Below are 288,358 nucleotides of genomic sequence, written 5' to 3'. Positions count from 1 at the left end.
GTGGGGTGGATTTATTTAGAGTCGGGGAGAGGGTCCACGGGAAGTCCTGACAGATCCCCATTTGAACAGAACGACCCTGTTGGCCAGTAGGGCCTCAAATGAGAGAGGGAGGAGATAAAAAAAATGAGGATGGAGAGGGAGACAGGCAGAGGAGACAGCCAGAAAATACCAAGGGACCAGGAGAAAGGGAAAATGGAATAAAGATGGAATAAAGGAGAAGTAGAGAAGTCTAGGACAAGAGGTCATCATTTCTGCTTTCAGTATGGGTGGGCATCTCTTATGATCTGGGAGTCTCTGTTCCCTTACTCACTGCTTCCAAAGGTGCTGGCCTCCAGATAAGTGGGCACCTTCCTAGGGCACCCCCAACTTTGTGTTAGGTGCTCCAGGTGCACAGAGTCCGAATGAATATCAGAGACCTTTCACCTGGGTATTGTGCTTCACAAAACACTTCACACTTGCCTGCTAGATTGCGGACCAGCTTTGGCTAGGCCTCTCCAAAGAGGTGGCCTGGGGGAGAGGGTGCCACAGACTGAATCGTGGTCACCCAGGGCCACTTCTCTTGGCTGGGAATTGGTGGATGCAGAAGAGGGTCTCCACAGGTGTTCCAGTCTTTGCCTTTAGACTTCAAGCTCTTTACACAAATGACACCCACTACTCCTGGAGAGAGTTCGAGGATGGCTATAACCAAGGTTTCCTAGAATATGTCCCTGGGAGCACTAATGGTGCTTGAACTATTTTGGGGGCTCTGCAGTTAAATAAATTTGGAAGGTTCTGGGCTAGCAAAGTTAAAAAATGTCATTTCCTCTGTTTTACTTTTGCTTTTTTTCTCTTCTCTACTCTGGATAATTTTTCTCCATTTCTTTCTGTTTTTTCCTCTTGCCCTCTATATTACAAAGCACTGATTGTGCGTTTGATGCATTCCCAGGGAAATTATAAGTACTAACTTATTTTAGTTTCATGCTTTCCTTTTTAACACAGATGATTAAGTTCTGCATATATATTTTTTCAATTGACAATTATTATTCTAAAAGAGAAACAAATTAGTGACTCTGACCCTAGGGTCCTGAAAGCTCGGAGGTAATATCATTCCATTTTCATTTACTAATTTTAATAAAAATCACTGCAACATAAACTGTAAAGTAATGATATGTAAATTATTTAGAGAAACCAACAAAGCACTTAATTTTTATCCCCTTAAATGTCGTAATTAATGCTGAATGAACATCTAAGGTTTGGAGAGTTAGTTTTAATAGGTGTAAGTTTGGGTGATAAAATGAAATTTTTTACTTATTCTGTTTCTAAGAGTCCCAAAGTGCCTCAACCAATTAACTTATTACTGTCTAAAGAGGTAGATTTTGTGCCTTTTTAGTAGGGAAAACTGTTTCCTCGTTCTGGCACTGTATTTTCATAAAGTGACAAACCCAAATCGGTCCTCCACATACTGTCCAAAGATCATGGCTGTATTTTTTTTTTTTTTAATTGGCAAAGCCCCACATTAGACATCCTTAGAAGGTACAGGAAAAGGGGAGAATTCTACTCTTGTCCTTAAAAAGATAACAGTGTAAGAAAACATGTCCCTCCTAAAGATGTCATTAAGAACTTCACAAACAAAGCCAGCTGGTGAAGGAAAAAAAATAAAAATAAAAAGGTGAAGTGAAAGAGCACTGGAGAATGAAGAACTGGGTTTTGTATGTGTCACGTCTCATGTTTGCTTACAATATCCCCTTTGCCTAGACTGCCTCTCCCACACTCTGTATACCTGCTTAAGTCCATTCCTGGCATCTCCTTCCCTCCACTAACTTGGTAGAATTGATTCCTCCTCTTTTGGGCCTTCACTGTATGTGGTCCATACTTCTATTAACATTTTATTGAATTTTAATTTTATTCCATGTTGGCAGATTCAAGAGTCAAGAAGCTTAATAAACTCTAAATAGGCTAAACTCAAAGAAAACCACACCTAGACTCATCATAATAAAAATGGTGAAAATTAAAGCAAAGAAAAACCTTTGAAAGCATTTAGAGGAAAAACAACACTTTACATATAGGGGAACAAAAGTTCCAATGATTTGAGATTTCTCATTAGAAACCCTGAAGGTCAGAAGACAGTAGTACCTCATCTTTCAAGGGCTGAAAGAAAAGAATTGTCAACACAGAATTCTATATCCAGTAAAAATATACTTCAGGGATGAAGTCAAAATTAAGCTATTCTCAGATGAAGGAAAATAAAAGAGAATTTGTCACTAGATTACCTGTTCTGTGAGAAGTGTTAAAGAAAATTTATCAGGTTGCAGAAAAATGATAACAAAAGAATATTTGGTCTTGAGGAATGAAGGGAACAAAACATAAATGGTAAATATCTGGGTAAATATAAGAGACCATATTTCCTCCTAGTTCTTTAAAACACATGTGACTATAGTAAGCAGAGGTTATGACACTATCTGGTGGAATTTTCAGTGTATAAGAATATAATACAAAAGACAATGATAACATAAAGGTTAGTTGAGGAGAATAGTAAAGGGGTTGATATGATTGCAAAGCTTCTACATTTTACTTAAATATGAAAGTATATGTATTGCAATCTCTACAGCAAACACTACAAAATAATACAAAGAGATTTATACAAAAAACCAATGCAAAATAAAAATAGAATATTAAAAATGATTTAAGTAATCCCAAAGAAGGCTGGAAAGGGGGATATAGGTACAAATATAGAGGGGAAAAATAGAAAACAAATTGTAAGATGGTAGAACTAAATTCAACAATATTAATAATTACATTAAATGCTAATGGTCTAAACCCTAAATTAAGACCTAGAGTTTGGCAAAGTGGATAAAAAAACAAGTTCCTACTTTGTTTCCTTCAACTGACAAACTTTAAATACAAAAACACAGATAGTTTTAAAACAAATAGATACCATTCAAATAATAATCAGAAGAAGCCTAGAATGGCTATTTTTAAATCAGATAAAATAGGCTTCAACATAAAGAGTATCCCTTTTTCACTTTTCAAGATAAAGGTGGACAATTCAAATGATGAAAGGGACAATTCATCGGGAAGACATAACAATTATAAACTTATATGAACCCAATAACAGAGCCATTCCAATTTTAGGAATAAAAACAACAAAAAGGAATACACAACATTGATGAATCTCAAATTATTACACTTAGTGAAAGAAGCCAGGCAAAAAAAATACATACCATATACTCCTACTTATGTAAAATTCCAGAAATTACACGCTAATCTATAATGACAGGAAAGAGATGGAGGATGGAGGCAGAAGGAGGGATGGATGTTAAGAGCAGAAAGAAACTTCTGGGAATGATGGAAATGTTTATCATCTTTATTGTAGTGATGGTTTTATTTGTGCACACATTTGTCAAAACTGAACAAATTGCATACTTTATATATGTGTGGCTTCATGTCCTTCAGTTATATCTCAATAAGATTGGAGAAAAGTGAATGCTTAAAAAAATCATGTATTAACACCTCTAATTCTAATCCAATACTACAGGATTCTTCCTCTCTTTTTCCCATTCTTTATTTGTATCTCATTCCTCCACAGTGATTCTCTCAAATAGGTTCTTAACCTCCCTGGTTCTCAACAACATCAATATATTTACTCATTTGCTCATTGCCATAACACATGCAAATAATTTTGAAGTTGCTGTACCCATACCACTACCAAAACAATACTATTAGAAAAGGTTAAAATTCCTTTACAGTTCTAATTTTTAGAATATGTCTCAACAAGGATGTACAGTCCAAATACTAACCAAAAGTTAGTTGGATTAAAGTTTTCCCTTTCTATATAGTTATCTTACCAATTTAATATGTAGATAGGTTCATTTGTTTCTATTTACATTCAGTTTTAGGGTCTTCCCCCACGTTTGATGATTTAATTTTATTTTTTGTATGGTAAAATATTTACATGGGTCAAAAAATCAAAACTATACAAATAGTACATTTGAGAGACATTTGTGTCTCTTTCTTAGCATTTCTTCCTTATTTCAACTCATTCCCTGCGGATGACCAATTTCATTGGCTTCTTTTGTTTGTTTGTTTGTTTGTTTGTTTTTTCCACTGGCTTCTGATTTATCCTTCCTATGTTTCTTTTGCAAAAATGGGTATATCTTCTTTTTTTAAAATAAATTTATTTACTTTATTTATTTATTTTTGGCTGCTCTGGGTCTTTGTTGCTGTGTGCAGGCTTTCTCTAGTTGGGGCAAGTGGGGGCTACTCTTCATTGGAGTGCGTGGGCTTCTCATTGTGGTGGCTTCTCTTGTTGCAGAGCACGGGCTCTAGGCACTCAGGCTTCAGTAGTTGTGGCACACGGGCTTAGCTGCTCCGCGGCATGCAGGATCTTCCCAGACTAGGGCTCGAACCCGTGTCCCCTGCATTGGCAGGTGGATTCTTAACCACTGCGCCACCAGGGAAGTCCCCTGGGTATATATTCTTATTTCACCTTCTTTCTTACAAAAATATAGCATAGTATCTGTGTCTTCTACTTAAAAATATCCTGGAAATCACTTCATACCAATATATAGAGCTATTTCTCATTTTTATAGATCCATATTATGCCATTGTATGGATATAAAATGACTTATTCTAGCAATCTGCTCTGCATATATGCATGTAGATTTTTCTCAGTATTTTGCTATTATAAATAATACTACAGTGAATAACCTCGTGCATATTTTATTTCATATTTTTGAAGATGGATCTTCAAAGTAAATTAATATAAATAGGATTATTGGGTGAAAAGTTATATGCATATGCAATTGTGTGAGATATTGCCAAATCCCTCTTGTGGGGTTGTACCATGTTGCATTTTCACCAGAATTGATTTTGAGTGCCTATTTCCCCATATCCTTGTCAACAGAATGCCTTATGAAGCTTCTGAAATTTTGCCTATTTTGTAGTTGCAAAATGGTATCAGTGCAGTTTTAATTGGCATTTCTCTTATTCTGATTATCTTTTTAATATCTCTCTCCCTCTGCTTTTTTTCCATTAATCTCTGTTTTGGTTTTTTCCTCTTGATTTTTGTGAGCTGTTTACATACTGGGAATATTAGCCCTTTATCTGTGATATGCATTGCAAATATTTTCCCAGTATATAATGTGCCTTTTGACTTTGTTTATGGTGATTTTAGCCATGCAAAAGATTTTTTCATGTAGTTAAATTATCTTTTATTGATTTTGGATTTTGAGTCATAATGAGAAAGCCTTTACCAATTCCAAATTATCAGGTACATCACCTGTTTTCCTCTAACACTTGTGTGGTTTCCTTGTTGTATCATATGTCTCTGATGCATTTGCAGTTTATTCTTGGGTAGGCTGAGAGGTATGATTCCAATTTTATCTTTTTCCAAATGGTTATTCAGTAGTCTCAACGTCATTTATTTCAAATTCTATTTTTTTGTCAGTGATTTGAGATGTTGCCTTTATCACATAAAAAATTTCCTTACGCACTTGGGCCTGTTTCTGTACCTACTAATTTATTTTAATTGTCTGTCTACTAGTACAGCAATGCCACACTGTTTTAATTTTAGAGTGAGTCTCAGTGTTTTAATTGGTGAGCTAAATCACCTTATGTCTTGTAATACTACTAAATAAGGAGTTATTTCTGCCATATTATTTCATATTTTCCATTTACTGTACATTCCTTTTGTTTTTATTTTGTCTTATTTTCATTGCATAGATAAATTGTCTTATGCTTATTCAAAAGTTATATCTTCTATTTTTTATTATTATGGTGGTTGCCTATGCTTATGTTTATTTGCTTGAGAGTATGTAAAATCTTAGCTTTGAGAGCTATAAATATGTTTTTTCTTTTTAAATCTTTTGTTTGATCCTTACTTTTTTTAGAGAACAGCAAGCTTTATTAGGGTATTTGATCATTCTTCCATTGAATTTCTCTTGAAGCGCTTTCCTGGATTTATTTCTCTTTATTTGAGTGCTCTTCCAAGAGTTATCAAAATGGGATTTTGTGATGTAAACCTCATATGTCTGGAAATATCTTACTGACACTCTTGCATATAAATGACAATTTGTCTATATGTAAAATTCTAGGTTCAGTGTTCTTTTCTTTTAATACTTTAAAAATATTTATCTGTGTTTTCCTATACCCAATGTACTGTTAAGAAATCTGATAAAATCAGTCTTTACCTCTTTAGATGACTTATTTTTCTTTTTTTTTTTTTAAGGCAATTTGACTAATTTTTTTAAAATTAATTAATTTATTTTTTTTATGGCTGTGTTGGGTCTTCATTTCTGTGCAAGGGCTTTCTCTAGTTGTGGCAAGCAGGGGCCGCTCTTCATCGCGGTGCGCAGGCCTCTCACTATCGCGGCCTCTCTTGTTGCAGAGCACAGGCTCCAGACACGCAGGCTCAGTAATTGTGGCTCACGGGCCTAGCTGCTCCGCGGCATGTGGGATCTTCCCAGACCAAGGCTCGAACCCGTGTCCCCTGCACTGGCAGGCAGATTCTCAACCACTGCGCCACCAGGGAAGCACAACTTGTTTTTCTTTCTGGAAACTTTTAGAATTTTTTTGCATCTTTGATTTCTGAATTTCACTAAAATATTTCTAGATGTGGGTTTCTCTTTATCATCCTACTTGGCACTCTATAAATCCTGTCGATCTGAGGTCTTTCATCTTTTAATTTCTTCAAATATTTCCTTCCCTCTGTTGTTTCCTTTCTTTCTTGTAATTCCATTATTTGAATATTAGTATCTTTATTTACTTACAGCATGTCTTAGTCTTTCTTTAATTTCTTTCTTTTTACCTTCTTTCGCTGACTTCCAGGAGAATTCCTCAACATGATCTTCTTGTTTATATATTCTGTCTTCAGGGTTATCCATCCAGCCATTCATCTCTTTTATTTATTTCAATTATTATTCAAATACAAGATTTCTATTTGTTTATTTTTTAGAACTTATTTCATATTTCAATACTTTTGTTGAGACTATTTATTATGCTTCTATAAGTCTAATAAGACTATCTTATTATGCTTCTTTAAAAATCTTGGTGCAGCTGTCCCAATTATCTTGCTTCATGGGATGCATGATGTTAAGTTTGTTATCTTTCTTTTAAAGTGGTTTTATTTCTCAAGGTCAAATTATTTTGACCTGTAAACATACTTTCCCTTGGGAATACAGTTATGCTGTCTGTAATGTGTAGTGGGAGAGGTTCTAAAATCCTAGTTTGTTACCTCTTGGTGGATTTAAAGAAGAGAGGTGAGGATGAGCTCCAAGGCAGAGAACCTTTGGCTCTGCAGAAACCCTCTTGATTTGACCCAGTAAACTGCTGCCCCTTCCCAATTTAGGATCCCTTTTAGATACTGTTCCCTTACTGTGCAACTCCTCTCTGTCTGGCATTCTCCTTTGAAAGAAGCTGAACTTGAGAGGTAGCTATATCCTTAGTAGATACACCAACCTTGACTGTTGGGGGATGGGGAGGAGTGTTGGGTGGATGCGTGAACATCCAAGGGCAGCTGGAAGCACACTTCTGGCCCCATTAGCTCTCATCTCAGCAGAGTTTTATGATTTCTCTAATACTCTTGTAATTCTGAAGGTCTGGGTTGTGATGCTGCTTATTCTGCGTAGACAATGGTCATCTCAGGGTAGCTCTGTGTGTGTGCACGTGTATGTGTGTTGGGGGAGAGGAGAGTGGTACAAGATCAGACCTTCAGAGCCAACCTAGTCTCCCACTAGGGCTTCTCTCCCCTCTATTCCCATTCACCCACCACCCATCCCCTTCACAAACACAACTGTTCTCAGTTTTGGGGAGCCTTCTCTCTCCCAGGGGTTTCTCGTAGTTTTATATTTAGATCCTCAGATCCATGACTTATTTCCTCGTCTGTAGTTTCTCCAAAATTAATTTTGGGGGAAGGTGCTAGCAGCTTATGCTAGCTTGCCATCTTGTCAGGAACTGGTGTTTCATTCTTTTTGGGTAAATGCTCAGTCTTAGGTATGTCTTCTCCCTTTCTCTGGCCCCCTTCATTGTGGTAGAGGGTTTAAAAGACGTTGTGCTGCTGTGGGGAGAAGGATGTCTTGGATTCACATGACATCATTTCAAGTTGCCTGGTCTCTCCTGCAGAATGGCTGATCTGGGCTGGTGCCTAACCTGGCGACCCCTGAGGTCCTGTCTGGCTGTTTGGAGCATTCACGCTGGCACCCACCTTTAGTGTCTACGGTCCAGTTCTGGGACTCTGATTGGAAAGGACCTGCAGCTTTTTCATCAAACCTCGAGCCTCTGCTGGTCCACTGGCCACCAGGCCATTCTGAGTTTCTTCACGAGGGCACAAGGAGGTCCTACGTCATCCCTACAAGCCATTAGCAGACAGAGCAGGGACTCAAGGGCATTGCCTCAGGCTCATTGATGAAGCGAGCTCCCTCCCCAGTGGCTGCTCTTATGCTCTGTGCCATGTTGGTTGCCTGTGTGCTGAGCATCTCCTCGACTGAGGCTTCCAGCCTTCTTAAACCTACTCCCTGAGAGGGTACTGCTGTCCTTCTAATGGTCTTGATCTCCCCTCATCTAGCTAGATGTTTTCATAGTGCTTCCCTTAACCAAACTATAGAATTTTGTGTAAAATTCTGTTATGACCTCTTTCCCTTTGCATCATAAGTATTTATGTTTCTGTCTCTCCAGCGAGAGCATGAGCTCCCCCCGGGCAGGTACAGTCTAATATTTTTCCTTGCACTGCTCAGTGTCTGGCTTAGGGCTTGGCATAAAAAAAGCACTGGGTAAACATGTGTTGAATCAAATTGAATAATACAAGTTAAAATGAGATAAGTGCTTGAAAAGAGGTGTTTGGGTGAGAAAGATATTATTTATTGTTGGGGAATATGGGAAGGTTTCTTAAGAAGGTGACATCTGAGGGTTTTGACTGATGGAAGGAGAAGAATGCTTGGGTTGCAGGTAACATCAGGAGGAAAGGCACAAAGATGGGAAAGCACAGGGTGTTTGTTCCTTTTCTTGAGATTCTTTGTGAATCCCTTGCGCAGTGCCTTGGACGTAAGTGGTGCTGAGAATAAACTGCATTGAGTGGAATTAAATCTCTGTCTCCTCCTGCCTCACTAGGAGGGGGAGCGAGGAGCTGGGGATGCCCTGTGGTCATAGAAGACTTTAGGTTAGAAAGAAAAGGACTTTTCTTTGGTGCAGACACATCCAAATTTACAGTGTTTCACATACTGTATCAATCAAGGTCCCTGCAGAAACTAAATGGCATACCCAGACAATGTGACTGAGGAGAATTTAAAGGAGGAGCTATTCACAGAGGTGTGGGCTGTTAAAGGAAACCAACAAGGGGGGTGTCAGGCACCTTGGGGCCAAAAAAGATCATTCCGAGGCCTGAGGGGGTGTCCAACAGCAGCTCTGTCTCCTCTAGAGGCACTGCCAAACTCTGGGGTGTACACGTGTGTGCCTGTCAGAGGGTGACGAGCCTTCCAACCTCTTTCTCCTCCTGCCCTCTGGAGTCCCCCACCAGTGCCTCCCATTGGGCCAACTGGAAGCCTCCCGGGCCACAGAGCAGGGTGGGGGAAGGTGAGGGTGGGTCTGCAGATGGAGAATATCTAGTATCACCCGTTGTCTCATTCGATTCTCACAACAGCCCCATTAGGATGGTTGTAGCTATTGACGTCTGTGTATTGTTGTTGAGGAAAATAAAGCCTGAGAGTTTGACTTTTCCAGGATCAAAAAGTTACTCCAAGGAGGACTTGGGTCTTTACTGTCTATAGTAATTGTTGTGTGTGTGTGTGTGTGTGTGTGTGTGTGTGTGTTGTGTGTGTGAGCAGATATAGGTGCTGAGGACAGGGGACACATGGCAGGCTGGAGCCCTCATAGACCACCCTGAAATGGAATCCCTGGAAGGATCTGGAGAGGCATTATGGATCTGGGGTTGATGTTCTGAATTAGAAACTGGACCCTGGGGCTTGGATGCAGGAGGAGCACCAGGGCCCCAGGTCCAAAGAGAGGTGTTATGGCGATGGAGACAGCGAGCTAGAGAGGGATTCTCAAACGTTTTGGTCTCAGGAGTCCTTTACACTCTTAATTATTAGGACTCCAAAGAGCATTTGTTCATGTGGGTTGTATTTCTAATACAATAGTTCCTGTATTAGACATTAAAACGGAAATTCAAAAAAACTTATTTTCAATTTATTTAAAAATAACGGTAGAACATAGAAATAATAGTAATAGAGCTATTCCAGGTTAATATAAATAACATATTTTTATGAAAAATATTTTCCAAAACAAAAAAAAATTTGTGAGAAGAGTGGCATTGTTTTGCATTAAAAAAAATCTTTTTCATGTTTGACTGGATCCCATCGGCTTCTGCATCAATCTGTTGGGATTTGTTGTTTTGGTTGAAAATGTGAAGAAAATCCAGCCTCATCCAAATATGTAGTTAGAAAAGGTAGGAGTTTTTCGTAATTTCTTTAGATAATTGTGGCTAATCATCTTTGATCCTACACTAAAACTCAAAATATGACATTTTCTTAAAGGTTATTTGCAATTGAGAATCTGAAACCATATCAATGAACATTTTATACCCTGTTGTATGTATTGTATAAAAATACATGGGTGATTCTTCTACTTCCAATGGCTCTTTTATCCAGGCATGGTCTTGTAGACTCATGCCTTGGGCATTTGGAAAATATTATTTCACTGAGTTATGTAGATTTCCAAAAGTTAACACACTTCATTATATAAGATTAAAAAAAAAAAAAACCCAAAACAAAAAATAGATTGTTACTATCATCACTGACCTCATCAAGAAAGATTTTAAGTATTGGGAAGCTATCACTTCATGGTGGTGAATACAAATTTTCCAAAATTTCCACACGAAAGTCAAATTTTATCATTGGCCACATATCTGTCAATTGTTTTCCTTAAAGTGACAGGTTCACTTTGTTCATTTTCGAGAAAATTCTACCCAAAACATAAGTCTAAATTACCATAGCTTGTTAGTTGTTCTTTCAAATAAAAATGGTGTTCTGTGAAAGGAGTAACTTGTTTAGTTCACAGCTCAGCCGCTTGAGTGCTTTTCACCCGGGACTGGGTTTCATTGTCTGCAGAGATGCTCTATGTGCACTTCTCATTTACTCACACAGAAATTTAAAAGATGTGACTCAAGGGTTGAGATTTAATATAATTAATGATTTCTGCTGCTTCATGAAGAACATTCATAAAACTGTGAGTATGAGATGAGGAAAACATAAAATGACTATTAGTTCAATCTGGTGCCATTACTGTGGTTCATGTGGGTGTCGACAGTTTTACCCACCGATGCCTTTGCACCATTGTGCAAATGTCAACATAGAGAAAAAAGATAAATAATGTCTTAATATTATTATAAAATATTTTGACTTTGTGGACCCCTGAAAGTGTCTTGGGGAACCCCAGGGCTCTGTGGACCATACTTTAAGAAGTGCTGAGCTAGAGAACCAGGCATAGGTGGTACTGAGGACGGGGAAGGCACGGCCCCACCTGTTGGAGGAGCAGCTTCTAGCCACTTCTGCACTACCTTCACAGGGGCTGGGCCTTTGCCACCCACACAGACTGTGGCAGCCACGGATGGGGGAAATGTCTGGGGTGGGGAGGTGTATATGCCAGGGGTTGAGCCACTCCAATCTGAAGCTTAAGTAGCTTTTCCGGGTTAGACAATGCAGCCTTCAAGAGTGGATGCTGAAAATTAAGCAGAGACTGTGTGGGCAGCAGCTGCTAAAACAGGAAGACCCATAAGGGCCATTGGGTGGGCTCTCCATTTAGGACACCCTCCAAGGAGACAGCTGGCTAGAGGTGCTGAGATGGCTCTGGGCTCCGGTGCTGGTCCTTGCCTGCCCGATCCCACACCCCACGGCCTCTTGTAGCCTTTTAAGCTCAAAGTTTTTTCTCCTTTATGTGCATAGAAGGAGACAGTCTCCAAATGGAGGAAAAAAATCTCCCAATCTAGGCTCACAGATCTGAAGAGGAGTCAGGAATTTGTTTTGAGGATCTGGACTTAGTTCTATTTTAATTTAAAATCCTACATATGTCTTACTCGTATATTAGGCAGAATCCTCCTGTGTGCAACCCTAACTGATTCTTAAGTCCGGTGACTCACAGTTCCCACCTCCAAACTGATGCCTGGTCCAGGCCTTTCTGCCTCCCACCAGAAACCCCTGACGCCCTCCTTCTCCATCCCCATGTCAATCCACTTCCCTCTTCTGCTTTAAACTTGGCTCGAAATTCACCTCCTCCAGAAGTCTTTCTCCATTACTCCTGCCCTCCTCTGTAGAAACGTCACTTGGATTCAGTTATTCTAGTTCCCTCAGTGCTCAGAATCCGTAAAGCGCCAGTGTGTGCTAGGCACTCTGCCAAGTATCTGGTTGTTTCTAACTCTTATTACAGGAGTCACTCTCTTCTCCCCTATCTTTCTTCTGGTTCTACCACCTAACCTATCAGCAAGTCCTGTTAATTTTACCTCTAGCACTTAACTTGCATCCATTCTCTTCTCTCTGCCTCCACACCACCGCCCAATCCAAGTTTCTGTTGTCCCCTGGCTGCGCTACAGCAGAGCTTCTTTCTGGTCTCCATCCCAGACCCCACACCACCAGAACATAAGCTCCTTGAGGGCAGACGCTGTGTGTCCTGTTCAGCATTCTATCTCCAGTGCCTAGCACAATGCCTGACTCAGACTATCTGTTCAACATTTACTTTTGAATAAATGGATGTAGGAGTGAATAAATGAAGAAATGGTAGCCCTTGACTAACGAAGATATTGAGGCTTTTTAAGTAATGCACCCATGAGTTCATGATCTCACGATCTCACCAAGGGAAGAAGAGATTCCAGCCATATGTCTGGGTCCCTAACGTTCGTGCTCTCTCTACTCCCCCACCTGCCTTGCTATAAACTCATTTCACACTAGCGTCAGATATATGCTATCCTTTTTACCTACATGCGTTTTTTTTAAAAATTAATTAATTATTTATTTATTTTTGGCTGTGTTGGGTCTTCATTTCTGTGCAAGGGCTTTCTCCAGTTGCGGCAAGCGGGGCCACTCTTCATCGCGGTGCGCGGGCCTCTCACTATCATGGCCTCTCCTGTTGCGGAGCACAGGCTCCAGATGCGCAGGCTCAGTAGTTGTGGCTCACGGGCCTAGTTGCTCCGTGGCATGTGGGATCTTCCTAGACCAGAGCTCGAACCTGTGTCCCCTGCATCGGCAGGCAGATTCTCAACCACTGCGCCACCAAGGAAGCCCCTACATGCGTTTTTGATGAGCTTAAATTGATTGTAAACTTCTCGGGAGAAGGGAATGATGGCAAACGATCTCATAAGTCTCTGCACCCAAGAGTTGCTCCAATTTTGAGTTAGGAGACCCAGGTTCCTGAATAGGATCTATCAATATAAGTTTTGCAGTTCTTTTAACAAGTAATTCCACCATACAGAATCTAGTTTCCTAATCGGTATATTGGGGTCAATATTATTTCTATGACTTAGCGAAGGAAAGCAGAGGGTCATGCCTTGGACTGGGGTGGTGGCAAAAAAAAAATGTTGGAGAGAAGCAAGGATCTAGATTTGTATTGGAGGCAGAATAGGCAAGGCTGGTAGCACCAGGGATGAGTATTACCATTCCTGAGTAGGGACCGCACTGCAGGCCAGGATGAACCGCACCTTCCGTCATTTACTCTCCTTCCCACGTGGGCTGTGCTCCTCCTTGCAAGGCGTTAGGGTCCCTGATGCTGCCACACTCCTGTTTCTCCATCAGTAAAGCCAGAGGTCACCTTTCATCCACGTGTTTGTTCTCTCATGCGGTGCATTCCCCAAGGGCAGTGGCTTCTTCCTGGGTGAGGCTCTGTCTTCTCTCATTCGCTGGTTCTTAACTGTGTTTCTGACTATCTTCACCTTCATCTCTGTCTGAATAATCTCTTCAAGCCCCAGGGTCCCCCTGCCATGCCCCACTCAGCCCTCCCAAGGCTCCCCATTGTCTGGTGGACATTCAAACTCCTCTGCTCGGCCTCAGGCCCCTTGTCCGAGTCTCCTATCTGGTCCTAGTGGCCTCTTACCTCCTCAGGCTCCTACACTTCAGCCAGACTCATCTCCCACTTCCTTCTTCAATGGGGGCTTTGTTGTCCTTGGAAAGTTTAAAATCTTCACTCTGGAATCCAGAGTGCAGAATGACATCCAATCCAACTGGCCGCTCAGGTATCCCTTCTAGAGTCATCTCTAATAAAATGGTTTCCTCTGCATTGAAATGGTCTCCGCAGGTCCCCTCCTTCACGGAGGCACCAATTTCTCATGTGCATTTTGTTTGGTATTTTGCCAACTTTCACACCCTAACCCCTGCCATTCGAGTCCTCGCCTCCTTTCAAGGCCCCATTCAAATCTCACTCCTCCACACACTTGCTCTGGCCACCAAGCCCACAGTGATCTTCCTTCTCTACTCCCTTGGCATGGTATTTAACAATGCCAGTTGGTTTTGTTTTGTTTTTTTAAATTGTGGTTAAAACATATAACATAAAATTTACCATCACAGCCATCTTTAAATTTACGATTCAGTGGTGTTAAGTACTTTCACATTGTTGTACAACCATCACTACCATCCGTCTCCAGAATGTTTTCATCCTCCCCAACTGAAACTCTGTACTCAGTAATCACTAATTCCCCATTCCCCCCTCTCCCAGCCCCTGACAACCACCATTCTATTTTCTGTCTCTACGAATTTGACTACTCTAGGTCACTCATATAAGAATCATACAGTAGTTTTTTGTGAATGGCTTATTTCACTCAGCCTAATGTCCTCGAGGCTCGTCCATATTGTAGCGTGTGTCAGAATCTCCCTTTTTAAGGCCTAATATATTCCATTGTATATATATATATTCCATAACGTTTATCCATTTATCCGTGGACCGACACTTGGGTGGCTTCGACCTTTCGGCTACTGCGAATAGGTCACATGAGTTTGGCATCAGACAGAAGAGCTTAAATCTCAGCTTGGGTAAAATGCCTAACCCCCAGGAGTCTCAGATTTCTTGTATGTAAAATGCAGTGGTGTTCTGTGTCTTTTATGATTTTTATAGGCAGTGAATGAGAGAAGGGATGTGAAGCGGTTGGTGAGCGTACCTGACGACTAGCAAGTGCTCAGAGCAGGCTAGGATGCCACTCATATCTCGCAAGTATTACTTACCAGTCATGGCTTTGTAGTGTACGTCCTTTTTTTGTTTTTAAATCCACAATAGTTCTGTCTCCATAACTCATGCTAGAATCTCAAGGGGCAGGAACTTGAACATAATAAATGGTCACTAACTCTTTGCTGATTGTTTGACTTGGGAATGGTTGTGTGTGTATGTAAAAGCATGAGTGTGAGTGTGTGTGTGTACACGTGTATGGGCTCCCTGGGGAGCACCAGAGAGGATGTGAGGATGCGTGTCTGTGGTGGGCAGGGTTGGCATATGAATAATGCCCCTGAGAGCAGCATATGAATCTGTGGGACCCGGGGTGGGTGGGCACAGGTGAATGTTTTGTGCCCACTTCTGTATTTGTCCCCTCCCCACCTGTCATGCCACCCTTTCCGTGGGGAGGGAATGTGTGTGGAGTGAGCCAGGAGATGGGTACCAGAGTAGGACGGCAGCTAAAGAGTAGATGCAACTGGCGGATTCTTTGTTCTGTCCAATGCTCCCCCTAAACCCCCGCCCCTCCATACACACCCGAAAGAGTTGTTTTCTGTGCCAGCTTGGCCTGCCCATTCCCGCAGCCCGACAGAAGGACTATCCCCACTTGGCTTTTGCACACCCTGGACTTGTGACAATACGGTCGCCTTCCCAGCCTCTCCCCCTCCCCTGGCCACGGCGCTTTGGCAGGTGTGAAATATTAATTGCCTCGCTGGAGACTGGGCTCTTTCTGTCTGTCGTGTCTGACCAGAATATCATTCTCTCCCGCAGATATAATTACCGGGGTTGGGGAGGGGGTCGGCAAGGTAGGGAGGGAGAGCGAGTGGGGGAGGGGTGTGGAGAGGGGCTGCGGCTTTTTTTCTTAATCGCCTCTCGCCTGTCTGTTAATTAGGAGCCGTGCTTTGCTACATGCTGAGATATTTTGGTTAATTATGAAAGAGAAAAGGACAAATTTGTCACGTCTCTTGTTTTCGTTCCACCACGTCTGGTGGTGACAGCGGTGTGAAGGCTGATGGACTGTTCAGGCGGTGGCGCCAGATGCTCTCCCCGCCCCCCCCCCTCTGGGGGCGGGGCCCGGTGGGAGGCGGGCAGGGGGCGACCTGGCAGACCTGGGCATGGGGCCTGGCTGGGTTGTATCCTCGGGGGCGTCAAATGGAGAGATTCACATTCTTGGATGTGAGCGCGAAGCAGATGCCAGGAGCGAGTGTTTCTGCAGGAGCCCGGCGCCTCCTGGAGGAGGGGGAGGGGAGACACTCATTCCTGAGCCGGCCAGTCTGGGTTATTGGCCTTAGGTTATTGGTTATTGGCCTTAGGTTATTGGCCTTAGGTTATTGGCCTTAGGTTATTGGCCCTTGGCAACCCGAGCAGACAGAAGGCTGGCCGCCCCTCCTAGGGTGTTGAGGAAGTGCGGGCATGTGCATGTTGGAGGGTAGGGGTGCGCAGAAGGCAGTGTAATACTCTTGAGTCCGTCATGGAATAGACCACCCAGGGGGTGTGGAGGATTGTGTTGCTTCTCTCTGCCAAATGTTCACCTGGCTAAGCCCTGTTTCAGGTCTCAGCTTGTACCTCCTTCCCTTAGACTCAGATAGATAGGAGCAGCACCTTTGGGCTGTACGGCTCCCTGAGCTTTTACAGTGTGATGGTTCATTCTGTGTGTCAACTCAGCGAGGCTATGGTGGCCAGTTGTTTGCTCAAACACCAGTCTAGATGTTGCTGCAAAGATATATTTTAGATGTTCTCAACACTGACAACCAAACTTTGAATGAAGCAGATTGCCTGCCATAATTGGGGGCGTGGGGCTCATCCGATCCCCTGAAGGTCTTAAGAGTAAAGACAGGTTTCCTGAATGAGAAGAAATTCGACCACAAGTCTGCAACATAGAACTCTCCCTTGAGTTTCTTGCCTTCTAGCTGCCCTACAAATTTCAGAGTCAAGACTACCAACTTTTACCTGAATTTCCAGGCTGCCAGCCTGCCCTACAGATTTCAGACTTCCCAGCCCCCATAATAACATGAGCCAATTCCTTAAAATAAATCTCTCTCTTTATGTGTATATGTATATGTATGTATGTGTGTGTATATATATATATATATATATATATATATGTATGTATGTATAAAATCTCCTATTGGCTCCGTTTCTCTGGTGAACCCCAATTAGTACATACCCCCATTGCAGCCCTTACCACCTGGCCTTGGACTTTCCTGCTTCCCTGTCTGTCTCCTTCTGTGAGGGCAGAAACTAAACTGGGTCCTGTAGCATCCCCTGGGCCTGGCGTAGGGCTCGCCTGTGATAGGCCTTAATATGTATTTGTTGCATATTGAATGAGTTCATTTGGGAAACAAGAAAGAAAGACCTATATCCCCCAAACCAATCAAATAACCATCCACGGCAGCCCAGGCAGTTCCTGACTTATAAATGGGTTGAGTTCCAAAAATTCCTTTGAGTTAGTTGTCTGAAGTTTTTTCCCACAACAACAAGGGTGTCAGTGCTGGCGAGGCTCCCGGGCTGGCTGCCAAAAACCTATTTAACCCATAGTACAGATTAAGTGCTGTGCATTTGCCATGAAAAATAGCAGAAAGCAATACTCTTGCAAAGCTAGTAATTAAAAGAGAAATATGATAGCATCGAATAAAATAGGTAAACATTTTTTATTTTGAATATTGGAGTCTGAGGAAAAATGATTAGAAAAGGATGAGAAAGTAGAGAGAGACTTATGGAAAAACCTAAATGGACTTTTGGAGTATTTTCAAGGGTTTTAGAAGTCGATGGGACTGAATCTTTATTTCATCTAATTTCTGTGCAAAACTCAGGGCTGTCCCTCCCCCTCCCTGATTGCTATATAATGAGGCTAGCTCTTTTACTGGTCTCAATTAAGGTCATTAGTTTGTTCACAAATGTAACAAAAAGAGGGAGGAATCCTGGGGCGCTTCAGCAAGAGTTAGAGAGAGAAAGGGGAAAAAATCCAGCATAGAACCGGAAAAGGGTGTGTGCCTACGCGGGAACAAGATTGCTTGTGCTGAAATGCACTGAGCCTTGAGAGGTGGTGAAAGAGAAAGAAGGCAGGATGCAGCAGTGGGTGCCCAGGCTCTGAAGAGCTGTAGGGATGTGGGGAAGTGGTGTGGAGTCAGCAGTTCCTCGTACCAGTCCCCAGGAGGCACTGTTGTCCTGTTCTCGAAAGGGCTGAGGGTCTGAGCCTTAAAGAGTCGTTGGGGAAAGTAGGGGCTGGGGAGGTGGCATTTCCGAGTTGGGTGTTACTCCTGGAAAGCCACTCTCTGCTTATAAGGAGCGAAACGAGTGATGTGGACAGCAAATGCCCTAAGATCCAAAAGAGGGAGTGTGCCAGCGGGAGAGCCACAGAGAAGGTGAGCTTGGGACTGACCCTTTAAGCTGGTGTGGTGGGACCAGCAGGAAGGCAGGGGGCAGGCCAGTGTGAGCAAAGCTCATGAGGCAAGAGGGAGCTTCGTGTGTTCAGGGTAGTGAAATAACCCCAAGGTACTGACTTTGTGACATAAAGCAACACAAGTGGACTTTTTTTTTTTTTTAAAGGGAACGCTATTTATTTATTTATTTTGGCTGTTTTGGGTCTTCGTTTCTGTGCGAGGGCTTTCTCTAGTTGCGGCAAGTGGGGGCCACTCTTTTTTTTTTTTTTAATATTTATTTATTTATTTATGGCTGTGTTGGGTCTTTGTTTCTGTGCGAGGGCTTTCTCTAGTTGCGGCAAGTGGGGGCCACTTTTTTTTTTTTTAATATTTATTTATTTATTTATGGCGGTGTTGGGTCTTTGTTTCTGTGCGAGGGCTTTCTCTAGTTGTGGCAAGCGGGGGCCACTCTTCATCGTGGTGCGCGGGCCTCTCACTAGCGCGGCCTCTCTCTGCTCCAGACGCGCAGGCTCAGTAGTTGTGGCTCACGGGCCTAGTTGCTCCGCGGCATGTGGGATCTTCCCAGACCAGGGCTCGAACCCATGTCCCCTGCATTGGCAGGCGGATTCTCAACCACTGTGCCACCAGGGAAGCCCACACAAGTGGACTTTTAGGAATAATAACACCGAGGTGGAGTGCCTGTCTCATCCAGCGATATCACAAGGTTCACAATCTTAACACGTCTTAAACTGGGGAAGTAAGCCCTTCTAAGCGCTCTCCAAAAGGGTAGTGTCAGCCTGGTTTTCCAGAATAATCTAGCATTCCTGCCTATGTGTTCCTTATTATCCAGATGAACTAGAAAAGGCTTCCTGCTCTGGAGAAGCTGCACACTTTACCCCCTCTGGATAATTGCTCATCAGCATTCTCTACTGAAAAATCACTATTTTTCCCTTCCCGTACTCTATTTGTTAGAAGGAACTCACTAAGTCCATCCCACAGTCAAGGGGATGTAAATTAAGCTGCACCTTCTGGAGGACAGTAACAAAGAATTTATGGAGAGGTGCTAAAACCACCAGGTAGACAGTACATGTTTTGGGGAGATGCTTTGAAGCTATGCGGATAGCCTGTTTCTGTGAGTTCATTAGTGGGTTAGTTGATTTTGCCAAAGCTATAGTGCAGAGGACATAGGAGGGAGATAGAGACACAAGACGAGAAATCGGAGGTTCCCTAGGACTCGGGATTTGTGTGAGAGAACCAGAGAGATTCATTCTTTTGCCTGTGGTCAGTCACCTAGCAACTTGCTGCCAGAACCGGGGCTAGTTGAGTGTTGAGAACCAGGCCAGGACCTCTGCAGACATGGTCATGGTGGTGGAGGAAGTGATGGGGGTGAGGTGTGGGAGGAGAAAGTGCAATTAGCATGGGTTCCTAGTAATGAATTCTTGGCCATCTTTTGCAGGAGAGGGCTCAGGGACTGAGCTGTAAGAATTCAGTCTGTTTTGTCTCCCTGCTTGGCCCTGGGACTGACAGGAGTGGAGGAGATGCCCTTCAGCTTCTTTGAGGATCTTACTTCTGAGCTGTGATAGCAGCCTGCTTCTCAGCCCACTAGGAACTGTCGGCAACCTCCTTCGTAGGGCTGCAGCCTGACACAGACCAGCTTGCTGGCCCACTGATTGGTGGTCTATTCTTGATCAACTTTGTCTACCTCTCCTCCTCCCCAGATTCGGGGAGTCAGTCTACAGTGGCTCACTAGCTCTGCTGGTGTGTAAGTAACACTGATGCACCATTATAGGAGCTCATGTCCCAGCATCAGGACCCTTGAGGTTTTGCCCCTTCTGTTTTCCCCTCCACATCTCAGTTTTATAGAGAGTTGCCTGAGTTGGGAGCTGTCTGTTTCTGCAGAGGTTTGTATTGGCTGCAGGGCTTCTTAGGACCTCCTTCCTCTACTCAGAGTTACCTCTGCCACTGTCCAGCCTTTGAAAGACAGACTGACTTGGTGGGATGCAAAGGGCGTTATCCCAAAATATCTCCTAGGGTTGACCAAGCCTGGTTCCTGATGTCCTGGCTTGAATCACAGCTGGTGCTTACTGTGTGCATGAGAGGACACAGAGAGAGAGAGAGAGAGAGAAGTGCATTAAATACACTGTGCATTGTCTCTTTCAGCATCCTCAGCCTGTCTTTGATTTATTTGATTCCATCGATCTGTGACTTGGCTCCGTCTCACTTCTTCCAAAAAGCCTTCCTGATTTACTTCATGTCAACTGAATTTTACTTTAGCTGATTTAACCTCAGCTCTATGCTGTCTGTGTTACTGAGTAGTTTCAAATGTGAACATTCAGGCTCCCCATCCAGAGTGTAAGCTTCTTGAAGGGATCTCCTGCCTCCCTAAGTCTGTATTAATTGACAGGCAAACTGAAGGATGGAAACTGAAGGATTTTTATCTTATATGGTCCCTAGTGACCTATAACTCAATTCGTCCTTTGGAGTGGTTCAAAATCTGGATCAAACTTCTAAGAATCTAGGGATGTCCTCCCTATGTATGTGTGTGTGGGAGTTGGGGGTGGGTGGGGAAAAGTGCTTCTTATTCTAACCCGATGGTCAGACCTCTGTACTACAGCTTCTCCATTTCTCAAAAGAAATTAGCAGGAGGCAGAATTACTTTTCCTCAAAGGGGTTCAAAATTCCTCCCTTCCCTGAGGCTACACTCCCCTGCTCCCCAGTGCCTGCAGAGAGAAAGCCGGGTGCGTAGACTAATGATACCCCGGACAGACATCTTCCATCTGTCAGGAAGGGGGAAAAGTGCACTGGTTCTACCAAGGGCTTTAATTTTTTTTCCTTGCCTCCTTATTTGCATTCAGTAAGGAGGTGACATATTCTCGAACATAACCTCCCTTTTCCATTACAGGAATCTAATTGTTATTTCTGTGTTTGTGAAAGATAAAGGATTAGCAAGAATGCTTTGCATTAAGGTGCCATTTGTAAATGCTTTGTAATTATTTATGAAATTATCCTGCATTTTATAGCATGGGAGATAATAACTTAAATTGATGTATTAAACATGCATAATCATTATTTTAACAATATTAAATGCACCTCTGTAGAATAATCATTTCATAAATACGAAGAAAGCATTCAAAAGTGGCAGCTTAATTTAAGACATTACAGGATTCGTGACACCCAAACCCACGACCCTTTTTCTTGAAGACAGATGGAATTTCTTATCAGGCTGCCGTGTTCCTCTTTCTTGAAGTGAAAATGAATTCTTAAATTAAAAAAATATATCATCGAGGTAATTTTGGCAATGTGATGAAGCAATGGGAGGGGAGATGAGAAGCAGAATTTCCAGGGACCCGAACAAATTGGGCACACTTTATCTTTGCTCGTCTCCATCCTTCCCACACCCAGGGTACTCGGAGAGTCATCTGGTCTCCTTCAGGGTTCTGGGGAGGAGGTAAGAACTGACTGATGGTGGAGGTCGGTACATTATTCTCCTCTAATGCCAGGGCTTTGGGGCTGTTCTGAGCAAGGGGAACCCGAAAATAGAAGATCCATTTCACACAGCAGTGGTTTTCTGTAATGAGGGGGAGAATCCGGGGAAATGTAAAATTTGGCAAAAAGGTGTAGGGAGAAAGAGGAGAGAGGAAAAACATAATCCCAATGTATTATTTATGCGGAGCTAGTTTGTTTGCTTATTTATTTACTTTTAGTTTATTTTTTCACCAGATTAGTGGACCCAAGGCAGGTATGCCAGTCTCCCTAGCAGCACAGCCCCATCGTCTCCTGCTGGTGATGCCCTCTGCTGGTCACTGTCAGAATTTCAACACCGTTCAAAGAGTGTTAAACATCTCTACCAGTAAAGAAGCACTTTCCAGGGTCTAGGCCCTGTGTTACGTATTTTATGAACATAATCTTACTCAATTCTCACAATAATCATTGTGATGAGAAAATCGCTGGATGAGAAAACTTACCTCAGAGAGTTTAAGCGCAAATCTAACCTCTTAACCGCTGGACTATACTGAGTCAGCCAGTAGGCTAGAGAGCTGACCTTGGGTAGGTGGCCCTGTTATTCAGCCCCAGGCCCCGGGATGAATGCAATTCTATTACGCATTAAAGACCATACTCCAGAGTCTTAATGATTCTATTTGGAAGTGCATCTTAGTCTCTAACTTAAATCCAGCAATATCTCAAGTGCATGTTTTTGGGAGTAGAATGTCTTTGAAATATGTATTATTTATTCTATGATCTAATGATGGCCCCTGTGCATTTAAATACTGGAGGTCATGCTGATTCTTTTGCTTTCACATCTCATGCCCAATCTCCATCAGGAAACTCTATCAACTTCACCTTCAAAAGAATCCAGCTCCTTTTTACCAAGTCCACTATTACCATCTTGGTCTAAGGCACAGTCATTGTTTGTTCATGTTACTGTGACAGCCTCCTAACTTGTCTTCCATGATCTTCCACAGCAGTCAGAGCGAGTCCATGAAAACATAAATCGAACTGTGTCCTTTCCTCCACCTCCTCCAGGTAAAAGCCAAATGGTCTCATCATGATCTATAGAACCCTACCAAGTCTGGGCTCTCTGGTCACATTTGCCACTTCTCTCTCCTTCCCTTTCCCTTTGCTCACTCTGCTCCAGCCCCAAGGGCCTCCATGGAATTCCTTGAACACGGAAGTCAAGCTCTGCCTCTGATCCTCTGCACTGGCTTATCCCTCTGTCTGGAATGCCCTTCCCTCAGATATCGTTGTAACTTTCTCCCTCACCTCCTTCAAACTTTTGCTCAAATGACACCTTCTTAATGAGTCCTACCCCAATCACCCTACTTAAAATTACAACCCTCCACCCCTCATTGTCAATCTTCCTTTCCTGTTTTATTATTCTCCATGGCATTTTCTAGTACATTATGTCATGCACTTATTTATCATGTTTATTGTTTGTCTCCTTGACTAGGATGTAAACTCCCTGAGGGCAAGTTTTCATGGGCTTTGTACACTGCTTGCTTCCCAGCAATCTGGAAAAGTGGCTGGCACATTGTAGGTACTTAACAAATACTTGTGAAATGCACAGTGCTGCTTCCTTGTCCCCTGGTGGTGGCAGGTAGGGTGACCAGCTGTCCTGATTTGCCCAGTACCGACCTGGTTTTGGTGCTGAAAGTCCAGCATCTTGGAAAACCCTTTAATCCCGGCAAATTGGGATAGGCAGTCATCTGAGTGATGGGCAAGAAGGGCATGGTGAAGTGGGGACAGCCATTCTAAGGAGCTGCTGAGACCTTTGCCCCAGCCTGGGAGTTTGGAGCGGGCACCTGTCTTTATATCACCGGAGGACGGAGAATGGCTCCATCTCAGAAAAAGCCTTTTGGGTTATTGAAATTGCGGTTTATTATGAAGAAGAAAGTGAGTTTCTATTTCCCCATAAGTGGCACAGGAGTAGGAAAATGATAGTGTAATGATGTTCCAGTGGAACAATTATTTTCCTCAGATGGACCAACATGAAGTATCACTTTGATTACACTCTGCCTTCTTTTTCCACCCCCTCTGGCTGAGTTTAGTGGCCAATAAATCTTCCTTGAGCCTCCCTGACCTGCGGCTGCTGCCTCCGCAGGTACTCACTGGCTGGCTGATCCCTGCTCCCCCTAACTGCCCTTCAGATGATTCGTCGGGGGCAGAGGTGAAAGGAGATGGAGGCAGAGGGAGAGAGGGCCGCTTGGAGGCTCAGGGTATGACCTTGAACCAGAGATGAAGGCCTGCACTGGGGCTGGGCAGGGGCTGTTAGTGGACGGATGGAGGAGGAGGAGGGATCAGGAAGAGACTTTAAAGGCAGTTCCATAGGGTTGTTTGGGAATGAAGGCAAAGGAGAAGGATCACTCAGAAGGTGAGGATGGGTCTGAAACTGCAGAAGACCATAGACGGGGTTCATCTGTGCTGCCAGCTGAGGGGGATACATGGAACGCTTTCTTTCACTCTCTTTGATTAAATCTGCTGATATACTCAGGTTGTTTGGTGCCTGAGTCTGCCTTAAACTGCTTAGGCTGCCATAACAAACCACCACAGGTTGGGTGGCTTAAACAATAGAAATTTGTTTCTCACAGTTCTGGAGGCTGGAGGTCTAAGATCAAGGTGCTGGCTGATATGGTTTCTGGTAAGACCTCTCTTCCTGGCTTCTAGATGGCCTTCTTGGTGTGTCCTCACAAAGAAGAGAGAGAGAAAGAGCTCTGGTGTCTGTTCCTCTTCTTATAAAGGTACCAGCTCTCTCAGATTTAAGGCCCCCCTCTGACCTCATTTAACCTTTATTACTTCCTTATAGGCCCAATTTCCAAATACACTGGGCTTCAACATATGAACTTGGAAGGGGGAACACAAACATTCAGCCCATCACATTGCCTAATTGGGACTGGTGCTTCCTCTTGGGCCCTGGGATTGCCCCAGAGATACAGTCTGGGTAAAGCTCACTTGCAGCCGGAGGATTATATCCTGTCCCAAGGTATTTAAATCAGTGGTTCTCAAAGGGTGGTCCCTGGACCAGCAGCAACAGCCATCACCTATGAACTAGTCAGAAATGCAAATTCTCAGGCCCCGCCCCATCCCCCTGAGTCAGGGACTCCAGCAATCTGTGTTTTAACCAACCTTCTAGGCAATTCCGATATAAGGTAGAGTTTGAGAACAACTGTGAACAAATGAATGTCTTCCCTGAGAACCTTGCTTAGAGATTTTCAACCTTTAGAATCAGAATCACCGGGAGAGCCTATAAAAATAGAGATTGTCCAGCCCCACCGGCAGAGTTTTTGATGCCGGGGACTGAGGTGAGGCTAGAGAGTCTGCAGTTCTAACGGGTTCCCAGGGAGGCTGCTGCTCGTGGAACCACTGCCTTCAGTGAGCTCTTCGGGGCACTTTCCTGGGAAGTTGCTCACTGTGAGCCGAGTTCCAAAGTGTTCTCTGCCCCTTCCCTCCAGACCTGACTGGCCCCTGCTTCCCAAGGTCACATTCCCCCAGGCTGCTGCTCAGTCCCCCACTGTGTGGTGTTGGGGGTTGGGTGCCAGCCACTCACAGGCCAGAGCTCCACCAAAGCACCTGCTGCCTCTCAATTCAGGCTCAAACTGGAGGTGGGGAATAGGGCCACCTAACTGATGTCAGCGAGCTGGCTCTCTGCCCCTGACCAGACCTCTTTTGCCACCTCTATTTCAGGACCTAAGTGGGACCCTGGTCAGGGTGTCCGAGCCCAGCATCTGATCTGGATCCCGTTTCCCCACTGCTGGTGGAGCCTGGCCTTAACTGTGCTTTGCTCTCCTTCCATAACACCCAGCTCTGGTACATCACTGCATCCCTGTTTTAATTTCTGTTCCTGAACCTGGATGCCGGAGCCAGGGTCCCCCTACTGACTGCCAGACTTTACTGATCCCTTCCCCCTGCCTCCCCAGTTTTCTGAATTTGGCCTGCTGGGAGGTGATTCCCAGCCACTGGGTTGTCCACTTGTGCATCCTGAGGCTCCAGGCCACCAACTGCTGCCATTCCCCCCACACGCCCCTGTGTCCACGCCACCGCCAGCATCAGCAGCAGTCCTCACAGGTCTGGTCCACCGCCGTGTACAGTTGTGGCCCCGCGTCCTCCCACCTCTTAGCCTGTCCACCCAGCTGCAGTCCTTCCAGGCTGGACCATGTCCGGGGATATGACAGATCCCAGTTGTCATATGCCAGGACATGGCCCAGCCTGGAAGAAGTGATGCTGGCACTTGGAGATGCAGTATCGTTAAGTCCCATGTTGCTGTGGCCATAGAGGGCTGGGCTGTGCTGTTGGCTGGGCTCCCAAGTCCTTAGGATTAAGGACAGGTGGTGGGTTTTTATTTCATTGTTATCAATTATAGGGGTGCTTCAGCAATTGCTGGCTGGGAATGAGAGGAATGAAGAAGGCTATGGTTTTTGTCCTAATTTGTTTGGTTTGGGGCTGGACCCCAAGCTCGGGAACCACAGTAATTAGCCCAGCTGCGGAATTGGGCAAACATAGCACATGATGGCTGTCATTGCTCCAAGGGGCTGGGCTGGCACCAGAGCCACTGGATCTAATGAGGCCTTTTGTCAGCTGGGGGGGTGGGTGTGATTGCAGCAGCAGATGTGGAGGGGGCCAGGGTTTTCAGTTCCCAGCCTCCCCTCACCATTCCGTCTCCCTCCCCTTTTGGCTTTTTCAGCTGCCCCATTGCTGAGTCCGGGGGTGGGAGGATTAGGGAGGCAGGGAGCCCTGGGATTAGGAGGGCAAAGTAGAGGGAATGGCACAGTGTCTGACCCGCATGGAGGCTCGTTTGATGGAGAAGTTGGGGTCTGGCGCTCACTGAGCAGGGGAGAGCAGAGAGGAGCATTGCAGCTACATGCAAATGGAAGTTGTACATAGGCCCAGAGCTCTGGGGACAGAGCAGCTGCAATTTGCTAAACCAACCAGAAAATTAAAAAGATGGCTCAACATGCATGCTGGAGCTCTGGGTGAGAGAAGGGTAGGCAAGAGTCAGAGAAGTGAGGGGGCACTGGGCTACTGAGAAGGCCTATGTGTCAACCACTGACAGGGACCAGGCTGGGGGGCATCTTCCCACGTGGGGCTTGTCAGTTTCACCTAGAAGTGCATCCCAAGGCCCGTCACTGGAGCTACAAGCTGTGCCAGAGGTGGGCACTGGTGTACATCCCACAGCTTTCAGGGGGCTCCACGGCCTCTGGGGGAGGCTTCCCCACCCTGGCTTTCCTTCCGTCCTTCTCAAGCCCTATTTGAGATGCCCCGTCCTCAGCTTACCTGTGTGAACAGTTAAGCGCCTTCAAGCACTTGACTTCTGTGTGCTGCAGAGTGTCCAGAATCTATGGCATTTTGCTGACTCTAATTCTTTGCTTTTAACTGTAGAAGGAAATACTAACAGGAGAGATACAGGGCAGACATCAGGAAGAAATTCATACTCATAAAAGAGGTGAGGAGTGGGAGAAAAAGGACTGAGGGTTATCTCAACAGTTCATTTCAGAACTCTGACTAGAAAGTCAAATGGGGTCGAGCTGACTGCTGACCCCTGGAGGCTGGGGAGGAATCCACCAACCAGAGACTTTTAGGGTTCTCTGAGTAGACTGAGGCTGGTTACATACCTTGGAGCTAACATCTCACCACCTACCATTTTATTCCTTAGTTGAATTGTCTTCCTTGTAGTGTGCCCAGAGGGTCAGCCATCTTGGTACCACAAGGGACACAGTGCCATTCAGAGAGGGATGCTGGGCCTCTGCCCCTTTACCTCTGCCATGTGGAGTCTGTCAGCAAGACTGGAGGACGTGCTCCTTCCCAAACCCATGGCCAACGGCAGCCACTGGCTTTTCTTCTTGCCCTCGCCATTCCCAACGAGTCTGAATGGACAGAGGAAGAGGCAGGGAAAGGATAAAACCCCCAGATCCCGAGAGATGGTCAAAGCCATGAGAGACCAAGAGAGAAGGGGGAGTGAGAGTTAAACACTGGACTCTTGGGCTGAGGTTTGGGGAGAAGAAGGTTGGAAGGGTCATTTCCCTCAGGCTGGGTCCAAGCCAGAAGGGTGCAGACTCTGCTGTGCTGGGGGGGCGGGGGTGTGGGTTCACAACATCTGTGGACATAACAGTTTCATCCTCATGACCTGCCATCTCCCTCGTGAGCCTCATTGCACTGACCCATTTCTGTCCCCCCCTCTGATTGAATAGCAGTGATGTCTGTTTTGTTCATCCTCGTGTCCTCTGGGTCTAGAACTTAGTAGAAACTCACTAAAATTGGTGAAATGAATTTACCCAAGAGGGAGATATGGCTGCCGGTCCCAGAGCTGGGCATGGGAGCCTCCTGCTGTTTCTACTGTGGGCTCTTCCATCTAGTTTCTTTCTCTTCTCATATCCCCTCCTTTCTCCATATGCTACTGCTGTCATTTTTTCTTTCCTCATTTTCCCCATTTCCTCTTCATAGACCTGGCCTGGTCCCTGGTTGTTCTGAAGCATACAGGCAGATGCATTTGTAGCGTGCTTTCTCAACAGGGTCCTCCCCAAACCCCCGGTCCCAGTATGAAAATATGCAGCTGGGGTCCCACTGTGCACTCCCTTCGTGGACCTTCCTGGACTCCACCTGCTCACATCTCTCTCCAGACATCTGAAAAGACCAAGCCAGCCTGCATCCAGGCAGGTGAAGCTGGCCCCAGGTGCGACTTGATCATATCACTCTGACCACACATCACCCTGTGTTCTCACTCCACCTGCTGATGCTTGACACTCCTTTAAAAAAAATAGAGGCCTTGGGACTTCCCTGGTGGCGCAGTGGTTAAGACTCTGTGCTCCCAATGCAGGGGGCCTGGGTTCGATCCCTGCTCAGGGAACTAGATCCCACATACATGCCACAACTAAGAGTTCGCATGCCGCAACTAAGGAGCCCACGAGCTGCAGCTAAGACCAGGCACAACCAAAAAAAAAAAAGAGAAAAAGAAAAAATAGTAGAGGCCTGTCTTACACCATCACAAGAAAGAAATCGTATTTTCCTAATGTGACAGACTAGATATTGGAGCTCTGTTCCCAGAAGATTTTTCAATCAAGGTAGCATTGTGAGAAAGTACAGACAGAGCTTGGTGCCTTTTATTTAAGAGACTAATTTGTAACACAGAAAATAATTTTAGAGGAATTTTTGAGAAGGAGGGATCAGCGGGATGGAGGGAACAAATGTTAGGATGTCATCAGTGATTTGGTCAAAAAGTCAGCTTGTAGAAAATATTGGAAAATCAGTACATAGTTACTTGAGCTGTCTAAGCCTTTTATTTCAACATCTGCTGCCATGGAAAATAATAACCAATGAAGACAACGAATGAGCCAGAAATTCTGCAAGATTCTCATCTGCCAAAGAACTTGTTTATCCCTCATGCTGGTTTCCAGCCTGTAATGGCCCTTTAAATGAACTTGGCTTGCCCACACACGCAGTCCCACCTTTGGAACTGAAAAAGCAACCGCAATGTGGTAGGTAGCCTTTAAGATGGCTTCCAGTGATCCCTGCTTCTTGGTATTCACTCACTTGTGTAGTCCCTTCCCCTTTAATGTGGGCTGGATTCACTGATTTGCTTCTAATGAATAGAATATGATAGAAGCGATGATATGTCACTTCCAAGATGGGGTTATAAAAAGACTGTGGTTTCCATCTTGGGTGTTACTCTCTCTCAATTTCTCCCTCACTTTCTGTTCTTGTCTCTTTCTTTGTCCAATTACCAGCTGCCATGTGATGAGGACCTTTAGATAGACTGTGGAGAGGCCCATGAGATGCCAGCAACCACATGAGTAAACTTAGAAGTGGATCCTTCCTCCTGCCTCACCCCTGAGTCAAGCCTTCAGAGGAGGCCTCAGCTCTGGCCTTCAGCTTGACTTCAGCCTCACGAGAGACTGAACCAGAGGCATTTGTCTAAGACATGCTCAGATTCTTGATCCACAGACACTGTGAGATAGTAAATATTTGTTTTAGGCCATTAAGTTTTGGGATAATTTGTTACACAGCCATAGATAACTAATATACTCAGATACCACCAATTCCTAACCTCTGGGACTCCTTCAGAACCCTTCCATTCACCACTGTCCCTACTTACTGTTCTCCAGCTTCCCAATTCTATCTCCCAACCCCTAACCTTTGACTCCATCTTTATCTCCTTCTCCAGCTGCTTGGGTTGATGGTCAGGTCTTGGCCTTATCATGTGGCTTTGACCTTGGTACCTTTCCAGACACAATGTTTGGAGTCTTCCTTCTGATTTCACACTTTATAATCTTGTGTAAGAAACTGCTACCTCTGGAACTCTACACTGGTCAGGATTGCCTCCCACCTGCCCCAGGTCTACACAAAAGCAGGATCAGAAAATCAGCTGACATACTAGAGCAGGAAAGCTTAACCAGACCCCTGGAAAGATTTTCAATGAAAGCTGAAACAACCTCCTTATTATGAGAAAATTCATTGCTTCGTAGCCCTTCACCATTCTCTTAGCGTTCCTATCAATCTGAACTTCCCTGCATTTGTTAGCTGATGGATGGCAAATGGTTAGCCCATTACTTTGTAAAAACAAAGATGCTGTTTTCAGATATTTTTCTTCTTCCCTCTTCCCCCCACTCCTGCCTCACTTAAAAGCTTTCATTTTTTAAGTTTAGTCAGTATTTCATTCTTTATTATCATTATTTTTGGAATTTAGACATTAAAATGATTGGGTCTGGGTTCCATTATGGGGCTCTGGTGACTTAGGACAAATATTCTCTGAGACTGAGAGAGTGTTTGTCTACTTTTTCTCAGTCGTCCTGGTCTCATGATAGTTCTGGCCTCAGAGTGAATCAGAGGCCAACCTAAGGGGGGCATAGAATTAGAATTTGATTCATGGTCACCGGATTGCCAACAGATTCTGATGACTCAAATAAAATCTAATGTTTCTGTGTGGGTCTGGGGGAAATTGCACATGACATTCCTCATCTCTTGTCACCAAGGAAACAATATCCTAATAGAAGAAATGCTTGGTAACAAGAGATGAGTGCCCTGCCTGTAGGAGATGCATGCTAAGTGTTTGCTGCAAAGATGAATAAAATTGTGGAGGTCCACTGAGGACCTCTCTGGCCACCCACCTGCCCTTGACCTCATCTGTGATCACACTGAAGTCATTGTCTATGACCTGGTCATTCCTAAAACATTATCTCCAGGCCATTATCTCTCTTGAGCTCCAGACCCCTGTACCTAGCAGCTCACTAGACAACGGCCCTTGAATATCCCTCAAGAACTGAAAGCTCTTCATAGCCCAAATTGAACTTTTTTCTTTTTACTTAAGTAGAGTTGATTTACAATGTTGTGTTAGTTTCTGGTGTACAGCAAAGTGATTCAGTTATGCATATATATATTCATATATATTCTTTTTCAGATTCTTTTCCATTATAGGTTTTTACAAGGTATTGAATATAGTTCCTTTTTCTATACAGTAGGTCCTTGTTGTTTATGTACTTTATATATAGTAGTGTGTATGTATCTGTTAATCCCAAACTCCTAGTTAATCTCCCCCCCCCCCCCGCCATATCTCCTTTGGTAACCATAAGTTTGTTTTCTATGTCGGTGAGTCTATTTCTGCTTTGTAAATAAGTTAATTTGCATCTTTTGTTTTGAGTCCATGTATAGGTAATATCCTATGATATTTGTCTTTCTCTGTCTGACTTCACTTAGTATGATAATCTCTAGGTCCATCCATGTTGCTACAAATGGTATTATTTCATTTTAATGGCTGAGTAATATTTCATTGTATATATGTACCACATCTTCTTTATCCATGCATCTGTCGATGGACATTTAGGTTGCTTCCATGTCTTGGCTATTGTAAATAGTGCTGCTATGAACATTGGGGTGCATGTATCTTTTGAAATTAGAGTTTTCTCCAGATATATGCCCAGGAGTGGGATTGTAGGATCGTATGGGAGCTCTATTTTTAGTTTTTAAAGGAAACTCCATACTGTTCTCTATAGTGACTACACCAATTCACATCCCCACCAACAGTGTGGGAGGGTTCCCTTTTCTCCACACCCTCTCCAGCATTTATTATTTGTAGCCCAAACTGAACTTCTTATCTTTCACCCAAAGCTGCTCTTCATCCATTCTCTCTTTCCCGTGTTCTGAAATCCCTTCATTTTGTTCAAGCTAGAAACCTGGGATCAGATGTGACTCCTGTTTCTCTCTCACATGTGCTTGTTGCCAGTCACTGAGTTGGGTGGATTCTATGTTTTCTATGTCTCTTGAATGGGGCCACTTCTCTCCACCTCCACTGTTACCCTCATGTCTCTCCTGCATTACTCCTAACTGGCCCCCTGCTTCCAGTGGCCAGTTCATCCCCACATTTCTGCCAGAGAGACAAGAACTTTAAAATCATTCAAAGATTCTTTATCACCCTTGGGTAAGCTGCCCAAGCTGTGAGTGTAGGCAGCAAGGCCCCACCTGATGTGATCTGGCCCTGCTTCCTTCTGCAGCCTTATCATTTTTTCCTAATACACCTTGAATTTTATGTTTCAGGCACAGTGAACACTGCCCAGCTACTCTCTCAGGCCTTTGCACGCAGGGTTTCCTTGCCTGGGAATCTCCTCCCCACCATCTTGGCCCACCATAGTGCCTCGGTTTCTTCTCTTTGTCCTTCCAAACTCAGCTTAGCTGCCACCTCCACTGAGAAGTCTTCCCCATCCCCAGGTCTGTGTTGGCTATTTCCCAGTGGGCTCCGATGGTGCCCTGTGCTTGCCCTGCCGTTGTAAATACCTGCTTGCCCCTTGAGAGTGGGGATGGCCATGTGTCCAGTGTCTCAGACAGCGCCTGGCCCACAGAAGGAGATTTGTAAATAAGTCACCGGGAACAAAGGAATGTGCCAAATCCACTGAGGGGGAGTTTTCCACCTTCTAGGAACTGATACATAGTAAAACCAGCACCTGCCCCACTCACCCAGTGAGGAAGCCTTAGCTGGTATAATGTGATAAGTCCTAGACTCAGGGTCTTGAGGCTGCATGTTTGAACCCCACTTTCCCTCTTATTAGGGAACATGGAAGCCTCAGCTTGCTGAACCGCGAAGCAGGAACCGTAACACATCCCAGACAGGGTTAGTGTGAGGAACAGGCAAGGCAGCATAGGCAAAGGTGTCCATCCATCTCTGTAAACGCCTGGCTAGGAGGGAGTCATTCCCTCTGCTCCCATAGAACCCTGTACCCAGGGCAATGAACTTGTGCTTTCAAGAGCAAAGCTGACAGAGCAGACTTGATAAGGGCCCTGGTTGTCGGATATGATAATAATAGTCTCATTTATTAATATAAAGGCCCGCTAATAGAGGCGGCACTTTTAATTAGCCAACACGGCCACGATATTAATTTTTATCCAGAGTTATTTAAGCCCGAGAGCTTTCCTCCTCTCTTCTGTTAGCACTTAGCTGGAGGGCGATTGAGAACATCTGTAATTGGATTTCTGTGCAGGACTTAATTATAAGGAGACAATAAAGCCCCTGAAATGCGGCAGGTTCTACCCTGCTAACTATTATTTTCCAGAGACACGTGCAGGCCAATGAATGCACAGATTTATCTAAATTATAATTTTTAAACTTAACAAAGCTTTCCTTCCCCCACCCCCCAGAACTGAGAGGAATCTGCGGAGAGGGCGGCTTTGCAGGGAGGAGGGCACAGAGGCGGAATGCTTCATTCCTGTAATCAAGTCTTTCGATCCACGGGCCACCAGGCAGCTTCCCCAGGCCCCTCAGGATCTCGGAAGAATATTTTCTTCCCTTGGCCAAATGGCTTATTAATAGAATCGGCTTATTTATATCTCACCCAGAAAATCCCAAAGTGATACAGCAACAGGGAGGTATTGAGCCAATTAGTTGTTGGGCTTGTTGTCATGGGGGGAAATCTAGTTATTAATTTCCTGCCCTTCACCAGTGGCAGAATCAATTCAGAGGAAACCAAAAGGAAAAGAAGAAGAAGAAGAAAGCCACATGTTTCAGACCATCTGGGAAAACTCAGAGACAAAGCTAAACCATTTATACCTTCAGCGAAGCTGCCTAACCGTAGGAGAGCAGGGAGGTAAAGGCCTCGTCGGTGGTCAGCTAGGTGTGGAGTGGGCACCAGCATTCACTGAGCATCTACAATGGGCCTGTTTGCATACATTATTGCATTTGGTTCTCACAACCACTCTGTCAAGTGGGCTTATTTCACCCACTTCATGGAAGAAATGTTCATTCATTCGTTCAATATTTATTGAAACCCTTTGGGGAGACAATGGTGGCCATGACAGAGTCTGATCTCCTGCAGCATACTTGGCTCAGATGGAGAGCTTCCCAAGGTCATTAGCCAGCATGCATACTTACTCGAGCAGGACTAAGATATAAACCCAGGTAGGGTGTGCCAACACCAAAGCCTGGGGAATCACTTTTCCTTCTTCCGGGGTGCTGGGTCCTGTGGGTGGTGTGGCCTTGACAAAGCATACTATGTGAGGGCCCACCTACTTCCCAACTGGGCAACCTCAGAGGAGTAAAAGAGGTCACCAATGAGGACAGTTTAGTTTAGGACTGGGAAGAAGAGGGTCCACTGAGACAAGAGCATGGGAGAGTATTTTGGCTCTACCACAAGAGTGATTGTGGAAGAGAAGTTCAGGGGTACAAGTATTTTTTTAAAATTACAATCATTATTACACTTGTAGAAATTGGGGGCTGGGGTGGGAAACAGAATAAGTACGAAATAAAATAAAATTCACCCATGATCCCACTGTCTTGTTCAGATCATGCTGTAACACATTATGAACAGTTTTCCAAATCGTGAAAGATTCGATGTGGGCATAATTTTAAATGATAGTATAATAGTCCATCTTGTGGATATACTACAATTTATTTAACTTTCCAAAACTTGGTGGATATTCAAAAACTTGGTGGATACTTATTTCTACTTATCATTATAAATAAAAGAGATGAATGTATGCTTGTCCTTATTTTTACTTGCTTGAAATCGAAGTGGGATTACTGCAACAAAGAGAATGAATATTTTAAAGACTCTGGAGGCTTGCTGCAGCATTGTATTCTAGAAATACTGCACAAATTTTATCATGCTAGCAGTGTGTGAGAAGCCCATCATTGCATCATACCTTCATCAATACTCTACATTGGGGGCTTCCCTGGTGGCGCAGTGGTTGGGAATCTGCCTGCCAATGCAGGGGACACGGGTTCGAGCCCTGGTCTGGGAAGATCCCACATGCCGCGGAGCAACTGGGCCCGTGAGCCACAACTGCTGAGCCTGCGCGTCTGGAGCCTGTGCTCCGCAGCAAGAGAGGCTGCGATGGTGAGAGGTCCGCGCATGGCGATGAAGAGTGGCCCCCCGTCGCCACAGTTGGAGAAAGCCCTCACACAGAAACAAAGACCCAACACAGCCAAAAATAAATAATAAATAAATAATAATAAATAAATTAAAAAAAATACTCTACATTGACTTTTACAAGTATTTGCTAATTTGATAGGCAAAAAATGTATTTCATTACTGTGTTTTGTTCACAGATATTGATTGCTAGTGGGGTTTAACAGTCTTTTGCATGTTTAAACTGTTATTTGTATTTCTTCTGCAAATAGCCTATTCTTGTTCTTTGCACATTTTTCTTTTGGGTTTAGTGGTTTCTGTTATGCCTAAATGCCATTTTATATTTTAAGAACATTAATTTTTTTGATGTTTTTGTTGCAGATATTTTGCTGTTTATTTTTACTTTCAATGATGTTTTTTTATAGAGATGGTTTGCTTTTTATGCAGCCAAATATATCTATTTTTTCTTTGTGATTTCTCCAGTTGCTTTTATGCTTAGAAATTCCATTTCCACACTGAGATAGAAATAATCTATATTTTATTATAAGTATTTTGTGATTTCTTTTTTTACATTTAACTCTTTAATTCATCTGAAATTTATTGTGTTCTCTGCTGTGTGGTAAGTATTTAAATAGATTTTCCCCCTAAATAGTTAACATTTATCCCAGCATCATTTTTTTAAAGAATGTTTTTTCCCGCATTGGCTTGAACGCCACCTTTATCACATGCTAACATTTTTTTAATATACGGTAGTCTATTCTGAGCTGTCTTATTCTGTTCAGTTAGTTCTCCTATTATCATCACACTGTTTTAATTATTGTATCTTTATACATTCACATATTTTAAAATGTGACATATTTGTGTATGAAATGTAGCATTTTGTTTTCTGGTAGAACAAATCTCCCACAATTACCCAGTTTTACAAAAAAAAATTGGCTATTCCTGCTCATTTTCCAGATGAATTTTAGAATCATGCTGTTTAGCTCCAGAAAAAAACAATCCCATTTGGGACTTTGAAAGGGACTGGATTCAACATATATCTTAATTCATGAGCCATTTGCATCTTTATACTGTTCAGTTTTACCATTTGGGAAAAATGACATGTTCTGTTTTTACCCCCTCTTCCTTTGTTTTTACAGGTTTAACCCTTTAAGTAAAATTTTAGTGTAGACTGTGAGATGAGGACCAGAGTCGATTCCTTTTCGAATAGCCAGTTTTCCCTGATTCCAGTTTTTGCGTAACTCACACCTTCTCCAATAATTGATGATGCTTCTTTTATCATTTATTAAGTCCTTAAGTATATATCAGGGTCTGTTTTTAAGCTGTCTAGTCCCACTGATCTGTTTATTCTTGTGCTATCGCCACACTGCTCTGATCATTGTCTGGTCTTCCCCAGTACCAGTTGGAAACGCCACCCCTTCCAGATGGCTCTTGGCATCACTGCCTGCTTTCTCCCAAACCGGGGTTCATTTCCTGAATAGAGTCAACCTTTTGGCCAGAGCTTTTCAGTGACCCAAGAGATGATCCAAATGATCCAAGAGATGAAGCAGCTTGATGCCAGGTTTCAATTTTCAGTTAAGAAAACACCAAGGTGGGTGGAGACTGAGACCTGTCCTGGTTCCTTCCCCTTCCCTCAACATCTCAGCACAACCAGGTGCTGAGGGAGGTGGTGCAAGATAGTTAACGCTAGACTAGAAAGCTCCTCACTTCTGAAGTGCCTGCTAGGTACCTGCTACGCCTGGGCTAAGGACATTACATTACGTTCGTCTAATTTTCCCCAGAACCATCTAAGCCAATACCACATTTTACACATTAGAAGACCCGCTCAGAGGGAGTAAGAAACACCTAATATCGCCCAGCTACTAAGAGGCAGAACCTGTTTTCCACCCCAGTTGCCTCTGATTCCAAATCCCATGCTTACCACTTCTGTGCCTGGGTGACTCAGAACAGGAACTGCAGCCCCTCCCCCAAGGGCTCTTGTGACGGGGAATTTGTCATCTGGAGAAAATGCTTTCACCTCCTTGAGCTTTGAGGGGTCTCTCACTCCAGCCCCTATCCACCTAGGCTAGTGGGGTCACCGTAGGGTCCACAACATCCTCAGCCGTGGTGGAAGCTCTGCCTGCAGGTCCATCTCCCTCCCCCTCTCCCCAGCCTGCAGCTGCCCTGTCTTTCCAGCCTGCCAGGTAAGTTGGCCTTTTAGCTGCTGACTCTCAAGGTTGGGTGTATGTGTGGTGGAGCATGTGTGCCTGGTGAGGGTGGGAGCAAAGGTGAGGGACCTACAGGGAGAAGGAGGAGGAGGAAACCCATTGCTTGAAAAAGGATTCTGTGGACCTGGTCACATTCTGTCCCAAACAGTGGCTGAGATGGCTAAGACAGCCAGAATTTAAAAATAATAAGCATACATTTATTTAATCTGGGCATATATCTGGAGAAAACTCTAATTCAAGAAGATACATGCACCCCAATGTTCATAGCAGCACTATTCACAATAGCTAAGACATGGAAGTAACCTAAGTGTCCATTGACAGATGAATAAAGAAGATGTGGTACATATATACGATGGAATATTACTCAGCCATAAAAGAATGAAATATTGCCATTTGCAGCAACAAGGATGGACCTAGAGATTATCATGCTAAGTGAAGTAAGTCAGACAGAGAAAGACGAATATCATATGATATCACTTATATGTGGAATCTAACATGTGATACAAATGAATCTATATACAAAACAGAAATAAACTCACCAACATAGAAAACAAATTTATAGTTACCAAAGGGGAAAGGGGGTGGGGGAGGGATAAATTAGGAGTTTGGGATTAACAGATACAAACTACTATGTATAAAATAGATAAACAACAGGGTCCTACTGCATAGCACAGGGAACTACATTCAATATCCTGCAGTAAGTCATGATGGAAAAGAATACGAAAAAGAATATATATATACATATATATATAACTGAATCCCTTTGCTGTACACCAGCAACTAACACAACATTGTAAATCAACTATACTTAAATAAAATAAGTTCAAAAAAAGGACACAATCTAAATTTGCATCTAATCTTGGTCATTAAACAAAGGATGAGCACATGGTCGCTTTCCCACCCATGTAATCAGTGTGTACTTGTCCCCGCAGTATGCACTGTCCTCCTTTCCATGTGAAGTTAGTCCATATTCACACATCCACGTATTGACGTAGTTCCCACGTTTAGTTATTCATGATCTATAGCATTCCATCCTGTCAATAATCCATAATTAAAGAAAATATATTTTGAATGCTGTCTGGAAGGGGCAATGCATGGACAGACTGATAACAAAGGATCTGGTCATGGGAAGATAAAAGCTCATTTGCTTGGTGGGGGGGATTTTACTTTTGGGAGGAGGAGGCATAGAAAATGTAATAGTGCCAGTTGTTATTCTGAAGATATTCCTTTGATGCAGGTAGAGCCCTAGGCTAGGAATCTAGGCACCTGGGTTTTGAGCTTGGCTTTTTCTTTTATTTACTTGGTGTGTCTTTATAAGACACTTTCTTCCCCTGGTTCTCAGGTTTTTCTTGTTTTGTTCTGATAGTCATAGAATCCATAACACCACAGGGATGGAGGGACATCATCTAACCCTCTTATTTTATAGATGAGAATAAATGAGACCTGGAGGTCAAATGACTGGCCCAAGGTCACATAGTCAGCCATTATTACCTTTGCAGATGGTTCCCCCACCAGGCTTGTGGTTCTGGGAATCATGTCAGAGATGGAGGGCTTGGCATTCCCTTGAAGAAAGGCGTGGTGAGACCCTTCATTATTATTCATGCCAGCCCAGCTTTGAACCTTTGGAGTGTTTTTCCATCTAAGCCTCCTGGACTCCTGCTTCTCCTTCTGGATTCCCAATAGAGCTGATTTAACTAGGCTCTGTAGAAAGAAAGAAGAAAAGGCCACAAGGTTTCCACCTGAGCCCTGAGGCCATCTTGTTTCTTTCCAGGACGCCTGCCCCACGTCTCTTGTCTTTTCCATCTGTATGAGCCATCTTTCAAGTTGCTCTTGGAACAGACCAAAGCAGCCACAGTGCTGTTATTCTGTGTTGGCAGAGTCTATGCACTGTTTGGCTTGTCATAATTATCTCACCATCTTGCTGTATTTCTGTCTTAGTTTGTAGAAAGCTCAAAGTGAACAAAGACGTAGGCACAGGGGCTAGGATAACAGGCTGGGTGGGGCTTTGCACCCCTGGAGATCTGGTCTGATCAGAGAATCTACAGCTAGGAAGTCCAGTGGAACCTCCCACAGGGAAACTGTCTTGCTGTGTGGTAGGGACTGGAATGAGACCCTGGGAGCAGGTTTTGTCCATTTAACGTTATCATAGAATGATAACAAGTCAGCAATGTCACTGACACAGAGGTGGAGGAGATTCAGAAAGGGATGAGACCAGCTCAAGGGCAAAGAGGAGGGATGTATGGCCATCTGTGGTATGTGGGTCCCTGTCCTTTCTCCTCCCCTACAAGGACCAGGGGAAGGGGCCTTGAAAGGAGAGGTGGGCAGCCTGGGGGGAGTGGGATGGAGCACAGAGGGAAGAGAGAATCACATCACAGTTTTCCAAGTTCAGAATTTTCTAAAGATCAAGATCAGAGAACATCAGAGGAAGGTTTCTCAAAGCTGATGTTTTAGACCAGGGCTCTCTGAGCTGTGTGCTTTGCCCAGTGTCCCCCTGGCTCTTTCTTGTGTCTCTGATAAAATACAACTTTAATTCAGTACAAAGAAGCAGAGAAGAAGGAGGAAAATGGTAATGGAAGTGTAAGGATAAGGAGGGGGCAGGCTGGGCTGGTGGGAAGGGGCTGGCCTCCAGCCTACCTATCATCTGGAGTCTAAGGCCGTGTTCTGAGTCCCTCCTGCCCAGGGCTTCTTGAGACAGTGAAGTGGAATCATTGCCCCTGCAAGTTTCTCCGTGGCCTGCATGGACAGAGAGGGAGAAGGGGTAAAAAGAATAGGAAATGGGCCAAGTTTAGTCCCTTCTGTCCACTTGCCATCCCCCAAAGTTCCTGTATGTCTCTTTCCCTTTCCTTTCTCTCTTCATTTTAGAGCAGGAGGTTGGCCTACTTATCTCTCTTCTCATCAGCTGCCCTGGGTCCAGGTCGCTCTGAAACAGGAGCCTGGTTCTTGAGTCAGCACAATCCCTTTCCATTTTTGAGACCCTCTCAACTCTTCGCCACATGAAAACGGACAGAGTTTACAATATAACCAATCCTGGGGCAGATAAAGGCTAAATAAATCTCAAAACCATAGGTATTGGGTAATCCTGGTCTTCGTTCAAGTATAAAAGGATCGGGTTCCCCAATCCCACATGGCGCTTTTCTCCCTCGTCCTCCTCGGAAGGTGCCTCGGGATCTCTTTCTCTTCACTCTGTCATATTCCACTCTGGGGTCGGGGATCCCCAGCCCTCTCAATCTCTGGACGTGCGGAACCACCTCCAGGCTCTCCCTTGTTCTGTCTCCTCGTCTAGCAGAAGTCTTGTTGGGTCTCTGTAGGTAGAAAAGCAAGGACCTCAAGACTCAGGTGACCTTTGTTATGTTCCTTGGGAATGCTTCAGAAACTCTCTGCCCCCTGCTCTGTAGATCATTTCCTGATCTGAGAACACTAATGGGGAATTTAGAGAAAAGAGCTATGGCTGGGTCTGGGGGAATGGATGTTTGCCCTTGGTGGCCCCTTAGAGGAACCTAGAATGCCCGCTCCTGCTGGGCTGGACCTCTGTAAAAGCAGCTGCATCCTTCACTGTCAATTCTGGAATTGCTCAGGCCCCTTGTACTGTTGCCTCTTTGCTACTCCAACTTTACCCTCTCTGATTTCATTATCCTTATGTTGGCTCCATATTTGGCCCTTGCTTTCTCCATAGTTCCTTGGATTTGAAGCTGAGTTTTTTTTTGTTTTTTGTTTTCTTAAGCAGTGTGGATCCGAGGGCCTCATTAAACCATCCAATGGGTAGTAGTGATGGGTGGTATGTAAAGGGCAGGGACTTAATCACCACAAACTTAGGACCTGCACTCACTGGGAATTTCTTGTTCATGGGCAGTAATTGCAATCCCGGGTCCCCATCACGAATGGTGTTCCATGGGTTACCGGAGCCTGCTGGCGTATGGTAGGCACACACTGAGCCCACCAGTGTATCTTGCGTGCAGCCCCAAACAGCTAAGGGCATCACAGACCTGTTATTGCCCAATCTCGGGTGGCTGAATGCCATTTGTCCTTCTAAGAAGTTGGGGGTGAAGCTGAGTTTTAAACTTGGATTGCAGTTTGACTTTTGGCACTTCTCTCTACCTGGTCTACAACGCAACTGTGGGCTGGAGGCACCCGTCTGATAGGAAGGGTGGCTTCTGGGTGGGACCATAGGGGATCATGGGTATTCCATGGAGCCCTAGGGGTGTACAGAGGTGCTTTAGGGGGCAACACAGAGGAGTGGTAGGGGAAGACCTGGAGTGGGAAGGTGGGGCCAAGTGGGCTGGGGCTTGGCTTCCTGTCTCTGTCTCCACTGGGGCAACTTCACTTGGAGCTGGATTCCGTATGAGCCTTTCTCTGATAAGAAGTTGAAAACTATGGATCTTTTCTAAGCCCCTTCAATTCATAAAGGAGAAAGCTGAAATTGAACAAAGAGAAAAGGTTTGTCAAGGCCACCTAAGTGGTTTAGTGACAGATTAGGGCTTTAGGGAGAGACAGTCTCAATGGCTGGGGCAGATTCCTGAGGACACTGACCCAGTAGCATGACCCACCTCTCCAAGAGTCTTGTGGATTTCTGTATCTTGCCCAAACTCAGGCTGGGAGCGGCCTGAGGGTCCAGGAGTCTTGAGTGCTGCTGTCACAGACTGGCTCTGAGCAATAAGGGCCATCTACCCCTTCTGCTATGAGCATTGTGTCCTTCTTTGAGTCTTAAAGAGCAATGGGCCTTTCTCCATGGCCATTGATGTCACAGCTTGTGACTGTGTGTGATTTGTTATGTAATCTCTCTGAGCCTCAGTTTCCTTATCTCTAAAATGGGAGTAAATAGTATTTGCTTCTTCAGGCTTTTATAGGAGCCAATCAGATCATGTATGTGTAGCCCCCAAAGACAGTAAGTGCACAACGGACACACAGAAATCATTGCTACCAAATGAACATAACAGCCAGGAAAACTCACTAGATTAGGATGTCAGCTGCCAGGTCCTGGGCTTTCCTGGTGCTTAGCACACAGCAGAGCATATAGATGGCTCTCAATAAATACTTGATTAAATAAACAAATGAACAGGGACTGGCTGTCCTAGAGAGGAATCCCTATACAGCTTTCCCATGTCTGTGCGCTCTCCCCACGTCCTACCTTACTCCTCAAGTTTGAAGAAGAACTTGCAGGAGGAGGACGGAAAATGCCTGTTCCTGTTTCCTCGGCATCCTCACACTTCTAACAAGGAAATTGGAGTTGAAATAAAAACTAAGGGCTGCCTTTAACACAGACAGAGGAGGTGGGTTCACTGCGATCACCCAGGACTTCACTCTGAAGACAGTTTTGTGGCTTTTAAATTCACTGAGGGTTGTCAGATGGAGCTGGAGCGAGGCATTGTGAGGACGGATGCGGGGCTCTTCTCCTGGGTGGCTGGGGGCAATTTGCGATGCTACATCAGAATTCCAGGTTGAGATTTTCCAAAATGCGCATCATCAAAGTTGGAAACGGAGCCAAATGAAGATGGGAGAATGAAGGACGGATGAGACTGGGGAGATGGATCAGGAATGTTGGAAATCTGCATGATTCTTGGATATTAAACAACTAAACATGTTTTTGTTTGTTTTGATCAGCTTCTAGTGTATGCTTCTCAGGTGGGGCTTTTATAAATGGGCTACGACAATACAGACATCTATGAGTTCAGGAGAAAAACCAGAGGATGGGACGGTGTCCATTTCTTCCCACTCCCTCTTATTTATGAGGAGTCCAAGAATCAGCCCCTCTTCCCTGATCTGCAGCTGGAACCCTCTCCGTTTCTCTCTCATTTCCAGCATCAAGGGCTCCATACCTTGATATTTGTCTCTTTTCTTCTCTGGTTAGCTAGCAAAGGTTGGGATTTTTCAGAAGCATTTTCTACTAGGAAGCTAAGGGTTTCTTTGTTAGTTTGTGGGGAGGGAAGAAAGGGGAGTTATTATTGTTTAATGGGTATAAAGTTTCAGTTTTACAAGATGAAAAGAGTTATGAGGATGGGTGGTGGTGATGGTTGCACAATGTGAATGGACTGAATACAACTAAACTGTACATTTAAAAATGGATAAGATGGTAAATTTTACGTTATGTGTATTTTACTGCAGTAAAAAAAAAAAAAAACACATAAAAGTGGATGGATTTACAGATCATTTGCCTTGAGTTTAGCTTCAGTGTTTGTTAGTAGGTGACTTGTCTTTTCTTCATTGTGATGGTAAATTTTTTGTGTCAGCTTAGCTAGGCTGTGGTGCCCAGGTGTTTGGTCAAACACCAGTCTGGATGTTGCTGCAAAGGTGTATTTTAGGTGTGGTTAACATTTACAATCGCAGACTTTGAGAAAGCAGATTACCCTCCATGGTATGGGTGGGCCTCATCTAACAGCTGAAGAGCAACTCTGAGGTTTCCCAAAGAAGAAGAAATTCTGCCTCCTGACTGCCTTTGTACCTGAGACTGCACATCAGCTCTTGCTGGAGTTGCTAGCCTGCCAGCCTGCCCTGCAGATTTCAGACTTGGCAGCCTCCACAGTTGTGTGAGCTGATTCCTTAAAATTTCTCTATCATCTACCACCCTATATACACACACACACACACACACTTCCTATCCGTCTTTTGGTTCTGTTTCTCTGGAAAACCTTGAATAATATACTCACCTGAAACGAGTTAGAGCTGGAGGTGCTCGGACTTCCCAGAGGGGAGACAGGAGAAGCCCCTTCCCAGGCCTGGTGCGCACCCTGTTCCCTCTCCTCCTCTGCTTTCCTGGGGACTTGGCCCCTGGAGTCAGTGCCCTCTGCCTCCAGCCTACTTGCCTTTCTCTGTTGCCCCTGCCCTGGGCCTGAGGTCCTGCCCTGCCCCCTGGCTCTCTAAGTGAAGGAGTGTCTTTCCTATGAGGCCCCACCATGTTTTGGACCCAGGTCCTGGTCAGGCCTTCCGGAAGCCATCTCCTGACCTTGCGGCCAACCGGGCTCTGCCTGTGGTTTTAGCACATGCAGATTTGGCTTGATCCACTCCCTTCTGCTCCTTTGCATTTACCTGTACCATATTTACCAGCTGGTTCATAGCTGGTTCTGCCATTGGATAAAGCCTTGATTCACCTCCTATTTTACTTGGCCAGCATCCATGCCTAGTCTCCTAAGGGCTTAACTTTCAGGCACAAACTTTTATTGCTGAAATCTATGGGCATTAATTCAGCTTCTTCCCACAGCCAGCTAGAGATCCTCATCTCCTCCTGCAGGTCCTGCCGGACTGCCTGTAAAAGGAGGATGTATGGTTAATTCCCTCTCTCTCTCATTTACCGATTGTAATATTTAGGGAGTTCATTATATATACTATCTTATTTAACCTCTACAAAACCCCTTATTTAATATATAGTAAACCCATTTTATAGATTTGAAAATTGTTACACAGAGAGGTTATAGAACTTGCCCCAGGCCATACAGTTTGGGAATGGAATTTAACCCCAGGCAATCTGAATCCAAGTCCTTTGCTCTTAGCCAGGGATACATGAAAACTTGCAATTAGAAAAGAGGAGGGAGTGAGGAATAAAAGTAAATGAATTAGAGACATAAAGAGAAACCAGGAATAAGATAAATATTATAAGAGTAGACTGCAGGGGTTTCCCTGGTGGTGCAGTGGTTGAGAATCTGCCTGCCAATGCAGGGGACATGGGTTCGAGCCCTGGTCTGGGAAGATCCCACATGCTGCGGAGCAACTAGGCCCGTGAGCCACAATTGCTGAGCCTGCGCGTCTGGAGCCTGTGCTCCGCACCAAGAGAGGCCGCGATAGTGAGAGGCCCACGCACTGCGATGAAGAGTGGCCCCCACTTGCCACAACTGGAGAACGCCCTCGCACAGAAACGAAGACCCAACACAGCCATAAATAAATAAATAAAATAAAATAAAATATGCAGTTCAATGAATTAAAAAAAAAAAAAAAAAAAAGAGTAGACTGCAGAAAGTCCTGCATATGTGCTACTGGTGGGCCACAGATTTAGCTCCCAGTTCCTAGCAGCCGACACACACCCAGGCAGGGGCCTCCCCTGCCTTTCAGCTCACCTGCTGAGCAGGGAGGTTTGACAGTGCATGGTGTCATCGTGATCGAGCACAGATCACCAGAAGCACCCACTTCCCTAAAATCTCTTGTGTGGCTTATCATGCAGGTTTTCCCTCAAACTGAAGAGCCCAGCTCTCTGAGAATCCTACTGCTGCAGTTTGGCAAAATTATTTTGCACTTGTAGTAAAAATGATATCTCATTCCCACTAAGAAAAAGGATGAGCCTTTCTCTCTTAGAATAATGAATAGTGTTGATATTAGATTGTAAAATCTGAGAAAGCTGCAACTTTAAGACTTAGCTTTTTTTCCCCTTTGTATGTCTAACAGTGCCTAGTCTCGTGTCATTCTCACTGCAAGTAATGGATAGACAGTGATGGTACTGAGCAAATGTGAATAGTAATGGATGCTGAAGAGTGCTCTCATAGCACTTGCTTTTTACAAGAGGAAGGATCACTTCCTGGGAAGACTTTCAAGTATTAAATTGTTCTAGGGCTAATGGAAGGCAGTGTTGTGCAGTGGAAAGAGCAGAGTATCTGTGTGACCTTAAGCAAATCCCTTAACCTCTCTGGTCCTCAGACTATAAAAATGGAACCTGTCTATCACATGAGACTGAGAGGCCTAAAAGAGAGGATGCTCCAGTGTTTGCAGTATGGAGGGTGGTTCACAACATCCATTCATTCAATCATTCTGTCATTCCGAACGTTCTCATTGGCATCTGCTATAGGCCTGCCCAGTGCTCAGTGTGCTCTGTCCTGGGACTACAACAGTGACCAGGATAGACAGACACTTCCTCCCCAATTTCTTCCTTCCCTGAGGATAGTAGTTCCTGCAGCAGATATTTAATAACAGAGGTGCCCCAAGATCAACTTACTGAGGGGAGAGATGGGGGGGCGGGAAGAAGATTGGGGAAACTCTGGGGTACAAGGACTGCATGCAGAGAAATGGCCTCCTCCATGCAGTCCATATGGCCCTGCGTCCCAGCCCAGCTGACCCCAGCGTCCCCAGCAGGCAGTGGCAGAGGCCGGTCTCATCTAACTGCTCCTGCCCCACACTGCCAACCCTCCAGGAGCTTGCCAGGGCCACGTTAGTGCCTCTGCTGAGGAATGATTATACCTTCATCACTGTGGTGGAACGGAGTGCCTCCAGTGCTCAAGGTCTGCATTTATAAGAGAAGCGGAGGATGGTTTAATGTCAGCAAAACAGCCCAGTGCACTCACAACAAAACCTCCGTGCAATCGAAAATGATGTACTAATTACACAGAGGCCTCGGCAACGTGCTCTTCTCCCGGCTCTTCAGGGTGCTGTGTTTGCATTTTTCTCACCCTCAAGACCAGCATTTGCATCTCTCCAGTCTCTCCGCGAACGAGTGTGTGTGTGTGTGTGTGTGTACGCACAAACACCATAAACTCAGAGGCTGCACAATAGGCCCTGAAATATCTTCACAGGAATTATTTCTCTGAATCTACAATAATTCTACAACTCTAGTGTGCACTAGATTTACCAATATGCAGTTGTTCACATGACTGTGGTTTTCAAGTCCCAGGCCCCTTTCTTACATGTGCTGGCTGTCTGTATAAGACATGTAAGACTGGGCTGTCCTTGAGAGCAGGGTCTGTGTCTCCCCTGTCAGGCTAGAGGCACCCTGAAGGCAGGGGCTATCTCTGCCATCAGATTGGAGGCCCTCTGAGGGCGAGGGCTGCACCTCATCCTTAAGGATCCTCCACTTAGCGCTGGGTCTGAGGCTGTGGGCCCAGACACAGTTCTGACGTCATGGAGGTAGATCGGTGGTTTCCTGGCACGCTCCGTTGAGACATCAGATTGACAGGTTATCCTCATCTGCTCCTTTAGCAGCCGAGAGTGGAAGTGTCACCCACACACTTTGGGACATGGGAAAGAAAAATAGAAAAAAGGAGGTACAGCAAGGGGAAGGGGACATGGCATCCTCAGGCCAAACATCAATTCCCTACCTCTAGGATGCGTTGCCTCTGGACTCCATGTCAGCCCTGAACTGCTTTTATCCCCCAGGCCACAGCCCAACCCTTTTCTCTCTCCCCTGGGCTGGATCTAAAAGCACACAGTATCTGGCATATTTCCCTTGACTCACCCTTAATCTCTCAACTGAGAATAAAAGAAAAACAACCAAAAAACCCTTCCATGGCACAGCTGAGACATTCTTTTTTCAGAATCCTTATGATTTTCATACCCTAAAAGGCTGATGAGGGCAAAGATTGTGTCTTTCTCATTTATGATTTCATCCCCCAGCACTTACCACAATGCCATTCCATGGCAGGTGCTTGAAATTTTTAATACAAATAAATCAATGTAATTTTCAGGAAGGACTGCAGGTGGATCTCCTCCTTCTGAGACCTAATTCACCCCTAGGAAAGCACCTCAACCCAAAGTCTGCACTATCAGCCTGTTGTTGGAGAAAAACGATGTTCTGGGTCTTGGGGCCAGGGGGCAGTGTTCACCTATTGGTACAGCCGGAGCACGTGCGTGTGTGTGCACGCACGCATGCGTGTGTGTGTGTGTGTGTGTGCGTGTGTGTGTGTGTGTGTGCTGGTGTGTTGACGCTGATAACTGGACACTAATAAGCTCCGGCTCCAGAGAGAATTCTAGAAGTCCCCCAAAACAACTTATCTCATCTTCCCACGAGTACCCTGCTTCTTAAATATGCCCAGGAAATGTTATTCTGCATATATGCTCCTGAACAACCAGGTTTATTTGAAGATTGAAGGTTTTATTAATCCAGTAAACTTTATTTATATATAACAACAGTACAAATTGTGTCCTTGGCTTGCAAAATAGGAGTGTTTCATATTTACAGCAGGTACACAATAATATATTAGAATGACAAAAAAAACCCCAGTTTATTGGAACATTTTAAATACGTAATTTTCTTACAGTTTTTATTCCACAACACCTGTAAAAACAACAAAACTGGACAGCTATCATTCTATTTTCTTAAAAAAATATATAATACACAGATTCCAGTGTGTCAAGAAGAGTGGGTTTGGGTAGGAGAAGTTGAGGGGAGAGGCAGGTGGGCTCAGGTCCTTAGTCTCGTGGTACAAAGAGCTTGTCCCTCCCTCCCTGACACACTAGGGGACATCTGCTCTGCAGGGTGAACTACGTTCCATTATGTCCTCCACCTGTAATGCCAACGCAGAGCGCACACGAGGCCTGAGTCAGGGCCTTGACTGAAATCCAGACGATGCCTCCCATTTCCTTGAGGTGAGGACAGGAGGCACGGGCTGCACTGCAGAAAGGATAGAGGGGAGAGTCCCTTTAGGGTGAGGGGAATGCGATGGGTATGTCCATGAAAGGCCCAGAATCTCCAATTTGCTGACAGGGCTGAGGCCCTGTCCCCCAGGACCTCCCTAATACCAAGGGTGAAACTTTATCTTTTATCCCTGGCATCACGGAGCCCCCAGATGCTAAAACTTCACTCTTGGGGAAACCAGAAGAAAGGAAAGAGACAGGGAAGAGAGACTGGGGTGATGAAGAGGAGGCCGCCATCTTCTCAAAGCTTGTTCTTGAGACAAGGCACCAGAAGGCCCTGAACTTCACCTCCCAAGCCCCCCCAGAGGACCTGCTCCCACAGCCCTGTGTCCACTAAACTTCTCTGCATTTTCTCACCCACAGAGCCCCCACCCCTGAGGCTCAGTTCTCTCCTGCCCGTGGCCAGGGCCCAGGAACCTCAGGCAGGACAGTGTGGCTGGGAATAGTGGCCTCCCCGGGGGCAGCTGCCCGCTCAGTATCTACTGGCTGCAGGTTAATGGGGGCAGCGTGGCAACTGGGATGCACCTGGAGGCTGATCAGCCAGGGGCTTTCAAACGCTCTCAATCTGTGCTGCCCAGACCATCGGAGTCCAGCTCACCCATCCGTTGCTTCTGCTTCATGCTCAGCAGGGCCCAGGGCCTCCACTGCTATTTCTTGTCCTAGTTTGGTAGAAATAAAGGAAGGCCAGGAGCTCAAGCAGCAGGGGAAGCGCCACCAGAAGAGACAGCGGCAGTGGGAACGAGAAAGGCTCTCATGGCTGTCAGGACTGTCCCCAGAACGAGGTAAGGCAGCTGGGTTGGTCGGCTTTCTTCCTTCTTCTGGCTCCCTTTTCTACAAAACTTGTGCCCTCTGCAGGTCTGGGAGGTGAGCTATGTGGGCTAAGTTGGTGGCAGGAGCCAGCAGCCCGAAGAATGTCAGTTCGCTAGAAGAAGGCCCTTCTTGGCCTCATTCATTGCTGTCTCTCAGCACCTGGAGCAGGGCCTAGCAAACAGTGTTAGCTCAGGAGCGTTCTCTGAATGAATGAATATAGGAAACAGCTCCCTCCTGCGAGTGAGGCTCCCAGTGGATCCGTGCTCCTAATGACTGAACTTTTCAAGGAGGGGGAGCTCTCTGCCAGTAGTGGATCAGGAATGGTTCTGAGAGATGGGCTGTGGAGAGCTGTAGGAGGGCAAGCACAGAAGCACCTGAGCCCCTGCTGGGGGGCAGGCAGCAGCAGGCCAGCTGGAGGGACTCACTCCACCAAGATGGACAGCTTGTCCATCTCCGTCTTGTGTATGAGCACCCTCTGTCTTGCCAAGCACGTTTCTGGGGTGCTTTTCCTTTCCCTTTTCCAGAGGATTGTCTCTTGTGCAGACCAGTGAAACAAAACAGAGCTGGATCAACCTTCGAGAGAGGAGTCCCTCTCTGCCTCCCTCCAAGACGGATGACTTCATGTGGGGGAGGGAACGTGACTTTAATACCTATCCCTTACACAAGGTCAAAATATCTTCCCATCGGATAACAGTGAGGACAGAGGCCAATTAATTCCCTCTCCTCCCATCCCACAGGGCATGGACTCTTGGTGACCCAAAGCCAAGCAAGGCTCTCCATCCTTTCACCCTCACAGCCTGACTTGAGTCCAGTCGAGTTTTCCTTTATCTTAATTCCTTCCTTAGGGGTGCCCCTGTGCCACATCCTTTGCCAGCCCACATTCCCCAGCTCTCTCATGGAATCCTGAGAAATGTGGTCAAGCTTCTCAGGCCAGCTCTGGTGCCTCTCCTCTCCACTGTCCAAGCGGCCATCACCCCATCATTCTCCCACTCCTCCAAAACCTTCAAGGAAGCATCCCCAGGGGTGGTGAATGGTCACCAAAAGTAGCTGCTGGGAGACACCCGGGTAGATGCCTACAGGTGGCAGTTGAGATGTCTAACTTTTACTTCTTGGTGGGGCAAAGCCCAGGATGCCAGTCTGAGCAGTGGTGTGATCAGAAAACCTTCATTCAGAGCTCAGAAGTAAAATGAGGGTGGGCTGCACTTTTCTGTGGGCAGCACAAAGTCCCCTGCTCACATTCCTCTTGCCGTATCTCCTCGCCTTTCATCTCCATAAATCATGGGCTCTGAGCTGAATACGCTTTGGGTATATGAAGGGCAAACACTTTGGCTTAGTGCAGAAGGCCAGTCATTAGTATTTCTTTCAGGCTATTAATAGGGCCCAGAGAAACTTTAACATAAGTGGATTATCAGAAGAAAGTGGCCTTCACATGGCTGGTTGTGAATTATAATGAAAACAGCGAGTTTCCTGAGTATTTTGCTGAATGCTTTTCTCCTCTCATTTGTCGGCTGCATTCAGGCAAGAAACTGGAGCTGAGGCCACCAGGCATTGTCTGCTGTGTGGTTAGCACAGTGATCCAAAGCCACACCCCAGCGATGGAAGCCAGCCCTCAGAGCTACCCCTCCCCCAGCCCTTTCCTGGCAATCCAATGTGGTCAGCAGAGCCTTTGGAAATTGAAAGTGTTTGGAAGTAAATCAGGGCACAGAGAAGCCAGGGCCCAGAGTTAATTACAGAGGAAATGACCCTGGTCTGGTATCGCTGGGGGTGGCTGGTCCTGATTCCCAGCCTCGCAGCCCCTTGTAAAGTAGAAGGTGGGAAGGGTAGGCTGGTCCTCTCCTGCTGCCTCCCTTCCCATCCCTTTGCCTTTCTCTTGTCCTCCTTCCCACTCACTCCGATGCTGCCTGCGGAGAAGTTGGAGCTGGCTGCTTGGATCCTTGCCAGAGTGGAAGGCCCGGAAACTCTGGTGGCTGTCCGGTTACTAGGGTCCTGCACCAGTGGAGGTGTCTTCCTCTGGATGCCTCCCACTGCCTTCCATGGGGCCTCAGGACCAGGGTGTGGAACTTTGGTCTCTTTATTTGGAAACTACACTCAGGACGGAGGGTCATCCATGGATTTAGGTGTCAGCAGGAGAGAGAGAAGCTGCCCACTTGTCCTTCAAACTCATAAGGACATGAGAGGCAGAAAGAGAGGCCGAAGAAGACATAACATGGGGATGCTACAGTCATCTCTACCGAGGCCAGTGTCCAGACGATCAGGAGCTTCCGCATACGAGCGAAGGGTTGTCTCCCCTCTCTAGGCATGAGAGAATAAAAGACAGAAAGCACAACAATAAATACTGCAGCTTCCTGAACCTATGCTCTTCAAGTATTGCTTGCTGTAAACAGTGTTTGATTTTTGTTTTCTTTTTAATTGCAAGAAACCACTGGCGGATTGGAGCAGAATCCAAAGCCAAACACCCATATCCCCAGGTCAGCTCCCAAATGCAATCTCCTGGAGGCCTGGCCCACGCGCCTCCAAGGCCTTTCGCCAGGGTGCCTGGTTTATGACAGTGACGGATGTAAGGCAGAGCTGCCCAGCACCCTCAGGGAGGCCAGGCCTCTGGTCTGGGAGAGGCCCACCTCTCCCCCACTTCTGGTAGTCACTTTAGGGAAACCCAAAGGAAAAGTACCAAAGTCAGCTCCTCATTTGTTGAGGTTTGGGATTAAATAAAACAAAACAACCAAACAGTAGCAAAAAGCATTGGTACTCTACAGACACATATGTCCGCTGGAGATGAGAATACACAGGTGTGCGTATGTAAAGCTGTTTCCAGTCAGCCAGGTGGAGCCGCTCCATGGCTGTGCCATTTGTGCAAAGGCTAGTCCTTCCCCACCTCTCACGGCTGCCGGGATAATTTCAGGTTTCACTGGCCTCTCTTTTTGCGAAGTGTTTGGTGCCAACTTGTGCTCATTCTTCTCCTCCTCACTTTTTAAAAAAAAACATTTCCAAAGGCAAGGAAACAATCATTTTTCCCTCTGCTTTCTCTCAGCATCTCTCTGTAGGCTTTTTCCGGCATTGGGAACCAGGAGTTATACGAGGAAGGAGGGGCAGGGGTAAAAGAAGGAAGGGGGACAGAAATCAGAATTAAACGAAAGTTGGACGGGATGAACAGGGAAGCTTTTTGTTTTGTTTTATTTCTGGTTTTCCTTTTTCTTAAAAAAAATTAAATAAAGTTCTCATTATTTCCCCAATATACATTGAATGAGTTTTCATGCAAAGCAGCAGTCACAGAGGCAGAACCGCGCCCAGTCGTGCCTCTCAGCTTGAAGAGCCACCTTCTCCAGGTCCTGGCGTCCCTCTCGTCCTCGCCGCGGGGGGATGGGGTGGATGACACCCCCGGTCTCTCCCTGCAGGAACAGGCTGTGACGATACTTGGCTGGCGTGGGGAGAGGGGTCCTCCCCTCTCCCCGGGAGGGGGTCTCAGGGGACAGCAAGCGCTGGGGCCTGATCCCCTTCACTTGTCCTTCCTTCTGAGATGCCCAGTGTGACAGCTTTCACGGGTCCCCCTTCCCAGGAACAGGAGGCTCCACCTCTCAGCTCTCAATGGACATGGCGTTTATGAGCTGTTCCACCTTGTATGCCAGCCGCTGTCGCCGGGCCTGCTCGTCCTGCTCGAGGGCCCCAATGAGCTGAGGAACAAAAGCAAAGGGGGGGCAGACTCAGCACTCAGCATGGAAGAGGCCATTTTCCAGAATCCTATATCCTTCTATCTGCCTTTCCATTCTGCCCTAATGAATATTACCTTAAATAATGTAAATGATTAATTGAATATATGTATGACATACATATGTGTGTGTGTATGTATGTGTGTGTATGTGCATATCTAAAGTATTTAAAACGACATTTAGCATATAGCAAGTGCTATGTGTTAGCTATTATTATTACTATGATTACATTCAGGTACAATGCTAATGCATGACTTGTGAATTCTCTGGAGCTGTCCTCTTCAGGATCTAGTTGTGCCCACCTGTCTGTCTGAAATGTAACTGACAGCATCTGCCCAACTGCAAAGAATAGTCTGATTCATTGTTTAAGAATGGATGAAATTAATCGTACACTTTGAACTGAAAAACAATTACATTATTAAATAAAAGTGTTATGTATTGCATGAACAATGAAGGCAAGACAATGGAAGGTGTAAGAAAACACCGAATGAATCAGGAGAGGATAGGCTGCCTTCTAAAAGCATGGTGATGACTTTTTGACTCCGTGAATGTGTTTTCTGAATTACCCTCCGTTGCTGTTATTTAAGGATGGAGCCCTGCTTTTTGTTTAACCTGCTTTTCCCCGAGTGCGTCCTTCCCGGGGCCCTGACTCACCTCTTCGCTGTACTTGCTGACGTAGGAGTAGATCTCATTGAGGGCACTCAGCATGTTGAACTCCACGGCGTGCAGGCGGGATTGCTCGGCGAGGTAGGCGTTCATGTCCTGGTCGCTGATGGCGGGGAGCTTGGCGATGTCTGCGTAGTATCTGCCAGAGAGAGGACAGGATCCTTGGTGGGGACTCAGCAAATACTGCCTATACCTACCCTGGTCCCAGAACCCTTGAGAGCACAGTTGTCCCCATAGTTGCTCCTGCTTCCCTACTTCTCTTCTCACGAAGCTTCCTCTGGCCTCTTCCCTCTAGCTGAGGTTGGGGCCTGGAGGATGGTTTTCCCTAAGGTTGGGACCTGGAGACTGGTTTTCCCTAACTACTAACTCTCCAGGGTAGTTAAAAGCCCAGACTCTGACCAGACTCCTTGTATTCAAATTCCAGCTCTGCTACCTGCTAGCTGTGTGACCTTGGGTAAGTTACTTTGCCTCTCTGTGCTTCAGTTTCCTCATCAGTAAAATGGGGATGATAATAATACCTACTTTACAACTCTGCTGGATATTTTAGTGAGGTGATACATACAACATCTTTATCACAGTGCTGGGTGCTTAGCATGTGCTCAATAAATGGTAATTAGAATGCTAATGATCTGACTTGAAGGGTACAAAGCTTCCCTTTCTTCCCCCAGCAGGAACTTTGGACAAGAGAGAAAAAGGTGAGCACGAGGTCCCGAAGGCACCACAAACATGGTTTTGAGTCCTTGGTCAGTGAAGCCCAGAGGAGGGAACGCAGCAGGCATTCAGGGCCACGGGCGTGTCCTGAGGGTGCTACTGACCTTTCCACCCAGCTCTTGTAGCTGGGGATGTCCTTGGCATAGAGCAGCTTGTTGGAAGGGGAGTCCTTGCCCAGCCGGTGCTCTGATGTTGAGCAAGAGTCCATGAAGGTCTGGGCCACCACAGAGAGGCAGGCGTCCGTGATGCTGCCCTTGTGGATGTCAAATACAAACTGGGGGTTCTTGATCACGTTCACCCAGAAGCGCAGAGGGAGGCTGTAGGAAATAGCAGAGCAGAGTCTGAGGGCTGCACCTTGGCCGTGCCCCATGCTGTCCACTAACATTCCTCCCTCCCCCACAAATGCCAAATTCTCTCTCGAAGGGCAAGAGAATGAAGTCACAGAAAACTGGTCCAGCCAGGGCTGCCAATTTAGGCTAAGCTGTTACTGATGCTGGGAGAAAAGGAGAGGCACTATTGTGCCCTAATGGGGTGCTGACCCTGTTCTCTAACAACTGAGAGGTGGGCGTGGGTGGCTTCATTCCCTCCTGGAGGTCTTTTCCAAAGGCCTCTGTGTCCCCAGGGAAGCCCAAGTAACAGAGGGCTGCACAGTTTTCTCAGAGCTTCAAACAAAGCCCCCAGGCTCCCAGAGTCCCTTCTCAATGCCTGTGGCCATTGTCCAGAAGGATGCAGTGGCAGCCCCAGCACGGGCTCCGAGTGGGCACAAAGGGCGCCACCTGTGCTCCCCACCCAGCCAGGCTGCCCAGCCACTTCCCAGGGCTGGCCCGGCCTGGCTGGGCTGAGGAATGGGCTCCCCTGGGGGCAGCTCTTTCACGACTCTCCCCGGGGCTTTCTCAGATCTGGTCAGGGGCAGAGGAAGAAGAGGAGGCCATGTTGGCACACTGGGAATGACTCACTAGGACTCCGAGTTTTTCCCACCCCAAGAGGAACTGATCAGTCGTTCAGAGAGTTCTTTCTGCAACTTGGGAATTTATAATCGGAGGAGAATGCTTTTTCTCTGCTCCTTAGGCCGTAAGGAGGATAAGCCCATTTACTCCCCTTCAAAACCAGAACAGCTGCTGTTTCTGCCGCCTTTTCCAACTTGGCCCTCTCCTCCAGCTGCCTGCGGGCCCTTAACTCTTTTGGCTCCTCTGTGGAATGAGCCCTGTCCCCGGCTTGTCCTTCGGGCCTGAGATGTTTCAGCCACCCAACCTACCTCCCCTCTCTCCTTCATTTTCTCTTGATTCTCCTGGACCCCAAGCTTTCCCAAATGTCTCAGTTCATGCCAAGTCTTGGGAAAGATCAGCTGTGCCCACTCCAAGTCCTTCCATTATGATTTCTGCTTATCTTTCCAAATGCAACGGGATCACTCACTTTCCTTAACCTGGAGGGAGTGGCCTGGGCTGAGAGGTGACTCCTCTCTTCTACCTACCCTTCCCCCGGCAGCTTTGGAAGCTTCTAATAGTCTTTCCTTGGACATTAGGGACCTGTGGTCTGGCTAAGGGGACTCTCCCCACCACAACTCCAGGGCAGAGCATTTTTATGACTTGGGCCTGGCCAGAAACAGAAGGCACAGAGATGGGGATAATCCAGAACTTTCTCTTGATTTCCTTGAAATTGCCACTCCCAGCGCTGGACTGAGGATCCGCCAAAGCAAAGGGAACAGCCCCGGCCCCGGCCCTGGGAATGCAGGTGGAAGGCCTGTCCCAGTGACGTGCACTGGAGGCTCCTCACGCCACAACCACCAGAGCCTCTTTATTTCACCCCACTGTGATCAAAGCTGCAGAATTTGGAGGGCTTGGCAACCACAACACCCCGGAAAGGAAGGAATACATGGGGTTTGGGGTTGGCTTTTTCCAAAGTGTTTTGCTGGTTGCTAGGACTTTTGATTCCCAAATAACAGCCGGGGCCCATCTGTGCCGGCTCTGTTTTCTGAGGAGATGGCTGACTCCAGACAGCTGTGTGGGCTGCCTGCCCAACCCAGATGCCTGGACCTCCCCTCTCCCCTCTCTGTGCTCTTTCCTGAAGGAAGGTTTTTACTCCAGCTCTTGGCCAGGCCCTTTGTGACCTGAAAGTCAGTCTTCAGTGTGGTCTGTGGTCCAGGTTCAAAACCCAGGAGAGAAAAGTCTTGCGCGAAGAGCCCGCAGGAACTGTTTCTCCCACTGCTGGGTTTGGCTGCAGAGGTTACCTTAGGGGAGACAGTCACGCCTGCAGGACGTCCTGCCTGCTGCTTCCTGAAAGCCATGGCGCCGGGGTAATCGCTTGGCCTTAAGGGATCACGTTTGCAATGACAACCTCGTAGTTGGTGGGCTCAAGTCTACAGCAGGTGCAAGCTCTCTCCCAGCACTGGCCAACTTCCCCAGGGTCTAAGTTTAATTCAGGGCTTCCCCATTTCAGGAAGTGCCTTAGATTCTGCCGTGCTCAGAACGCCCCACAACGCCTGTCTGTGAAGCTCTGCTGCTAGGTCTCAGACGTGGCTCTTTGTGTAGGTTCCTCCAGCTCCCTTTCCTAAGAACCAGGAGTTAGGGAGGAGGAGGCACGTCCTGGAGAAGGGTCTCAGCCTGAAGGGGCAGAGCTCAAGGGTGCGTCTGTCCTGGTGCCAGGCTCTATGCCCGGCAGGGCCCACTTGGCGCCTGGGGACCACGTCTGCTCTGCGGAGCATATGTTTGTCCCAGGAGCCTTGGATTACTCAGCCACAGCAGAGAACAGGCTCCGCCCATCTCCCTGGTCCTCACCCCCCGCAGCTTGCAACCTCGCCCGGCTGCAGCTCTCCCTGGGCTCCCCAGGGGGTTACCAGTTGCTCTTCCAGGTGTGCCGCACATCTGTGTCGTGGATGCTGTGTCTGTCGGCCTGCTCATCCAGGAAATCAAACATGTACTTGATGGCCAGGGGGAGAGCGCTGCCCCGGTGCACGGTGCTGAACAAGGTCTCAAACAAGTCATCCACGAACTTCTGCAGGGTGCCCTGGCGGAGGGGTGGTGGGAAAGTATGAGGTGGGGGAGGGGGACGGGCAGCAGGCGGGCAGACCAGATGGTGCCTTGGACCGATCCTGCCTTGGAAATTTGTCTGCAACGCCAGGCTGTGCAGAGAGTGCGGTGGGAGTGGGGGTGGGGGGGGGATGTTGGGAGGTGGGAAGGACTGAATGGGCTGCAGATTCCTGGCAAGAACCCCCTCCAAACTGCGGCCACATGCCACATTTCTGCTTGTGTCCATGGCAGGTGGGTGTGGGCGTGCGGAGTCTGACTGAAGACAGCAAGTGCTCTGAGCCCAGGCTTCCCACGGGGAATGAAGGGCACAGGCTGGTACTAGAGGGTGTCTAAAGAACAAGACAGAGGGCCGGACCTTTCCAGCGGGAGCAGGGCAGGACTGCAGAGGGTCTCATGGGAAGGTGTGAAGGGCTCACCATGTTAGTGGCCGGGGATAAGTGGTGTCTGGAGTGGGGACTGGGTGAAGGGTCCAGATCCAAGAACACTGAGACACAGCCTTGATCACAGGGCCTTGGAGGGTACCTGGGGCAGGGACAAGGCTGGGCCTGGGGCCCACAGTTTGCACATTCAAAAAACACCTCTGAAGGTCAGGAAAATGTCCAACCTTTTGGTGTCTCTTTGTTGGTCACTTTTTAGCATATTAGGCAAAGCAAAATTTGAGACACGTGGTCTGATGGCGTACTTCTGAGGCACGTCAGGGAGCAAGTCTGAGATGCCACTGTATTAGAATTTCAGCCGCATTTTTGTAGGGTCAGTGGGGGACAGTCCTGGCAAATACGGGCTGTATGATTGCTATGCATATAGGCAAACTTTTCTCTACTAGGGAGGCTAGAAGACAGCTTTAGATCATAGCTTCCAGCACTTCCGCTGCCTCGCTTCCATCAGCATTTGGGGGTAGATGAGATGGGACGGGGAAGGGGAAGCCTTCTCTTGGATACCAGAAGGACCAGGCCTTCACGCTTTTCCTCCCACTGTGGCCAGAAACTAGGTAGAAAAGGCACTGATGGAGGAAGCTGGCATATCTGTCCATCTAATACCAATAAAAAACCCCAATGATTTCCTAAGGGGTGTAGGGGCCCGAGGTGAGAGTGTCGATCCTCTGAGGAGTAATGGCGGTCCTACAGAGTGAGCTAGGAGGAAAGATGTCATTGTGATTTTTGCCAAAGGGTAGAGAGCAGCAGTGGACTGATCTCCTGGGAAGCCTGCCCCAGACCTGGACCTGCTTGTCCAAATGCGTTACCTTGAAGGACAGGCTCCATGATGTCCTTCCGATGTTGTGAGCTGGGCGGGGGGTAGGACACACCTCTGTGAGGAGCCTTCCCTGGGCTGGGCAGGGCAGGGCAGGAATTACCTTGGTGGCCAATAGCCGGGTCAGGTAGATCTCGGACACCATTTTGCTGCCCCGGTCACCTTCCTTCTGGTCCCCATGGTCGTGGTTCTTCACCAGATGCCACACCTTGACGCCACTCTCCAGGTCTGGGGTGATCATGGGGGCCCGAGACCGCAGGCTGTCGGGACTGCCTGTGTACCTGAAGGAGGAGTCTGAGGAGAAGGGGGCAGTGGAGGCCTGTGAGCAACTAATTGCATCATCCTGGCTTGAAGAATCCTTCTAGAATCCCTGCCCACCTGCTGCACTCACTCAGAATAAACCAGTTTCAATTGGAAGGGGACCCTTGGGGTTTCATATTTGGTGGGTTATTTTATCGATCCTTGGTTGGCATGAGAACAGCCTGAAACCTTTTTGTAAAAAGAGGACCTAGAAATTCTGTGAGCTGGAGTGGCCCTTGGGAATTTGGGAGTCCCTCATTCCCTGATGCTTCCAGCAAAGAACAATCAATAGGTAAAATGTCAACCAGATATTCTCATAGGGGCTTTAATAAAAGTCTGGATACGAAGGGCTGTGAGTGGAAATGCTCCCTCTTGGGAGTTGATGGGTTCCTTCTTACTTGGGGCCCAGAATATAGAGTTGCCTGAGCCCCTTTTGGAGCTGCCAGCTTCAGTCCTGAGGTGTCCTTTAGCTGGACAGCCCAAAGCCTAGTGCTATACAGAACCAGAGGAAACACAGTCAGAGAGAGTGAAACACCACAACCTCATTGCCCAGAGGGCACTGGGGGCCCTAGCTCTCCTCAGGGGTGGAAGGGCTAGGATGGCCAATTGATTGCCCAAATTGGGACATGACTGAGAGCTAAAGGGGGCACTGTTAATAATTCAGTCGGGACAATAAGCATAAACTGGGACTGGGTTATGTGAACCTCCCATCCAAGAGCCTCCTTGGGTCTGGGCCCTTCAAACTCCTTCATCAGACCTGGGCTATCAAAGGAAAGGTGCCGGATACCACCTGCTGCCACAGCTCTGCGGAGACAGGCTGCTCCGAGGATGACTGGTCCAGGGAGAAAGGGAAGCCTTTGACTGCAGGCTGGCAGCAGCACGGAGCTCCTGCTGTCAGAAGGGACGGTGAGTAGCCCCCGGGGGTCACAGAAGACTCCACTGGCTGCCCAGGCTACCTTTCTGGTCCTCACCGTATCTGCTGATGGACGTCCGGGTGATGCTGGCAGAGGCAGGGATGTTGTAGGAGGAGGTCTGTTTGGGGACCAGAGCCACCACCGATCTGTCTGATACCTGAGAAAGGTATGAGAGATACAGTTCAGGTGAATGTTGGTATCTTGGGGAATAAAATTGTCAAGTACTTCTAGAGAGTTATGGAATAGGTTTAGGTAGAGCGTAAGGAGATCAGGAATGCTAGAAATAACAATTCCTGCTTTTCAATATGGTAGCTAGTTGCCACCTGTGGCTATTGGGCTCTTGCAATCCAATCAGTCCAAAGGGAGATGCCCTGTAAGTGTCTGAGCTCAGGTACGCTATAAATGTACAATACACACTGGATTTCAATGACTTAGGATGAATAAAAGTATACAAACTGTCTCATTAATAATGTTTATATTGATTACATATTTAAATGACAATTATTTTAGATCAGTTGTGTTAAATAAAACATTAACATGACATTTATCTGCTTATTTTTACTTTTTAAATGTGACTAGTAAAAAATGTAAAGTTATACGTGTGGCTTGCATTGTATTTCTATTAGAGGGAGCATAGCCCAGCCTGCCTTGAGCTTTGTGAGTTACATACAACTATCCCCACTTTAGAGATGAGGAACTGAAGCATTGAGAAGCTAAACAACACCTTCAAGTTCGCACACCTAACACATGATAGAGCCAAAATTTGTCGTCCGGATTGTCAGGCTCCAGAGCACATGCTCTCCTCATTGCATCCTAATTTGGGATTTTATTTCAAGACACACTGGTCTGAAGCCCATTTTCCCTTTTGGTTCTGATTTCTTTCTGGCCTGGGTCCTATAATGGCCCAGTCACCTTGAGAGGCTTCACCAGAAGGCAGCTGCTCTTGGGGAGTCAGCGAGAAAGAAGGTGTCTTGCCTGTCCTCTGTGAGGGTGCCCAGCTCAGCACCCAGCCTGAAGGGAAAGGGCTGACAAACGAGGAGCCATACTGAGGACATTTGGGGGCATTTTGATTTAAGGTTACCTTCCATCCAATAAAAACGGAGAATCCCCAGAATGGTGGCGATCCAATTAAACCCCGAACGCAGAGGGAATAAAACAGCTATAATAATGTTATGGGCCATAAAACATTCCTATTAAACCATTTTTTACTTTAACAATTTTTATGAACTTTATAAGTTTGATTTATGGCTGCACCAGTCATAAAACCATCTTTCTGGGTCTTAAATTGTCAGTCCCTCTCTCCCACCAAAAAAAAAATTAAATGTTGGGAAGTCAAACTATAAGTGAACATTAGTGCTAACGAGATTCCCTGATAGCCAGTTTTAGTAGTGGTGTTTAATTTCACCCTCCCTATAAATCTGCGGGAACCCAGGAAGTTTTTAAAAATCTCTTTGTTAATTAAGATTATGCAGATTTTTCTCCTGTTGGGGCTCCAAAGACCTTTGACTCCTGGGAGGGTAACAAGAGGTCGATGCTTTGACTTGATGGCATAAAGCTGCAGGGTCCAGGACTCTTCACAGTTGTCTGGAAGATGCCAATGCGTAGTTACTTCCCAGCTGGGGCAGCTCCCCAGACTGCAGGCAGCTTGCACCCTCAGCACTAGGTCTGAAAAGGAGGGGGAACTCTCCACCTAGGACTCTCAGGAACTCTCTTTGCAATTGAAATGATACACGAAAGCCTGGCAGGAGCAAGGGTTTATTCTCCCAGGGAGAACAGATTATGTTATCATTTATGGCTTGTTGTCACCTAAAGGGAGATTCACAAGGTGACTGGAATGACCACAGTTCAACTGAATTCCAGGTCTCATCACTAAATCTCCCTTGTCCTTAGTCTCCAGTCTTTCTCTTGACCAACAGGTGATGCAGCCCGTGGTCAAGATGCCTGGCTGGGTCTGACCTTGCCTCTGCACTTACTAGCTACATGATTTCAGGAAAGTCACTTAGCCTCTCTGTGCCTCAGTTGTCTCATTTGTCAAAGGGGATAATAATCGTGTCTAGGTTTGTTGCGAGGATTAAAGGCATTAGGACACGTAGAGGCTGGGAGCAGTGCCTGGTGCCCAGTGACACTCAGTAAATGCTGGTATTACTGTTGCTATTATGGACATCATCATCATCATCATCATTGTCTCCCAAAGGGAAGAATAACCCCTCTTGTCCCCTGTCACTCAGGGCTAGCGTGTGGGAAGAGCCTTGCACAAAGTAAAGCTCGGTAAATATTTGAGGAATGAATGAATACATGAATGATAAATGACATCGGGGAATTCAAAGTGCTTTGTAAGATGAGCACTGTAAGAACAGAATATTCCATTCTCCTGATTGGGAGTCATAGGACAGACGGCCCAGTAACAAGCATTAGGGCACCAAAGACAGAGAAGAGCGGCCCCATTCCTGCCCTGGAGAAACTTACAATTTGGGGGCATAATGCTCATTTCTTTTGCACTTTCTTCTTCGGTTCCAACTGGTTCATTAAAACTGTTCTACGAAGCCCAGTGTGAAGTGGGGTTGGGGGCTGGGGTGGAATCAACAGAGTGATTATAGCTACTATGGAGTGGTATATACATCCTGGTATACCTCACCTGTGGTTTCTAATACTTCCAACCACCTTCACAATTTGGGGTCATAGCTCCATTTACTGATGAGGAGCCCAAGGTTTAGGGAGATTAAAGTCACATCACCAGCGAGTGGGGAAGCAGGGGTTTAAATAGAGCTCACAAATCCTTTTCTCTTCCCACTACACCACACTTACTCCATTTAGGGAGGGGGTCCAGGCAGAGTGTCAGCATGGGAAATGCAGGCCAGTAAGGGGGATGGAGCCTGGAAGGGAGCATTTTGGGTTTTCCCCAGTGCCCCTCTCTTTCGTCTGTGCCCCAAGAGGCTCCCAGGCAGGTCCTGCTGGCTGTTAGGACCCCCAGCCTCCTGGTCGTTGGTAACTCAGTGCTTAAGAACCCAGCCTGGGCTTCCCTGGTGGCTCAGTGGTTAAGAATCCGCCTGCCAATGCAGGGGACACGGGTTCAAGCCCTGGTCCGGGAAGATCCCACATGCCGCAGAGTAACTAAGCCCGTGTGCCACAACTACTTAGCCTGCGCTCTAGAGCCCGCGAGGCACAACTACTGAGCCCACGCGCCACAACTATTGAAGCCCGCGCACCTAGAGCCCGTGCTCCGCAACGAGAGGCCACCGCAATGAGAAGCCCGTGCACCACAACGGAGAGTAGCCCTTGCTCCCTGCAACTAGAGAAAGCCCGCGCGCAGCAACGAAGACCCAACACAGCCAAAAATAAATAAATAAATAAATAAATAAATAAATAAATAAATAAATAAATAAATAAATCTATTTAAAAAAAAAAAAAAAGAATCCAGCCTGCCAGCCCCTCTGCACCCTCCCCGTGTGAGGCAGGGACAGAGGATGATGTTATTAATCAGGCAATCCCACAGGGTCCTGCTGCCCAAGGCGCTTCCTCTGGTTGGTTTAATTTCCCTCACTGTCTCTCATCTCCAGCTTCTATTTTAGTATGTTTTTCGAATCCCAACCAGCCTACCTGTGCTTAATCTTACAGAGACCCCCAGCTGTGGGTGGTTACCATGAGAAGCAAGGGGGGTGAGAGTAGATACCTCTCGGGATCTTTTGTTCTTTTGCTGAGATTTTTTTTTTTTTTGACTGTTCCATTCAATGCGTCTGCCGGTGTGCTAAACACTCTACCTACTATACTCAATCTATTCCTCACAACTTTATGGGGCAGGGATCACCATTAACTCCATTTTACAGATGAGAATGAGAGCTTAAGCAACTTCCCCAGGGACACCAGCTAGTAAGCGGCAGAATATAAGACCCAAGTCCCTGCTTCATTGCAGGTGAGACGTGTTAAGCCTCATTAAGAAAGCAAAGAGAAAGCAGCAGAAGACTATGCAGCTGTCTGTGAAAGATGCCATTTTTCTGAAGGCGAAGAGCTACACTCTGTACAGGATAGGAATGTCCAGCCCAACCCCACACCAGTTCAGTCAGTATCTCAGGGTGAGTCTGGACACTCATGTTTTCGACAGCTTCCCCCAGTAATTCTAATCGGCAGCTGTGGCTGAGAATCACTGCTCTAGACTCAGGGAGGAGGTGGAGAGGGGAGATAAGAAAACCCTTTTAGGCCTTTGAGGGCCTTAGAGCAAACCTTAGAAGGAGGGGGCATTCTGGGAGGGCAGGGATCCCTGACGCAAAGCCCTGCCCTCACCTGATAGTGCATCAGCGTGTTGAGCCGCTTCCAGTCACCCTCGATCTTGGTGGTGATGTCCTCGTCCTGCAGCACGACCCGGGCAATCCGGCCTTGACGCCACTCTGGGTGGAGGGGTGGTGCAGGAGCAGTGTGAGGGGCGGGGGCCGGGACCGCCCAGTCGTGCCGTCCTCTAGGGGCCTGGCAACCCCGGCTCCCTCAAGCTGGTGCAATGACAGTGTTTCAGGTGTCTGGGGCTCCGGGGGGGCCAACACTGGCAAAAGCATGGGCCTCCCCAGAGGTGGCCACATCTGAGTGGGCAGTGTTTCAGGCAAACATTTCACCTGGCCCCTCACCTGGACGGCACCCAGGCCCCGACGAGGGGCTGTCTGCGGGGCAGGGTTTCCCACCCCACCCCCCATAGCCCAAATGCCCTCCTGGAAGTTGCCCTCTCACTCCAAGGCCAGGTTTCCTACCCAAGTCCATGTCAACAGCCCTCGGCCGCTGGGAGTAGGGCACGTTCTTGTAGACAGCATCGAGAATCTTCTCTTTGACCTGCGTGATGGTGTCACAGTTTAACACCTTCACTGGGATCTCCGGACTGTTCTCGTTGTCAGGGTTGACGCAGTTCAGGATCTACAGGTGGCGATAGAAGGGGAGCAGGATGCGAGTTGAAGGAGCCATTTGGGGGAGAGGGAGTGAGGCCCTGGAGCCTTCTCTTACCCAGGCTCCCCCTCCTCACAGGAGAAACGGGTGTCCCTCTGTCTGTGTCTCAGTTTCTCTCACCTTCCAGCCATCTGCCAATGACAGCTTGAGTCCTTCTGCCCACCTCTCTTTCTCAGAGAACCAGGACTCTACTTTCTAGCCCCTGATGGCTTAGGGAAGGCTGTCATCCTGGGTGGAGACGTCCTGGGGGATTCGGGGTGGCTCCAGGTGTTTCAAGGGCTGGCCTCCCACTTCCCCGAAACCTCTATATTAGAAATCAGCAGACTTCTTCCCTGTAATGCTAATTTCCCCATAGCTAATGCTGAGTGATCCAGGGTAAATGCAGGCAATGCAGGCTCTTTAGGCCCACCCAATGAGATAGGGGAGGAGGGGCCCAGGCCTGTGTGTCTGCCCTTGGGACACTTGGCATGCCCCCTGGACTGGCCCCCAGGCCGGCCTCCCAGCCTCTTTATTGACCCCTCAAACTGGCTTTGTGGTGAGAAGGCAGAGCACGGATCAGAGGCAGGAGGTCCGTGCTGTCCCCTGGGCTTCCTGCCTCCTCACCAGGGTCTTGTACTCGATCTGCTGCCGGATGAGCTTGTCCTCGCTCAGGGAGTAGCGGGCCTCGCCTGTGATGGCATCGATGGGGCCCTTCTCCATCTGCTGCTTGATGGCGCAGTACAGCATGAAGAGCGGCTCCCCCGCACACTCCTGTGGGCAGAGGCTGGGCGTGGGTGGCGGGGTACCAGCCTCCTTCCCTCCCTCTCCTGACCCTATTTCTAGGCCCGCTTGGCTTTGGGGCACCCAGCCAGGTAGGTTTCTGTTCCTAAGAGGGGTCCCCATGCAGCCCTGATGGCCAGGCTCAGAGGGGCAGCCCCCCATCTTGCTCTCAACTCCCAGTTCCTGTCTCACTCCCAGTCTCACCTTCAGGAACTTGTGCAGCAGGAAGGCAAACCAATTGGTCAGCATCTTCTCAGCCACGGACTCTGTCCTGGGGAGGCAGAAGGGATGAAGGGCAGTCCTTTATGGAGGGGTCTCGGGGCGGGGGTGTGCCTAGCTTGTTGTGTGGACCAGGGTTCAAGAGAACAAGGGCATGAAAGAACACAGTGCTGGGGGCCAGGACACTGTGTTCTGTCCCAACTCTACCAATAATGAGAAGTGAGACCTTGGGCTAGAGGCTTCTTTCTGGACCTCAATTTCCTGCAAAAATGGAGTGGTACTATGAGTCTGCAGACACAGGGACCAAGAATACCATCCTCTTACCCTCTTCCAGCCTCAGGGTGATGGAGTTTCTCTGTCCCTTTGGGATTTCCTGCATACCTGAATACTTTATTTGCATGTCCAGAAGGTCCCTGGTACCTTCCCCTCCAAACAGAGTCAGACTGCCTGGGTTCAAATCCTGACTCTGCTGCGTACTGGCCTGTGTGATCTTGAGTAAGTCATTTCCTCTCTCTGGGTTCAGTTTCCCCATCTCTAAATGGGGATGATGATAATAATAATAATAATAACCATCATCATCATCATCATCTATCCCACAGGGTTGTTGTCAAGGTTGAATGAGTTAATATATGTAAAGTGCTAAGAATAGTGCATATACCTGCTCGCTGACATCACTGCTGTCCTGCGGGGTCGTGGATCCCAGCCCCTCAGGTAAAGAGCAGTGTGTGCAAGTGTTTAGCTGACAGGGGATCTGCCTCTGTAAGCACCGCCCCTTTGTCCTGCCCCACCCCCATCATCCCAGGCTGCAGATCTGGGGACCTGCGAAGGAACGAAGCGGCTGTGACAGACCCTCAGTGATGGGGATGCCGGAGGGGTATTTTAACTCGCTGCACGTGGTGCAACTTATACCCTCTGGTTGCAGTAAATCCCAGGCATTTGCCAGGGCTGCTCAGCAATGGGGGCCTGGGAGAGAGAGACAATGGCAGAAGAAATTGTGGCTTTCTCCCTGGCCCCTCCCAGCACCTTCTCCCTGCATTGTGCCTGAGATTAGCTCTAATTTAAATACAGCAGTTCTTAATGAGAGTTTCTAATGCTCAGATTGGCAGAATGGGGGCTCTGTACTCATAAAACAAAGCCATTCTTTCTCCCTCCTCACCCCACATGGGGTCTGGAAGCCTGAGACCTTGCAAGGAGAAGGCTACCGAGAAGGCAGTGAAATGGAGGTGGCACATTCCAAGCCCTGCTGCCAGCTGAGCTCCAAAGCTGTGCTGGGCTCCCCAGGGCCCCCAGAGAGGGTAGGCTCGGGGATGGATGCCAAGGTCTCTGACCCTCTTCCCTGCCAGGAAAATGGCAACCGAGGAGGGTGTGGTGGTGGATGCTGGTGATTCAGATCCAGGAAACTGGGCACTGATGGGACAGGCCACACCATATCTCCAGCCAGGTGCTGTCCAACAGAGATCCTGCTGTGATGGGAATGGCCTCTATCTGCGCTTCCAATATGGTGGCCACTGAGCACTTGGGATGCAGTTAGTGCAATAGAGGAACTGAATTTTAAATTTTCATTTTAATTAATGGTCACATGTGCTACTGTGTTGGACAGTGAAACTCAGGATGCATGGGGAGGGAGACTTCAAGACAGGTATTATTAGTGTCATTTTGTTCACGAGGAAACTAAACAGCAGAGAGGCCACATCACTGGCCCAAGATCACACGACTAGCAGGTAGCAGAGCCGGGGTTCAAGCTCAGATGCTCTGGGGCCTGTGCGCCTGCATCACGCTCAGCACCTGCAGACACGGCACAGCCACCCGGACTGAAGGAAGATGAGACTCTGCACTGGGAGCTGCGGGGACACAGGCCTTCCTGGGGAGGGGCGCCTTCTCGTGGGACCCACACTAACCAGCCTTGCCCCCCATCCCCCACCCCCCACACGACGTCCCTGTTCAGATGCCTCCCCGCCCCTGGCGCAGGTCAGACCTCCGGAGAAGCAGCTTGGGGTGGTTCTTGTTCTCCAGGTTCTTATCGATGAGGTCGGAGAGCAGCTGCTTGAGGACGTCGGTGGCGTACTCCAGGCGGCCCTGCAGGCCGGTCATGATGAGCGAGGCCACGTTGCCGCGGTCCCGCATGGAGAAGCTGCGCTGCAGCTCCAGGGTGCGGATGAAGGTCAGCAGGAACACCTTGTTGTTGATGAGCTGGGCAAAGAGCTTCAGGGCCTTCTCCACGTGCTGCTGCCCATTGCCCTGCACCTGGGACGGATGTGATGGGCGTGGCCTCAGAGGACGAGCTTCCGGCTCTCCGTGAGGGTGTTAGCTGATGACGATGCCAGCTATAGGACCCTCTCCATGATGCCTGTAACCACCCTACCCTCGGTGATGTAGGAATAACTGGTCTCTGAGGTCTGCAGTCTGCTCTGACTTCCCCCTGGGTTGAGAGGGTTGGGCTCCAGGTAGAGACCTCAGAGAGGATGCTATTCATCTGATTTTCCCAAGGATGCAACACAATAGGAGATACCACGGCAGACTAGCTTGGTTTACTAGTCTCCCCTTAATCTCCTCTGCCCTGATTTATTATCTTTAGTAAAACAAACTGAGAAATGAACAAACAAGCCTCACAGAATCATAGGTCTTTCCTTAAGCCAGCTTAAATCCATTCGGAAATGAGGCAGAATCTTAGTTAATTAATTCAGTCATTAATTAAAAAATGACAAACAATCAGCCTTCCCCTGGAATCATCCCAAAGAGCCTGGGTGCCCCCCGCCCACGGCTGTGATTTTCCTGGTTGGAAATATCCCCGTTGCGGTGATGCTTCTACAAGCTATTTCTCCTCCTCACTCCTGACCTTCTTCTGAGCACTGGGCCCCATTGGCATTTCCTAGGAAACCCAGGCCCCATGTCCCTGCTGGGCAGCTGGGCAAGGGAGGTGGGTATTACCTCCAGCTCACGCAGGACGGGATGGTCCTCAATGCCGGGGAACAGGACTCGCATAGCATAGGTCCGATAGTCCAGGTAGGGGATTCCTGAGCGGTCCAGGTCACTGGTCAGCTCGTTGATGTCTGTCTGGAGCTCGGCAAAAGCTATGAAAGTGCAGTGGAGACAGGGAAGCTCAGGAGGGGAACGCAGGCAGGGGAGGGGAAAGGCAGGAGAAGTTTGTGGAGGAGGGAAGGGCCAGATGTAGAGACAGGGAGGGTTATAGGGGTGCGTCTCCAGGGGCGGTGAGATATCTCCAGTCTGCCTTTCTTAGGTGGTGGGACTATGGGTGATTTTTATATTATTTCCTCCTTTATGCTTACCTATAATTTTGAATTTTCTTTCTATGTATTATAAGTGTAGTTAAAACAAAGGAAGCACACGACTTGGGTCATGCAGGTGATACAGGTGCTAGAAGCAGGTGAGAGACAGTGGTCGAACAGATCAAACAAAGACCAGAATAGGTAGCTTTGCTCCCCTTTTCCAAGCAAGAGAATAAACCAAGATGTAAAAACCTTGGGGGAAAATGAAAATCAAAACCACCATGAGATACCACTTCATACCCATTAGGATGGCTATTATAAAAAAAGTGGAAAATAACATGTGTTGGCTAGGATGTGGAAAAACTGGAACCTTCATATCTTGCTGGAGGGAATGTAAATTGGTACAGCTGCTCTGGAAACCAATTTGGTGATTCCTCAAAAAATTGAACATAGAATTACCAAATGACCCAGCAATTCCTCTCCTACATATATACCCAAAAGAACTGAAAGCAGGGACTTGAACAGATACTTGTACCCTCACATTCACAGCAGCATTATTCATGATACCAAAAGGTGGAAACAACCCAAATGTCCATTGACAGATAAATTGATAAGTAAAATGTGGTTTATATACCCAATGGACTATTATTTAGCCTTAAAAAGGAATGACGTTCTCTCAAATGCTACAACATGGATGAACCTTAAAGACATGATGCTAAGTGAAATAAACAAAACACAAAGGAACAAATACTGTATGGTGCCATTTATATGAGTTTCCTAGAGTAGTCAAATTCATAGAGACAGAAAGTGGACTAGTGGTTGCCTCTTGGGCCAAGGGGAGAGGAGGATGAGGGATTATTGTTTCATGAGTACAGAGTTTCAGTTGGGGAAAATGTGGAAGTTCTGGAGATGGATGGTGGTGATGGTCACACAATATTGTGAATGTACTTAATGCCTCTGAACTGGAGGAGGGGAGAGCACTAGGGTGCAGAGATAAGAAAGTTAAAATGGTAAATTTTATGTTATATATATTTAAGCTCACACACACACAAACGAAACTGAGAACACCACCAAACCCAGACTTAGGGAGCCCTGACCACCAGGCCCTTGGCCAAACAGGGGCTTCCCCTTGGTGGCAGACCTGTCTTCTGACGCCCTCCTTGCTCCTCCCCAGCCCTGGCACTGGGAGGAGCCGTGGCCCACTTTGCCCCAGCCCAGCTCTTCCCGTTCATCCAGCAGAGGGCTTGTTCTGATCTTGAAGTTTGCAGCAAAAGGAGAAGTGTTTTGATTCCTAATTGAGATGTTTACCCAGAGAGTCTTCCAGGTCCTCAGCCCAAGGGGACACCAGGTAGCTGCGGTTGCTTGGGAGACAGAAGAAACACTGTCTCCACCACCACAGCCTGGGATGCCCTGCAAGTGGCCTTCAGAGGCTTAGCCTGCAGTACTGGCTGAAAACACACCCTGGGGGAGGGGATGGGGTGGAAGGGAGGGCATGTGCTCTCACCTTTCCTGCTGCTCCAAGGCAGCCAGGCAAAAGGAGCTGTCACTCCTACGTGGGGATCTAGAGTCTGAGGCAACAGGGCCCAGGAGGCTCTGACTGTGGGGAGACTGAGGTCCCGGGAAGGAGAGTAGGCTGGGCCAGATTGTGGGATGAGTCAGGGCACAGGGGGACAGAATAATGGGATCAGGTCCGGGGCCTTACTGTGGGCATTTTAAGGGCAAAGGAAGTTTAACAGAAAACGGAGGTCAAAGTGGAGCAGGGTGGCTTGTGGTAGAAGAGATGGGAGCAAAGATGAGAGCTGTTTTAGGGAGGGGGGGGTAACAAGGCTGGTGAGGAAAGAGGGTCCCGGAAGCGAGGGAGTGCCTCCACTTACCTTCCTTACACTCCAGGGCCACACGGGACTCCAGGTTGTCCATCTGCATTTGGAGCCGCTTGAGAGTGAGGTCATTTTCTCGAGACTTGCGCTTGTAGGCGATGAGCACAATGATGACGATGATGAGCAGGAGGCTGCCGCCCGCCGCGATGCTGACGATGGCTGGCAGGGTCAGCAAGCTGTCTGAGATGACACTCACCGAGCCAGGCGAGAATACCATGCCACCCACGTGGACCTGCGCATGGCACACACACAGTTGCTGTAGAGCCCTGGCATCCAATCCTTCTCAATTCAGAAAGGGCATGAGAGACCACAACCACACAGTGCAGTCTGGATACAAAACGACTTCCTGCTTATCATCTGCCTTTCTTTTCTTGTGTTCTTAACTCCTACCCATTTATTTAGGACTTTGTGATGAGGAGATATGGAGGAGGTTGAAGACCCTTTCTTTATGACAGATTATACATGAAAGGTGAGGAGGGGAGGAATAATAAGAGGGTTCACTCACCATGACCTTGTGCTGCCCGGTGAGGTTGGGAGGCTCACAGAGCAGTTGCGTCTCGGACACAGTGACAGCGCATGGGGTCTCTCCAATCAGCACGGTGTAGTTGAGTTTGGCTCCTCCAGAAGCAGGAGGGCAGAGGTTTTTGCCCTGTAGATAAGAGCAATCTTAATAGGAATAACTGACACATGTGCACAGAAGCTAACTGGTTATTTAAAAAGAGATTAAGACCAGTCCCTCCCAGCAGGAAACTTCCACAAGCCTCTTAGATAGCCTCATCCACCAGAGGGCAGACAGGAGAAGCAAGAAGAACTATAATCCTGCAGCCTGTGGAACAAAACCCACATTCGCAGAAAAATAGACAAGATGAAAAGGCAGAGGGCTATGTACCAGATGAAGGAATAAGATAAAACCCCAGAAAAACAACTTAATGAAGTGGAGATAGGCAACCTTCCAGAAAAAGAATTCAGAATAACAATAGTGAAGATGATCCAGGACCTCGGAAAAAGAATGGAGGCAAAGATTGAGAAGATGCAAGAAATGTTTAAAAAAGACCTAGAAGAAGTAAAGAACAAACAAACAGAGATGAACAATACAATAACTGAAATGAAAACTACACTAGAAGGAATCAATAGCAGAATAACTGAGGCAGAACGGATAAGTGACCTAGAAGACAGAATGGTGGAATTCACTGCTGCAGAACAGAATAAAGAAAAAAGAATGAAAAGAAATGAAGACAGCCTAAGAGACCTCTGGGACAACATTAAACACAACAACATTTGCATTATAGGGGTCCCAGAAGGAGAAGAGAAAGAGAAAGGACCCGAGAAAATATTTGAAGAGATTATAGTCGAAAACTTCTCTAACATGGGAAAGGAAATAGCCATCCAAGTCCAGGAAGCGCAGAGAGTCCCATACAGGATAAACCCAAGGAGAAACACGCCGAGACACATAGTAATCAAATTGGCAAAAATTAAAGACAGAGAAAAATTATTGAAAGCAGCAAGGGAAAAATGACAAATAACATACAAGGGAACTCCCATAAGGTTAACAGCTGATTTCTCAGCAGAAACTCTACAAGCCAGAAGGGAGTGGCATGATATACTTAAAGTGATTAAAGGGAAGAACCTACAAACAAGATTACTCTACCCAGCAAGGATCTCATTCAGATTTGATGGAGAAATCAAAAGCTTTACAGACAAGCAAAAGCTAAGAGAATGCAGCACCACCTAACCAACAAACGCTAAAGGAACTTCTCTAAGTGGGAAACACAGGAGAAGAAAAGGACCTACAAAAACAAACCCAAAACAATTAAGAAAATGGTAATAGGAACATACATATTGATAATTATCTTAAACATGAATGTAGGGCTTCCCTGGTGGTGCAGTGGTTGAGAATCTGCCTGCCAATGCAGGGGACACAGGTTCGGGCCCTGGTCTGGGAAGATCCCACATGCCGCGGAGCAACTGGGCCCGTGAGCCACAACTACTGAGCCTGCACGTCTGGAGCCTGTGCTCCGCAATAAGAGAGGCCGCGATAGTGAGAGGCCCGCGCACCGTGATGAAGAGTGGCCCCTGCTTGCCGCAACTAGAGAAAGCCCTCGCACAGAAACGAAGACCCAACACAACCAAAAATAAATAAATTAAAAAAAAAAAAAGACTAGGGGAGGAGGAGTGTAGGAAAATAAAAAGACATGAATGGATTAAATGCTCCAACCAAAAGACACAGGCTTCCTGAATGGATAAAAAAACAAGACCCATATATATGCTGTTTACAAGAGACCCACTGCAGACCTAGGGACACATACAGACTGAAACTGAGGGGATGGAAAAAGATATTCAATGCAAAAGAAATCAAGAGAAAGCTGGAGTGACAATACTCATATCAGATAAAATAGACTTTAAAATAAAGAATGTTACAAGAGACAAGGAAGGACACTGCGTAATGATCAAGAGATCAATCCAAGAAGATATAACAATTATATATGCACCCAACATAAGAGCACCTCAATACATAAGGCAACTGCTAACAGCTCTAAAAGAGGAAATCAACAGTAACACAATAATAGTGGGGGACTTCAACACCTCACTTACACCAATGGACAGATCATCCAAACAGAAAATTAATAAGGAAACACAAGCTTTAAATGACACAATAGACCAGATAGATTTAATTGATATTTATAGGGCATTCCATTCCAAAACAGCAGATTACACTTTCTTCTCAAGTGTGCATGGAACATTCTCCAGGATAGATCACATCTTGGATCACAAATCAAGCCTCAGTAAATTTAAGAAAATTGAAATCATGTCAACCATCTTTTCTGACCACAACACTATGAGATTAGAAATCAATTACAGGGAAAAAAACGTAAAATACACAAACACACGGAGGCTAAACAATACGTTACTAAATAACCAAGAGATCACTGAAGAAATCAAAGAGGAAATCAAAAAATACCTAGAGACAAATGTCAATGAAAACACGACGATCCAAAACCTACGGGATGCAGCAAAAGCAGTTCTAAGAGGGAAGTTTATGGCTATACAAGCCCACCTCAAGAAACAAGAAAAATCTCAAATAAACAATCTAACGTTACACCTAAAGGAACTAGAGAAAGAAGAACAAACAAACCCCAAAGTTAGCAGGAGGAAAGAAATCATCAAGATCAGAGCAGAAATAAATGAAATAGAAACAAAGAAGACAATAGCAAAGATCAATAAAAGTAAAAGCTGGTTCTTAGAGAAGATAAACAAAATTGATAAACCATTAGCCAGACTCATGAAGAAAAAGAAGGAGAGGACTCAAATCAATAAAATTAGAAATGAAAAAGAAGAAATTACCACAGACGCCGCAGAAATACAAAGCATCCTAAGAGACTACTACAAGCAACTCTATGCCAATAAAATGGACAACCTGGAAGAAATGGACAAATTCTTAGAAAGGTATAACCTTCCAAGACTGAACCAGGAAGAAATAAAAAATATGAACAGACCAATCACAAGTAATGAAATTGAAACTGTGATTAAAAATTTTCCAACAAACAAGAGTCCAGGACCAGATGGCTTCACAGATGAATTCTATCAAACATTTAGAGAAGAGCTAACACCCATCCTTCTGAAACTCTTCCAAAAAACTGAAGAGGAAGGAACACTCCCAAACTCATTCTATGAGGCCACCATCACCCTGATACCAAAACCAGACAAAGATACTACAAAAAAAGAAAATTACAGACCAATATCACTGATGAATATAGATGCAAAAATCCTCAACAAAGTACTAGCAAACAGAATCCAACAACACATTAAAAGCATCATAGACCATGATCAAGTGGGATTTATCCCAGGGATGCAAGGATTCTCCAATATACGCAAATCAATCAATGTGATACACCATATTAACAAACTGAAGAATAAAAACCATATGATCACCTCAAAAGATGCAGAAAAAGCTTTTGACAAAATTCAACACCAATTTATGATAAAAACTCTCCAGAAAGTGAGCATAGAGGGAACCTACTTCAACATAATAAAGGCCATATATGAAAAACCCACAGCAAACATCATTCTCAATGGTGAAAAACTGAAAGCATTTCCTCTAAGGTCAGGAATAAGACAAGGATGTCCACTCTCACCACTAGTATTCAACATAGTTTTGGAAGTCCTAGCCACGGCAATCAGAGAAGAAAAAGAAATAAAAGGAATACAAATTGGAAAAGAAGAAGTAAAACTGTCACTGTTTGCAGATGACATGATAATATACATAGAGAATCCTAAAGATGCCACCAGAAAACTACTAGAGCTGGTCAATGAATTTGGTAATGTTGCAGGATACAAAATTAATGCACAGAAATCTCTTGCATTCCTATACACTAATGATGAAAAAACTGAAAGAGAAATTAAGGAAAGTCTCCCATTTACCATAGCAACAAAAAGAATAAAATAGCTAGGAATAAACCTACCTAGGGAGACAAAAGACCTGTATGCAGCAAACTATAAGACACTGATGAAAGAAATTAAAAATGATACCAACAGGTGGAGAGATACACCATGTTCTTGGATTGGAAGAATCAATATTGTGAAAATGACTATACTACCCAAAGCGATCTACAGATTCAGTGCAATCCGTATCAAATTACCAATGGCATTTTTTACAGAACTAGAACAAAATGTCTTAAAATTTGTATGGAGACACAAAAGACCCCAAATAGCCAAAGCAGTCTTGAGAGAAAAAAATGGAGCTGGAGGAATCAGACTCCCTGACTTCAGGCTATACTACAAAGCTACAGTAATCAAGACAATATTGTACTGGCACAAAAACAGAAACATAGATCAATGGAACAGGATAGAAAGCCCAGAGATAAACCCACACGCCTATGGGCAACTAATCTATGACAAAGGAGGCAAGGATATACAATGGAGAAAAGACAGTCTCTTCAATAAGTGGTGCTGGGAAAACTGGACAGCTACATGTAAAGGAATGAAATTAGAACACTCCTTAACAGCATACACAAAAATAAACTCAAAATGGATTACACACCTAAATATAAGACCGGGCACTATAAAACTCTTAGAGGAAAACATAGGAAGAACACTCTTTGACATAAATCACAGCAAGATCTTTTTTGATCCACCTCCTAGAGTAATGGAAATAAAAACAAAAATAAACAAGTGGGACCTACTGAAACTTAGAAGCTTTTGCACAGCAAAGGAAACCATAAACAAGACGAAAAGACAACCCTCAGAATGGGAGAAAATATTTGCAAATGAATCATTGGACAAAGGATTAATCTCCAAAATATATAAACAGCTCATGCAGCTCAATATTAAAAAAACAAACAACCCAATCAAAAAAAGGGCAGAAGACCTAAACAGACATTTCTCCAAAGAAGACACACAGATGGCCAAGAAGCACATGAAAAGCTGCTCAACATCACTAATTATTAGAGAAATGCAAATCAAAACTACAATGAGGTATCACCTCACACCAGTTAGAATGGGCATCATCAGAAAATCTACAAACAATAAATGCCGGAGAGGGTGTGCATAAAAGGGGACCCTCTTGCACTGTTGGTGGGAATGTAAATTGATACAGCCACTATGGAGAACAGTATGGAGGTCCCTTAGAGAACTAAAAATAGAATTACCATATGACCCAGCAATCCCACTACTGGGCATATACCCAGAGAAAACCATAGTTCAAAAAGACACATGCACCCCAATGTTCATTGCAGCACTATTTACAATAGCCAGGTCATGGAAGCAACCTAAATGCCCATCAACAGACAAATAGATAAAGAAGTTGTGGTACATATATACAATGGAATATTACTCCGCTATTAAAAGGAACAAAATTGGGTCATTTGTAGAGACGTGGATGGATCTAGAGACTGTCATACAGAGTGAAGCAAGTCAGAAAGAGAAAAACAAATATCGTATATGAACGCATGTATGTGGAACCTAGAAAGTGGTACAGATGAACTGGTTTGCCAAGCAGAAATTGAGACACAGAAATACAGAAAAAACATATGGACACCAAGGGGGGAAAGCGGCGGGGGTGGAGGTGGTGGTGTGATGAATTGGGAGATTGGGATTGACATTTATTCACTGATGTGTATAAAATGGATGACTAATAAGAAAAAAAAAATTGATAGTGGAATGGACTTGGAATCTTTGATCACCTAAGACAGTTCCTTGAACTTTGTAGGTGTCTAAAATAATATTCAATAATTCTTTGCCTACTGTTGATCTTAATGAACTAAATAAGGCTTTTGTCTTAGCTTTCTTAGTAAGTTATAATATAGAGAAAAGTGCATAAGTCATAAGTTTAACTATAAACTTATGACTTATGTGAGTTATCTGAACTCCCACTAGTATTACCACTATTCAGATCAAGAAACAGAACTTTCCCAGGACCTTGGAAGCCTTCCTCATACCATTTCCCCATCATGACCCCTGCTTTCTGCCCCCAAGGTAACCATTATCTTCACCATACATTTGTTTTGCCCAGTTTTGAATTTTTTAAAAAGAAACCATACAGTGTATATCATTTTATGTCTGCCTTGTTTTGCTGAATATTGCTCATGAGTTTTATTTCTGTTGTTGCTTGTAGCAATGCTCACTTATTTTTATTGTCTTCTATATTTTATTATATAAATGCAAAATATATTCTAATGTTGATGAACAAAATAAATAAATAAATAAATAAAAATAAAAAGAGATTAAAGAGGCGGGGTAAGGGCAGCAATGCAAAAACCAATGAGTGACTCCATGGTAAGTTTTTGGAGAGGACTTCTAACAGCCACAATTTAGACAGAAAAAGAGAAAACAAAGGGAAGAGAGAATGAAAGGGAGGAAGAGAGTGGTAAAGAGAAAGGAAGGGGAGACCAAACAGTAAACAAGTGAAAGTTTGGGGGAGGATGCAGGGGACAGAAGTGAAAGTGGTGGAGTAACGCACACCTGGAAGGATGGTACCAGGGGACCGTGACCTCTTCACATTTGAGGGCAGTTACTGCGGTCACGGATGGGGTCAATAAAGGACATCGTTGCTTCCGGTGCACTGCAGGACTTTTAGGTCCCAAAGCTCACAAGGACACACAGAAATACTCTACGGTTTTCCTTGAGAATCCCAAGTGCAAGGTATGTCACTCAATGGGTCGATATCTATAACCAAGCTCCCTTCACAGGGAGATGACAGCCATGTGAGCCCATGTGCATCAAAGGGAGGCCAGGCCAGGAGAGGGGTGCTCTGGCCACCCCTGCATGTGGCAGGCAGCCATCTCACCCTCCTACCTTCAGAATGATGGGGGATCCCGGCTTTTGATCCAAGACCCCAGTGGGGCTGAGCAGTTCAAAGGTCGGGTTGGGGTAGTAGATGAACTTGGTGTCGTTGTAAATCAGCAAGGACTGGACATTGTTAAAGACGAATCCAAACTCGTCCGGCCGTTCCACGGTGTCCAGGCCGGGCCGGTAGTCCGTGGTCAGGGAGGGTGCCAGGCAGGTCAGGGTGGTGGTGTTCACAACTTTGCACACCTAAAGGGCCCAAGAGCACGGCGTTCAAACACTCAGCAGGTGATGGAGGGGGTCACACTGCCGCCCTCCCACCCTTTGCTTATTTTGGTCGGTCTCCAGTGGGCTACTTGCTTGAGGAAAAGGGCTGTGAAATTGTTTTTTTTTCTTTTTTGTCAGGGAGGGGTGTGTTTTAACTTCATTTATTCATTCACCAACACTGAGTGAGCACCTACTTTGTGCCAGGAACGGTGCCAGTAGTTGGGCCATCCGTGAAACAGTCACAGTCTATGGGGGAGACAAATGATTCGACAAGCATTACAGTGCAGTCCTGGCAGAGGGCCTGGAGCACAGGAGGGGCACCAGCACTGTTAAATGCATGGATAGAGGTGAGAAACGTGCGGGTGTCTGTGTGTGTGCACGAGCCTGTGTTTGTGCACGTGTGTGCATGGCCTGAGGCAGGGTGAGGGTGACTCATGGGAGCTTTCCTTTGGAAGAGATGAATGAAATTTAACCTGAAGAATGTGTAGGACTTACCCAGACAGGGGGGATGGTAAGGGACCAAGTCCCTGGCAGAGAGAACAGCAGCAAAGTCCTGGGGATGAGGGAGCATGGATGTTTGTGGAAAAAGCAGGACAGAAACAGTCTCCTGCTCATGTGTGTGTGTATGTGTGATGGAAAGAAGGAAGTTGTGTGAGAGGAGCACATAGTAGGTGGTCAGTTAATGTTTATTGAAAACACTGATGGATGAAAAGGATCCTTCACCTCCTTAAATATTCTAGTCAGGATCTCTCTCTTCTCCAACCGAGTGCCCCCTAACTCTCCACGGGGGATATAACCTTGGTATTGACACTTGAGTTCATAATGTCCTTTCTTCCTTGGTGGACCCTCATCTCCCAAATAACATCCTAGCTGAGCTGGCCCCACGTGGCATGTGTGGTGCCATTCTCTCCTCTGGTGGTTTAGTTTGTGGGCTTCCCAAGGCAGCAGCCAGATTGAATAAAGCGCTCTAGGACCCACGTGTGGTCTGGGAAGAAAACCTGAACCCCTCCCCACATCTTCCTGTCTTGCCCTGTGCGGCTCAGTTTTGGCTCTGGGACACGGTGTCCCAGCAACAGCCAAGGGCATCTGTGAGAACCCTGCTCAAGTACACGCTGTCCTGGCAGGTCCGCACATGTTGCGTGTCTGGCCAACATACACATACCCAGGCTTCATGTTCGGAAAACAAGACCGTGTGTGAAATTGCAAAAAAAAGCTGACGCTTGCATAGAAATTATGTCAGAGCTCCAAGTCTTAACCCTCCCTTTCCAGAGGGAGTTGAAGAGTTTAAACCAACAGCTCACTGAGGGCTTCGTGCCGTGTTGGAGGTCAGCACCCATCCCCGCCCTTTTCAGCTCACCCTTCAGCAGCCCCTTGTGAACCTAATGTCCCTTTCACGTTCCAGCTGGGGACTGCCTGGCATGAGGAAAATGGTGGTGCGGTCAAACAGGCAGAGTTGAGCTGGGAGTCCCCTCCCTGGGCTCCGCAGGGCAGACCCCCAGCCCAAGCACCGCTTCCCTGCGCCCCCCCCACCCCCAATCTTCCTCCCTGCTCACTCCAGTGCCCCTGGATGGGATTCCTCTGTGAATGAGCAAATCACCCCCAGACAAACAGCCTCCGTTTGCTCTCTGCCCAGCGCTGCATCGGCACTTTGCTAAACATTCCTTTGGGTTTTGCGGCCTTCGCTTCGGCCCTCCTCACTGGGGCTGCTTCCAAACCCAAAGGCAAGGGGTAGCCCCCGGGGACTGAGGATGACGTGGAGCCCAAGCAGGGCTTCAGGGGCAACATGGCTCTTTCTTACCACTCCTGAAAGAGAGGGCATCGGGCGGAGTTTACGGGCCTCCCATGCTGGGGCCCGGCTTGGTGGAAACCTGCACACCCAGGCCTTTCCTCCAGGCTGCCTGCCAGCCTGCAGGCTCCAGGCAGGTCCCTGTTGGAGCTCAGGGCCCCCAACGCTTGAGAGGCAGAAGCTGTTTCTCAACTCCTTGAAGCACTGAGGTCCTGGTGGGTGGGCTGGGAGAACTGCTGGGGAGATTTCTGCCTGGGGCTGCCAACGTGTCCTGGCAGGCGCACAGGATGCCCAGGACCCAAGCCTTCTCAGAAGGCTGCCAGGTGTGGGGAGGCCTGCCCAGCCCAGTCTTCTCTTCAAATAGCGTCCCGGGGACTAATGCTACAGCCTTTGGAGGTTATAATCTTGTCAGTCATGCACTCATCCTCCAAAATTCCCTCTGTACTAGATTAACCATGTCTTTTATTTTCTGTGTTCTGAGGCTTTAACCTCTGGGGTCCTGCTGGTCCTGGAGGGGCTGCCCCTCGCCAGGCTGGCCAACTCCTAGAGACAGCAAACAGATGGAGGCAGCCTGGGAACACTGAGCCTCGGTCTGGAAGTGGGGCGGGGGCACAGCTCTTTTACTCATGGATCGGGCTCTATGTTGGGATCTGGAGTTGCGTGCTCTTCTAGCCCAAAGAGCTGTGACCACAGTGGGTCACTGGAGGTGTGATACAGGTGTCTCCACGTCTCTGGCATGATGGAATGTCAAGCCCGCCATCATCTCACGTGGTCTAGTTACGAAGAGTCAGGTGTTTGGGATCTAGCTTGGTCCTGCCACCAGCCACCTTCATGATTGGGGGCAAGTCATTACTCCTTTCTGGCCTTCGTTTTCTAAGCTATACCGTGAGAAGTTTGGACCAGATCATCCCTGAGACCTTTCCAGATCTAGCCTTCTGGCAGCCTGTCATTTTCTGTATTTCTCTGTTTCCTCGGGAAGCCTCAAGCATGCTGGGAATGTGTCAGGGATAAGAGGGTAGATCCAACACCATCTTGCCCATCTCTGTCTCCATCTCAGCCTCGTCAATCCCCAGAAGGTCAAAGCAGTAATTCATATGAACAATAATGGCCATAATAGCATCTCCTGGACTATAATTATGAATACAATAACGTTTCAGAAAATATTGACTGAAAAGAGTAAGATGGAGCCAGTAGAACGAACTAAAAAATTTATAACAACATAGCAGACATTCTGCTCTTATGATGGAGAACTTTTTAACATCACAAAAATCCATAGTGGAAAAAAATTAAATTACATGGGTCTGCACAGGGAATAAAGTGAAATGTTCAGCTTGATCATCTTAGTAACCAGGATGGAATTATCTGCATGCAGTGACTAACATTTATCAGGTGCCAGCCTAGTGGCAGGTTACAAATCTGCGAGGCAAGTCTTATCATCAGCATTTCTAGCCAGGGAAGGGAGGATCAGAGACGTTAAACGACTTGATCATGGTTGTAGAGCTAATAGATGGCGGTGTTTTGTTTCCAATTCACAGATGTCTGAATCTGGATCCAGAATTTCTTCCCCCTCTCACACTACCTCTTATCAGACCTCAAAGTGAACATGGCAGAAAACAAGAGCCCTTTTGCACCATATCTTAAGCTCAGAAGCCAGTATGTTTATACACTCATGACATCACCTTCTGACAAGAAATGATTATACTGTAATTATAAAAATCATTGTGAGGCCCAGGTGTTTGGAGCCATGATTCTGGACTCTTCTCTGGCGGTCGAATATCCCAGTGCCTAACACAGACCTTATCACACTGCAAAACACAGACACAGCCTTGTTTCCTGCAGATCAGGGGGACCCGTGGTTACTCACATTGACAGATTCTTTGCCATTAAACTTGACTCGGATCCTTGGCTCCTGAATGACATCCAGGTTGAAGCCTGTGATGGTCAGGGGTGTGTGGCCACTGGGAACAAGCAGAGTCTGGGTTAGGTGAAAAACCCTCTCAAACTGCTACCACTTGCCCCCCTAGGATCCTCACAAGAGCTGCACTTGGGCAGAAGGGATTAGGTTGCACGGCGGCTGGGTGTGTCCCCGCCCGCTCTGCCTCACCTGGCGATACTCCACTCAGGCTCAATGCGCTGCACCCGGGGGTCATCTATGTACTCGAACTGCAGGTTGTTGTCCACACGGGCTCGGTCGACACTCACAGAGACAGGGACGGGCCCCAGCCCATTGGACGACGGGGGTGAGACACACACGATCTCATTCATTGATCGCCTACAGGGAGACCGCAGGAGGGTTGTGAGCAAAGGCATGGGCAAGAGGGGCAGCCTCTGGCCTGAGAAGGGGTTTTCCCCGGTTGGGGGGTATGGCCCAGGAATGTTCTTCTGTCCTTTTATACTCTAGACTAGGGAACATCCCTTAGCAGTGTGTATCAGTGCTTCTTTTTACCTGAGATCCCACTCCAGTTGGATTAGGGAGGGAGCCAATTGGAGAAGGGGATTAGAGAAGGTGGGGCAGGGGCAGGGCTCCTTGGGCTTTGGGGGAACTCCTTTTTTCTGGATTTATCTAGACCATGACTATTTAGCCAGTGCTTAGTGTCTGGTCAGTCAGTTAATAAATTGAGCACCTACTATGCAGAGAAGCAAATATCCAGTCCTTGCCCTCAGGCAGTTTATGGTCCAGGGAGGAGATTTACTGGGCAAGTTGGGTTCTCATCCAGGGATCCTTTCAGAATTCTCTCTAGATTCTCTACATCCCCAGGGCTTCATTGGAATATCTGACAAATAGAAGGTGTTCAATTTTTAGCACATAAGAGATGCCCTGAGGATTGCAGAGGACAGAGGCCATGCAATCTCCATGTTTCTCAAGTCACCATGGTGGGGACAAAATGAATGCTTGATCCTGGTGGTGACTGAGAGCTCCTGGGAACCTCCCTCATCAGCAGTTCTTATGGTCCTCACTTCTAAATATTTGTAGAAGTATTTAGCCCCTATGATACTCATGATACAAATTGACTAGTGGTATATATTTCTTACAGTGACTGGAATGGTGTTTGGGCCCAGGACATGACACATAACATGGAGAGGATGGGGCAGGCACATATGTGAACATGCACAGGAACATGTGTGCACAGGCCTCACGTGTAGTCTCCTAGTGCTCCTTCGAGCCCATCTCACCCATAGAACTCGCAGGTCTGGTTGCCCAGGTAAACGGCCACGCTGCTCCCAGCCCCGAGGTAATGGCCCGTGATGGTCACCATGGTGCCTCCGGACTCTGGCCCTCGGATGGGGTTCAGTGACAACACGGAAGGGTTCTTTGGGAGGAAGCAGAGAAATGATCACAGCTCAGGTTTTACCCAAAGGGAGAAACCCAGGCTAGACTTAAAGACAGAAGGAGGGACTGTGTCCACACTCAGAGTGAACCCTTTCTAATCCCAGACACTCTCTGCCTATCCTGGAGCTGAGACCCTTTCCAAGAAGAGGCTCCAGGCATATCCAGGGAAGGCAGAAGGGCCATGTTTTGCAATTAATTAACTCCCCTGGGAGTCTTATGCTCATAACACTGATGGGAAGGCAGAGATGACACTGACTAATCTATCAATTAGTTTGCAAATTGAGAACAATTTGAAAATGCTTCTCTATCTGGAGCGCATACTGATTTTTTTGGCACAAAATCGATAGGGCTGAATAAAGGATCCCTGCCTGGATTGGGCCACCAAGAGGATTCATTAATGGCCCAGGCTTGTGTCCTTCCGTCCCTCCCTAAGCAAGAGAAGGGCACAACAGGGTGCCTGGTGCAGAGACCTGTCAGTAAATGTTAGATGTGTCTTCCCTGACCTTCACCAGGAGGATGGCCCATCGTTGGCTGGGATTTTCTAGTAAGCTCACTAAATTGTAAAATTAAGCCTGAAGCCTAAAAGAAATGTCATCTGGCCTAAAATGCATCAGAAAGAAATTGCTCCTGCCTAGCGAGCAGCGGAGTGGAGTGGAAAGTGCATTTAACTGAGCACCTACACAGGCATGAACTCTAGTCCACATTAGCTACTCACTAGTGATGGGCCCTGAAGCAAGTTTCTGGATCACTCTGGGCTTTTGTTCCCTCCTCTGTCAAGACAGGAGGGTGGGCTACATGATCTCTAAAGCCCTCCCAGCTCTGACACTCTACAGCTCTCTCCATCCAGTCTTTCTGGGTTTGCTTCTCACACAAGAGCCTGTCTGTCCTGCACAGGAGATGGGGTAAGTGGGCTGCAGATATAGGCCATGGTACCCTCCCATCTGAGAGGAGACTGGTACAAGGAAAAGGTGGAGGTGCTGAGATAAGAAGGCAGAGACTGGAAAACCTAAAACAAGCAGTAAAGTGCTTTAGAGAGAAGAGAATTTTGTGGTCAAATAATTTTTCAATACTCTGAGCAAGGCTGGTTTGACCCCCTCCGCTGGTGTTAACATTTTTTAATGAAGAACTTGATATGGCAATGTTGGTTAGGTGTCAGAAAAGGGACTTTGGGGCCCAAGAAGCAGGTTGTTCAGCAAGAGAAAATAAAGCCTTTGTGATTCCACCATCTGTTGCTTGGGTGGGAAGAAGTGTTTCCAGGGCTGAGTGTGTGCATATGTGTGTGTAACCACACCAACACACAGAGCAGCTCACTCGTACATCCCACTCCCATGGTCCCGCACACAGACGTGCATTCCTGCAGGATTTCAAATGGCTCCTCTAAACTCCCACTTACAATATCCTTGGCAGAAAACAAAGTGTGTGGATAAATATAGGCCTTTTTAATTAGGTCCCTCAGATGATCTGTCCTCATTAGGCTGGAATTAGACAGAGATATCACAATGGCGGGACAAAGGGCAGCCCCGCCCCACCCTGCGTCTAGGATTCACTTTCTAAGAAAGGCCTGATTTTGCTTATTTAGAACTCTGACCTGTGGCTCTCTGGGATGCCAAAGTCTCCAAAGTGTTGTTGGTCATGCACTTGACCCACCCAGGAAAGACAGGCTTTCCCTTTTCTGGTCTCCTACTCCATCTGCGAGAAGCCTGGAGGTGCCGGCTTGGGAGAGGGGTGGGTGGGACTTTCCTGGGAGAAGTCTGGAGCAGAAATGTGCCCTTGCTAGAAGCCTGTAGCTCAGCACTAGACCCAATACTCACCACAAACGTGTACTGTTGATGGGATTTGGTCATGAACTCTGGCTTACACTCGCCAATGCACAGGCGCACGGGCCCAGAGGTGGTCCCCACAAGGGCATGGCCCATCTCACAAACGATCCTGAGGAGAGAGCAAACCTTTCCATGAGAGACTTGGGGAGAGCTGCCTCCCTGCCCCAGCTTGCTCACCCCGTCATAGTCACAGTGAATGACTCATCACAGTCTTCAAATAGTGCTGGACCAAGACTCAGCTTGCTCAACCATGTGGCTGTGTGATCTTGGGTAAAGTACTTTCCCTCTCTGGGCTTTAGTCTCTCATCGGTACAGTGAGAGGTTGGATGAGCTCATCTCTAAAGCCCTTGAAACGCGATGCTGCCTATTTCTATGAGCAAGCCTGTAGTCCCCGGTGCCTAGTGCAGGGCTTAGCATTGGGTATCAACCCAATATTTGTGGAATAAACCTAATGTTCAACAGAGAGATCTAGGGGCAGTAATTTAGTGCTCTTTGTGACAAGCCAACACTGCAACACTCCCAAGAAGAGGGAGTGAGGACTGATTTGCCAAGCTGATTCAATTGTGGTTTGTTTCCTGCAGTGAGGGAACAGATAATCTGGTGAGATAGTGAGTTCCCCAAACCGGGAGCTCCCAGCTTAATGGGAGGAGTGACATCCAGTGGCAGCAGGCGAGGGGGTGGGAGGTGGATGAGTTCATTAGGACAGCAATCGAAACTGGACTCCCACTTAATCAAGGGCTGAGCTCACGGAGCTGGTGGGCGAGGCAGTGAACCAGCCCTGGGGTTGGAAGTCATGTCTCACATCAACAGGAGAGCTGGAGAACGGGGCGGGGGTGGGGGGTGGGGAGAAGGGGTGAGGGAGTGAGGCACTGTCTCTCGTGATGTGCAGCTTGATACCCCCAGTGAGGGCTTCCCTGGTGCCTGAGATAAGTTATAACAAGCACTTTTACAGACGGGTTGCCTTAGCCACAGCAGACTCTAGAAAGAGTGGGCAGCTGGAGGATATGGGAGGAACTGAAGAAATCAGATTCTTGGGGGGATCTCTTGCCTGGAATTTTAAGGCATGGGATGGGTGGGAACGGGCTCCACCAGGCTCAGCAAAAAGGAACACAGGGGACAGATGGAAGGCTTTTCTTTTCTTCTCAATGCCATTTAGGAGTTCAGTCTGAGCAGTCTGGTGCCCTTGGAAGGTTGGTTTAGTGGGGAGGCAGAAAAACAGACCTCCCCTCCACTAACCCCCAGCATTACCCAGGCACGGTGGGGAAGATCCGCGTTTAACGGAGGATGCTTATCTCAACAACTTCTCTAGGAAGGAAGGTAACTAAACAGAGATTTCATTTTGATGTAATAAAACTTGCATTAACCAAATACATGGCGTGCTCACACACACGGCATGCCAACGATCTCCAGCTCCTTCATAACAGTTAATCCCAAATAAGTACTTTCACTCCTGGTGAATATTTACTTAACATACAATGACTGTCTTATTACGTTTAGCATATTAGGTTCGACAAGAAAGTACTGAGTGCACGTCAAAGGATGTTCTCCTTTCCCTTTCTCTGTGAATAAATTAATTATGAACCCACAGTAAAGATGATAGTGATGATCAATTAGTATTTTACACGTAACCGTCTCCTTAAACCTCATTAGCGGAGCAGTTGAGCAGCTTAATTTAAGGTACTACGTGGGGTTATTTCCATGCTGCTACCTGCTTGGAGTAACAGCTCTCCCATCCTGCTTCCTGGGCCGCAGCGCCTGCTCCTGTTTGGGGCCCCTGTCATCCTGTCACAGTGCTCCGGGCTCTCAAGGAGCATCAGAGGATTATCGGCCCTCTACTGGGGGTATGGGGAGTGAAGAAGAGGAGGCAGCAGATAAGTCTCTGTCTCTCTCTTCTAATCAGTGCTTTCTTGTCCCTCACTCACCCCCCTTGGCCACTGTGCTGGAGCCATGCTGGAGAGGAAAAGCAGGAGCAAATCATGGCAGGCTTGAAGTCATGGAAAGAGGAAACATGAGAACACGTGAAGGTCATAGGCATATTTGCTCCTCCTGAGGCCTGTCTAGAAGAGGAGAAGGCTAGAATGGCCTGTTCAGCTGTCTGGGGCGTCTTGGCACACTGTCTTTTCTAGAACATTTTCTTGCTCAGGGTTTGTGGCCCAAAAGATGAGCTTTGCATGTCAAGCATGTGGGAGAAGAGGGTGGATGGGAGATGGCACTGCCCAAGCGTCCAAGGCTGAATGCCTGCAGTTGGCTCTCAATGTCCTGCCTGGAAGGGTATGATGCAGGGGCCCAGAAGCTAGGCTGCAGGGAGGACCTAGAGCTGAACCACGGGTTCCCTTCCTTGGCACTGCAGCTGACTCCTTTCCCCGCTGGTGGAATGCGGTTCTACTGCATCCAGTGAGTGGGAGAGGAGCAGGAGTCGGCAGTGGACTGTAGAATGGTCTGGGTTGGTAAGTCTAAGAGCTGGTGAGAGTCCTGAGGACTCAGACCACATCGTGGAAGAACTCTAATGACCTCTAACTCTTCTTCCTTTTTATTCCTGGGACCCAGTGCTCGCAGCGAAGGATGGAGAGGCCTCCTTGAGTGTATCTGTTATTGGCATTTGTTCTCCGAGCTCAAGAAGATAGAGGGTTAAAGGAAGAAGCAAGGGCAGCTATAGGGAGTGGAGAGGGTTATATTGAGAAATGAGGGTCAGGCCAAAGCAGATTCTGTACCTCAACAATAACATGAGCTACAATTTGTTGAGCTGTGTGTGGCAGGCACTGGACCAGAGAGGATCTCGTGTCATCCTCAGGCATCCTACAGGGTGGGTCTTACTGTCTCCATGTTTATAGACAAGGAAGCCAAGGCTCAGAAGCCAAGTGACTCATCTGTGGCCATAGTGCTGGGAAGTGGCAGAGCCATGATTCAAATCCAGGTCAGCCTGGCTCCGAAGCTCATGCCTTTGACCATTACACTCTACTGCCCCTAGAATCAGCGGAATTCTCTCTGTGTCTTTTGTGGAAGGAACAGGATGGACATGGTGGCCGTGCCGGGATGGAGGTGAGGTGGTTGTTGGGGGGCTGGGGCTGGAGGAGGGGGAGGTAGGGTAGACCTGTCTGGGTTCCTAAGGCTCTGAGACATAACCACCTGCGCCCCGTCCCTCCCTGGTTGGAGATGACCACAGGCAGCGGTGTGGGCACCACTTCCTCATTCAGGCCTTACAGGTCAGCAAAGTTCCTGTGGTTTGACTTCTAGGGGCCTCCTGCCTCTTCTCGGTGTCCCTGGTAGCTTTAGGCTCCCTGTGTATTATAAGGAGACAACAGCTGGGGATGCCTAAAGTTTCTCCTTGTAAAATGAGAAGTTAGACTAAATAACTCTCTAATCGTTATTTAGCTTCAACATTGGGAGGCTTGACTCCTCCTGCTGGACAGGAGCTTCTGGATTCACAATAGTGCCAGATAAGCTTTCTAATGGTGGGAGTTGCAGATTCCATAGGGCATAGAAGTTATTGCTCCTGACATCCTAGGGCCATAGAAGTGATTGTAGAGGTCCATTTCTACATACCCATTTCCAGATGAGACATTTGAGGATCAGGGAGCAAAGAGACTTGCCCAAAGTCACATAGCTCATCAATAGCTGAGCTCCTGGCACCCAGCCCGGTGCCCTCGCCTCACACTGCACCACCTCCCATAGATTGGCAAAGATGGTGCCTTTCTCCCCGTGAGTGTGCATCCTTGGGGTGGGGAGCACAAGCATCTAACATCCATCAAGATATGGTTGAGTTTGCAGGTGCAGCAGATGAGAGGGAGGGGGTCTGAGGACCCAGGCTGAGTCCATCTCATACACAGCCCCTGTCCCAGGCAGGGCTGAGCTGCAGCCTCAACCTGCATCTCATCACCCAGGAAACATCCTGTGATGGAATCATCTGGCCCTCCACAGACCTGCGGGGCACTGATTGCAAGACTAAGCGGGGCCCTTTAACCAACATTAACCTAATTGCTGAGTGATAGATGGCACGGCACAAGCATATGGTGAGTCATTACCGTGCCCGCTAATCCTGCCCGTGCCCGGGACTCTGCACTGGGCCCATTTAGCCAAATCCATCTCTCACAGATATCGATAATGATTGTGCCTGCTGCTCACTGCCCAAGATGGAGGCTTTAATGATGTTAACAAACTCTCAGTAATGAGCCTGGCATGGCTGGAAACCAGGGCTGCGTGCAGGCAAGGTGAGGAACGTGCCTGCTGCCTCCTGCCCGCCCCGCGCCTGAGGAGATGACGGGGCTGGTTTTCTAGGGTGACTGCTGGCCTTGGTAGGGACCCCTGGCAACCATTCACCTCCCCGGGCTCCTTTTGTATCCTCACTTCTAGTTTTTCTTGGAACTTTCTTCTCCAGGGCCCTGGGTGAGTGTGATGCATTTGATTTCAAAGATATTGAATAGAACAATATTTCCTTATGTTCCTATGGCACGTTACAGTCTTCACATTTTCATCTTACTGAATTCTCTCCCAAAACCCATGCAGTAGGGATCATGATTTCCATCGGACCAATGAAGATTAGAGAGACCAAACAGTTTGCTAAGGTCTCAGGGCTGGCAGGTAGAGGAGGCAGGATTTAGAAGACCCTTGGATCCCAATTTTCATGCGATTTCCATGTTCAGCTGCCCAAGATTTACATCTCTCAATTCAAAGCCTTACCCTTCAGTCCCCCGTGAACCCTTTCCTTTGGAGTCTTGTGGCATCTCACCAAGTTGGAGACTTGACCTGTGTCCAGTGGCCCAAGGCAGCTCCTTGAGGCCAAGGTGGGTCTGGGGTCAGTGTGACTGAGAGTCTAGCTGGGTCTGGCAGGGTGCTGGGCTCTGTAAAGCCATCTGATCTTGACGAGCCCGACAGCTTTCCCCTCCTCTTCTGTCTCAGAAGCGCTACTTATATCATTTCCCCCTTTCCTCTTCCTCATGTCTTTCCTGTAGACCCAGCCCGTCTTCCCTCTATGATTCACTCCTTGAAGGGCCAAGGCTGTCAGTGAAGGGTCAGGTCTGCAGGATCTGAATGTCTGCAGGATCAGGCAGCTCCTTCTTCTCCCCTGCTGGGTGTCCCCAAAGTCGGGGAACTCACCCCTCTGACTCCGACCCTGCCCTGGCCACACTGGAATCATGGCCCCTGACCCAGAAGGCCACAGGCTGATGGATAATGGAATTTTCAGGCCACTCTTACCCAGGAGTCTTGCCCCATGGCTGTTAGGGAACGGAAAGAGGCCTGAACCAAAAGTTAGGAGACTTGAGTTCCAACTCTGCCATGGCCACTTATGCACTGAGTGAACAGGGGAAGTCATTTCACTTCCCAAGTCTTTTACTCTCTCCTGCTTTGTAAAAGGGTGATAACAGTGTCTACCTCTCAGAGTCCTTACCAATTAAAAGCAAGAGAATGGATGAGAAAGTGTAAGTGCTGATGAAAGATGAAGTGTCATTTTTAAGGTTGGAAATGGAAACATTTCCAACATACGGTTGGAAAAAAAGAAACAACTTTTCTGGTTGTTACTAAAGGCTGGCTCTGGGGAGGCTGTGAGGGGCGGAGCTACAGGAGAGGAACCCTGCTCATGGTCACGTTCCCAGGACCCCCTGCAGAGCTGTGTGCCCAGTGGAACCAGGGTGACTTGACCCAACTTTACAAGATAAATCATGCAGAAGGATCTGGCTGCTCCCCTCCCTTTCTCCATAGGAGGGGAAGCATCACTCCTTCTACCCTCCCACCCCCAGCATCCCCCTAACTTCATGCCCACCTCCTGCCCACCAACTTCACAGCGGCCGCCACTGCCAAATGAACACCCCAAATTGGAACATATGTCACTTCTGGAGCCCCGTTCGCCTGTCCGCCGCTACATGCTTATTTTCTAATTTCCAGCTGACATTTCCCTTAGTGAAATAAATGAATTTGCTCTGGCGGAGGCCCTGCTCAGATTAAGCTGCTGTCAGAGCCCCATGAGCCAAACAAATTGTTGCCTGCAGCCCACCGAGCAGGATGCATTCCAATGGGGGCTATCGGGGGGAGGGGCAGGGGAAAGGGAGGAGGAGGAGAATGGACGGGCTGGGAAAGTGGCTCAGTTAGCCAGTGGGCAGGAGAAGACCAACTGCGGGGAAGCATTGCACCGGGACCCCTGATGCCAGAGGAGCCAGGGAATCGGGAATCAAACAGAATAGGATATTCGAAGAGTGGAGATGGGCTAGGAGAGGGCCCTGGGAAGGCTTCAAGGAGTGGGGTCCATGGGAGGAGGGATATCGGAGATGGATCCTGGAGAAGTCCCAGAAGAGGGAGAGGGGAGACCCCCCCCCAGAAGCTCCGGGGGGGAAGAGGGTGGGCCAGAGCGGACTGGACTCACTGCTCAGCGATGATGTAATCCCCCGGCAGGGGCGTGCAGGGCACCCCAGCCACTTGCACGTGGTGGGCGATCTCGGAGAAGTCCAGGCCCAGGTTCACGCCATGGATGGTCACTCGGGTCCCTCCTTCAGGGGGTCCAGACACCGTCAAAATCTGCGGGAGGGAAATGGGATGAGAAAAGCTGGTCGGTCACAGGAGTAGGGGCAGTGGCACCCATTTCCCTCCCCACGGGAAGGCTTTGGGACACCTGGAATCTGGGGGAACTGGGTGTGTTTTCTCCACTTTTCAACTTATCTAGGATCCCGACATTGTCATGTTGTACCTACTTCATCGGTTCTTAGGACATCCATTCAATGATTCATTCATTCATCCACTTATGAAAAAGAAATTATCAGAGAGTACTGGCTCAAGGCAGTACTTTAATTCGCTTATTGCCTGATTGTGATCAGATCAAGTCACAGAATCTCTCTGAACCTCAGTTCTTCTTAGTTGGTAAGAAGGATAATCATCTCTAACCAACCTCTCCCTGGAAGCTCCCGAACGGAGGGTGTCTGGGAGCATTCTGTAAACTTGAAAGGGCTTTGTCATTGTGACTGTGCTATGATTTGCCACTCCTGGGTGCTAGCCTCTGTAGAGTTTACAATGATGAATAGAACAGGAAATCTGCCCTCAAGGAACTTAGTGGTCAAGGAGGAGGAGGTAAGGGAGCCATAAATAATGCTGATGCAGGGTACACAGTGATAAGGTAGATTTGAAGGAAAAGCTGTGGGAGCTCAGAGGAGTCCCAGATTAGGGACTGCTGTGGAGGATGACCAAAGATGGAAAGTATATTTGACATTGTTCTGCAAAAAAAAATCCTGTGACACGTGCTAGTACCGAAGAGAAATAGCTTTCTGATTTTCCAAATTTTGCTGGCTTCCCAGCAGCAAGGATCGTTTATTTATTCATTTCTTAATTCAGTCACCAAATGCTGACTGCCTGATTTTGTTTTGACCCACCAGGAAAAGGAACTGCAGAATCAGGCGGCTTTAAGGTGTAAATTTCTGTCTGGGAATGGATCAGGCTCCAGGAAAAATGCAGCTCTTCAGGATCCAACAGATCCCAGGGAATAAGCTCCTACTTCGAGGCCCATAGTTATCCAAAGTAGGAGGAAATTAGATATGAACCCAACTGTAGGCAGGAGCATGGAATTTCAGAACTGGAAGGAGATGCGGGGGGTCTTATTCTAATATCATCATACAACATGTATACATGGTTTTAAAAAAGTCCAGGACTCTTTTCATTACACCATTAGAAAGGCAAGACAGGAAGGGAGGGAGAGAGGCAAGGAGGGCTGGTCAAGGCCAAGAGTCCACCAGAATCTTCCAGATGCGGCCTCTGGGCAGAGATTAGAGGTGAGTACAGGCGAAAATGCTATAGAAGGCTCTGGAGACTCTTCCCCGCTCCTGTCTCCACCAAAGGGGCACTTCTCTCTTCCAGTAATGTAAGCACCATGAATGCGGCCGCCAACTTGGCCACGAATAGGTGATAGCAGACACAGAAGAGATGATGCTGGGGATGAGGCCCCGGGACAGGCCTCCTCCCTCACTGCCCGCTGACTCCTGGGCTCTTGTGCATTGGCTGCACAGCCAGGTCAACTCCCACTCAGACCTCCTGATCTCCCACCCTCTTCTGCAGACCTTAGACGGTGCAGCCTCCTTCCCTCCTTCCGGCCCAGGCTGGGAACTCTCTTATCCGGGGGCCCACTTCACCCAAGTCACCTTGTCTGTGGCTCTGACTCCCTTCTCTGGGAATAAAATATCCCACCTTATGAATAAAAATAAACAAGATTTGTGAGATGAATCAAGGGAGGGAACGGCGGTGCTCAGAGGCAACTTTGTGCACTGGGCCTTGGCGGGTGGGGGGAGGCAGGACAATTTGGAGAGAAAGGAGCTGGCATGAGGAACCGGTAGCCCCATAGCTTTTCTGTCCCTGAGGATTCTAAAAACAACCGACACTAGATCTTGGCTGTTCCACTCTCCCCTGGTGCCACTTCCTCAGGTCCCCAGGCCTCCTGGGCTCTGGGAGGTGGCTATTCATAACGAGGAACAGGAAAGGGGTGGCCTCCATGCCCCTGCAGGAGAGATTCGGGAGGAAGGAAGTAGCATCACTGGTCCCCCTCCCCTCCTCCAGCCACCTGGATGCCAGGAACCCACCTACTGGAAACCCTTACAGAACTGTGGTGATCAGCTTGCTCTCTTTCCTCCACTTTTATTTTTTTATTTTTATTTTTTAAATTTTATTTATTTATTTATTTATGGCTGTCTTGGGTCTTCGTTTCTGTGTGAGGGCTTTCTCCAGTTGTGGCAAGTGGGGGCCACTCTTCATCGCAGTGCGTGGGCCTCTCACTATCGCGGCCTCTCTTGGTGCGGAGCACAGGCTCCAGACGCGCAGGCTCAGTAGTTGTGGCGCACGGGCCCAGCTGCTCCGCGGCATGTGGGATCCTCCGGGACCAGGACTCGAACCCGTGTCCCCTGCATCGGCAGGCAGACTCTCAACCACTGCGCCACCACGGAAGCCTCCACTTTTATTTTTAAAAATACATTCTCTCGCTCGCTGCGGTTAATTACAAGCTTTAAGAAAAACTGACTTGGATAACTGTGGTAATTCTAGAGCTAATACATGCCGACGGGCGCTGACCCCCTTCGCGGGGGGGGGGGGGGGGGGATGCGTGCATTTATCAGATCAAGACCAACCCGGTCAGCCTCCCTCCGGCCCCGGCCGGGGGGGTGGGCGCCGGCGGCTTTGGTGACTCTAGATAACCTCGGGCCGATCGCACGCCCCCCGTACCACAGAAGTCCACCCACTGGAGTGAAGGTTCTGAGCCCCACGTCAGGCTTCCCAACCTGGGGGTCCGGCTACGGGAGGAGGAATTCCTAGAGAATCAGACTTTGAAGCCTAGTGGGAATTGATTGCAGGACTTTGACAGGACTGGGGGAAACAGAGACCCCACTCTTGGAGGGCACACACAAAGTAATGTGTGCATCGGGACCCAGGGGAAGGAGCAGTGACCCTGGGGGAGACTGAACCAGACCTACCTGCTGGTGTTGGGGGGTCTCCTGCAGAGGCGAGTGGTGGCTCTGTTTCACCGTGGGGATAAGGACACTGGCAGCAGAGGTTCTGGGAAGTGCTCCTTGGCGTGAGCCCTCCCAGAGTCTGCCATTAACCCCACCAAAGAGCACGGGTAGCCTCCAGTGTTGGGTTGCCTCAGGCAAAACAACCAACAGGGAGGGAACCCAGCCCCACCCATCAACAGTCAAGTGGATTAAGGTTTTACTGAGCTCTGACCGCCACAGCAACAGGGAGGGAACCCAGCCCCACCCATCAACAGTCAAGTGGATTAATGTTTTACTGAGCTCTGACCGCCACAGCAACAGTCAGCTCTACCCACCACCAGAGCCTCCCATCAAGCCTCTTAGCCTCAACCACCAGAGGGCAGACAACAGAAGCAAGAAAAACTACAATCCTGCAGCCTGTGGACCAAAAACCACAGTTACAGAAAGACAGAGAAGATGAAAAGGCAGAGGGCTATGTACCAGATGAAGGAACAAGAAAAAACCCCAGAAAAACAACTAAATGAAGTGGAGATAGGCAACCTTCCAGAAAAAGAATTCAGAATAATGATAGCGAAGATGATCCAGGACCTCGGAATAAGAATGGAGGCAAAGATTGAGAAGATGCAAGAAATGATTAACAAAGACCTAGAAGAATTAAAGAACAAACAAACAGAGATGACCAATACAATAACTGAAATGAAAACTACACTAGAAGGAATCAATAGCAGAATAACTGAGGCAGAAGAACGGATAAGTGACCTGGAAGACAGAATGGTGGAATTCACTGCTGTGGAACAGCCTAAAGAAAAAAGAATGAAAAGAAATGAAGACAGCCTAAGAGACCTCTGGGACAACATTAAACGCAACAACATTCACATTATAGGGGTCCCAGAAGGAGAAGAGAGAGAGAAAGGACCCGAGAAAATATTTGAAGAAATTATAGTCAAAAACTTCCCTAACATGGGAAAGGAAATAGCCACCCAAGTCCAGGAAGCGCAGAGAGTCCCATACAGAATAAACCCAAGGAGAAACACGCCGAGACACGTAGTAATCAAAGTGGCAAAAATTAAAGACAAAGAAAAATTATTGAAAGCAGCAAGGGAAAAACGACAAATAACATACAAGGGAACTCCCATAAGGTTAACAGCTGATTTCTCAGCAGAAACTCTACAAGCCAGAAGGGAGTGGCATGATATACTTAAAGTGATGAAAGGGAAGAACCTACAACCAAGATTACTCTACCCGGCAAGGATCTCATTTAGATTTGATGGAGAAATCAAAAGCTTTACAGACAAGCAAAAGCTAAGAGAATTCAGCACCACCAAACCAGCTCTACAACAAATGCTAAAGGAACTTCTCTAAGTGGGAAACACAAGAGAAGAAAAGGACCTACAAAAACAAACCCAAAACAATTAAGAAAATGGTCATAGGAACATACATATCGATAATTACCTTAAACGTGAATGGATTAAATGCCCCAACCAAAAGACATAGACTGGCTGAATGGATACAAAAACAAGACCCATATATATGCTGTCTACAAGAGACCCACTTTAGACCTAGGGACACATACAGACTGGAAGTGAGGGGATGGAAAAAGATATTCCATGCAAATGGAAATCAAAAGAAAGCTGGAGTAGCTATACTCATATCAGATAAAATCGACTTTAAAATAAAGAATGTTACAAGAGACAAGGAAGGACACTACATAATGATCCAGGGATCAATCCAAGAAGAAGATATAACAATTATAAATATATATGCACCCAACATAGGAGCACCTCAATACATAAGGCAACTGCTAACAGCTATAAAAGAGGGAATCGACAGTAACACAATAATAGTGGGGGACTTTAACACTTCACTTACACCAATGGACAGATCATCCAAAATGAAAATAAATAAGGAAACAGAAGCTTTAAATGACACAATAGACCAGATAGATTTAATTGATATATATAGGACATTCCATCCAAAAACAGCAGATTACACGTTCTTTTCAAGTGCGCACGGAACATTCTCCAGGACAGATCACATCTTGGGTCACAAATCAAGCCTCAGTAAATTTAAGAAAATTGAAATCATATCAAGCATCTTTTCTGACCACAACACTATGAGATTAGAAATGAATTACAGGGAAAAAAACGTAAAAAAGACAAACACATGGAGGCTAAACAATACGTTACTAAATAACCAAGAGATCACTGAAGAAATCAAAGAGGAAATAAAAAAATACCTAGAGACAAATGACAATGAAAACACGACGACCCAAAACCTATGGGATGCAGCAAAAGCGGTTCTAAGAGGGAAGTTTATAGCTATACAAGCCTACCTAAAGAAACAAGAAAAATCTCAAGTAAACAATCTAACCTTACACCTAAAGAAACTAGAGAAAGAAGAACAAACAAAACCCAAAGTTAGCAGAAGGAAAGGAATCATAAAGATCAGAGCAGAAATAAATGAAATAGAAACAAAGAAAACAATAGCAAAGATCAATAAAACTAAAAGTTGGTTCTTTGAGAAGATAAACAAAAGTGATAAGCCATTAGCCAGACTCATCAAGAAAAAGAGGGAGAGGACTCAAATCAATAAAATCAGAAATGAAAAAGGAGAAGTTACAACAGACACCGCAGAAATACAAAGCATCCTAAGAGACTACTACAAGCAACTTTATGCCAATAAAATGGACAACCTGGAAGAAATGGACAAATTCTTAGAAAGGTATAACCTTCCAAGACTGAATCAGGAAGAAATAGAAAGTATGAACAGACCAATCACAAGTAATGAAATTGAAACTGTGATTAAAAATCTTCCAACAAACAAAAGTCCAGGACCAGATGGCTTCACAGGTGAATTCTATCAAACATTTAGAGAAGAGCTAACACCCATCCTTCTCAAACTCTTCCAAAAATTTGCAGAGGAAGGAACACTCCCAAACTCATTCTATGAGGCCACCATCACCCTGATACCAAAACCAGACAAAGACACTACAAAAAAAGAAAATTACAGACCAATATCACTGATGAATATAGATGCAAAAATCCTCAACAAAGTACTAGCAAACAGAATCCAACAACACATTAAAAGGATCATACACCACGATCAAGTGGGATTTATCCCAGGGATGCAAGGATTCTTCAATATACGTAAATCAATCAATGTGATACACCATATTAACAAACTGAAGAATAAAAACCATATGATCATCTCAATAGATGCAGAAAAAGCTTTTGACAATATTCAACACCCATTTCTGATAAAAACTCTCCAGAAAGTGGGCATAGAGGGAACCTACCTCAACATAATAAAGGCCATATATGACAAACCCACAGCAAACATCATTCTCAATGGTGAAAAACTGAGAGCATTTCCTCTAAGATCAGGAACGAGACAAGGATGTCCACTCTCACCACTATTATTCAACATAGTTCTGGAAGTCCTAGCCACGGCAATCAGAGAAGAAAAAGAAATAAAAGGAATACAAATTGGAAAAGAAGAAGTAAAACTGTCACTGTTTGCGGATGACATGATACTATACATAGAGAATCCTAAAACTGCCACCAGAAAACTGCTAGAGCTAATGAATGAATATGGTAAAGTTGCAGGATACAAAATGAATGCACAGAAATCTCTTGCATTCCTATACACTAATGATGAAAAATCTGAAAGAGAAATTATGGAAACACTCCCATTTACCACTGCAACAAAAAGAATAAAATACCTAGGAATAAACCTACCTAGGCAGACAAAAGACCTGTATGCAGAAAACTATAAGACACCAATGAAAGAAATTAAAGATGATACCAACAGATGGAGAGATATACCATGTTCTTGGATTGGAAGAATCAACATTGTGAAAATGAGTATACTACCCAAAGCAATCTACAGATTCAATGCAATCCCTATCAAATTACCAATGGCATTTTTTATGGAGCTAGAACAAATCATCTTAAAATTTGTATGGAGACACAAAAGACCCCGAATAGCCAAAGCAGTCTTGAGGCAAAAAAATGGAGCTGAAGGAATCAGACTCCCTGACTTCAGACTATACTACAAAGCTACAGTAATCAAGACAATATGGTACTGGCACAAAAACAGAAACATAGATCAATGGAACAAGATAGAAAGCCCAGAGATTAACCCACCCACCTATGGTCAACTAATCTATGACAAAGGAGGCAAAGATATACAATGGAGAAAAGACAGTCTCTTCAATAAGTGGTGCTGGGAAAACTGGACAGCTACATGTAAAAGAATGAAATCAGAATACTCCCTAACACCATACACAAAAATAAACTCAAAATGGATTAGAGACCTAAATCTAAGACTGGACACTATAAAACTCTTAGAGGAAAACATAGGAAGAACACTCTTTGACATAAATCACTGCAAGATCTTTTTTGATCCACCTCCTAGAGTAATGGAAATAAAAACAAAAATAAACAAGTGGGACCTAATGAAACTTCAAAGCTTTTGCACAGCAAAGGAAACCATAAACAAGACGAAAAGACAACCCTCAGAATGGGAGAAAATATTTGCAAATGAATCAACGGACAAAGGATTAATCGCCAAAATATATAAACAGCTCATTCAGCTCAATATTAAAGAAACAAACACCCCAATCCAAAAATGGTCAGAAGACCTAAATAGACATTTCTCCAAAGAAGACATACAGACGGCCACGAAACACATGAAAAGATGCTCAACATCACTAATATTAGAGAAATGCAAATCAAAACTACAATGAGGTATCACCTCACTCCTGTTAGAATGGGCATCATCAGAAAATCTACAAACAACAAATGCTGGAGAGGGTGTGGAGAAAAGGGAAACCTCTTGCACTGTTGGTGGGAATGTAAATTGATACAGCCACTATGGAGAACAATATGGAGGTTCCTTAAAAAACTAAAAATAGAATTACCATATGACCCAGCAATCCCACTACTGGGCATATACCCAGAGAAAACCGTAATTCAAAAAGACACATGCACCCGAATGTTCATTGCAGCACTATTTACAATAGCTAGGTCATGGAAGCAACCTAAATGCCCATCAGCAGACGAATGGATAAAGAAGAGGTGGTACATATATACAATGGAATATTACTCAGCCATAAAAAGGAACGAAATTGAGTCATTTGTTGAGACGTGGATGGATCTAGAGACTGTCATACAGAGTGAAGTAAGTCAGAAAGAGAAAAACAAATATCGTATATTAATGCATGTATGTGGAACCTAGAAAAATGGTACAGATGATCCAGTTTGCAGGGCAGAAGTTGAGACACAGATGTAGAGAATGGACATATGGACACCAAGGGGGGAAAACTGCGGTGGGGTGGGGATGGTGGTGTGCTGAATTGGGCGATTGGGATTGACATGTATACACTGATGTGTATAAAATTGATGCCTAATAAGAACCTGCAGTATAAAAAAACAAACAAAACAATAATACTAAAATTTCATTGGGTTATTTGTATGGAAATATGTTAATATAAATGTTTCAGACATTACATGAAATTTCTAAAAATCTTAAAAAAAAAAAAAGAAAAACTGAAATGAGATCTTTCTGGAAAGCCTAAAAATATTTCCGTCTTGCAGGTAGCATGCGGGGATTGTACTGGGGATATTCAGTGGAGTTGGCAGGCCCTTAGGGCAGCCTCCTCCTGCTGTGAAGACTCTGCAGTGTCCTCTTCTGACATTCGAGGGTCTGTGGCAGAGACACGGTCATGGCACTTGGGGGGCTGTAGGGTTCATTTGTTAGCACAGAGCTGCCCAGAAGCATAAACCAGCTTATACTGTTTAGAGAAGGAAGACTTACAAAAATATTAATATGTGCAAGCATTATAATCTTGGCATGAAGACACATGTCAAAGAGATGGGTCCAGCTAACAGCTGGGAGAATTAGCATCCTCATGGGTCACTGGAAAGTGCCTGGGTAATACTGGGTCCATGTGGCTCTTCCCCATACAGCACACACTATGTGCTGTGCCACCAGCACCTGGGGAGGTGGTGAAGGAGTTTGGGGGTCAAAGCACTCAGCAGCCACCATGCCCTGGGGCTTACATGGGATGTAGTTTCCTCTTTCTTGCTTAAGACAAAACTGATGTATAAAAGTCTGGATTTCCAAAACATAGATGAGGTGGTGAGCACTTGATTTGCAAGAGGATTCCCAAGGTCTCCATTACTGATGCCTTCTAAATCTATATTGCTGGCTCAGACCTCTCTCCTGAGCTCCATATCCATATATCTAATTGCTACCGGACATCTCGACTTCCACACGTATGTCCCTCAGGCACCTCAAATTTCACCATGTCTAAAAATGAACTCTTAATTTTCCCTCCTTCCACCCCCAACCTGATTATCCTCCCAGATCCTTTCTCAAGGTTAATGGAACCACTGTGCACCCAGCCAGGAATTTTGCAAGCATCTTCGACTGCCTCCTTTCCCTCCCCTCCCATGTATAATAAATATAGGGACCATTGGTTCTTACTCCCAGGTGTCTTTTTTTTTTTTTTAAGATTTAACTTAATTTTTTTTTTTTTTTTTGGTTGCATTGGGTCTTTGTTGCTGTGTGTGGGCTTTCTCTAGTTGTGGTGAACAGGGGCTACTCTTCATTGCGGTGCGTGGGCTTTTCATTGTGGTGGCTTCTCTTGTTGTGGAGCATGGGCTCTAGGTGCGTGGGCTTCAGTAGTTGTGGCACGCGGGCTCAGTAGTCGTGGCTCGCGGGCTCTTGAGCGCAGGCTCAGTAGGTGAGGCGCATGGGCTTAGTTGCTCCACAGCATATGGGATCGAACCCGTGTCCCCTGCTTTGGCAGGCGTATTCTTATCCACTGTGACACAAGGGAAGTCTCCCAGGTGTCTTTTGAATCTGTGCCCTGCTCTGGTTCCAGCGTAGGCGATAAGCAGGGCTGCATCACCTCTCACCCACACTAACTGCAAGGGCCTTTGTCTTCCTCCATGAGATCTGACTTCTTCACATGGCCAGGTGGCCTTCATGAACACATACCTGCTCTGGTTACTAGTCACTTGCTCTAAAGGCCTTCAATGGCTCTGACCACTGTGCAGGCTTAGTCCCTAATTCCTGGCCTGGTCCTCCACATTCTGATGTTTGTTACTTCTTCAGCCACATCTGCCGTCTTATACTGTATCCACCATGTGCTACCCAGATCCCAGCAGTTCCCATATACACAACACACTATAAAGATCTGTGCCTTTGCCCGTGTCATTAGTTCTCCCCCATCTTAAAAATCAGAGAGAGTCAAGGTGGAGGTCTGGGCTCAGCGTGCAAAGGAACGGAGGGAGGAGTCCTGTGAGACACACCCTCTGCCACCTGAGGGCTTCCAGGTGACTGTGAGAATGAGTATCAGGGTCTACCAAAGCCCTGTCTGTGTGGTGGTGAAATCCAAGGCACCCTGCTTTCCTCATTTCTCCCCAGGACCAAGAATTGAGGAGAGGCTCTAGAGGGGAGGCTTGAAGGAAAAGAATTTATCCTCCAGAGAGGGAGTGAATAGGATTCTTCAGATACCGCTTCATACCAGGCAGTGCTCTACCCTGGAGACAGCCTCCAAGGCTCTCTCTTCAAAGCAGTGTTAGGTTGCAGGACACCCAGCGTGGCACCCAGAAAACTTGGTTCTCTTGGGGGCCAAGTCTGGCCTCTCCACGTGGGTCTATAAGGAGGCAAGTCGGTGGAGTCCCATATTACTGCTTGCAGAACTCCCAGGAAGGTCTTTCAGCTCTGGAAGGAGTTGGGGGGCCATAGGGGAGGGGAGAGCTAACCTCCCACAGAGATGGGGGTGAAAGGGCAGGCTGCAGTTATAGACATTCCCCCACAGACAGAGGGGAAACCAAGATATGGCCAGGATGGCAGCCAGATCCTCACGTCTCTGCTTCTAGTTTTAGATGGCCCTCGGGCTGCTGGCTACTCTGTGGTGTGGAAGGGAGACCTTCTGATGCTTGGGCAGTGTCTGTAGCAGGAAGAGAGTAAGCTCTCGAGTGAGACAGACTTGAATTTGAATTCCAGCTCTGATACTTATGAGCTAGGTGACCTTCAGTCTCAGTGTCCTTATCAGAAAACAGATAACAATGCTTGCCTCACAGGGATGTTGTGAACGTGAAATGAGACAACATTTGGAAAGTCCCTAATATGATGGTGGTTTCGAAAGTAGGTCTTGATAATTGGCAGTTTCCTTCCTTGCGTCCCCCCTCCACCTGTTCCTTCCTAGATCACAAAAACATGGGATGGTGGTGTTGGCGGGAGCTTAGAGGTGATGGGAATCTTCCTATTTATCCGGAAGGAGGACACCTGGTCCAGGGAACTCATAACATAGATGGTGGATGGTGGGGTGACCCAGGGCAGAGAGAGTCACTCGTGGGTTGATTGGAGAAAACCTGAGCTTGGACGGGGAGTGGCCGTGCTGCCCAGGGCAGGGTCTCAGCGTTGGTGGCTTCTGGGCTCCGCACAGAAGCATATTCTGAACCAGACATCACCCTTTCACCCAGAATAAATTTGGGAGGACACTGGCCGTATCTAAAATCGTCTTCATTCTTCCCTCCCTCCCTTCTTGCCGCTTCTTTGCCCCCAGCTATTAGCCATTCTGGGGTAAGGCACAGCATTTCCCAGTGAACTCAATGGATTCTTTCAGGAAAGTAATTCTGAATAAGACGCCCACGCAAACAAATGGTTTGACAGTTTGGGGTGTGTGTGAGTGTGTGTGTGAGTGTGTAGTGGGGGTGTGGAGAGAGGGGAAAGGGAGCTGAAAACCTGTGAAATCATCTGGGAAGATCTTTCGATATGGCCGAATTTCAGCCCCATGTTTTTCAGCACATACTGTGGACCTGAGATCTATTTACATTCTCCTCTGTGGACCTCAGAAGGGAGAGCCAGAAGTAGGGGAGGAGGGAGAGAAGAGCCCAGAAGCAGCTGCTGAGTCAGGGTGCAGGGGGTGTCTGAGGGTCTCCCCTAGGCTCTGTGCTGACTCTCTCTGTGTGCTCCCCCTTGCCCCCTCCTAGACCTCCAGTTCCCCTCTCTTATGTACTATGCAGGCTCCCAGGGGGAGCTGGGGGTCCCCATGGCTATAGGGGGTAAAGCCCATGTGCATTTGACCTGTGGTTCCCTCTGCCGGTCAAGCATGACACTGACAAATGCTTACCCCTCTTGCAAGGCTCTGCTAATGACACGTCCTCAGAAAGTCTTTCTCTAGCCTCCTCAGGAAGATTTAGTAGCCCCTTTGCCTACACCCCAAGACGCAACAGCCACCGGACTGTAATTGCGTCTTTTCTCAAGAAGGCAATAACTATCTGGGGACAGGGACCTTGCTTTCTCTTAGTAACCTGATACATAGCACACTGCCTGGGACACAGCAGCTGTCAAGAAATATCTCCAGTTCTCTATTCCTGGGAAAAGGTGGTCTCAAGAGGATTCTAGTACAAACTGTGTTCTTGAATGACCACTGTAAGAATGGAGATGCCTACGTGTCGCTTGGGAGTGATGCAGTATTTTCACATCAGAAGCATTAAGAAGTTCTTCCTGCAATCTCTCTTAGTTTAATTTAAGCCAATTTCTGCTGTGATTCCTCATCGAATGGAGGACTCAACAGTTGCCTCCTCATCAAATCTCTTTCAGATACTGAAGACAGCAATCAAGTCGCCTCTGGTCTGCGCTTCTGCAATTCTGTTAGCCTTTTGTTGGAAGCTCTTGTTTTCCAGGTCCTTTGATCATTTCAGAGGCTTTTCTCTGGACCCTTGGATATCCATGCATCCTCTGAGAGTGTAGGGACTCCAAGCAGGCTTGTGGCTTGAGCAAAGGTCTGCGGATTTGCAGCAAACGAGGTCTGAGCCAACCATTTCCATTAGCGCGTCCCACACGCCATCAGCCAGGCTGACCCTGGGCAAATCCCAGAGGGAGGGTAAGCCTTTATTTTTCCCAAGTGCTTTTTTTCACTACCTGGAGTTCCTTCCCCCATTTTAGTCAACTTACACTCTACTATTGTCTCTTTCCTAATGAACCCTTTATTTGAATCTTAATGGGACATTAAGTTGTTATTACCTTAAGCGTATTGGCTTTTTAACTGGTTGTAGAATTAAAAGTTTGTCTATTTGCAGGATTCAGAAGGAAAACGTGGGAAACACATTAGCGCAGAGGGCTCAGTCCAGCAGCCCCTAAGCCCTGTCCCAGAAGCAGTCACAGACCACGCCCAGGTAGAGGTGGCTGGTCCCAGTCCAGGCCATGTCCCTGATCTGGTCACCTTAAGTTCAGGTGAATAGGCCAGTAGGATGTGGGATGAGGCTGGCATGTGCTGATGGGAGGGGACTAACCAGGAGACTCCTATCTCCTGCTGGGTCCTCTCAAAGATGCCTGGAGCCCCTGATTTGGGAAGCCGCTTCCCCATCTCCTCAGACCTCACCTGTCAGCAGCACAGCCCAACTGAGCCTGCCGCACACCTGAGCATTCCAACCAAACCTGTATTCCTGCCAGACTGTGTCAGGTTTGTTTTCCACTGTGGGTGCCTTGACCTGGAAAACAGCCACTGTGATGGTGCACTCGCCCTGATTCTTGCAGCCGCTAATTGAACAGTTCGGAGGGAACTGTGCCACAAAGCCGTCCAAGGGCAAGAGTAGATGCAGCGATTAATTACAGCTGGGGAGCTCCGAAGGGCTGCACCAGGGAGCAGAGTGGGAGGTGCTGGAGGCCCAGGGGCTTGGCAGCCTGGGGAGTGCCGGGTGGGCCATTCCTGAGCTCAGGCAGAACCTTGGAGAGATGGAGTTGGGGCCTCCTACAGGGTAGATTTTTTTTATTATTATTTATTTATTTATGGCTGTGTTGGGTCTTTGTTTCTGTGCGAGGGCTTTCTCTAGTTGTGGCAAGTGGGGGCCACTCTTCATCGCGGTGCACGAGCCTCTCACTATCGCGGCCTCTCTTGTTGCGGAGCACAGGCTCCAGACGCGCAGGCTCAGTAATTGTGCCTCACGGGCCTAGTTGCTCCGCGGCATGTGGGATCTTCCCAGACCAGGGCTCGAACCCGTGTCCCCTGCATTGGCAGGCAGATTCTCAACCACTGCGCCACCACGGAAGCCCCAGGGTAGATGTTTAAGGGCTCAAAGGAGAACCCCTTCATGGTGGGAGCCTCATGAAGCCCGGCTCCTGTCCTAGAGACCCTGTCTTCCTCTGCTTATATCTCCTGCCTCATAGATGTGATGGCAGAGAAGACAGAAACGGGCATCAGCTCCAGGTTACTGAAGAGTCTGATAATGATGCCTACCATTTTCTTTTCATTTATTTATTTATTTATTTATTTATTTTTAAATTTTTATGTATTTATTTATTTTTGCTTGTGTTGGGTCTTCGTTTCTGTGCGAGGGCTTTCTCTAGTTGCGGCAAGCGGGGGCCACTCTTCATCGCTGTGTGCAGGCCTCTCACTATCGCGGCCTCTCTTGTTGCGGAGCACAGGCTCCAGACGCGCAGGCTCAGTAATTGTGGCTCACGGGCCTAGTTGCTCCGCGGCATGTGGGATCTTCCCAGACCAGGGCTCGAACCTGTGTCCCCTGCATTGGCAGGCAGATTCTCAACCACTGCGCCACCAGGGAAGCCCCATTTATTAAGTACTTATCATGAGCCAGGTATTGTGCCAAGGGCCTTATATATTTTATCTCATTTAGGGCTCACAACAAACTATGAAGGAAGCACTAGTAGTATTCTCATTTTACAGATGGGGAACTGTGTCCCAGAGAGGTTAAGTAATTTGCTCAAGGTTACACTGTGAGTGGTCTATCTAACCTGTGCCTCAAGCCTCCACACCACAATGCCTGAGTTACTATCCTTCTGCCTGGGACTGCCCCGAGATCATCAGCCATGAGAACCCATGACCCAGCCTGCCTGTGGGCCCCTCTGCGTAGGTCCCCCAGCCCCCCTCCCATGGTTAAGGCCATGCTTGCTGCTTTCCAAGGAGCTCTGGAGATGGCTTTGCTGGGACCACCATCTCTCCGAACTTCTCAGCTTCCACCCTCCCTCCTCTCTGGCCCTGCCCCTGTGAATGCCCACACTCCCCTCGGCCTTGCCGCTGGGTCATCTCTCCCTGTGCATTCCAGTCTCCTTAAATGATGCTTGGGGTGGGGACTACGGCTTGCTTCCCATCTCTGCAGCAGGCTTGATGAAGAGCTTGATGCCCGCACCATTTCCTCTTCCAGCCCTGTGGATTGAGTGTTCTATTTGTCTAAGTGAGCCCAGGAAAGAGATGAAGGATGCTATATGGGTCAAACATGGGAGTTCTAGAGTCAAGTAGCTGAAGGTTAACTCCTAGTTCTAAAACTCACTAGCAGTGTGACATTAAGAAAGGTATCACACTTCAAACTGCCTTGGTTTCCTTGTCTGTAAAGTGGGACTAATGATAATAGCTTCCATCTCATAAAAGTTGTTGTAAAGTCTAAACGAGATAATATACATGAGGTGCTAAGTTAGCAGTGCTACGTGCCAGGTAAGCATTCGGTGAATGTTATCTATCATTTTTCTCATTATTATTTTATGATTAAGAAATTTGGACAGGCGCCAGGTCTGTTGAGGTCCAGAGGAAAAGTGGCTTCATTTTTATAAGCATCCCAGGCGGGTGGAACCTCTGGGTATTGTTCTTGGTGGGGCTCAGGGGAGGGGCAGAGAGCCGACCTGCGGAGGGGAAGTGCCGGCTGCGGAGGTTGCCCAGCACGGTTTTGGCTGCCTCTCTGACGGGCCTGTGCAGCTCTTGCCATGTCTCCAGCAGGCTGTCAGCACCCTAGACTGTGTTCTTAAGAGGAGATGGGAGAGACTGACGTCAGATCCTCCCAGAGCAGCCAAGGGAGGCGGTCCCAGAGTAGTCGCCCCAGGGTGGAGTATCCCCAACTGATGGCCACGCTTTGTCTGAAAAGCTCCTGTGTCTGAGATTGGGATCAGGAGGGTTCTGCCCTGAGCAGCCCCCTAATCAGGACAGGCCAGTGAGGACAATTGTGGGTATGTAGACAGCTAATCCTCTCCTGACTAATCCAGTTACTCCTTTCCTGTTGCTTAGAGTTTTCCTGACTTTAGAGCAGTGATGCCAACTTTGTGCCTGCAAATTTTGAGCTCAGCCTGGCTCCCAAAGGCACCTGGATGCTGGATCCAAGATGGCAAACTGTCACACTCTTTTCCAACTTGGTGTGTGTGTGTGTGTGTGTGTGTGTGTGTGTGTGAGCACGCAAGCACGTGTGCATGAGAGCAAGTATGTGCACACTCTTCACGGCAGGCTAGAGCCCAGCTGATGAGCCCTGCAGGAATCTACAGCATCGGCGACACCAGCTCTCCTACCTTGCTGAATCCTTGCTGGCTCTGTCTTAGCTGATAGTACATTCAAAAACCTAATTGTTATCTCAGCAGAGTAACTCCATTATTCATCCTGACACCATCCCCCATTAGCTGTTTGTTGCAGTGATGTTATATTAATGAGCCCTGCAAATAAATGAACGGGAGATCAGAGGGCTGACTTGTTTCTCAGGAAAGCTGGCTGACTTATTTATTTATTTGTTGGGAACTTTGCAGTGAGTCGCTCTGGGCCTGGGCAGGTGGCTCCCGGCTTTTCCTGCCGAGATTCGGTACAGTCTTATGGATAAATACTTGTAAGTGTCCAGCTTTCCAAACAGTTTCACAAATCCATTTGCATCTGAGAGAATCCAGGAAAAAAATCTACTTTAAAATATTTGGTATACACACTACTATATATAAAATAGATAACTAATAAAGACCTACTGCATAGCACAGGGAACTCTACTCAATACTCTGTAATGGCCTATATGGGAAAAGAATCTAAAAAAAAGAGTGGATATATGTATACGTATAACTGATTCACTTTGCTGTACACCTGAAATTAACACAATGTTGTAAATCAACTCTATCCCAGTAAAAATTAAAAAAAAAAAAATTTGGGCAAATGGAGAGCAGGAAGAAGCAAGAACAATGGATCATCTCAAACTACCATCGCATCAACAGTAATTTATGCTTGGTTTTGAGGGCAGTGTTGGCGGTTTTCTACAATTGGTTTTCTTTCCCGGTTACATGTAATTAAGATAATGTTAAACAGAATCAATATCCCCTAAACATGGACAAGTGAGGTGTGGGGGAAGTTACTGAAGTTAACAAATTTATACAGTAAAAGCTACAAGGTGGTCCTAGGTCCCAGTACTCCTAGGACCTGGCATCAGTGTGGTCTTACTGCGCATTGTGTTAGGGGACGTCAGAAACACACAGGAGCATTTCTTGGTAGCCAAAGGGTGTAGGTTCCTGGTCACTCCCTGAGGACCCCTACAATGGGGATTCGTCCCTTGCATCCCAAGCCTGCTTTGCCTTTATTTCATCCTGATCTCCGCTCTTACCTGCAGGCATGAACCACCTGGGCCTCATCCTCTGGGCATTCCCATCAGGCTGAGATGATTGTGAGAGTAACTTTCACCGTAACCATTGTCCCATTGATAGACACACCCAGAAACCAACCAAACCGAGTCTGATAGCTTTAAGAAACACATGTAATTAAAGTAACGCATCCCCTGGACAGGCAAGAAGTGATTGCCTTAAGCTTAAAAGTGCCCCCAAATGCTCTTCCATTTTTCTCCCCCACTCATAGGAATAAGTGTGGACTTAATTATCTTTAGGAAGACAGGTGACGGTTATTTTCAGACTTAAAAGAATAGCCAATGTTCTCAGTTTGTCTGGCATCTCCTGAGACCTTCCAAGGGGATTCAGATCCTGGGCACAGATGTTTTGGGGGCGGGGTGAGGTGGGAAAGCGTATAGCCAGGGAGTACTTCTCCAGCCCTCTGACCAAGAGAAGTAGCATCAAGTGGTGGAGCAAGTCTGCATTCTGGAGTCAGAAGGGCCTGGTTCTGAATTTGTTTTGTCACTAACCAGATGTGCGACTTTGGGCAAATTACTTACTCCCCTAAGCACTGTTTCCCCAGCTCTTACAGCTATCTTGCAGGATTGCAGGGAGGAGTAGGTATGTGGAATACATGGGTTCTGGCACAGAGTAGTGTCTTGTTAAAGAAAAGCTATTATTATTAAGGCTCCCAGAACTAAGAATATGGCTTGTCTGTTCATGTTCTTGGCCTGAGGTTGGTGTCCTTATCAGGTGTGGAGGCCTTGGTCCCTGTTATAATTCTCTTTCCTAATAAAAGACAGCTGCAAAGGGTGTAGATTAGAAATCTCTGTCCAAGGCCCTTTGGAAGAGACAGAGCAGCCTGCAGGGCAATCAAGTTCCAGCCTCTTCCAGGTGGCCAATGTTCAGGGATAGGCTGGCTGCATCCCCCTGCCTCCCCACCCAGGACTAATTTATCCATGTGATACTTCCAATCTTAGCACAGTGCAGGGCATACAGCAGTCACTCATTACGTGAATATTTAATGGGTGAATCAATTCCTTAGAACCATGGCTTCTCCTCCTTTTGCTCAGAATGTTCTGTTGTAGGTTGAATTTTATCCCCCACAAATTCATATATTGAATCCCTAACTCCCATTACCTCAGAATATGACCTTATTTGTAGATAGGGTCCTTATAGAGATAATCAAGTCAAAATGAGGTCATTAGTGTGGGCCCTAATCAAATACGACTGGCATTCTTATTTACAAAAAAAAATTGGAGGGCTTCCTTGGTGGCGCAGTGGTTAAGAATCTGCCTGCCAATGCAGGGGGCGTGGGTTCGAGCCCCGGTCTGGGAAGATCTCACATGCCGCGGAGCAACTAGGCCCGTGAGTCACAACTACTGAGCCTGCGTGTCTGAGAGCCTGTGCTCCACAACGGGAGAGGTCGCAACAGTGAGAGGCCCGTGCACTGCGATGAAGAGTGGCCCCTGCTCGCCACAATTGGAGAAAGCCCTCGCACAGAAACGAAGACCCAACACAGCCATAAATAAATAAATAAATAAATAAATAAATAAATAAATAAATAAATAAATAAATAAATTATAAAAAAAAATTGGAAACAGACATGCACACAGGGAGAATACCATGTGGACACAAAGGCTTAGACTGGGGAGTTGCTTCCACAAGCCAAGGAACACCAAAGATTGCCCCAAACCACCAGAAGCCAAGAGAAAGGCATGGAACAGATTCTCCTCACAGCCCTCAGAATGAACCAACCCTCTGATACTTGGATGTCAGACTTCTGGCCCCCAGAACTGTGAGAAAGTAAATTTCTGTTGTTTAAGCCCCCCAGTGGTGCTTTGTAACTGCAACCCTAGCAGACCAATACACTCACTTTGAGTGGAGACTTTCTTTCACGTGAGTTCCAAAGCCCCTTGGTCCTTTCTAAATTTCTTTTCCCAAGAACATGTTCAATCTCTTTCCCCTTTCTGTTGGATGCTGCCCACTCACAGTTTCTTGGGAAATGTTTTCTCTGGGTTTTCCTTTCTCTCTAGGGGATGGCTCCTAACATCCCCCACTTTGATGTCGCAGCACGTCCTGAAGCACACGCTGGGAAGAACAGAAACATGGCTGCCTGGCGTCTCACAGGCTTTCCAAACCTCTGCACATCGTCTCCTGTACTGGGGGTTGAACAGGTGACAAGTGCACAGACACCCGGAATGACAGCTGGAATGGGAGCAGCCTGGGATGCCTCCCACAGGGGACAGCGTCATTATCACACCAAGGGCTGGCTGAGAAGGAGCAGACGGTGAGTCCTGATGGGGTCCTAACCTGGAGTTGTTGAAAACTGCGAAATTCAATCGGCTGTAAGACTTGTCCTACATGGAGCTGCCATAAGAGATGGGTCTCCAGGGGAGGACTTGGTTGCCATGGAGACAGTTGGGTTAGGAGGGGTTAAGGAAGAACACAGCTGTTAATCCAGCTGAGCTTGAGCTCATTCCTTTTCCTAAAGTAGAATTCCTTTGAGGTCATCTCATTGATTTCCCTGCCCCCGGGCAGGACAGCACCATTCCAGTCCCTACTGGTTTCCAGCACTGGACATTCTGCTGCCCCCAGTAGCTGTCATGGGCCATCAGAGAATCCTTCTCTTCTCCCTCAGGCAAGATCTTTGTAGTCAATGGCTTCTGTTTGCACGTGGGCATGAACTGAGGGGGCTACACATTTTGAAGATAAGGAAGGGCCAGAGACAAGAGGGAGGTATGTATAAAAGGGCACAGAGCTCATAGAATTCCCTGCCCCCAGGCAGGACAGCACCATTCCAGAAAAATAAGATCTATGCCAACATCAAGGAATTAGCCAAGAAAGCTGAGGTAAAGAAAATGAGTTGATCCTTCTTAAAAGTTACTTTTAACAAATTATACATTTTTGGTAACAAATGCCATAGAAATGAGGTTGTGTTCTTCTCAGCGCATCCTACAGAGAGGTGCCTGAGGTTGATTCTTCCCATAACTGGTGGTTAACTTTGATCACTTGGTTAAGGAACCTTAACCCTTTAACCACTGTTTACCAGGTTTCTTCACTGTAAAGGGTATACGAAAGTACACTGAACTATTTTTCTTGTTGTAATTAATACATATCTTGTGGGGAGATAGCTTGAGGCTATGTAAATATCCTATTTCTCATCATACTTTCACTTGCTAATTTTAGCATTCATTGGCCATTCTTGCCGGAAACAATTATTACTGTGAATTTTGCCAAATGGTGATTTTCTATTTCCCTAAGTCCTTCTACACTTATGAGTTGGAATTCTAGTATAAAGAGGAGCTTCCTCTCTCCCACATTAATTATTAATTTATTATATCAATAAGGACCAAAGATTCTTATATTATTCTCTTGAGTATAGTACATTAGCATTATAATTTATTTTCTTGCTTACATTGCCCCAGATTTGGCCACTAGGGCCAAATCAAGTTGGCTCCTGTGCCCTTTGCACATGCACCCTACAGTTTTTTTTAGTGTTCCTTGACAAAACTATATAACCTGAATTTAATCATGAGGAAACATCAGACAAATCCCAGCTGAGGGACATTCTACAAAGTAATGGTCCCGTGCTCTTCCACAGTATCAAGGTCATGAAAGACAAAGATTGAGGATTATAGCACTGAGGAGCCATGACAATGGAATGCCACATGTGATCCTGGATTGGAGCCTGGACCAGAAAAAGGACATCAGCGGGATGACTGGCAAATGTGAATAAGACATGTATATTAGATGGCTTTATTCTATCACTGTTAATTTCCTGATTTTGATAATTGTGCTGTGGTTATGTAACATGTTAATTTTGGAGAATCTGGGTGAAGGGTATATGAAAGTTCTTTGTACTATTTTTGTACCTTTTTGTAAGTCTGAAATTATTTCAAACATGAAAAGTTAAAAAAGTGAAAAATGACTTTTATAAGGAGAGGAGGATAGATTGGGGGTGGGAGGTGCAGGATGAAAGTGAATAAAACATTCCAGCCCTGTCTCCTCCAGCTCACATGTGCTGCCCAGAATGCTGTCCCCCGAGTGTCTGGAGACACGGTGTGGGTCTGTCTCTCTCCCAAGATGGCTCTTTCTTTCTCCACACCCTCTACTTGAAAAACACCAAGAGGAGACCCAACTGCTCAGGGCCTCCAACTCCTGCTGCTATGTTCACTGGGAAAATCAATTACAGCCTAATTACCTCAGGGGGTTAATTAGCATCATGTAGCCTGGGTGTCCTCTGGGAACAGAGCAGCCTGTCACTCCTCGGTCAGCGAGCAGGGGTGGCAGAGGCAGAGGTTTCTCAGGGAGAAGCCTGCCTTCTGGCTGGGCTGGGGCCCCTGCCAGTCAGAGAGGAGACAGGGTTGGGGCAGCAGCTGGTTGTTGGAAGTGAAAGGGGCTGATGGAAGCAAGTCCCTGCCTAAGCTCCCCTGTACCACAGGTGCAGAGGCAGAGAGATGTACAACTGCAGCAGCAAGAAGAATTACAGAACAGAGCAAGTTCTCAAGGCAGCCGTTGCTGGAAATCACTAGAATCAGGGAGAAGGCATGGAGCCCTGAGCTGCTCAGGGAGCTAGCTGTCTGAGGGCAGAGGTTGGGGCACCTCCAGCAGTCCCAGAAAACACTTTCCCGGTGAGATAAAGACACAGGACAGTCGGTAGGCACCACCACTGGCCAGGGCCAAAAGAAAAATGGGATTGAAGAAGCTCAGTCTTTGAGGGGGCAGTGTCTGCACCCTCATAACATCTTCCTACCAGAATGAATGAGGACCTGGATGGCGGGAGATGCTCTTCTATAGCACTGCGCTATTCCTGGGATACACCGCCATTTGGATGGATGGCATCTGTCTGGTCCATATCCGCTAGGAAGGCTGGATGTAAAGGAAGGGGAAGCTCACTTCTTGTTTTATATTACTTGGGCAAATCACAGAGACTCTTAAAATGTTTTTATAATTAAATATATCTGAGTTGAAACACTGGCCCTGCCACTTAATAGCTGTGTGAACTTGGACAACTCCATTTTTCGGAGTCTTGTTCTCTTTATCTGTAAAATGGAGGTGAGAATATTTACTTCTCATGGTGGTTGTAAGGATTAAATGAGACAGTGCCAAGCACACCAAACAAATATTTGCTCCCTCTTCAAATAACTCATCTGTAGGTTAACAACACTTGTTTGATCTTGAGGCTTTTTTATTTTTTAACTGATCTGAAGCTTGAAAATGATCATACGGATGCTCCAGAAGCTTCCCAATACTCTGCGACATGGATGAGAGCCAGACTTGGCTTTCTTTGGCCAGTAAGGAAAATGAGGCAGGGAAAGGGACAGTGCATCTGCTCAGGGAAGAGGTAGAAAAGGAGCAGGCCCTTCTGCTTTTTTTTTTTTTTTTTTAATTTTTTGGCCAAACTGCACAGCTTGTGGGGTCTTAGTTCCCTGACCAGGGATGGAACCCAGTCCACAGCAGTGAAAGCCCGAGTCTTAACCACTGGACCACCAGGGAATTCCCCTCTCCTACTTTCTTAAACGTGCAAATCACACTGGTACTTGCTCTGGCCGATATTCCTAGTCACCATAAGGAACATGCAATTAGTTTCAAAGCACAAGCGACAGTCGGTGAATAGGGAGCAGCAAAGAGTGATGAGCACATATTGCAACCGAAGTTAAATACAACTATTCCTCTCCCCGGCCATTCAAACCCCAAGCAGCTGCATGTTCATTCACATTACCTATTCATCTTCCTTTGCAATTGACTATTCAGGAAACATCAGTTTTTTCCAGGATAACTAATTACCTATTTCTTTCCATTAAAATGCACAAACAAATTGGGACAGAGAGTAAACCCGGGGAAATGGCACGGTGGCTAATGCAGTGTCTGTCTTCACTTTCTTCCTCCGTTTTCAGCTTTGCAACTCTGAGCTAACTGCAGCTCCTGAAAGCGCATTTCTGCTGAGAAAAGCTAAACCTGTTTTCTGAAACGTTCACCCGCCATGCAGCCGATGTCTCGTCCCCACCTGGCTCAGCCAGCCTGGCAGGGAGGCTGGGCTGGCTCTGCCTCCTCGGTGCACACAGACATGCACGCACATTCGTGCACGGGCGTGAGGACACACTTCCATACGCTTGGCATTTACGCCTGGACACAGGCCATCGAGACACCCGTGAGAGGGTTTACACACCCTTACATTAAACTCACTCTATGCCAAGAATTCTTCCATAAAGGCTCAACTCCCACTGCCCTGGGGTCAGCTCCCGGCCATCCATCCCTTCCCACTCTGGGAAACTGGGGGACTCACCTCGGTGATTTGGGGGTTGGAGCACTTAACATTGTGGCTGGACCAGTCAAGCCAGGGGCTGGAGGGGCTGCTACAGTGCTGCTGGAGGGTGCACCTGCGCTCACCGCTGCACCAGCCACACTCGAACTTCTGGTCGGCCTTGAGGCAGAGGCCACAGCTCTCTCGCTGGGCTGCACACTTGTAGAGGTGGACTGCAGAGAGAGGGGAGGCAGTCACAGATGGGGTTGGAGAGGACGCCCCACGATCTACCCCCTTCTTGCAGGCGTGATAGAAACCGCCCCCATCCATGGATAACACCAATGATCATCATTATCCTTGCAAGAATAATTGATGGGGAATTAATAATAAATTGAGCCTCTTAGCAGTCGTTTAAAGGCACTACAAGAAAATATTATTTAAGAGTTCTGGTTCTAGATTAAATTGGATCAGGGCTTTAATTGTGGCTTCACCACTTCCTAGCAATGTGACAAAGAAGTTAACTTCTTTGAACGTTCAGTACCTACTCTATAACATGGTGATAATCATTGTTTTTTGTGAGGTTTGAATGAGATGTTGTATATTCAGTGCTTAGCACAGTGCCTGTAACATAGCTGATGTTCTGTACATGCTTATTATCTTTTCTTTGAACTCAAACTACATTCTTACGCTGCTGCTTCTCTGTCACATATGGCCCTCGCTGAAAGAGGTAAGGACTGATTTCCGCATTTCAGGCAAAAAAGAAGCTCAAAGAGAGATGTAATGACTCTTGCAGTTTACTAAGGTTAGTGCCCCAAGCTGGGATTCTGCAGATCCAACTCGCTGTGCTGCTAGCAGGCAGGTCCTGAGAGGAGAGAGGCACACAGCGGACTGGGTGGGTCTGGGAGAGGCGTCAGCTGGGGCTTCGAGAAAGGCCACATGCCTGGCAGAGTGGAGGCAGAGCTGATAAGGAAAGATGGCTGACGCCATCTTGTTCATGGCCCTGAATATGGAGCAGATATCCCCAGGGAGGGCAAACTGGCTACTTAACAGGTCACTTTTGGAGTCTGCAAATGCTTTTGCTTTTGTCTCTTACCCACTTAGAAGCCCTAGACAGGCCAGTCGGCAGAACCGTTTTGTGAGCCCAAGGCTTGGTAGTTGTCTGCTGGAGTTTTGAATTCAGAGTCCCAAGTAGAACTCTTCAGAAGCAGAATACTTAGGAAGTCATTTTTCAACGCTTCTGGTCAAGCAGACATAAGCTCTCAGGCCTGGGTGGCATGCTTCTGGAGGTCAGGTACATGCCCCAGGGTAGAGGTATTTTTTTTTCTTCCATGCATCCCCATTCTACTCCTCTGCTCTGCCAAGCATTCCTCAGTCTCAGCTGCAGGGGCTCTACTGAGACACCCTCATGCCTATGGCTTCTTACGGTAGAGGGCAGGAAATGGGAATCTTAAAATGAACAAATCCGCATTCTGCATTTATTAATATGCACATGGTCCACATCTAATTTCTTATTTTACCCTCATGATGACCCTGAGAGGCGGGCCTCCTTTCCCCCATTTCCCAGATAATGAACTTGGGACATTGAGAGGAGCAGTAATTAGTCTGAGTTCACATAGCTATTGGTGAAAGAGCCAGGATTCGAATCCCAGTTTGTTGGATTCTAGAATCCGAGTCCTTAAGCACTGTGGCCTCCTCCACCCAACACAGTGCATAACCTCCAGGAACAGCTGGGCTCTGGGTGGGAGGTGAATGTGAGATCGCCATGGCCTGCGCATTCAAGGAGCTGCTTAAAAGTTGTCAGGCGCCACAAGGGAGGGTTCCGATGCGATAGCTTGGATGTGGCTGTTTTTTCTCTAAGCTCCAGGTGCAAAGGCAAAACCTCTGGGAACTAAGCCCAGATCCTCAGCCGGGGAAATGCCTATCTCTTAGCACTGAGAAAATCGGACCTGGGTATGAGGGGAAACAGAAAAAAATCTCCCAGCCTAAGTAGCACCGATTTTCATGGCAGCATCCGGGACAGGGACCGTAGCATCTGGAAGAGATGCTGAAGCACTTTCAGGTCTCCTCCTGTGGCCTCAGTCCCTCTTTCTGTGCCCATGGGGTGACCCTCGGGCTGAAGGACAGGCTTGTGACAACCATAGCTACTTGAAATGTGGTGAAGTGTGGCTCATGGTGGGGGGCGGTGATAGGGTCCTAGGGGAGGAGGTTTCACATCCCACAACAGCCGGAGCCACTGGGAGGAAGGGCAGTGATGTGGCTAAGCATGTGGCTCCAGAATTAGACTGTTTTGGTTCAAATCCTGACTCTTACTATTTGACTCTTGGTCCATTTTTTTTCTTTTTTCAACTTCATTGAGATGTAACTGACAAAAAAAGTGTACAATATTTGAAGTGTATACTGTGATGATTTGACATACATACAAAGAGTGAAAAGATTCCTCCCTTCTAGTTAATTAACACATCCATCACCCCCATATCTATATCTATATATGTGTGTGTGTGTATATGTATATATATGTGTTAAGAACATTTAAGTTCTACTCTCTTAGCAAATTTCAATTATGCAATACAGTATTACCAACTATAGCCACCATGTTATACATTAGATCCTCAGACCTTATTCATCTTATAGCTTGAAGTTTGTACCCTGTTACCAACCTCTCCTTATTTCTCCAACCCCCTCAAACCCCTGGCAACCACTTTTCTACTCTGTTTCTGTGAGTTGGACATTTTTTTTTTCAGGTTCCACATATAAGTTATACTACACAGTCTTTGTCTTAAAAACATGGAATGCTTTGTGAGTTTGCAGCATCTTTGTGCAGGGGTCATGCTGATCTCTGCATAGTTCCAATTTTAGTGTATATGTTGCCAAAGTGAACAGTCTTGGTCCATCTCTTAACTTCTTTGGGTCTCAGTTTCCTCATCAATAAAATGAGGATAATACTGGTACATACCCCTCAGAGTTGTTGGGATGATTAGGAAAATAATCTCAGATAAACCACTTAGTGAGTGACTAGCCAGAGTGCTCATCAAACTGGAGTCCCTTTTGTCATTCTTGAGATCTGGGAGGAATGCTGTACTGGGGGCAGCCTACCTGCACCCAGGAGGACCTCCACATGGGTGTGCAGGACATGAATGAGGTGGCCTCATGGAACACCCCCTCCTGCATCAGCCCAGCTCCTTCCTGAGCTTCCTTGCAACAGCTGTGCCCTCAAGTCAGCAAGCTGGTCCCTCCCGTCCACCTCAGGACCAGGGGAGCCGCCTTACAAACCTTCTTTGTGCAGTGACTGGGGCCAAGGACAGGGGAGCCAGAACCCGATTGGAAATAATATCTCCATTTCCAGGGAAACTGGCAGGACATTCCTGCCTGCTGCTCTCCTGGTCAGGTTCACACTTCAAAGTCTCCGGGAGCCAAAGGAAAACGTGATGAACTGGCAGCCACCCGGCGGATGCTCTGGTTGTAATAAAACAGGGTTCCCAACAGGACTCCTTTGATGGCGCCAAATGTTGCTTTAGGATCCTCTGAAGAATTACGCTGACAGAGGGAGTATATTATTCATGGCACAGCAGCTGGCTGGCTCTGATCCTTCCACCCCAGTCTTTCCCAGGGTCACGGAAAGATCAAAACTCTACCTGGAAGTAGCTGCTTACCTTTCAGGTCCTGAGGGTTGTCGATGATGAAATTGCCATTCCACACCACGGCAAAGTCCACGGCCAGGTTGCTGATGTCCATCCCGTCGTACTGGTACTGTGGGGAGAGGGGCAGAGGGACATGAGGCTTTCCATCACGGGGGGGCGGGGATGCTGCTGCTACCTCAGGGGACCAGGAAGGAAACCAGGGACTCTGGTTCCCTCTGGGCTGAGAGAGGAGCAGAGGGAGAAACAGGAACCCCATGCACCGTTCACATTATCCCTGTGGTGTCTTCCCCCGACTGCTAGTCACTAATGCCAACAGATCCAGCTCAAACCCCTTAGCTGGCATTCAATACCCCCTATCATCCCATCCAAGCTTAGTTCTCCAACCTTCTCTTCGACGTCTCCTCCAGAATCTTTGAAGCACCTGTCTCCAAGCACACCCGCCCAAGCCCGTCTCTGCATGTGTTCAGTTCACGTCTCCTAAGAATTCCTCCCTCTCCCGACAGCCTCCACCCTTCACCACCTTTACTCTCCTAGTCTAGCTCAGACTCACCTTCCCCAGGTGTCTTCTCTGCCATCCCTCCCAGCCCTCCCCATCCTCTCCGTCCCCTGGTGTTTCTGTCTTTAACCAGGCACTTCCCGGGAGCTGCTTTGCATCTTTTCACATGAAAGTCTAGTCTCTTTAGAAAGTCCACATGCCGCTCTGTAAATCCCACAGAGCCCTGAGCACAGCACGTGTGTAACACACAGCGGTGCCTCGGTTGGTTGGCCAAGCCCTGTGGTGGCCCTTTCTTTCTGTACGTGAGCTTTACTTTGGTCAACAGTTCACTAGGGAAAGTGCCCAGAGCTTTCTGGGCACAGATCTGATCAGCTCTGCCATTTAAGGCCCCCAAGCTGTGGCTGGGAGTGGCCTTTCTCCCATGCTGATCCCACCGAGGACGCTCAAGCCCTCAGACACATCTGAAACAGCCCCTCTGGTGGCCCAGCCCCTGCGCCTCTGTGGGAATCCCCTCTGTGGGGACTGCCCAGCCCGGCCACTTAGCTCCCAGGGCCTGTCCCTCCGCCCATTCCTGCCACCTTCCTCCCTTTGTTGTGCTCCATTGCCTTCTCATCTCCCACCTTCCCCGGGTGCTTGGCGGCCTTCTACCGATTACAAATTCCATCAAGTGCCCGTGACCCGGGAGTCTGACAGCTCCCTGATAAGAGGCCCAGATTCTCTTTATCTCTCCCGGGCGAATTACCTTCCCTCAGCACCTCTGTCACCTTTGTCACATCCCCCCCATCTCCCAGCTGACCCCCCAGAGCTGGTGGGAGACAGGGAGTTGTTGGCAGATGAAAAGATCCTCTCTGGGCTAGTAGTATAATTAAACACCTCGTGCTTTCTGTCTGGCATTCGGGATTGGTTTAACCCTTGCTGCTCTTGGAGTTCACGGCTTCCTCCTCTTCCTCCCTTCCCCCCTCCCCTCGTGCCACTCTACTTCCACTTCCGCTGATCTCTCTGCAGCTCTCCTCCCGCGTGGTGCCCTGCCCTCCAGTGGATCCACTCCCTGAATGCGGACAGGGTTTGGGGTCAAGTTGATTGGCATTGGCTGAAGTTTCACCAAAGGCCAAGAAGTACTCTTTCAACTCAGAAAGGGCACAAAGCTCTCAGCTTATGCCAGGAGGGTCCTCACAGCCCTCCACCACCTCCGTCACCATCAACCTGCTTTGCTCTGTTGAGGGACCCTGGGGCCTGCACACTCCTCTGTCCCTGGAGACGTGGGTCAGCCTGTGGACCCGGAGGGTTCTGGAAGCCGGGGCAGGCCAGGCTGAGGCCCTGGCTCAGGTGTGAGACAAAGCCCTGCCCTGGTGCTCTTACCGAGCTGTTCTGGCACTGGACGCTGGAGCTGTTGAAGCGCAGGGCGGGGACCCGGTGGACGGCCCCCTGTATGTTGAGGACGCACTCATAGCCTCGCTGGCCGGACTGAGGCTGGGGCAGGTTTCGAGCCTTGAGGGTGATTGGTTTTACTTCCCCGACGGGTATCAGGATCTCCTCCGTGGGCACCAGCTGGGGACAGTCCTGGGGAGCAAGCAGAGAGCCTCCGTCTGGTCTGTCCTGGCTCATACCTCCCTACTCCCCAAGCCCGGGAGGTGGACAGGCCTTCCATGCCAGGCCATACCCTCTTGCATCCAGGCAGGCTGCCCACAAGGATGTACCTCATTTAAGGGGCACATGGAGTCAGCAGGGAATGTGAAATCTATCTCTTAGCTCCCGGGCCTTGATATCGTCATCCCCATCCCACAAGTTGTCCTGTATCTGGTGTGCGTGTTACAATTTAGGAATTAATTTTCAAGCCCCGGCGTGGCAGGTTGTGGATTTTATCTCCTGAGACACGGGATAAAAGATGCTCCACGCGTCCCTGTCCCCAGGCTGGACCCCCCACCTCTGGGTTTCATCTGTCTCCCAGCTCCTGCTCCCCACCCCTCTTGCACTGTCCGTGCCCAAGGTGATCTGTTATCGGCAGCCTCAGCTTCCCAGCGCCAATTGAGTGGCCTTTCCAGGAGGTGGATCAAGCCCTCTCAGCAATGCTCTCAACACTTGCTCTGGCTTTTTATCTCACTTCATTACCAAGCCTTGCATGAAGACCATATTGCTTTGTAAAAGAAAACAGAAAAAATAAAGTCTTGGTGTGGAGGGGTTGTGGGAAGGACCCTGAGAGAGGGAGGAAGTGAGAAGGAGAGTGATGGTCCTTGGTTCTCCTTCTAGAGGCTGCTTCTCCACCAGAGGTCAAATGACCACCTCCTCACAGTTCCAGCCCCTGCCCATTTTCTCCCTCTCCAGGAAGACGTTGCCCAGTGGCCTCTGGCGATGAGAACACACAGCCTCCTCCATGTGCAATCATTTCCTGTCTCCGGGGATCAACTGGGCAACGTCTTGAAGGCACCTCTTTCCCTGTCCCCTTCCCCTCTGGGTGGTGGTGGTGGTTCTCAGAGGGAGCCTTTGGGAAGGTGGGGGGAGGGGTTGGTATGTTGCTACCCTGCAGAGGGCGCTACTGGCACTTAGTGCCGAGTGTGGGGCAGGATGCTGAACTTCCTCAAGGTGTGGGACAGTCTGGAACAATAAATGGTCCCTCTCCTAATGCCAGAGGCATCCCTGGTAAGAAGCCTTTGGTGCCACAGGAATGTGAAACAATGGACTGCCTTAGCCGTGGGCTTCTCGCTCAGTGTGGGCTTAGGCAGTGGCCTCAGGAGCAAGCCCTTCATGATTTGGCCCCTGCCTCCTTCTTACCCTGTGATTCTTGGGCATCATGGTCCAGCCATACCACGGAGGAATTTAAGGTTAGTCCTGAGGGACCACCTCCCTCACTTATCAACCTCTGATCCTTTGAAGATGCTTTTCTCTCCACCAGAAACATTCCCCTTCCACCCCCCTAATCTTCCTCCTGGCCCCTGACTCAGCCCTCTTTAGCTGATTACCTCTTAATTAGCCTTCAAACTCAACCCTGCAGCTCCTTTGTAAAGCCATCCTTGACCCTTTCCCTGCACTGGCCCTCAGGATGGGTTACAGATACTCTCCCCGATCGCATTTAGCCCTCAGAATTGCAGTTTCTCATTAACTTGTCTTCCTTATTGGTCTGTGAGCCTTGAGGATTAGGCTGCATCTTATTTGCCTCCGTATCCCCAGGCTTTATCCAAGTTCCTGACATGTAGTGGACACTTGGTCATTGCTTGTGGGAGGGTAAATGGTAAATAAGAAAATAAAGCAACAGACAAAACGATCTCAAACTTTCTATTTGGCTCCAACTTCCTAGATTTTTTAGAGATGAGGTAAAGTCCTGCCTTCTGGACATCTAGAGACTTGAGCAGGAGTTTGATGCCTGAGGCTGGGGTTGGAGATGGTCATTGTTTCTGGAGTCACAGGATTACTCAATTGGTACATCTATATCTATTAAGGAATCCTGAGGATTTATGAAAAGCTGGGTCCAGCAGAAATTTCCCACAGAAACCTATTCCCACAGAAACCTATCTAGGAGGGTCAGGTGGAACCTCAGGGGTCCCGGTGCCATCCCTCAGTGACTGCATGGGAGTATATCAAGCAGGCAAGTTTTCCACAGGAGACAGGAGCATAAGGCAACCCCAGAACAGATGGGTCCCTGTTTAGAAGTCAGTCACTCAAGCTGCCAACTCATAAACTTGTTCTTTACTGCACTTTTACTTTCATTCCCCACGGGCACTCTTGACAGTCTTTCATATATTTATAGCCAAGAAAAAAAAATGAACACCACTTTAGGGAAACCCAGGCATCCCATTGAAAAGGAGATACTATTTCCTGTTAGTGGCTAAAAAACTCCCATTGAGTCTAATAAATTAGATTTTAAATTTAGACTAGAAATAAGGCTGAGGTATAATGAGGATGTGTGTGTGTGTGTGTGTGTGTGTGTGCATGTGTGTGTGTATACCTGTAAGAGAGAGAGGGAGAGAATAGATATTCAGAATCAGAACTAGTTGATATATTGTAAAGGATGACCAGTTGTTTTTTCATCTCTAATGAGCTCAGAGAACAAATTCAAATTTCATGAGCGGAGTCTTAAAGATGTACTTTTGGGAGTACAGTGTCTTAGGTTAGTAAACAAGATTGTAGAAGCCTTTTAGCTATGACAAAAAATGTATGTATGCATGTGTATATACACGAACACACAAGTACACACCCCACACACACCCTCATCTTTTGGGCTGGGCTGTCTGGAAGTTGGAGAATCATAAGGAGACTTTATGAGTACTTTTATGAGTTTTTTAAAGAGGTTCTAAATTTTCGAAAAAATTCCCGTGGTCAGACTTTCAGACTTTTTGGGACTAAATTGAAGGATGATGATTAGGGGCTTTCCAAACGCCTAAACAGGGTTCCAAGATTGCCCCAAGAGAAAAGAATGTCTTAGGCTTCGCTTGTTTTTTGTCTGTTTCTCTCAGGTCAGATGGAATAGCATCCTTCCTTCCCTTCTCTAGGGCAAAGGGAAGACATGGCTGGTGCCCAGGTACACTCTCTTCTTCCTAGGAAATACAGGGATATACAGACTCTTTGGGTTATGAGATGGTTCTGGTGAATATCTTGAGGGAGCAGCGCGTCTTAGGTGGAAATGGCAGTGGTGAGGGCTGAAGGCAGGTGCAGGAGAGCCGGCAGCCTGAACATTGCCAAGTTGTTGGAACTTCAATACCTCTGGGGCTTTAGGAAGGTGATGGGTTTCATTAGATACAATGAGGCCACTTCCAACCTGTTTGCTTCTGTGAGTACACACACGTGCATGCACACAGTTCCTGTCCTAAGAAGAAGGGAGCAAATAATCATGGCAGGCTTTTTCTGCAGAATGTGAAGACTGTTGTGAGCATTGTTAAAACACCCATTGCTCCTGCAGATCCCCCCAGTCTCCTGAATGACCTCTGTAGGTCATCTTACTCCGTCTTCTGCCTCTAGGCTAACTGGCAGCAGGATATCCCTCCATAGCAGCAACCTGAGTTTCTATCAAGATGAGCAGACGTCCTGTTGGGGAACATCCCAGGGGAGGGGTGAGCTGGGGAGGAGGAGACACGACCAGAGGGAGGGCAGGACCCTGGTACAGCAGCCCTATGTACGAACCTTTGGGCCGCATGATCCACCCTGTTTAGCTGTGCTTCTCCAGCTTTCAGCGCTGGGGACCCTTCAGCCCTCAGAAATGACTTCTCCCATGTGGAAATGACATTATCTTCACCCTCTGGACTTCAAAGAGAGAGAGCAGCCAGAATCCTGGGAAGCTAATCGGATTTATTTGGTTCTATCTTTCCTCCGGGACAGGGCGTAAAGAAGATATATGTATCTACATCTCACTAGGCCTGGTTTAGCCATGGAGTGAGATGAGTTTTTAAAGCTGAAAGCCATACATACTCCTGCGCACACCCACTTGCAAACACCATGTCACAGCTTGATCCGGTCCAGGGAGGCCCAGATTTCTGGGACCCCATCAGAGATCTGCTGTGCTCTGAGTGGGGGAAATGTTTGGCTCGTTACCTTAAAAGAGCTCAAGGGACGGTTCAATTGAAATTCAGCTTCCTCATCTGTAAAATGGGGCCTGTGATACCGACAACCCTAGACTGCAGGCAAGAGGGACGTGAAGGTCTGTTGTAAGTGGTGATAAACCGGGTTAACCATGTTAACATCATTACTGCATATTTCTCGCATGTGTACGTGAACACAGGATCGGAGGACTTCAACAACCTTAGAACCAGCTTGGGAACACTGAATCATGACTTCTGCATTTATGTGAGGATCATAGGAAAATTGTTTAAACTTATCAACTTATTCATCTATAATAGAATCCACTTCATAGAGTAGTTAAAATTAAATGAGATAAAAATGTACATGTATAATATTGTATATATAATAAGAACTCAATAAATGTTAACTACTAATATTTTTATTTTGAATTGCATTCACTCTAGCACAGTGGTTCTTGGTTATCGGGACTAAGTGTGGGATTGGTCCATCAGCCCTCTGGAAAGAAGTAGGCAGATTCATCTCATGTCCTGGTTGCCTTTGTATCTGGAAGTAGCACTACTGACCTGTCTTCCATGGGCAATTTCTCCATCTGTGGGGATGGATTTGTGAGGGTCCCTCATGACCAACGGTGCAGGACTAGGTTGAGGTTAGGTCCGCAAGTGTGGCTGCGACCGTGGAAATAGACAAGCGGACCAGTTCTGATTTTCTGGAGAAAGCATCCTGTACTCTGCCTTTTTGGATGCCTGAGTTCTCTGTAGCCTTGGGCAAAACCCCAAATTTTTAGCATCTTGGTTACTACATCTGTCAAATATGAATTATATGAAACTGCAGGTCTGTTGTGAGAATCAACTGAGATGCCATATGTCAGTGGTTTTCAATCTTCAGCCTAATCTGGGATGAAGCCCAAGAATTTGAATTTCTAACAAGTTCCCAAGTGATGCTATGCCACTGGTCCCCCCATCCCCCGCCCTCCTGTCACATGTGAGAGAAATGCAAATGTGTGATACATTAATGTTACTATACACATCAATGGAGCTAATCAGTTATACATTGTTTCTAGGAAGAAGACAGATGTAGAATTTTGATTCAAAGTTGGGGGGCCCTTACTGGAAGTGTAAAAGAGATATTCTAGGAACCCCAAAGAGGCACCTAAGGGATTTCCAGTCCCCAGAAGAACCTGAGGACATAGGCAGGACTCTTAACTGAGTAAGGGGAACCTCACTCGAGCTGGCCTCGTGCACCTTTGCTGTTCCCCACATTTTTAGGAACGGGGCTCCCCCCAAAGCAGAGCTTTGGACAGGACAGAGCAGGGTCTGGGAGCTGTTTGCTGAGAAAGGACATGGGAGTGGCTGTGGCCCTGGCAACCTCCTCGGAACCTGCGTCCTATTTCCTTTCCTGAGTAAAGTCAGGAGCACCAGGGCACCCTCACCCACACCCAGTCTCTGGGGCCCTGCTGGCTAGTGCCTGTCAGCAGGGCGAGGGGGAGGTGACGGAGACAAGGGCATGTCTCCCACCTCAAGGAACAGACATTAAGGAGAGGAAATGAAAAAGGAGATGGGAAGCCTCTGGCTTTCCCCCCAGGGCTCTTTCGGTATTAATTTAATCCTGACTTGGGATGGCAACAGCTTCTCCCAGGCCCAGTTCTCTGGAATTCTTGAGTCACCCGTGGCTGAGAAGGAGCTGTGTTCCAGTGACTTCTAAAGGGCGAGAGGGAGGTGGCATGATTTCAATTAGCCTCTGGGCCTCAGCCCTTCGGCCTCCACACGGGGCAGAGTTACTGGTCTCGCTCTGTCTGACGCCTCTCCTGCCCTCACTCCAGCTGCCCGTTGGGTCCTGTCAAGCTTGGCTTTGGGTTTCTCTTTGCCTGAGGGGAGCCCGGCAGCCAGATGAAAATGAAGCAGCTGCTCCTTTTTGTCTGGACCTGCGCGTCACCCTCTCTCTCTGCATTCTGCGGTCCTCCTCGATTTATCTTATTAACAAACTTCGGAGGTTAGAAGTGGCCAGCGTGAAGGTCAGTTTCTGAGACTGTTTACCATGACCTTTCACTGCCCACCCTTCGTCTCTGCACAGCCCTGCCCTGGCCTCCTTGCCTCCCTAGGCCGTTCTTCTATTGACACCCAAGCTGGGCTCACGCCCTCTCCCCCCATACCCTCGGCTCATGGGTCCTTTCCTGTGGGTGAGAAGATTGGCCTGAAAGTAGTCTCATCCTCTTGCAGAATCCCAGGGCTGGGATTAATTTCCGGTGTCCACTAAGACCAGGGTGGTGCTTTCTGGTCAGCTACATCAAAGCATACAGACTGGCCAGAGGAAAAGCCTTCTTTGAAAGGTTTTCAGGGCACTAGGTAACTGGTTCCATCCTGCTGAGGCACCTGTGGCTGGGTCTGCCTTAAATACCACCTGTGGGCACCATCTGTGTGTCTCTCTTTCAAGACAGGCAGACTCCATTTTTTCTGGCTGAATATAACACATATTGTTTCAGAAGCTCAAAAGAATTCATGGTCACGTGTGTGTGTGTGTGTGTGTGTGTGTGTGTGTGTCTGGGAAACCTTTCAAGGCCTACTTTCTTCTTAAATTAAAAATTTAGGGCTTCCCTGGTGGCTCAGTGGTTGAGAATCTGCCTGCCAATGCAGCAGACACGGGTTCGAGCCCTGGTCTGGGAAGATCCCACATGCCGCGGAGCAACTAGGCCCGTGAGCCACAACTACTGAGCCTACGCATCTGGAGCCTGTGCTCTGCAACAAGAGAGGCCGCGATAGTGAGAGGCCCGTGCACCGCGATTGAGTGGCCCCCGCTTGCCGTAACTAGAGAAAGCCCTCGCGCAGAAACGAAGACCCAACACAGCCAAAAATAAATAAATAATAAATAAATAAATTTTTAAAAAACTATTAAAAAAATTTTAAAAAATGTAGCTTTACTGAGGTATAATTGACAAATAAAATTGTAAGGTATTTAAATTGTACATCATGCTGACATGTATATCAAGGCCTACTTTCTCGTGTGTATGCATGGAAGCAACCAGTACTTCTACCCAGATTAGGAGACAGAAAAGACTCTATTTCGTGAAATCTTAGACAAGTAGCTCCAAGGAACACTTCCTATCAATGGCATTTGGGTAAAGTGGTCATTGGTTCCTCTATGCTTTCATGCATGCATGCTACAGACTTTCACTGAAAAAGGCACTGAGGATTTAAAGATAATATGTAATCCTTGCCTTTAAGGATCCTGTAGCCTAGTGCAAGAGGGAGACATATAAAGGCCATAGCAGTATTTGCAAATGCTACACTGTCACTTATTTACATTTGCGGATTTTCTAAAAGGTGGAACGAGAGGGGAATGTATATTTATACATATGTGCATTTGTGGGAATACATAAGGTCTCTATAGTTGTTCAAACTCATCTACTGGTCACTCTGGGGCGTGAAAAACATTAGACACTGACCCAGCAGGCTTCGTTGTCCTAAGGCCTGCTATGAATTTGTAAGAAAGTCAACCTCAAGGAAATATCATTGGGTGGGGTTATTCACTGGAAAAAGAAGAAATCTGATATTGCAATGTGTTGATGACAAAGGTGGGTCTGGCCTTAGGGATGGCACTTCGACTGTATAATAAAATGGGACTTTTAGCAAGGCCTGGTTCTTTTCACCAGTTGACTGCCTCTCTCTTCTGTAAGGCCACCCACACAGTCATACACCAGAGTCAAAGAATCACTGAATTTTAGACTAGGAAGGGAGGTTGGCATGAAAGAGTGGTTGAGAGTGAATGTTCTATTGAACTAGACTATGTCTGCAGCCAAGCAAAGGGCTTAGACTCAAAGAACAAACGCCATTCACTACACTCTTCTAGACCATGGGGCCTGTTCGGTGGGATATATTTCCTCTAAACTTTCAGTCTCAACCCTCAGGTGCCCTCAAGCTTTTGAATGCACACAATCTTAGGAGTCTAGCAAATATGGCACACTTCTCTTTCTCTGGGGTATTTGCTGCCACTTTTTTTAGCTTTATAATACCAGGGCTTTCTAACATTTCTGGGAAGAAGACCAACATGGACCAGGGCAAGGAGATGGCCAAGCTGTTGGACGGACCATCTGAAAGAGGAGGACCACTCAGATTCACTGGGGCTGCTATTGTGCCAGGCTGAGCTCTGCTTACCTCTGAAATGTTGATCCGGCCCTCCTGGAAGGAGCAGGTGGTGGGGTCATGAGTGCAGAGGTTTCGGTATTTGCACCAATGGCAGCGGAAGGCGCTGTTGACACAAGACAGGCACCTGCAAGGATAGAGACAGTAAGAGGCAAAGAGAAGGGAGCAGACAGGGAAGGTAAGGGTGCCAGGTGGCCTATGTGTCATGATGGAAGTCTGTTATCCTAGTCTCACTCTCAGAGGGGTAGATTGGTGGGGCATCCCCAGCCCTGAGAATGGTGGCTTATCCCTCTAAGATGTTCACGGGACCAGAAAATTGAGAGAAAAATGTGTTCAGAGTGGGAATAATGTAACTTAGAAACCAGTGGTGTGCTAGAGCTGGTCTGTATCAGCTCATGACAGCCAATTATTCGTATTTTCAGGAATTTTACAAGTGGTTGGCATCATGATAGCAGCTGGAAATTAGCTATGGAGGGAGTATTTATGCCATAGAAATTGGAAAATGCCATATAATAAGTTTTTCCCCTGATTTCTGATAGTTAAACATTTGCCAGCATACCACCACTTATAAGACAGAATCACGGGGGTGGGATGAATTGGGAGATTGGGGTTGACGTATATACACTAATGTGTATAAAATAGATAACTAATAAGAATCTGCTGTATAAAAATAAATAAAATTAAAAAAATGAAGACAGAATCGCCCAAAGAGCGCAGGGATAGAAATTGGGCAGATCTGGTTGCAGTTTTGCCTCTGCCACTGCCACTGGGGTCACCCTGAGTAAGCACTTTACCTTCTGACTCGGAATTTCTTCATCTGTCTGTACTAAAACTTTCCTGTCTACTCCATGGAGTGTTTCGCGTCAAACGAGATAATGTATAGGACGTGATTTTGAAAAGTATTTACAATGCTAAATGTATTATTTTTAAGTGCTTAAATCACCTGTTATTTCAAGCTCTTAAATCACATTGGAGGGCTTCCCTGGTGGTGCAGTGGTTGAGAATCCGCCTGCCAATGCAGGGGACACGGGTTCGAGCCCTGGTCTGGGAAGATCCCAAATGCCGCGGAGCAACTAGGCCCGTGAGCCACAGCTACTGAGCCTGCGCGGCTGGAGCTTGTGCTCCGCAATGGGAGAGGCCGCGACGGTGAGAGGCCCGCGCACCGCGATGAGGAGTGGCCCGCACTCACCTCAGCTGGAGGAAGCCCTCGCACAGAAACGAAGACCCAACACAGCCAAAAATAAAATAAATTAGTTAAAAAAAAAATTTGTTCCACATCTAAAATAATTCGTAATTCATAGGTATGAATTATTAAAACAATAAACACGACACAACTAAGTTTCTCTCCACCCTACAATGAATTTCCATTAAAAAAAAAATCACATTGGAGTGTCAATGATTGGTTCATACCACCTGTGTTTCTGAGTTTTGGGGGAGTAAACGGTATTAAATGATAACTTTGTCCCACTCTCCAGGCATAGACAGCAACAGGCTATGTGTGTGGCTTCTGCCTTTCTCCTCAGGGTGAGTGAGCACTTCTTTCCCTCTGGTTTCCCCTGGAGGCTGTGTGTATCATCTAGGTTCTCTGTGTGTGATCAGACCACTGTCAGGGAAAGGAGTTTTGCAGGTAGGGTTGTTCTTCCTGCTTCTTGCCAGATCCTCTAGTCTAGCCTCTCACAACTAGACCAACCTGGAAGGGACACGGCCAGGTCTGCAATCTGGCGCCACCTGGTGGGGGCTCTGATGGCATTTGGGCGGATGGGGTTTGATCCAGGGGTCACTGGCTAATACTTCGCAGTGGATTGGGTGCATTAGCCCATCTACACTTCTTCCCCATGCCAAATATTTTTATCCCCTTCTAGATATGCCCCTAGTTATTTTGTTCCTCAACCTAGCCCAGATGGATTGGTTCTTGCTAACATCTTATGATTCAGCAAGTAAATCATGAAAATGGACCAAGGATGACGAGATCAGGGTTTTAGAACAGGTTCTTCCATTGGCTAATTTTGTGACCTTTGTTGCAGCACTTATACCGTATGGGCCTCAGTGTACCATAGTAAAAGGAAAGAATTGACTCTGTGATTTTTAACTGTGAATGCCAGGAGTAAAGAAGGGTAAGATAGTGTTTTGCAATAAAATGGAATCTTTACTGTCAAGGATACCTGCTTTGTTTTTCTGCTAAAACTTGTTGCCTGTGACAGCATCTCCATTGCCATGGCAATATGGTTGAAAGTGGTGACATCACACTGAGTTGCCACGGAGATGTGGATGCTCTCACAAACAATGTATTCCTTCACTGCTGCGTTGTGGGAAGTTCACTCTCCAAGGTGCTTGCATTTCCCAAAAAAACGGTTAGCTGGGATTGGAATGCAGTGGTTAGGGGGCAATTTTATTCATTTCAGCTTCAGCCACATACTGCCCTGCCTTGGTTCCTCCCAGGCCATTTTTATCACTTGTTCTGTCTTTCTCAGCACATCTATTGATTTGGCCAAATGGGGCTCAGGTACATCTCTTTCCTTAGCTACTGTGGAGACCCTAGAACTCTAGAAGATGATTCAAATCATGAAAAATCAAGATCTGAAAAGAGGAGACTAAGGAGCCTCATCTGCCTATTTTGATGGCTAAAGGTTCCTTTAGGGCTTAGCTGCAAACAGATCCTCTCCCCACATGGACTGCTGGGCCCATTGTGCCCACAGCCTAGACCCTCAGACTTGATACTGCTGGAGTCCTCAGGTTGTTCCTGCCCTGGGCAATGGGAAGTATGGGTCCATAGAATATTCTCAGGTACTGCTCCTTCTGGCATGGAGCTGTTGCTTGATCTCCCTCCTTGTTGATTGACCGGGGTCACATGGCCCTTATGTGGCCCTATTATAGAGACGCGTTTCCCTCTTTCTAAATCAAATGGTGCATGAGTTTCCAGATGGTATGGAAGGAGTCTCAATTTCACTTCGAGAGAGGAACCAGCAGAAACTAAGTATGGGTCTCTCTCTCCTCCACTCCAGGCCCTGCTTTTTACTTATGAAATGCTCCCAGCTTCCTGCTCAGCTGTAGGATCTCACAGCCAAGGGCACTCAACTGGTAGGCATTCTGCTGCTGGAGATGGCTGGTGAGGTCAGCTGGGCTGCACTTAAGCCCCTCTGAGGGCTGGTGGTTGGGTCTGGTTTTCCCCTCCTCCTTGAAAAGTTGAAGGCTCAGTTTGGACCACGGTATAGTTTAAAGCTTCCTCTCCCTCTCCCAGCCTGAGTCCTTTATTTGAGTGCTGGGTGAGGCTGTTTCCCCATCTCTGAGTCCCTCTTCATGTGGTCATGGATGATGTGTCCAAGCTCCACTGGTTGTCAGTCTCCATGTTCAAATCCACCACCAATTGGTATAAAATGGAGAACTTTTCTTCTGGGTCCTGAGCCATGACCTTTGTTTTTACTTCAAACCCTCTTTTAACTCTTAGTTTGAGAGTTGAGCATAGGGTGTGTTGCAAGGGAGACTGAATGAGATCAGAGGCTGTGGAGAGTGAAGCCATTTGGTTTAATATAACTGAAAAGTAACAGTTATGGAGAGCTTACTGTCTTCCAGACAATGTTCCAGGTCCAACTGGGAGACTGTGAGGCGAATACAATACGATTCTTGTTCTAAGGGAACTTAGAAAAACCCCACACTCATATCCAGACCCAGGGCAAGACTCCTTCTGGCCTGGCCCTGCTGTTACCTGCTTGCTCACTAATTTCTCCTGACCTCATCTCTATAGAAGGACGTTGGTCTAGGTGATCCTCTGGCTTTGATACTGAACAATTACTAGTGCTGCGAGGGGTGTGCTTACAGTTGGTGGGCGCTGCAGTTGTAGAACTTGAACTCGGTGCCGACGAATATCTTTCCTGTCTCCTTGGATCTTAGCTGCAGCTCTAGCCCAAACCAGTCTGGAAAAAGGAAAAAAAAAGCAGAGGGTTACAAATCTGGGGCACAGTGGAGAGACTGAGGGTTAATCATTCAGCCACTCCAGGGCTCCCCTGGGGCACCGATGGTAGATGGAGCCTTCTTGAATCTTCTTCCAAGAGACTCCCTTTCATCCAGCTGATGACCAGCCCATCACTGAGACCCAGACACCCCCAGCCCCCCTCTTAGGGAGGAGGTAATGGATCAGATCCCACAGAGTCCCCTGCCTTGGTCAAATATGTTCAGTTACTGTCAGAAATACCAGATCACCAATATAGAATAAAAATTTAAAAAAAAGAAATATCAGAACAAAATTGGGTCATTTGTAGAGATGTGGATGGATCTAGAGACTGTCATACAGAGTGAAGTAAGTCAGAAAGAGAAAAACAAATATCGTATATTAACGCATATATGTGTAACCTAGAAAAATGGTACAGATGAACCGGTTTGCAGGGCAAAAATTGAGACACAGATGTAGAGAACAAACGTATGGACACCACGGGGGGAAAGTGGCAGGGGGGCAGGGGGGTGGTGTGATGAATTGGGAGATTGGGATTGACATATACACACTAATATGTATAAAATGGATAACTAATAAGAACCTGCTGTATAAAAAAATAAATAAAATAAAATTCAAAAAAAAAAAAAAGAAAAAAGAAATATCAGGTCAAAAGCCCTAAAAGCCCCCAGTTCTATGGAGAGAACCCGCTGAAAACCACTGGCTGAAGCCACTGACATTCCTCGAAGGGAAGGGAAGTCTGGAAAAAATCTTTATGCACTGTGCAGGCTTAACCCAAATGGGAGCAAGGGATTTCCCTCTTCCTGAAGTTTGCTTTGGGGCATGACAGTTTGCTTTCAAACTCAAACAAGTTTATAAGCCCTACTGGTATCTGGCAATAAGGAGACCTAGTCAGGCCAACTGTCAGTCAGTCTGTGCTGGCACTTGCCACCCGGTCGCCTGGGTCCTCTTCTCTTGGCCACCCTGGTAGGGCAGCCCCTAGCATATGACTCTCATGGCAGACACTTCTTACCTTGATCCAGAGGGATGACAGGCACAACCTTGGGCCCTGGTGAGATGCAGATGACCTGGCTCCCAGATACCTGTCCCTCTACCTCTGTCAGGTTCCCAAAGGCACAGGAGATGCCCGCAGACAGGTCGGGAGCATCACTCACAAGCAGGCTGAGCTGTGGGAGGAGCAAAGGGATATAATGCTGTAGGACGAGCCCTTGGGGTTCAGGAGACCTGGGCTCCAGGCCCGGCCCTGCCATTGCCCACTTGCTCACTCATCTCCACTGACCTCATCGATAGAGAGGATGTTGGTCCAGGTGATCTTCCAGCTCTGACACTGAACAATTACAGTAGCACTGCGAGGGGTGTGCAGGGCCAATGGTTTTTATTATTAATACCATTAATTTTTCAGTCTTGTCCGGCAGCAGAAAGCACTGGGGGGAGGGGGAGGGAGGGATGCTAGGGGGAAAGGTCCCAACACCCATCTCAGACCCAGCTCATTTTGACATGAAATCATGCAAACGTGAAAGCAAGTCATGAGCTGAGCCCTTCACAACTAAGCCTTAGCCCTGGCTCATGGGAGAACATGTTATCACCAGCCCGGAGGTTTATAAGGAGTTTACCGGGTTGGCGAAAGACAGCTGGCTCCTCACCCTGGCTGTCACTCAGGGTCTGCTTACCAAGGTGGTGGGCTTCCTAGAGTTTCTATTCTCTGTTCCTCTCTGGCTCTCTGCCCCCTGACAGCTCCCCTAGAGTACAGCAGTCGCCTCACAAGGAGCTTAGGGGATCAGAGGAAGGCAGGAAGTGGACACTAATGGCTCAGATGATGTCTGCTGTTTCTTAGGATTCCAGTGATCTAGGTCAGTGGTTTCCAGGCCTTTCAAGTTTGAACACTCTCCTTTGAATGGTAAAAATATCACAGAGTGTCAGAAGAATCTCTTGATTGAGAAATCATTTAATGGCAAAACGCTGCTCTGAATTCAGGGTACTTGGAAATGGGGTTGTACTAAGTGACCACAATATAATATCTAAGTGGTATTTGAAACAATAGGTGAGAAATGTGACTCTCAGTGGGGAGTGCCCATGGGGGTTCATGGTGACAACACCCTGTGGCCTGCAAGTGGCCAGTCGTAAGGGAGGGAGGTCTCCCTTTGTCATCCCACCTGGCAGGGATTTCTTAGTCACAATGGCTATCACCTAGCCTTTCTATACATTTGTTTGCTGCTGAATCTCTGCCCCAGTTTCGTTTCCATGGGGCTGAGAGACTTAGGTACAAACTCTGCTGTTTGTTCCCTGAGCTCCATGGGAGCCAAAACCTCCCGGTGGGGATGAATGAACACAAGTCTTGGAAGGTTCATTAACTAATTAACATTTGTGAATGCTCATAAAACCTCCAGAATGAAATAATCGTGCAGGGCCTGAGGACACGAAGTATTTGGGGTTGCAACTCGACAGGTGGTTAAGGACCACTGTATTCTCTTTGATATTCTAAGCACATACTGTGAATTAAGTCTCAGTCTCTCTGTGTCTGCCTGTCTGTCTGTCTCTCTCTCATATACAAGCACAAAGGCAACTCCAGGTTTCTGTGAGAGACTGTATCAAGTGGACTATTGAAATACACCATATACCAAAGAACGGCATTGGATTGCATTATGTTGTAGCTGTTTGTTACTAAATGCAAAATCTAGATTTACAAAACAGATCAATAGGTAATGAATCTGCAAGGGGCTTGGCGAACCGACTAGGCCCTTTACAATAAGAGTTACCATAGTTTTCCTACAAATATCAGGTTTCCTCGGAGCATTTAAAGTGTGAGCCATTTACATTGTGCAAGTGTTAAAGGAACACACCCACACTTGTGCGGGTCCCACACCCCACCCCTCCAACCTTCCGGATGAGTTTACTCACCAGCCGGCTGTGCTCAGACACTGAGATGCTGCTGGGATGCACCTCGAGGCTCATGCACTGGCTGATGCTGGCAGCAAATCGATTAGGTTCCCAGGCCCGCTGGCACTTGTCCCTGCGGGAGCACCTGCCACAAACACAGATTCACAAGAGGTCAGGCCTCTGAGACCCATCTGTTTGAGGCTCCAGAGTGCCCTGAAGGTAAGTGAGAAGGCTTTGCTGCTCTGAGGCCTGTGTGCGTCTTCTCATGACAACATTCACTTATCCCAGAGGGCCTGGTGACTCCCAGATGGTCTCTATTGCAGTGAAAGTCAGACTAATAGAAGTGGGATCGACCGCCAACACAAGAGATGCGGTTTAGACATAAAGAATAGCTCTAGATAGACAGCATCTTTACGGGAGGCTCAGTGAGTGAGGGAGGGAAGGTTGGGGACGTGAGAAGTAGCAGGCAAGAGGCTAAAAATGTGAACTCTGGAGCCATGATGCCTGGGTTCTAACCCCAGATCTACAGCCTACTAGCTGTGGCCCCTTGGACAAGTTCCTTAATCTCTCCACGCCTCAGATCCCCCCAACTGTAGAATGCCGAGGTCAATGATAATACAGTACCTCGTAGGCTTGCTGTAAGCATTAAATGAGCTAGTGTTTAGAAAATGGCCCGTTCTTAGCCCTTCTAAGAACAATATTAATGATGATGATTCTGAATATTATTATTCTCCTCCAGGGATATTTAAAAACCTGGACAGGTTCTTAGCTGTGTGGGACAGCATGCATGTGATCTTGTGGCTGGATTCATGGCTCTCTGAAGGCAGGGACCATGTTTTATGCATTGAGCTATTCTACCTGTCCATGGTATATTTTCAATAAATGTTTGTGGTGAGAAGGAGAGAGACAGACAGGGAGTCGCAGGCAGGGTTGCCCCTGTCAGAAGGCATGTGTGGCCGCTTCTCCTCACATCTTCATCTCTGGTTCTTGGCTTCTCCGCCTACAGCAGCAGGTGGGCACTGTGACGCCTGCACGCAGGGGCATCTGGTGGCCACTTAAGTCACATGGGAACACGCTCCAGGGCTGGTGCTTCTCCAACCAAAGAGCCACTGGGGACACTACAAGATTCCACAACCAGGCGGAGATTCCCACCCAAGCTCCCCCCAAAGTCCCTCCCCCCTCTTCCTTTCCAGGCACATAATGGATCTAAATATGAATGCTGTCAAAGAAAAGAATTATTGAGGTTTAAGTGAATCCTTAAGATAGCTCTAAAGTGAGCTCTTGACTGGAGCCTTTATCTCATTGACTCACTGAAATGGCTCTTTTTTATCATACTATTTATGGCAACAGCCCTAACAGAGATAAATAGCCTCTGAGACAATAACGCACTTGCAAGAAAGAGCAAGGCATACAGAAGAGACAAGAAGGTTTCAAATCCCCCCCCCCCCCCCCCCGGACCCAGAGGCTCTTGAGTAATTTCTCTCAGGACTCTGCCTCCATTAAAATCCAGTGTGTGGGCCTGGCGGCTGGGGTAGCCCATCCACTCGTTCCTGTTACCCAGGCAGGCGGATGGCGACAGGTGGGAGGGCACTGCCGGAGGGGCTGGTGAAGATGAGAGGGGCCAGAAGAAGAGACACCGCTGGGTATAACCGGGAGGAAGCTTGTTCCCCATGTGCTCTTGGCAAACAGAGCTGCTGGAAGGAGAGGTGTGCCCTGGCAGGTGATGACAGGGAAGGAGCTCAGACGGCAGGGGAAACCTGAGACTATCTTCATGTGGTCCAGTCATTCTAGGATCCCCAGCTGACCTGGCCCAGGAGGATGACGGGGTGGTCTGGGGCCTCCGGGAGACTTGGACATTGTGGCTAGATTGGCAGGGAGGAGCAGGGAGTGGGTAGTATGGCCGGCTCTACCCACTGCACAGTGAGAGGGCAGGTAGCCCAGGACCAGGCATGAAGCTGGGAGTGGCTGTCAGGTTCTGTGGAGAAAGAAAACCTCTTGAGGGGAGAGAGCCTTCTGGCTGTCAGGCCAGCCTCACCGAAGGGAACCCGGTTGTAGCCACGTTTGTCCTTCTGGGGACATAGTGGGAGCAGCATCAGCTTCTTTACCACTTGTCTGACCTGAATGGAGACTCACTGTCTGGGGTCCGGTGAGAGCATTTCTGGCGAAACTTTTGGAGGAGGCCCTTACCTCCAAATCTAAGCAGGGAACTCAGTATCTGTGGGCTCCAATCCAGTCCGGATTTTGCATCTGTGAGGTGCCCGCTTCCCTCCCTCCCTCCATAGCCCTCCCAACACCTGCTGCAGAGGCTGGAAGCCAAGAGCTATTGTGCAGGACCCTGAACTCTGGCCCTCCGCCTCCGCCTCCACCCTAAACCCCCCCCCCCCCCCCACATTTCATGGGGATGCTTTGCCGGCTGGCACGGAGCCAAGGAGTTTCCAACTCCACTGGGGAACAGAATTCCGAGCCAGCTCCTGCCTTTGGAGTTTTCACCCTCTTCTCTCCCTCTGGGACACTTCTGAATTAGGAAGTTTAAGTGTGATTTTGCATTTCTATTGAGCTGGTATTCAATGGCAGGGGATGTATCTGAATAGGGATGTGAGGCCAGTTGGAGTGAGATGCAGACTTCTTGGAATCAGGCATTAGTGAGGCCAGAAGGGTCCTCCCAAGGGTTCTGCGTCCATAACAATTATTTTGACTTGTGTAGCTTATCCTGAGCTTCCTTATTGCCGAAGCATTTATTATTTCATTTAACCCTCACAGTTCACCTGCGAGGTAGGCATGACCCCTATTTAGCAATGGGGAAATGGAGGCCCACAGTCGTCAGTGGACCATCCTGGGTCACACAGCAGCTAACTGGAGTCCAAGCTTCCCAACTCTAGTGCAAACTCCAGGAAGGAGGCACCTCGTTCAGGCCACACTGAGGAGGAGATTCTACAACTTCCCTTGTGAGCTCTTCCAACACCACTACCCTTCCCTGTAGAAAAGGTACAGACTTCAGAGCAGCTGGCCGGGGGGTGGGGGATCAGATTTTGGAGGTGAAATGAAAAACAGAGAGGCAGAGGCACTGCACTTGAAAAGAAGGCCCACCCATGGCCTCTTTTCCTCTTCCTGTTCTCAGCACTCCAACCACGATTAGAACTACTGCTCAGAAGAGGGAAATTCCTCTCTCCCTACGAACTGTTGTCACATCCCTCATCAACACTCCCAGGAAAGTACCTGGTTTTCTGCATTCCAGGCTTTTTTCCAGAATGTGCCAAACTTACATGTTGTGCAGGGCACACCAGCCGCAGTGAGGGTCCCCCGAGCTCAGGCACTCCCCACAGGTCGTGTACTGTTCACAGGATTCCACAGGGACCCTGGTGATCTGGCCGAGAGGGAAAAGAGAGCAGGTTAGATCAGGGAGTGATGCCTCGCAGAGGTGTGTTCAGACTCAACTGCACCTAACCACACTTGCACTGCCACCACCCCTAAGAGGTGACAATGCGGGGGGGGGGGTGTGAATCGGCGGCCTCAGTGTTCTCATCTGTTTGCCCCGCACGAGGCAGGTACAGCTAACAGGCCCCAGGCTTCTTGCCTTTGCTGGAGGTGGAAGCAAATCCTCCAGTTTCTCTTTGCCTGCACTAAAGTCCTCCGGAAGGCTGGGCCTGCTCCTGGCAAAGGCTGAAAACGGTTAACTCTGTTGAAAGGCTATTGAGTGCCACCAACTCGTCTCTGAAGAGCTTTCAGCTGGGCTTGGGCTGAGACATCCTGCCTGCACAGAAAACATTTAAAAAGGGAGAGAAGGAGAAACTTTTCCTATCAAATAATATTCATCTAATGGCATGGTCTTTTTACAGCCAACCAAACATACCACCTGGATCCAATTATCCCATTCTCTGATGCCTGCATTCAGTTTCTCTAGTAAATCTCCCATCCTTTGAAAAGTCTGGCTAAATGGGAACAGAGATGAGCTGCCTGTCTTGCTGGGGAAAGTGGGAATGTACAGATCAAGCCCCTGCCCCCCAGAGGATGTGGCCTCCTCCTGGCTTCCAGGTGGGGCCCTGCGGGGACACGAGCCGGGCCTGTTTGGTCATTACTCACCCTTACCTGCTCAGCGGGTGTGACATTAAGGCCAAGGCAAAGGGTCAGAAGATTGAAGTCTTGCATTTGGTATGTCTTAGGTATCTGTTGCTGGCTGGGGCTGGAGGCTGCTGGGCTGGGAATGGGATCTCATTTGTTAGGGCAGAGAGGGCCCCCACCTACTGGATGTGTGAACCCAAGTGGAAACACAACCTGTGGTCCAGCGGCACAGTGGTCTGCCTCTAGCAGGGGGACAAAGGCTGTGATGGAGATGTCTTCACAGCACGCTCCTGAGAGGCTCGGGATGGAGTCGAACACTGCTCACCCGGCAACTGTTTACCAGATGTCACTATGAGAGGCTCCGGTGCCGCGTGATAGAGAAACAGCAGCGAACAGGGCACAGGTCCTGCCCCCCGGAAGAGCACGCAGCCCAGTAGCAGTTGATAATTACAAACCGAGACCTGCTCTACATTGTGCTCAACATCCATTGCAGGCAATAGGTATGTGCCCTGGGGGCCTTGGCAGCTTAAAGGAGGGCCGTCCAGCACAACCTGTCTGGAGGAAGGGGTCAGCCTGTCTGGAGGAAGGGACCAGTCAAGTAAGGGTGAACCAGGGTAACAGTGGGCCCAATGCAGATGCCTGGAAGGGCATTCCTAGCTGAGAGATTATCACGAACAAAAGTAATCATGGCTAAGTTCAGCCTAACTCAAGTGTGGAGTGTATACTGGATGGGCGGGCTGAGAGACGAGGCTGGTGGCATGTAACCAGGGGCCAGACAACGAAAGGTCTTGGGCACCAGCCCCAGGAGACTTCCTTCTCTCTGTTGGGTGCCCCCCACACCCACTCATTCTCCCCACATCATAAACACTTAACATTCTGAATTACAAAGCTTTTCTCTGAGTGACATGATCAGCTTTAAGCATCCCTAACTTCCCTTTAATAATAAAAATACAAAAGGCAGAAAGCGTAAATATAAAATGTTGCAATTCAGTGAAAAAAATTGATATTCTAAATGGAGGTTGGGGGAGTAGCTGATTTGAAATAGTTCATGTGGAATAGGTCCGAGGGTTGAATTGACTCTATGTCCAATATGACCTGACAGGGTGATGTCATAGCTAAAGGGGCTAATTAGATCATGGGTTGCATTAATGGACATGGTGTCAGGATGGAGATGACCTGAGTTCCCAGCTCAGGTCTTTGCAACCTGCTCTAAGAGGAGGGTTGCTCAACCAGAGAAACTTTCCAGAGGGTGGTCACGATGGGGTGGGACCCAGGTGTGGCATCTGAGGTACAGCTGATAGACTTATATGTTTATTTAGGTCAAAGAAGATGAATGTCAAGGTGGCCGTGGAAGCTATCTGCCACTGTCTGAAGGGTGGCAGTGTGGCTGCAATAAGACTCATGGGTGAAAAGTTCCAGGAAAGCTCGACAGAAGAAAGTCAAGGCTGTCCAACAGTGCAACAGACCTGGCTTCCAGCAGGGACTCCCTTCCGTGGGACGTGTAAGCACAGTCAAGGTGACACGTGTCTGGGAGGCTGTGGAAGGTATTTCTGCCCCCAGAGGAAGGCTGCCCTAGTCCTTCTAACTCTGACATTTAGGATTCTGTTTCCCACAGTTTGCCTAACTCCTTCCTGAGACTGTTCATTTCTGTCCTGAATGACTTGGACAGTTCAAAGATCCAGCCACGCCACTAGCCACTGATAGCACCCTGCATTAAGGAGCAACCGTTGACCCCTGACTCACGTCCTGTGATTCCTACCAGAAGCACCTTTCCGGCAGGTGCCTGCCAGACGCTCTCCCAGCATGCCTCTCCCGGGCCTGGGACTCTCAGCCCTTCAGGATATCTGTGACCCTAGCCACCTGGGGGGCTTCTGCCAGCCCCCTCCAACCCGCCCTCGGAGGCCTGAGAGCCGCAGCCCAGTGCCCGGCCTCCCTTTCCTGGGTTTCGGGCTCCGTGTGAGTGATGTCTGCATCTGGCTGGAAATTAAAACAACTGTCTGCATTGCATTCGGCCCGTCTGTCAAAACACAGCCCGGCTCTCAGCAGCTGGGGAAGGGGGCCCTGAATGGGAGCAGTGTCTCCAGCAACAAAGCCCACTTTCACGCCAAGTGCCACAGAGATAGTGAGAAGCCTTTTCTTCTCCAAACGTGAAACCAACAGCACAACTATTTTTCCTGTTTCCTGGGCCCTCCTGGTGGGAATTTTTTTTTTTTTTTAATACACTGAGTTGAAGAGCAAAGTGAAACAGGAAACTTATAAGGGGGGTGGTTCCTAAAATTTGAATTATTCTCTTCTCAAAGATCTAATAGCCATATGCAAACCAGAGGAAAGCAATGTCACAGGGACTGGAGGGAGGGCCTCAAAGTCAGGTTTCTCCATGAGTGCTCTGTCTTTCCTATAATCATGTGTTTCTGTATTCATTCATCAACCCATATTCATAGATCATGTCCTACAGAAAGGCCAGTGCTGGGCACTTTAGGGGAATAAAATCAACAGCAGCATTAAAACACAGCCATCACCTTCAAGTTGCAAACAGACTAGCAATAAAAACAAGAAAAGTGATGTGTGTTCTAAGAGAGGTATTGAAAGAGGGCTGAGGGAATTCAGAGCAAAGAAAATACTACTTCTACGTCTGCGCCGTCCAATGTGTGGGCCCGTGTGGTCACCAGCATCTGGAGTGGGGTTAGTTCGAATTCTATTCCTTAGAGATGTGCTCTAAGGACACCGGATGTTGACGGTTGAGCACGGGAAACGAGAATGTAAAATAGCACAGTAATAATTTTTTATTGACACATGTTGAAAAGATAAAAATTTAGTAAATATTGAGTTAAATAAAATCTACTATGAATTTCAACTGTCTCTTCTTACTTTTTAAAATATGGCTGCTGGAAAAGTTAAAATTACATGCGTAGCTGTGTGGATGGTGCTTTGTTATCACGGGAGAGCACTGCTCTAGATGGGAGTCCCAGGAAGGCTTTGTAAGGGATGTGGCCTGGGTCTGCGTCTTCAAGGGTGATTAATATTTATACAGATGAAAAGCGTCCCAGGTGGAAAGAACCACATGAGCAAACATAGGAAAGCAGAGTTTCTTCAGAAAACGTTGCATGAGGGTGAAGAGTGATGGGTATAAATCTAGAAAGGCAGTTTTGGGTTAACTTGGGAAGGACGGAGAAGGCCACAGAGCTGGAATACATGACATCTGTAAGCTCTCCAGCCTGTCACTCCTTGGCCAAAAGAATGTCCTCCATGAAGAGGTGGCCGGAGTTCTCAAACCAACATCCTTGGCATTACCTGTGAGCTTAAGGGGCATAAAAATCCAGAGTCCACTGGGTTAGAACCTCTGGGATGGGGCGGGGCCTGAGAAAGGGTTCTAACAAGCTCTCCAGGTGATTCTTATGAGAACCACTGGTAAACGTGACCTCACATTTTGGGGAATCTCTTTAAGTGTCAGGCCCTGGGGCCATGAAGAAATAGAATCAAACTCTGCCTAGGGACTACGAAAGGAACTAGTGGAAGGAACTAGACTGACTCAGGGGGAGGAGAGATGGAGGTTAGCCTGGGGACTGCATTATAGCCAGGGAGAAATTGGTTCTAATATCTCTGAGTCTATGGCCCTGAAAGACCAAGTGCAAACTTCTGGGGTCAGGGGTCACTTCACTCTGCACCAGGCGAAGGCAAGCACTTGCTCTAGGACCTGGTGGGTGGGGGAGGATGGGGAGGGGATGGGCATTGTCCCGGGAAGCTGGAGAAGGCAAGGGAGCTTCTCCTGGAGAGTGTCCACTGTGTCAGGCGGCTTTGTCAGGGCTGACTCAGAGTTTAACGGGACACTCAGTGACACTTTAATTAGTGTTTGTTTACTATGATTGCGCTTTAATTATGCCTGAGGCTCCCCACCCCCTCTGCTCCGAGCGCTGGGATCTGAGGGTGGCTGCGTCGGCAAAGGAGTGTGGTGGTGAAGAGCCTCCGACAGAGGATGCCCTTCTCCCGCCCGCCTCCACTGCCTTCTCCCCAGGACCAGGGGACCGCTTCGCACTGGATTCCCCCCGCACGCTTGGCATTCTTCTCCGCTTGATCTTATGTCTTGTAATTATACCTCTAATGAATATAACTGTCCGATGAAGTCATTTACTGAAGAAACACTCTTCATGAAAGGTGACTCATACTGTGTTCTTGTCTCCTCTGACCCCGGGGCCTCACATCTCCAGTGCCCCCCTTGGCCTCAGTCTGTGGGGTTGACGTACGTGGGAAGGGCTCAGTAGGGGTGCAGAGTTCGGAGTGGTTCTCTCCCAAACCCAACTCCCTCCCCTTTAAGCACACTGGTCAGCCCACGGGGTGCAGCGCCCCGCACAGCAAGGGATGTGATATCAGATTATCATCGGCTGTGGGAACGAATCACCAAGGGAACTGCTGGAACCATCCTCCTTCCTGAAGATGTTGAAGGACAGGGCATACCCATAGGGCTTGGACCACCCAGGGTGAGGCCCAGAGGGCCTCTGTGACCCTGGTAGTTACTATCAGCCTGGAGAGTTACTACCATCAGGTGCAAACCCATCACTCTTCAGAGAAGGGTTCCCCAATGGTGGACCGAAGGACAGGAGCCCTTTGGTGTGTAAACCTGGGGAAAGAGAATCAAGGTTGTATCTCTGCCACCCTGTGTGGATGCCTAGAAGGAGCCACCTTGGTTCTGAGAATCTGGGGGCATCTATCGGAGAAACAGCTGAGTTGAAAGCAGAACAACACAGAGGATTCTGACCATGGGCTGTGCCTGGGTGCCACGCGGTCCTTCAGTATTTACAGAGCATTTATGTTGTGTTAAGCTCTCCATTAGGCACTGGGCGACATTCTCTGCCCTCCTGGGGCCCATGGTTTGGCTGAGGACAAAGGAAACAGGATCGTCTTAATACGGCAGAATAGATGCCGCAATAGAGGTATAATCAGGGGACAGTCGTGGCTCAAAGGACAGAGCTTGGAGGTTCTCCTCAGGGAGCTTTGGCATGGGCACTCTGTTCTAGAGGCTGAAGGATTCCTTTGCAGTCATGCACAAGAGAGAGGGAGAGAGGGAAGGAATAAGGGAAAGCTGTTCCCCAGGCTGGTAGGGCCCCTTGGGGACAGAGCATTTAATCCCCTGCTCTTCTGGAATCTGCTCCCCCCTGCCAGATGGTACACCTGTCCCCACATGTGTCCCCTGCCTCCTGACACAAGGAAAGAAACAGTGGCCTTCTCAGTGGCTGAGAGCCAGGTGGTAGGGGGTGGGAAGTGATGCAGCCTGGGTGGAAGCATGCAGTTGGCCTGAGCTACAGCCTCCTGGTCCCCAGGGCCCGGAGCAAAGTGCACGGCAGCTGAAACGCAACTGGCTCTCCACACCTCTCTCCTTTCCTTTGTATCTTCTCTTGGTGGTCCCTCCCTGCCAGCCCAACCTCTCTCCCCTTGGAGTTTGTAGGGTCTCAGACCCAATTTCTCCTCTTTTTCCCAAACCAGATCTGTTTTCAAGAAGCAATCTGATGCTCATTTGCATTCACAGCTGAGTGCAGACTGACGGGAAGCCCCACCAGGGCTGGTGTGCGGGATGAGCTCCACAGCACAATCAGCAACAGATGCCGATGCCCAGAGAGGGTTTAGCACTTTCTCAGTGCTCTCACACCCCTTATCTCATTTGATCTGCACAGCTCCCTGGGGAGGAAGGGAGGTTAGGGATCCATTTGTTCCACCAGGAAATAGAGGCACCCGAAGGGCTGGCTTAACCCTGGGCTCTATCTCGCAGTGAGTGGAGGTGGCCAGCTGCAGTGCGTCCTCCGTGGCCCGTGGTGGTGACATGTCATAAGGGATCTTTCTGAGGAAAGGAGGGACAGGGGGTTCAGGGGTCAGTCCCAGGAGATGGAGCTGGGACCAGAGCAGGATTCAGGAGGCGGGAAGCAACCAGAGGGCAGGTGAGGCTTTGGTTTCTCTGACTCCACTGCTCCTAGGAGCTGGCCAGCGCCCAGCAGTTGTTACCTGTTCCCCTGGGTGGTGGGAGGAGTCTCTCTTCACCGCTTACCCCGAATCTTGTCAGCCCCGTGGCGAACAGGTACAACCAGCACTGGGAGGTCTGAGAGCTTAGCGTTCTGCCTTCCCTGTACACCCGATGGGGCCAGGGTTCACAGTCCTCACAGGGAGAGGAACATGGGCAGACGGTCAGGGAGGCCAGGCCAAGGCCCCAGCCCTGGTCAGTTTCTCTCAGGCACCCAAGCCAAAGTGGACCCTCCGGGAAAAGGCCAGGCTCCCCTGGCTCCTGACATGCCTCAGACTATGGCCCCTTTGAGTCAGCAAGACTCCACAGAATAATACCTGCATCCTCTCTCCTATCCTTTACAGGCAAAGAGCTGACTGTCAACTGGATGTCTGAAACAGCATCTTAATCTAATTCTCCCCCGCTGGGTGTGCTTGGGGGCAGAAGTGAGATCGCCTCCTTGGATCTGCTCCCCAGGGATGGGCGGAGAAGCGATGGGGACTGAGGCCTCCTGCCTGGCACCACCTTCCTCTGAGCCGGGCAGTTGACTGAGCTTGTTCAAGGGAATGAAGCAGCAGGAACGATAATGATAGTGGCCGTTTATGCTGCACCTACTGCACCCCAGGCACTTTCCCTATGTCACCTCACCTAATCCTTACATCAGCCTTGCAGGCGAGGGATTAGGCCCACCTTACTTATTAGGAAACTGAGTCTTGGGTTAAACAAACTGCCTAAGTTGCATGCCTTGTAGGTGGCGGAAACAGAACTGGAGTCCAGGTTCATCCGACTCCCAGGTTGAGGTGGTGCGGTGGAGGCACAGGCAGCAGTAAGGAAAGGCCCCTCTCCTGGGGCTGTCCCCAAGGGGGGCTGTCAGGGTCCCCTTTCTTTCTCCTGGACGTCAGGGCCCAGCCGCTGTAATTACACTCCCTCACCTGACCACTGCCTGCCTCTTGCTCACTTTTCTCTGGTTGCTGACAGCGATTCAGCTGGTGCATCTGGAGCCAGACCCCACAACGGGTGATGTGAGAGGGTGAGGGAGGAGATGGGTTGGTGGGGGTGAGGATGCCCTGCTAGATTTTTTTAAAACCTGCCAGGACCATAAGAGTAATGGACATGACTCTGAATGGGTTCCACAATCTCCATCCTGAGCCTGCTCGGAATGTCAGGGCCCTCAGTCGGCACAGAGTGGGGGCAGTGGAGGTGGCAGGGGCCTCCTGTCCTGGTCTTGCTAGCTGTTCGCTGTGAGGCCTTGGGCAAGCTGCTTAACCTCTTCAAGCCTCCCTTCTTTATTTTTAAAATGGAGACAGCAATACCCGTCTCACCTGTCCTGCCTGTTCATCAGGGACCAGGGCACCTCTGAGCTTCTATTTTCAGCTTCAGTTTTCCCTACGAATCAACTTCCCAGTAATTAATGTGAAGAACTCAGTATTGTTTGTTCCCAGGGTTAGGTCCAGTTCTTTAAAAGTCAATAGTCATGGGGCTTCCCTGGTGGCGCAGTGGTTGGGTATCTGCCTGCCAATGCAGGGGACACGGGTTCGAGCTCTGGTCTGGGAAGATCCCACATGCCGCGGCGCAACTAGGCCCGTGAGCCACAATTACTGAGCCTGCGCGTCTGGAGCTTGTGCTCCGCCACAAGAGAGGTCGCGATAGTGAGAGGCCCGCGCACCCCGATGAAGAGTGGCCCCCGGGGGTGAGGGGCAAGATGGCGGAAGAGTAAGACGCGGAGATCACCTTCCTTCCCACAGATACAGTAGAAATACATCTACACGTGGAACTGCTCCTACAGAACACCCACTGAAAGCTGGCAGAAGACGTCAGACCTCCCAAAAGGCAAGAAACTCCCCACGTACTTGGGTAGGGCAAAAGAAAAAAGAAATAACAGAGACAAAAGAATAGGGACGGGACCTGCACCAGTGGGAGGGAGCTGTGAAGGACGAAAGGTTTCCACACACTAGGAAGCCCCTTCGCGGGCGGAGACTGCGGGTGGCAGAGGGGGGAAGCTTCGGAGCCACGGAGGAGAGCGCAGCCACAGGGGTGCAGAGGGCAAAGCGGAGAGATTCCCGCACGGAGGATCGGTGCTGAGTAGCACTCACCAGCCCGAGAGGCTTGTCTGCTCACCCGCTGGGGCGGGCGGGGACTGGGAGCTGAGGCTCGGGCTTCGGTGCTAGCCGGGAGGGAGTCCGGGAAAAAGTCTGCAGCTGCCGAAGAGGCAAGAGACTTTTTCTTGCCTCTTTGTTTCCCGGAGCGCAAGGAGAGGGGATTCAGAGCGCCGCCTAAACGAACTCCAGAGACGGGCGTGAGCCGCGGCTATCAGCGCGGACCCGAGAGACGGGCAGGAGAAGCTAAGGCTGCTGCTGCCGCCACCAAGAAGCCTGTGTGCGAGCACGGGTCACTCTCCACACCGCCCCTCCTGGGAGCCTGTGCAGCTCGCCACTTCCAGGGTCCCGTGATCCGGGGACAACTTCCCCGGGAGAACGCACGGCGTGCCTCAGGCTGCTGCAACGTCACACCTGCTTCTGCCGCCGCAGGCTCGCCCCGCCTCCTCTGTACCCCTCCCTCTCCCCGGCCTGAGTGAGCCAGAGCCCCTGAAGCAGCTGCTTCTTTAACCCCGGTCTGTCTGGGCGGGGAACAGACGCCCTCAGGCGACCTACGTGCAGAGGCGGGTCCAAATCCAAAGCTGAACCCCAGGAGCTGTACGAACAAAGAAGAGAAAGGGAAATCTCTCCCAGCAGCCTCAGAAGCAGCGGATTAAAGCTCCACAAACAACTTGATGTGCCTGCATCTGTTGAATACCTGAATAGACAACGAATCATCCCAAATTCAAGAGGTGGACTTTGGGAGCAGGATATATTAATTTTTCCCCTTTTCCTTTTTTTGTGAGTGTATATGTGTATGCTTCTGGGTGAGATTTTGTCTGTATAGCTTTGCTTTCACCATTAGTCCTAGGGTTAGGTCCATCCGTGTTGTTTTTTTTTTTTTTTTTTTACTTAAAAATTTTTTTTTCCTAATAAATGTTTTCTTAATAATTTTTTCCTTATTTTCTATTTTTAGAAATTAAAAAAAAAATTTAATAAGTTTTTTCATATTTTTTATTTTAAAAAATTAAAAAAAATTTTTTTCTTACTAAATATTTTCTTAATAATTTTTTCTTATTTTTTACTATAAAAATTAATAAATCTATTTTTAAAAATTAAAAAAAAAATTTTTTCTGAATACATTTATTCTTAAAAATTTTTTTTCTTATTTTTTATTATAATAGCTTTATTTTATTTTATTTTATCCTCTTTCTTTCTTTCCTTCTATATTTTTCACCCTTTTATTCTGAGCCATGTGGATGAAAGGCTCTTGGTGCTCCAGCCAGGCATCAGGTCTGTGCCTCTGAGGTGGGAGAGCCAACTTCAGGACACTGGTCCACAAGAGACCTCCCAGCTCCACGTAATACCAAACGGCAAAAATCTCTCAGCGATCTCCATCTCAACATCAAGACCCAGCTTCACTCAACGACCAGTAAGCTACAGTGCTGGACACCCTATGCCAAACAACTAGCAAGACAGGAACACAGCCCCATCCATTAGCAGAGAGGCTGCCTAAAAACATAATAAGGCCACAGACACCCCAAAAACACACCACCAGACGTGGACGTGCCCACCAGAAAGACAAGATCCAACCTCATCCACCAGAACACAGGCACTACTCCCCTCCACCAGGAAGCCTACACAACCCACTGAACCAACCTTAGCCACTGGGGACAGATACCAAAAACAACGGGAACTATGAACCTGCAGCCTGTGAAAAGGAGACCCCAAACACAGTAAGATAAGCAAAATGAGAAGACAAAAAACCACACAGCAGGTGAAGGAGCAGGGTCAAAACACACCAGACGTAACAAATGAAGAGGAAATAGGCAGTCTACCTGAAAAAGAATTCAGAATAATGATAGTAAAGATGATCCAAAATCTTGGAAATAGAATAGACAAAATGCAAGAAACATTTAACAAGGATGTAGAAGAACTAAAGAGGAACCAAGCAATGATGAAAAACACAATAAATGAAATTAAAAATACTCTAGACGGGATCAATAGCAGAATAACTGAGGCAGAAGAACGGATAAGTGACCTGGAAGACAGAATGGTGGAATTCACTGCTGCGGAACAGAATAAAGAAAAAAGAATGAAAAGAACTGAGGACAGTCTCAGAGACCTCTGGGACAACATTAAACGCACCAACATTCGAATTATAGGGGTCCCAGAAGAAGAAGAGAAAAAGAAAGGGACTGAGAAAATATTTGAAGAGATTATAGTTGAAAACTTCCCTAATATGGGAAAGGAAATAGTTAATCAAGTCCTGGAAGCACAGAGAGTCCCATACAGGAAAAATCCAAGGAGAAACACGCCAAGACACATATTAATCAAACTATCAAAAATTAAATATAAAGGTAACATATTAAAAGCAGCAAGGGAAAAACAACAAATAACACACAAGGGAATCCCCATAAGGTTAACAGCTGATCTTTCAGCAGAAACTCTGCAAGCCAGAAGGGAGTGGCAGGATATACTTAAAGTCATGAAGGAGAAAAACCTACAACCAAGATTACTCTACCCAGCAAGGATCTCATTCAGATTTGATGGAGAAATTAAAACCTTTACAGACAAGCAAAAGCTGAGAGAGTTCAGCACCACCAAACCAGCTTTACAACAAATGCTAAAGGAACTTCTCTAGGCAAGAAACACAAGAGAAGGAAAACACCTACAATAACAAACCAAAAATATTTAAGAAAATGGGAATAGGAACATACATATTGATAATTACCTTAAACGTGAATGGATTAAATGCTCCCACCGAAAGACACAGACTGGCTGAATGGATACAAAAACAAGACCCATATATATACTGTCTACAAGAGACCCACTTCAGACCTAGAGACACATACAGACTGAAAGTGAGGGGATGGAAAAAGATATTCCATGCAAATGGAAATCAAAAGAAAGCTGGAGTAGCAATTCTCATATCAGACAAAATAGACTTTAAAATAAAGACGATTACAAGAGACAAAGAAGGACACTATATAATGATCAAGGGATCGATCCAAGAGGAAGGTATTACAATTGTAAATATTTATGCACCCAACATAGGAGCACCTCAATACATAAGGCAAATACTAACAGCCATAAAAGGGGAAATCGACAGCAACACAATCATAGTAGGGGACTTTAACACCCCACTTTCACCAATGGACAGATCATCCAAAATGAAAATAAATAAAGAAACACAAGCTTTAAATGATACATTAAACAAGATGGACTTAATTGATATTTATAGGACATTCCACCCTAAAACAACAGAATACACATTTTTCTCAAGTGCTCATGGAACATTCTCCAGGATAGATCATATCTTGGGTCACAAATCAAGCCTTGGTAAATTTAAGAAAATTGAAATCGTATCAAGTATCTTTTCTGACAACAACGCTATGAGACTAGATATCAATTACAGGAAAAGATCTGTAAAAAATACAAACACATGGAGGCTACACAATACACTACTTAATAACGAAGTGATCACTGAAGAAATCAAAGGGGAAATCAAAAAATACCTAGAAACAAATGACAATGGAGACACGACGACCCAAAACCTATGGGACGCAGCAAAAGCAGTGCTAAGAGGGAAGTTTATAGCAATACAAGCCTACCTCAAGAAACAGGAAACATCTCGAATAAACAACCTAACCTTGCACCTAAAGCAATTAGAGAAAGAAGAACAAAAAAACCCAATAGCTAGCAGAAGGAAAGAAATCATAAAGATCAGGTCAGAAATAAATGAAAAAGAAATGAAGGAAACAATAGCAAAAATCAAGGAAACTAAAAGCTGGTTCTTCGATAAGATAAACAAAATTGATAAACCATTAGCCAGACTCATCAAGAGAAAAAGGGAGAAGACTCAAATCAATAGAATTAGAAATGAAAAAGGAGAAGTAACCACTGACACTGCAGAAATACAAACGATCATGAGAGATTACTACAAGTAACTCTATGCCAATAAAGTGGACAACCTGGAAGAAATGGACAGATTCTTAGAAATGCACAACCTGCGGAGACTGAACCAGGAAGAAATAGAAAATATGAACAGACCAATCACAAGCACTGAAATTGAAACTGTGATTAAAAATCTTCCAACAAACAAAAGCCCAGGACCAGATGGCTTCACAGGCGAATTCTATCAAACATTTAGAGAAGAGCTAACACCTATCCTTCTCAAACTCTTCCAAAATATTGCAGAGGGAGGAACACTCCCCAACTCATTCTACGAGGCCTCCATCACCCTGATACCAAAACCAGACAAAGATGTCACAAAGAAAGAAAACTACAGGCCAATATCACTGATGAACATAGATGCAAAAATCCTCAACAAAATACTAGCAAACAGAATCCAACAGCACATTAAAAGGATCATACACCACGATCAAGTGGGGTTTATCCCAGGAATGCAAGGATTCTTCAATATACGCAAATCAATCAACGTGATACATCATATTAACAAATTGAAAGAGAAAAACCATATGATCATCTCAATAGATGCAGAGAAAGCTTTCGACAAAATTCAACACCCATTTATGATAAAAGCCCTGCAGAAAGTAGGCATAGAGGGAACTTTCCTCAACATAATAAAGGCCATATATGACAAACCCACAGCCAACATTGTCCTCAATGGTGAAAAACTGAAACCATTTCCACTAAGATCAGGAACAAGACAAGGTTGCCCACTCTCACCACTATTATTCAACACAGTTTTGGAAGTGTTAGCCATAGCAATCAGAGAAGAAAAAGAAATAAAAGGAATCCAAATTGGAAAAGAAGAAGTAAAGCTGTCACTGTTGGCAGATGACATGATACTATACATAGAGAATCCTAAAACTGCTACCAGAAAACTACTAGAGCTAATCAATGAATTTGGTAAAGTAGCAGGATACAAAATTAATGCACAGAAATCTCTTGCATTCCTATATACTAATGATGAAAAATCTGAAAGTGAAATTAAGAAAACACTCCCATTTACCATTGCAACAAAAAGAATAAAATATCTAGGAATAAACCTACCTAAGGAGACAAAAGACCTGTATGCAGAAAATTATAGGACACTGATGAAAGAAATTAAAGATGATACAAATAGATGGAGAGATATACCATGTTCTTGGATTGGAAGAATCAACATTGTGAAAATGACTCTACTACGCAAAGCAATCTACAGATTCAATGCAATCCCTATCAAACTACCACTGGCATTTTTCACAGAACTAGAACAAAAAATTTCACAATTTGTATGGAGACACAAAAGACCCCGAATAGCCAAAGCAACCTTGAGAACGAAAAATGGAGCTGGAGGAATCAGGCTCCCTGACTTCAGACTATATTACAAAGCTACAGTAATCAAAACAGTTTGGTACTGGCACAAAAACAGAAATATAGATCAATGGAACAGGTTAGAAAGCCCAGAGATAAACCCACGCACATATGGTCACCTTATCTTTGATAAAGGAGGCAAGCATATACAGTGGAGAAAAGACTGCCTCTTCAATAAGTGGTGCTGGGAAAATTGGACAGCTACATGTAAAAGTATGAAATTAGAACACTCCCTGACACCATACACAAAAATAAACTCAAAATGGATTAAAGACCTAAGTGTAAAGCCAGACACTATCAAACTCTTAGAGGAAAACATAGGCAGAACACTCTATGACATACATCACAGCAAGATCCTTTTTGACCCACCTTCTAGAGAAATGGAAATAAAAACACAAATAAACAAATGGGACCTAATGAAACTTAAAAGCTTTTGCACAGCAAAGGAAACCATAAACAAGACCAAAAGACAACCCTCAGAATGGGAGAAAATATTTGCAAATGAAGCAACTGACAAAGGATTAATCTCCAAGATTTACAAGCAGCTCATGCAGCTCAATAACAAAAAAACAAACAACCCAATCCAAAAATGGGCAGAAGACCTAAATAGACATTTCCCCAAAGAAGACATACAGATGGCCAACAGACACATGAAAGATGTCTCAACATCATTAATCATTAGAGAAATGCAAATCAAAACTACAATGAGGTACCATCTCACACCAGTCAGAATGGCCATCATCAAAAAATCTAGAAACAATAAATGCTGGAGAGGGTGTGGAGAAAAGGGAACACTCTTGCACTGTTGGTGGGAATGTAAACTGATACAGCCACTATGGAGAACAGTATGGAGGTTCCTGAAAAAACTAAAAATAGAACTACCATACGACCCAGCAATCCCACTACTGGGCATATACCCTGAGAAAACCATAATTCAAAAAGAGTCATGTACCAAAATGTTCATTGCAGCTCTATTTACAATAGCCAGGACATGGAAGCAACCTAAGTGTCCATCATCGGATGAATGGATAAAGAAGATGTGGCACATATATACAATGGAATATTACTCAGCCATAAAAAGAAATGAAATGGAGGTATTTGTAATGAGGTGGATGGAGTTAGAGTCTGTCATACAGAGTGAAGTAAGTCAGAAAGAGAAAAACAAATACAGTATGCTAACACATATATACGGAATCTAAGGGAAAAAAAAAAAAAAAAAAAAAAGGCCATGAAGAACCTAGTGGCAAGATGGGAATAAAGACACAGACCTACTAAAGAATGGACTTGAGGATATGGGGAGGGGGAGAGGTGAGATGTGACAGGGTGAGAAGGGTGAGAGAGTGTCATGGACATATATACACTACCAAATGTAAAATAGATAGCTAGTGGGAAGCAGCCGCATAGCACAGGGAGATCAGCTCGGTGCTTTGTGACCGCCTGGGGGGGTGGGATGGGGAGGGTGGGAGGGAGGGAGATGCGAGAGGGAGGAGATATGGGAACGTGTGTATCTGTGTAGCTGATTCACTTTGTTATAAAGCAGAAACTAACACACCATTGTGAAGCAATTATACTTCAATAAAGATGTTTAAAAAAAAAAGAGTGGCCCCCACTTGCCACAACTAGAGAAAGCCCTCACACAGAAATGAAGACCCAACACAGACATAAATAAATAAATAAATAAATAAATAAATAAATAAATAAAGACTTTCTATAAGAAAGATGAAGAACGGCTTATTGTAAAAAAAAAATCAATAGTCATGTGTGAGATCACCTTAAATCCTCATAAAGTAAACACCAACCCAGCCCACTGCCCATCCTCTGAGCTGTGAAAGTCACATGATCAATATCATTAAGAAGAAGGAGACACCAACCTCCACCCCCAGCCCCGCCCCGCCCACAGAAAACCAGCTGGAGGTTCTGGAGCCTGTGACTGCAACCAAAGCAACGTGCAACCTTCTGACCAAAAGCTGACCCTGGGGCCTTCTCCTAAGAACTTCTGACTATCTGGAGACCTGAGGGCAGAGTGACGTTCAAAGAGAAAATCTATTTTTAATGACTTAGGGGAGAAGAGTGGAGTGGCTGATTAATTTGGAGTAATTAAAGCTATCTATCACTCCGAGAGTGGGAGCCAAAATTGGTTGAACTTTTCAATGATATTTTTTCCTTCTCATTCATAAAACCCAGCAGAAGGTCATGCAGGAGTTAAAGGGGAAAGGATGATGGGGAAAGAAATTTCTGGCCCCAAAGAGTGGAATTCATCCTATTGATGAGCACTTGGGTAATGATGGCTCCTCCTGTACCCTTTTGGTAGAGGCCATATTTACTTTGTCCTCGTTAAGAAGCTGGACTTTGAAGGAGACAGTCCTCAGTTTCAAATCCAGCTGCTATAATTATCGACTGTATGACATTAATAAATGGTCCTTATTGTCCTTCTTGCACCTCAGTTTCCTCCTCTGTGAAATGCTGACAAATAATGGTATTAACTTCACCGGGTTGTTTTGAGGTTTAAGTGACATCTGTACACAAAGAGCCTTGCACGCAGTTGGTGCTTAATAGTGGTAGTTATCATGCTCGATCTCTCTGTGCAGACCCACTGAAGGTGGCAGTGTTTGCGCGGGAAGCTGCAGAGGGCCCTCACCCAGACTCTGCACTCCTGTGCAGGCTGACCTTGAATAAGCCACCTCGCCTCTTTGGGCTGAGACTGCTGTTCTATCTATCATATGGGGAGAATTAGGTCTACACAGCCACTCAAACTGTTGTCCTTATTCATGACATAATCCCTACTGGAGGCTGAAGAACACTGAAATTCAGGATCCTTGGCTGGAAAAAGTCAAATTGAGCTTAGTCTCCTAAGGAAGAAGGTGGAACTCGGGCAAGGAAGAAGTACAAAGAGGGAAGAAAGTGAATGGGCAAAGCAGATATTCCAAATACCATACCATACTTTCTCAGACAGGACTCCTGTGCCAGAAAGGGCCCTCTCTAGTGCTGTTTTTTGGAAGGCTCTACAAAGAAGCAGAGAGGCTGATACTATGCTGTCTCCATGACAACCATGGATTTATTCAGTTAGGGAAAGCAGGTGGGGTAGGAAATAGGGGATGAGAGGATTTGGGAAATACAGGGTCTATGAAATAGCTAAATCAGATCTCTCACCTGGAAACCAGATGTCTGGGATTAGCCAGGGCCCACAAAGCTCCCTACAGGGCCAACATCAACTTGTCTGCCCCAGAGGGGAAAAGTGATGGTGGCAAGGGGATGGAGTAATGAAGCAGGGATGCCCCTTCACCTGTCCCTTCCCATTCGTTCATTCACACTTCTATTCCTCCAGACTTTTCCAGTGGGGCCCCTGGATGCACAGAGCCCAAGGGTAGCCTTACCACATGGAGCTTGATTTATCTGAGAGCTGGCATCTGCCTAATACGTCCCGGTTTCTGGGCCCCACCCCTTCAAATTCTGGCTCTCCTGACTTCCAGCCACCAGGAGAGCCAGACGAGAGGGTGTGGCCCTCCCGTTAATCCCAAATTCTCTTTAAAGCATGTATGGCTCATAAGCTCTAAAAGGTGAGGTTTGGGGAGGGAATCATCAGAGCCCAAGAAGAGGCTGGTTGGAGATCTGGGGTAAGAATGCCTTTGCTGTTGCCTGGGTAGGGGATGGGGCTACCTTCAGTGTTGTTTGAGAAGAGGACTCAGGGAGTCCTCTAAGAGGGAAAGTGGGGCCTTCAGGACTCCACTGCTCCTCAAGGGGGCCCTAACGAGCTCCCTTTAGCAGAGTTCCTGGCATTGCCTCCACACCAGGCTCCAGTTCCTGCCTCCCAGTGCCCAGCTGCACTTCCGCCTCTGATGTTGCCACTCAGGGTTATTGATGGGAGCTGGTAAGGCCTTGGGGACTCCTTGTGTGCTGATTTTCCATCCTTGATACCTTCTGTGGAATTCTGGGGTATTGAAGGGACCCCAGGTTGAAGTTCCCAGGTCATCTTGATGTAGGGAGAGCAAAATCCTACCAGATGGTGAAAGCTGGACTGGGGTCTGGTCAAAAGCCCAAGTGCCCTGGCCCCTCTTCCGTCCACCCCTGTCAACAGCTGTGCACATAAGAAAGCTCTACCCACAGGTGCTGGATCTGAGACGGGCCTCCCCCTCTCTGCCTAAGCTATCGTACAATTCTGAGTAGACAGGAAGCCATTGGACCCTCGTGCTATGAATATTGGTATCCAGTGGACCCATGGCGCGCATCTTCTCCATCATTTCTCAACTTGTCTTTCTAACCATCTGAGATGAGGCCATCTTGTCCTCCCTGACACATCAAATCTGAAAATACTCTCTCTGATTTTTCTTAGTATGCTAAGTGACTAGCTCCCCAGGGAAGGACAGAGCAGTTTCTTGTCACTCACAGCTTCCTGGGACATGTTAATAGGTGAGTGGACGAGTGTGCCTGTGTGTGTAAGAGACAGAGAGAGAGGTGGAGGATACGAGTGTAAGTTAAATCTCTGCCTAAGGAAAAAAGTCTCCTACACTTATATTAAAATTTTTAAATTTCCTTTCTGTATAGAGCTCACTTATTCATTCATGCCATTCGTTCATTTTACCTTGGCAAGGTGGTATGAGGCAGGGGGGCTCCCATGCTTTGCTGAATCCTGGGCCTCGGTGCTGCTTTGGGAACTGGTAGAGACTGGCCAATTGAATAAAGACCATTCCACTGAGGCAGCGATGACTACAGAGCCACAGTGCTCTGCCCCCCTGGGGACTAGTCAGTACCGGTTGATTGGCCTGGCCTCAGGCACCTACATTCATGTAGACTTGCTTTATAACTGGGTGGACCTGCATGTGGTGGAAATACACTTGGTACTTATAATTTGTTCATTTATTCATTCATTTACTCATGCATTAGTCCATCTGGCTACGGATCCTTCCTTCATTCATCTACTCATTTATTCAACAGACCAGGTATCATGTCCTGTGCTGTGGTATAGCAAATCCGAGTTAGTCGTGGCCCTCCAGTGCCCTCCAGAAGCACCCCCTCTGGTGGGGAAGCTAGAAAGTGAAAGATGTCACATAAGAGTTTCAATGGGGAATGATCACTTCGGGCTGAAGGGACCAGGAAGGTGTCATCATGTGTAGCAGGCCTTGAAAACTTGGTGATATTTTGAGAGGCAGGAATGGAGGAAGGGCATTCTGTGAGGAGAGAAAAGCATGAACGGAGAACAAACATGAGAAGGTACAGGAAGAAGCCCAGGAATGGGCGTGTATCAGGACGAGATGGCTGGTCAGAAAAGTGATTCGGGGGTAAGTCATGGAGGGCCAGGGTGGTGGAAACAGAAGAGAAAGGAGGAAAAGGAGCAGTTTTGCATTTCTTCTCTCATGATGTGTCCTAGGTCTGTCCCCGCCATGGCATGCCTGCTGCCTCCCTCCACTGGCCCCAGCTGCAGGCCCCCATCCTCACAGTGGGCTGGTGGCTGATGGCCCATTGGTCTCCCTCTTCTTCTTTTCACACTACATGTGTTCTGCACACCCTCATTTTTTCTTTTCTTCAAAAAGGTGTAGTCGTTGAGGGCATGGGCCCTAGAATCAAGCTGCCTGGGTCCAAAACCCAGCCCCTTTGCTTATTAGCTGCGTGACCTTTGGCACGTTACTCAGCTCTGAGCCCCATTTGTTGATTTGCAAAATGGTGATAATTATAGCACATACTTCTATAAGACTTGCTATCTGCAGATGAGGAAGAAACGGAGGCACAGAGAATCTTAGTGAATTTGTTGATAGTCTTATAGCCAGTACATTGTAGAGCTGGGATTCAAACCTAGGCAGGCTGGCTGCAGAACTCCTCACTAAATTGCCTCTTAGGCATAATGGGTGGCATGGGTTAGAAAACACTTAGCCCAGTGCCTGAGATATAGCTGTCAGTTATTATTAATATATTAGGGACTGGCTATGTATTCTGTGTAGGCATGAAGTTCCAAGATGAACAGACATGGCCCTGATCCTGAAGTACTCATAGTGTTGTCAAGAAGACAGATGGACCCCCAGATCATAACGAAACAGCACTATGACCAAGATGTGGTAAAACTACAAGAGCAAAGAAGAAGGGCAAATCAAGGAAGGCTTCCCAGAGGCAGTGTTTTGTAATGATGGCCTCAGCTAAAAAACAATCAAAAACCAATACCTTCCCCTACAAAAAACAAAAGTCAAAATAACACGAAAAAAATGCTTCTTGGATAAAGTTTATAATCCAAATACCCCAGCCCAATGTTTCAGTCTTTTAACCTCTACTCTCCACCCAGGCTGAACTTCCCACTCTGGACTCTTCTGTCAGCACGAATCCCACCCCTGGCAGGCTGGCCTCCTCTCCTGCTCTGCGTGGTCTTGCCTCCTTAACTTTTTTCGCTCATGCATTCCTGCTAATCAGAATGTCCTTCCCTCCCCTACACGTGCCAGTGACTGCTCCACACAGCCTTCTTCCATCAACCTCTGTGACCCTTCTCTCTGAATCTAGACTCTGACCCCCTGCCCAACTGGCAAGACGCAAACATACTTTTTAAGCTCTTCTGAGGTCTCTCTCTTTTTAGGTTATTCACAGGGCTCTGCTTTTTATTTCTTCATATGGGATATCCCTGTATGTTCCAACTCCAGTTTCCTACATAAAATACGTCTATAAATACCTGCTGAGAAGCTAATCACACTTACTCAGTGATTCAGGTTTTATTTTAAGCTCCTTAAGTAAATGTACTAAGAACTATGCAAAGACTCTCTAGGTGTGGCTGAGCCTGCTGGCATTCTGCTGGGATCCATTAGGTGATGTGAAGGCTTTTTGTGGTTTGTTTAAATAGACATCGTTTCTAACCCAGCAGAGGTGCACGGTGTCACGGAAAGGACACGGCTGTTACTGTCAGAAGAACTTGGCTCAGCCACACTAGGTTCTCAGCTGTGCTGGGTAAGCCATCTAACGTCTCTGAGCTTCACTTTCCACATCTGTAAATATTAGCAGATGTCAAAATTAAAGCATCCACCAAGGCACCGAGATACAATGAATGCAGCCTGCTAAAGTACGGTGCAAGATTTCAGAGTAGATTCTTAAGATCCAAGTTCATGATTCTTCTACCCTTTATTCTGTATCCCCTGACCCAGATCAAGGCAATGAAAGGGTCGAAGGAATGACGAAAGGATTCTGTGAGATGTTTGGAGGAGGACCTTGGGATGCTGTGACCTAGCCACCCTTCAGTAGGACCACTTAGAAAGCTTGATGCACCCTCTGGACTGTAGGGGTCAGAGTGGACAGGAAAAGCCAGGAGGCAGGAAATCCAGAGGGTAAGGTGGCGAGCTCTTAGGAGACAGGGTGAAGGCAGGACCGTGGGAGGTCACTGAGCTCCCCGGGGATGGTGGCAGGCCGAGGATGTGCAAGGGCTTCCTTGCATCAGATCTAGATGTGGACACCCCAGGAAGGAGAGCCGGCCTGGCAGCATTTTACTACTTGTCCAAGAGGACCCCTGGAGGTGGGGCTACGTCACTAGTGTGAGCAACTTCACATGAAGGGAACTGCTGGCTGATGGAGGCAGAGGGGAGAGTGGCAGGACAAGAGGAAGTACTGCCCGCCTGATGGGAGCAGCAGCCAAAGCAGCTTGGCAGAGAGGTGCCCACAGGCCAAGGGAGGACTCAGCCCCGAAAGAGCCAGAAACGCCAGCCTGCTTGGAGAGCATGAGGCTGTCTTGCGACAATTCCAGTTTAAGAGAGAAGGACCTCCCTGACCCTTCCTCTCCTCCTCTTCTAAAGGGGTAACAACAGCTTGAGGGTGGGAAGATAGGTGACAGAAAGAGAAGAAACACGCCTCCCCACCTCCCATCCCTGCAAGTGGGGAGTGTGCAGCAGGCCCAGGCTGGGGGTCGGGGAGAGAAAGATCTGGGCATCCGTCAAGGCCAGAGTTTTTCTTCTGGTATGGAACTGGGCATTATGCTTCTGAATGGAGGCTGTGCTTGAGACATGAAGGACTTTTTATTATCCACAAGTGAGCTGATGAGCTATGCAGCCTGCCCCAGACGTAGGTAAAGCGATGGTGGGAGACAGAATAAAGCTGCGATTTGATTCTATCTCGGCACACTGATTGGGCGTGCGAATGCTAACAACTGCCCTTCCTAACTCATTTGTTGTCACGAGGGTCCTGTGAAGTGAGAGCCACAGCCGTGCATTGTTCAGGATCAAGTTTATCGCACAAACGCAGGGGAATTATTGGTGTTATTTCCGGGGATAGACTGATAACTTATGGATAACTTATGATTTTTTTTTTTTTAAAGAAAACTCTGCACCTCAACTCTCAGATGACTCAGCAGACCATTCTTTCTGAAATTCTGGTGTCCTTGAACAGAGTGAACTGGTGTGAGGTCTCTTTTTTTTTTTTTCTCTGCCTGCCTCTTTTTTTTTTTGAATTTTATTTTATTTATTTTTTTGAGGTCTCTTTTTTAACTCAAGTGGCTCACGGGTCAGAAGAATTTGTGGACAGCCACAATGGGAAGGCTCTCAACCCGTTTGCCTCTGCCGTCCTGGAGATGCAAGTGCGATCATTAAATAAGGCATCCGAAGCTGGTCTAAGGAAGACAGGGATGTGGTGAGGAACGGGATCTTGGTTAGAAGCCCTTTGGGTGCTCCCGCCTCCCTACCCCTAGTGCCCAGCCCTGTCTGAGCCATCAGTGCAGATTGGAGCTTTGCAGCCTCCCCTTGCCTGAAGGGTGGTGGCAGGGACTGTTCAAATCTTTACCTTCTTCACTTCTTTCTGTTCGTGGCCTCCTTCAGTGGCAGCCTCTAATGGAACCAATGCCACAGAGCCTCTGGGGATACAAAGGGGTGGAGGGGGAGGTAGGGAGATGGAAGAGAGACAAAAGATTCTTTCCCTTTTTTTAGAAAAACAACAACAGGTGCTTAAGAAATTAATTACAGCAAGTAATCACCGAGTTGTCTGAGTCTCTATTTTATTTGGTGCATGCAGGGTCTGGTGGAAAAAGGGAATTTTAAGTAATTTTGGAGTTATAACTGATGTAATTAGGTGCTCAGTGAACACTTAGCATTGAGCTGTGCTTATTAAAATTACTGTTTTAATCAGAACATTGGAGGAAGATCATTAATAATACAATGGCTTGATTCCCTGGAACTCTAATTAGACCTGGACTTTTAACCACCTGAGCATAATCTGGCTCCGTCTGGCTACGCACCACGGGTGATGCATTATCATTTCAGGGCATGCGGGGATGGCGCATCAATACTGCTATTTAGTGACTTCCTGAATGCTTTATTTTGGAGTGTGAGGGTGGGTTGAGAGTGTACCAATGCTGAAAGGTGGAGATGGAAGCGGAGGGGGTCAGCCAGGGACCCGGGGTTGGAGGTCTTTAGGAAGAAAAGGCAACTTTTCCCACTGTTGCAGGCTAGACACACCTCACACATTTTTCTACAGAGGCACAACCAAACCACGTCATAGACCCAGCAAAAGGCCATTTCCTGTGATGCTCTGCCTCCATGCAGGCCTGTCCCTCATCCAAACCAAACATGCATCTGAAGCGGTACAGCTTTAGTCCTTGCCAAGCCACTGCCCATCAGAAACCTAATAGATGATTCACTAAGTGATAATTAAAGGTTAATCTGGTAAAGGGCTGGGGCCACTTCTTCATTTTCCTGTCCAGTACTTTGTGTCACCCTAGAGAGAAACCAGGAGATAGGCTGAGTTTGTCCAGAACTTTCTAATCCTTAGGAACCTTTTGCAGGTAACTAAGACCAGAGCGGGAGGGAGGCTGAGTAGATGGGTTCTGTCCCCTGAGATGCCCGGCTGAGCTGGTGTTTCTGGAGACGGGCCGATGCCCTGACTCATGGCTCTGAACACAGAACTTTGGTTTCTCTGCTCCTTCAGCTGGTGGCTCAGTGTGTCAACAGCACTAACTTGGCCCCCAGGGGGACCGAGTCCTTGGACAGATGTCACAGGGGTGGCCGAAAGCAAATGGAATGCAAGCATGCTCTCCACCCTCCTAAAGCTTGGTAACTAGTTGGAAGGACATAACAAAGATGTGAAAAAAAGATTTAGGACTCTTAAAAGGCAGATACTGAGAAGTGAAAATTAAGCTGGAGTCAGATGAGGGCATGTGGAGCTAAGTGGTGACCGGAGTGTGGTGGGATTACTCAGAGGGGTCAAGGTCTTCTGAAGGAGGGCCATGGGGGCCAGGTTCATCTGCCGAGGAGTGGGGAAGGAAGGCAGCGCTCTCTGTGTCCCTCAATAAGCACTCCTCTGGCTGCTACTGAGGGCCTTTAGACAACAGGACTGAACTCTCTGAGGCTCCCTGGTCACCTCCAGCCAATAAGAGTCCTTTTGTGCAATTTGGGAAAGGTGCCCCCTCGAGGTGCATGGCTTGGTAAGATGAGTGAAAACCTGGTTTCAGCCTCACTTGGCCCTCAGCCAGATGCCTTTGTACAGTACACAACCTGAACCATCATATCTGGTGGCCCTGATGCCCAAACTCTCTAGGGAAATAGGTAGCTGAAATGTGCAGTGTGGGTCAACCAGAATTTTACCCAGATGACCCAGAGACAGAATATTTTTAGGTACTAAACATTGTACCTCTTATAAGCCCTTTGGGGGGGTCCAGAGAAGGTGGGCGTCAAGTGCGAGTTGAAGAGCAGAGAAGGCTCCACGGAGGAGGTGGGACTTGAGGAGGGGGAGAGTATAGTGTCCTGGGCAGGAAAACATCACAAGCCAAAGCAGAGGGAATGAGCTTTGGTGTGTGCTCTGGGGACAGCAAAGGACACAAAAAAGGATGTTGCTTTTAGATGTCTTTTCTTACTGGTTCCTTGGGAGTAGACTTTTTACATGTGAATTAAACAAAGTAAAACAACTCTAGGCCTCCCTCACAAAGAATAGTCCAGTGGAAGAATTCTTCTATAAACCAACAACGTGGGGAGGAGGGGAGATTTCCATTACTGGGGAGCTCTAAGCAGGAGTTCAAGGTCCCTGATGAGTGAGAGGCTGGACTCAAGACTCCCCTCCAACTCCAAGCTTGTCTTAGGGGAGAGAGCCTGGCAGGCTGTGACGGGGGAGGGGAGAACGGTCCCTGTGCCTTGGAAACCAATGGTTAGGCCTCAACTCAAGAATGTGTGTGATTCTGAAAAAAAAGGATACAGTGAATGATAGCCCCCTGACACACACATACCCACTCACTCCACAAGCGCATACTCTTATGCAAACACACTCATGAGCACAAGCACACATTCGTACCATCCACTCACATTCCACACCAACACACTGACAGCAAACACACTTCACACGTACTCCCATCACATGCTCACACACATATTCACGTCACATACACTCATGACACACACACACACCATGCTTGTCGCCCCCTCCCACGCCCGGCTGCATGCAACTGCGAGAAGAAAAGAGCCATCGGGATCTGTCTCCCTCCAGCTTGTAGTGTAGAAGGATTAGGGCTATCCCAAATTAAACAGAGGAGTTAAAAATGACAAACAGACTTCTAAACAGGATTAGAGTCCTAATGAAAACCATAAAGAATGGAAGCGCCACACAGATATCACCCATAAATGGCCATAAATATCAGACCAACAGATGAGATTGTAGATACTGCACTTTTGAACCCCTTCAAATGACTTCTATTATAATTCATCAATAAATAACCAAGCCCAGACTCATATTTAAGGTCTTCTCATGCTTTGGAGAATAGGCTATGAGGCCAGACAGGCCTGGATTTGAATTCTGGTTTTGCTCCTTGGTAAGCTTGGGTATGTTACTCTGCTTGCTTGAATCTTAGTTTCTTCACCTATAAAATGTGGATAATTATCCCCTTAATGGGGATGTTGTGCAGATTAAATTAAGTCCTGGACAGCTTTAATAATTTATCATAGTACAAATAATTTATTATTATAGTTATGATTAATTTTCACTGTTATCTCTTGTTTCCTCCCTTTCAGTTTCCTGGGGTCAAGGAAAACCCATTGGCTGGTGGGATCAGTAGGAAGAGAAGGAAAAAGAAGAGGGGAAACAGAAGGAATAGGCAAGAGCAGGAGACCAAGGCAGGAGAAGAGCAGGGAGAAGAAGGGAAGGAAGAAAAAGAAAGAAGGACAGCAGACCCCGCAGATGCCACCCACCGGCATCATCCATGGTGGGGCATCCATGCCTTCTTGGGTGGTGGTGACCAGAGGGAGGAGAGGTTATGGGGTAGCCACCAATTATGGCCCAGCCTTCCTATGATTTTTCTTTAAGTAACAGCTTTATTGAGATAAAATTCACATACCATAAAATTCACCCATGTAAAGTGTACAAGTCAATGGTTTTCAGTATATTCAGAGTTGTGCCACCATGACCACAAGCAATTTTAGTACATTTTCCTTACCCCTCGAAAGAAACCCTATATCCATTAGCAGTCACCCTCCATTCTGCCTGCCCCTGAATCTCTCCAGCCCTAGGGGACCACCTATCAATTCTTTGTCTCTATGGATTTACCATTCTGGACATTTCATATAAATGGGAGCAAACAATATGTGGCCTTTTGTGGCTGGCTTCTTTCACTAGTAGTATGTTTTCAAGGTTTGTCCATATTGTAGCATGTAGCATTTGATAACTTCCTGAATTTCTTAATTCAAAGCCAAGAAGATGGAAGAGCAGAGCTTCATACATACACACATAAGCAAGTATCATATTGGAAACTGTCCAAATGTTCGCCCCATGAAATCTCACTGAATCAAAATTAGTCACTAGTTACAGACTTAGAGATCAGGCAGTTGGAGTTTATATTTTTACCATTGAGGAGACCAAAGTGTGGTGAAATGATACCTTTTTTTGAGTGCATGTTTTTTGCACACTCCATACCCTTCTTACAAAGAAAGGAAAACAAAAGAGGCTCCAAATGTAAGAGTCTCTTGTCTGTGGTTTTATGATTTAGATTTAATGTTAAGAGACAAATGAGAGACTCTTGGTATTCTGTCCATATGTCTGTCTCTTACCTCTTAAAAGTGACAATTCCCAACTCTATTTTTACAATGTAAAAGAATGACTCTCCTCTAATGGTTATCTGTCACTGTTTATGTTTCAAGTAATTTTATACGTTAAGACTGTAGCCTTAAGATGTGGGAAAGCGACACCTCCGGGCCAAAGGCATCCCTGAAGTAGGAGGGGCTTATAAGTTGGATTGAAAGGACGAGGCTATTCACTGGACTCAGAAAATGTCAATCACCTTTGTTCTATAACTAATGTGTCCCTGAGGGGTGTATCCTGAGAGATACAGGGCATCTATTGTATCCAGTTGACCCCAGAGACAGAAAATATTTAAAGACTAAATTGTGTGTGCAGCTTCAGTCTCTGTACTGATGCCTATCATCATTACACCACGGCCACTAGATGTTAGTCTAGGGCCACAGGTAAAGAAATTGAACTGACACGCAAAATAGAACCAGACATACCATGGACTAATATCTACCCTCCTTCAGGAAAGCCCAACAAAAGAGGGTTATGCGAGGCCTTCTTTCTTTCCTATAAATTCCAATATTGATTTAGCTTGAGTTACAGGGAGAGGAAATCGTTCACAGCCAGGCCAAGATAGAGGTACAAACTACAGTGTCCTTAGGTGCCAGACATGGTGGCTGTGATAGTGGCCACAGTCAGAAGAAGAACTCAGATAATGAGGAGTGGCTGAGAAGTTCAGGTACAATTACTGGTCACTTCCTATCTGGGCTATTCAGTGACCAGTATCACTGGTGACCTCAATGGATACTGTGAGAGTCGAAAAACCAAATTCTATTTTAGAACTACACTCATTTGAAAATGGAACAATAACTATACCAAATGGCCTGTTGTGTAGGGGCCTATTTCATGAAATAAAATGATACAGTGTTGCTACGCTAAAAAGGTCAAGCATTGTTTATTAACAATGCCTAAAGAATCTCATTAAATCTGGGAGCCTGAGGACAGTACCAGCTAATATCATACATGTGAAGTGATTTCCATGGCGGTAAGGACTGCCCTGGGGCGAGATTCACACTTTAGGTCTCCTGCGGCTGCTGCCCAGAAGCCCTGGGTTCCTTGGCGGGCTGCTACCCAGTGCCCAGCATCTCTCTTCATTCCATCTAGCATAGAGGAGGCACTGGTCACATTTACTCAGGCCAAGAGTTCCTTCCTCTATTGGAATTTACTCCCTAGCCCATCTTTGGCAAACAAATAGGTGATCCCAGGTAAAGGAAATAGGATTCCGGAAAAAGTGAGGGGACTAGACTTTTCTCCATTACTCTGGGCATGCTCCAATTTGCACTAAGAGCATACATTTGCATGTTGGATTCCAGAAGCCCCAACTGTAAGACTATTAGATAAAATAAAATTAATTATTGTAATCCTCTGTGATCATATTCAAACCCAATATTCTCAGCTTGGCTTGCCTGCCTGCTTCCCTCCGTGCTTTCCTATTAAAATAATTTTCTCCAATGCTGATTGAGTTCTGGCTCTACCATCGCCCTGGGAGGGGACGGGGTACCTCTGACCTGCCTCGGGTCCCCTAGTAGCTTAGAGCCTAATGTGGGAGGCACCAAATAGACAGATATTCCCCAGGTATGTGGTTTTTACCATAAAGTTAGAGAAGCTCAGAGAGCTGAATTCATTCTGAGTGGGGTGAATTGGGACGGTCTTGAGTTCCATTGGGGGCATGAGGATCAAGGACACAGGAAGGTGGCAGCAAGCAGATACTCTTGTCTTTCTACAAGTTCAAAATACCTGCATGGTTCTTTAGTCTATACTCTGTTTCCCCTCTTTCTAGGGAGGCTGTTAATGGAAGAGACAGCTCCTTGAGATGAGATGGCTGGAGGCCAAGCCCAGCAGGCCGCTGAGACTTGGGAAAGGCCCCTGACTATGGGTAATTGCTGGGTGGGCCTGAGACGGTGCGTGTGGCCAGGCTACGACAGACAGCAGGATGCCAGCTTAGCCCAACTTCCTGCAGAAATCTGGTAGGCCTTGGCAAGCAATCTTGACACCGAGCAGTGGCTTGGTCCCTTCTGGTTTCTCCCTAAGCTGAGGCTTTTTTCTGTGGTTCTGGAGATGGGAATCAATCATAAAATATAGGGGCTTCCTTTTCTTGGAGAAATCAGACAGACTCCCTGTATACCAGTCTCTAGTGATTAGTAAGCTGATGACTGCCCAACACTGCCAGAACTCATCCAGGACAATTCAAGATCTTTTTAAAAAGCTACTGTTTCTTGACTGCTGTGTGCCAGGCACTGTGCTCAGTGCTATACATACATCACCTTGTTTCACCCCTGCAGCACCTGATAAAGTAGAGTCTATCATTACAGACAACTTATCTAAGAGAAAACTGAAGGTTTAATAAGATTAGATAATTTGGTGAAGGTCAATATAGTAAGAGGTGGAGCCAGGATTCCAGATGTGCTTAACATGGAGCCTGCCCTTCCCCAAGCTGCTCAGTCTTTCAACAGCAAGCAGGTAGCATGGAGCTGGTTCAGAGGCTGCGACATCCACTTGCCTGTCTGGCTTTCTTGGGGAGCTGCAGGCTTTGCTTTCACTCTCTCCCCTGCTACTCCCCTCCCCTCCCTACCACCGGAGCACTCCCGGAAGGAAACTCATGAGAAGAGATGCAGGCACACTGTGTCCTGGGCCCAGGGACAGGTGACCTTTCCAATTCAGCACCTTTATAAATCTTACCTAATGAAGTTAAGGGGAAAAAAGAATTAATGAATAAATGAAGGTTAAATCACTCCCTGCAGAAAATTGATGCTGACAGTGAGGGCCAAGAAGAGAGCTTGGAAAGGAGGGCGCTGACTTGCACAAGAGGCTTTTAAAATTCTTTTCCCTCAATGCAAGGGAGCTGTAAGGCTGGCCAATTCTGAGATGGACATTGAAGGCTTTGGGAAGTCCAAGGCAGATGGTCTGAAGGTGATGGAGTAAGAAAGCCATACTCTACCTTGGATCATTTTTTCCAGAAGCCAGTTTGCATATGATATACATAAGTGTGCATGTGCACACACTCTGTCTGTCTCTTTCTCACACACACACACACACACACACACACACACACACACAGGCATGCTGTATGAACAATTAACTCCTGAAGCCCATGAAGACACAGGGAGTTTGGGTCTGCCTGGCTCATGCCTGGCCTCCTGGGACCTCTGTGGTGTGTCTTCTTGTCAGCGCCCACTTGTTAGCCATCTCTGTCTGCTTGTCACCTCTACAGCTGTCACCGCCCCCAGTTACTACTCCTAGGGCTGCACACCTCAGCCCAACTGGCTCAGAGGGGCCTTAGGTGAATGCATAGCTGGCTTCAGGGAGGAAGGAGACAGAAAAGCCAAAAGTGCTGCGGGCCATGGCATCCAGCCAGGTCAGGAACCAGTGCAGGGGGTGGCAGAGGTTGAGGGGAAATGGATGAAAAAGAGGAGATGCCTGGTAAAGCTCAAAGGGCAAAATCTGGGATGAGGAACTGGGAGAAACTTACGTTCTTCTAGGCAGTGCTGCTGACTTACTGAGAACTCTGGGGCAGGTCACTTACTAGCCGAAATCTCAGTTTTGCTCCACAGTGAAACTGGGATGGAAGAGAAGGCCTGCAGAAGAGGATCCGCAGCAGAAATCTTCTCTGGTGGCAGCACCGAGCAGGAACCATCAACAATTCTGGTTCCTCCTCCTCCCTGTGCCCCACAGGTGTTTAAGACTCTGATCATGAAGACAGGGAGGCTCAGAGGGCCCAGCGTGGCTTGCGCATCCTAAGTGTGATGGAGCACGAGAGGCAGGAAGCCATCACTGGGGATGAGGATGCTGAGGGTGGGCTGCAGGGTGGGGGTGGGGAGCGGGGAGGCAGAGAGACCTGGAGCCAAGAACTGACTAGATCCACCAGTAAATAAAAGGTCACAATGATTTTTCTAGGTACCCAGGGAGAAGCAGAGAGAGAGCTCTGCTGACGGCAGGAGCTGACAATTGGTAAATGAGCCTCTGCAGTTATCTGTTTCCCTTCCTTCTTCTTGTTTCATAAGACAGAGGCTAGAAATAGATGCAACTGGCAGATGACTTAAGGGTGAAAAATGAGCAACCTGTTTGTAGGAGTCGGGGGAGGGGCACTCAGTGGCAGAGAAACAGGACACCCACGCGTGAACCAGAGGGTAGGAACAGGGCCTAGCTGGGGCCGTTTCCAGGGTTTGGCTCTTGCTCTGTCCCAAGCATTTGCAGGGATTAGTCATTGAATCTTCTCAGCAACCTTACAAGGCAGGTATTATTGTTCTGCCCACTTTTCAGAAGGTAAAACTGAGGCTTAGAGAGGATAAGCCACGCCCTACAGAAGAGTGGCAGAGCCAAGAATACAGGCCCAACTGCCTCCAAAGATGAGCTCTTTATGTTATCCTACAAGGCCTCCTTTCCATACACCCTTTTTCTCTCTTTTCTTGTCTCCCTTCTTCCCCTTCCTCTCTTCCAAGCCTTCAGCAAGTGTTTACTGAGTACCTAGCAAGGGCCAAACACTGTAATATCTCTTCGGGAGACAGAAGCAGCCCAGACAGGCAAGGTCTCTGCCATCGAGGAATGTTGTTGGAATGGGCTCTGCCCAGCGCTGGCCATCTGTTTTCTTGACTGTGCTGCTCAGCTCCACAGCCTGTCCAGAGGGCCTGCTGGTGGAGGAGGGACACCGAGAGCTGGGCGCAGGCTTGTTTCCTCCCAAGTTCTGTGGTGCAGCAGCAGGGCTGGGGGAGCTTTTGGTGCCTTCTTTTTGGGCTGAGTCTCCTTTTATCTTGGTGGTGGTAGGTGGGTTGAATCCACCTGAAGGCTGCTCGCCTGTGTGCTGTGGATATTCTGTGAGGACTGATGCTCCTAACCCTTGCCTTCAGCCCCAGCAATATCAAATTTGGGGGAACAGTCCCTGAAAAGGCTGAACTCTTTCATGCCTCCATGCTTTTCCTTTGCTTTTTTTTTTAAATTGAAATCTAGTTGACTTACAATGTTGTGTTAGTTTCAGGTATACAGCAAAGTGATTCAGTTATATATATATATATATATATATATATATATATATATATATATATATATATATATATATATATATATATATTCTTTTTCAGATTCTTTTGCTATTTATCCCACTCAGTGAGCCCCTCTCCCTTCATAATACACCTAGAGCATCACCCCCTCCAGGAAGTCTTCCTTGACTCCCAGGCTCTGTTGGGTAGCCCTGAGAGGTAACCCTCTCACACATTCCCAGCTCTCTGCATACTGTATTGTAAATCTGTCGTCCTGTATACGTGTATGTGTCCTGTATCTACATATGTGATATTATGAGGGTGAGCTCTGCGTGCACAATAGGACCTCAAAGGTTGTTGATGAATTACTTGGTGGCTGAGTGGCTAACTAAGACATCGTTCTTGGCTGTGTCCATTTTTCTTTTTCCAGTCTTCCTTCCGCCTGACTCTCATCTCTGACCATCTCCCCCTTCTCATCATTAAACATTACTTGAGGGATGGAGACTGAACCCAGACTGTTTGCTAAGCCACCAACCGCTGATGACACAGCCAGTTCTCCCTGCACCTGGTACAAATTTCAAACCCCAAACTGTTGGCGGAGGTGGGGAGGGGGGGATAACCAGGAGCGGGAGTGAGGAAGGTTACTCCAGGCAGAGTGGTGGAGGCTCGAGGAATTTAACTGTGCGGCATGCACACTATGAAGTAAGACTGTGGCTGAGACACTGGGTTCCTGAACTGGGCAGGCTACGGCAAGATCAAAGGGCCAGCTGGAAAAATGTAAAACATTTTCTGAAAACAGCAAGCCCCAAGGAGAAGGAGCACAGGCCGGCTTCTCCCGCAGCGAGCACAGCCCTGCCCTGTTGCACGGAAGAGCCGTGTTAGTGTAGTTACCCTTCCACACCCCAGAACACAGAGCAATGTTTATTCTTACTCACTTATACCCATGCACCCCTGTCTCACAAGCACACACAGCCCCATATCCAGGTCAGCCTCCCGGGGCTGGGCACTTAGAAGCTGCTTGAACCGTATTCAGGGCCACAAAGAATGCACCAAATGTCACGGCCGCAGGGGACATTCAAATACATGTTATCAATGGGGAAACCGAGGCTCCAGTTGGCCTTAACTCAGATGCAGTCGTGAGACCCTTCGATGATTAACAGAAGGCAGGATCCGAACTTACCACTCCCCCGTCACTCTCCTATCATCCCTCTGACATCCCGCCACCCCCTTCAACCCTTCCGACTCCCTGGCAGCTCAAAGTTGGATTCTAAATTTTGTCCCTTGGACCAGCTCCAGAGAGAAAACGTGTCTGACAGGCAGCATGTGTGAGCGGCTGGTCAGAAGTCATGGGCAGTGAGGAAACCCTCTCTCCAATATTTCTGTAAACCAGTATGGGGGTCATTTCTGGCTGAGGAGCTCAGAGACTTTTCTCTGCAGAAATCCACTAGTGTTCAGCTTCCCACGTCATGGGAACTCGGTGTTCAAGGAACCGCTCTGGAGAAAAGGCGCTCTCGCATGGGCACCAGGAGCCCCGCCCTTGCAGGAAGGAGCCTCAAGTTGCCTAACGCCCAGCACCCACCTCCCTCCTCTCTCTGGGGGAGACCCTGTAGTATGGGCCGTGAACCTCAGAACCTTAAATCGTGCTTCTTTCCAAGGGTTCGCTGACTCCCCTCTCCTCCCTCCCCCTTCCCTGACAGCCGGTGCATCTCTTGGCACCTCCAAAGCTGCATTTTCACATCACAGCAACTGTCCTAGTCATCAGTGGATGGAAATAACTTTTCACGACGGCTCCTCTGATGTTGCCATCTTTTGTGTTGATCAAAACAACAAAACGAATCAGACTCTCGGCGTCTGACTGAAGCCTAATTGGAAATACAAAGTGGCACTAAATGTTACGGTCTAAATAAAACACATTCAATTACAGAAACTCAACTTGGGGAGCATGAGGGAGAGCTCTGGTAAGGAGCTAAAAAGCAGGCTGCGGGATTCTGGGGCATCACTATGGGGCCCCCGCACTGGCTGGATGAGACTCAAGATGGCAACACAGAAGGCCTTCTAGAGCCCAAGAACCCCTGGGTAGGGCCAGCGAGGGAGCCTATACCTGTTTGCCTGGTTCACACTTGAAGTTGAACTTGAGGCTGAATCGGCTTCGTGCAATGCCTCTCACGTGTCCTGAACCTGCCCCCCTTGCAAAGGTGTTCCTCTGCCAGACAGGCCGAGCTGCGGATGGTGGTAGAGAGTGCAGGGGAGTCCTGACATCACCCACTGGGCGCCTTGAACGGGCCTCCTTGGTTGGGGGGGCGTGGGGATGGCAGGCGGGGCAGGAGCTTTGCAAGCACAGGGACCTGCACCTCTGCTCTGGCTCTGCCTCCTAGGCTGTGACCAGCCTTGCTCTGGTCACTAAACCTTGCCACCCTTGACTTCCTCTCGTGTCACACAAGGGTGATAATACCTGTCTTTCAAGGTTGCCATAAGGAGCTGAGATCATGCTTGCGAGGGGCCTGACCTGCGGCACAGGACAAGCCGCAGCTTCCTGGGGCGGGTGCCCTCTCGGCCTCCACTCTGACCATCAGAGACATGTCCTGTGACTGGACATGTCAGGCCCGGGCAGGGCTCACTTGCCTTTATTGATTTGCTAAACAAAACAGTGCACTGCTCCAGTGTCCTTGAGGGTGTGAAGTGAGATGTGAGTCTGAACTGGTCTGGAGCCTTGAGAGCTGCAGGTGGAGAGGGAGCAGGAGGGGCAGGCCTTCTGCACTCACGCGGCAGCCAGGGGGCGCCGTCTCAGGAAGGCGTGTAACAAGGCTTGGGCTTCAGAAGTTGGGGGGAATCCTAGCCCTGCTGCTGGCCAGCCTGGTGGCCCCGGGCAAATTACTTAGCCAGATTGAATTTCAGTTTTATTATCTGTAAAAAGGAAAGGCAAGGACAATACTACTTATCCCAGGAGATTGTTGTATTAGCTGAGGTCATGTTTGCAAACTAAAAGAAGAAAAAAACACGACCTAAATGTTAGATTTCAACACATCTTAAATTAGGTAGAGCTGAGAGGCAAGGCAGGGTGGTTAAGTTTCTCTTCTAGGTGTGGCTATACGTGGAGCATGATTTGCAGGGCTTGGCCTGGAGGTTATGCATGGGGGCACAACCATAAAAGTATAATTACTACTACTAACATTTATTAAGCAGGTAGTATGTGCCAGGTAACTTTTCAGAGTGCTTTTTAATGTATTAATTCATTTAATTTAATCCTCAAGCAGATGCCATAATTATTCCCATTTTATAGGTGAGGAAAGTGAAGCACAGAGAGGTGAAGCAACTTGCCTAAGGTCACACAGCAGTAAGTGGTGGAAACAGGACTTGAACCTAGGCAGTCTGGCAGGCAGGCTCTAGAGCCCATGCTCTTCATGGTGGCCAGGAAACTGCCCATCATCAACCACTATCTTCTTCTTCACACTCTGGCTTGGTAGATACTCCCATCTCAAGGTCTCAAGAGTTACTCCCTCCTCAGGTCTCCTGTCCTCATCTATAAAAGGAAGGACTGCCTTTCACTAGACAGTCTCTGAAGCTCTACCAGCTCTGGATTGCTGTGTCAGAGAGAGGGTGCGTCCTCTGAGTGACCCCAAGTATGGAGGGACAAGGACAGGGCTCTTCATGATTAGCATGAGTTACTTCTGTCACGGAGCACATTGTATATCTCTGCTATAGCACTGCTCACTCTATATTGTAATTTATCTATACATCGTTCTTCCCCACCAGAATGTGGCCTCCCTGAGGGCAGGGATTATACTTTATTTATCTCTCTATAAAAGCACATTTAACAGTGCTGTTGTTGCATTGTAAAGATCAGAAAGAAATCAAGACAGTACCTATCTTCAGGGCAACCCTATTTATAAGATCTTTTGCTGGAATATTACTTAGAAAGACTGCCCTGTCTATATCTGCATATGCAAATAACCTGTCAGTGGACAGCTCTATGCATTATACATGGTAGACACTTGACGGTCTGTTGAATAAATGAGTCTGTGTATGCAAATGAGATGCAAATCTTTCCCTATTTTAATTTGACCCCTGGGAACATCTTCAGGGACTCCCTTGGGCTCGGGTTGTTCTAATGTTTTTTAATTGAAAATCTTTTAACACAACCAGTTTTGTATCTTGCCTGTGCTGAGTGAAGCTGTTGTCAAGTTGGGAGAAGAATGCTGGGCTGGGCCAGGTTAATTAGGATTAATTCTGGCTCTTCTGGTAATTCAGAACATGATCTAGGAAGTGACTCCCCTCTCTGGGCATCATTTTCCTCATCTTTAAAATAAGTGGGGTTTCCTTCCAGTACTGAGGTATAGTGATTCCCCATCTTTTGGTCCTAGGCATGTCATTCTGGGCAATCAGAGTGTCAGCATTCAGCAATCCTACCTAGAAAGAGAAATCGCATCCCTTGCCAAGGATTAGAGAAAGAGTCTCCAGCCCACCTGCCCATGTAGAGAAATGAGTTTTTTAGGCACCAGTTCTCCCAGCCTGGGCATTGTGTTCAATCATTTCTTTCCAAACCAAAGGATTTTAAAAGAAGAGGCTGGAGTTTTCTCTCTTAAATACAACAAGCCAAGCGTCTGATTAATAGGGTGGGTTTGCATTTCCTTTCCCTCATGTGAAAATATTTATAAAAAATGCTCCAATGAGAATATTAATGGCCAGGGAATCAGCTCCGTGTCAGCTTCTTTGTTCCCTGATATTTGAAATGGGGGGAAAGAAAGAGGGAAAAAATCAAATCCAGGCTTGGGGTGGGGGTCACCAGTCTCTGAACCCCCTCCTCCATGAGGCAGGATTCCCCTCCTCCTTTGGGAAAGACACTGAGATGCGCACTCAGCTCCTGGGCCACACTGAGGTCCTTAACCAGAAACGCATGTGCATCAAAGCCTTGGATTGAAAGTGACACATTTGAAAACAAAAGTACAGCAGAAATTCGCTTATCCTCAATTTCCTAATCCGCAAACTCTGTAATTCTCCCCAAAGTCCCTCAGGCTCTGCTCCAGCCCCTGCCTCCTCAAATTCTCTCCCCCCTGTGGCTCAGCCCAGGCCTCCCAGCTCAGGCAGAAGGGAGAGCTCCTGTTACTGAGACTTCGACTGCCTTGTAAAAATACACCTTGGCACGCTCTGCCTGCACCCTGGGAAGCCTTATCGCCAGGACTAAACAAATGTGCACAATCAAAATAATAGTCTGAGATGTCAAAATAAATGAGCAGGGGACATCTGGAAGTATGGCTCCCCAGAGTTTTTTCTTCCCCTTCCCCTTCCCCAAGTCTTTAGATGCCTAGGGGCTTGGCAGTTCAGTGGCTTTGGTCACAGGTGAGAGACTTACTGCCCTTACGTCACAATAGGCCCTTTGAAAATGCTTCTTATTTTTGGCCCTAGGTCCAGGTTTATAGTTGACAGGCCCTCCCCCAAACCGAGGACACCAAAATTAGTTCTCTAGTGAAGCTGGCTGGACACTGCTAGGGTGGCATGCTAGAGGCATCTGGTCTGTGTCTTTCCAGCCCTCTCCCCACCCCACGCAGGGTCTTAAACTAGTGCAAGGAGCTGGGGGGCAGGGGTGTCTCTCCTGCACTTGAGACCTTCAGAGAAGGATAGTTTCATAATCTTTCCAAATAATTCTGATTGCTAATAACTCCAGGCCAAAGTTCTTCTTGCCTCAACTCTCTGAAATTACTTAAGATGGGGGTGATTAAAAAGTTACTTTCCTGTCATCCGTGGGGGTAAAGTCCCATTGCCCTGCATGAGACGGCGGATCATCCAGCAGGACCATCTTCTGAGTGGACTGATGCAACATTGCACAGGAGGACTGCCTGGGACAGCCCTTAAAATCACATGCCATCGTCTGGGCAATTTCCAGGCAGTGTGTCCCTGTTCCTGATGGATTCCCTCAAAGGCTTCCCAGAAGCACTTTCAGAGCCACCTTTGATGTGGGTCTCATTTAGGACTTAACACAACCTTCAGTCCATCAACAGCAAGCTTTAAAGCTACTACTGGCACTTCCCTGTGAGTTCAGGGAAATCAAACCAGTTCTGGTGACTGTGGTCTTAGGTGTTGGGTGTTGTACAAGGCTGAAACGGCAGCTAGCCTGCTCCATGCCCTATGGGCCTCATACTTCCCATCTGGGGTCAGGATGGGTGAGCTTTGAAGTCCTTACCAGCTCTGATGCTCTATGGTTCATAACTTGGGAGACAGGAAACCATGTATTTACCTTCCCTGTGCCTTGTTTCTCGAAGCATGGTCATGGGCCACACCCATCAGAATCACCTGGGGTGATGGGCAGTAGAGAGGTGAAGAGTCAGGTAGAAGACAGAAGGAATATGACTTCTAAGGCTAAGTCGTAAAAAAAGGCAATAACATTTGTACCTTATTTGTGGGAATACTCACTCTTGGAGCCCTGAGCGGCCATGTCTGCCATGAGCTGCCATGCTCAGGATGTCTGACCATCTTGAGGCCACCATGCTGTGAGGAAGCCCAAGACACAGGGAGAGGCCTTGTCTAAGGTACCCTGGCCGACAGTCCCAGCTGATCTCAGGCTTCTAGTTCCCAGCTGCCAGACATGTGAGAGGACGTGCTTCCAGATCATTCTAGCCCTAATCATTCCAGTCACCTCAGCCCATTCATGTCATCCCAGCAGAGGTTCCAATCCCAATGTTGCAGAGAAGAGAAAAGCCCTCTTCGGTGCACCCTGTCTGAACTCCTGACTTTTACATAGTTTGTGAGCATGTGAAAGTGGTTGTTTTATGCCCCTCAATTTTGAAGTGGTTTGTTACATAGCAATAAATGACCAGAATGTGTGCCGATAACTGACATACATATGGGCATTCAGAAGTGGGGTCTGAGCGTCCACAACTTGGAGAATGGCAGCCCCATCTACTGCAATGAGCTTGAGGCTTGCTTACCTACTTGGTGAGGCCAGACATGGAAAGCCCCAGGGATAGCCCCTTTCTGGCCCAGTGTCCACACATGCAGCCAGACAGGGGCCTGGAGGCTTGGGGGATGACCAGGGCTCAGGGTCCCCCTCCCTTCTCTCCACAGATGCCTGGAATACTGGCCTCCTGGGCCTCACACATGAGCCCAGGGCTGCCTTCGCCTGTATCAAGGGGACCAGGACTGTTTAGTCTGCTGGGCACATTCCTGGATTTTAAAAATAAATAGCAGATTATGAGCGACTCAGCCGGATGCTGTCATTAGGCCAGGCCAGAGGCTTCTGAGGTGTCCCTTGGGAGGGAGCAGCAGGAACGTCAGGTTGGAGGTGTTTGCCTGAGACTGGGATCTTTGTCTCAGCCGTGATTTATAGTGGAGATGCTTCTAGCCCTCTCTGGGGTCTCAGAAGTTCTAATAATACTACGAATGACAATACAATAATGACAATAATCATTACCACTTATTGAAAGCACTGCCTGTGTGTCAGACACAGTGCTAGGTAATTTATATATAGTCTCTCGATCCTCACAACAGTCACCATTATTAGGCCCACTATACAGATGAAGAAACCGAGGTGTAGAGAGGCGAAATAACATTCTCAAGGCCATATGCCTAATAAGTGGTGACAGATTGTGTGCAAGGCGGTCTGACTCCCATGCTCCCACTCTTAATCACTATGCTACCTTGCCTCTCCAGGCCTCGAAATAGACAGCAGCATCCCATGTCCTCACCCACCCTAAACACACACACACACACACACACACGCATCACCAGCCTTTCTGCTGTTCCCAAGGCCCTTTCCAGCCTACATGGAGCCATTCTCCACTGTGACTCCCTTTTTCCATTTCACCCTTCGCTAGATCATTTTATGCCTCTATTCCCTCTGCTAAGTCAAACTAATTAAAGTATAAAATAGAATAATTGCTTCCATCCGCATACATTTTTCCCATCTACCCTGAGTACAGAGTTAGATTCCCTTTCTCAGAGTGGCCAGGCTGACAAGTTGGGTGGAACCTGGGGCTATCAAGTTTCTTTTCATCTTGTGACTTGCTTTTTCACTTGGCTCGTTGCCTGATTTTCCCTGGTCCCACCATCTGACTTCCATTAGACACTGAGGATATGGTAGCGACTTGAATTCCCTCCCATAACATCTGCCGGTCGATTCGCTGTTGAGGAAGCTGGGGTGGACTTTCTAGGGAAGAGGCAGGCATCCTATCCGTGGAGCACCTGGGCAATTAGTAGGATCGGGGAATTTGTTCCCAATTGTTCCCCTGGGACTGGCCGGCGTTGGATCTATTAACAGTACACTAACATCGACTTGTAAGGCAGTGGCACTAACGACCCAACACTTCTTACTAGTCTTATTTCTTAATTACATTTAATTAACTAAGAGAAAGAGAGAGAGAAAGAGAGAGAGCGCACATGAGCCTATATTGGATTGTTCTAGCTCTATGGGGAGATGAAAACCTGTCTAGGCAAAACTGGAGGCCAGAGACTTGCTTCTACTCTCTTGTGGCATCAAGGATACAACAGGTGCCATGATTTGGGGGAGGGGGAGGGGAACAGGGAGACAAGAGCTGGGGACATGGTGAAGGCAGGGGTGAGAGAAGGCTGCCCAGAGATTTACTGGAAAGTGAGGCGGTGGGAAACCCCATTCCCACGATGTCTTACAAGGTCGGCTGTGTTGGGTCTTCGTTTCTGTGCGAGGGCTTTCTCTAGTTGTGGCAAGCGGGGGCCACTGTTCATCGCGGTGCGTGGGCCTCTCACTATCGCGGCCTCTTTTGTTGCGGAGCACAGGCTCCAGACGCGCAGGCTCAGTAATTGTGGCTCAGGGGCCCAGCTGCTCCGCGGCATGTGGGATCCTCCCAGACCAGGGCTCGAACCCGCGTCCCCTGCATTAGCAGGCAGACTCTCAACCACTGCGCCACCAGGGAAGCCCAGGTCTTAGGTCTTTTAGGGAACTCCAAATTGTTAAATGACTGCCTCAAAACAGGAATCTGCGTATCCATAGCTGCCAGCGTTTCTACCCTCACTGCAGTGTTTACCCTTCGGGGAAGGAGTTCATATGGGCACGCATGGACTCATAAAACTCGTTCAGAAACTTCTTTTGGTCTAACCTCAAGGCTGTTCCCTGCGCTTTTCAGGTTGTCTTCTGGAGACGGAGAAGAGTCCTGATCCCAAGACTTTAGACAGGTCTCTTTAAGGTCTGAAAGAGCCTCTAGAGAGTTCGATTTATTATCTCCATCCTTCAAGCTGAGGAAACTGAGTCCCTGAGAAGTTCAGGGTCTAGGTCAGCCAGCTGGTTAGAGGTAGGCCAGGACTAGAATATAGGCCTCCTGGCTCGGCCTGAGGCCTGCTGGGTGTGCCGCCACTTAGCTTCCTCCTAGTCACCACCCACGGTCACCACCCTCCTGAGTAATGGGATTGTGAAGGCTGAGAGCTGGGACAGGCCGTGAGGAATCTGAACGATGAGTATTCGCGGTGTGTGAGGTGGCGTGAAAGGAATTGCCCTCTTGCTGTCTCAGCCAAGCCTCACATCGACCCCTGGGAGACATACTGAGGTGACGTGACTTGTCTAAGGCCACCCGGTTATAAAATGTTGAGAGCTTCGGACCTCAGTTAGAGCAAAAGCTGAACTAGAACCCACGTCATTTGACTTTATTTCCATTGACTGTTCTCTTGCCACACATTCAACGGTTTCCTTTAAGAGGTCCGAGCTGTCTGTGAACACCCGGTACTCTTGGCTGCTCGGCCTCAGACAGATGGCCCTCCTGAGGTGTTCTTGGCCCTCATCCCTGGACCCAGCCCCTGGTGAAATCACCAGGCTACCTACTGCCACATGGCCTGCGGCTCTCCAAGTAACAGGCCTCTGAGTTCCACCACCAGTCCGCCTCCGACTCTGCCCGCTGATCACGGCTCCACCGGGCATAGGGATCTCCCTTGACTAATATCTCACCTGATTCAAGAGAGCCCCATGGCATTAAACCAAATTCTTCCTATATCTGCTCAGCATGACTGGCTACCACTGAGCCCTTCTGTTTGGTGCCAACTGACAGGAACCGAGCAGCAGATGCAGAAGATGAGACCAAAGGAGGGATTATTTAGAAATAAGCTATGCAGACACTTGGTTTAGCCAGAGCTGATGCTCTCAGAGACGACATCTGATATGGTTTCAAGAGGTCATTGTATTCCCTGAAGGCCACTTATCAGCCTCCAGCCCTCCTCTTTGGCCACGTTTTGAATTCAATTTCAGAAAGCATCTCACTTGACTAAAAGATATGCAGCCCAAATATGTGCCTTGGCAACTTCTCAGTTCCACTGAGGTCTCACTGGTCACTTCTATTTGCTGTTTCTGCTTTTCTACTTCATGGGGTTCAGAGAACCCAAGAAAGAATTTTTATCCAGTGTTACCAGCCTGGTCCTCGGCCATACATAACATCTTTGAAAATATCATGTTAACATAGGTCTATTTGATCCCAGTGACCATCCTTTTATGCACCGGTCTAGGGAGCTATCTCCCCACCCACCCTTCTATCTGTAGGTATTTCTGCAGAAGCATCTGGAATGGTGTTCACCAAATGTTAACATGGTGTTACATTTGGGGGTGTGGGGTTTGGGAACTTGTTATTTCCTTTTCTGTATGTATTGTTTGAATTTGTATGGTGCCCACCTATCAGTTTTGTTTAAGAAATAACCTTTTGTCTTATAAACAAAGAAAAATAGGAAGGAAAGGCAGAGCATTTATAGCCTCCAATCTGATGATAAAGATTTCCTTGTTAGACTGTAAGCAACTTAAGGGTAGTGACCAAGTCCCATTCATTTTGCTGTTTTTCCAGTACATTGTTCCCCATAAATACATGCCCAGTAATTTTTTTTTTTAGGGTTACAAGTTTGCATCTGGACTTGTTTATGCCTCAACCATGGGGGCTACATGAAAGAAGGTAAAAAGACAGGTGGGTTCAAGAGGATCTGGATGTAATTTGCATACAATTAGCATATGGTTTGTGTCATCTCTTCTCAGGAAGTAATTTTCAAGTTAAAGTTGCATCCCTTCTACCCTTATGCCATCATGTGCCCATTCACCTCTTCCTCCTTCCACTCATCCCTTGTCCCCAATTCAGAATTCACACATACAGAAAGGGAGGAGGGAAAGAGAACTCTGGGCAGGGTGAACTTGATGACAGACACCTGGAATCTTTGCAGAGTATTTTGAGAATGACACCTGAGTGGGGAGGTACCCTAAGAAAGCTCACTGGTCCTCCAGCGCCGCGTCCTTGTCTAACCTCTAAGTCAGTGTCCTCAGCACCAAAACAGATTCACAGCCCTTTCCCTTTTTTTTGTCCTTTATCTTACTTACCATGTTCAGGTCAATGTCAAGATCACCAGTCCTGCTGACTAACTGTTGACCCGCTGACTGAATGAATGGAAGGAGCCAGCCTTTCCTAAGGTCTAAGCTTTGCTTTCTGCACCTCCTCTGATTTGGGGACTCCCTTGTCCTTCTCTTGTCCTTCACCATGGCTCTCCCTGCATTTGCCTTCTCTCTGCTCCCACATATTCAGATCAAATATAACCCGAGGGAATAACATTTCATCCAAGAGGGTGGGGAACCCACTCAGGTGTTACCCAGAAAAGGACAGAATTCTATTTCTCAGGCCTCCCCAGCTCTGCAGGGAGAGCTGCAGCTTCCCAGAGCTGGCCAGCTTCTACCCTGCATCAGTCTAAGACTCAGCCCAAGATTTTTATCTCCTTCTGGGCCTTATCTTGGGTCTATCTCTCCCAGCCTGGAGGCCTGGATTATTTACACCTCTTTGGCTCCCTTGAGCAGCAGACTCTGTGGGCCCGGGAGCAGTAAATCTACCTCCTAATCACACCAAGCTGCTTCGTGCAGTCTGGCCCGTTCTTGTGGGGCTGTTCATCACATGCTGAGACAGGGTCTGTGGCCTAAAGAGAGGCTCCAGGAAGTGGCTGGCCCCAACTGCTTCTCTCTGACTCCCTGCAAAAGCTTCCTAGGACCCCTGAGCAGCAGGCCCAGGGGTCTCTCTTGTTCGATGGAATAGCTTCTGAACAAAGGTCACTGGTTATCTGCTGCTCCTGGGCTCTGGAAAGGAGGGACGTGTGTCAGTACTTACTTGTCTCTCAGACATAATGTATAGGTAGCGCTGATCAATGGAGAAGGCCATGTCCCGGAGGATGGGGCTCCCATCTTTGAGCACGGAGACCATCTCATATTGGACCCCACCATGGGGGGGACCATCGGCTCGAATCTGCAAAAGAAAAAAGGGCATCCTCAGCATCTGTACTCAGTGGTCCCCTGTGGGTTTACCTGCAGGTAGTTTATAGAAGATAATCCCTACATCCTGCGCCCAAGCGCTACCCTGAAGCAGGCTAGGTTACAGGGAAGACAGAGGTGCTTCTTAATTCAAACAGCCCAACTTCCACCAATAGGAATCCTTTTCCAAGCAGTCTAAGTGTGCTGGTCTGGGACTTCTTTTTTTTTTTTTTTTTAGAATTTCACTTTTTATTTATTTATTTATTTATTTCTGGCTCTGTTGGGTCTTTGTTTCTGTGCGAGGGCTTTCTCCAGGTGTGGCAAGCGGGGGCCACTCTTCATCGCGGTGCACGGGCCTCTCACCGTCGCGGCCTCTCTTGTTGCGGAGCACAGGCTCCAGATGCGCAGGCTCATTAGATGTGGCACACGGGCTCATCTGCTCTACGGCATGTGGGATCTTCCCGGACCAGGGCTCGAACCCGTGTCCCCTGCATTGGCAGGCAGATTCTCAACCACTGCGCCACAAGGGAAGCCCTGGTCTGGGACTTCTGATGGTGGGTTTATTTGTGTGAGCGTATATATTTTTAGGTGTGATCTGAATATCCCTATATGGTTATTCTTGTGTGTGTGTACATATATTTATAGCACTGCATGATGAGGGTGTGTGAGAGTGTGTGCTTGTGCACACTTATTTGTGTTTGGGGTAGGAGAATCAACATCTGCACAGAGTGCTTTTGCCTCGGGCAAGTAAGAGAGGATGGTGGGACCAGCACACAAACCATCAGAGAGCTGGTCATCAAGAGATTCAAGATTTTAGGATCTCAGAAAGGTCTTTCTGACCCCAAACATATCCCCTGAATGTGTGCAAATCCACCAGGCGATTTTGGTGAGCCGGGAATCCCTGAGAACAAAAATCTGAGAATCAGTCTCAGAGCCCGTCCCAGGATAAGAAGTCAGAAAGGACTTGGAGGTCAATTAGTATGGTGCTTCTCAGTCCTGGATATACATTAGAGTCATCTGGGGAGTTTAAAAAAAAAATGTGGCTGGATCCATTCATCAGAACCTCTGTGCTTGGGGCCCTGGCATCTTCGTTGGGTTTCAAAGCTTCCCAGGTGAATCTAGTGAGTGGCCAGGGTCTAAAAGCACTGATTGTAGCCCAGTGGTTTTCAAACCAGCATGCCCTGAGAACCACCTGGAGGGATTGGGAATGCACCTCTGGGCCCACCCCAGGGTTTCTGATTCAGTGGGAATGAGGCCTGAGAATTTTCATTTCTAACAAATTCCCAGCTGATTTGGATGCTGCTAGTCTGGGGGTTTGAGAAGTGTTCCTCTAGTCTAAGCTCTACACAGAATTTGGAATTTCAGCGGAGAGAGGTCCCTAAGGACCAGCACCTCATACAAAAAGGTGATGGCAGGGAGTCCATAGTTTGAATGTGCTCTCACCACTAGGTTTCCTGTTCCCAACACAGCAGCTGACTCTTGGCCAATATTGCCAACCCCGGCTTGTTTCTTTGTCCTCCGTCCAACTAAACCCCCTCTAGCTCAAGCCCACTTTCCCCATGAAGCCTTCCCCAATCTCTCCACCACACTAATTGCTCCTCACCCTGATGGCTTTTTATCCACCAGACATTTCGTCCTGGGATTATAATCAATTGACTTGTTCATTGTATACGTACTAGCTAACGTGTATTGACTACCTACTTAAATTGTTCTCTAATTGCCTCGCATGTGCGTAAGTCCGCCAACATTTTGAAGGCAGGAAGGCTTTCTATTTCTCTGAGGACTAGCCTCTGAGGACTAGAATGGAGCTGGGAACACAGCTGGTGATGGATAAAAGGGAATGCTTGAGAAATGCTCGTTGAAAGGACATGAACTATGAACCAACTGATAAAGTATCGTGGGCTCTTTAGTGCTAAATCAGAGTGAGATCAAAAGACAATTTTCAGTGGACAATTTTAAGATGAAGTCCTTCCCTCCTATTCCCTTTGATTTCTCCCTTGGACTTCTAACCATCTTCTTCCCTCTGCCCATTTCTCCCACCCCACCGAGAGCTCCTGAGAGCAAGGACCATGACTTATTCATTGCAAGGGCTAAGCTTGGTGCCTGATGCCACAATAAACACGCAAAGATGGATGAATGGATACATGTTCAGTTTTTATTGGCTGAGTAGAGAGGGTCAAGAGCATTATTTCTTGCAGAGTTGGGAGGGTAGGACCAGTGCTTCTATTCAAAGTTTTCTACCCTCCTGAGAATCTGTGTACTTGAGGGGCCTGAGCCAGGGTGTGGTCTGTGTATATAGAGTTGGGCTGGATTGGAGTGAGTGAGAAGCAGACCACAAGCCCATTGTGGGATTGGGCACAGTGGTTCTGGAGTTCCTAGTGGCAGAAACAGCACTTTCCTGCCTGAGGCGCTGGGCCTAGACCCCAGGGGTGGGAACACTGGAGCAGGGCCAAGAGTCAGAGGTACCAGGTTCTCCTTGTCTGCTTTGATGGGTGACGTGGGGAGCTCTGGGCTTAAAGATGAGGAGGTGACCTCAGTGGAACTGAAGAAACTCTGCTCTCAGCCATTCCTACCCCAGTAACTCCCCACTGTGGGTTGGACTCTCCTTCTCCCCTAAGCTCCTCTTTCGACCTTTTTTCTGCCTAGCTAGTGGCTTCCTGCTGTTCCAAGCTGTTGCCTTGGCAACTGTCACTAAAGCCCCTCCTTCCAGGGGAGGGGTCAGGGGGTCATTTAATTCATTCTCATAGGGCAGAGGAAGACTCTGGGGTCAGGAATGATGGTGTGGGGCTGAGGCTACTGCCTTCCACCCTGGAGCAAATCTTATGATGGATTCAAGCAGAGGGAAGAACAGGGTCTCAGTCTGGGAAAATGCCCCACAATTAAAATAGTTCCCTTAACCTTCAGAGCACCATTCTCTCTCAGATGGACAAATCCAAAATTTCCATGAGATCCTTCTAGAAATATAGTAGCTTTTAATCACAAAAGTTCTCGGGCTATTGCAAGAGGTAGGGGGAGATGTGATAGTCATGACTTCTGGTTGGCTTAACCTCAATATTCCGTCTCCATAAAATGGGAGAGTTCAAGCTCTGCTTCCTCCTCCAAATGGGAAATGTCCCATTGCTTCTCACGACCCTCCTTGTGACAGCTGCTCCTCTCCAGGGATGTTTAAGTCTCCTCCGGGCACTGGCTCAGCCCCAGGAACTGAGGAACCAGCCTCCCACGCCAGGGCCAGCCCAGGATCTCCCCGCCTGGGGAGGCCAGTTAACCCTCTGCCAGGTGAAGCAGCCCCGTCCCCAAGAGCCTGGGCACACAAAGTCAGAAGGAGGAAAGCCATGTCTGGCCCTTTGTGGTCCCCAGGACTAGATGGTACCCATGGCCAGGTTGGAGCTGAATTGAACCAAAGACAATTTATCATCACATACTCTGCTGCATCACTGTTAGGACTAATCCCAGCCATTAACTTTTTTCTGAATAAGAGACCTAAACAGTTTTTTTGTTTGTTTTTTTTTCTGTCTACAATCCCAATCTTTCAATAAAGCAGTTGAAGCCAGAATCAAACCTACATAACTCTCAGACATCAGAGCTGAAACTAACCCAGAACAGAAAATGTTCTTGGTACTGAACCTGAACTAAGCTATCCTATTTCATTCAGTCTAAATCCCTGGAATGAAGAGCGGTATTGCCTAAGAGGTCTGTGCACCCCTACTTACTCCCTCATCCCATGCTATCTGCCTTGAGCTGGTGCAGCTCTCCAAGACACCAACAGGAGGACAGAGAAGATGGAGAAGGGGGCCAGGAGGCTGGGGGTCAAAGGGAATGAGGTGGGGGCAGGGCTGGCAGGCAGAAGGCAGGGGAGGCCAACTGGGTGGCAGAGGTCTTTCCCTTCCCTAATTCCCTTTGCTCCCTCCGGGCAACACACCACAGTGGGACTCAGGGTTCCTGGGTTTCTGCTCTGACTGTGTTCTTGTCTGGGCTTGATTTCTGCCTAATGGTACACTTTTAGGTCAGTTACCTCATCTCCCCAAGGCTCAGTTTTCCTCTCTGAATAACAGGAAGGAGCAATCTTCTCAGGGTCTGTCACAGGAGAATCACAGACTTATGAAAACTGCTGGAGCTGTAGGGCTTTGGAGCCCATCTCATCCAAGCGCTTCCATTCATGGACATAGCTAGTCAGGGGTGCACCTGGGGCTCCCACCAGCTCCAGCCGGTGTGGTCCAGAGGAAAGCACATGGCTGATGAAGAGAACGCCCTGTGACTGAGGAGGGACAAAGGTGGGCCCTACTGTAATTCAAGCACACGAGTCCCCATCTTTCTCTGTCTTGGATGGGAAGTTTTGAGGTTCAATGTTGTCCTCCATCCTTGCCAGACACAGGGTGGTGGTGGAGACTGTGACAGAGTCCCAAACAAAAGTGGGATTTTAAAATGCAACAGATTGAGTCTATTCTGTGGTGTCCCACAGAGTGAGTTCTCTTCAGCTTCTGAGCTTGTGTCTCCAGGGCCAGGTTTCAATGACCACAAGGACAACAATACACTGAAATAGGCCATGAATCCAATCCAAGAGAAGGGCACTATGAGACCAATTTGCACAGGCCCCAGCCAGGCATCCAACCAGGCAGAGGAGGAGCATGGAGAAGGGTCAGAGGAGGGGGGTGATGCAGACAGGGGAAAGCCAGTCACTTCAACCCATATTTCTACTTGGGCTCCTCCTCTCCTGGGAGGGCTTGACCTCAGCGGACATGCAGAGCTAGTGGTGTCAATTTGCTTGGACAAAGCTCAGAAGGTGGGATAAGAAGGGCAGTGTGCTACAATGGAGGGTGACAGTCTCTACGAAGATGAGCAAAAGACAAATGTGCCTAAACCATTGTGCAAGGAGATTTAGGCTAGCTCTAGTAAGAATTCCTGTCATGAGGAGCCCTGACTACAGAGTGGGTGACCACAGAAGACTGTACCTTCTTTCTCAGGAGGGTTCTGAACACGGGATGACTTCTTTTGCTTCATGGTTAAAAGTGGCCCTGCCTGAAGGTAGTGAGGATGATCTTGGTGGATTTTCAAAGGGCCCTGTTGGCCTAAAGAATTTAATAGCTACCACTTCTATTGCTTTTACAATATGCTGGGTGCTGTCGAAAGTACTTAACAAAAATGAACTCATTTTAACCTGTACAAGAACCCATGAGGTAAACATTATTATTATTCCCATTGTACAGACGGGAAATTGGAGGCATGGAGAGTTACGTGACTTTCCCAAGATCACACAGCTAAAGGGTGGCAGTATTGGGTTTCCCACATAAAGCCTGATTCTCAGCCACTCTGTGACTCTCCTAAGAGATAATAATGTGCGAACACAGCCGTTCACTGCAGTCGAGAACAGAGTAGATGGGCAGATGAGAGTCCAAATACTCTCTTTAGTTCTTTCAGACCCCAAAGAAAGAGGAAGTGGCCAAAGTGGGACAAACACCCACTTCCTAGAGGCAACAATAAACTCAGAGCCTAATTTGGGGGGACCTGCTGGGAGGCTAAAAGGCAGTTTATCAGGGCTGGCTCTGGGGCCGGAGGATGTGAGGTGAAAACCAGGGGAGATTTACTGTCTGGTCCTCCTGGTGGGAGGGGCCTCTTTGAAATGAGAATGAAATAGTAATCCTATTAGTAGTAGCTTTCCCTTAAATCACAGCTAGGTCTGTACAGAAATTAATGACAGCCTCTTTATTTGACTATCCAATTTAAATCAGCATATCCAATTAACTAGCTTATCTGCAGGCCCCTCCAAACTCTTTTTCTTATGCATCAATTTCTTCCCTAGTTAGTCCTAAATTATGGAGCTTTTACTTGGGATTTGACACTCTAACATCACTTTATTATTATTATTATTAGTAGTAGTAGTAGTAGTAGTAGTAGTAGCAGCAGTAGTAGTATCTTTTTTTTTGCAAGAGCTGCTGCAGAGCAATAGAATTGGGAATCTTCTTGGGCTTCTCAGTAGGAAATAGATTGGTTTGAGAGACATCACCACACAGAGGGAGGCACTGGTTTGCGTCTGCAGGGCTGGGATCTAATCCCAGCTTTCTCATTAACTGGCTATGTGACTTCAGGCAAGTCACTTCACTTGTTTGTGTGATAGTTTCTGTAGCTGCGCATTTCGGTACTGTCCAGTATTCATTGAATTTCGGTACTATGCAATATTCATTCAGGACATGCCTCCCATTAGCCAGGCCTGTGCTAAGAGCCAGGGACACTTCGAGAAAGGATCCCCTTAGGAAGCCCCAGGAATGGGGAAACAGACAATCCAATCAGTCCTCACACACACCTGGGCCACCCCGTGTGAGAGGAGGTTTGCATGGGGATCCCAGGGAGGCCAGCATGGAGGGCAGGGCAGCACCTCACCTGGACTGAGGGGAGGGCTTCCTGGAGGAGGTGATACCTAAACTGAAAAGCAGGAGGGGAAGGAAATGTGAGTTCTTTGGAAACTTTAGAGTGTGATATAAATATAAAAGTGTTATTGTTATGTCCAAGCCCAGATTTCTTGGAAACTTGGTTTGTCAGACCTGAGTATTTGGAGAGGGTGAGTTTTTGACATGTAGTCATTGAGGGCTCAACAACAATTTCAGCAGTTCTCGTCACCATGTGTCCTAGAATTCCCTTTGGAGGAGGCCTTTATTATTTGATTTTATCTCTGGCTTCAGGATTCTGGGCTTATGAGTGTTTGTGTGTGTGTGTGTGTGTGTGTATGTGTATATGTATGTGTGTGTGTGTACACTTCGAGACCTTTAACGAGGGGAAAGGTGAAGAAGGCCTGGTGCTGCTCAGACTGAACTTGGGAATGAGCTAATGAGCAAGTGTATCTGCAGCTGTGCATTGAGTGCTGCGAGGGCGAAGATTCATTCTGAAGTTTATTTTTGTAGAGTTTCATGACCCGAATTATTTATAGATTGAAGTCTTTGGTAAAGTCAGTCTCTGAGATTCTTCCTCCCTCTATCCTGCACACACTACACGTGCATGCATACATAGACACACACACACACACACAGACACACACACACAGAAGCAGCAGCAGTGACTTCCAGGGTGCCTCTGGCTCATGTCCTCTCTCAGCCCCTGAACTGGGCAAACATTAACTATCCATGCAGAGTCACAGTCAAGTGGGCCGAAGCTCCCTGGAGGACAGCTGGGAGCCTGCCCCTAAATGCTTGGATGATTGGAGAGGAACACAGGAGCCTGGAAAACTTGGCCTGTGGGTTGCACGGAGCCAGGAGAGATGAGGAAGAGGGGAGCCAAGGACCCCTCCTGTCCACGAGAAGGAAGGAGGTCACCAAGGTGCGCTAAACTCTGAGAATTCTGGCCGCCCTCACCTTTGTGTGCGTGTGCACACACACATCCTCCCACACACATGCAGATGCTTCCAGCACTGGTCCCCAGTGAGTTGTCGGCCAATCACAGGGGCTTTGACACTGGAGACTGACATTTCCATGTACAATTATTTCTATTTCTGTGCATGTCAGGAATCTGCCCTAGATATTAAGCTGGGGGTGGATGAGATAGCAGAGGAGGGCATGGGGCTAGAGGTTCCTGGATTTCAGAAGGCCAGCCCATGGTGGGCTTTCTCCTGGAAGGGAGGGAGGGGGTCCCTAGAGGAACCACCTGTCTCTGGACTTCTGCATCTTGGGACAGTCTGAGAATTCTGGCTTATGAGGGCCGGGGATGTGGTGAATATTTATTGAGCGTGTACTCTGAGCAAGGTAAGTGTAAGGGGGTTAGGTTGGGGAGGTTGGCTGGAGTGGGATTCCCTTCTAAATCATGGTTTCTTTGCTTCTCATCAGCCAGGGGTAGATGACCAAGCAATCACCATCCAGCGGCCCACAGAACCCCGAGGAGCAGCCTCTCTTCACACCTTCTTGGGGTGAAGGACAAACTGCACTTTACAAGGGCACCAGCTGCTGTCCCAGGGGCCTCTCCCTTTACGACTCAGGGGAGAGTGACATCAAGTCCCAGAAGCACCAGAATCCAATCTCTTGGTTCTCGCTCTGTTAGGGAGGGCTTGGAGCTCCAAGGCCCAGGACAAGGGACTAGAGCTTATAGAGTTGAATGACATGGGGCAGCTCTGGAGCACAGGGCTCTGACCCTAGATCAGCTCCACCTTTCAAGGCTGCTCCCAGTCAAGACTTGGGCAGGTCAGGAGGCTCCGAGAACAAGATGAAGCTGCCAGGGGCAGAGGAAACACTTGATTGTTCTGGGAAACAATAAGATAAACACAGCGAGGGATGGAAGAAGCATTAAGCAGCCTCAGATGAAATCAAATCACGCAGCGGCAAAACAATAATTCACCAGGAGTGCACAGAGTTGGGGGGAGCACAGAAGGGTAGCAGGAGGAATTCATAAAGAATAATGAGTGTCTCCTGCTAAATCGGAATCTCTGTTTACCCAAAACTCTAGCAATGTTGGACTCTCGGAATCTCCATTCAAGGCATCACACCCAGTTTACCGGCCTGGGGATGCCCTGGCGGTATCGGGATAGAATCTAACCTCTTGGGCTTTTTGAACTGCGAATGATTTAGAAGCAACCTTTAGGGTCCATGTGGAGGCAACGCAGCCTTCACCAAGCCCTGGAATAGGATGCAGTGAAGATGAGGCATATTGACATATGCCCAAGGTTAACTACTACCTTGGAAAATTTCCAGCGGGAACTGGTGGGGCAAAGGAAACTAGCACTTCCTGGAACTGGACATACAGAGGGCTTTGAATCACTTATCTCCCTTTATCAATTAGTTCAACATATTTATGGAAAATCTATTGAGCATGACAACCAGTGTGCAAAAAGTTGGAGATACAAACATGACTAATCTTGAAAACTCTGTGCAGTAGGCCTTCCCATCTCACAGAATAAGAAACATAAAGTATCTAGAGCAGGATCACACAGGAAGGAGCCGAGCAGGGCTCCAAGCTGCAGCTGCCTGACTGCAAAGCCTGTACTCCTCTCTTTCACTCTGCCTCCCTCTGGGGCCTCGGTTTTCCCTAAGTCAAACAAGAGGACAATGCCTGCACGGGGACTAAATACATCTAAAAAGTGCTGGGTGTCCCTGGAGATAACTCCTGGGGAACAAAATAGATCATATAGCTGTCTCCTCCCGTGTGACAAAGAAGGCCACCTGCAGCTGGAAAAAGAGCAAAGGGCGGGGCGCCAGAGAGGGTTATTACCCTCTTTAATTAACTCATTCTTTTCAATGGCCTAAAATTGCGCCACACTTTATAATCTGGAACAGTAATCTCTTGCTTTCATTAACGCTGAGGATGGCATTTTGGGCTGGAAGGATGGGAAGGGAGGTCTAGGTTTGTGAGCATGGCTATCTGACACTGGGCTTGTGCCTGAATGCAGGAGACCCCCTGAGATGTTAAAAGGAAAAGTTATTTAAAAAAAAAAAAACGCATGTGGCCTGTGTCTACCACGGTGCAGAAAATGCGTGGTAACTGAGAGAAGCACATCCATGTCACTGGATTTCTCTTCCCATTGCTAACCGGCTAGGTCTGAGTCTTTATTGCCTCTTATCTGCGTTACTGCGATAACCTGAGAAATTTCCTTGCTTCCAGCATATTCCTGCTCTAATCTCTTCTACCAAACACTGCCAGATTAATCTTCTTAAAACACTTATTTGATCCTGCCTTTTCTGTATGCAAAATCCTTAAATTTCAGGTGTTTGTAGTTTTCTCTCTCGCTTATCTCAGTCTCTTATTTTTTTTTATGATGAACATACACTACTTTTGGAAGATGAAAAAAAAGGAAATCATTGCATGAATCCATGCACACACACAAAATACCTTTAATTGTCCCTATTGATAATTTAGAAAAATTCACATGCCTCAATTTGTCACACAGGGGTCTAGCTAACACGGCCTTCTCACCATTTTCCAATTATGTCCCCAGGTTCTTGGTCTTTACGCCTTTGCTTAAGAATTTATTTTACCTGCTAGATCCTAATCATCCTTCAAGACCCAACCCAAATGCCACCTCCTCCATGAAGCCTGTATTGATCCTTCCTTTGAACCCCGACAGTATCTAGTGTGACTCTTGGCACAGTTACTTGTGAACACGTGCAGTTATCTTTCCTAAGATTGTAAGTCCCTAGAAAACAGACACAATGTTTTGTGCAGCTCCATATGCCTCACTGTACTGGGTACTACTGTGAACAGAGCAGGACCTCAATAACACAGGCTGATGGAATGGATGGATTCTTGTTGCTGAAACCAGGCAGGAGTGGAACAGAAGTCACAGCCCACATTTATTTAACCCCTATTATTGTTAGATACCATGCCAAGGGCTTTACACACTTCTTCTCATTTAATCCTCACAAGAACCCTATTATCCCATGTTATAGATGAGAACCTGAGGCACAGAGGGGTGAGGAAACTTCCTCAAGGTCACAGAGCTGGTAGGCAGGGAGTCAGAACTCAACTCTCTTGGGCCTCTGTTTTCCCATCTCTAGAAAAGAATGGGGAGAGGAGGGAATCTTGTTCCATGCATCCCCCTGCCCCCTGCAACCAAATCTTCTGGAACCTGGAGCACAAACACACTATATGCATTAGTGTCTGTTGAAATGATCTTTTTGGCTCTCGTTGGACCGGTAAGAGCTCTTAGGAGGAAAGTACTATAAACACTCAAGGTGCTGCTCTGAAAAGAACTCCAGGGCCACTAAGCTGGAGCTCTGCTGGCTCAAAGGCAGATGGAGAGCAAGAGTTAAGATCATGAAGATGGGGTCAGAGCTGGGGTCTGAGAAACAGGGTCAGAGAAGGGAAGGGAAGTGAGGCCAGAAAGCCTCCACCCCCTGAAATCTGGGGTGGCCAGTGCAGTGCAGGGCAGCCCTGTAGGCTTTGGTGTGTCTGACTTCCTGGCAGAGCCCAAGGGCAGAACAGACACCTGAGGGAGGGTCTAGCTCTTTAAAAGATTCTGTTCGAATAGCTGTCATCTTCACACCTTTCCCCATCTCCCCTCCCAGGAGAGAGACTCTAATAATGAGCTGCTTCATGACAACAGACCCCTAATTAATTCATTGCTATTCTTCTGGGGTCAGATCATTCTAATCAAGGTGTGATGGGGTGGGGCTGGTGAGCAAGGATTGTCTCATCTGCTCGATCTGCCATGGACTCTAGCTGCACGCCCTGGCATTGCTGCTCAGAGACCCTTCCCGGTCACCAACTTCTCTTTGGCCGGACCCCTGCTTCTCCTCGATGCCTGGCCCCTCCTGTGCTGACGCCCCACAGCTGCTGGGCACAGTGCCAGCACGGAGCCCCCGCTGGTGCCTGGGTACAACAGTGCAGCAGGTGCCAGGAGCTCACTGGGGGCGGGTAGTGAAGGAGGGAAGCCTTGTACGGAGCAAACCTTGTACCGCCTTTTCTGTGAGCATTAGCAGAACATCCAGTGGGCTCAAGGCTCAGCAAAGTGCAGCCCCTGCTCCTCTTTTCCGGTCCCTGCCCATCCTCCCGACCTGAGAGGATCCCACTACCAGGATGCTATGAACTCTTGGGCTCAGGGCAGCCACACACCATGGCACCCAGGGTGCGGCTGCATTTTCGCAGCTGATAGAATTTTTGTCTGAGGATGTGAACAGATGAGAGGTATCAAGATGGCAGGGAACTGTTCTAGGGACAATATGAATCAAAATAACTTAAAAAATACCCCCTGCCCCGCCCAAAGGCAGATCACACTTGGCGATGATGGAAATTAAAGGGCACGCAGGTCTCGTCTCTATGAAGAGGGCAGCCTCTACAGAGGTTTTTCGGTTTCCTTTCTAGATCTTTCAAGCCCCACACTTCCATCTTCCCTTCTGAGAGGTGTTGACTGTCCAGTCAGGGCTGATGTCTTAACTCACTGGGGGTGGAGGCCACACAGGGGCATTCAGCCACGGGAGTTAATTCTCTCTTCATCTGCAAAACTGGTAAAAAACAGTACAGCCTACATGACAAGGCTGTGGTGAGAACAGATTAGATAAGGAACGTGAAAGCACTTGGAATGCTGGAAAGGGCTGCACAGAGGTGAAGAATTTTTGGCTGGTTTGCTCTTGATCCATAGACTTGGGTGGGACCAGACTGAGGAGGAAAACTGGGCAGGGAGGGAATTCTTCAGGGGTCCACTGGGACCATCGGTCACACCTTACTCTCAGTCCTTTCCCAGGGAGCAGCTGGGGAAGGAGGAGGGGGTGTGGAGGGGGCGGAGGAGCAGCAGGGGCCCTTTGCACTGTGGGAGCGTGCAGGCTGCTTTTGCAGGCAGCCTCCCTGAGTGCGAAGGGATGGTTTTGCCGGGGTCTCCACAGGACCTATGCTGGGGACGCAGAGGGTGGAGGCCACTGGGTCCGAAAGGATGGCAGCGTTCTGATTCAGCCCCTTTCTACTTTGTGAAAAAGAGAAAAGTGAGGGGGAGGCTCCAGGCCTTTCCCTGCAGAGAGAAGGCCGCTCGGGGCAAACCTCCCCACTTCTAATCTGTTCCTGAAAAAGAGCTAGAAGGAGCTGCAGCTTAGCTTTTGTTTAAAGTACTGAAGCATCCCCCTCTCTGCCCCTCGCACACCGCCAACTCCTCTCTACTTTTTTCTCTTAAAAGAGCGCTCCACCTCTCCAGGGACTGGAATCATTAACTGAACAGCACTTCGCCTCTCATAGCTTTTGACAATTTGGCAGTGAGCTGGAAAGTACCAGAGAAACTGCAAAAAAAAAAAGCAGAGGGAGAGAGGCTGGGCAAAAGGGATGTGTCCGAAGGAGCAGCCCGGTGTGTGCCTGGCCCCTGGCTCAACAGCGCGATGCTCTGGATCTGCCTCTCTCTTCCTGCCCTGCTCTGTGGCTCAGGGGAGCTCTGGGTGCCCGGCTGTCAGGGAGGTGTGGTCGGGGTGGGCGGGGGAACATCATGTGGCTTCCCATTCCCCCCCCCCCGACTTTGCTGTCACTTAGAGGCTGCCTGGGACTGGCTGGCATCCAGTCTAGACAAGGATGCCTCAAGGAGAAGCAGGAGGTGGTGCCCCTCACCCTACCTGACACCTGAACCTCGCCGTGATGAGCAGAGGAGGGGCCCCTGAGGGCTGAGGTATGGGGAGACCACAGGGCTGGAAGGGGAAGGATGGGCCTTTCTTACAAGGAGAGATGGGCCTTCCTTTGCTGAAAGGCCAAGTCCTGGGCATTTCTGAAGAGGAACGAAAACAGGCGAGGGAAAGGAGGGTCATGGGTTTCCCCGTCAAGTTGTGATAGAAACAGAGCAGAGAGGGAGAGAATTCTGGGGCTTCCTGGGAGACAACTTAGGTTGGAGCATCTGCAGAACTGCTCTGGACAGTCCCAGTCCCAACCATTAGGAAGCTGATGCCTTTGAAGGGATTTCTCAGAAGGGGCGATGGGTCCCCAGCAACCCTGGCAAGGACCAGAGAACTCCTGAGTCTCCTCCCTTGCTCATGGCTCCTCTCCCCACGCTAGGAATGTCACCTTCTTCAGTAACCCTGGAATGGAGTGTAGTTGCCACTAATTGGGCACATGCTACATGTTGGACGGGGCACCAGGCACCTTACACAAAATATCTACTTTAATCCCCCAAACCCGTTTCACTGATGAAGAAACTGGGGCTCAGAGAGGTCAGGTAACTTGCCTTAGATCACATAGCCAGTAAGTGGTAGACAGAGATTTTGGAACCTGGGTCAGTTTGATTCTACAATCTTTTATTAAGCCGCATGCCTCCCCAAAATGCATTCACCTTTGCCTTGTGTATGACGTTAACATCTTACTGTCTACCATTTTAAGGCTCTTATTCTGCTATCTGAGCCTCTAGAGAAGTGTCCACAAAAATTATAAATTCCCAGATGTAGAAGCTGAATCTATATAGTTCATTTTATTCAACTTTTAGCAGAGTGTCAAGCACAAAGGGGTTGCTTTAAAAATTGCATTCTATCCTTGAATCAAGTTAGAGCTCCAGAAAGCCGCAAACTTGGACCACAAAAGCTTAACCAGCAAGTTTCACTTTCCTCAATGGCCTTATCTACTTGCTTTTTATTGTTGTTTACTCCACGAGAGTAATTCATTGAATGATAATTGTTACATGGATGTCACGGCCTTGGCACTTTAGTGGAATTTTATATAAGAAATTACCATATAAAAGAGACTTCTGATTTTGATGTCAAATTTTGTCCTGGTTTCTGTACAAGTGCTCACATCATTAAATCACTTATGTAATGTCCAGGAATTGTTTCTCCTGAAAAAATAGGTATACTTCTATTGCAGACTAAGAATTCTAGTTCATCTCATTTCCCTTTTTGATTCGGCTGCCAGGATACTCAGGCCAAATTTGAGGCTGGGTGCTGGTGCCTATATTGGCTTTATTCTTAGCATATTTATTTGCACTCCCCTCTTATGGCTTGAACTTTCTAGTTCCATACTGGTTTTCACTACATATGTTTGCCAAATCTTTCATAAGTCACCTAATTCCTTACTTGGAAAGAAGTTATGCTCATGCACTCATATACTCTGTACTGCACAAATTTGCATTCTGTTGTCTGTTCCCTTGACATATTCTCAGGTCTTAGCACTGTGTGCTCATATCTTTTGCCTCTGTGGGCAGGAGCTGGCCAGGGTGTGTTTCTGGACTATTCCCAGGATGGTTTAAGTGTATGTGAGGTCTTGGAAGAGGGAGAAGAAATGACGAGATTTTCACTCACAACTTAGAGCCAGAGGTCAATTTGCATTCTTCTGGGCTAATGAAAACCCATAGATCACTGTGCATCTGGCCCATAATACTGCTCCCTATTTGTAAAACGGAAGAATGAATGAATTAGGTAATGAGTGAATGCTTCTCTGAGCCAGGAGGTTCTTCTCCTAGGAGAAGAAAGCAAGGACTGGCAGGAAGCCCCATCTTCAGGCCACAGAAGAGACTCAAGGTCACTAGGAGCCCAATGGAGTCCATGCTCCCCGCCCCACCCTTGTCCCCCTACATTCGTCACCTGTGCTGTGTGTGGCAATACTGGGCCAGCGTGCCGGGCACCAGAAGAAGGAATGGGAAGAGGGAAAGAAGGAAGGCAGGAGGGAGGCCTGCCTGTGCGGCCTTTCAGTTCTTCCCCCCTTGAAAGGGAACATGACAGAAATGCTAGCCCACAGCAACTGCAGGACAGAATGCTGGTCCCCAAAACGCCTGCTGTTCACCTCCCACTTGCCCATCTCTTTCTCCCTCTCTTCCTTGTGTTTCTCCTGTCAGTTCCAGTTTCTCTGCATGTCTGTTACCTCTCTTTGTCTTTCTCTGCTGTCTCTCTGCCTCTCTCCCTGTCTCTCTCTAACACACATTTGCATCTCTCTCCCCGACCCCCAAGGGAGAATCTCTTGGAGCCCTCCTACCCTCATCTCACGGACTCCAGAGACAGCCAAGAGCAGAAGAGCCCGGGATGGAGCACGGCGTGCTCCCACCTTCCAAACTGACCTGCCTTCTCAAACCTGGACTTCAATTCTAATCCCAGTGGCTTTGCCCACATCAGTTGGGCTAATTTTTTCCTGTAATTAAATGGGAGCCCCCCCACCCCATTTCTAATCCCAGATAATTAGCTCTCTGATTGCCAGTGCTGGGCAGGAAACCTCGTGTTTGGAGAGGGATTTTGGACAGACGGATTAGGCAAACACTATGCAGGAAGCTGAAATGGGAAAACAGGCTGTTCTCAAAGTTTGTTGTGAAAAGAGATTCGTGGTGGGCAAAGGGCCTGGTTGCCTCCAGGTGGTCTGAGCTGCCTCTGACCCCGTTAGGTTCTCCAGCAAATGGATAGCTTTCCTCAGCTTGCAGGATCCTCCATGTGGTGGGCTCTGTTTCTAGCCCACTAGGCAGAGGGTATTCCGGGGGTGGGGGGCATTCCTTCCTGCTCATGGAGAGGAGAGAGAGCCCCACAGGTGTCCACCCCCACGTGCTGGACGGGTGTGATCAAAGGTTAATCAAACGTGGTGGGTGACCAGGCTGCCATGACTCCCACTGACCCAGGGGGTAGGGAAGATGCCAGGGAAACGGAGGAATAAATCTCCCTTCCACAGGCTTTGGGAGGCCGCTTCAGAGAGGCAGAGGACAGGGGCCCTGTGGGTCAGAGTCTCCCAGCTGAGGCTGGCTGGCACTTTTGCTGAAACTGCCATTGTATCCTCATCTGCTCTGCAGAGAGTGTGCTTGGTCGATGACATTTTGTTTTTTGTTTCTGTCATCCAAATTTTCCTCTGTGATCCTCGTGATCATCTTGCAGGGGTCGGTGTCATACTAGAGAAGAGGAAACTGAGTCCCTCAGAAAGCAAATGACTCCCTCAAGGTCAAAAGCGAACCACCACAGCAGAGTTGAGGATAAAGTGCGAGGCTGCAGGCAGCCGGTTGTCCCTGCTCTGTGCTTAATGCCATGTCTTCCAGCTCTGGGATCCCTCCATTGGGTGAGTTTGGGCATTTAGGATATTGGAGTGATGAGAGATTTGGGACACCAGAGATCCAAGGAGATTCAGGACTCTGACAGCCAAGGTCTGGGAGGATTCTGAAAGCCCAGTGCTACCTGGATGCCCATCTGGACATCTTCCTGACGTGGAATGGGGCTGGCACTCTCAGCCTCCTGGAACGACCTCGGTATGGTCCAAACTCTGAGGAGCCTTCTTTCCTCTGCACTACTGGGAGCTTTGAGGTTCGCTCACTCTGATTCTGAGAGGAAGGGGCACGAACTCATGCCGGGGGCTGGTGCAGGGGGGGACCTGTGCTTTCTGAGCTGGGAGGAGCAGCACAGGCCTGTGGGCTGGCACCTGGGGGATCTGCCCAGCCTGCTGGTTAAGGCGTCCGGCCCTGCTTCCCCACGGTGGCTCCTTCAATGAGCTCAGGGTGTGGGGGAGGGAGGGAGGGAAGGCAGGCCATGGATGGAGTCCAGATGGGCTATCAGGTTTGCCCACAGTCGGCTCTGAGGCTCCTCTGGTCTCCGTGGCTCCCTCAACTCTGATTCAGCTACACAGCAAAAGCCTGCTCTGGAATGCCAGTGAAACCCAACCTACCTCTCCCCCCAGCCTCCCCCCGCCCTCTCTCGGCACCAGAGACAGCACTTTCCTTTTCTGCCCCTTCTCTCCTTCCTTAGAACAAACCCCCTAGAAGTAGAAAGGGTTAGAGCTGGGAATTCGGCTGATGGCCGGCCCCCAGCTCTGGATCTCTGACCTGTTTCCCCCTGGGAAGAAGTAGCTGTACAAGGTTCTGGGTTCAAATTCTGGATATTTGAGAACAAGGTGCCTGCATGGGGAGCCAGGGGGTAGAGGGCAGAAGCTCCTTGTGTCTCTCTGACTGTCAGCTCTGTCTAGCTGGCTGCAACCCAGGCACGGGAGGGAAGAGAGGAGAAGCCAGAACCAGGCAGAGCGAGGCAGTCAGACATCACGGTGCGGTTGACTAACAACAGCTCCACATTCAATCCACTCAGCAGCCTGGAGGAAAGCGAAGCTCTCTTTATCTCCATCCTGCAGACGAATATACTGAGGCTCTGGGAGGTCTGGAGCAAAGATTTGACCACAGACATTTCTGAAGACCTTCTAGATGCCAAGGATAGTGCTTATGCTTCGGGGATAGAGAAACAAGTGTGACAGTGATCATGCCATAGAAGCTGCTGTTTTCTTTATGTCACATAATTAATAGATTAATTATTCTCATAGAGGGCCCATAGGATCTCATAATATAATAGACTTTCACACATCCTCACCCACCCACTGCTGTTTAAACAAGATCAAGTTCATTTCTGTCTTGCAGAGAGAGGAAGGAAATATTATAAGTGGTATGAGGGGATCACATTGGGACTTCCTGTCTGCCTCAGTTTCCCTTTTGGTGTCAAGGTTCTGCTCTATGGTGATATCATTTTGAAGTTTCTGGAACCTTCCATCGTGACCTCCTCCATCTGGGACTGGCCCTCTTCATTTCTCAGGTCTGCTTTGGGTCGTTTGTTAATGACTGGCAGGCTCGAGGTGATGCTACCCTGTCAGGGTTGATTAGTTGGGCTGAAATTTGCATTTTGCTTCTGAAACCCAGTTTGGGATCTGCTGGCAGAAAGCAGCAGGGCTCCAGCTTAGCAGAGAAAGCCCCGGAGGCCAGGCATTTGAATTAATCACAGAAGCCTTTTCTCCCCTTTCCCTCCACTTCCTCAAGCCCCTTCCTCACCTCTCCCCTCACACCACAAGGCTGGTTAACTGCAGCAAAGGGCTCTCTGAACATACTGGCAGAAGAAAAGGCCTTTTTTTTTTTTTTTTTGCTTCTTCAAAGAAGACACGAAGCTCCCTCCAGCCTCTCTGGAGAACTGGCGAGGGAACAGGCTGTCTCAAAATGCCATTAAAACATCTCTCAAATTCAAAACAGCCCTGGAATGTGCAACCTCATGAGAGTGGTTCAGTGAAGATACACAAAAGGTGGTCTTTTACCAAGGCGCTGGCCCACACTCAAGTCCCTGGCTCTATCCTGGGAGACACACAACTATCCCGGGGCAAGACATTTTGCCTGCCCAAGGTCCGGTCTCACCCTTATTAATAAAAATATTACAATTGTTCTCTTTCTCCTCCCTCCTTAATTTCAGAGAGAAGTGACCCTGTTATTTGCAGAGACAATGGCCTTGGTTCTCATCACATGCCATCTTCTAAGCCTCCCTCCCTTGCCCTTGCTCACCCCACAGCCATGGTGCTATTTTAGGTTGAGGCTTCCAGCCAAAATCTGTACTTTATTAATTATGCGTCAACTACCCTGTGTAATGTTTAATGCGTTTTCCAGATTGTATCAAATCCACAGTGAAGGGAGGAGTCTGAATGCGGCCTGGGTGCCTGGCAGGGTGGGTGCCGGCAGGGGGTGGGATTGGGGGCTGGACTGTGTCCGCTTGACCTGGTCTCCCTCTCCTCTCCTCTCCACCCCTGGAGTCTCCGTTAAGGCCAAGCCCCAACCTGGCTCGCCGCTCTCTATTTAAAGCACACGCAGCACCCTGACTGGAAAGCAGGAAACCCTGCCTCATTAGGAAGGGCCAAAGGGCTTAGGACGACAGAGATCCATTAGCGGGGAGGGTACAAGGCTGAGGGGCCGGCTGAAAGGGTGGCTCAGTGATATGCCAAGAGAAGGCTGGAGATGACACTGACCATCTGTTCTCCAAAGAGGAGATAGAAATAGCATTTGTGTTGGCGCAGGAAAGCCTGAGTTAGACCCGGATCTCACACTCCTGACTGCTAGGTTCCTTCGGCTGCTGCTGACTGGCGGTATGATTTGAGCAGGTCCTTCAGTTCATCTGGGCCTCAGTTTATTGATAAGGAAAACTAGCATTTACTCCAAATGACCTCTGCAGTCCTCCCTAGCTTGAGCCTTTTGTGTTTCTTTCTATGAGAAGTTACGAGAGACTATGGGACAAGCAGAATCTCTTTGGAGGAATACAAAGATGAATTCTGTGTGCTTCTTGACCTCCAGGAATTCACAGTCAGGTAGGTGAGAAGGGCAGATAACGATAACAGAGGAAATAAAAATAATAGCAAGCAGGCCCCTTTTTGTGTGCTTTACCCATGACAACGATTAAATGCCCACAACAACCCCAGTGAGATAGGTACCACTATTCACCCATATTGCTGATGAGAAAAATAAGGCACAGAGAGGTTAAGTTGCTTGGCCAAAGTCACACCAGCAAGCGGACAGACCACATTTTGAACCCAGAAAGTCCCATCCCAAAGTCTGTGACACCTGTCACTGTGCACACTGCCTCAGAGAAAGGAATATAAATAACTCACCTAGAAAGCTGCCTTTGCTAAGTGTTGTCACCAATAGCAAGGACTCGACTGAATGGGAAAATCCGGGAAGGCTTCACAGAGGTGAAATCTGAATTGTGGACCAAGAAGGGCGCTGAGGAAAGAGCAAGGGGACTGGCAAAACTAGAACCAAGGGGTGTGAGTGTGGCAGAGGTGGGGAAGGGATGTGCGTAGAGATGAAGTGTTCCTGGTGGCCGGATGCCAGGACCTTGCTCAGGTGTCTAAGCTACATCCTAAAAGCTGTGGGGAGCTGTGAAAAGGGTGAAAGAATGTGGCCACTAACTTAAGGGAGGGGGTCCAGGAGCCGGCACAACTTCAGGAGCAGATAGAAAAGCCTCAGCTGGGCTGGGGTAGGGAGGGGGAGAGGAGGGCAGGAGGGGCACCTGGAGAAGGCAGACGGACTAACTGAATGTGGGCAGCAAGGGAGAGCGAGGAGGGAAGGAGTTGAGGGGAGCACGGGGAGCACGCCTATGCCTGGAATGGCTGGTGAGGAACGTGGACGGCGGTGGCGGGGGGGAGCTCTAAACTGCGCCCAGGGCTGAAGCAGAGAGGCTGATGAAGCATTACCAGTTCAGCTTACATCTTGCTTCCCCAGGGAAGCCTCTTCTGATGCCCACTCCTACCCCCAATAACCCTGGTTCCCTAGTTACAGGTTCTCACCTGCTTATGGGACCTCATGCATCCCTTTAACACGGGTCACCACCGTAACAAGCAGTAACTCCTGCAGTTACTTGCTGGTATCCTTTTCCCCATCGACTGTGCTTTGTTCAGTCCTGTGCCAAACACAGCCCCACGACTGGCGATGCTCAGTAAATACTAGCTCAGTGAATCGAGTTCCGCCTCTGGGCTGGATGCCCTTCTCCCAGCCTTGGATGTCGGCATCGCGGCTTCTCATCACCATTTCCCCAGGGTCTGAGCCTCCCGCAGAGCGCAGGGTGGGGGACGTATTCACGTGTTCACCCGTTCACTCTCCCTGCACTGATGGGCTCTGACACCTCCATAGAGTGTTGCCGGGTGGCCATAATGAACAGTTTAGCATGGAAATGGGCCTTAGCAGGAGGGGCTGGTGTGTGTGTGAATGGTTAGAGAGCAGTTGGCTAGGGGACACCTTCAGCCTCACTGAAGAGATCTTCCCTTCCCCGGCCAGCCCCTCCCAGCCAATCCGCCTCTGCCCCTTCTGTGCACCCCCAAACTCCTCTGCTCCATCACTACCAACTTCTACCTGAGAAGGGTCGAGGGAGGAACCAAGAGTTCTGCCCTCCCTTCCCCTGAATCCTTTTCCGGACTCTGGAGTTGGTTCCTCGTTCCCCTGCCCCAACCAAAGGTAAGGAGTAAGTGGCTCTTCCTCCCCCGCCTCCATCCCAGGGGTTTAACACCAGTTACCCCTTGGTGGTGTCTTCCTTTGAGGGCCAGTCCCAGACATCTTCTAAGAAATGCTTTCTTCCCAAATCCCTATGGGATTTCGAGAGGAAAGGGAAGACAAGGGCATCTGATCCACTCTTAGAAGTGGGATAGTTTGGCTCCTCTATACACATGGAAAGGGACCATCCCTGAAAACTCCTAAGAAGGGGGAACACAAACTCCTTCTGGGGCCCCGCTGGAGCTTCCTTCGCCTGGGCCCGGAGCCAGCCTGCCTCGCCCTCAGGGTGTCCATCATCTGGCAAGGGTGGCTGGGGAGGGCGCTCCTCAGGACATACTTAGCAGGCACTGCCTGATGCTAGCGGCACTAATGGATTCTGTTATCTCGCTGGGACCCTTGTCTGCAGATTGGCAAAGCGGAAGGAGGTGGCAGGTTAAAAATACTCTGTTAGCAAAGAGGCTTAGGTGGGGGCCAGCCATGGGAATTACAGTCATGAGAGGTCTCGGGGACAGGAAGTCAGGAATGGAACCAAACGTGCTGGACCTCAGCCTCTCTTTTGCCTCCAGTTTGAATTTACAAAGGAGTGTGGAGATGGAGGGATTCCTTTTGCCTCTTTTATGAGGTCTGGACAGCCAGGTATTGGTGAGTCTATTGCAGTCACCTGGCCCTCTCTGCTCGAGGTGATGGGTGCCCAGGCTCTGATTCATTTTATAGTGCACAGTCTTTTACCCAGGAGAAGGAACCAAGTCCTGGATGGGAGAGCATAATAATACCCTACATGTATAGAATGTTTTTATTGCTTATGAAGTATTTCCATATACAGTACCTCACGGCAGCCTCACAACAGGCCTGCGAGGTGAGAATTATTATCCCGATTTTATATATGGGGAAACAAAGCTCTGTGAGTTTCTGAGACTCGCCCAAGGTTACGTATCTAGAAAGTGGCAGAGCGCGCACTTGAATGAGGGTTTTCTGATTTCCAGTCCTGGGCTCATTTTGCATCCTTTATTCTCTCAACTGTTTTGCTCCCATAATCCTCCTATCAGGGAAGAACCCACTGGGCTCTCCCCATCAGACCAGGGCAAACCCTCATTTAATTTCATTTGTCTAAAAAGCCCACAGGCCTGGGCGCTTCTACTAGGTTAAGGGCCGTTCCAGCGCTAGGCTGGTCTCGAGGGATTTGTCTCACTCCTGTGGGACCCAGAGGCAAGCTTGTGGCTGGGGCATCCCTCCTTCATCTCAGGACTGCAGCGTCCCAGCACTACGTAGAGCCCCAAGCTTCCAGGTGAGACTTCATCCTCTACATGGGCCACGGCACCTGGGTCTCATTTTTTGACCAAAGAGAACAAATGTTCTACAGCTTCCATTGGCGAACTGATTCAGTGCTTACTGCACTCCTCCCTCCTGCTCAGAAACTTCCCCCCTAAGGACTCACTTCCTGCTACAGCTGAGGGCTATTTATGCTGTACAGATAAACCGAGGGTCACTTCCCACAAGAGGGCAGGGCTCACCTCCAGTGGTCCAAGGAGACAGGACTATGAAAAGGCACCCCATCTCCACCACCCCAGGGAAGGGCAGATGACATTTCTCACATTTAACACATGGTGCAGAAAGAAATCAACCCCAAATAGCAAGATTTTTCAAGAGAGAGAAAAAAGAAATCTCAACTGATTGGGAACTCCCATGGAAACACCAGCAGCAGGTCACCTGAGTGCCACCCCAGTCGCACCTTCTCTGGGTGAGGCCTTTGGCTTGGGTAGCTACGCTAAGAGCTGATACTAGGTTGGCTGGACGTAAAGCCACCAGCTGGTCACCAGGCTCTGTCCACTGAGATGGGAGCAGGGACTCCAAAGACAAAGGAGACAGGCTCACAGACCTGCTGGGACTTCCTGAAGATCTGATGAGGACAGAATGCATCAATTCAAGTATTGCTCGAATGCCTGCTATGAAAAGCACAGTGCTAGGCACAGAAAGCTGACTGTGATTTGGGCTTTGCCCCCAGCAGCTTGCACTGGGAGGGAGACATACAGATAACTTTGAAGCTTAATGACAAATGCAGGTGGAGTGCTTTGGAAAATGTTCCAGAAGTTCAAAAGAATGAGAAGTAAAGTCCATAGGGTAGGGGGCAAGGAAAGTGAAATCGACAAACATGCAAAATGGTACAATAATGAAATTTTCAAAGAACACAAAATAAGGATTTCATGCACTGACATAATAATTCACCAAAGGTAGGAAGAAGCACAGATTTGGAGGAGGGTGAAGGATACACGTTGGCAGGAACTTAGGAGAAAGGGTCTTTGCTCTTTCAGTTTCTAAGTGGCTGGATTCCTAACCTCTGGCTTCAGTTCCTCACACCTTACCTGGCTTATTCCCAGAGCTCCTCCTCCTCGCCCCCAAGCTACTCAATTCCCAGCTCGATGGGATTCTGTGCAACTCAGCACCTGACTGAGTCTGCACCTGGGGCTACAGAACGGGAGAGGGAGTTCCCAAAACAGAGAGCAGAGCTTGGGGCTACGTTGGAATGTCAGTTCGCTGATTCCCTGAGTCTCTAGGTCACTGGGGACTGGCATCAACTAGACAAAGGAAATCCACACGTAATTTCCAAGCTTCAGTAACTTCTGTCCATGTCCAGTTTTAACCCTCTTTGCTCTCTAACTCTTTGACCAGAGCTCTTGATGGAGGCTGCCCTAACTGTTGAGAATGTTCTAGAGCTTCTGGAAGAAAAGGGCTCAGAGGAAGAAAGGAACAAGAAGGGAGAGGAAGCAGGAAAGGCACCGGGAAAATAGCTGGTGTCCTCTCCCCTGGCTTCCCCCCACACACAGCAAGGTGAGCAGCTAATGCATTAATTAACTAAGTAGTTTTGAATGTACTCCATTGCACCTCATTGTCTGCAGCTGCCATTCCCTGGAGGAGCCATAATATACTCAGCACACTATATAATTAAATATCAACACATGTGTCCCCTGCCCAGCGCTGGGATGCATATTTACTTGTGTTAATGAGAACTGGGATGGCCCTACTGATGAGGAGCCCATAGAGGTAGGAGGGGGTGAGGCACATGTCCTCTGGAGCTGAGGGGTGTACGCCCCCATCCCCCTCTCTTCTCGCTTCCCCCCAACTGCTCCCCACATCTTGCCCCCAGAAGGGCATCTCAGGATCCCTGGTGGAAAATTCTCGCCAGACCACAGGCCAAAGCACCATCAGTTTCCCGCTTCTCTACTGTGAGGGAGCCCAGGCAGCCCGCACGTGGTACATAATGACTATGTGTTTGCTTAATACAAATTGCGGTTATTTAGCATCCCAAATACCGATTCCCTGCTGAGATCCCCGTTGTTGACACTCCACACACATACACAGACTCGGCAGATACAAACACCAGCACCTGCCTGTCACCCTGGCCTCCACTTGCCCCCCTCAATCCATAGCAGAATTACTCTCTGGCTTTGGGGACCCAGTGTAATTAGTACTTATTCGGGGGACAGAGTGAACTTGCTATATGGATGCAGCTTGGTGGAACCAACAGGGCAGGGCTTTAGAGACAGAAGGCCTGGGTTCATATCCTGGTGTTGCTATCCTTGAGCAAGTGACCTAAACCTTTGGAGCCTTGGTTTTTTTAACTGGAAAGTGGGCACAGTGACACCTACATTGCAGGTGAGCATTAAAAGGTATAATTTATAAGAAATGTCAGTGCTTCTCTTTCTCTCCTTTCCCCTCTTCATACGTAGCCGTGCCTGGATGGGCTGTGGCGGCATCTGTCCAGAGGAGAGGAATGGACCACATGGATGGAGAGATGCCTTACACTCAGACTTTTGATTTTAAAACAGGTCACTAGAATCCAACAGGCCCTTCACTCTTTTGTTCACTAATGTATCCCCAACCCGTAGAACAGTGACCAACATACAGTAGGTGTGTTCAGGAAATACTTGATAAATACATGAATGATACACTTTCTCTTATTTAATCCTCGTAACAACCCCATGTGGGGTGTTGTTAAATAAATAAATTCAACCTCAGAGAGGTTGAATGCCTTGTCCAAGGCACAACAGCTAGCCTAGGAAAAAAACCTCGAGTGTCTGATTCAAGAGCTCTTTCTGGTGCTTTCAGCAGGCTCTAAATGCTTGGGGAGTTTCTATTTTATGGAAAAGGGAAAATAAAGACAGAAAGAAGATTAAGTGTGTGTGGTTTTAAAGAATGACAGGCACTGCTCCTGAGAGGCTAATGGGCCCCAGCGCAGTTCTTAATTGGCCATCTGTGGCCAGGTTTTGGCATCCGAGTAAGTCCCAGTTTCAACCAGGACTGGGGCCAGGGAAAGGGGACCTCTGGGCAGGCGCAAGAAGCGGGATGTCTGTGAAGCAGAGGCTGGACCCCTCCAGGATTATGGACTCTAGACTCCACCCCCATATTTGTTCTAAAATATACTAAGCCTCTTCAGCAGTTTTCGATTAGGCTAAACTGATCCTCAGCCCATCTTGCACTCCTTAGAGCGAACTCCCTGAAGAGGGTCCTGATTGTCCTCACTCGGGCCAAGTTATTAGACATGGAACAGCTGGGCTGGGTAGAGGCAGGCCCCTCCCTGCATTGCGCTCCCCTGTGTGCTGTAGAGAGAGTCGGAGGAATGAAGAGGCTGACCTTTGGGAGTCACAGGCAGAAGGGGGTGACAGGCCACACGCTCCAGATCCAGACATGACACATACTAAAAAACCGATAAACAAGTGCAGATTAATGGAGTGACGACAAGACACAGGGAGAGTTCAGATGGGTTATATATGATCAGCAAAATCTTAGACCATCAGCCTTGTGTGCTGATAAAACTGAAACTCATCATGAATATTTCTCTGTCACTTACAGGGGACTGGATATTGCATGGCCCTAGTACCATGGGGGGCAGATTGGTGCTCCATCCAAAAGGATATTTTGGGTGCATCTGGCCCTGTCTGGAAATAAGCCAGAGCCCCTCTCCTAGACAATTTGCTCTAGAGCGACCCCCAACTTGTGGGCAAGGGGGCAGGGGCTTGGGGCAACAAGGAGTCAGAGCAACTTGGACTTGGAGGTAACATTGGAGGGGCAGAATCTGGGTGATGGGCGAGGAAGAAGAACAGAAAGGGCATGTTCAACAGGTGAGAAAGGGGACTTAGGTCAGCAGAGGAGGGACTGAAACCCACAATGCCACGAAAACTGGATTCTAGCCTTGGTTTTGGCACTTGCTTTGACTAAGTCACCTTCCTTTTACAGACTTGAGTTTCTTTACCCCCTCAAAATGAAGGGCTAGGCTGGATGAACTCTAAAATCTTTATTACTTAAAAAAATTCTAAAATTCCAGACTTATTACTCCCTCCCCACATGTCTGGATTTTTCTGGTCACAGCCAATCACAGAAACCAGGATGTGCAAGGACTTCTCCAGCTGGGTGTGGGGTGCCTCGTGCATCCCTTATTAGCTATTCACCACCTCTTCTCACTCCCCAGCCCCCCTTCATTTCCCCATATGCAGATGGCTTTGTTTTCCAAACCTGATAGATGCTGACAGGTATATTGTCTCAGCATCACCAGACTGCCAGAGGCTGCTTAAGTCAAATGATTTTCTTTCCCCTAATAACTTAGAGGATTTTTTTTCCTACTAAAAGGCAAAAAAAAAAAAAAAAAAAAAAAAATATATATATATATATATATATATATATATAAGGTCTTTTTAAAATGCCTCTTTTTTATCGTAAAGAGACAGAGTGTCATTTATCTTCCTCTTTAGTCCAAAGTCAAATGAAAGGAACGTTAAACAAAGACCAGCCTGCCTTGGAGCAGTCATTTGTGACTGGAGGCTGGGGAGAAGGAGGGTGGGCCTTGGGGACCATCTCCAGAGAGTGATGATTGACAGGCTGAGGGGAAGCGGGGGTGGGTGGGATCTGAACTGCCTCCAGGAGGAGGCTCACAGCCACCCACAGAGGCAGATAAGCAGGAGGCCTTGTGGGGTTGGATGCCTGCCAGCTGGGGGTAAGCGGCTGGCTAGTAGGCAACAGCTATCCATGAGGGTGCTTATAACGGGGCTAGCTGAGCCAAGGACAAGAAGATGGAATGATTCTGGTGCAGCCAAAGTCAAATAAGCTTCATGATATGATTCCATGACCCCCAAATTATTTTGGCCTTTGTAATAGGCCTAGATACTGCCGAAAATTGCCTACAATTTGTACTGTTTTTAATGAACAATTAACCATGATTGGTGATTCTCCAACCAACAAGTTCTTTAAGCCCCTCCTGAGTGATAAATATCCTGCAGTATGAAGCTAAATAAAATATAGTCCTTGCTCTCAAAAATCCTAGGATCTAATGAAGAGGACAAGACAGGGAAAGAAAAATAACAAGGAGCAATGCCAGTGAGCAAATGCCTGATACTGACGATAATCGTGCCAGGAGCTCAGAGATCAGTTAGGGCTGAGGAGGGAAGGTTTCCTGGAGGGGGTGTCATTCCCAGGGGCACTGTAATGGGTGCTACTATCTCAGTATGGGGTGCAATCTGGCTGCAAGGTGGAACAAAGGGACACAGATTAAAGGAAACTAGGTAAATTTGCTTCGCACTTGACAAACTTGGAAAGAGGCATATTGTCCATATCAAAAAAGAGTGGTGATGGTGGTGGAAGCAGGGAGGCTGCCATGCACTGGCATTGCCACCGTTTGACCCTAAAGGACTATTAAGAATTAAGGATGCTGGGAATGGGGTGGGCTGCTTTCAGTCAGACTTCACAGTAATCATAATCATAATCATAGCTCACTTTTATCAAATGCTTACTACAGCCAAACACTATTTTAAATGCTTTGTATGCACCATCTCATTTACTCTTCAAAATAAAATTAGAAGGTAGTTCCCCCTTTTAGAGGTGAGAAAACTGAGGCACTGAGCATTTAAGGAACTTGCCTAAGTTAACTAATCTGCTCTCTAAACTTTAATGTCTTAAACTAAATGACGATAATAATAGTTCCCACCTAATAGAATTATGTCGTGAGGACTAAATAAGAAAATGCATGGGAAGCACTTAGCACAGTACCTGGCACAGAGTAGGTACTCAGTCAGTATCAGCATTAGCATCGTGATCATGGCTCTGAGAGAGAGATGCACATTATGTTCACAGACCTATGTGGGAGCCACTGTTTTGGGCCTCTGTTAACTCACAGAGTAGTATTTTTTAGCTGGAGGAAGTTGTAATTGGAAAGGTAGGAGGGATCATATTATGAAAGGCCTGGGATGCCTTTGTGAAAGGGTATGCTCTGTTCTTCCCTCTATTTCTAGCTCTCTACTTTGCTACCAGCTTGAAAAAACCTCCTAAGTACTTGCAACTTAGGGCTGCCCCTGTTTTTCCATTTCTGATGCCTCTGCCTGCTAGATGCCCACAGCACTGCCCGCATCTGCAGGTGACACCCGGGGCTCACAAGGGTCTGATCTCAGCCTGGGCAGGCTGAGCAGAGCACATGCCCTGACACTTATCTCACCGCTGGGGAGCTGGGGTTCTGAGTTCTTGGGTGGCAACTATCCCAAGGAAGCTGCCTTGTCTTTCTAAAAGATCCTGGTGGGCAGAGGGCGCTGATCTCATCGTGTCCTTGTGGAGTACTGAGTCCACTGCCTCTTTGCGCAGAAGGGAGGACTGGGTGGGCTCCCTGGAGTCCCCTTAGGCCCTGCACAAAGCTGCTCTCTGTGTTCAGGGGACACTTTCTCCAGTAGCAGAGGAAGAAGGGGTAACTGAGTTGCTCTGGGGCTGTCTGGCTGTAGAAGATGGGTCCCTCCAGCACCTTCTAAAAAATGTGGCCAATTAGCTTGAGGCCATGGAAGGAGCTCAGGCCTAGGAGGGAGAAGATTAACAGCTGGGTGGCCCTGAGCAAGTCCCTGCCCTCTCTGGGCTGCAGCTGCCTCCCAGGGCACATCCGAGGGCAGTGGAGGGCAGTGGTGGAGAGCGAAGCCTGGAGCCCTTCTCACTCGGTTTGACTCCAGTCTGTACCACTAAGAGGCTCCATGACCTGGGGCAAGGTACTTCACTCTCTTGAGGTGAATTTCCTCATTTGCAAAAGGGGTTGGTGCAGGATTATGAATTAATGCATACACAGCACTCAGAACACGACCTGGTACAGGAAACACGAGAGGTGTTTACTAGGACTGCTGCCGTCCCACTACTGCACTGAGGCTGCTGGATGAGTGAGCCTTTTCAAGGGCTCTAAAAAGTCTGTGGTTCTCTTTCCCTGCACTGTGCGCACCATTTAGATTCAGACTTAACTAGCATTTGCTGAGCGTTTACTACATGCGAATATATTATCGTACTTAATCCTCACAGCAAGTCCTCTGAGTCCTGTGTTATTATGCTCATTAAGAAATGAGGAGGGGCTTCCCTGGTGGCGCAGTGGTTAAGAATCTGCCTGCCAATGCAGGGGACACGGGTTCGAGCCCTGGCCTGGGAAGATCCCACATGCCGCGGAGCAGCTAGGCCCGTGAGCCACAACTACTGAGCCTGCGCGTCTGGAGCCTGTGCTCCGCAGCAAGAGAGGCCGTGATAGTGAGAGGCCCGCGCACCGCGATGAAGAGTGGCCCCCGCTCGCCGCAACTGGAGAAAGCCCTCGCACAAAAACGAAGACCCAACGCAGCCAAAAATAAATAAATAAAATAAAGAATTATTTAAAAAAAAAAAAAAAAAAAAGGAAATGAGGAAACCAGGGCTTCCTTGGTGGTGCAGTGGTTGGGAATCCGCCTGCCAATGCAGGGGACACGGGTTCGAGCCCTGGTCCGGGAAGATCCCACATGCCGCGGAGCAACTAAGCCCGTGCGCCACAACTACTGAGCCTGTGCTCTAGAGCCCGCGAGCCACAACTACTGAGCCCGCAAGCCACAACTACTGAGCCCACGTGCCACAACTACTGAAGCCCGCATGCCTAGAGCCCGTGCTCCGCAACAAGAGAAGCCACCGCAATGAGAAGCCCGTGCACCGCAACAGAGAGTAGCCCCCGCTTGCCACAATTAGAGAAAGCCCGCGCCCAGCAGCGAAGACCCAATGCAGCCAAAAAATAAATAAATAAAATAAATAAGTTTATTAAAAAAAAAGAAATGAGGAAACCGAAGCTCAGAGAACTTAAGCGAAATTCTCAAGGCCACACAGCTAGCACATGGCAGAGCCAGAATTCACTTGTGGCCCCTCCAAGTCCTCTTTCCACTCTACCTGCAGTGGGACAAAGGATCTATCCTTTGCTATCAAGCTGTCACATCTGGCCAAGATTTGAGGCCAGGGCTCTGGTTCCAGGCAGATCCAGTTTGGGGCCTAAGTGTGTATGCTGAGCCCATCTCAAGGGTGGGTAGGGGAAGTGCCAATGAAAGTGTTATCAGCTGAAGCAGCATTAGCCAGCCATACTGGGGCTGAGATTGAGGGGAACTAAAATTAATCCTCTCATTACAGGCCTGGCCTGCAGAGGGATGGGCAGCACTGAGCCAGGAAGAAGAACTCTCAGCGACATCTGCTGCTATAATCTTGACTTTCATTTCCTCTGTCCTGCCTGGGGATGCTACACAGGATTGCACTGGGATGCCAAGATGTGATGTGTGTACGGACACACACACGCAGGCACACACTCACACCAGGGACAGAATTAGGAGCCCGAGGAGGCAAATCCTTGGAGAGAAGAGAAGTTAGTGGAATATTGGCTTATGTCAAACCCTCTCTGAGGGAGATATTGGGGTCAGAGGCCAGAGTCTCGGAGTCATGATGAGATTCGTCTCTGCAAATGTATCCAGGGTTTGCCTGGTAATGGAGGGGCCCTGCCCACGGACTGGACTCAGCTCCTGTGAGTTAGAGGGGCTTCCAAATGGAGGAAGGAGGGGAGTGGGGACTTGATAAGGCCTGGTGGCCTAGGGGTGTGTGTGGGGGGCTAGGGGGTGGGGAAAGAAGGGCTAACGCTTCAGAGAGCCCATATTCTTGTTCTATTCTTGCAGGGCAGCTGGGTGAGGCAGGGAGGAACACAGAAGGTAGAGTCATAAGGAGACCCAGCGGGTGGGGGTGGGAGGAGGTAAGGGTTGCTGAGGGCGGGAAGAAGGGACTGTCAGACTCTCTGGTTGGTCATCAGCCAGATGTGGAGACCATATGGAGGAGATGGGCTGGAGGCGGGAGGGCGAGGAGAAGAGGACAAAATGCGGGGCGGGGAGGTGGCTGAGAAGGGTAGAGGAGGCAGGTAAAGAAGGCAGCACACCTAGATCGGCCCACCCAGCGATGCCATAAGGGTGAGAAGTAGGGGTGTTGCCACGCCTCCTGCTAAGCTGGTTAGCATGTCAGGACCGCACTGACTGCCAGGCACTCCAGCTGAAGGCTCTGCCTGCTTCCTCTGCTTTAAGTTTCCAGGATGACTCAAACCCCACAGTACACCCCTTACTCTGCACTAGCCTCTATGCCTCCTCTCCTTTTTTACACCCTCAAGTTCACTGCTGCAAAGTGACAACATTGCCAAGACTGCAGCGGTGCACCCAGGAGAAATCCCCTCAAGGAAATGAGTTGGTGTTTCTTGGTCTCCTTCAACGTCCCTGGGATGCAAGAAAAATTGGATTTGGCCCCTGTTGATCTGACACCTTCCTGATGCTGGGAACTCTGGCCTGGCCAATTGCTGTTCTGGGGGGAGCTGGGTCAGCTGGGAGCCAGCTGTGGTTGGAACTTTGCATACTGGCAACTCTGTGGGAGCTCCCAGACCCCTTAGAAAACAGAATTCAATAGCATATCCACCAGCCCTCCAGCAGTGAGCAGCCTGGCTGATCCTGCAGAAATCTTTGGGATTTCCTTCAGGTGTAGAGGACCGGAAGAGGACTCAGAAACTAGACTGAGGGATGATAGGAAAGAAGGCTAAGGGAAGACCATGGTGGGGGGACGGGGATGTGCTAGGTGACGAACAGATGTGGGTCTCCCACCCAGGTCCACTCATCCCAGAGCAGCAGCTGACGGTGAACACGGACTCAGCTGTGGAATATGGCCAGTTACTGGGCAAGTAGAGCCATTCCTTCTCCGGGAAAGTGCCTCCTTCTTTTCCCATTGGATGCCCCAGGGCTGGTGTGTCTGCCACCACAGCGTTCTCTGGATGGGAGATTCAAAGGCTCCAGCATTCAAGTAGGAAAGGATAGAGGCCACCTGGCCTGAAGGAAGAGAAAGACATAAGATTATCTCTGAAAGATCCTATCAGGGTGGACAAGGCCTAACTTTGCTTGTGTCCCTTAAAATTCTAGGCAGCCTGGTAAGGACTATATCCTCCTGCTTGAGTCTGTTCTCTGCTGGGAGGTCTTGGGCCAGCTGGCTCCACCCCAGTGGTCACTGCTCTCCTGGGAAATGGGCTGAAAATCTGGAAAGGTTATTCACAGTCCTAGTGGGGGGTGGGAGCTACAACTTGAAGCCCTGGGGAGCAGAGGTCAGGCTGGAGAAAGGCAGTCTTCCTAAGAAAGAGCCTAAGAAAACCTGACAGCCCAAGACAGAGGACCCTACAGTTCAAAAGATAGTTAAAAGGTACCTAGGGACTCAGTGGGACGGTTATAGGGTTGGACACGGGTTGGCCTCCCATTGTGCGGTATCTCCGGGTGTTGTTTGAAGTGAATTGATGGATGGCTCAATTCTATTCCTGTCTGAAGCAACCAGCCTTATGTACCCTCCTTCTATCTCATATTTTTCTGGTGCTTTCCAGTTTACGAAATGCTTCCAAAGTCAGGTTGGATTTCAGGTCACAACAACTCAGTTGAATAAATGGGTAAGGAATTATTGCCATTTCACAGATGAGAAAATGGAGGTCGAAGGATGTTGCCTCTGGTATTAGTTCCCATCAGCATTTCCAATCAGATGATAAGAGGCAGTTTAGATAGACCTCACAAAGCCTCTTAAATGCAGTGGAGGTGAGCACTGCAGAGGGAGTCCAAATGGCTTGCAGTTAACTCTGGGGCCCATCTATTTCCATGGGTGTGAGTAGGAGGAAGGGCTGTGACACCTATAGTCCTTGAATTATGTATGTATCCAAGGGTACCCTTACCTGCCCGAGCAGGAGCCTCAGTCAACCTAAGCATAGGCTTTGAGGATTTACAAGGGCATGACTTGGGGTCATGGAGAATAACACCCACTGATGATTGTTGACAAGGTCAGAATTAGGTTGAAGCCAGCTGGAAAAGCCTTGAGAAGAAAGGGAAAGATCAACTAGAAAAACCCCCAAAGCACTAAATAGACAAAGGTTGTTGTCCAGGTAGATAGAAAGTGCTAGGGCAAGTGATTCTGTTCAGGGAAATGTAAGTCACCGAGGAAGCAGGGGGAGGTTAGCTTTTTCTGTGTCTGGAATGTAGCCCATGGTGGATCCAAGGCTGAAACCTGGAGTTATCTTTCACAATAATAATCTGATTATGTCCCTGACCTGCTCAAAGACCTTATATGGTTCCCCCTTCATTACCAGAGTCCCACCCTTGAGCGCGCCATTCAAGATGGCGCACCACCTGGCCTCAGCCTGCTTCTATAGTGGCTCGCCCTCTCCTTCTTCCCCCTTCTTCCTTGAGCCCCTAGAGCACCGAGCCACTCATAGTCCCTGGACTGTTCTGGTTGCTGCTAGGGAGTGGTCTTTAGCCTTTTCTCCAGCTCAAAACTCCTTCTTATATTTGTAAGCTGAGCTCGAATGCCCACTCTTCTTTGCTGCCTTTCCCAGGCCAAGCCATTCATTCTCTCTGCTTCAGGTACTCAGCACTTGATACATATTTCTGTCTTGGTAAATACTATCCTATGCCATCCCTTCCATCTGGTGATACAAGACAAAATGTGGCACTCATCTTTGTATTCTCCCTACCTAACCCATTCAGAATTCATCATGGTGCCTACCTTATAACAGATAGATAGTCAGGAGTTGAAGATTGGTTAGGAGTACAGATTCCAGACACATACTGCCTGGTTTGAATCCCTGCTCTGTCTCTGATGAACCTTAATGCAACTCATAACCTTAACTTCTCTGTGCCTCAGTTACTCATTTGTAAAATGGGGCTAATACTTACAGATACCTCATAGGACCATTACGAGGATTAAAAGAGTTAAAACATGCAAAGCTCTAAGACACGCTTAGTAAGCATTGTGTAAGCATTTGCTATAATGATTATTATCTTTTGAATGAATGAAGAAACAGCATGGAATTAGCAAGCTGGTCACATTTTTCCTTAGTGACAGAAGAACTTAGAGTATGTAATCTAATGTGTGGTAGAAATAAAGTTCTGATGAAGTGAAACATGGAATTGCAATCAGCAAAAGCCTAATCAATGGGCTGCAGAACTGGGCCAGTGGTACTCAAAGTGCGGTCCCCACACCAGTGGCATCAGCCCCACCTGGAACTTGTTAGAAATGTAGATTCTCAGGCCCCAACCCGGCCCAGAGATTCTGAATCAGAGACCCTGGGGGTGGGATGCAGCAGTGGGGATTCTGATGCCTGCTCGAGTCTGAGGACAACTGGGTTAGACTTTGCTCACCTCTTACAATCCAGGTATACTGTGTGCCCTGAGATTTCAAACCTGCTGTTGCAAAACAAGTTTGGGACCTTATCCTGAGGACCAGAGCAAATATCAGGGAGCAGACCCTCCTGCTGATGGGAGACCATGTGAAATGAATCCAGCCTGGTCTCTGCCCGGCAGGGGAAGCCCACCCAGTGTCAACTCCCACCCTCTTTCCTCCTTTTCCTACAGAGAAGTGGTCCTAAAGGGGTGAAAGAGAAACAGCCCCGTTCCCAGGACACAGCTTCTGGAGAATCCCTGAGCTCTGTAGTGGAGGGGAGGGGAAAGCTACGGCACAGAATTGCGGGAGCCTTGCTTCGAGGATGTGTGCCGACGGTGGGCACCCCGGGTGCCTGTTTCTCATGGGTGTGGGGACAGTGGGCACAGGGACCCAGTCACTCTCTGCTGAGCCTGAAGCTCAGCTAGAGGAACAGGTGGGAAAGAATGAGGGAGGACAGCTTGGCTGAGGCCCAGCGTTTCCAACAAAGTTTTACACAGTGAGTCAGGCTGGCCCTGGCCTCCCTCGGAGGAAAGCCCGAAATGCCAAATGAAGGAATAAATCTTCAGTGGGTGGGGACGGGGGTGTTGCCTGCCTCTGCCTTTTCTCTAAGGGGTCCTTATGTGTGAGAGCTAGCAGTGCTCCCTTACCTCGCACTGCACCTGGGCCCTTGGCCCCCTGGCTGGGAACCCAATTTTGAGGGTACTGGATGAGGCACAATGTAAACACCTGTCTCCATGAGGATGGGAAGAGAAAAGAGTTCAAGTGACTCACCCCTTAAATATACCCAATTTAGGATGATTTAAGGCCGTGGTTTGCGAAGTGTGGTCCCCATGAGAGCATCAGCATCATCTGGGAACTTGGCAAAATCAGCATCTGGGAAATGCACGTTCTCAGGCCCCACCTCCTATCCATGAAATCTGAAACTCTGGGGATGGGGCTTAGCAATCTGTAGTCCTATCAGCTCTCCAGGTGATACTGATGCATGTTCAAGTCTGAGAATCACTGGTTTAGGGCCTGGATTGAATCTTGTTCTCGTTTGGAAGGAGAGAGACATATGCCACCCCAGCGCCCAGGGATCTCCCCCTTGCCCTGGCAGCTAACCCTGCCATGCAGTGTCCCCACAAGGATGAAGGCGCACTGGACCGGGGCCAGGCAGAGTCTCAGGTGACAGGACAGGAGAGAGGCCCTGTGGGTGGTAAGGAGGGAGGAGAGAGGCGGGGAGGCTGCCACAACTCATTTTCTCTTAACATAAAAGCCCAGAGGAGGCCTAAGCCTCCCTGCCATTGAAATTGGTAAATTACAGGATGATGATGGTGATATTACCAATAATGATGATAATAGCACCAATAACGTGAGGTCAGACAGGCACTTTCCCGTCTTCGGTCAAGGGGTAAGGTTGCAGTGTTGGTGCATTTGCTTCTGATTTAGAGGAAAACCTGGATTCCAGCCAGCCCCATTTCCATGCCAGGGGGTGCAGTGGAGCTCCTAGCCCTGTCTCTTCTCTCCCTTCTGCTGGATCCTCCCTCTTGCCAGTCAACTCCTGCTCCTGGTACAGGAGTCTGGCCCTGTGTGGGTAGGTGTGGGGCTGGGGACACGACCAAGAGGCAGGTGGTACCTGCCTTCCATCTCCAGCAGACCATCCCCTGGGTATCATTCACAGAGAAGATGTCAGTGCTGGAGGTCAGGGGACAGCCCTGAGGATGGCAACGGGAGAGGCTCACCCTGAATGCTGCCTGCATTGGGAAGATGAGGGCCCTGGGCTCTGCTGGCCCACGGAGAGGCCAGGCAAACGACAGAGAAACTGGAAGCAGAAACCATGCATGCTGGTTGGGGTAGGAGGCTTCAGCAAATCCATAACTACTCTGAGCTAGAGTCTCCCCTTAGAGGCTGTCCCCTCCCTCCCTGGCCCAGAGAAACAAGACAGCAGAGATTCAGAATCTCAAGGAGAGAAAAGGTCATCTGGTAGCAATCTCCTTCCATCATAGTCTCCGACACCCGCCCAACCCATCTTTCTTATTCTTCAAGATCTCTCAGGATGAAATATTTCCCTAAATGCTACACCGCTTCTAGGAGGATCAAAGGGAACAATCAAATGCCCAAGCCCTCCATCTCTTCCCTCTTGCTGCCTGCCGCCCCACCCCCATGCTTGGTCTTCAAACACAGGAGGAAATTAGCACGAGGACCCCTGTCAACGCAAGCAGTGACTTGTGAACATGTGGTCGGGTTATTTCTCCTCCACTACAAGGGGTCCGGGGCAGCTCACAGGGGGCTTGTATTTTTTTTTTTTTTTAGAATTGTGTGTATGTTAAAGTCATTAAGGTTTGAAAAGGGGTGGTGGGTAGGGGAGTAAAGGCCATTATATGGGAAGAGAAGAAAAATGACCTGTCTTCAGGCTGTCAGCAGAGGAAACGCCTCTGCTTCAGGGAGGGGGAGAGGGGCTTGGTCAGGGGGTCTGAGTGGGCACCTCTGCTTCAGGGAGGGGGAGAGGGGCTTGGTCAGGGGGTCTGAGTGGGCACCTCTGCTTCAGGGAGGGGGAGAGGGGCTTGGTCAGGGGATCTGAGTGGGCACCTCTGCTTCAGGGAGGGGGAGAGGGGCTTGGTCAGGGGGTCTGAGTGGGCACCTCTGCTTCAGGGAGGGGGAGAGGGGCTTGGTCAGGGGGTCTGAGTGGGCACCTCTGCTTCAGGGAGGGGGAGAGGGGCTTGGTTAGGGGGTCTGAGTGGGCACCTCTGCTTCAGGGAGGGGGAGAGGGGCTTGGTTAGGGGGTCTGAGTGGGCACCTCTGCACCTGGGGAAGAGGGGTCATTGCCCGGTCCATGCCTTGGCTACGGCAGTGGCCGTGGCTGCCTGGGAGTGGACGGTCACCATGTATGTGTCAAAGAGCTACCCACAAAGAAGACAGCTAGGAGACAGGACAGAACCAGAAGAGCCGACACTGACCCAGTCACACGGTTAGCCAGTGGTGGACAAAGCAATGAAGACACAGGTCACGCGACACCATGGCCCAGTCTTTGGAGACTTGGCTCCAGTTAAGACCAGCTCGTGGTAGGGAGTTCTTGCCCCTCAGGAACATTTGCTGCCACTGCCCTGAATTCTGAAGCAGCCAAGGGGAGTTGGGGGTAGAAGACATTGAAGCTGGGGGAAAGAATCGTAATGGCTATGGCCATGGTCAGGTCAAGTTTTTGGTGTCTCCCTTCTGCCCAGGTTTGAGGAGGGCTGCTAGGGGCTGACTCCTCTGGCCTCCCAAACCCCCAGCCTTCCAAGTCCCCCCAGCACTCACTCGGCAGGAAAACTCTGGCCTCCAGGCCCTGAGCCTGCCACCTCTTCCTTCCTTTCAGACCTTATTTTGTCCACACAGGAGACAGATTTGCAGGGTGGTTGTCTGGAGCGACACGGCGATGTTGAAAGTTACCAGGAGCATCGCAGAAGCAGCGTCCCGGCTGGGGCTCTGAGGATGCCCCCACCGACCCGCTTGACTGAGCCTTTCTCATCCCTAGCAGCCCCTTCACAGAGAGGCTGTGGCCTTCCCAGGCACTTTTGTCACCTCCCCAGGCTGAGGAGAGTGGGGGCAAGAGGGGTGCAGGGGAAGGCCGTGACTGTTATCTAATCCTTACCCCAGGTAGCTGGGCCCTGAGGGGTGAGTCTCAGTTCCCCAGAGCACGTGCTTCAAACCACCACTCAAGTGACAGCTTTTGTTTTCCTTGCGAGGGAAGTTCTGGAAGGATGAAAGTCCGATCCCACTGGTTGCTCCACAGGCCTCCTTTGCCAAAACATACTGTGAAACGACCCCTGACCTCCCCCTCATACTTTCTCTGCTCTACCTCCCATCAGCCCTGTTTGCCTCCCTCCTCTCTGGGGAGGGTTAGACAGCTCAGTAATTTAGGGATCACGAGCAAGAAAGGTGCAGAGGTCAGAAGTCAGTGAGAGGCTGGGAGGGGAATTTCACCCCTGCTCTCTGGCCAGACCCCCTTCTCCTAGAACCACCCGCTACCCCCATCTGCAGACCAGCCCCCATGGACCCGGGCAGGAAGGGACAGGGTCTGGGCATGGGAGGTGGTAGTGTATCAATAGATAGGAAGAGAATGTGTACTTTTAAATCATGTCCTGAAAAACAACTTTCAAGATGTAAACTTGAACTTTCTTATTTGGAAACTTAGCTAGGAAAGGAAATGCTACATTCCCCGGAGAACGCACTGATTTAGGAAGTTCTATTACCTCACTCCGTCTCCTCCCTGCTCTAGCTGCTACACAAACAAAAGTGAATTTACTAATATCTGTCCTCTCCCCCCACCACCAAGGCCTGTTCAGTCTAGCTCAGCGCTCAGCTCAGCTCCAAAGCACAGAACTGGAGAGGCAGTGAGTGACGCAAAGGACTCAGAGGAAGAGCTGGCTTATCTCTCTTCCTTGAGAAATCAGAGCCACCAAAAGAGCTGCAAGAGAATGTTATTGCACTTCCGTAGCTACTAAAAGCCCCTTGCTTGGCCCACAGGAGTGGAGTTTTTGGGAAATGACATTCATGGAAGGTTAGCTCAAGAAAGGCCTTCCCATGCAATCTCCTTATTTTGCAGAGAAAGAAACGGAGGGGTATCGGCCATTGTTCTGCTGGTTGCAGCAAAACGAGGGCTCTTCTGCTGTCCTCTTCAGGTGCAAGAAAGGGAAGGGGCTCGCACAGCTGCCTTCCAGCTGAGCCGAGCTGTGCGGGTGTCTGCGTCTTGGACTCCTGGGTTGCCACCCACCCTGGGCTGCCTCTCTCCAAGGAGAATCCACTGCTGGGCGATGAATGAAAGCAGCTTCACAGGATGGTCAGCTCTCTGGCTGGGAGAGCCAGCAGAGGCTGGGATCAGAAGAAGGAAGGCTTCCCACCCACCGGGCTTTCTCCACACGTGGGATCCAGCTGGGGCTGCCAACCTCCTGGCCCAGAAAGAGGGCTTTTCCCCTCTTCCTGTTGTGTACCCGGAGGAAGAGGGAAGGTTGAAGGCAGGGAGGATGGTGGAATTTATTCAGTCTGCGATGGGGAGTGAAAGCTCTTCTGGGGCTTCCTCCCCTTCCAGGGGTGAGGTCAGAAGAATAAAGGTCACAGATGGACCGGCCACATGTGTTCTTGTATGTGTGGGAGGGAGGGAGGGGATGGGGGCACCAGGATTTGACGACTCGGACAGGAGAGAAGTTGCCGATGGCTTATAAACCAGACAAGGTTCATCCTGAATCCAGAGGGAGGGCAGTGAGCGGCCTATGAAGTCACTTTCTTGAATGTCACTAACATTTCATTTCACCCACACTCTGCCTTCCTGTCTCCTTTTTTCCTCTTTCCCTCTTAACCTTCCTCAGCAGGGGATGGGGACCAGAGGATGCCGGAAAACAGGTCTGCAGGGCGTCTTTGACTCTGCTGACCATCAGCGGCCAAGAGCTGCTGCTGACAGAAAAGAAATGAAGGGGCAGAGATGGAGGGCAAGCAGATGTCTGCAGCTGCGGCATCGCTCTGCATGGTGCCCCCAGCCCCCCGGCCTCCGAGGGTCCCACGCTGTGGATGGGGGGCCGGGCCAGGTGCAGTGGAGGGCCAGGGTGGTTCTCGGTGGGGGGGGGGTGCGGGGTGCGGGGGGCGGGGGAGGGCTGTGCCCGTCCTGCTTATTCCATCCCTCCGTTTCTTTTGCCTGGGGAACAGATCATAGAAAGAAGTGTATCTAGTGCTTTAGGCTGAAAATGTGGCTCACTCTGGGGCTGATGGAAAATAAACTGCACTGTGGCGTCTTAAAAAACTGCCCTCTTTTTATTGGGACTGAGAGATGGAGGATTCTCTTTTAGGCTTGAAAGGTATCCCAGACTTTTGAGTTGTTTCTACTTCATATTCTAAAACTGTGCCATCTGGTAGAATAGCCACTAGCCACATGGAGCTATTTCAATTGAAATTAATTAAAATTCAGGAAAACCAGAAATTCAGTTTTTCAGGTGCACTAATGCATTTCAATCTCTCAATAGACACTTGTGGCTAGTGGCTACTGTACTGGACGACAGAGATATAAAAATTTCCCTTATCACAGAAAGTTCTTTTGGACAATGCTATTCTAGAAAGTCTCTGACTTGAGTCTAACTTTCATTTGTGGTTTCTCCAGATGTTCACATGCTGTCCTGCTCCTTAGGAATGCAGACTGACTGGCCTTGAGGGTGGGTGTTGTGTAGGGTGAGACACGGAGGAGGAAAGGGAAGTGTAAGAGTGTCACAACTATTTTGTTCTTTTCGCCAACCTGTATGCCTTCTTTAGACCTTGAGTCTCTTTGCTAGTACTAAGCTACTCAATTTGCCTGGGGAGGAGCTGCGCTGGGTGTCTGCTGTGGAGAAGGAATTCAGGTGGCAGCTACAGCCAAACAGGTTTTGCAATAATATCCTGCCTCCCATCCCCACCCGCTGCTTCAGAAACATATCGGAGGAAGGTATACCGAGGGCAATGCTGGATAAGGTGGGTGCAGTGTCATTAGCCTGACTTACTCATCATGCCCCCGGGCCTCCAATGGGGCGGGTATGGGCAGAGATAGGGACGGGGGACACAGGCTGGGGATGAGGCAAGTGGTCATGCTTCAGTCAATTTTGAAAGTTGTTGACATGATGGAGATGGGATGAGAGATGTAGAAGCAGATACTGGGTCACCCAGCTAGTCCTCCCACCCAATTCACTCACGGCCCTGGCTGCCTCACCCGCTCTGGGAGGTCCCTTGATGGAGAGGAGTCAGGAAGAGTGCATGCACACACACACACACACACCACACATCTCCCACCACCACACATGCGCAGACACATACATGCACACATACCACATACACCCTCCCACACCACACAGGCATGCATGCTCACAGGCACACATATGCACAAACCACACACACCACATATGCACACACACTCATAAACACATATTCACACCACACACACATAAACACATGTACACGCACAAACACACACGTACACACACACATACCACACATACATCGTGTAGTTCCAGGGAGATTCTGGAAAGAATCTTTAGCCCAACTTCTCAGTAAGCCTCAGCCGTTCCTCCAGGCTCCAAGGGGGCCAGCAGATGGTCCCAGCCAAGCAGGCAAGCTTCCCAATGCCTCTAAAATCAGGGTCTCGGCCCCTCCAAGGCCAACAGTCCAATTAAGCTTTGTTCCCACAGGTGAAAAGCAAATGAATTCAGGGCATTCCATCCCTTCTTTGGGGCATCAGCCCTCAGCCCCCCACCCCACCCTGCACTGCTGCATTTTCCCATATGGCCTCCTTGCCTCTCACACTCTGCTCTGAAGATTAGGTTACTCAGGGATCACAGAGCCCAGAAGGATCTCCTTCCAAGAGGTCCTCTAGATGGCAGGGACCTGCCTGAATAGTTCAAAGGAAAACTCTGGGCTCAGAGGCTTGGCCTCCATTAGGAAGCCTCTCTTGGTCTAGGAGGTGGGTCCCTGGGGATTAAGCCCAAAGATCCCAGTACCTCCCATGATGCTCATGTTTCCTTCTCCCAGGGTCCAGAAGAGCTGTAGGGAGATCCTCGTGTTCTCCTCTTTTGCCAGGGCACCTCCTCCTGCCTGCAGAGCTAACTGGCATGACTGGCATAAATATATCCATATATCTCTCTATAAATACACTCATCTTTAGCTATATATATCTTTTCTTCTAAAGACTTGGCAAGAATTCCCTAGAAGACTTTTCCATGACACAATAGAAAACCACCAGAGTCATCAGTTTGATTGTTCCCACAAATACAGCTTCGGGTTGACCTCTGCAAAGCTCTCTTGGACCCTGTTTCCAGTAACTCAACCCCTCCAGCCCTCACCAGCCCCCAAACCCCTGGCAACCACAAGATACAACTCAGTTTTCTGAAGCTGCCATTTTCTTCCTCGTTGGCCTCTGTCTGAAAGCAAAAATAAAAATCCATTGCTTTTGACCTATCATCTTAACAAAAAATAATAGGCTTTGTATCTGAGCTGCAGCTGGCAGCAGGAGAAAATGAGCCAGGCAGCAGGATCCCACGGCACTTAGGGACACTGTGGTTAAGAATGGGTTGCTGGTGGTTTCCGAGTGGGCTAGACCTCTGTGGGCAGGATGCTGGGAGCCACTGAGTAGGCATCTACCCAGGCTTAACAACCACTGGGGCAGTGAGCAAAGCTGTGAGGGGTCTCCCTATGAGGCTCCTTGGATAAACAGGAGAAACTCCAGGGCAGAAGCACAGAGCAGGAAAAGCCACCCAGGTAATGACTTTCGAGGGAGTTATCATTAGGCAAGAATCTGAGAACCCTATCTTCATCACCCTGCATCAGCATTTGCTGGAAGGCGGTGGGAGGGAGTGGTGGGGGGGAGGAGGGAACAGCTGGCTCTTCCATCTTTTTTTTCCCCTCCACTGTTAAAGGCTTTGCTGGGTGGAGGTAGCCCCTGTGATAGGGAGGGTGGGAGGCAGACGCAACAGGGAGAGGATATGGGGATATATATATATGTATAGCTGATTCACTTTGTTATAAAGCAGAAACTAACACACCGTTGTAAAGCAATTATACTCCAATAAAGATGTTAAAAAAAAATCTTCATTTACAGAATAAGAGAACCAACAGAGAAATGCAGGAAAGGTAATCTGGCAAAACCCACGAACCCACGACTACACCTCCTATAAACTTTCTTGTTTAGTATTCTTTCTTTTTAAAGTTGGGTTGTTATCGTTGCACCAGAGAATGCCAGCAGGTGTTGCTGGCAGCTGTTTAATGACAGTGTCAAGAATGTCTTTCAGGAAGGTAGGCTTGGAGGCAGGAGGCAGTGATAGAGAAAATGGGATGGGGGGAGGAGAAGGAGGCCCCACATCTGCGGAGAGGTAGCTAAGCAATGGAGGGCTGCTCTGGGAATTGCAATGTTATTTTGTACAAAGTTCTTCCTGTAGGAAGGAAGGGGGAGGGACAAGAGACACATTTCAGTGTTTTGCGGACCTAAGAATTTTAGGTGTCTTTGGGCAAATACTTTAGCTCCTCTCCTCCGCATCTCCCCCTTTCTTTATAGTTACTGACTCTCCTGAGGATTAAATAAAAGGACCTGGAGTCCCTTGGAGAGGGATCCCAGCAGCGCCCTCCCCCTCCCGGGGTGATGAGCCCTGCAATTATTCCACATCTGGAAAAGGTAATGGCTCCCATCCTGGCAGAGGCGTGTCACAGACCACCAAGAGAAAGATGTTTCTGTTACCTAGCTGATCTCAGTTCTGCAATGAGCCAGAGAGACTGTGGGAGGCTGGATGGGGAAGGGATTGGGCAGCAGCCTTCACAGCGAATGCATTCCTCGTGAACACTCGAAATCTGAAATTCCTTCCCGCTCTGTGCTCAAGCTTAGCTCCCTACAACCGACCTCGTGAAGGCAAACCTGAAAACCTCTCCAGTCACAAATCTTCCTTGGAGAGACCACAACAGCCAGAGCTGTGGAAAGATATCCTCAGGGTCTTGGTCCCCCATGAACGGTTGCTCCCCTTCCTGCTGGGACAGTGACCAAGATCTGGTGAAAGTTTCTGGCATTTTTGTTCTCCACCCGCAGGACATTACCAGGCCACGTATTCCTGGGCTATAATCTGCAGAGGTCAGCTTCTCTCTCTAGGGCCTAGCTCATTCCATATTCTGTTTTTTAATGGGGAGGAGGGCATGGCTTTGGGGTAGCAGTTGAAACACGCAACGGTAACTGCCCTGGTCACAAGACATATGGTCAGGCTACAAGGGTGACTAGCAGTAGAAATGTCTCAGAGTGTCTGATGCGGCTAATAAGATGTAGGGGATGGGGAGGGGGAAGAATGAGAGCACTGATCCTAACATTTGCTTTCCAAATGCTTTCACACATATTATTTCATTAAATCTCCTCCTTAGTCCCTCGAACTAGGAACCAGAATCATCAATGTCTCCATTTTAGATATAAGGGAACAGGGTAACTTCCCCAAGGTCAATGGCTATAGAGCCAGGGCTGGAGCCCAGGCTACTTGAAGTCTGGGCTCCTTTTCTCCAGCTCCACACCACCCCATGCCTGAGCTGCACCGCCAGAACCTCTGTGAGAGGGCGCACAGTATCCTGTCTTCAGGGGAAGTGAGAAGCCAGCAAACACATCCCATGCCTTCAAATAGACTGTAGGTACCTGAGGAAAGGCCCGTGGTTGTGTTGTCCTTTACATCTCCCATGGCCTATAGCCTACAGTGTTCCCAGAACAATTTTTAAATGGTTGCTTTAGGTAAGATATAAGGAAGAATCCAGCAAGGGAACTGAGGCATCTTGGGGGTTGTGAGCTTCGAACCACAAAAGTAGGACTTATGTCAAGGCTCCAGGGCTCACTGACTGAATAATCTATCGGGACCTGTTTACCCCATCTTCCACGTGGAGATAAGAATATCCACCTCTCGAGGTGCTAGCAGAACTAAATGAGGTGGGAAATGAGAAAGTACAGTGCATGCTGTAATTCCTAACGTTGGGTCTTCCTGACCCTGAGGTTCAGGAGGTCACCAAAGATAAGACAGCAGAGAGATAAGGAAGGTCATCTTCTGAGGGTCTTTAGAGCAGTGCCCATGCCCTCCTGCTCCAGGTGGGTTGGGTATAGTGCGCCCAGGAGGGGAGGGTGGGCTATGTTCAGGTGGCAAATGGTCTAGTGCATGGTAGACGCTCAGTGAATGGGTTTCCCTTCCGTAGCTGCCCATTCCAGTAAATCCTCCATTGTGAGAAGCTGGAGGAGAAGGACAAAAGGATGGTGGTGAGGACCATCATTAGGTCAAGGCGCCTTGAGGATTCCTCCTAGCCTCGGGGTCTGAAATGACGTCAGAATACATCTTTAAATAGGGTCAACTGGCACCACTGCTTACTCTTCCGTGCCATTCTTTGCGCCTCTGCTGAGTTGAGGGGTAAATAGGAAACACGGACGACTCTCACTCACGTGTTGTGCCCGGGAGGGGGTGGTGGGTGTGGTCTAAGTCGCCCGACTCACCGCAGGGGCAGGGCAAGATGGCGGTCTTGTGGTCGATTTGGGGGCCTGGGCTGACCTATACACGTGGACCGCAGAGAAGACCCAGAGCAGGTAGGGAGGCCCGCCAGGAGGGTGAGAGGGTGCTGTGACTACACCTCCCCATCTGTCTGAGCCCCTGGGAAAAGCCAACCTGGGGCTGAGGTGGAAGATGTGAATACTGGCTTGCATTTCCCGAGGACTCACTCTTTGCCAAGCACCGGGCGAAAAGCTGAACATGCCTGACATCATTTAATTTTGAAAGCACCCTTCAAGGTAGGTATCATCATTCTCATTTCGCAGATGAAGAAACCAGAGCTCAGTAAGGCTAATTTTCCCTGTATCGCCTACCTAGTAGGTGGTAAAGATTTGAACCAAGATGGTCTGATTCCAAAGTCCACATTCTTCCCACGGCACATGCTGGCCCCATCCAAACAGCCCACCAGTCAGGAGCTACAGATAAAATACCACACCTCCTACAGCATGCACTAAATCAGCACAAGGAGAAGCTGGAGGCTGGCAGAGAGCAGATCTTTATCAAGACACTTCAGGAGCAGGAGAAATATTTCCACCCTTCTCCCAGCCAAAGAACTGGCTGTGTTTATAAGATGAGACACATTTTGAGGGGAGAGGAGGGAGGGTGTAATCTCAAGCTAAAATCACCGCCTACACCAAAATAAACTTGAAGGCAAACCGGGGCCTCAAGGATTTTGTTCAATTGCTTATGTGTGTGTCTGGGAGCATGTGAGTAGGTGTGGGGAAGAAGGGCAGGAGAAGGCAGGTAAGGAAAAGCAGTCTCTTTGTCATACCCAGTGGCATTTATCAACTCTGCTTTCCTCCCCAAACTTACACTTCTCCCCCACTTACTTATTTCCTGTTTTCTCTTTCCTGCTCTGGAGCAGGGTTTAGTGGATGAGCAGACTTTGGGTGGGTTTGCTCTCCAAATCCACCACCTACTGAGTTGTCCAATAAACACATATGACATGAATGAATGGGGAAATGATTTCACCTCCCTGAGCCTTGATTTTCTCATCTGGAAAGACACATAGTTCTAGTCCCTGTGTTGCAGGGCTGTTGGGAGGATTAAATAAAGCAAAGTGCTTAGCACAGTGGCTGGCACAATAAATGATGTGATGACCAATAAATGTTTGTTGCTTTGCTCAGTTTCTCAGCCTCAGCACTACGACGTTAGGGGCAGGATCATTCTTTCTTGTGGGGGCTGTTCTGTGCATTATAGGATGTTTATCAGCATCCCTGGCCTTTATCCACTAGATGCCAGTAGCACCTCCTGCCCCCAGACATAACAATCAAAAATGTCTCCAGATTTCACCAAATGTCCATAGAATCACCCCAGTTGAGAGACACTGGCTTAATGTAATTAATGATGATATTAGCAACAAGTAATATATTTGAAAGCACATAGTAGGCAGTGATAGTAATATTCATTTTTTTGAATGAGCGAATGTATGAATGAACACGCTAAGTAATCATGGGTGTAGTTCTGCATCTTCAAACCCTTGGTGGCAGGAGGTGTACAGTCTACTAAGTTCTGGACTCCGAAAGGTTGATGGAATCACAGAGGGGGTTGGGCAGGGCACCACCCGGACCACCTTGGTGTCTCCGCTGCCAGCTCTCTTTTGGCATCGACCTGGTACCTACTGGGATTTGCAGATGGAGCACTGACAGGTGGGTGAGGCTGAGAGCTAAGTGAGGCTGAAGGAATTTTTCCCCTCTGGGAAAGGGCAGTCCCAAAGGGATCTGTCTGCAGCAACTGATGGCTTGAATTTCTGTGTATGAGATGTGATTGCTTGAATCATGTGCACTCCCCGAAGAATCTCATCCTCTGCCCATGGCCAGCCGTAGACATTGCTAGGAACTTCTGAAGTCCTACCTTACCTGGAGGACACAGCTGCAAGCCCCTTTTTGACTCCCATCAAGAAGATGTCTTACTACTGGGGCAGAAAGATGACTCCTGTCCTAGGAGTTATTCCCTCCTCCCCCCTCCCCACTTTCCCCCTCTCCTTTCTTTCTTTTTAAACATGTATTGAATCTCTGCTACATTAGTTGGTCCTACAGACACAGAGATGATAAGCGCAGCCCCTAACCCAAAACTGCTGAGTGTACTGAGGGCAAAGAAAAAGGGAGATGACAATACCTACAATGATAATAGGTAACATTTACTGAGCCCTTATCCTATTTTGGACACTTATCCTATTTTGGACACTGCTCTCTGTGCTTTACCTGTATTGGCTCCTTTACATGTAGCTCCACAACAAGCCTGTGAGGCAGAAACTATTATTATTTCTAGTTTGCAGATGAGGAAACAGGCACAGAGAGGCGAGGTGATTCTTACTATGCCACCCAGGTACTAAGGGGCAGAGTCAGGAGTGGAATCCAGGACACCTTGGGCCTGGACTCTTCTTAACCGCTATGCTCCCTGCTCTGATAGCCATGTGATGGGGTCCTATGAAGCACACAAAGGGGGGCCTTCCTGGAGGAGGTGATGCCATAGTACCTTGAAGATGAGAAGGTGTTAGGTGGGTAGGACAACACGCGCAAAGTCCCGAGGTGAGAAGGCCATGGAGATGCGTCAACGTTCTAAAAGCAAGTCTTAGCCTCCCTGTGAGCACCGCCGCCCCCTGACCTCATGGCTGGGTTAGAGCCGTGAACTCAGCTATCAGGACTCCTGCCTCTGGCCTGGGCTGGTTCTCTGGACACTCACTCGGAGCCACCCATTTGGCCTCCTGTCCTAGACTGTGCTGTCTGATTTGGCTTTACAACCAAGACCAGGGCTGATACTCTGTCTCCTGCCTGTGAGGTCTTCAACGATCCACTCCTCCCTTAGGCCTGATCTAGTCTCCATGCTTCAGCCCTCACTCACCTCTTAGTCTTGATCTGGGTCCTTTCTGTCTCACCTTGTTCTGCTGCCACTTACACCAGGTTTGGGAGTGAGAGTTTGTGTGTGTGTGTGTGTATGTGTACATGTGAATGTGTACTTGTATTTGTGTATGTGCGTGCATATGTGTACCCGTGCGTGTGTCTAATACGTGCATGTGTATGTACGTGTGTGTGCACAGTAGGTGGTGAGTATGGTGTATGCATGCCTGTTACAAGGGGTACACACCACTCGATGGTCAGGTAGGCCCAACATTTCATCTTCTGTTATTTAAATCTGATACATATAAAATAGATGAGAGCAAGATGCTTTGATTGAAGGAGGATGAAACTGGGGGATTGGAGTGGTCACCTTAGAGCTCAAAGGCACACTGTCTAAAAACCATTAGACAGACTCAACATTTTAGGGTCATAGACTGCTTTGAGAATCTGATGAAAGCAATGGGCCCTCTACACAAAAATTATAGACATACAAATGTTTGCATAACATTTTGGGGGGTAGATCATAAGCCCCCCTGAATCCAGGAACACTGGTTAAAAGTCCTGTGCATTCAACTTCTGCCACATCCTCCAATGGGTCTCCCTGCCCCTCTGACTTTGCGGGGGAGAATTATAAGAGGTTGGCAGCTGCAGCACAGGGAATGATGAAACCCAGACAAGTCCTGCCATTGCTTCATTTTGCTCAAGGAGGGGAGAGGCCCAGGATTTGGAAAGCACAGCCTTCTCGTACTCAAATTCCTATGACAAAGGCATGCCTGTTGACATTGCTCCTACATGGCCAGCCCTAGGTGGCTTGGGTGTCAGAGATGATTGTTGCCTCAGTTTCCACACTAGCTTAAAGCCCGTGAGCTCCTCTATCTAGAATGGACAAAGGATGGGCATCCAGGGTCTGACCATAGTGTCACTGCTGGGTGATGCTGGGCAAATCTCTTGACTCCTCTTGGCCAGTTTCCTCATCCATAAGATCACAGCCCATGGGGTTGTTAGGATAACTAGATGAGCTCAAAATGGGCGCTATCTACATGAAAGCTCTTTACATACCTCAAACCATTAAGTAAGTTTAAGGAGGTTCTTAGTATCTTGGCATTCAGAGAATGACTGGGAGATTTATACCAAGAGAGTTGTCTTCTTCCGGACTGGGAACCAGGGAGGAGAATGGAGATCACTTTTACTTAAAAGGAGCAAACTGAGGCCCAAGATACAAAATGATTTGTCCAGGGTCGTCTCTCGATAAGTCCTGGGGTAGTGGGGGGAGCTCACAGCTTAGGGCACTTAGCTCCGGACAATCCCAGCAACATCCAGGGGTCCTGGAGTCATCTGCTCCCTCTTTCAAGGTTCCCATCCCTCAGCCCAGGAAAGAGACTCTAGAACAGCCTCTTGCTACAGCTCCCCTGGTCCTTTGTGCTCAGGTTGGGGCTCTAGTCTACTACGAGATGCAAATCCACTTCCAAGTTCACATGAGGGAAAAATGAGAAGGTTCTTCGTTGAGTCTGCCTGCTGTTAATGAGCTGATCTGGGGGAAAAGACTGAGTGAAAATGAACAGTCACTACCCAGAGTCACTGGAGTGCTCCTTGCAGCCGGCCCCGATGTATGTGTTTTATGTGGTGCTCAGGCTGCCGGTGCCTGGGGCCCACAGGCAGGTTTATGAGATTAAAGCCCAGTGCCCAATAAATAATTTAGCAGCTTACTGCAAAAATACAGACACGCAGTATAATAGCTACTATCTCCAGCAGCCTGATGTGTACGGACGTTTTAAATGCACGTCACTTTCATCTACTTGCTTCCATTTGGTGCGGGGTCCAAAACCAAAGAAGGAAGAGAAGAAGAACATCACCTCCACCCTCTGTCCGTGTCCTGCCACTAAGATGGGGTTGATGAGAAAGAAAACTCTTCAACACACTAATTATTCAGGGATTTGCTGGCTGTCCTTCCCCACCACCCACCTCCTTCCATCTCTGCTCGATTCTTTGCTTGCGGTTCCTGTTTGGGTGTGCAGAAAGAATCTGAAATCTCCACTAGACTAATTATTCATTCAGAATTTGGTTTTCTTCTCCCAGGGGTGCCTTTTACAGAGCAAAGCTGGCTCCAGGTGCTGGCTCCAGGTGCTGGCTCCTGCAGAGTCACAAGTGACTTGCTTGTGGATGCAGCTCAAAGCTGAAAGAAATAAATATCACCGCCATGACCACGAGAATCCTGGCTGAATTTCTAATGAGGCAGAAGTTAGTGGTGATTGATTGGTAAGACTTCGTCTTGGGCATGAGGGAGGGGAAGAGGGTTGGAGAGGGAAGAAGGAAGAGGTTGTGGGGGGGGCATCACAGGGAAAGAGGGTGGGAGAAGGCAGAGACACTTGCAGGCAGTGGCTCCAAGATCTAGAAGCATCAACGGGACATGAGTGGCACAGAGTAATCTATGTAGCCGCATGAGCTAGCAGCAGAAAACGATGCCAAAGGGAACCATCCTCTTCTTACTGGAAAGTTTACTGGCTCTGGTCACAGTTCAGGGACAAGGGGCTTCAGTGGGAATGAGGGACAGTGGCAGGATTCCCCTCTAGCTCTTGCAGAAATCTGGGAGGGTGGCATCCACTTCTGTACCAACCCCTTGATTCTCCTTCTGTGGGTAGCACCTACTCCAGACCCACTGGCAACTGGGCTTCTACAGACACCACCAAGCTTACCCAAGCCCCCCTACTTTTTGTGCCTCCTTGGCCTTGGATGCATTTACTGCCAGTGGCTGTGGTTTATCTCCCGTTGTTTATGGCCTGGGACAGGCTGCCTACAAATAGGTCCCCAAAGAGTGGGAAAATGCAGGCACCTGCCATTCTGTGAAGCTCTTCCCAGAAATGAAAAGGACAGTCATAAAATGTGGCATGCGGGGGAGGAGGTGGGGTGGGGGTGACATGCATCATAAAAAGCGTAATGGACTAATGCTAATACACAGACTGGCTGCAGTCCAGGGGTGTCTGCTGGGTTCAGACATAAATATTGGGGAGGCACCAAGGAGACAGATTTTTTATTTCTTTGATTTGATGGGGAGAGGTTGGGCATATTTTTTCCTCTATTTCTCTGACTGTGGCCATTCCTCCGGCGAGACCACCAATCTGTTTGAGACTGAAGCTACTCAGTGTTTTATGGCTTCCAGAGCAGTTAGACTCTTGGAAAGACTGGAGGTGCAGAAGCATTTGTGGGTGCATCACATTGCCTCACAGGGTCAGTCCACTTGGGGATTTTGTTGGCATCATCCAAGATCTTGCAAGTGACAAGAGATCAGAATGGGGTGAGTGTAACCGTGCTGGATGTATGCTTGAATGCATGTATGAGTAACTAGGTACCTGCCCAACATCAGGCAAATTTTGAACATTAAAGGGACTGATTTATGTCCTTTGCTTGGTGGGAACCAAAAGAACAGCAACCCCAGAAATAACCCAACATGAATCTCCATCCCCTCTTAACTTCAGGCATAAAGAGTAAAATAGCTGTTTGTTAACTAGTGGCAAATTCAGGTACTTCAGGACTGAACCAAGCACACTGTTTTCGAGGGCTTGCTACATTCTCTGGCTAATGTTGGCCATTGGCCCACTGCTATCTATCCACACATTTGCCTTGAAGTATGCCCATACACAGAAAGGGTAAATGTACAGTGGAGGTATGGGCAGAAGGTAGAAGCGAGTAGGAATCCTGTATGAAAATGGCCTCCATTCCAGGTGAGGCTACGGTGCCCTTGCCCTTTTCTTCGTACCTTGAAGCCCTCAGCGCCTAGGAGTGGTGCTCAAGCTCTGGGCCCTGAACTCAAGGATGGATTCAGTCCACCTAGAACCCTGGGCTACTTGAGAATAAAGACAAACAGCAGAAATTGTGGTGCCTATGGTGGGGTGAGGAGCCCCAGCTCAGCCTTTTAGTGTGTGCGAGAAAAAGACCGAAGGCGTTTGGAATTCATGTTGCAGTTCACCATTTGTTTGGAAGAGTTAATTTTCCATGTGCTGTCCCCGAGAAGAGGTGGGAAATAAAGCGGCAGTCTTCCGAACGCCGTGGGTACCGAGAGCTAGAGCCTTTCCTCCTCTGCATCTGGGTGTATGTGAGAGGAGAAAGAGGAAGGGGAGTGAGGAATCTCATTGGGTGTGGAAGACCCATGATAAGCAATTGAGATACTTCTTTAACCTCATTATAATCCTTATGAAGTAGATATTATTATTCCTGTTTTAAAGATGAGAACCCTCAAATCTGAGTTTCCAAGAGGTTACATAACTTAGCTAAGATCACAAACTTAATACATAGTAGGGTTAGGACTTGAACTCAAACCACTGTCTTCTCACAATGACTTAAAAATACAAAAGGAAAAAAAATCAATAAATGATGATTTGGAGGAAAAATTATTTTCAGTCTGACAGTCAAAAGAGCAGGGACAAGTGCATCTCTTACGCCAAGTGGTGCATATTATTCCCAGTGATAAGGGGGGGGGGTGTCACCACGTGTACTATTGTTAGAAAAGGACTAGAGGACCCTTGTGTGCACGATGACGCGTGATTACTCAGAGGGTGAGTGGGGCATTGAGTCTCCAGCGCTGACCTGGGTGCCTGATGATAATAAATGCCTGGGCTCCCCAGTAAATAAATACGCTGCAGATTTACCTGGGAAAGCACCTCCTCATGAGAGAGAGCTCATCCTCTCCCACCAGGTGTAGCAGTGGGCTCTTTGTTGTGTGAGGTTAACCGGCGCTCTCTGGATGGGAACCCTTGGAATCAGTTGTGAGTGGGGGTCTTGCCCAATCATCTACCTAAAAATGAGGCCAGTTGGGCCTATCAGTAGGGGTTTGGCTCAGCCCCTTCCAACCAAGCTTGGGGCATACCAAGACGTTCCTCTTCCCTCAGTTGGCTCATAGCCACCTGAAAGTCTGAGAAAGAAATCACCAGAGTACCTAGTCTTTTAGCCTAAGGTTAAGGTTAGACTTAAAGAAGACCTTCCTGACTCTGAGCTGTCTGACCCTGGACCATAAGCAACCAAACTGGCTCTGGAATATCCTTTCCTAAAGATTTCAAAGAGAGGGAGAGATACCTAATTGCTGCCCACAGCTCTGGGCAAGGGGCAACCTTCCCTCCAGCCTCACCTTTGTTTGCTGATATTTTAGTAAAGGTCCAATACAAATATAGAATGTATAATTTTCACATCATTCTTGGCAAATCCCAGGTGCGCCCCATTAGCAGAGTTCCAAGGATGCCATTTTCTATCAAGAAAAAGATATGCCGCATCGTAGGGCCCTTAGCTAAGGGCCCTATTAATAGCGATCCTAATTATATGGCTGCAAATTTAATTCATAGCAATGATTAGTGTCAGAATCAAAGGCATCAGCATCAATATTGATGGAATTGCATAAGCTCCATAAACAGAGAACAAGCATTCGGGCCCATCCCCCCAGCAGTGGTTTGCTGTTAACTATTACATTAAATGTCTCTTCCAATTTTGCCAGATCAGAATGAGTCCATTTCTCAGTGCCCTCCTCCCCCACCCGAAACCTTTGCCCGGCCAGCTCTGAATGGGTATGACTGGCACACAAAAGATCCCAGACAGTGTCTTTGAAGGAAAGCCTGGGGCCTCCAAGGGATGCACGGGTGATGGGCCCAGGCCCCACGCTTTACACGGCAGCTCTTGGCCTTGTCAGTAACACTCCTTTGTCTCCCCTTCAGAAAGCTCACAGCAAACAATGATGCCTGGAGAAAGGGGAGTCAGCTGGGGACTGTGTGTGGCACAAAGGCTGCCACCCCATCCATTGTGGCCTGGGCTGAGATGGGTGGGAAGGGGAGGAGGAGGCCTGAGGGGAGTGACACAAGGCAGCGTGTGCCGAGGTGACAGCTGCCACGTCCCGGTTTTCCAGGGGATTTTGGCTGGAAAGAGTGCAAAGTTAGGCCTACCACTCTTCTCTCCTGCATCTTTTTGCAGCTCTTTGTAGGGCAGGTGGTGGGTTACAGAGGGACCAACAGACTCTTAGAGAAGGAAGATAGAGTGCTCAAAGTTAGTGGTTCACAAAGCCCAGGTCTGGAGTCAAAGAGATCTAGATTTCAATCCCAGCTGTCCAATTAGTAGCAATGTGACTTGGCAAGTTACCTAACTTTGTTGAGCCTCAGTTTGCTCATATGGAAAATGGACGTAATATTAATCCTTACCTTACAAGGGTATTGTGAGGCTTAACTAAAAAAATACGTAGCTCAGGGCTTAGCACATAGTGAGTGTCTAAGTTATAATAGGCCCACTCTCTGCAAAATAAATAAATAAATAAATAAATAAATAAATAAATAAATAAATAAAGCAGCATGCCTAGAAAAAGGACTCATATGTAAAACTTGAGGTTCCCAATTCAGTGTTCTTCTGACTTGTCAGAACTTCTTAGCCCCAAGGCAAGCATTTTGTGGGTAAGCAGGCCTCCTTGCTGGCCAGGCTCTAGAAAGATCCTCAAGTCACCTACAGTGAGGGCTCAGGGATGCTGGGCACCCCAGACCAAGGGTGCATGGCCAGGCCTGGGATAGGAAGCTCAGCTAGACTTTTGCCCTGGAGAGAACGATCCCCAGACCAATTTTAGGTTCTGCTTAGGGAATGCTTGCATGCTAGGGAAAGGCAGAGGTCAGCCTGAGGTTTTGGGCAGAGGGAACGTTCTTCCATATGACACAGAGAGAAGGGCCCCAAAAGTAAAGTCTAAAAACCTGGATTTTATCTTGCTTCTGTTGCTAAGGCCCTGGATGATTTTGTGCAGATCACTTAACCTTTCTAGGCCTCAGCTGTCTTATCCACAAAATAGAACAATAAACATCTCACCTGCTCAAAGTCTGTTGGCTGGACTAGTTTTCTGAGGGCCTTTCCAGTTATTAAAATCAGGGGAACATTCCTGACCTTGTATGATGGAGTCTATCTTCCCCCTGGGGGGTGGGGCTGACCCCTTTGTAGGGTCCAGACTCCATGGCCTCTCCTCCTTCCTTGGCTGCACTCTCATCCACCCCTGAACACAGAAGTGTGAGAATTCCTGATTTGCTACTAAAGGCTGCTGATACTATTGCCCCTTCCAGGTTAGGTGGGGACGCCCAGCTGGTGTCAGTAGCCTTTGAAATCCAATGAGGTTTTGGAGAGTGATGGCTGATTGGGACAATCCCAGAGGCACCAGCTCCTAAACTTGTGCCCTATCTTGAAGCCTAGAAACCTTTCTGGAGGCTGAGGCCAGGAGAGGGACAGAATCCCAGGAAGAAACTTAAAGGACAGAACCTCAGGGTGACCTTCAGCACCTTGCATCTCCATATATCTCCTGCTTCTCTGGACAGAAGGACACATGATAACAGGAAGGAAAGAGAAGTTCAAGTAGCTGCAAGCTTTTAGCTTCATCATTGTTGGACTATACAGGTGACTGAGGTGTGTGCTGCACCATCTCCACCTGAAATATTTGTAGCTCTGATTCCAATCTTCCCTTGATTTACCCTGTGATCCTAAGCAATCCATAATAATCCATAATCTCTGTGAATTTCAGTATCACCATCTGCCACGGAGCAGAGAAATATCTCAATCCTTCCTGTTTATCCTAAAATGCTATGGGATTAGTGAGCTAATGGAAACCAAGGGAATCTGGGTCCTTAGAAAAGGATGGTAATGGTACAGGAGTGGTAGCAATAACACTAGTAGAGTCACACTTACAGTAATAATGGTAATAGCAGCAATGGCTGCCATTTATTAAGCATCTGCTACACACTGGGCTCTATATTAGGTACTTCATATCCCCCAAGTCTGACATGCATAGCAATCTTGCAAGGTAGCGTCAGTGGACCAGTTGATGACACTAAGGTCTGCCCAAGATCACACAGTTCACTGAAGGTGGAGTTGTGTAGCCCTAGGATATCATGGTTGGCTTGGGAACATGCAAAGGGCAGAGAATGGCCCCGTTTTAGTTAATTCTGCAAAGCCGTAAGAGCCAAACCACCACTTCCCCCAGCCCGGCCCTGAGGAGGGGTCAGTACCTATTGTTTGGTGATATGGGACTCGGAAAGCTCTCACTGGTGACTAATGCAGCTGGATGCCGGTGTCCAGCAGGATTAGATTAGTTCGGCGCAGCTGGTCTAGTCTTCTAAGTATTTTTTTTCCCATGACACAGGGCTGGGGGCAAGGGGCAGGATTCTCTTCCTCCATCTGACCTTGCAAACATGTCACTAAAAAAGAGGCTGATCTGACAGCTCCACTCCCCCAGGGAGCCAGAGAAGAAGTGGGCTTCAGGGGAAGCCTCAAAGATGCTGGTAATAATAATGGAAAGCACTTTTGTTGCCAAGCACCATAGTAAGAACTTTTCATACATGATTTCACTTAGTCCTTCCAACAACTATGCAAAGTGTTTATTACTACCCACTCCACAGAAGAAAAAAATTGAGGCTCACAAGTTAAGTAACAATAATAGTGATATTTAAATGCGTATAAGCTCAGCACTCCACTTTACATAAATTATTTCATTATGCTCTATTTTTTTCATTAGCACTTATTATCTTCTAAATATACTGTATGTTGTGCGTTCTCATTATTTTCTCCCCACATTAAGGTATAATCTTCACTAGGGCAGGCGATGTTGACAGTTTTGTTTACTACTGTATACCGAGCAAATGGCGCATAGTAGGTATTCAATACATTTTCGTTCAAGAATGAATGATTTCATTTAATCCTCATTACAATCTCATGCGGCAGGTATTATAACTGTCTTCATTTTACACATGAGGAAACTGAAGCTCAGAGGTCACACAGCGAATAGACTGGTGTCAGGACTGCATCCTGTAAGCTCATATGCTCTTTGTTATGCAAATAGGTTCCCACCTGAAGACAAGAGGACAGCACCAGCTGGTCTTTGGAGGTCCTGTCCAACCTCGAGATATATGTCCATGCTCTGTATCCACAAGCAGGCAAGACTCAATGACCTAAAAGGATGTGCATCTATGTGGTCTGTATTTTCCTAAAGATGACCGCTCTGTAAACATTAGCACCTTGGCCTCTTAAACGTTCTACAGAGCCTATTTGGGTCACCTGGATTCTGTGAGCTTGAATCATTACTCTCGTGCTTCACCTGCCCTGAGATAAAGCCCTGAGCTCCAAAGGGCTCCCTCTTGGAGTGCAAAGCACCATGCTGAGCACACAGCCTGACTCCTCACACAGGGATTATCCAAGATTGAAGCACACAGGAGCCGCACAAAAGGTGCAAAACATAAATGCATCTTTAGTTTCTCCCTTTCAGAATGACTCTGGGAGACCAGGGGCTCTTCCCTGGGGTCAGCTGGGGCTCTGGATAGAAATCCACACCCTCTCTCTCCACCTGTCATGGTCAAGCAGGGGGATGTGGTGGTCAGGGGAGGGGGTTTGGAAGGATTCTGTAAATATGCCCCCTTCCCTGTGCCAACCAAATGCTGCCTTTCCCAGCTTCCAGAAGACCAGTTCTTGGGACCCAAGAGGCCTATAAAACAACAAAACAAACAGCGAGTTTGGCGGCAGGAGCCTGGGCAGGGAGCCAAAGTCATTACTAGGGATGTGGTGGTGAGTTCTGAGCCACCAGCCCACCTCCTCTGCACAGGCTCTGGGGCAGGGGGAGAGGGCATCTGCGGCCCACTACCCCAGCCCCCGGAGCTGCTGAGATGCGTCAGGGACTCAGAGCATTAGCTCAGCGGCCACAGGTCCCAAGAAAGCCGCTAGGTCTCCTAGAATGAGACCCGCAGCCCTGGCTGTTTACTCAATCCAGGGTTCACAATGAGAGACGAGTGAATCATTTCCACTCCGAGGAATGAGTGGCTATTGTTCGGTGGTGTTGGCACGGCGAGAAAGGTATGTTTCTCAGCTTTGCATCCAACTTGGCTTTCCGTCCGCCAAGACAACTCCACCCCACAAGGGAGCCAAGTAGCAGGTTAGGAACTTCCGTGCATGTTTTGGGAGGAAGTATAAATGCCAATGTCAATTTTGCCAATGGATTGGCCATGTAACCTTGGGCAAGATATTTAATTTAACATCCCGGTGGCTCAGTTTTCCACATCTGTAAAATGGAGTGGAGATGCAGGAAACCATCGCCATACTTAGCTGAAGTATTTGTGGAGGATGGAAAGGACCGTGGAAAGATATCTCATAAATAATCAGTGTTATCAAGTAACTGAGCAATAACCCCAGGGCCTGGGAGAGTTAATCCTTTGGTGCTCCCAGTGGATTCTTTCCAGTGCCTAAGCTGCTACTGCAAGAAGCTCACAGTTTTCCTGGCCTGGCTCAGTAAATCTTTTGTGAGCTTACAAAGAGAAGAATAAGAATGGGAAGGCACATCGGGCAGCATTTCCTGTGAGCTGCGCACTGGAGACCTTGGGTTGGTATGTCCCATAGGGAAAGGCAGAAAGGATCTTCCTCAAGAATTTCACAGGCATTTTGGTGGCTGCCTTAGCTAATGGGAAAGAGGGTGTTGGCAAAAGAGGCCCCAGTGCTCCCCAGACCTTGAAAAGGCTAAGTCTCTGTGGATTTTCAAAAATGTCCAGGAGTCCGATAAACAGAGGGCTGGTGGGGGTGGCAGGGGAGGGGTGGCCTGGGCCTCTGTACCTGCCTGTCTGCTGAAGGCAAAACTCCCTCTGATGCAGGTGAGGCAGATAGCTGGCCACGCTCTCCTGGGATCTGCGGGCAACAGTGTAAACGCGGCTCCCTTCTCCCAGCTTGGTCGGCATTGGTGAGAGCAGCACCCCACCCTCTTCCAAACACTGTTAACCAGAAAACAGGCTCTTTTCCTGTCACAGCAGTTCTCTTGTTTCCTAGACTCCTCATCCCACGGCCACCCTCCAACCCTCCCCCTCCCCCGCAGACCTATCCACCACATCCTAACTTCCTTCCTTTGCAAACCAGCCACGTCAACAGGAGTCACTCTTGGTGTCTGGTTCTCTTCCAATGCGTGCACGTAGGTCTCTGGCCTGGAGGAGGTACATTTGAGATAAATTTCATGAGCAACTGATGTGTGAGAGACACTGAATCTGGCTGTGGGCATGGGTGACATATATGGAAAAGAGGGCCCCTGTCCTCCAGGACCTGTGGATCTCAAGAGAAGTGGACACGTTATTCAGCAGCTGCTCCCACACCAGATGCTACTGGAGCAAAGCGGCAGGGGATCTGAGGAGGGCGCTACTCACAGTGCTGGAAGGGGCAAGGTGAGGGACATGTCACCAGGCCTTGAGCAGCGGGAGAGGCTTCCGGTGGCAGGGCTGCGGGAGAGAACAGAGAGCCAGCACCTCCTGCTGCTGTGAGGCCCTGGGGTCGAGGGGCCAGAGGAGGCCTGAAGAAATGGGAAGCCAGGGCTGAGGCGCTGCAGATGGAGGGGAGGAGCCAATGCGACTCTGTCCCAAACCCTAGAGAGTCCTGCTTCCTGGCCCCAGGGTCTTCTGCCCTCTCAGCTAGGCCCCTTCCCACGCCCCACGACCTGCCTCCTGGACCTCTCCCTTCAACCTGGGAAGTCGTGTTAAATGAGTCTGTAGTCCCTGTCGCCACTACTCTTCCTTGTGTGCTTTGGTATTAGCTCTGGGCATCTCCTACGTGGACTCCCGCCGCCTGCCCTTGGCCAGGAGGGATGTCGGCACAGGCATCCGTGCCCAGCCCCAGAAGGCCCTGCTTTCCCTCCCCTGCCTCTTGCCCCAGGCCTGCCTGCCCTCATCCTCTGGGTCCTGCCTTGCCCCGTCTGGGCCAAGCACCTCCCCGCTGACCCTCAGGGGCTTTCTGCTACACACCCAGGGCCAGCGTGAACCCAGCCATGACTTCAAAGCCCACCCCAGGGTGCCTTGGCCTCCCCCGCTCTGCTCCCCTTCTCTGCCCTCCCTTATCTCCCACCCCTACTGAGGGAGTCAGAGAAATAGGGGCGGCATTAAGTGGGAAGGTCATGTGCTTGGTGCAGGTGCCTCTCCACAGCTTCCCTGATCGGTGACCACCCAGTCTCTGCTTCAGTATTTCCACTGACTGGGAGCTCATTCCCTCTTGAGTCAACTCTTTCCATTATGGGACAGTTTGGCTGCAAGAAGCTTCTTCCTCCTATTAAGTGGAAAACTATTTTACAGGAACTCCTACTTGTTGGCCTTCTTCTGCCCTCTGGGGCCACAATGAATAAGTTTAATTCATCTTGCACAGCTTAGTGGAGAAGCATGATTGTGAAACCAGACGATCAAGGTTCAGACCCTGGCTCTGCCATTTACTTGCCATGTGGCTCTTGGACGCATTTCTTTACCTTTTCTGGCCTCTATTTCCTCATCAGTAAAATGGAGGTGATAATAGCACCTACCCCATCGAGTTGTATAAAGATTAGTTAGTAGATATAAAGTTCTTAGAATATCACCTGACACATAATAAGTGCTCAGTAAATCACAGGCTGTGAAGATTCATCTCCTCCTTTCCTCTTCTTCCCTTGGGTTAACATCCTTTTAAAAGTATTCTCCATACAGCATGGCTCCCGCATCCTTGCAGCCCTTGTTGACCTGGCTCTTTGGTTGGCTTAAGCCCTCTTACAATGTTATCTCCCGTGGGAAGTGGAGCCTCCACTTCTCATGACCTTCTGTTAGTGTGGTGAAGACTAATTAACTTCGCTATCAGTGGATCACACAGTTGGCTCACAAGGTCAGCGAAAATCCCAAGATCCTTTTCACTTGATCCTCTAGGGCTTGAGCCTCACAGTACTCTACGCCTTGGCTTCCACTTCGCCAAGTCCTCCAAGCCCCTCCGCGCCCTCTAGACCTTCCTGGCACGTGCTTTGCATCTTCTCAATGTGGCACCCAAGGTCTAGAGGGCCCTTCTCTCCCATCCCCAACTCATCACTTTGTCTCATTCAGTCTCAGAGCAAATCCTAGTAAGCTTCCTCCTCCATGAAGCCCTCCAGGTTAATCACACTGTGGCAGCTGATTTCTCTGGAATTGTTCCATCCCTGTGGTGAATCCTGGCCTGTCTTCTTATCACCTCTGATTCACTGGTCCTTAGTCTAGGCAAGTGTTACACCTCTTGGTTCTAAGGTCTCGTCCTTATTCTGCCTGTTCCCTCTGCATGTTTGTGGCTCAGAAGGCGGTGGCCTCGTCTGCACTGTTCTCTGCCTGGCGAGCAGAGGGCAGGTATGAGCAAGTATGTGACACAGCACAGAACAACACCTCGTGGTCCTGCCACTTCTAGGGAGTCTCTGCTTCCTCTAATCGTCCCCACTCGGGGACATCCTGTCCTATGGGCTGCCATGGATGGAGGCTGCACAGTCTGACAGACGCCTGGTTAGGCAGGGAAGAAGTGAGTGGTCCTGACACACCCTGCTTCCCTCCCCTCTCCAAACTCTTGGCTAGTTGTTTTTTTGTTTTTTTTTTCTCCTTCCTGTGTTGAAAGAGCTATGCGGCCTGGACCATGGCAGGGTTTCCTGGGGACATTCCATAAATTCCTCATGGGCCGTTTCTCTGGGTAAATGGGAGGCCAGTGGGAGCCCGGCTTTAGTATCAGGTGCCTCAAAGGCGTGTGGGTGGAAAGGAAGGGTGAGTCGTCCAGAGGAGAAGGAGGGGTATTATGAGCTCATAGAAACAACTAAAGAATATCGAAGTGAAGAGTGAGAAGGAGAAGACAACTGCAGGTTGGAACCAGCTGTGGGCAGCCATGCCCCCAGCCTTGCCCTTGAACCCTCTGACTTGCCTCCCTAGCAACTTGTCTGCTGGGGTTCCAACAGGGCTAAGAGAACTTGGCTACCTTGAGTGTGTGGCTTGAAAAGATGCCCCAAGCAACCCACTGTGTTGTGTGCACAAGACGCAGAGAGACATGGGAAGGTCAGCCCAGGGCCCTTTGAGCCTGGCTGGGTGGTTCTTCCTTTATTCAGTCCTCGTCCATCCATTTGGCAAACATTAATTCCCTAACTCAGATCCAGGGCTGAAGAGAATGGAGGCCCTAGCCCCTGGCTGAACCCTGCAGCAACCCTGAACCTGAAGACTGTTCTCAGCCTCCACCCCCGGGGTTCCGTGGCTGCTTCTTTAAGTAAAACAGGTGTCAACTTGGATGTCAGGACAAGAGGCAACTTGTCCTCATCTCTAAGCTTGGACGAGTCACTTTTCTTCTCTGGGCCTCAATTTTCCTGCCAAATAACACTAGTATTGGGCTAGATGGTCTCTAAGCTTCCTTAGAGAATGGTTTTATTTTTCAAGACAGTTTTGAGGCCCATCCCAGGTGGGAACACTTGGTGAAAGGATGAGGCAGAAAGAAGGAAATAAATATGAACAAGGCATGACCCCTGCCTTTAACAGAACTTTCAAGAGAATAAAGGAGACAGAATCACAGGAATGATCCAGAACAGTGACTGAAGGTGCAGGAAGGACAGGAGAAAATGCTGAGCACCAGTTTAGTTGTGGCTCCTGCTGGCCCTACAGAACCTTTGTGCAATTGAGAAACAGGTGGTATTTATGGGCAGATGAGTCAGCTCAAGGAGCTCCTCTTGGGGTATGTTTATACCCTAGGGCATATGGCTTGACAAGGAGAGTTCAGGTTGGATTTCAACTCCCATAGGCCCCTTGGCCCAAAGTCCCTGGGCAAGTCACAATTTACCCAGCTGTATAGATAACCCTGCAGGAAAGAAGCCAGCCTCAGGGGTCCAAGTTGAACCCTGTCTTGATAGAATATACCACTTTTTAAAAATTGAAGTAGAGTCGATTTACAATGTTGTATCAGTTTCAGGTGTACAGCAAAGTGATTCAGTTTTAAATATATATATATATATATATATATATATATATATATATATATATATATATCTCCTATTTCAGACTCTTTTCTAGAGTACACCACTTTTAAATCTTAGTGGAATCTCAGAAGGCCAACTCCTTCCCTCTCCACTTCTGGGAAAGCAAACGCCGGGACCACACTCATCCTCACTCTCCCGTACCTGAAACCAAGCCAGGGCCCACAGTCCCAGGCCAAGTGGAGGGCACAGGACAGATACAGGTAGGCACCTCTCCACAGAGTGAGGAAAGGGTTAAAGGGCTTTGGTATTATGAGAAAGAAGGCATCTCCACATCAACCCAGACCAGTTTTTCTCACCTCCTTTGGCAGCAACTCAGAACAATCAGAACACGGAAATTCTTCCTCAGGCTCCCTCCCTGCCACCCTCCTTCTACATTTCCAAACAACATCTCTCCTGAGGCTCTAACTGGATTAGGAGGAAAGAGCCACAGGGCTGATGTCAACACCAAAGGGTGAGATGCGGTGAGGTCTGGCCTGTGCCTTGATCCACAGGTGCCAGGACTGGGGAAAGGTGGCAGGAGGGTGAGCTTGGGAAAAAGGGATTAGCAGGGACTGGAAAGAACGTGGCTGCTGTAATCCCACGTAATAAACCAGACTGTGCTCCGTCTCTACACCTTAAGTGCTAGACAAGCAGGTACAAGCTGCCGGCTTCAGCCCGCCGCGCAGGAGGCTTCCCGTGCTTCCAGCCCCAGACGGCCCGTGCCCTCCCATGGGCAGAGGTGCTCAGAGCAGGCACAGGATAAGATGCCTACTTCCTCCTGTCAGCTCAGGTCTTGGGGGTGAGGGAGGAGGGGCAGGGAAGAGACTGCGATTGCAGGAAGAGGAAAGACAGGAGAACGGCCCCTTATCCAGGCACCATATACCATCCCAGAGAGGCACCACCATCGGCTGAGAAGTGAGACCCATAATGTGCTTCAAGCAGCTGCTCTGGACTCAACAAAGACTTTTGATCAGTACAATCACCTCTATAGACTATGGGGAGGGATTTGTGATGTGGGTGATTCATAATATAGATAATCAAAAAATCAGTTCTACTTGATTTGGAGATAGTGTTTTGTTTTGTTTTCTCCTTTAGACAGATGTACCTTCCTAATTCCTTGGAGTTTGGTCAATATTGAAATATGTTTACATTACCAAGACACTCACTGACCAATGGGTAGAGGAAGCAGCTAGAAGATAAGCCACAAATTAACCCCTACCAACTCTCCCCACTCTAACTGTTCCTGCCCCAAGAAAACTGAGTTGCCTCTAGTTAAATCTCCATCAACAGTAACCTTCCAGAAGAGGCTCTCAGCCGAGGAGCTGAACAGCATCGGGGCGTCCAGGCTCATGGACTCTTACCTTTTTCAGCTTGCCGCTCTTTGTGCCCACAAACACCACACTGTAGCCATTGTAAACGTAGGACGCCACCGAGGTCATGCGGTCCCGGCTGGTGGTGTACAGGGTCAGGCCCTCTACTGGAATCGAGCCTCCAAGCGGCTGGTTGATGTCCAGTCCACAGAAGTTGTCATCGATGGGCACCGGCTGGAGAGAAGGGGAGGGACCTGGGGTGAGTAGCAGCGGAGGCAGGGCCGAGTTGATCCACACCAGCCCACCCACCGTGGCCACCAGCCCCAGGACACCAGGCCTCAGAGAAGTTCAGGCATGGAGTTCAGGGGCCTAACACATACTGCACACACAAATATCTCACGGCTGACCCATGAACCCCACACTGACTCCTGTGAAACCAGACAGAGGAACCAGCAGCTTTCTTCTCCCTTACCTGCTATCACCCACTCACTTTTCTGCCAAGACAACCAGCGACAGTTTGCAAAGCTGATTGCTCAAACTCATTTCCTGGTCATTTACATGTCCCTGTGGACCATGCCATTTGTGGTGGTCTTTCTATTTAGACAGTGGAGATTCAGTCTAGAGGCAACATCACAGGATTCCTACCAGCCTGGTGGCGTTCCTTATTTGTTTCCTGGACTGCAAAGGCCTGCCTTTGGGCATAAGGAATTTTCAGTCATTCCATTATTCACCACATCCCATACTGGGGATAGATTAAAAAGGGTTATCTTAATATTGAACAGTGCCTTATACTTTGGAAAAGTTACTTCATCTACATGAATCTCAGTTTCTTCAGGTGTCATACTACCTGCCCACCTTTGTGAGAGAATCACTGGGGAGAAAAGGAAATAACACATGCAAAGAGATCGTTAAGTTGCACAATTTTCATCATTGTCCGTTAGAGGTCTTCAATGACGTTCGGGTAGATTCTGGGGGAGATGTCCTTCTTGTTAGCAGCCTTTTGCAGGGAGTGGGGGTATGCTTGTATAAAGAATATCTGTCATTGAATAAAAATTTTAAAAAAAAATTAAAGTCTCTTCTCTGTCAGAAGAGACTAGGGCACCTTGAAAGGACATCACCTTGAGCAAGTGGAAAGATAGCTGGACAGAAAGAATTCCAGTCTCTGCTCTTCTTCTATGTGGCTATGTGATCAGTAACAGCCTCTTTGGGGCTGTTAAATTGATGATTTCTAAGATCTCATTCAGTTAAAAAAAAAAAGACTGCATGCTTCCTGAGGACAGGGGCTGCGAGGGGGCTGCATTCTCTGCACACTGTCTAGCCTGGGGCTGGGCTATGACGGATCCTCCGAAACATCCCAGCTGATTGCACAACAGGGAATCCTGTGGGCAAAGGTTGCAGACTGTGGGCCAGAAAGAGCCCTGAGCCCTGTGGCAGCTGTTCCTCCTGGGTCTGGAAAGGTATCCTCGAGGAGGAAGGAAGTGACGGTCGTGGGAAGCACAGAAAGCATCATGGAGAGACCTGTTCCCATCACCCTTCTCCTCTCATCCACACCAGGAAAGAGCGGGCTGATGTGTCGTTCCCTGACAGCTTCATTTCCTTGGAAGAACTGATTTATAAGCTAAATGTGATTTTTTGGGTAAACCAGGGACTTTTCTTCCATTCCCTGTTCAAATCCAAAGAGAACAGAGGCTCATGTCTTGTGATTCCTTGGTGTTTTGTAGAGAGCTACTGCTCCTACAACTGAGTGGTGGTGCTACCCTTGTGCGTGTGTGTGTGTGTGTGTGTGTGTGTGTGTGTGTTTATTCTTTAGGAAAGAAAACTAACTTTTGGGTTAAGGATGACCTTGAACTCTGGATTATATGGCGCTCCACACGGCAGAAGGGATAAGCTTCCCAGGAAGGGAGTGAAGCAATGGCATACTAGAGCCAGCTTATGAGGAATGCCTGTACATCTATCTCTGCTTTCAGTGACATCACACTGGTGCCTTGAAATTATCCATGGTGGGAGTATTTACACCATGGAAATTGGCAAATGTTTTTAATCAAGATCCTCCCGTCCCAATCCCTTCCCTACTACTACCATTGCTTGCATATAGCCATCCATTTAAGATTCACCAGCACATCCCTGGAGCAAATGATGGAAATTTCAGGCTCCCTAGAAAGGTAGGTCAGAGGAATCAGCTACCACTTTCTACATTTTTACTTCTCTTTCTCATCCCTATACCAGAGGCACAAGTGTCCTGAAAAGAATCAAGAAATCTAGATTGTAGTCCTGTCTCTACCACTAGCCAGCTATGTTATCTTGATATACCACATACCCTCTTTGAGTCTGAATGCTCTCATCTGTAAAGGGAAAGGATTAGACCAGGTAATCGTCAAGCTGCCTTTCAGCTCTGAAAGTTCTTCAGTTTCTTTCCCACTGTCTCCAGGGACCGGTAAGGTTGCAGAGCCTGGGCTCAGGCATAAACCAAGCCAGCTTCTGAGAAATGATGACAGAAGTCAAAAATTTGCCAGTGATTTTGAATTTCTCTACATCCCTCCTGACTCTAGAATCGCCAGACTGTGACGGAAACGGTTTGTTCTGAGCCTAAGCCCCTGGGATTGGCTGGCATTTCCTTCTCTCGTCTCTAAATCGTCAGCTATTCCCAAACACCTGCTGCCCCTTTACTCTTGCTCCGAAAGGGAGAGCCTGGTGTATGGCTTTCCTTAGAGGCAACACGGCTAAATGCAAAGAGTTTGGACTCAGAGGTCATATGGGCTAAACTGAATTCAAATCCCTGCTGTGTCATTTATGGTTGTATGGGTGTAACCAATTTACTTAGTTTTTGTGAGTCTTTGTTTTTCCATCTGTCAAATGGGGGATGATAATCCTTGCTTTATAGGGTCATATTGAGGATAACCCTTAAACTGAGATAGTGAGATAACCCTTAAACTGCCCAGCACAGCCTTTAGGACGTAGCTGTGATTCAATGAGTGATGGTCCCCTTCATTTCTTTTCTTGTAACAGAGCTCAAATCCTTTATCTGAGAGTTCCATGTTAGTCCAGAGATCACGTTAAAATTAAGCTCCGGGACGTCAGCTACTCTCACTCCTCCTTAACCCCCTCTGAGGCCACCAAAACGTCTCTGGGTCCCCAGGTCTGGGACTCCTTAGATTATAAGGATTTTAAGGGGCCCCTCCTGTTGCAGCCCCACCTCCACCTCCACTCTCAAGGCCGCAGCAGAAGAGTGATGATTGAGGGAGGGGTGGTGAGTGAGGGGCTGTTCCCCCTGGGGTCCTGATCCCACCCGCTGTCACCTCTCTCCCAGTGACTTTGCTGCTCTTTGGTTACTAGCCCGGGCTTGTCTCTCTGCAAGCCAATGGAGCCCCACAAGGGTGTCGGCTCTTCCTCTTCCCTCTGGCTCAGAAGCAGGCAGGAATCAGCAGTTTCCTTCTGACAAGGCCCCCTCTGGGCAGTGGGAACCAGGCTGGACTCTGCAAGGAGTTAACCCTTGCATTTCCTCTCCACTTCTCTTGATTGGTTGGGGCCGTAGGTTATAGAATTTCAGGACTGTAAAGAACTTTGGAGAATATCTAGCTCAACATCCTCATTTTATAAAGGTAAAATAACAGCAAATAACTGGTTCTTTAATAATTAATATTAATAATTATAGCTGTCATTTATTACATGCTTATTATGGGCCAGGTATTGTGCTCATACATACTTGTTCCATTTGATCCTCATAATAACCATAAAAAGAGACTACTGGGCTTCCTTGGTGGTGCAGTGGTTGAGAATCTGCCTGCCAATACAGGGGACACGGGTTCGAGCCCTGGTCTGGGAAGATCCCACATGCCGCAGAGCAACTGGGCCGGTGAGCCACAATCACTGAGCCTGCACGTCTGGAGCCTATGCTCCGCAACAAGAGAGGCCGCGATAGTGAGGGGCCCGCACACCGCGATGAAGAGTGGCCCCCGCTTGCCACAACTAGAGAAAGCCCTCGCACAGAAACGAAGACCCAACACAGCCATAAAAAAACAAACAAACAAATAAATAAATAAATAAAAATTTAAAAAAACAAAAAACGAAAAACAGATTCTTAGGCCCCACTGCCATTTAAAAAAAAAAAAAAGAGACTACTATTATTTCTATTTTAAAAATGAAAAAAATACAGCTCAGATCAGGTACATAACTTGCCTAAAGTCACACAGTTTTAAGTGGTAGGACTGATTTTTAAATACAAATCTGTTGGAATTCCAAGCCTATGGCCTTAACTACTATCCTATTGTACCAAGCGACTGACGGTAGGAACAGAAGCATATGCTAGGCATGATTTGTTTTTTGCTTTAAGAAGAGGTTTTCGGTCCCAGTAGCAGACACCCTCCATTTAGGGTGCTCAGAAGGCAGCCGTATGGGTCACTTGGTCTCAGATTGTTTCCCAGGCTGCCGACCCAGTGTCCACAGCACTCTGCACAGAAATCTATCTTAGCACTTGTCACATGCATAACAGTTAACTAATAATGCTCAACCTAACACGCCAGGCATGGTGTTAATCTTGCCACATAGTATCTGATCATCCCATGCGGTAGGCATTATGATTCCCGTTTCACAGATGATAATGGAGAGATATTAAGTTACTCCTGAAGCCAGGAAGTAGCACAGATAGAATCTGAACGCTGAATCCCAAACTCTTTGGCACTATATTACACTGCCAGCTATTTTTTCTTTCACTTTTTCTCCCATTAGATTATGAGATATCTGAAAGTTGTGATCATGTCTTTTTATGTTTGCATCCCCAGCTGGGCACTTGGGAGATCTTCAATACCTTCTTGTTAAGTGGATGGCTGGAGGGAGGGATGAATGGATGGATAGAGGGATGGGTAGATGGATGGATGGACGAATGGGTGGATCATGGTAACCACCTGGATGGCAGCATCTTGACCCTCTGACAGGACAGTGCTTGCCACTGACTTTCTTGTCTCTGCCATCCTCAGGTCTGGACCCCAAGCTCCCTTTCTTCTCCTTTTTCCCCTCTGCCCAATTCTTTTCCCCCAGTTTTCAAATTATCAGTCAAGCTCAACTCCCTTCTCTCTCCTCCAGCTTACATATCTACCTGCCTACTTTACCCGTTCACTTGGCTGTACAGTGGCCTACAGGGCCCTGTATGTACAGGATCTGGTCTGTGTTATCTCTGACGGGCTCATCTCCAAACACTCTTTCTGCCACATGCTCTGGTCCAGCTGTAGTGGCCTCCTCGCTCTTCTTCACACACTCCAGGCATGCCCTGCATTCTCGGCAAGAGCTACTCCCTCCCTCTCTCTGGAATGCTTTCCCAGATACCTGCATAGCTTACTTTCCTCATTCTTTACTCAAATGCTGCTTTCTCAATGAACCAATCCTCGTGGGTACTGCCTCTCCCCACTTCTGTGCTTTATTTTTCCCTATAGCAATCGTCACCATTTGAGAGACTACATACTTTAGGTATTAATTTGTCTTGCCTCACTAATGAAAGCTCCATGAGGGCAAGTAGCTGTGTTGTATGGTTCACCTCTGAAGCCCGCGGTGCTTACAACAGTGGCTGGTGGTGTAGAGGCCCTTGATTATACACTGGGAATGACTCCGCGGATCAACAAACACGCCTCAAGTATCTGGTATCATCAGACTCTGTATTATGGGGACCACCTGGTAACGTGAGCCTGGGCTCCTCTCTCATTTCAGGCCGTGGTGGTCTGCGGGCAGGGTGTGCAAAGGGGTGTGCAATGCCAGATGCCGCCTCAGGGGTAGAGCGGGTGGGCCCTTCTTACCGCCTTGGTGCACTGCACGTCCTTCCCCAGCAGCCAGTTGAGCTCCAGGTTGCCCTCGCCCTGGTAGCAGGACTGCAAGCGCTCTTTGATCTGCAAGTTGATGGCCCGGATGGGGAAGGCACAGAGGGCGGAGTCATCCGGCGGGTGGTGATACTGCTTCTGCCCTTTGGAGAAGATGGCGAAGAGCACGTCATCCTGGCTGCTGATGTTGAAGGCCTGGGCCAGCGAGTCCCCGGGCTTGGCGAGGTAAGCAGCCTGCAGGAGGCGATATTCGACCCCTGCCCGCGTGCAGCCGAAGGGCAGGGACACGTAGGAGTGGAACTTGGGGTCGTCCTTGCAGAGCCTCACGATGCGCGAGGTGTAGAAGAGGTCTCCGGCCGAGTTGATGGCCACGCCCTCGGGGGTCTCAGGCTGGACGGTGAGGAAGTAGACAAAGCCCCCGCTGGCGAAGCCGTAGATGTAGAAGATGTCAAAGTGGGCGACCAGGGCCAGGGTGTCGGAAGGGATCTTGATGAGTGAGGAGACGAAGTCGCTGTGGAGCTCGTAGTCGAGCATGGCGGAGGACTCGGGGTCGCGGGGCAGCTTGCGGCTGGACAGCGTGGGAAAGTAGTCCTGCTTGCCGTCCACGGCAGTGCCGATGAAGAGCTTGCCGTCCTCGCCCTCGGAGCGCACGATCACCCCGTACATCGTCCCCGTCTTGTTGACGCTGGACAGGTAGTGCTCCTTCTTGTGGGACGGCTCCACCAGGATGAAGAGGTCGTCCAGCCGCAGCAGCTTGCAGACCCCTTGGTAGAGGCTGCCGCAGGCCAGCAGCCGGTTCTCGGAGTAGTCGATGATGAGCAGCTTGTTGACGTTGTTGGTGACCGTGAGCACCTCGCTGCAGGGCTGAACGATGAGCGGCGGGTAGCAGGACTTGTTGTCCTCCTCCGGCCCCGTCTTGTGAGCCACCTGGACGGTCAGGTTGCCCGTCAGCTTGTACACGCGGTTGATGGCCCCCACGTACACTGCCCCCGTCCCGCGGTGCACCGTCAAATGGTTGAAGGTCCAGTCCCGGTTCTCGGAGTGGAAGGTGCTGAACTGGGGCATGCCGGCCGCCGGGGGTGCCAGCAGCACGCAGATGGCGGAGAGCAGGACCATAGGCCAGCCGTCCACCTCTGCAGCCCGCAGCCAGGGCCTCCTCTGTTCCATTCTGAGCTGGGCGGGGACCAGGAGACAGAGCCTCTGAGCGCTCGCGTACTCCGCCTTCCTGGCTCGGCCCTTACATGGTTCTGGAAAACACAAGGCAGAGGGATCAGATGGAAAATAAATCCCTGGAGGAGTGAACAGGATTGCTTGACCCAGGTCCCAGTGCCGACTAGCTCTGTGAGCCTCTTTCTTCTGTATTTCAGTTTTTCTATTTTTAACATACTTTCTCCCTCTTCGGGATGTTCAGGGAATCCTATTATCTATTTTGGTCTCCAGCCTTTACGCTGTAAAATGCATTTTTTTGTTTTTATAACTTTACAAAGCATCTCTATTTCTGTCCTCTTCACATATCGTTTTTATCTCTCAGAGAGGTTAAACGGCTGAGTTCACCCAGCCAGTTGATCCTGGTGTCGGAACTAAATCCAGCCTTCCCCACCCAGTCACTGGGTCTGTCCTCCTGCTCTCTCCCAGTCCAGTGGAAATCTCTCCTGTCTTGTGAAAGCTGGTTAGCAAGGCCCTCTCCCAGGCTCCCCCAGGCAGCTATTCCAAGTGTGATATCACAGATAAAATTCCTTCTTATTTCAGACTTCCAGCCCCTCACACTGCTGGCTTCCTTACTCTTTCATGCTCTGTCCCCTGTAGGGAAGGAGGAGAGCTGGTCATCCTGAATCACAGTGCCTCTCGCTGCCCCTCGGCCTCGTCCTCTCTAGAAAGAAGAATCCCTGATCATTAGCGGTTAAAACTTGTTCGGAGTGTGAGGTAGGACTGGGATCCCCACAGGTGCTATTCAGGAGCCTGAAGAGTTCCAGGGAGAAGGGCAGACAACCCCCCACCCCTCCTCTTTGGGACAGGAGGGCATCAGCCACTGCCTCCCCAGTAAGTGGGGTGCCAGGTCCTGGGGAAATTGCTTCCACTTCTGCTTCTCTGCAGGTGGAGCACAGGGGGAGTTGGCCTCCTTATTCATGGGCACTGGCTGGCTGAGTCCAGTCTCAGCCACCTGGGCAAGGGTTCTGGGTTTGGGAGATGTGGAGAGGAGCAAAGGGAGGCAAGTTGAAGGTCAGGCTCATTGTAGCCACTGCTGGGGCCCTGTGACTGTTTAAGGCTCCATGTGGTCAACCTCAGGCTGCCTGCCCCAGCCTGATCTGTCCCCTGCCCCGACTTCTTTCCTCCCTCTCTGCCCTCGCAATCCCCAGGCTCCACAGCTTTTCCTCCTTATTCCAAGGAAGCTGCCCAGAGGGGCAAGGCGGGGTTCCTGCGAGAGCTTCTCTAGACTCCTAGGCAGAGGGTAGAGAGTGGAGCCTGCCCCATCACTCTGCCAGCGCCGCTCCTGACTTTTATGGAGAGGGAGGGACAGCGGTGGCAGTGGCGGCAGCGGGGAGCAGCAGGCTGTCTAGCAGAGAGATCTTTCCTCCAGCTGGATGAAGTGTCTGGCAACTTCCTCAGACAAGTCCAGACAGAACTCTGGGCGATGAGGCAGCAGGAGTGGAAACACTGAAGCCAAGGATTAAGAATGTGCTCCAAGGCGGCTTAGGAGAGTCCTGTGTCCCTTTGCCCCCAACCTGGCTAGACTGGGTTGGAGTTAAAACAGATGCCACCTGCAGGATCCACATGGCTTTTGCTCTGTGTCTTAAGAAACTCTCCCTCGTCCTCCTCAACTGTGCCTCCCACGCCTGACAGCCACCTTGGTGCCCGAGGGAGGCCCCACCTGACGGCTCTCCTCCAACCGGCCTCCACCGGGCTGTTGTTCTGGTGTGACTCATCAGGCCCGGGGCTTCCTTGGAAAGAGGGAGGCGACAGCGGCATGAGGCCCAGGCTGACCTCAGCGACTCTGACACAGCCCTTCCGGCCCCACGTGCTCACCGGCAAAGCCTCCCGACAGACAGAGCTTTCGGTTTGAAAATCGGAGGTTATTTTTAGCTATGTCCTGGGGCCAGCAGCAGGACGTGAATTCCTCAAGAGGAGCTGTGGAAAGGAAATAACAGAATCCTCACATTCTCCAGCTGGACAGGGAACGGCAGGAGGCCGGGCTGTGCGTGCCCCTGTCTCTGGGTAGGAGAGCTCCTTTGCCTACAGGTGGAGGGCTGTGTGTCCCCGAGGAGCCGTGAGGATTATACTCATCACCACGATGCGCTTGGGCTGTGCCTTTTAGACAGTGCTCTGTGAGACACTCTGGCATCGAGTCTGTGGGCAGTGCACCCTGCCTCCCCCAGAACGTACATGCACGTACATGCTCAGCCCATGGCTGGAGGGAAAAGGTCCCGGTAGAAGAGGTGACACCAAAGGACACGATTGTGAGGTTAAGATCAACTATCTCACCTCCCTGCCCGATATCCTCCAGAGACACAGTTTGAATAAATAGTGAGTGGCTTTTGTTGTTAGGCAGAATTGGGGAAGAAATTTGGGACTTGGGCAAGTCCAGTCTCATCCCCCTTTCTGGTAGGATGGGATAATTACAGCACCAACCCCTCGGGTTGTCATCAGAGTAAATGAGATAACGTGGGGAAACCTCTTAGCATGGGAGCTGGCACTCAGTGAATGCTTAACTTATGGAGTTATTATTATCACTGAAGCCTCCCCAGGAGACTGCACGTCAGGAATCCCGCCAGACCTCCTGACTTCTCTTTTTGCTTGTATTCTTCCTTTCCGTGGGAATGAACACTGTGGGCAGACCTTTGATCCCCTCCCTGGCCCAGTGAAGGGGCACAAACTGGGAAGCATGCGTCAGAGGAAGGGGAATAGATCCAAGGTGATCGTCTCTAGCACACTAGTGCACAAGTCCCAACACAGCGTCTCTGCAGCCTGCAGGGAGCCCGGCGGAGGTACAGGATCCTGAGAGTTGAAGTATGAATGGCAAAATTGGCCTGGTGGCTAGAAGGCATGGAGTCATGGGGCAGGAGGAAGAGTGAGGGATTCGGGGAGCCCCGGATTCAAATCCTGCCTGTGTCACCCATGAGTTGTATGGCTTTAGACCGGTCTAGCATCAACCTGAGCCTATTTCTTGATCTTAATAAAGGATGTTAGAATTAACCAGTTCTTAAGATTTCTTCATTCAGACAAAATGATACCTTGAGACTTGCCTGCTTCAGCTTCTAGAGTCTATGACTGCAATGGCAGCTGAGGTTCTTTTGTCCTACTGGGTAAGGCTGGTTAAGTTCAGAGTTCTCAACAGACCAATAATTGGGCTATTTTCCTCTCACCCCTCAATCAGCATCTACTCTGGGACAGACTGCTCCTGGTGACCAGCCACGCAGATTCATTCCGTGGCACTCAAAGATCGCCCACTTGGGAGCAGTAGGCACTAGTGCATCAGGGTCAAGAGGAGACATGGTCTCTTGCAGTGCAGGGGTGGCAGGGGAGGCTTGCATTCCACCTTGGAATTCACAAAGACAACTGACTTCAACAGCGAGTTGAGAGCCCCTGTCTTTCCATGCCAAGGCTGATGCTATCAGGTAGCTATTCCAAAGCAGGGCCCAGCTGGCAAGGACCAAGCCTCCTGTCTGATTTTAGAGTAAGGGGGAAGGGCACCCACTTCTGTACCTCTGACGAGAGGCAATGTGGTGTAATGGTTAGACTCATGAGCTCTGAACTTAGATGCTTGGATTCAGAGGCAATAATAGCTGTGTAAACTTGGTCAAGGTACTTAGCCATTCTCTGATGCTATCTCACTATTTATATATAATGAGATTAGCACTAGCATCTACCTCATAGGATTATTATGATGAAGTCATTTAATACATATAAAGCACTTAGAACAATGCCTGGCCTGTTATAAGTGTTCAAGATACATTAGCCTTTATTAGTAATAATTTATTTGTCAATATTCCCAGCTCTTGATCTCCATCCATTCCGTGGTCTGTCTTAGAATGACTTTGGTAGAAGCCAGTGAACACATGCCTATGACTTTGTAGAACTAGCATTTCCTCCTAACCCCAATTTTCTGATAGTGTCAACCTCAGGGGTTTTATCAAAGGTGCCTCCTTCCTGTCCCTTCTCCTCTCTCCGTCTAGTTCATGAAGTCACTGTGTCACATGCATTCTCAAGAGCCAAACTTGCCAAGTGGCTGTCCTCCTACCAGTTTCCCCCTCCCCCACCCCAAGTCTCAAACCAGGACGTGCTGCCCCAGGATGCTTGCCCTATCAGCGAAGCACGCAGAGCATTCCTGATGCCAAGCAGAGGCCATGCTTTCCTCTTTGGGAAGCAAGTGTCACTAAATATTTTATTTGGAGGGCCTGGTGACACCATCTCCCCGATCAGGATTCAGGAGGCAGGTGTTGGTGACAGCTAGTGAAAGCACCTAATACCTTCCTGATCAGCTGCTGCAGGCATCAGGGGCAGAGCAGGGAAGAAACGACAATTAGGCATTTCCAGCTCAGCTCAGTGCAGGAGTCTTTCCTTCCTGTGACCCGCTCTGTTGCCTTTTTTTAGGAGATCTGGGGGAATATGCCTCTATGCTTACTTGGCCTCCCTTATTGCAAAAGGAAGGAGGAGGAGGTAAGAAGGGGAGTTAGGATCAGGATACAATTTTGCTGAACTGAGTAAAAGTTCATGATGGTGGAGCTCCCACTCTTGGACGCATCTGTAGCTCTTCCATCATCAGTATCCTCCGTCATCATATCATCACTGTCACCATCATTATCACCAGCACCTGCACCGTCATCACCAGCACCATCTTGGCTGTGACAGTTTTCATAACAATAACAGTAAAACATGCCTATTAATACAACTGCACCTGCTAGGTGGCTCACATAGCCAGGATCCTGAGGAGCCAGGATCCACATGGTAAGTATGAGAATGACGGCTGTGTACTATTTACAATAGCCAAGACATGGAAGCAACCAAAGTGTCCATCAACAGATGAATGAATAAAGAAGATATGGTACATATATACAATGAAATATTACTCAGCCATAAAGAAGAATGAAATATTGCCACTTGCAGCAATGTGGGTGGACCTAGGGGATATCACACTAAGTGAAGTAGGTCAGACAGAGAAAGACAAATAGTACGTGATATCACTTATATGTGGAATCTAAAAAATAAATCAATCCATATACAAAACATACACACACTCACAGACACATAAAACATATTTGTGGTTACTAAAGGGAAAAGGGAGGGGGAGAAGGACAAATTAGGAGTATGGGATTAACAGATACACACTACTAATATATATAAAATAGGATTTACTGTAAAACACAGGGAACAATATTCAATATCTTGTAATAACCTATAATGGAAAGGAATCTGAAAAATTATATATATATAACTGAATCTCTTTGCTGTACACCTGAAACTAACACAATATTGTAAATCAACTATACTTCAATAAAACAAACAAACAAAAAATGAGGGCTGTGAAGTCAGAGGAGTTAGCACCTGTTCCTGGGCTTCACCCCAACCTCTTCCCTCTCCCAGGGCAGGGAAAGGTCCATCTTCTCCCCCAGGTCTCCCTTCTAATCAGTGGCACCTTTAAAGCAGGAATTCAAGGCCGGTGCTGAAGCAGACTGTAAGATTACTGCAGTCCACTTCTTTTTTTTTAAATGAAGAAACTGAGGCCCATGGAAAGAAAACAGATTGTCCAAGGTGACCCAACATGACTCAGGGACAGGCTTCCATCAGAACCTAGACCTTGTGACCAAAGGTCCATTGCTTCCTCTGCTGTAGGCGAAAGAGTCCAGGGAGTCAGTTATGTTCTGCCTCGAGGCTGCCCTGTTTTGGGGAAAGCAGGTGCCTTTTGATCGTGGCGGCCCCCTGATGGGCAGAAGTGAGCCTGGCACTGGGCCTGGACAGGGAGGTGGTGTGCAGGGCAGACTCAAGGATGCACGGATTAAGGGGCAGGGGAGTGAAAGGGACACCAGAATGGCTCCCTTCTGTGTTGGGGGGATGACCTCCTCCAGGACAGGCAGGTCCAGGCAGTTGTCACACACAAGAATGGCACCTATACTGTGACTTGGGGGCTAAGATGTCCTGTACCATATGCCTCTGGGTTGTAGACAACCCTATAGACAGGTCAGATGTTATCCAAGCACAGGCAGCTTCTTTTTCTCAAAGAGTTAGAAATGCAGCAGAAGGGACTAGAGTGAGATATCCAGGGGGACATCCTATCTAGAGAGGATCCCTGGGGCATCCTGCCAAGGAGATTATGGAATTCTCTGACATTGAATTTTCCTGACAGCTGTTGAGGAATATGTTTACTGAGAGGCAGGGGATTGGTCCCTATGACCCAAGGAGGCTGCCTTTGGTATAGGATTTCTATGAATTAAAGTCTATGAGGATAAAATGTCTAAATGTACAATGCTGGGGCCCCATCTCATCCCCTGTGGATGGAAAGATCTTGAAGGACCCGTCCTAGTGTCATCTTTGGGGTTGTACATGCAAACATTCCAAGCGTCACTCTGTCGAACAGCGACCTCAGAGGTAGTCCAGGCACGTTGGGTAGCACAAGGTGAGTGCCGGGGCAAGCACAGAGGCCGAGGGTAACACCGACAGCTGGAAGGCCTCAATTAGAGTGAAAGGAGTTATCTGGTATTTAAATAATTATTAGATGGAAGGAGTAATCATGGGTTTGAGCTGATTTTTTCCCCCACTGTCACCCTGATGGCGTCTATAATATATTATTCAAATGCCCATGATGCTCACTGAGAAGAGACCACAAGAGAGGGGAGAGATTGGGGGAGAGAGGTGGTGGTGGGGAGGGAGAGGGTGGGAGAGAGACTCATTTAATCTCCATGTGACAGGGCTGCAGGCGGTACGATTAGTCTTTTTCTTATTTCAGCTGTCACTCAGGCACAGACACCAAGATTGTTATTAGCGTATTTTATGCACGTGATTTAAAGGGAAAAGGGGAGGAGGGGTGGGCAGAGGGAGAATTTCCTACAGAAAATAAAGGGACCAAAGGAACAATTTAGATGTCACTGCTATACCAGCTGTGTTTGTTTCATTAATCGAATGTCATTTTTTTCCCCAGACTCTGTGCTGTTATGTGAAGCTAAGTGGCTACACCTCGCCCCAGAGCGAGAGAGAAGGGAGGTGAGGGGCGACAGAGGAGGAAAACGGGCCTCTGCCTACATGGCCTCTTGGCATCTTTTCTGAGAAAGTGAAATAGACGATATGGTGCTCCCCGCCCCTCCCGCATCACCCTGCGGTATGTCCAGGCAACTTTTGGTAACAACATCTACACAGTCACTTCCCTCACTATGAGAAGGGAGATCCCCTGCTTGTCCTTCCATGCAATTTTTCTTCCCACAGGTGGATAAATCAGATCCAATCTCCAATAACCAAGGACTAAGTGAAGGAAATTTGGGGAGGCCCTAACATTGATCAGCAGTAAGGGAAGAACCCATATTCCAGGTGGTGAGAGGGCTGTTGACCGAGCCACTGTGTGTGGCTTTCTGCTCAGGCAGATGGTGGGAGCAAGGCCCTTGCATCCCACATGAGTGCATGACAGAGATGGGGTCTCTGCGTCTCAGATGGCATGGTGGGCAAGGCAGGGGGCAGGGGAAGGGGAAGTCAGAGGTTGGGTCCTGGCACGAAAGGCAGGATCACAGGTGTACCCCTGCTCTCATGCACCCTCCAAATTCATATGTTGAACTGTTAAGCCCTGCAACCTCAGAGCATGGCTGTATTTGCAGACAGGGTCTTTATAGAGGTAATTAAATTAATATGAGATAATTAGGGTGGGCCCTAATCCAAATGTACCAGTGTCTTTATAAAAAGGGGACATTTGGACTCAGAGACAGATAGGCATGGAAGGAAGACATGTGAAGAGACACAAGGAGAAGATGGCCATCTGCAAGCCAAGGAGAGAGGCCTGGGACAGACCTTTCCCTCACAACCATGAGAAGGAACCACACCTGGACTTCTGGCCTCCAGACTGTGAGGCAATTAACTCCTGGTGTTTAAGCCACCCAGTTGGTGGTACTTAGTGACAGCAGCCCTAGCAAACTAATGTAGCTGGGAGCAGTGATGCCTTCCACCATCTTGGCTTGGGAATCGTTCCTTGAAAGAAAGGGATGTTTGTGGCGAGGGGTTGGGTAGAAGCCATCACAGGGCCAACGCACTTCGAGATGTAGATCTCCCAACATCTCTGTGAGAACCGAAGGCAGCAAAACATGCTTCCCCTTTCACCCAGCTAAACACAGTGGCCCCGAGGATGCACTTGTTCTGCCTCTCCCAGCTCTGGCCCCGGTGGGATTAGAACTGGGCTTTGCCAGTCTCTCACCTCTCGTGCTTGTCCTGCAGAGACTTCCTATCTATTTTGCCTCCCTGCCCCCTCCTCCTCCTGCCCAGAAGAGTCCACGTGTCACTTGCCAGACCCCAAGGACACAGGGGGTATTTTGTGACTCCCAGGGAGCCATCGCCCTCCATTCCCACCCCAGCTCCTTCTCTGGCCTGTCCAGGGACCACTGCCTCTTCACGTCAGGGAGAGTTTTCTGGTGGTTTTTTTTCCCCAGGTCTCCCAGTGGGCTCTGCTCAAGCCCTGGAAACCACACCAGCCCTCCCAGGGCCTTAGCAAAACATCCAGTGTTTGTCCTCTCCTCTCACAGGCTATAAAAGTTTGGAGTTGTCTCCCTGAATTATGAAGGGTTCCAAAGGCAGGCGCTTATTTGAAGGGTTGCAGAGGGGAGGGGCTGGGCTCCTTTCTGGGGTGCTGGCTGGGTTGGCTTGGCCAAGTCAAAACAAGATTCATTACCCTGGGGCCGGGAGCAGGGAGATACAGCACCTGACCCTGCAGACCTGCCCCATATGTCACGGGCCTGTCAGAAATCTCCCAGAATTCCCTTTATTATCTAAAGGTCGCCACCCGGGCAGCGCGGAGAGGTCCCATGGTATAAACTAAACTACAAGAGCAATCAATTTCAAGCAGCTGCCGGCCCGACACCCCTACCCCTCCTCCTTCCGTGGGCTCTGCCCTCTTCAACCCCCTCTAGGGGATGGCGCAGCCCAGCCTTGCCATGACTACCTCACCCCTGGGGCAGAAAGAATTTCTGCAACTTAGCAGGGCTCTGAGGCTCCAAGCTGTGGGCACTGGGGGCACACCTGCCCTCTGCACTATGGGGCCCCTAGAAAGGTCACCCCACTGGTCCCTTGACTCTAGCCAGACCATACGCATACCATCCTCATTATGGGGTTGCTCTGCTGGTAGGCATTATGGGATTAAAGGACAGGAAGGGGAGTTTTCAGGCTCCTTCCAAAGTCTGACAAAGGAATAAAAGTGGAGATCTAGCTTTGCTAAATCAAGTCCAAATTTACGTTAGAAGACCTCATACCAGAAGGGTCATGAATAGCATAATGATAGCAATTTCCATTTGTTTTCCATGGCAAAAATAATAAAGAGGAGCAGCTATCATTATTATTAATTATTAACCACCTGCTATATGGCACACTGCTAGATTCTTTGCATACGCAACGGGTAATTTTGTGATTATTCCGCAAGATGGGTATTATTCTCCCCATTTCACAGATGAAAAAATGGAATCTCAGGGAGGTTGAGTAACTAGCATCATTCTGCTAGGAAGCACAACTTTCTGACACCCATGCTTTCCCCACTCTTCCACATCACCTAGATATTTAGAATTTATTTTTCAATCAAACCCTCTTGTCCCTGATCTGGGGAGACTCATGAGAACGTTAAGTAAGACTTGGCAAGTACTTTAAAGGTCAAGACTCGAGACTCCCATTTTATTTTGGTAAAGAAGCAGGGCTGAGGGTGGAGGTGGCCAGGGCTGAGTTATCCATTACAAGGTGAAGTCCGTGGGTGTTTTGTGGCAAGAGGTTTGCTGCCTGGCGGTCACCTTTCAGGGAAATTCCACATGATCTTTCCGAGGAGCCTGGAAGTATCTCTCCTGCCTTCTCACCCATGCTTACTGTACAAGGAAGAGCTAAGGATTCTGAGATAGAAATGGGGCAGGAGAGCAGGAAACAGGGTAGAAAGTACCCAACTAAGGGGTTAAATAAATTACAGTTACTCCAAATAACGGCATATTATGCTGTCATTAACTGCAATGTTTTCAAAGAATAGTGACACGGCTCCAATTCTCACCAGTGGGAGGGAAAGGGGAGGAAGATAAAAGAGAGGGGGGAGTAAAAAAACAAAGCCCTAGACATTTATCCCAGCTCTCAGTCTGTGGAATGGCCCTAAATGCCACTTACTTTCCAGGAAGATGTCCTATCTTTCTCCTCTTGAAGAAGAATTTTAACGGCCCCCAGGAGTCCCCAGGTGAGAGCACTTCCTGTTTCTCTTGCAGACCCTCATGCTTTCTACCCCATGGCAGCCACTGAAAGGCTCTAGGGACAAGGGGCACTCCCCATTGCTGCTGCCTTGTCCTTGCGTGAGGGAAAGCAGCCATTAGTGCCAGATCAAGGTGCATTTTTTAATGCTGTCTGTTTCCAGAAGTTGCGATTCCCCAAAGTTCAAAAGAGTGGTCCTCTTTACTAGCAAGCCTGGTGTTGCCTCGCTGAAAATGTGCATGTAAGACAGTCACAGTCACCATCCAGATCTTCCACTGTGATGGACCCCAGTGAAGGCCATTGGCAGCTAAGATTCAGCCATAGATTTCCTGCAAGGTGTGCCCTGTACCGCTTCATTTCTTGTGTGTCAGAGGACTGACTTTGACTAACTTTGCCAGGCATAGGGCCAAAGTATGGTATCCACATAGAAAACACCTTCCTTGGCTCCCTGCTGTTGCCCAGACAGACTCGGGACTGCTAAGTGCCCAAGTTCAAGTCCTCCCAAGCTGGCTCTTCTGTCTTTCTCTGGCCTCCCTTCCTACCTCTTCCCGGGTGACTCCACTCCTAACAAACTGGTTCATTTGCCGAGTCCCCAAAACACCTCACACAGTTTTATCTCTGTGGTCCCCTCTCCCTGGAATGCCCATCTCCACCTTCTTCTTTGCCTATCTAAACCCTGTCCATTCTTCAAAATCTCAGGAAGCCTCTAGGCCCTCCCTGTCTTTCCTCCAAAGTCAAAAATTGCTGTTTCTAGCACACATTGCATGGTAGTGTAGGCTCTCTTTTTCATGTGACTATCCTATCTTCCCATTGAAGTAGAGGCTCTTTGAGGGCATCTTTGGCATCCTGTACAGGGGTAGCATGATGCCTTTTACTCAGTCCTGCACTCAGTCTGAATCATGGAGAGCAGGGGAGAGGGAAGGGGGGATGCTCATATGTTTTTCTCACCTGCTAGGCTGCTCTAAGCCATGGCTGAACTAATACACTTGGCTCAATGATTTGTCATAACTGATCTTTGGGAGGTAGTAAAGAAGGGAGTGAACCATTTGGGAAGGATCCTGGCTGTTGTTCATCTTGAGCCTACTGGGTGAAGAGCAAATGTCATTGGCTAGGTGGATAAGGTGGGGAGAAGGATGGAGAAGAGTGGGAAGATGCCAGCTCTCCTTTGAAGAATGCCCCATGCAGACAGGGTTGGTGCAGGAAAAGTCTTGGCAAGAAGCCGTGAAGCATACACTATCATCGATCACATGAAAAGCACATAATCATAAATGGTCAACTGACAACGTAAAGTGATCAGAAGCAGAGTGGGTGGGGTGAGATCCCTCCAGGAAGGTTTCGGAGCAGGGCTCTCCTATGAGGAGGTCAAACTCACCGTGACACATGTTGCCGGGCAGCTGATGCAGAGGTAAGGCTATGGGCTTTGTGGGCAGACCTGGGCGCAAGTCTTGCTCTACCACTTACTAGTTCCCTGACCTTGAACATGTTATTTAACCTTTCGGCGTCTTAGTTTCCTCAACTGGAAAAGGCCACCTCACAGGGTTGTGGTGAGAATCGATGAGAAAAGAGATATGAAAGTGTTTTGTAAACTCCACCGTTTTGAATAAACACCAGTTACTCTTATTTCTGTTTTTGGAGAAACACTGTACAATGGCATCATCTCCTTGGCAGCAGTGGCTGCCCTGGATGGTGGCGACGACAAGTGAGGCTCTGTTTCAGCCAGGTGATGGGCTGGTTCTTGTGCGTGGAGCTTGGGGACCCAGATCCCCAGACCCAGGCTTCTGGGGAGAAACTGGGTGCTGCTGGTCCCGAGCAGCCATTCCTCCAGTCCCCTGGGCCCCATGCTACCCAGGGCACCACCCCCTCCTCTCAGGGCCCTGAGAGTGATTTAAGGCCACTTCTGCCACTCTGGGTGATTTATCCAGGTGCCCCTGGCAGGAAAGAGGAAGGAAAGGAGAAGAGAGAAAAGCTGGCCCGTAGGACGAGGAGATGCTGAGAACTGTTCGTACGGGCTGAGCTCCACATTTTGGGGGGCTCTTCCTCTGGGTTTGGTCAGCACGTCAGATGAAATTCCTCTCCAGTATCTCCCCTGCCTCTCCTTCTTTCTAGGGCTTTTCTTTTTTTTAATTACTTAATTAATTTTTTCGTTGCGTTGGGTCTTTGTTGCTGCACGTGGGCTTTCTCTAGTTGTGGCGAGCGGGGGCTACGCTTCGTTGTGGTGCGCGGGCGTCTCATTGCAGTGGCTTCTCTTTTTGCGGAGCACGGGCTCTAGGCGCGTGGGCTTCAGTAGTTGTGGCATGTGGGCTCAGTAGTTGCAGCTCATGGGCTCTAGAGCGCAGGCTCAGTAGCTGTGGCGCACGGGCTTAGTTGCTCCGTGGCACGTGGGATCTTCCCAGACCAGTGATTGAACCCGTGTCCCCTGCACTGGCAGGTGGATTCTTAACCACTGCACCACCACGGAAGTCCCTTTCTGGGGCTTTTCTGAATCAATAGCCTGCCTTCGAATAAAAAGCTGTAACTCCTTTTTATGAGGAAGCTTCTTAAGCAGGCTGTGTCCCCACCCTGTACCTTCCCACCTTCAGTTTCTATTATTTTTCTCTCTTTGTCTGAGACTCCGAGCTTTTGCAGAAAAGATCCTGAGCTGTCAAGCAGTCTCTCTTAAGTAACAAGCGCATTCACACTCGCACACACTCACGGAGCAAGGGAACTGTGGGTGGCGCTGGTTAAAAGAGACACGTGGAGACTTTGGGGCGGCTGGCACTCTGGGCAGAGGTGTGTCCACTTATGGGGCTTGTCTGTGCCAAAATGCAAGCGCATCGGCCTGAAGGACCCTTAGCACCTGGGTGAGCAGGGAGGCAAGAAGAGACTTTTCAGGCCCCTGCGGCTTTACTGGGGGGGGGGGGGGAAGCGGAGGGCACAATTATCGGGGAGGCTGACCCCAGGAGAAGAATGTGCCGGGGGGGAGAGGGGGAGACGCAGGCCGGTGTAGCGTGCGGCCACCTGGGCAGGAGATGAGAGACTTTTCGAGTGAGGCTCTGGCCCCCGATGATGAATGGGGTGTGAGAGAGGAGCCTGGAAAAGGGTAAACAGCCAGGATGGAAGCAGGAGGTTGGGGGGGCGGGAGGAGAAAGAATGTTGAGGTCAAAGAGCAAAGAAAATGCTCCTGGAGTGATTGATTCAAGATCCAACTTGCTGCCCAGCCTGGCGGGAGCACAAGTGCTCAGGGACATGCTGGGCCCGGCCTCCCCTCCCGTGGCTCCGCCCAGGTACGAGCAAGTCCGCTTCCCCCAGACCCCTGTCGCGCCCTCTGGGAAGTCTTTTTGATGTTTTGTCCTAGGTCTCCAAGGGACCCCGCTGCAGTATAAACTAGCATTTGTGCAGCGATCTTATAGTTGGCTAAGAATTTCATGTATGTTATCCCATTAATGTACCCCATATGCAAGCCTGTGAGGGAGAGAACAGCATCGGCATCACCACTTCACCAGTGAGGAGACTTAGGTAGACCTGAGGTGAAATATTTTGGAGAAGGTACCTGATGTGGAAGTGGGCCTTGGACTTGGGGCTCCTGGAGTTACACCTGTCTCCCTGCTGCCCTGCTGGCTGGAGTCCAAGTGATATCACCAAGGACAGACCCCTGACTCCAGAGATTAGCCTCCCTGCAGGCAGGCCAGGCTCTGGCCATACCTGGGATATACTGTCACCACTCTTTCGGAATGGGAGTGCAGTGTAAGGAGTTCAACTCAGGCTTGAGTTCTTGGGGACACCCTGCGAGAGAGGAAGAAGACTGGCTGGGAGCTTGTGGTCCTCCACCAAATGCCACTTGCTCCTGCCCAGCCCTGGGGAGGAGATGAGGACTGGAGATGGCCCAAGGGCTGGCGCCGGTGGTGGCAGATGGAAAGAAATCAGAAGCAGGGCTTTGTAGGGGGAGAGGCTGGGGTACCAAAATCCCCTCCCCACCCAACCTGCTCTTATCAGTGGGGCAGAAAACTATTTGCCGACTCCCCTTCTGAAGACCTTGTTTCCACAATCCCTGCAGCCTGGGCTGAGATCGTAGGCAGCTCCTACCTGCCTCTGACTTGCTCTCCCCCATCTTCTCCCAGCTCTCTACCCTGGCTCTGCGGCGCTCCGACTCCCAACCCTGGCAGATCACTGATTAATTTAGGGCTGTTTAATAACCCTTCTATTTCGATGAAACAAGCTGTCTCGTTTTCTTTATTTTTAACACCGACTTTTCGTTGCTCTGCTAAGCATCTCACTGCCATTTAAATTTCTCTGTCTCCAGCCAAGCTGATAATAGACTGGAGTGAGCAGCTGCTTCCGTCCTGTTTATGACAATGATTAGAAGTTAGAGCTTTGCAGGCAGAGAGCTGACCAAGTCTCAGCGCACGCGGGTCTGCCCCTGCTTGTAGACCGAGCACTCATTTTAACACGATTAGGACAATTCTGGCTCCAGGGGAGGCCAGGGCTTATCCCAGCCCAGGCTTCCTGGCACCCTGCTCTGAGGGGAGTCATGGGGATGAAGGTGTGAGAACCAACTCTGTTTACTGTGGAATTTAGGCCGGCAGCTGCGGGTCATTCTCACGGACCTGACACTCATCCTCACTTCTCAAAAGAGCCTTTTCCTCCACTGAATCCACTGAGCAGCAAACAGAAAGACTCAAGGTTAGAGGACTGGGACGTGGGTGGGGACCTCAGCCATCCCTCTTATACCTTCCTGCTCCACACAGGAATCCCTTCTTAAGACCTGGTCATCATCTTCCAATCTCTGCTTGAATTCCCCAAATGATGTAGAGCCCATTCCCTCCCTAGACGGCCCCTTCTGGGTTGCATGGCTCTGGTTAATCTCTCTCTCCTGTGTTCCTGCAACACTTAACTTGCATGACCATTATTTGTGTGTATCCCCTTTTTCCCTTGCCACACTGGAAGCTCCTCAAGAGCCACGACAGCCACTTGCCTCCCTCCCATAATACTTGCCACATAGTAGATATTCAATAAACATCTGTTCAAAGTAAATCATGTTATGCCAACTCCAATCTCCTTGCAAGTAATGTACAGTACCTTTCTTCTGCCTGGGCAGGCTCCTGGTGAAGTGGCCTGTTTGTCTCTACCTGGACAAGTGTTCTGCCTCTTACTGTCCTCAGGCCACAAATGGCTGCAACCTCAGGAGCCAGGGCCCTGCTATTTCCTCCAGGCCTGGAGTGACTACACAGCTGGTGGAAACCTTGGCTAAGGAGGCTGGGGGCTTGTGGTAGAAGCCAGTCAGGTGGCCTGGACCAGGTCCTCTGGATCCCAATTCCACCTCGCATCTCCTCTGGGTCAGCCACGGCTGCCTGAGAAAGCTCGCAGGTGCATGGTAGGCAGACCCTGGCCGGCCCAGGCTCCCACCTCCCACTCTGGCAGCCTCCCAGCCAGCACAGTCTGCAGGCGGCTGCTCGGGTCATTGTCTCACCCTCTTCAAGTTGTGAATGCAGACTCTATAGAGACCGCCACACAAGCAGTACCCACGCTGCCTCTGGGGAGGGAGGGGTGGCTGGGCTTTGCCAGGGCCGTTGACTCTGAAAACAGCAAGGCCTGCGGTGGATGGAGGGAAGCTGGCTGGAGCTACTTAAGGGAGGGGGGCCTTTCTACACACTGCCCAGTGCCACAGAGAGGCATCGGGGTGTCCTAGGGCCGGCGGACTGGCAGAGCAGGGGAGAGGTCACTTCTCGGGGACGCACGCTCAAACCCAAGGGAGAGAGATGGGGACAGCGCTGAGCACAGGGTCGGGGAATGAGAGAATGGAAAGAGAAGGTGGCTACATGGGCAGGTGGAGAGAGTGTGCTGGGCCAGGCCGGGGCAAGCAGACCTCCTCACAGGTGGACACCGTGCCTGGCCACTCACTGTGTGACACAGGGCAATCCACTCTCCCAGGCTGGACTCGGCTGCCGCATCTATTATGTGGGCCTGGGTAAAGCTGCTATCAAATCCTCAGAACCATTTCTCAAGTATTCTACATACAACACCCGTTCTTGTGTAATTCAAACTGTTTTCTTCATAATATTCTAGAAAAGAAACTCAAGGCATCTTGTCACACTCATTTTCCACCGCTGGCTCTTGGACAGTGCTGTCGAAGGCACAGGGCTCCCTCCTCTCATAGCCCCCTTCCCATGCTCTGTGCTTCCAACAAGGGACAAGGCTCTGTGCTGCAGCAGGGAGGGCCCGGGGGAGTTTCTTGGGCTAGCACAAGATAGCTGATGCTTCTCCCCAGACATCCTGCTATGTTCTGCCCAGGGATCAGCGCTGGCCAAGGATCTAATCCCTGAGGTCCAGGGTCCAGCTTGGGCTCTGGCCCCAGCTCCTGCTGATGCTTTTCATGCTGTGTCCATCCCATTCATATCCATACTCCTAGGAGCTCTCTCTGCAGAGAGATGTAAGCTGTTTGCAGGCAGGCAGCTAGGGGCCCATGAGCTCTGCCCCTTGCCCTGCCATGGGAGGCTGACTCCCAGAAAAATGCCAGCTTACCAGTTCTGTGACAGTATCATTCATCTCTCCTCTTAGACTTGAAGGCATCAAAGCCCCAAGGGTAGCAAATTCAGAATTCAAACTCCAGCCCCACTGGTTAGTGCTAACCCCAAACCATGCATGTGGCCCCAGTGCCAGGATCACCATTGGTTTTCCTCTCAGTTTCCAGTCTTCACTGAATCTTTAGCCCTTCATCTATTTTTACATATCAAAACCTTTAGCACACAGATTTTCTTTAAATAAAAATCTTATTTTTCTCAGAAAATTCCAAACAAATTCAGAGACACAGAGAGAGAGAGGAGAAAAACATCCCTAGCTTGGCTGTATTCCTGCTCTAAATTTTAGAATAATTTTACACATTTGCAACAACCGTCATTTTTCCAAATGCCCAAACACTATCTTCCCATGCCCGGCTTCAGAAACAAAGGCAACTGAGGGCGCTTGGGGAGTCACGGAAAGCATTCATTCCCACTGTACAGATGAAGAAACTGAGGTGCTGGGTGCGGGGCAGGCAGCAGTTCTCCCTGAGTGTCTTGTGGCTCCCTCTTATCTCCCTCCTGGACCCGGGAGCAAATGGAGGATGAGCGCTGGTCAACAGGTGAGAAAGCTTTTAGGAAGAGGGAAGAGCTACAAGTGTGAAGGAAGGCCCTTTGTTCCCATGCATTAGGACCTTAACCTGACACCAGACTCTTCCTGACCATCTGTTCTGACCCCTCTTGGTTGGACTAAGCCTCCTGCGGGAGGGTGCCGGGTGTGACTTCCCAGCTTCACAAGCGGTTCAGATGGTTTTCTCTAAGTCTCTCACAGCTGGGTTCTTGGGCCCAGAACCTGAAGGGCTTCACACCCTGGGGGTCACTCGGAGGGGGGAATTAGACTTGAATTTTGTTAATTTCCGGATAAACCTCAGGGGGTGTTTGCCTAGCAGAAACCCTAGTGGTGTCGGTTTTAATTTCACAGAGAATCAAGGGACTTGCCAGCAGGGTCTGGGCCGCTGAAGTGAGGGTAGAGGGCTAGTCTTGTCAGGGGACTGACCGCCTCTCTCCTGGAAAACATCACCACCCACCAGCGTGGAGTGGGGAGCCAGACCTGCTAGCGCGGGCTGACCCAGAAGGCTCTCAGGTCTGGGCACAGGGGAGGGGCCATGTCCTCCTGTCTGGCTTTGGCCAGGGCTCCCGCTGAGAACACCCAAGTTCAGAGAACAAGCTCTTCTCCCTCAGGTATGTCTGTAGCTCAGGAGAAAAAAATGGGAAGCTGGGGGAGCAGTCTGGGGAGGTGGGAGGTCAGAGGCCAACGTAATATTTACCCAGCCCAGCTGAGGCCTTTCGCTTTTATGAAGCAGGAAACCACTTCAAAGCGGCAACATCCCCTCTTGTCCCTTCTGTCTGCCCGCTGGTCCTCCTGCCTCTACAGGGCAGGCAGGGCTTTCTCACCCACCTCTTCCTCTCCTCCTGAGCCTTCCACCCTCCATCCCTTAAAGGGAGGAGTCCTCTGCCCTGCCTCCTGCTCAGAGAAGTGCCATGACCTGTCCATGTTTGCAGAGCAATTATGACACCTGGGTTCCCTGACATTCTGAGCCATTTTGTCCCTGGATTTCTCTCGTCTACTCTAAGAGTCAGTCATCTACCGCTTGGGGACACGGGGAAGGCACTGGGGTTACAGTTCCTAGTCCAAAGCCCTCATTCCACCACCAGAACAGAAAGCAGAAACTGAGGCTAGGAAAAGGCCCTGGAGACTAGAGTCTAGTGGTTCTTTACATTTGCGGGGGTTGGATCACAAACTCCTTCGCTTCAGAAATGCACACACACACACATTCATATTTCTTAAAAGCACAGACTTTCAAAGGTTTCAAAGGCCTCTTAAAGCCCAAGCATGCACCCTGGTTCTGTCCACCCCAGTGCCAGGTCTCCTCCGCCCCAAATTTAATTTGGAGTGGCTCGTGGAGGGGGTTCTTCTGCTCAGCTATGGTGAGGGGGAAAATCCGAATATTTTTCTCTCAGGTTTGTTCCCTTTAATGGGTTCCTTCAGATAAATGTGGTGCGCTAACGGCAGGATTCCAGACGCTTCAATGTGAATACAGATGAGTAATAACGTTTCCTGATGAAGCACAGTGGCGTCCATGCTGCCAGCTCCAGGGGACCGGAAAGGGATGCAATTTACATAGAATACACGGTGAAAACCCCTTGGGAGGGTGCTACATGGAGATCTTGCTCTAGGATGTTGACTAATAGAAAGCAACTACAGTGGTGTCATTTTAAACTCTGCGGAGGAGGATGAGGAAAAAAAAATAGGGGTAGTTCTGAGAGGGTGAGGAGTGGGAGAGCATTAGACAGTCATTCTTGACAGGGAAATATGAAGTTCTCAGACACCCGAGCCTCTCTCCTGGAAACCTACACCTTCCATTGACTAGAGCAAAAGCTTCCAGGAGCTCCACTTCCTCTGACACCCCCAACATACTGTTAACTCCATTCTGCCTTATATTAAACTTCTGTGAGGGTACATGGCTTATGTAATTCTCCCTCCCCCCAGGATGCCCTTAAGAGTCTTAAAGGTAGGATCTGTTACCTTTTCATCTTGGTACCAAGTGTTACACATTCCTAGCACTGCGTAAGTGACGGATTTCTACTTGATTAAACCCAAATGGATGGCAATTCCTGCTTTCAGTACAAGGGCAACAATTCCTATATGAAGATTAAACTTGGAGGCGTTGTTTAGCTTCTCTATACCTCTTTTTTCTATCCCCCCGTACCCAAACAAGAAACTAAGGTGGGAAGGGAAGCTTGTAAATACAAAAAGTTTAACTCCCCAGACAGCGCAGAGAAGCAGTGAAGGTGCCTAACTCAGGGCCTCCATCTTCACTCTCAAAGCTTCAGAGAGAACTTGTGCTGGGGGGGTCACAGAGGAGAGGGGTTCACTCATCAGCTACTCACTCTGAGCCCCAGGATTCCTCCGCCTCTTCCTTCTCAAAGACAAGTTGAACTCTGCAAGGGCAACTCCACTTTATCTCTCCTACCGAAAGTAATTTTAGCCAAGGAAAAGCAGGATTAGACTTCCATAACATGATACATTTATCCTGTTTTTCTTTTTTCTTTGCTCTCTCCTCCCTCCCCTCCCACTTTGACCCCAGGTAAATTTGAGCCAAAGGGAAGCCAAGATTAAATATCAGAGGATGGTATCAGATCTGAAGAGATGCTCCTTTCTGGCCCACTGCCCATCCCCAAGCTTCAATATTTTTCCCTACCCCTGTTAGACAGTTATTATCTCCTTAGATGAGAAAAGCCTCTGGACTCTGTTCTCTCCATATTGTCCTCTGCTGAAATGAAAGGGGGAATTATAATTCAGAGAAAGGCTCCCGCAGAGAGTATGAAGACAAAGATTAAATCAGTGATACAGCGTTGACATGCGTTCAGTTCCTGAAAGGTCTCTTTTAAAAAGTCTCCTCAGGAGCAGTTTTGCCACCACCTGAGAGTGTTTTGAAAATTCGCATTTAGGGAGCTGGGAGAAGGGAAGGCCTGTGAAGGCACCTTGGGGATGCGCCAAAACTTCTACTGCTGATAAAGAAAGGCAAAAGCCTCCTGGCAGGCCAGGCCAGCCGGCGGGCCAGGACTTCTTGAGAATGCTTGCCCCCTCCTGTCTCCCACCCCCAGATGCATCCTGCCTGCCCGGCAGGCCTCTCCCTGAGCTGCTCACCATGCTGGACCCCCACCTCCTAATGCTGCAGGCGCCTTTCCCGCTCCCCTGCAGCCAGACGGGCCCAGAGGTCCCACCAGCAAAAGGACCCTACCAGTTGTGGTCTCTGCGTAGTGACAGCTGGGAGTTTCTAATATATCTTAACTATTTTTTTCTTCTTAAAAAAAAAACCCAAATAAGCACAAAAGCCACTGTTTAGGGCCAAGCCTGGTTTTCACGAGTCCCCTCTAGTGGAGATAACCTGCTACTTCAGCTTCCCAATTCAGCCCAGAGGAGCCTCGCCTTAGGGCCTGGGAAGACCAGAAGCCCCCCTCAGGCCTGGACTGTTCCTTCCCACATCTGTTCTCAACTCTTCTCGCCCCATTCACACTGTCAGTCTTTCCGTCTTTATCTTACTTTTCTGTCACCTTGCCTCTCTCCGCCTATCTGTGACTGTTTCTGCATCTTGACTTGGGTCTTGCCACATGTGCCTTCGCTCCTATATCTTGGTCTGCATCTCTGGTCCGTCTCCTGGGTTTTTTTCCCTGAAGTTCAGGGCTCCAGGTCTGAGGAGCTGGAAATGCTTTGACAAGGCCTTGGAGAAAGTGGCCTATCTCAGGGGGCCAAGGCAGGGACCCTCGCGGAAATCAGGCATTCCCGGAGGAGAGGGAACTTTGGCCAAAACCCCCTCCACCCCCATCCCCCAAGCAAACTTGGGCCTCGTGGGGTGATGTGTAGGTTTGAAGCAGTCTATAACCTGAGCTCAGAGCTCTGGCTCTGGAGTCCTGTGTGAACCCAGCTCACCCCCTCCATCCACTCTCCTCGCTATCCTGCCTGTTTCCCCGTGGGACATGCATGCTGTCAGGCAAACAACTGGCAAAGCCTGGGTGAAGGGACAGCTGGCAGGGTTTGGGAGGAGGATGCCGGTGCCAGGGGAGAGGGAGAGAAAAGGGGGAGTGGGGGCCAGGACTGAGCTGGGGGTCGAAGGGGAGAGGGGAGACACGGCGAATGTCCTGTGGCAGGGGGAGGTGGGCATGGGGATCACCTGCTGCCCCTCTGGGTTTCTGAGAGTATCCTTCCACCCAAGCAGGAGACAGGTCCAGGCCAGGGCAGGGCTTAATGGTTAACCAACTGTGGGAACAGGAGCCTGTGCACTGCTGGGGCCTTTTCTTTCCTCTCTCCCCCTCCCTTCCTCCTCTCCCTTTACACTTGCCCTGTAGGGACACTGCTCCCCAACAAAGAACTTTCTCGCCTCTATTTCTGCCCTTGAATCCCAGATGGAACAGTAGAGGTTCCATATGCCCAAAGGCCAGGAACAGGGCCCCGGAGAGCCTGAGGGCTAAGGCAGGGAGAAAGGGGGTGTCCTGTTCTTACCATCCATCCCTCCTGGCCCTTAGGACCAGCTGTTTGACCCCCCCGGGAAGAATTGCCTTTCTCTGTCTCCACAGGGCTCACCTTTAGAAATGACCAGACAAGAAGGGGACACACCCCCAGCCCTCATTTACTCTAATCAGGCATGAAATCTTTGTAACTAAGTGAAAAACACTGTTTCCCATAAGGGAATCAGTTCCATTCACTATTGTTGGAACAGAGCATCTGTGAAGGGGAGAAATATTCACTTATAATGAATTGATAACAGACTGGCCCTGGGTGAGGGCGGCAGTGCTGGGGGGAAGGGTGTGTGAGCAAGCTGTAAAACTACAGCACCTCAAAGCCTGCTTCTGCCACTTTCCCTGTGGACAATCCTGACTTATCCATAGTTAACAGACTGTAGTAACACAATGCTCCGGTCTCTTTATGATCAGAACGGGAGTGGGGTGGGGGCTTGGCTTGGAGCTCCTCGCCTCTCGCTGTGCCATGATGGACAGAGTATACTGGGCCCCAGTCTGCGTGTGCGGAGACAGCTGTGTGGCAATGCAGGGAGACAGCTGAGGGGGGGTCGCTGCTGGAGATGGAAATCGTCTCCCCGCCACCCCCCGCACCAAACCCCTTATCTTGGAGAGGCAGCCATAGCAAAGGAGGCAGGATAGAGACTATAAAACCCCCAAACAGTGACAACTCCAGAGCCATAAATATTTCATGGTACCTGAACTGGTGAGTTTAGGCTGCTGCCAGCTGCTTCCTTGTATATTTAACCGTGTCACTGGTTTCCCATCCCGCTTGTGTGTTTCCTTGTAACATGCCCATGAAATAAAGATGAACAAAATCACCAGAAGTACTTGGAAATGGGAAAGGGGCCTGGTAGAGAAGTAGCTGTTCTTCGAAGGGTTTCTCTTTAACCTCATGTTAAGCACAGACTCCACTACAACAGATGGTGAACTTTTACATCCATCACACCTGCAGCTTTTGATGGTCAAAAGGTTGGAGAGGGAATGTTCCCTGGTGCTTTGGGGACAGGGGTAGGTATTCAGGGCAGCTCTGAAAGCAGGGCCACCAGCCTTTTAATGACATGGTTGCTTTGGGCTGATGGACATGGGACACCACCATTTACTCATTTAGACTGGGGCTGAAAGGCCATCCAGCTCCCCTCCGTCCTGCTCCAGGCTATGGGGGACCCCGGTCCTGGTCCTTACATCCTGTCAAAGAGAAGGGCCAAGTGGAAACCCCTTGCCAGACTCGTGGTCCTGGGCAGAGGGTACCTTCCTGCGCTCCACCGCCTCCCATCCTGCTGCTCTTCAGCAGCATACCCACTGCACAGCGCTCCAAATGTCATTTCCATTTAACTGCTTTGCAAGCCAATTTGCCCCATCCTAATGCAATTTGTTGAGGACAGTGAGGGAGCGGAGAGGGCAGTCTGCACTGCCCTTCCTTTATCAGCGGGTCCCTGAAGAGGGTTGGCTAGAGGGCTGAGGGGAACCACTCTTTCAGGTAATGCTGGCAGTGAGAGCAGGTTCCGAGATGAGGAAGGGTTGGGCATAAGCGGAGATGCCAGGTGGAAGAAGGGAAAAGCAAAACAACCTCGCTAGGGTACTTGACAGATTGCTCTCAGTTTCCCTGGTTCCCTACCTTCCCACCTGACCCCCCACCCCACCCCCAGGCCAAGGAGGGGAGATCATAGGTAATTAGTTCAAAAGGTGCTAGATGAGGGGAGGGGGAAATTAATGAATTCTTCTATCTTCTTGCCAGGAGGTCAGAGGAGAGAGGGCTGCTAGCAGCTCCTGGAGTGTTCTGGGGTGTCTGCACAAAAGTTGTGCATTTCAGTTAGGAATAGCTGAATTCCTCCAGCCAGAGCTATCTCTTCCCCGGGCTCTGACGCTCTGTTGAAGGCCCCAGACTCCAAAGCCTGCCCAGAGGGAAGACTGAAGTTTCAGGGTCTGGGAAAGAAGCCCAGAAAGACAGGAGCCTGCTATTGTGTGGGGACCAGTGTGCGGAGGAACTGAACCTGACTCCCAGCTCCCAGGACGTCCAGCCCTGCCCAGCACAGATACTCATCTTGATCTGATGCTCATGAACCCCGTCCACTGTGCTCATGGATAGAAGGAAGGGGATGAATGGCTCCCCAAATTTCTGTAGGTTCCTCCAAGCTGCTGGGTCCCCAAGCTACTGCCTCAAACTGGTCCTGTCTTATGTCCCTTGTATAGCCACTACTAGGATATGCCACTATTACCCTAGGATCTCAGAACCCTACAGGAGACCTGATCATATTTCCATTGCCCACTTCATGGGGCTCTCATTTCTAGACACAAATGACTTTGAACCCCAAGTCTTTTACTTCCACCTCCCCCATTATCTCTATCCCTCCGAGCTGAGTTTGAGTAGGTAGCTCCTTCTAGGGCAAAGGTCATGCCAAACAGGTGGACATTTGTCAGGGACCTGGGATGGCAGTTTCCGGATGACTTTCTCTCTTTGGCCATCAAGACCATGATTAACATATTTACAGAGACTACCTGTGGGATGGATAAAAAGGGCTAGAATTTTCTAAGATCCCTACATCACTTGTGGGTTGGGGCAAGAAGAAGCCCAAGAAGGAAAATATTCTAAAATGGCTTATAACGAGCCTCTCGGACCCTGGATACTCTCCTCCTTCAACCCCCAACCCTCTCCTGAGGCTCAGACCAGGGGATGGTGCTTATGGGTGCTTCACCACGAGGGCGCACAGAAGGGGGCATGGGGCACTTATCCCATTGGGTGCCTTGGTGTCGTTCCCTGAGCCTCTGGAAGCCGCGCATATGAGGCATTCCCCTTTGATTCCCAAGTCCCCTGCTCCGAAGGAACAGCCAGCGGCCTCCAGGGACTACAGCACCAGAGTGAACGTCCCCAAATTGAGCGCCGGCCACAGTGGCCCAGGCCCTCCTGCCCGTGCAGTGCCTCGGAGGCCCGCTTTGGGCTGCAGCTCTCGGGACAGTCCCGCTGCCCCCGCGCTCCCCGAGCCGCAGCTTGCAGGCAGGTACGCGGTGGAAGCGCGCCGTGGAGCGCCGCCCGCCAGCAGCCCAGCGGGGAAGCGGGGCGCCAGCGGGGAAGCCTGGGCTGGAGGCGGCGGCAGGGAGTCAGCCGGCACACGCGCGCGCGCGCCGCGCTCCGGCCCGCGAAAGTGGCCGACCCCCCGCGGGGACTCGCCGGCCGCAGCCGAGCCCAGGCGTTCGGGGCCGGGACGCCTCGGAGGAGGGCGCGGGGGGAGCCGCGGCCGGGCGAGCGCGCTTCGGGGGACAGGGCGAAGGGCGCCGCTTACCCAGCTCGGAGACGTCGGTCTGTCCTTCCGTCCCCGGTCCGGCCGCTTCGGCCGCCGGCTTCCGAGGCCGGCGCGCTGCCCCTCTCGCTGCCAGCAGCTCGCGATCACGGGGACGACCAAATCCACATGGAGTCCAAATTCATTAAAATCCACGTCAAGCCACCAGCCACTTATCTGTATTCCTGAAGTGGCCCCTCGGTCTCCTGTCCGCGCGCCCCTCCGTCCTCCGCCGCCCCGTAACAGCCCTGCCGGGCCCTGACGCCGGCTCGCTGGGGGAACCGGGAGGCGCCGAGGGGGCGTGGGGTGCGTGGCTGGCGGTGTCTCTCCTTGGGAAGCGGCAGAGCCCCGGCTGTCTTCAGATTTTTCCGGCGCGACTTTCCGGGCTCCTCTGACATCAGCAATCGCGGCGCTTCCTTCCCTTCTTGCTCCCGGGTTCATTCACAGTCCCATTTCCTCCGGGAACCTGGCTCTCCAGATCTATTTCGAGGTTCGCTTCGCTCGCTCTGGCGCCCGCGCTCCCCACCGCTCCCGAGCTCGCGGGGTCTCTCTCTGGATCGCCTGCCCTCTCGGCCGAAAAATTCCCAGCAACTGCGCTCAGCCGCCCTCCCGCTCCAGTCTGGCGCGGACGCTCCGCCCGGCAGCTCCGGCTCCCGCGGTGGTGGCGGCGGCGGAGCCCTGAGAGCCGGCCTCCCTATATTACCATGCAGCTCATTATCATAGAGGCCGCGCGCGTTAACCCCCTCCCTGCCGGCCGCGCCCGCCCGGGCTGGGGCCGCCCCCGCCACTGGCACCGCGCGCCGCAGCCAGCCCCCTGCCCCCTCCCCCGCCCGCACAGTCTTCCTCCTCCGCCAGCTGTCAACAAAGGAGAATCAGGTTGGGCATCGGGAGGCCGCCCCGCTGCCTCCCTGTGCCCGGCTCAGCCCGGACCCACCCGCCACCTTAAGTGGCAAAGGGGGCAACGCAAATCCTGCTGGGGCCTGGGGATTTGGGTGGAGGCCTGGAGAGCCCGGCCGGCTGAACCCCGGGGAGCTCAGGACGCCGGCAGAGTGGGTGAGGTCAGTGGGGACGTGGGGTCCCCCTCCCTGAGCATCGCCTGTCACCGCGCACATCCTGCACATCTCTCTCTTCGTCTTTAATTTGAGGGGTGAATGGGGAGGAACCGGCCTTGGCTGACGAGGTTAAGAAGGGGCTCTCAGAATTTGCCCAAGCAAATTTCCTCTACTTGTGAATCTCAAAAAGCCAACAAGCTGTCAAATGAGGTTTGAAGTTGTTGTTACTAATTATAATTTTTATAATGCGAAGATGAGCCTTGCTCTGAGTCGCAAGCTTCCAGCTCTGTTAGGGATCCTGGGCATCTGGCAAGTGAGGGAGGGGGGGACCACTGGGGAGCTTTCTGTATCCAGACCTAGGGGGCCTATCTGGCAGGGGAATCAGAGAGGCGGCGGTAAAAAACTTATTTTAATAACCTAAGGTGAGAGGTGCCTGGATTCCGGATGGCAATGCCTCGGTGCCTTTATGACCATTGCTTCCATGTCCTATAGAATCTCAGTATCCCCGTAGCCTCTGGACGCGGCTTTGAGAAACAGGCCTGCAAGCTAGATCCCAGCGAGTTCGCAGGATCTGCGCAGTCCCTGCTCCCAATTAGAGCACAGGCGAGTTTACTCAAAACGTCCAAGTATTCTGATGAGCTCCCTCTACTGCCCTCTCGTGGCCACAGTCCTCAGTGGTATAAATAGAAAGAAAGAAAGAAAAAAACCGCTCCGGAAACCCTAAAGGGAGTCGCAGGGAATTCTCAGAGCAGCAGGGGCCTTAAAAAAAAAGAAAAAAAAAAAAAAAAGAAAAGAATAAATGTAGACTCACCGGTTGTCTTGCGCAATCACCCATTCAATACAGCATTGGGGGGAAATGTAAGATTTACTTCAGTCACAGAAATTAGCTAATTCTTCAAAAGTTCTTTCCTCATTGTTAATTAGCTGACATTTGTCTTATTGTGACTTTCACTGGTTATTCTTTGTTGTGCCCTGTGCAGCCACAAAGAATCTAAGCTGTCTTTCCTGATCCATACCTACTCTTTTCTTTGAACTTCTTTAGCATTTATCGTTGGCACCCCTCCAGACAATTATCAAAAGTTACCCTATATTATTATTTATTTCTCTTTATAAGTTGATCTTGTCTCCTCATCCAGACAGTCTTGTCTACCGTCTTATCTTTGGTTAGACCGAATATAAACCACAATTTATTAAGGAATATAATTTGAAGAAGATGCTAGAAGATTTTGGAACATTTCTCTTATTTGTTTGATACATGGAGCATTGGTCTGGTCAGCTCCACCCAGGACAGGCAGTGGTAGGGTTGGAAATACCTAACCGGTAAAGCTTGAAGCTGAAAATTAGGACCTTCTGGTTCTCAATCAAGTGCTGCGTGACCCTGGAAGAGGTTACAGCTCTTCCCTTTGCCACAATTTAATCATATCTTGGGACTATTCTACTACAATACAATTTAAGTAATTTTCTAATACTACCTCCCTACATGTGGTCCAGAAATCAACCCTAGAACGAAGAGCAAAGAAGGTAAAATTAAACAGACTTCTCTACTCACCACATCCTGCAACCCAGCCTCCCTTCCCCTTTTCAAATAAATAGTGAAGAGGAAGAGAGGGAGGGAGAGAGAGAGAAGACAGGTAGGAGAACATGTTGCAGGCAGCATGACACAATGTCACCCAGTTTGTACATTGCCACTGAACTCAGGCCTGAGGTCTGGTCCTGTGAGATTATGGGGGTTCCTGCGGTCAGCATGACAATGTCAAGAACACTACCAGGTCTACTGGGAGGCACCCTGTTAAGTACCCTTAACATCTCTGGGCCTCGGTTTGTCCATCTTCAAAATGGGGATTTCCACCTTCAATCTTCAGAGAGTTGTGGGAGTTAAAATAGAAATATGTAGAAATGTTAGAAGAATTAATAGTATCATTAAAATGGAAAGATTTGTTCATATTTTTAGTCCTAATAGGCTAAAACAAATATGGATCTTATTAGTTACGCACATAATTATAACAATATATCTTGGGAATAAAAAAAGAACAACTCAGTTTCATGGTGTGTATTTAGATATAACATCCTCTGAGGCAATGGCAATATACATGAGCCTTTGATCTTCAAAGGTGCTCTAATAACCGCATCTTTTTGATCACTGGGTATCCATTCATTCATTCATTTCACAAACATTATTTATTAAGAGCAACTTTATTGGATTTTTTAAAAATGGAATTGTACATAGTACATGATTATCTCTTCCACACATATTTTTAGAGAAATTATGCTAATAATCATGCTAATAGGCTCTATGCCCTCAGACCTGTCTATGTCTTTCTGGGACCTGAGTTTTCTGGTGTCTGTCTGGTCTTTGATGTCTTCTTTCTCATCCTGTCCAGCTGATAGCAAACTCATGGCCCCTGGGGACTCATCAAGACTCTGCCAGTGCCTTGTAGGTCATCCTCATTTCCATCAGGGGGAATGGTCACAGCCCAGCACAGTTCTGCACACGTGGTGGGTATTTAATAAGTGTTTACCAAATGGATGGATGGATGGATGGATGGGGAGATGTTTGTCTTATGCCAAATCCTCATCTTTGGAAAACTGTAGCAAGCTCAATAGGGATCTCCTCCATCCCAACCCACCCACCTCTGAAGTCACGGTACTCCTGGAACCTCACCCCTGCAAAGTCATCTGTGGCTGCTGCATTGTTATCCTGGGCCCCGGGCCCCCTCTTTGCTTGTAACTAGATGGGTAACTTGGGGAAGAGGATAAGACAAGTGGGAGAGAACAGGGCAATGGCACACTCTGGAATGGAGCTGAATTTTTCCTGGGAGAAATAAGTATTTCTCCTGCAGAGGCAGGTCTGGCTGAGCAGGCCTCCTCAGGCCTTTAAAGGAAGCCTGAGACTTTGGGGAGAATAGGCCCAAATGGGCACCCAGCCGACCCCCAGGGGAAGTCCTCTCTCTGTCACAGCAACAGCTCCAGCTCCACAGATAGATGCCAGTACAGTAGCTCCTCGGATCACGGGAGGTATTTTTGGTGCTGGAAGGCAGCCACGCTTTGTCAGGCTTTCAGCATTAATTCTGCTCCCTTTCAGAGGTTGGGGGGGTGGCAAGCCAGCAGTGTTTAGCATGGGGATGCGGCCTGCGAGTGTGCCTGAGCATACATTTAGGGTGCCTTCAGTGGCACGGGGGCTGGGCTGGGGGCTGTGTGCCTGGAGCTGTGGGCAGGAGGCCAGCGTCAGTGGGTGATCTGTGGGTGGTGCGAGGTTGTTACCAGCCTTGCGTCCAGCTCCCAAAGCTGAGACCGCTGATGCCACCACCAACTTGATCTACTTCTGCTCTCAGAGGCGTGTCCTCTTTCATTTGCCCTGACCCCTAGCCTTCCACATTTCAAGGCAGGGACGCGTTCCCCCGTGGGTGGGCCCTTCCGTCTCTCATCCCCTGCCTCACCTTTACCCAGCAGATGCGGCCAGGCAGGCACAGTGTAGAAACAGCAGCCTCCTTCCCCCCCTCACATGGTGGGAAACAAAGGGTTTGATGTGACGGGCCGGCCCTGAGTGTGTGGGCCAAGCCCCATGAATGGAGGGAGGGGTGACTGGGTTGCCAGAGCGCGGGCCTCTGGCTGGGCGGTGGGGACAGCGGTCCAGGACACAGCCGCAGGGCACCTGCTCCAGGATTCTCAGCGCCACACATACAGATGTCACCCTCGTCTCTCCTCCCCTCTCATCCCTTCGCAAAGCCCACGTTCCTGTGTACTGTAAACAGTAGCAAGCCTGTTAAGGCTCCAAATCAAACAAGGTGAGATTTCACTCCTTTCTCACTAAACCTCCCACAAGTGGAGCTTCTGTGCCTGTATCCCTCGCTCTCTTTCCCTAACCCTCCCTCCCTCTCTCCATCCATCTAGAATGTTGCTCTGGGAGGAGAATATTCTCTGGGAGGGTCGGCCAACTACAGCCCTAAACCTATGTGAACAGGTCTCTGGAACCATCTAAAGACTCCCGTGCGTCCCGGGTGAGAAGGCTGCAGGATGCAGGGGGTGAGTGTGGACCACCGGGCTTCAGGCGTGAAATGTGAGGACTGGGTGAAGGTCTCAGTTCAGGGGCATGACTTTTGCTGCTGCTTTGTGCCTGGCACTGAAGGTCTGAGAAAGGGCCTTCCTCCCTTATTTTTTCTAAGAGATTCCAAAATAGGAAACCCACTACCCATTAGGTCGTGTAGTCCCTGGCTAAGCCTCTCAGTGCCCCCATTTCCTCATCTGTGAAGTGGAAATAATATCCCTGGTTCCCGCATACGCTGCTTCACAAGAATCAAATAAGAGACTGGCTTGTGAATCGGAAAGCATGACACATTTGTATAATGGGGATGTTGTCTTAAGGTTCCAGAAGTTCCTCTTAAAGCCAAACCTTCTTCTCGACTCAGCAGTTCATTCTCTTGTTCGGTTTTTGAGGGAAACAGCTGGGTTCCTGAGAGATACCCCTCTGTTTATTGGGTGGCTGCATTGTCTCCCCATCACTCTGGGGTCCCTCCTCCTCTCCCACGCCTCCACTGGAAAGTGCTGCAGACCAAGAGATTCTGACTAGTTACCTTCGACATGGAACCACAAGGAACATCCAGGCTGGAACTGACCCTAACTGCTTGGCAGTCCCCATAAGCCCGTTCTTCCCAGGCAGGCAGAGAGGAACAGGAAGATCTGAGATGCCTGGGGGAACACTCTCAATTGTACGGGAATCAGGATGGCACGGACCCTCACTGCCTGAGATGCAGTATGAAGATGCACTCTTGAGGTCCTCTGCTCAGCAGCCCTCACCAGACACAAACTCCATGCTGCCCTCCCTGGCTCCGAGGGCCCAGCCTGATTCAGATGACAGTGCTCTCAGAGCTCTAGCTGGAGCTGGGCTGCCCAACTTTCTGAGGATGCAGTGTCTCATGGTGCAGGCACAGCCAGGGCCTTCTGGAGTGGGAGTAAGACAGACTGGAGGAAGCCAGTACGGTTTGTTCCTTCAAGATCGGAACCTATAGGAAGCACCCACTTTCATCATAGAGTGGTAAGTGCTAACATGTATTGGGTGCTCACCCTGCTTCAGTCACAGTGTTTGGCAGTGTGCCTGCATGATGCTGAATCTTCACAAGTCCAGTCTTAGTAGGTATTATCACCCATTTTACAGATGCAGAAACTGATGATCAGAAAGTCAAGCCATTGGTCCCGAGGTCACCCAGGTAGTATGTGGCAGAGTCAAAATTTGAACCTAGGCATATCTGACATCTATTTTCTCCAGTTTTGTCCTCTTCCAAGGAGGAAAAATTGGTGAAAGTGTGAGAGTCCATTCTTCACATGCCAGGGCACGGGAGGCCCCGGGCCTCATCCCTCTTCTTAGCACTGAGCCGGCAGTGACCCTGAGCTCCTACAGACTCATCACAAGTCCAGCAAAGCACTGCTGAGCTTCAGTTCTACTGAAGGTCAGGAGCGTCATTTTCTCTTACAAAGGAGAGCACGTTGCAATTGTTATCATGATTATTATAAACAATCATACTAATGAGCTCAATTCTCCTCTACTTTGCAGGGTGTGTGTGTTTAACAATGAGACTTGGCCCAGAGGAAAGAAGTTGCCAACACATGCAGATCTCCACCAGCTTATGTCACCTCTGTGCTGCACAACACCACATGCATGGCCGCGCCTGCCTTCCAAAATAATGGGATAATGGGTGCAACGTGCATCACCCCACCCCTTAGAGAGAGCGTGCCAGTCGGTCTTTGTGGAATGCACGGGGAGCAGGGCGAGCCAGACACCGGTGTCTGCCTTCTCCTTGATTGCATCTGTGCCCTACAAACCCCAACAGAATTGAACTTACATCTCCTCCTAATTAGGGGAGAAAGGAAGACAAGAACGATAGTAGAAGAATTTCTTCCTACCTCTGACTGCAAGCTCTTCAGGGACAGAACATTAAGCTCTCCCTCTGTCTGCCCCCACCCTTCTCTCTCCTGACTGATACCTGGAGTACCTAACACAGTGCCAGGCCCTCCCTGGGACCAGAGCCCATGTGTGATGAGAGTGATGAAGGGGGGCTGGTTGGAAAAGCTAGACCGCGCCAGGACGCTTGTCTCCGGTCTGCTGGTCTGCCGTGAGGCAGTGCAGAGCAGTGGCTGGTGGGGGGTGGGTAGTCTGGGATGCCTCAAGCCAGATGCGTGGGAGCTGGTCCAGGGCCCTTTGGAGGGGAAGGTGGGGGGTGGAGGGATGGGGCGTAGCCCGGAGGAGGCTGCTAGAGAGTAAAGTCCGTTGCCCACACTGCTTAAATAAATCAAATGTCCTGGCATCCAGATGCAAACGCCAGTGCCTACTTCAGTGCTGTAAATTTGGAGCAGGGTATGAACTACTAGGGTCTAAATAGAAAAAGTCAGAAACGGCATAAGTCTTGGCAGGCAGGGAATCAACGGCGTCATCACCAACATCATGAAACAGTTAATAATCACCAGGAAAAAAACACTTTAATGTTGTTTCCTATATTCTGAGTTTTGAATTCCTAGAAAGTAAGATCCACACATTTCCCTCATAGTCAGTTTAATATTAGGTTCATTTTTATTCCTTTTGTGAAATACACTCTTGAGGGTTATTCTGGGTGGTGTATGAGATGGAAAGGAAGATCGAGAACAAAAGTAATTCTGTTTCTGTCCTTCTCTTCTGACTCTCCTCCTCTTTCTCTCTGGGGTCACAACACTGATTTTTGTGTATTTGTTTTTGTGTGTGTGTGTTTTTTTTTTCTCGTAT

The 288,358-nt window shown here is 48.4% G+C and overlaps 1 protein-coding gene and 1 non-coding gene across 5 annotated transcripts; both read right to left on the bottom strand.

Annotated features, from left to right (window-relative positions):
• Positions 1-52,820: 52,820 nt before the first annotated feature.
• Positions 52,821-280,692, bottom strand: PLXNA2 (plexin A2). 4 transcript variants are annotated; one of them, XM_068541516.1, is made up of 32 exons: positions 280,559-280,692; positions 254,311-255,578; positions 248,579-248,761; positions 183,877-184,011; positions 139,655-139,755; positions 136,413-136,536; positions 134,527-134,680; positions 133,383-133,479; positions 129,581-129,695; positions 121,284-121,484; positions 119,441-119,537; positions 115,833-116,023; positions 92,083-92,234; positions 85,719-85,836; positions 83,751-83,887; positions 82,681-82,848; positions 82,441-82,534; positions 78,533-78,772; positions 71,748-71,891; positions 71,240-71,474; positions 69,067-69,209; positions 68,114-68,382; positions 66,124-66,190; positions 65,764-65,910; positions 64,971-65,130; positions 64,516-64,619; positions 60,295-60,394; positions 59,127-59,317; positions 57,583-57,752; positions 54,854-55,066; positions 54,027-54,177; positions 52,821-53,336 (listed from the first exon to the last, which is right to left on the bottom strand). In XM_068541516.1, the coding sequence occupies exons 2-32, from the start codon at positions 255,496-255,498 to the stop codon at positions 53,241-53,243; spliced, it is 5,685 nt and encodes a 1,894-aa protein (XP_068397617.1). In that variant the 5' UTR covers positions 255,499-255,578; positions 280,559-280,692; the 3' UTR covers positions 52,821-53,240. The 4 variants fall into 4 exon arrangements, with proteins under 4 accessions (XP_068397617.1, XP_068397615.1, XP_068397614.1 ...); XM_068541514.1 differs by lacking the exon at positions 280,559-280,692 and adding an exon at positions 257,314-257,351; XM_068541513.1 differs by lacking the exon at positions 280,559-280,692 and adding an exon at positions 257,201-257,247.
• On the bottom strand, positions 118,569-118,670 carry LOC137763147 (U6 spliceosomal RNA). The gene has a single exon (XR_011073711.1). It is a non-coding gene; the product is annotated as a U6 spliceosomal RNA (small nuclear RNA).
• Positions 280,693-288,358: the final 7,666 nt, after the last annotated feature.

The sequence above is a fragment of the Eschrichtius robustus genome, chromosome 3 (genome assembly GCF_028021215.1).
Source record: "Eschrichtius robustus isolate mEscRob2 chromosome 3, mEscRob2.pri, whole genome shotgun sequence".
NCBI classification, from domain to species: Eukaryota; Metazoa; Chordata; class Mammalia; order Artiodactyla; family Eschrichtiidae; genus Eschrichtius; species Eschrichtius robustus.
The sequence above is the reverse complement of the archived record's forward strand: the minus strand, read 5'-3'. Positions and strand labels throughout refer to the sequence as shown.

Bases quoted from the DNA above. Each gene is read 5' to 3' on its own strand.
- PLXNA2 (XM_068541516.1), bottom strand. From the start codon at position 255,498: ATGGAACAGAGGAGGCCCTGGCTGCGGGCTGCAGAGGTGGACGGCTGG. The intron at 71,892-78,532 runs GTAGGAGGGTGA...TCTTATCTACAG, and splicing joins GATCCCCCATCATTCTGAAG to GGCAAAAACCTCTGCCCTCC. The intron at 60,395-64,515 runs GTGAGGGCAGGG...TACCTTTCTCAG, and splicing joins ACACGCTGATGCACTATCAG to GTATCAGACAGATCGGTGGT.